Below are 288,358 nucleotides of genomic sequence, written 5' to 3' on the forward strand. Positions count from 1 at the left end.
AAGGAAGGAATAAAGAAAGAAATTAAGGACTTTTTAGAGTTCAATGAAAATGAAGCCACAACATACCCAAACTTATGGGACGCAATGAAAGCATTTCTAAGAGGAAAACTCATAGCTCTGAGTGCCTCCAAAAGGAAACTAGAGAGAGCACACATTAGCATCTTGACAACATACCTAAAAGCACTAGAACAAAAGGAAGCAAATTCACCCAAGAGGAGTAGATGGCAGGAAATAATCAAACCAGGGGCAAAATCAACCAAGTGGAAACAAGAAGAACTATTCAAAGAATCAACCAATCAAGGAGCTGGTTCTTTGAGAAAATCAACAAGATAGATAAACCCTTAGCCAGACTCACTAGAGGGCACAGGGAAAGCATCCTAATTAACAAAATCAGAAATGAAAAGGGAGACATAACAAGAGATCCTAAAGACATCCAAAACACCATCAGATCCTTCTACCAAAGGCTATACTCAACAAAACTGGAGAACCTGGATGAAATGGAGAAGTTCCTAGACAGATACCAGGTACCAAAGTTGAATCAAGATCAAGTTAATGATCTAAACAGCCCTATATCCCCCAAAGAAATAGAAGCAGTCATTAATAGTCTCCCAACCAAAAAAAGCCCAGGACCAGATGGGTTTAGTGCAGAGTTCTATCAGACCTTCAAAGAAGATCTAATCCCAGTTCTTCACAAACTATTCCACAAAATAGAAACAGAAGGTACTCTACCCAACTCATTCTATGAAGCCACAATTACTCTGATACCTAAACCACAAAAAGACCCAACAAAGATAGAAAACTTCAGACCAATATCCCTTATGAATATTGATGCAAAAATCCTCAATAAAGTTCTTGCTAACCGAATCCAAGAACACATCAAAACAATCATCCATCCTGACCAAGTAGGTTTCATCCCAGGGATGCAGGGATGGTTCAATATACGGAAATCCATCAACGTAATCCAGTATATAAAAAACTCAAAGACAAAAACCACATGGTCATCTCGTTAGATGCGGAAAAAGCATTTGACAAGATCCAACACCCATTCATGATAAAAGTCTTGGAAAGATCAGGAATTCAAGGCCCATACCTAAACACGATAAAAGCAATCTACAGCAAACCAGTAGCCAACATCAAAGTAAATGGTGAGAAGCTTGAAGCAATCCCTCTAAAATCAGGGACTAGACAAGGCTGTCCACTTTCTCCATACCTATTCAACATTGTACTTGAAGTCCTAGCCAGAGCAATTCGACAACAAAAGGAGATCAAAGGGATACAAATTGGAAAAGATGAAGTCAAAATATCACTTTTTGCAGATGATATGATAGTATATATAAGTGACCCTAAAAATTCCACCAGAGAACTCCTAAGCCTGATAAACAGCTTCGGTGAAGTAGCTGGATATAAAATTAACTCAAACAAATCAATGGCCTTTCTCTACACAAAGAATAAACAGGCTGAGAAAGAAATTAGGGAAACAACACCCTTCTCAATAGTCACAAATAATATAAAATATCTTGGCGTGACTCTAACTAAGGAAGTGAAAGATCTGTATAATAAAAACTTCAAGTCTCTGAAGAAAGAAATTATAGAAGATCTCAGAAGATGGAAAGATCTCCCATGCTCATGGATTGGCAGGATCAACATTGTAAAAATGCCTATCTTGCCAAAAGCAATCTACAGATTCAATGCAATCCCCATCAAAATTCCAACTCAATTCTTCAACGAATTAGAAAGTGCAATCTGCAAATTCATCTGGAATAACAAAAAACCTAGGATAGCAAAAACTCTTCTCAAGGATAAAAGAACCTCTGGTGGAATCACCATGCCGGACCTAAAGCTTTACTACAGAGCAATTGTGATAAAAACTGCATGGTACTGGTATAGTGACAGACAAATAGACCAATGGAATAGAATTGAAGACCCAGAAATGAACCCACACACCTACGGTCACTTGATCTTCGACAAGGGAGCTAAAAACATCCAGTGGAAGAAAGACAGCATTTTCAACAAATGGTGCTGGCACAACTGGTTGTTAACATGTAGAAGAATGCGAATCGATCCATTCCTATCTCCTTGTACTAAGGTCAAGTCTAAGTGGATCAAGGAAGTACACATAAAACCAGAGACACTGAAACTTATAGAGGAGAAAGTGGGGAAAAGCCTTGAAGATATGGGCACAGGGGAAAAATTCCTGAATAGAACAGTAATGGCTTGTGCTGTAAGATCGAGAATTGACAAGTGGGACCTCATGAAACTGCAAAGCTTCTGCAAGGCTAAAGACACCATCAATAAGACAAAAAACCACCAACAGATTGGGAAAGGATCTTCACCTATCCTAAATCAGATAAGGGACTAATATCCAATATATATAAAGAACTCAAGAAGGTGGACTATATAATGGGGTCAAATAACCCCATTAAAAAATGGGGCTCAGAACTGAACAAAGAATTCTCACCTGAGGAATACCGAATGGCAGAGAAGCACCTGAAAAAATGTTCAACATCCTTAATCATCAGGGAAATGCAAATCAAAACAACCCTGAGATTCCACCTCACACCAGTCAGAATGGCTAAGATCAAAAATTCAGGTGACAGCAGATGCTGGCGAGGATGTGGAGAAAGAGGAACACTCCTCCATTGTTGGTGGGATTGCAAGCTTGTACAACCACTCTGGAAATCAGTTTGGCGGTTCCTCAGAAAATTGGACATAGTACTACCGGAGGATCCAGCAATACCTCTCCTGGGCATATATCCAGAAGATGTCCCAACCGGTAAAAAGGACACATGCTCCACTATGTTCATAGCAGCCCTATTTATAATAGCCAGAAGCTGGAAAGAACCCAGATGTCCCTCAACAGAAGAATGGATACAGAAATTATGGTACATTTACACAATGGAGTACTACTCAGCTATTAAAAAGAATGAATTTATGAAATTCCTAGCCAAATGGATGGACCTGGAGGGCATCATCTTGAGTGAAGTAACACAATCACAAAAGAACTCACACAATATGTATTCACTGATAAGTGGATATTAGCCCAAAACTTAGGATACCCAAGATATGAGATACAATTTGCTAAACGCATGAAACTCAAGAAGAATGAAGACCAAAGTGTGGATACTGTGCCCCTTCTTAGAATTGGGAACAAAACACCCAGGGAAGGAGTTACAGAGACAAAGTTCGTAGCTGTGATGAAAGGATGGACCATTTAGAGACTGCCGTATCCAGGGATCCATCCCATAAGCAGCTTCTAAACGCTGACACCATTGCATACACTAGCAAGATTTTGCTGAAAGGACCCAAATATAGCTGTCTCTTGTGAGACGATGCCGGGGCCTAGCAAACACAGGAGTGGATGTTCACAGTCAGCTATTGGATGTATCACAGGGCTCCCAATGGAGAAGCTAGAGAAAGTACCCAAGGAGCTAAAGGGATCTGCAACCCTATTGTTGGAACAACATGATGTACTAACCAGAACCCCGGAGCTCTTGTCTCTAGCTGCATATGTATCGAAAGATGGTCTAGTCGGCCATCAATGGAAAGAGAGGTCCATTGGACTTGCAAACTTTATATGCCCCAATATAGGGGAATGCCAGGGCCAAAAGAATGGGAATGGGTGGGTAGGGAAGTGGGGGGCGCTATGGGGGACTTTTGGGATAACATTGGAAATGTAATTGAGGAAAATATGTAATAAAAATATTAAAAATTAAAAAATAAAATAAAATAAAATAAAAAGAATAAAAAATAAAAATAAATAAAAATAAAAAAAAGAAAAAAAAAAGAAAAAGGAGATAGCAAACAGGGTGTTCACCCAAACTTGGAGCCACAGAAAAGACCTGTGGCTTATTTATCGAAGAATCTGGACACAGTGGCCCAAGGATGGCCAACCTGTCTTGAGATCATAGCTGCTAATGCCCTGTTAGTCAAGGATGCTGACAAAATAACCATGTGGCAGGAACTTGTTATCACCACACCCCACCCCCACCCCCATACTATTGAGGGGACCCTCAAGAGTCCACCCAGCTGGTGGCTATCCAAAGCCAGACTGGTACACTTTCAGGCTATACTTCTGAATTCCCCTTGCATAAGATATAACCATCATCTTCCCTAAACTCAAGCCACCCTGCTGCCTGACCCGTCCTTAGATGTGCAGCATGATTGCTCTGTAGTTCTGGGGCACATCCAGAACATCAGGCAGAACTTGACTGACATACCCTAGCCAGGCACAGTTCATATCTACTTCATGGATGGGAGCAGCTTCATCCAGAATGGAATCAGGAATGTGGGGGTGGCAGTAATGGACATGGACTCTGTTATTTGGGCAACTGCTTTGTGGCTGAGAACTTCAGCTCAGAAAACTGAACTAAAGGCTCTAACCCAGGCTTTAAAACTGGCAAGAGGAACCATAGCTAACATTTACACTGAGAGCAGATGGGATTATTGACTGCTGAAAGAAAAAAAAAAACATTAAAAATAAGGAAGGGATACTTGCTTTATTGGAGGCATAATAGCTTCCTCTCAAAGTGCCCATAATTCATTGCCCTGGGCATCAGAAAGCAACAACAGAAATAGCCCAAGGGAACAGGCTAGCTGATAAAGCTGAAACGGAGGCTGTCCAAACTTCCACTACCAACATCCTGGTAGCTTTGCTACCCTGCCCCACTCACACTCCCACCCCCTGAGCTCCCAGCCATCCTTAAATATACGGGTGAAGACAAATGACATCAGGAGAGTTTACAGAAGAGATGTATGGTTGGCAGACTTCAAATTGGCAGTTAAGGACACTAGGTCTAAGAACTGGACAAGTCCAGGCAGGCCCAGGCAAGCCCAGAAAAGTCAATTCCTAATAGAAAAAAAAAAAAACAAAAAAAAAAAAACAAAAAAAAACAGGCTCCAGCCTCTACACCCCAGTAATGGTTCAGGAATGCCTAGAGATAGAATAAGATAAAGCTCATCTACCCCAGAACTCCAAAGTGCTTTAAATCAAACCTGGAGCTCAGTTGATTGTCTCTCTATCTTGGTAATGGGAGACTCCATCATGCCGGACTTTTGCAGAATAAAACAGTCTTTGTGTTTACATACTATTTAAATCCAGGGTGTCATTCTTCAGCAAAGCATGAACCAATCCTTACATTTCTAATAGTCATCTTTCATTTTAAATCTATGTTGTATCTGTGATCTAGAATTAGATTGGGGAATGTTTTAGTTTTGAGACAGAGTATCCCTCTGCTTCTGGCTGACCTGGAGGTTGCTCTGTAGGCTGGCCTTGAACTCAGAGATTCGCCTACCTCTACCTCTAGAGTGCTGGGATTAAAGGTATGCACCACCATGCCCTGTTAGAATTAGATTTTAAAACAGTATTTTGATCCACAGGGCAGGAACTAATGGTTAACCTAGGTGCCTACTTAACACATGAAAGTGGTTTCTGGCTGCCAGTCAATCTCCCTCTTCACTACTCACAAGTAACTGTTACATAGTCATCCTGAAAGAAAATAAAACTTGAGACTGTGATTCATGTAATTTATGTCAAATAGCCCAAAGAGTTGTTTGTGAGCTTTGAAACCTGGAGCTGAGAACATAGCAGAACAGGCCAGGACATGCCCGGGCAGGCCTGTCATTAAGACATTCCTGAGGCTGCTTTGTCATAAAGATAAAGAGAATGACATGCCGGACTGGCCCGGTGCCTCCCTATCTCCCGCCCTTCTGACCTAAGTTAAATGTTATCTGCATGTACAGTCTGCTGATGTTTAAATGGACCAATCATGTGAAACCGCGCCAATTCCTCCCCCAGCCCCAGCCCCAGCCCCTTTTCTATAAAAACCCCTAGTTTCCAAGCCTCGTGGTCGAAACCACTGTCTCCTTCATGAGATACGTTTCAGCCCAGAGCTCCACCATTAAACTACCTCGTGTTTTTACATCAAGGCGTTCTGTTCTGTTTGTGATTCTTGGGTGCACTCAAGTGGGGAATTGAGTGGGGGTTTCCCCACTAGGTTCTTTCAATCCCAGGTGGCATACGCTGCTCCCTAACTCTCCAGGACCTGAGTTTCCCTGTAAGACCCAAAGAGCCTTATGTCCGGGATGTCCCAGTCACAGAAACACAGAGACAGAGATTGATGCAATAAACAAGAGGTTTATTGATCCAGGGCCATCCTACAGTTGGGGCAGAGGCAATCCCCAAATCTCCTAAGCACACAGTTTTTATACAGTTTAAGAGTAGGCCTTGATAACAACATGAGTTGGTTTAAGTCCATTGTTGTCCCGAGCTGAACTTTTCGTTCCCCCTCCCCTTTAGAAATTGTAATTAGCCTCTCACTAAGCAGCATTGATGGCCCCTGGTGAAGAGAGGTCTTAGTCAACAGACGAGGGAACTAAAACATCCCATCATTATCTGCACCTGCCTTGTGGTTGGGACATTCTTGTAAAGCTTTGTTTTGCTGGGTCATTCCGGGAAGGGAGTGTTTGTCACTACCTTCTAGTGGAAGGTCCCCAGCATGCTATTCTAGCAAGGTCTTTCAGGTCATCTTATGTTCTCTAAGGTCACACATTCCCACATCCCTTCCCTTCCCCCAGCTTCTCTGCTGCCTATGTATAACCCAGTCACTCTTGGTTCCCAGGTCCTCTCTTTGCTCCCTTTTTTCTGTTCCTCTCTCAGTCCCTCACCAACCCCCATCTCCAAACACCCCTACACAAACCACCCCCACCCAACACACACACACACACACACACACACACACCAAAACCACTCACCTCATGGTCTAATTCAGTCTGGATTCTTCCAGGTGCCACCAACTGTGCACTCCTTCATATTTATAATACCCCTTTCCGCAACCATACCTTGGAGGGGTCATGTCCTCAGTTTTTCCAGTCATCTGGTGCAGAAACCACAGGATTGGCATACATGAGCTCTCTTTCAAGGAACTTGCCCCCTCCAAACCAGGCTGCCGATCTGATTCTCCTGAGGTATACATGAATCATTTGTTTCTGCTGGCTTCTGCCACTGAAAGACCCACAACGTGAGGACTCCCCCACGTTCTGACTCAGGAGAGGCAACACCCCAAATCACTCACAAGAAACGGCCTTGATGCAAACTGCAAGAGGACTTTTTATTCCAAGAGCGCTCTGGGACCCACAGTCATACACCATGTAGGGGTAGAGGACTGCGGCACCCTGAGTAGCTGGGTAAAGAGGTATTTAAAGGAAGAAACCACAACTCAAGGGCGTGGGGAGGGCGTTGTTGGAAAATACCAAAAATACCAGTTAAGAGTCACAAGGAAGTAGAAAGTCAAGACAGTTTTCTATGAGCCTCTAATAATAGCACATTTGCATATCAGGTTCCAGCAATGGTCAGGGTGAGTCAGGGTGACTTTCTTTGAATGAACAGTCCCTGAACCCAGGAAGCGGGTGAGTGGAGGAATGTCGCTATCTGCTTTATGATTAGCATGCCTTGAAGCATTGGGTCACAAAGGTTACATTCTTAAGCCTGGGCCTAAAGGCCTAGAATTTTTTTGTTTTTTAAGTTATATTTTTGCATTACCCACTTCTACTTATTAGTAGTTCTAATCTTAGAACTAGACACTATCTTCCCCCTGATGCACTTGATACTTTAGGGCATGGTACTGTTGTCTCAAAACTAAAAGCTGCACTGTACTAAGTCTTGCTCTAATAAAGGTGACTAGCCTATTTAACACACATGGACCTATAATTAAAAGCAGAAGCAAAACCAAAAGGGGTCCCAGAAGGGTCGAAAGTAGGGTGGTCAAGAATACAAGATAAGGGCCTTTTCACCCAGTCTCAAGGTTTTCTGCGTGGTGGCATCTAATGTAGACCAAATTTCTAACTTGGAAGCAATGTGGAGCTTGCAGGTCTCCTCTTGAGTAGGCCTTCTGGAGCTGCTTCTATGCTCGCTGTCTCACCCACTCGAGTGCCTTGAGCCTAGAGAACAAAGGCTGGGAAAGCAGCATGTCAGCACTATGTACAGAGGCTATTTTTACCAGTGAAGGGGGCCCCCATAGAGTAATTCATAGGGGGTCAGTCTAAATTGTCCAGGAGTGTTTCTAACCCTGAAGAGCACAAAGGGTAGGAGAGCTATCTAATCATTAGTGCTAGTCCATGCTGCCAATTTGGTAAAGTTCTATTTATTGGTTCTATTCATCCTCTCTACCTATCCTGAACTTTGGGGCCTCTCTGCACAATGTAACTTCTAATCAATCCCCAATATTTTGGCCAGTCCCTGACTTACCTGGGCAACAAAGGGAGGTCCATTATCAGACCCAATTACCTTGAATATCCCAAACCTTAGGAAGATTTCCTCTAGGATCTTCTTGGCCATCACATTGGCCATCTCAATCCTGGTAGGAAAAGCTTCTACCCAGCCTGAAAAAGTGTATATAAAAACTAATAAGTACTTGTTGCCATATCTAGCTGGCTTAGATTCTGTAAAATCTACCCCCCAGTAGGGTCCAGGCCAGTTGCCCCTGAGCCTCTTCCCAGGAGTATACATGGAGTGTCCTGCATTAGTCATAGCACAGGCCTTGCAGCTTTTGACTATTTCTTCTGCCAAGTCAGAGAGCCTTATAACATAGTAGTCGGATGACCTAACCACACCTTTTAATTTCTTGGCCCCCAAGTGGGTCAAGTAATGTAAGTTGGTAACATACTTGTGTCCTTCTTCCCGTGGGAGAACTAGTTTTCCTTCTTCTGTTTCTACTACCCCATACGGGGTTTCCTTTACCAGTCCTAATTTGTCCATAGCTTTGTAGTCTTCAGGGGTGTATCTAAAGCTAGTCTCTCTGACATCATAATAATCTTTAGGCTCCTTGACTGCCAGGATCATTGTTCCTTGGGCTGCCTGTTTGGCTCTTAGGTCTGCCATCTGATTCCCTTTAGCCACAGCACCTTAGGTCTTTCTCTGCAGATGTCAACAGCCCTCTTAGTCTGTATATGCTCTGTGCAGTGGCAAAAGCATACCGGCTGTCAGTGTAAATGTTGATAGACTTCCCCTTTACCATTCGTAGAGCTTGTATCAAAGCCACAAGTTCAGCTTTCTGGGCCCACGTCCCTTCAGGGAGGCTGCTGGCCTAGATCACTTGCTTTCTGTCCACCACTGCACTGATGCCCCTGCCTTCCACTTACCTTCAATCATGAAGCTACTGCCATCCGTGTACCATCCCAGGCCAAGGATGATCCTTCAGATCATTTCACTTACCAGTTTCTTCTGCCAGAATGTCAGTGCAGTTATGAGTAAGTGAAGAGTCACCAGTCTCGGGCAGTAGGGTAGTGGGATTGAAGACAGCAGGGGGAGAGAAGGTCACTTGTTCAGTTCAAAAGTCTCTGATAATGTGTCATACAAGCATTGGTCATCCATCAGTCAGGGGGCTGTCAGATAATGCTTTCAATAGTGTGGGGTGCCACTACAGTTATTTGCTGTCCCAGAGTGAGCTTATCAGCATCCTTGACAAGCAGAGCTATGGAATCAATAGCTTTCAGGCAAAAAAAACCACCTGCTGGCAACAGGGTCTAACTTCTTGGATAGATAAGCCATTGGCCTTTTTCAAGGTCCCAAAGTCTGTGTAAGGACTCCTCTGGTGACCCCTGCTCTCTCATTCACATAGAGTGAAAGTCTTGGTTAGGTTAGGCAAGGCCAAGGCTGGCCGTCAGTAGGGCCTTTTTAATTTCCTCAAAGGTTTTCTGGTGATCTGGGGTCCACACAAACACCTCCCCTTCCTTGATTAGGAATGGGGCAGCTAATGTCGCAAACCCAGGTATCCAGAGTCTGCAGAAGGCAGTGGTGCCCAAGAGTTCTCTTACTTGCCTTGGTGTAATGGGGGTGGGGATCTGAGTTACTGTCTTTTTTCTGGCTTCCTTTAGCCACCACTTTCTGTCTCGAAGGGTGTATCCCAAATAGGTAACTTCATTCTGACACAGCTGAGGCTTTTTAGCTGAGGCTCGGTACCCCAACTCACCTAATTCTGTTAAACATATTGGTCTTCTGTTGCCCAGGTTCCCTATCTGTCTAAGTCCTGTCTTTTCTTTTTTTCTCTCCTACCACTGTGGCCAAAACTCTAGTAAAATTTCCTTCTTGTCTACTATCCCTCCTGTTTTCTCTTTCTTCTCTTCCTCAGTCTCCCGCTTATGAAACACTTTCTCTGCCTCTTTCACTAGATCACGTAACTCAGCCTCCTGTAACCCTTCCAATCTCTGAAGTTCCTTTCTGATATCTGGGGCCAACTGCCTTATGAAGGCCAGGGTCACTGTGGCCTTCTGGGCTTCCGAGGTAAGATCAAAGGAAGTGAACCACCTGAAGGCTTCCATAAGCCTTTCAAGGAACACTGAGGGGAGTTTGGTCCGCCCCTGCAACACCTCTCTTACTTTAGGCAAACTAGTGGGCCGTCTTGAGGCTCCTCAGAGACCAGAGCCTGGCGATAGATTTTCAAACTCTCCCTACCTTTAGCCATGTTGTAGTCCCAACCCGGGCCAGTCAAAGGGAATCCCATGTCGATCCTATTTTGTAACTGTGTAAACCGCCTGTCAGTTTGTGGGATAATTTTTCTAGCCTCTAACAGAATTTTCTCTCGCTCCAGTTGTGAAGAGCGTCTGCAACAGCTGCTGACAATCATCCCAAGTAGACTGATGAGAGAACATAAGGGACTCTACCAACCCTGTGAGGCGCTGGGGATCCTCTGAGAAAAGGGGGTGGTTAATTTTCCAGTAATAAAGATCATCAGAGGGAAATGGCCAGTAGTGAAGGGGTTGAAGGTTGGGCAGGTCCACCCAAGTCCATCGGGACTCTACACTCTCCGGCTCTGTTCTGCCTTCCGCTGCCCCGAGGGGTTCGGGGGTTCTCTGGCAGCGAGGGTTGAGGCTGTGGATAAGGGGGAGGTAGTGGACTAGGCCACTCAGGACGCTTCTCAATCTCAGGATAGATATGGGAGGAGCTGATGGATTAGCTGGTGGCTCTGATCAGGGAGAAGCCTTCACTTTCAATTCCTCTTGTAATACGAGAGTACAACCACAATTTTGGGAAGCAAAACCCAATTTTAACAGTGTAAACAATCTATTCTCTTTAAATATCAACACCAAAAACATTACTTGCTACAAAGTTTGGCTGCCCGTTGCTGCACACAAACGCAAGAAGGTGCAAGCCTCCAATATCTGAAAGAGACACTGCCCTAAATCCTATATTTTATAAGTCTGGTTTCTAGGATAAGAATTACATAGAATATTACCCAATTCAGGAGTATCTTTAAAGACCTATTTCCTTGGGTTGTCTCATGCTGCATGTTGTAGTTCTAAATTACTCCAACCCAGAGTTACCAGTTTTAAGCCAACTTTCTGTTACCAATGTTACAAATTTTTAATCATAATCAATAACTTATGAGCCAATAATCTATAACCAAGACATATAAAACATATTTATACCTTTAAAACCATTCAGAAACAAAAATGAAATGGCTGCAGACATTTGCTTACTTAAATCAAACAAAATTCTTAATTTTTCTAGCTGTAATTTCAAGAGAGGAGCTCCTTGTTACCTGATGAATCCAATAATCACAAACACAGAGAGTTTGTAGGAAAAACAGCCATCAGTTCCCTTACCATAGAACTTGAGAAGCTGCTGGTCCCTTTAAGAGCAGCATTTACAATCATCTCCTAGCAGGGCTTCTCCAGCCACACTAGACTCCTAACTACAGGTGCAGGACTCCAAAGATCAACTGATATTGTCTATTTATTTTTTCTTTTTCTCTTTCATGAGTTTTCAGAAGGCCAGGACTCAGTAGCCTGGCTTCTGCTGGCACACCCAAGGTGGAGGATTCTGGACCAGGTCTTGCCATTACTGTAATGTAAGGTTGTTGGTCGGGGTGTGATCCTGGTCCTTCCTGAAAGATAATGGCTTTGATCTCAAAAATTATAGTCAAGTCAAAAAGTTCCCTCCAGTGGCCAGTCAACGCCAAAAGTTAGCCACTCAGAGGCACAAAAAGTCCGCCAAGGTCCTTTCTTGATCTCCACAGAGAGGTTATGGGCTCTAGTCCTAACTTCAGTCCAATGGTTAAAAGTCAAACTGGGGGGGGGGGGGCGGTCATCACAGTCAGTCTCATTGTCTTAGTCACAAAGAATACAAACAGTACACAAACTATCAACAAACACAAAGACACCGTCGTCCACTTCCACTGAGACGACCAAAACCAGAGAAATGACCCAGAGGGTTGCTGAATCAGATGGCCAGTTCTCAACAAGAGGGTTACAGTATCGCTACCGACCTACAGATGGGACAGAGGTCCCCACAGATGGCATGGAGGTCCCCACAGATGGGACAGAGGTCCCTACAGATGGGGCGTCCCCCAGGGCAATTTTTAAACCAGACTCAGGCCGATCAGTATAAACTCAAGCTGATCAGAATCCAAACTCAGGCTGATCAATATAAACTCAGGTGGCACCATGCTTCAGAAACAAAGGATGAGACACAGACAAACAAACCAACACAACAAGCACACGTTTGTTTCAGAAAACAGAAAACAGACACTCAGAACAGAGACACCGGCTGGCACACACACAGATCCAGAGGGGATCCCCATACCTCCAAGTCGGTTCTCGGGTGTGAGGGTGGTCACGTTTCCCAGCCAACACACCAAATGAAAAACCCACAACCTGAGGACTCCCCCACGTTCTGACTCAGGAGAGGTGACACCCTAAATCACTCATGAGAAACGGCCTTGATGCAAACTGCAACAGGACTTTTTATTCCAAGAGCGCTCTGGGACCCACAGTCATACACCATGCAGGGGTAGAGGACTGCGGCACCCTGAGTAGCTGGGTAAAGAGGTATTTAAAGGAAGAAACCACAACTCAAGGGCGTGGGGAGGGCATTGTTGGAAAATACCAAAAATACCAGTTAAGAGTCACAAGGAAGTGGAAAGTCAAGACAGTTTTCTATGAGCCTCTAATAATAGCACATTTGCATATCAGGTTCCAGCAATGGTCAGGGTGAGTCAGGGTGACTTTCTTTGAATGAACAGTCCCTGAACCCAGGAAGCGGGTGGGTGGAGGAATGTCGCTATCTGTTTTATGATTAGCATGCCTTGAAGCATTGAGTCACATAGGTTACATTCTTAAGCCTGGGCCTAAAGGCCTAGAATTTTTTGTTTGTTTGTTTGTTTGTTTTTTATGTTATACTTTTTCACCAACAACCAAATTTGACTCTAAATTCTAGAATCTGACTCTTAGCTCCTTCTTCTCTCCATGTGCCCTAACCATTTGCCTCTCCTTCCTTGTCTACTCCATAAATACCTCTCTGGCTCCTGGAGCCTACGACACCCTCCAGGGCCCCATGTGACCACATAAGACATATCTCTATATTAAAGACACTGCTCCTCTTTTTCCCCTAAAATCTGTCCTAGTCCACCTCTCCAACTGCTTTCTCCTGTTCTGCTCTACCTCCACCTGCTTCCCTGAGGAGCTGCAGTGCTCTGACCCTGTCCCTTCTGTCCCCCCCTCCTAGACAGAAATCAAACAGCTTTCCTCTGCCCCACCCCCACCCCCGAGCCCTTTTCTTTGTCTCCTCCTTTACCTGGCCCCTCCTTCCTCAGGAGAAGCTCCTATCCCTCTCAACTCCCTCCTGGAGTACTGCAGCTTCTCCACTCCCTCCTGGGCTTCTCTGTCTCTCTGCTCCCACTCAGAGCTTATAGGAACTGGTCCAGCAGAGGATGTTTTGCAACCCTTTCTCCTTTCTTCCTCAGACTGTGACTTCATTAAAGCCTCACTGTCTTGCTGTAAATGGCTTGGCCTCACTACAGTTCAATCAATGGCCAAAGATGGAACACTTAATTCAAATTCCTTCAAATAATAACAGCTTCTACCACTGAACAAACTGTTGGGTTTCTGATCTGGAGTGCATAGTTTACACACCAAAGCGGACCTGACAGAGGAATAACATAATACAAATGATCACAAAATTTCTTCTATCACAACTTTTTCTGCTCTAAACTTCCAAAAGTCCCTTACCTCTACATTACCACTATTTTTCACTCTGAAAATAAATAAATAAATACATAAATAAATAAATAAATAAATAAATAAATAAATATTAAAAACCTTTTATCTCTGATTTCTCTGGTCTCAAACCAAAAAAAAAAAAAAAAAAAAGATACTTAAAACTATGCTGTAAATAGCTCGTGATTTGTAAGTTCATTGGGTATGGTTAAAAAGTCTATAACAAAATTTAGCTTAAAACTTATTTAGATTAGCTCAAAACTTAATGTATACACACACACACACACACAGGTAGTCTTAATTTACTACAACACACTATATAAGTGATTCAACTCTTATTTAGAATATACTGAACTTATTTAGATTAGCTTAAAACTTAATGTATACACACACACAGGTAGTCTTAATTTACTACAACACACTATATAAGTGATTCAACTCTTATTTAGAATATACTGTATATATAACTTGGATACAATTCTTGTTTAAAAAATAGGTTTACTAAGAAAAGGATAGTTTTAAATAATAATAGATTGGCTAGCCTCTGTGTTAGCTGATGACCTCATTATGTTGGAAGCAAATATATGACTGGCAGTCGTCATCTTTACTAAGATTAAGAAGGAGTACATACAACAGAAGCTTTGTGTCAAACAGTAAAGACTTAAGTAGTTAGACAAACATCTCTAAGTCAGTTTCTGTTAACCTGAGCATACATTTATAACCTTAGGAATTTATAAACCTTATTTATGTAATGTGTCTTAAATAAATATATTTTGTTTATTATCTGAATATTCCTAGAATTCTGGTGTTGAACAGATAGTAAGATAAAAAGTAGTTAGACAAACGTCTCTAAGTCAGTTTTGTTGTTGTTGCTGTTGTTCACCTGAATATACATTTACAATCTTTAGGATTTTCTAATCCAAAGTATTTTGGAGACCTGGTGTTGTTTCCTGAGTATAAAAGGAGATATAATGATAAACCAATGGCTCAGTGGGATTAAGATGTTGCTTTTGTTGGTTTATACTGCATGGTCATCTTAACTAAAGGTGGTGATAACATTACCACAACATACTCCGATGACTGATCCAAGGTGTTGACGAGGGGATTGTAGATATGTGGAAGAGCATGACCAGAGGCATCAGAAAAGGTTCAGACTGAACCAGGCCATGGGAAGACAGGGCAGTGAGAGAGGAAGAAAAGAGAGGGGTGACATTTGGGAACCAAGAGCACCAAGAGGCTACATCAACAAAATTGGAAGAGAAGCTGGGGGAAGGGAAGCTCAGGGACTAGTGAAGTCTAGGTTAGTGGGTAGGGATTGCCAAAAAGATGAGGGGTGCTGAAAGAACCTGGCAACCAGCAGCTGCTTTGATATATAAAATAAGCCTCAGTTAGCTATTTGTCCAGGATATCTTTGAGATCTAGCAAGCAGTATATACCTTCATTTTATTTAAGACTAGAAAAGATTGTTCTTGACCAGAGAACTTTGCCTAATATAGTTCTGGAAAGAGATAGGAAATAAAATGGCCCCTGATACTCTTAGTTTCTCTAGTACTAGTAGTCAGAGCCAGGAATGAGTTAAGGCCCTGTGTGTTCCTGGAGATAAGTATCCCTAAAGAGAAGAAAATACACTCAATTCATCTGGCTTGAGTTTGAATAAAAAGGTTACAAAGGCTCTCCTAACATTGGAGTAAGACTCATCTCAACTGAACTCAATCTGAGAAGAGGTAGAAGACAGATCGCTTGTCCAGCAATAACTGCCATTCAGTTGTCCAATAGCCAATACAACTAGGTTAAAATCATGGGGAGGTTATTCTAGAACATTGATTGTTTACTGGCTTAACCGTGAGTCAGTCCTTTTGATGGCTTTAAGTGAGTTTGAGGCTGGAGAGATGGCTCAGTGATACCTGCTGCTCAGGACTTGAGCTTTATCACTCACAGAGTTCACCATTACCTGTAACTCCCAGTCTCAGAGGATCCATGGATCCAGCACCCTCTCTGGCTTCTGTGGGAGCTATCACACACAGGGTACACACACACACACACACACACACACACACACACACACTTAAAAAATAGTATGGTTAGGACATCTTTTAAAAAGTAAGAATAACTCCCTTTGAGCAGCTAGTTTTGTCACATATTCTAGCTGTTTGACAGGTATCTCATGGGGTTTTTTTTGCAAATTCTCCTTTACTGGTTTCTCTAATGCCTTACTTTTTCCTATTCGCAACTACTGTGGCTCTGTCCAGTCTCCAAAGGTTAGTTTCTCAGTGTTCCCTCTCAGACCTTTTCCTCTCTAACTGCATGTGCTCTCCTAGGAGAATTTCATTCTCATCTGCAATGGTGTACTTGCAAATAATTAACAAACTGTTTGATGGTGGCAAGGAAGGCTGATTTGCAGTGGGTACTGATTTCTGTGGTATGCATACTTTCATGGCAGCCAATATCAGGCTACCAAGCATTGACCATGGAGCACACCACTTTATCTATCACTTTCAATGGCCATCTAGATGTTGATGTCTATCTGTTGATATTCCCATGCCAGCAGCATCAGTAGCAGTAGGTGAGAAGACAGAAGCCAAACACAATGAATTTGTAGTTCAATTGAGAGATGCTATAAGATGCTCTTGAAAAATGACTAATAGGACACTGACAAGAGCAGCTTCTGGTAAGTAGTTATTATCCTACAGTAATTATCCTACACTACAGAAGATTAACCTTATGGCTCATGGGGCCTGGGCATACACCTGAATTGAAATTCAATATTTTGATTATCTAACCAGAACCTTATAATCCCAAAATGATTCATTCTGTATTCTCAGAAGTCAATGACAAAGCCCTGCCAATTCTGTCTCCCAACTTTTTCGTGAATTCATCTTTTCATGTTCATAGCTATTCATTCCCTCATTTCAGACCCTCATCCTGCCTCAGCTGCTTTTCTTAGAGAATCTCCCAATGTCCTTGACCCTGACATATTCCTAATTAGCTTATACCAGCAGAGACACAAACTGAGATACACAAAGAAGCTGAGCAACCTCAGAGCTTTGTTATAGAGTGATTGTCAAACAGAAAAATCTCTCCAGTTGCTCTCTTGCAACTTTGTATCTTTAGAATAAAGTCCAGACTCCTTGGGACAGAACAAAAGATCTTTCAGTCTGCCTGTTAACTCTTTTCTTCACAGACTCCATTCTCCCCATGTACACCCAATACATGAGATGATCTAGATATGAAAGGATGACATAGATGGATATTTCTGCCGTCTTCTCCACCCTAATGTTCCTTTAATTTTCCATGCCTTTCTTCCATTACGATGCTCACTTCTGTTTTTCTTCTTTGATTTGTGGATTTTTGAAAGGGGGAGGAGTTGGCACTAATTGATGACCAACTAGGCCATCCTCAGCTACATATACAGCAAGAGCCATGAGTCCCACCATGTGTTTTCTTTGATTGGTAGTTTAGACCCATGGAGCTCTGGGGGTACTGGTTAGTTCATATTGATGTTACTCCTATGGGATTGTAAACCCCTTCAGCTCCTTGGGTACTTTCTCTAGCTCCTTCATTGGGGGCTCTGTGCTCAGTCCAATGCATAGTTTGTGAGCATCCACTTCTGTATTCGCCAGGCACTGGCAGATCCCCTTAGGAGACAGCTATATCAGGCTCCTGTCAGCAGGCTCTTGTTGGCATCTGCCATAGTGTCTGGGTTTGGTGGGTGTTTGTGGGGCAGTCTCTGGATGGTCATTCCTTGAGTCTCTGCTCTGAACTTTGTCTCTGTAACTCCTTCTAAGGGTATTTTGTTTCCCCTTCTAAGAAGGATTCTGAGGTTCTGGGCTAATATCCACCTATCAGTAAGTGCATATCATGTGTGTTCTTTTGTGGTTGGGTTGCCTCACTTAGGATGATATCCTCCAGATCCATCCATTTGTCAAAGAATTTCATAAATTCATTGTTTTTAATAGCTTGTGTAAATGTACCACACAGAACTCTCTTTTATTCTTTGTAGAATATATATATATATATATATATATATATATATATATATATTTCGTAACCACGTGTATGGGGAGTATGGATTTCAGAGACAACTGACCCCCCAGGAACTCAGCTACCTGACATGAGTGCTGGGTATTAAACTCAGGTCCTCTGGAAGAACAATACATGTTTTTTTAACCACTGAGCTATCACTCCAGCCCCAAACTCCCTGTTTTAAGGTCACATATTTCTGGTTTTTCCTACTACCTAGTGCTGAATTATGTTTTAGCTTCCAGATCAGACTAATCTTCACACAACAAATACCTCTTCTCTGTCTTAAGTTCTGAGGTTGGTCAGCTTCTCATCTCTGCATACATCCTGTATCTCAGTTTGTGTTTCTACTTATCTTATAGAAGTTACCTAAGCCTACCTGAAGTGATAGCTTAACATAATAGTCATACACTCTTGCTCTCAAATATGCAGGGTGGTGAGAATCTCTATTGACCTAATATAGATTCAGAAGATCTTAGCTGGGCTCACCCAAATAGATATAAGGTAGGACAATTGAGATGTTGGGGAAACGGGCTAGTTTTATGTCAACTTGACACAAACTAGAGTAATCTGAAAAGAGGGAGCCTCAATTGAGAAAAATGCCTCAATAAGATCTTGCTATAGAAAAGCCTGTAGGCATTTTCTCAGTTAGTGATTGATACAAGAAGGCACTAATCAAACCAAGGGCCTCAAGTACCTCTCTGAGTGTGGCCACCCCTGGGATGGTGGCCCTGGATTCTAAAAGAAAAGAAGCTGAGAAAGCCATGAGGAACAAGCCAATTAGGAGCACTCCTCATGGCCTCTGTATCAGTTCCTGCTTCCAGGTTCCTGTCCTGCTTGATTTCCTACCCTCACTGCTTTTGATGATAAACTGTTATGAAACTGTGAGTGGAATAAACCCTTTCCTCCCCCAAGCTGCTTTTGGTCATGGTGTTTCATCTGCTCAGTAATAACCCTAAGACAATGGGTAGAAATGATCTCTCTCTCTCTCTCTCTCTCTCTCTCTCTCTCTCTCTCTCTCTCTCTCTCTCTCTCTCTCTCTCTCTCTCATAAACTAGCCTTGATGTATTCACATGGCAGGTAGGAAGAGATATGAGTGAAAAGGCAGGACTCAATCATTCAAAGCCTCTTAAGTCCTATGATTAAAAATAATATACCTGTGATGGTTTGTATATTCTTGGGCCAGGGAGTGGCACCATTTGGAGGTGTGGCCATGTTCGAATAGGTGTGACCTGGGTGGAGTAGTGTGTCACTGTTGGTGTACACTTAAGATCCTCACCCTAAGTTGCCTGGAAGTCAGTCTTCCACTAGCGGTCTTGGGATGAAGAGGTAGAACTCTCAGCTATGCCTGTGCCACGCCTGCCTGGATACTGCCATGCTCCCACCTTGATGATAATGGACTGAACCTCTGAACCTGTAAACCAGCCTCAATTAAATGTTGTTTTTATAAGCCTTGCCTTGGTTGTTGTGTCTGTTCACAGCAGTAAAACCCTAAGACAGACGTTGGTACCAGGAGTTGGGTATTGCTGTGAATGGAAGTCCAAGGATCTAGCAGTTACTCAGCCCCACACGGCAAGCAGGCGAAGGAGGGAGAGCAAGACTCCCTTCTTCCAAAGTCCTTATATGGTCTCCAGCAGAAGGTATAGCCCAGATTAAAGGTGTGTTCCACCACACCTTTAATCCCAGATGACCTTAAACTCGGAGATCTCCCTGTCTTAATCTTCTGGAATCCATAGCCATTATGCCTCAAGATCTCCATACCAAGATCCAGATCAGAAACTTCTATCTCCCAGACTCCAGATAAAGGTCACTGGTGAGCCTTCCAATTCTGGATTGTAGTTCATTCCAAATATAGTCAAGTTGACAACCAGGAATAGCCACTACAATACCATACCACTTTTTCTACATTCTATTGGCCAGAAGTCATGAAGACACTTCTGGATACAAAGGTCTATACCAGTGACAAAGCATTGTCAGAGGTGTGAGAGGGCTAGAGGAGTATAGACTACTGCTATCTACCATGTAAGCCAAGCTAGAAACCTCCATAATAGCAGTAGATAGTGGTGATGATGACATTAGTGATAATGATGGAAGGTTCTGTTTGATGAGTATTTAACACGTGATCTCCCCTAGCTAATGTCAGAGAAAAGACAGATCTTGCTCTGTATTAAGAGCTTTGTTGTGATCACCTTATTTATTTTGTTTACATCAGTTTCCATTAAGACTCTCTTCCTGTTTATAGACAGCTCTCTCATCTTCTGAACTGCATAAAGAGAGAACTCTGGTATATCTTCTTCTTTTCATAAGAATATCAGCTTTACTATATTACCACTCTGTTCTAATGAAGCCATCTTGCCTTACTGATCTCTTTAAAGGCCCTGTCTTCAAATAGAGTCAACTGGAGGTTGGAGTTCCACATAATGATTGTGAATAAGAGATGGCTATTATAGTGGTTTAAATGATAATCCTGCCCTATAGACTCATATATTTGAATGCTTAGTCCCTAGTTGGTGGATACAGAGGTATAGTTTCTTTTGTTTCAATTAGATATTTTCTTTATTTACATTTTAAATGTGATCCCCATTCCTGGTTTCCCCTCCAAAAACCCCCTACCCACTCTGCCCCTCACCCTGCTCACCAACCCACCCACTCCCCCTTCCTGGCCCTAGCATTCCTCTATACTGGAGCATAGAGTCTTCACAGGACCAAGGGCCTCTCCTCCCATTGATGACTGACTAGGCCATCCTCTTCTACACATGCAGCTAGAGCCAAGAGTCCTTCCATGTGTACTCTTTGGTTGGTGGTTTAGTCTCTGGGAGCTCTGGCGGTACTGGGTGGTTCATATTGTTGTTCCTCCTATGGAGCTGCAAGCCTCCTTCAATTCCTTGAGTCTTTCTCTAGCTCCTCGACTGGGGACCTTGTGCTCAGTCCAATGCTTGGCTGAGAGCATCGACCTCTGTATTTGTCAGACAATGGCAGAGACTTTCAGGACACAGCTATATCAGGCATACATTTGTTGGCATCTACAATAGTGTCTGGGTTTGGTGACTGTATATGGGATGGATCCCCAGATGGAGTAGTCTCTGGATAGCCTTTCCTTCAGTCTCTGTTCAACACTTTGTCTCTAACTCCTTCCATGGCTATTTTGTTCCCCCTTCTAAAAAGGATCGAAGTATCCACACTTTGGTCTACCTTCTTCTTGTGTTTCATGTGGTTTGTGAATTGTACCTTGAGTATTCTGAGATTCTGAGCTGATATCCACTTATCAGTGAGTGCATACCATGTGTGTTCTTTTGTGATTGGGTTACCCCACTCAGGATGATATTTTCTAATTCCATCTGTTTGCCCAAGAATTTTATGAATTCATTGTTTTTAATAACTGAGTAGTATGCCATTGTGCAAATGTAGCACATTTTTTGTATCCATTCCTCAGTTGAGGGACATCTGGGTTCTTTCCACCTTCTTCCTATTATAAATAAGGCTGCTATGAAATTAGTGGAGCATGATCCTTATTACATGTTGGAGCATCATCTGGATGCACAGGAGTGGTATTGCTGAGTCCTCAGGTAGTACTATGTCCAATTTTCTAAGGAACTGCCAGACTGATTTCCAGAGTGGATGTAGCAGCTTGCAAACCCGCCAGCAATGGAGGAATGTTTCTCTTTCTCCACATCCTTGCCAGCATCTGCTGTCACCTGAATTTTTGATCTTAGCCATTCTGATTGGTGTGAATGTTAGCTTTCTATTATTTATGTTGTTGTTGATGATCAGCATTAGTTCGTGGTGATCTGATAGGTTGCATGGGATAATTTTAATATTTTTGTATTTGTTGAGGCCTGTTTTGTGCCCAATTATATGGTCAATTTTGGAGAAGATACCATGAAGTGCTGAGAAGAAGGTATATCCTTTTGTTTTAGGATAAAATTTTCTGTAGATATCTGTTAAATCCATTTGTTTCATAACTTCTGTTAGTTTCAATGTGTCTCTGTTGAGTTTCTGTTTTCAAGATCTGTTCATTGATGAGAGCTGGTAGTTGAAGTCTCCCACTATTCTTGTGTGAGTTGCAATGTGTGCTTTGAGCTTTACTAAAGTTTCCTTAATGAATGTGGATGTCCTTGCATTTGAAGCATAGGTATTCAAAATTGGGAGTTCTTCTTGGAAGATTTTACCTTTGATAAGTATGAAGTGCCCTTCCAGTCTTTTTTGATAACTTTGGGTTGGAAGTCAATTTTATTTGATATTAGAATGGCTACTCCAGCTTGTTTCTTCGGATTATTTGCTTGGAAAATTGTTTTCCAACCTTTTACTCTGAGGTAGTGTCTGTCTTTGTCCCTGAGGTGGGTTTCCTGTATACACCAAAATGTTGGGTCCTGTTTATATAGCCAGTCTCTTAGTGTATGTCTTTTTATTGGGGAATTGAGTCTATTGATGTTAAGAGATATTAGGAAAAGTAATTGTTACTTCCTGTTATATTTGTTGTTAGAGTTGGGATTCTGTTCCTGTGGCTATCTTCTTTTAGGTTTCTTAAAGGATTACTTTCTTGCTTTTTCTAGGGCATAATTTTTGTCATGGAATACTTTGGTTTCTCTATCTATGATAACTGAGAGTTTTGCTGGGTATAGAAGCCTGGGCTGGCATTTGTGTTCTCTTAGTGTCTGTATAACATCTGTCCAGGATTTTCTAGCTTTCATAGTCTCTGGTGAGAAGTTTGGTGTAATTCTAATAAGTCTGCCTTTATATGTTACTTGACCTTTTTCCCTTACTGCTTTTAATATTCTATGTTTATTTAGTGCATTTGTTCTTCTGATTATTATGTGTTAGGAGGAATTTCTTTTCTGGTCCAATCTATTTGGAGTTCTCTAGGCTTCTTGTATGTTCATGAGCATCTCTTTCTTTAGGTTAAGGAAGTTTTCTTCTATAATTTTGTTGAAGATATTTACTGGCCCTTTAAGTTGAAAATCTTCATTCTCATCTATACCTACTATCCTTATGTTTGGTCTTCTCATTGTGTCCTGCATTTCCTGGATGTTTTGAGTTAGGCTCTTTTTTACATTTTGCATTTTCTTTGATTGTTGTGTCCAGATTTTCTATGGAAATCTTCTGCACCTAAGATTCTCTCTTCCATCTCATGTATTCTGTTACTGATGCTCGCATCTATGGTTCCTGATTTCCTTCCTAGGATTTCTATCTCCAGAGTTGTCTCCCTTTGGGTTTTCTTTATCGTTTTTAGTTCCATTTTTAGATTTTGGATGGTTTTGGTCAATTCCATCACCTGTTTCCTTGTGTTTTCCTGTAATTCTTTAAGGGATTTTTGTGTTTCCTCTTTAAGGACTTCTACCTGTTTAGCAGTGTTTTCCTGTAATTCTTTGAGGGATTTTTGTGCTTCCTCTTTAAGTACTTCTACCTGTTTAGCAGTGTTCTTCTGTATTTCTTTAATTGCGTTATTAATGCCCTTCTTAAAATCCTCTACCAGTATCATGAGACATGATTTTAAATCGGAATCTTGCTTTTCGGGTGTTTTGGGGTATCCAGGACTCGCTGTGGTGGGCAGACTGGTTTCTGATGATGCCAAGTGGTCTTGGTTTCTGTTAGTAATATTCTTATGTTTGCCTTTTGCCATCTGGTAATCTCTGGTGTTAGATGTTTTAGCTGTCTCTGGCTGGAGTTTGTTCCTCCTGTAATTCTGTTAGCCTCTGTCAGCACTCCTGGGAGTTCAACTCTCTCCTGAGTCCCAGTGGCAGTTGTCTCTGCAGGCAAGCTCTCCTTTTGTAGGGAAGGTACACAGAGGTCTGGAGCTCTGATCCACCTCCTGGCTGAAGATGAAGGCTCGAAGGGACCCTGTCCAAGAAGCTCTGTTGCTTTTGCAGCCCATGTGCTGTCCTGTATGGACTGGTCTCTGAGAGACCCAGGATACAAGATGGCACTATCACCTGAGTCCCAGGGTCAGAGCCCTCTCTGGAGGCCAACTCTCTTCAGTGATCCTAAGATTCTGGGTGTGCTAGGGCGCCTGTGGTGTGGAGAGTCCTCTGGGGACTGTGCGATCAACCACTAAGTTCTCGCCCAAGGTGCTGCTGGGCTGGAGCTGACAGGAAGGAACCCCAGCAGCTGGTCTGGTGGGTTTCCTTTGTCCCTATTCCTGCTGGCACAAGCCCCTCTGGGTTGTTTTGGAACAGATGTTGTGTTCCACTCACCAGTGATCCCAAGATCCCGAATGTGCTAGGGTACCTGCAGCATGGAGAGTCCTCTGAGAACCTGGGACCCTCCGCTGAGTTCGCGCCTATGATGACGCCTATTTCAATCTTCTTGTATCTGTTGAGACCTGTTTTGAGACCAATTATACCATCAGTTTTGGAGGAGGTACCATGAAGTGCTGAGAAGAAGGTGTATTCCTTTGTTTTAGTATAAAATGTTCCATAGATATCTGTTAAATCCATTTGGTTCATAACTTCCATTAGTTTCACTGTGTCTCTGTTTAGTTTCTGTTTCCATGATCTGTCTATTGCTGAGAGTGGGGTGTTGAAGTCTCCCACTATTATTGTGTGGGGTGCAATGTGTTCTTTGAGCTTTAGTAAAGTTTCTTTTATGAATGTGGGTGCCCTTGCATTAGGAGCATAGATGTTTAGAATTGAGAGTTCATCTTGGTAGATTTTCCTTTGATGAGTATGAAGTGTCCTTCCTTATCTTTTTTGATAACTTTAGGTTGAAAGTTGATTTTATTCAATATTAGAATAGATACTCCAGATTGTTTCTCAGGACCATTTGCTTGGAGAATTGTTTTCCAGCTTTTTACTCTGAGGTAGTGTCTGTCTTTGTCAATGAGGTATGTTTTCTGTATGCGGCAAAATATTTGGTCCTGTTTATGTATCCAGGCTGTTAGTCTATGTCTTTTTATTGGGGATTTGGGTCCATTGATATTAAAAGATATTAAAGAAAAAATGATTTCTGCTTCCTGTTATTTTTGTTGTCAGAGATAGAATTATGTTTTTGTGTCTCTTTTCTTTTTGGTTTGTTAAAAGATTATTTTCTTGCTTTTTCTAGGGTGTAATTTCCCTCCTTGTGTTGGAGTTTTCCATTTATCATCCTCTGAAGGGCTGGATTTGTGGAGAGACATTTGTAAATTTGTTTTTGTCATGGAATATCTTGGTTTCTCAATCTATGGTAATTGAGAGTTTTGCTGGGTACAGTAGACTGGGCTGGCATTTGTGTTCTCTTATGGTCTATATGACATCTTCCCAGGATCTTCTGGCTTTCGTAGTCTCTAGCAAGAATTCTGGTGTAATTCTGAAAAGTCTGCCTTTATATGTTACTTGACCCTTTCCCTTACTGCTTTCAATATTCCTTCTTTGTTTTGTGCATTTGGTGTTTTGATTATTATGAGATGGGAGGAATTTCTTTTCTGGTCCAATCTATTTGGTGTTCTGTAGGCATCTTGTATGTTCATGGGTATATCTTTCTTTAGGTTAGGAAAGCTTTATTCTATAATTTTGTTGAAGATTTTTACTGGCCTTTCAAGTTGGGAATCTCTAGCTCTCTCCCATACCTATTGTCCTTAGGTTTGGTCTTTTCATTGTGTCCTCGATTTCCTGGACATTTTGGGTTAGGACCTTTTTGAATTTTGCATTTTTTGACTGTTGTGTTAATGTTTTCTATGGTATATTCTATTTCTTGTATTCTGTTCATGATGCTTGTATCTATGTTTCCTGATCTCTTTCCTAGGTTTTCTATCTCCAGTGTTGTCTCCCTTTGTGATTTCTTTATCATTTCTAGTTCCATTTTTAGATCCTGGATGGTTTTGTTCAATTCCTTCACCTGTTTGGTTGTGTTTTCCTATAATTCCTTAATGGATTTTTGTGTTTCCTCTTTAAGGGATTCTACATTATGACCATTCCTGTGGTCTCCTGTATTTCTTTAAGGGAGTTATTTATTTATGCCCTTCTTTAAAATCCTCTATCAGCATTATGAGATGTGATTTTAAGTCCACATCTTGCTTTTCCAGTGTGTTGGGGTATCCAAGACTTGCTGTGTTGGGAGATCTGGGTTCTGATGATGCCTTGGTTTCTGCTGCTAAGTTTCTTGCATTTGCCTTTCACCATCTGGTTATCTCTTGCTCTCTCTGGCTGGAGCTTGTCCCTCCTGTGGGTCTCTAAGCCCGTGTCAGCACTCCTGGGAGACTAGCTCTCTCCTGGAAGAACTTATGTACAGAGGGCTCTGGAATAGCCCAAGCTCTAGGTGCAGATGGCGACTGAAAGGATACTGTCCCAGCCACTCCACTGTTCCTGCAGTCCTGCTCCAGACAGTTATTGGAGAGAAAGTGGCTATCTCACCTCCAAGCCTGGGAGTGAAAGCACTCCTGGGAGAATAGCTTTCTCCTGGCGGAACCTATGTACAACGGGCTGTGGAACAGCCTCAGCTGCCGGGTGTAGATGGAGGACCCAGGTGTAGTTTCAAAAGCCCAGACTATTCATAGTTAGCTTACTAACTCTCTCTGCTCTCAGCAGTTAACTGTTCCAGCACCATGCCCTCCTGCCTGCCAGGTGACATGATCTCTGCCATGATCGACATGGACTTGTCCTCAGATCTGTAAACAAGCACCTAATCAAATGCTTTATTTTATAAGTTTCCTTGGTCATGGTATCTCTTCGCACCAATAGAAAAATAACTAATGGACACAATTTAATTTCTAACAACTGCACAGACAGACACACACACACACACACACACACCCCAAAATACCTTTTTTAAAAAGCCAAAATTAACCATTGACAACTGGAAGACAAGAATTATACTGAAACTGAGGCTTTAAATTAGTACAGTCTCTTTGTAAAACCATCACACAGTAGAGTTTCATAAAGCTGAATACATGCTTATCCTATGACCAGTTGATTCAGCTTCTAGGTATTTTATCTAATAGAAATTTATATACATCTTTTCTAAAAGACATACATAAACACATTCACAGCACAACCATTCATAATTGGAAAGAACTCAAATGTTTATTCATAATAAAATTAAGTAGTGTGACATACTTGTGCAATAGGGCGTATATAACTATGAAGTTGAAGGAAGTCCATCTCCTTCCATGTGACAGCAGGAGTAAAGTTCATAAGCATAATGCTGACTGAATGAAGCCAGACACAATTCCAGTTAAAGTTCAAAGACAGCAAAACAAATCTATAAAGTTAGAAGTGCCACAGTGACCACAGGAGAGGGGAGTACGGCCTGCAAGAAAATAGGGAGGGAGCTTTAAGGGCACAGGTTATGAATGCTATGTTCTGCATGCTGGCCACACGGCTGTGCTTAGATCATGAAAATTCATTGAGCTGAATACTTATGTGCATCTTTCAATACATTTTTTCAATAAAAAGTTTTCTTTAAAAATATTCTATAGGTTCCACATTGTTCTAGAGCATTCCAGTCCTTCAGCCTGGCCTAAGTACCTTTATGACCTGGTCCCAGTTCTCCCTTTCTAGAACCATTCCTGACTACCTCTGGCTTAAGTCACAACCAAAGCAAGTCATCACTAATACCAACAATACATCATGTTCTCTCATGGCCCTCTGACTCCATGTTTCACAGCCTAAATACTCTCCCCACGTTTTAGCTTACACCCAGACATGGCCAATCCTTTGACATTGCACTGTGATGTTGTCATATACTAAGTTCACTCACAACTGAACTTCACAATCAAACTGCAAAAAACCAAGTCATAATGTTTTGAGAAATATATAATTTTGTGGGGGGGTTTGCATTTGCAGGTATCCTTGCCTACACAAAGCCCAGGGTGACAAGTTCAACATACTGTAAGGGTGTTTTAGCTTTGTTACAAAATTTGTCTTTAATTAGTCTTATAAGAAGTGTGTGTGTGTGTGTGTGTGTGTGTGTGTGTGTGTGTGTTAATGAAAATTAGTTGGGTGCAGTGTCCCACACTTATAATCCCAGCACTTGGGAGGTGAAGGCAGCTAGGAGGACCAAAAGTGTTCAAGGTCATTCTGGGCAACATAGTGAATTGAAGTTTAAAACCAGACCGGGATACAAGAGGCCTTCCCTGCCCTACCTGCAAAGAAAAGAAGTGGAAAGAAAGAAAGAAAGGAAAAGGGAAGGGAAGGGAAGGGAAGGGAAGGGAAGGGAAGGGAAGGGAAGGGAAGGGAAGGGAAGGGAAGGTGAAGGGAAGAGAAGGGAAGGGAGAAAGAAAGAAAGAAAGAAAGAAAGAAAGAAAGAAAGAAAGAAAGAAAGAAAGGAAGGAAGGAAGGAAGGAAGGAAGGAAGGAAGGAAGGAAGGAAAGAGAAAGAAAGAAAGAAAGAAAGAAAGAAAGAAAGAAAGAAAGAAAGAAAGAGCAAATCTGGCAGTACAGATTACAAATTTAGTTTACAATGAGCATTTTGTTCCCTATAAACCCATATATCAAGGAAATCAAATACACATTTCCACATTTCTTAAGGCATGTAATGGTGATATTGACCATTCCCCAAAGACTCATTTGCAGAATGACTGTATTCCTCTGGAATATGGGTGAAGTGTTAATGTTCTTACTTGGCGATAAACTCATGACATTCCTCTAACATCTAGATTGGCTGTGTTTCTTGGTGGATCTGCCAGAAATTCCTCACATAACCCAGTCTAGAATTTATGAACTGAGAGGTTTATGATATTTCAGATGGTAGAACTGGCTATTGTTTTGCATTGGGAACAAATGGAGTAAACACAGTACTAGTTGTGACCCAGCTCAGATAGGGGAAAGTGAGCTGGGTTGACAATAATAATATTCTATGCCTGTGCCAAACAGCCCAGCCAAGCACAGGGCTAAGCTATGGTCATGATGGCTTCTACACATATTTCTTCTTTGTAGGAAATTAGAAGAGACTTTGATAAGGATTTTGTCTTGATTTTCTCTCAGTGTGGCTTCATTGAACAGCAGAAGCACAGGTGAGAAGCCTGACCCAGTTTGCTTATTATCCAGAGCTAGGGCAATAGGGAAGTAGTTGTGATAAAAACATTATAGTAAGTGCATGCTACGTGATGGGACAGACTACATCCTGCTCCAGAGCAGGCCTACTCCTGCTTATCTGAGGACTTCTCTCTTGCCACAAGATAGGAACAGTGCTTGTCACCATTCCTCAAGTCACAGCTGATTAAACAGAACATGGACATCTGACTCAAACCAAGCTGCTTGGGAAGCCACTGGGGATTTAAAGGAGTAGGGTAGGTGGTGTTGAGACAGTGAGGGAGGGCGAAGAAAGGGAGGGTGGGCAAGAGGGAATGGGTGGAAGGAAGAGAAAAGAGAAGTATAAAGAGAAGAGGGGAAGGGAGGGAAGACCCGATGTGGATAGAGAGATAAGAAGGAAGAAAGATTAATTCTTTACTGCTCTCCCTTTTCTGGTTCCTGTTCTTTGGCTGATCTGATCACTGTCTGCCCCAGTCTAGCCCTGCCTTCCTGACAGAGCACTGTGTTTTCTTTTCTGCTGGTTTGGATGGTTTCTAGGGTTCAGAAGCAGGATTCCAAAGTTCTTGTATTCAAACAGACAGGATCTCTCTCTTTACTTCTCCTGTGCTACAGCATTAGCAGCTGAGGAGGAGAGAATAATTCAGGAATTAGTGGAACTCTATACAGAGGCCTCAGCACTGCCACAATCTGGATCCACAGCCAGTGCCTCCTGTTCCTCAGCAATGAATGCTGGGGGCTTGAAGGTGTTTGTTAGTGGGTGTGTAGATTTGGTTCTTTAAATCGGTAGCTTGTCCCTCATTTGAACACCAACAAATACAAAACTAAGCCCATGGAACATTTTAATTATGATAGACACCACAGGAAATTGTATTTATGTATGGAACCTAAATTTAGAATCCTTGACAGACTGACAGGATTAAGTCCATGTAAATAGTCCATGCCAGGTGCTAGGAAGTAGCTTCAGAGACAAGAGGCTGGCCATGCATGTAGGACCTCTTGTTACCCTAAAATTTTGTGGAAGAAAGAGCTTTGCTCTGGGGCCAGTTAATTTTTAAGAAGTCTTCATTCCTGGCTAAGAATAACGGTTTTTGAGAGAATCATTTCAGGGCGTCTCCCATTCTCTGCCTCCTTTTCGTCTGTAAACAAGGAAAGGGTGTGGCCTGACTTGGATCTGTTCTGACAGTGTTTGTGTAGCCCTGACCGGAGGCAGGAGCCAGTGGGAAAGAGGAAGTGTGTGGGTGGGAGAAAGGAAATCTCTCAAGCTCGCTTGCTCCCCTCACAACCCTGCCCCACCCCAACTTTCAGACTGTCCATAGTTGCCTCTACTCACTTCGGATCCCCTGAAAACCGTGGGCAATGGCTCAGACAGGAATGATAGTGCAGGAGTTGTCTAGAGCAAGGATACTGAACTTGGGACACAAGAAAAGCCTTTACTCTCACCCCATACCCTCTGAAGAGGCTTTTCATTATGAGGCCCTAGGGCACCACTCTGACCATCTTGGAAGCTTGAAGTAAAGTCACATCAAGGAACATCCCCCTGGAACCTGTATCTCAAGACTCATGGTCCAGGTCAGAGACCAGAATTCCCTGTTGATGACAACCAGCCCCTTTTCTTCCTAACTTACTATTCCCAAAGATGTATAGGTTCACTGGATTTGGGGATAACCTGGGGTCAGCTGTTTGCAGAGACCATGTCCAAGGTGGACGGTACTGCTGTAATACCTAAAAGCAAGATACAGGAAAGAGGTCGACTAGACCAGGGGCTGGGGCCAGACTTCCAATGTCTAGTGCCTCTTTATGGTTTGCATCTGAAAATTCTTTTGGAGTGGACTTCCAGATGTTATCTGACAATGTAAGAAGTCAGAAGACATTTAAATATTAGCTTCATATGTATATTTATATTTATGTTTATGTACTATGACCTTGGCTGAAGTCCCTAAGTGTTAAAGGTAGACCATCCCACCCACCCCTTCACATTGTGCAAACTTGGATAAATACTTGGACAACTAAAACTCCATTTTCTTGTCTGCAAACTGAGAACAATCACAATAACACTTATCATGAGCATTTAAATTATAATTACTGCCTTGTGCCCTTGGGCAAGTTGTGGGGTTTTTTGTTTTGTTTTGTTTTGTGCCTTAGCTTTCTCATCTGTTAGATGGAAGGATTCAAATGGTACCTGTCTCCAAGTGTTGTCATCAATAATGTAATAGCCTTATGGCAACATCTGGCAGACAATAAACTGTAAATGTTAGTTGTTATAACCTTCTTCCTGGTATTCAAGACCCTCTGGCTGGCTAAAGCACACACAGTGCTTAAGTCCCAGCATTCTGCTTCCAACTGCAACTGTTCTTTCAGCCAAGTGTAATCTGATGAATATAAACTAGGAGTTCTGTCCTGGGATAACCTCCATTCTTGTCTGTTAAAAGGCTTTAAGAGCCGCTTAGAAAGGTGAAAGAAAAACAAACAAACAAAACCAACCTTGCATCTGCATCTCTGGGCAGGGTGTCAGTAGCAGCAGAGAGTAGGGGATCAGGGAGGGCTCCTGGCTCCTCTCCTGAGGTCCAGGGATTGCTGCTCTTCACTGAAGAGTTTCTGCAGCCCTGTACATTGGCAGCCTCTTAGGACTGGGCTGGGTTTGGGAATTAACTTGGAATGTTAATTCTGTAAATGTCTGGAGAGGTTTGAGCCTCCATAAGGAGTTGCTTGCTCATACAGAAAGACACACTAGCCACTGGGAGCTACCAAGTAGCTCAGTTCTTTCACAGTGCTGTCTCTGAGAATTAACAGCTCCGTCCTCAGCTCAACACCCACTGCCACTGGAGCCACTGCCTGCAGCTTAGACCCTAGAGGACTCCTTTAGAGTGAGGCATAAGGAGAACCCTGAGGGTGCCACTGGCCAACTGGCAGGTATCTGATTCCAGATCCTCACCTCCAGTAATAGCACTGTCTCCTGAAGAACACCCAGTAGGCAAGTTCTTCCTCTCTCTCGCTCTTGCAGATACATTTCTTCTCCTAAACCTTCTGTCCCTTAGTCATATGGACACATAAGAAGAGTGTGTCATGCTACATCATTCTGAGATGTTTTTGTTTTACATTTTGTTAAGGAAGCCCTAAGCGAAGGAAAAAGAGAGTCTCCCTGTGTAGTTTCTAACAGCAGTCAGAATTTGGAGAGGCTTTTTGTTGGGATGTGGTTCTAAGGAATGAGGGGGTCTTCTAATCCCTCTCTCTTAGAACACATCCATTCAAATGCTGCCCAGCCTGGGCCTCCATGTAGGATATTAGGTATTTCCTCCACAAGTTCACTGCGCCACTATTTTGGGCTGCTTGCATAGCCACTTCCCAGAGCTCATGAGCAGCAGCAATCAAATCCCAGTGGCAACTGTTTCTATTGAAGCCTTTACATTCCAGTCCCCTTTTCTCATGGACAACAGCCTTGTGTTCTGGAGTCAGTCATGAAATGATGCCTAGTCTCTTTTAAATGTGCAGCTTCTTAATGTCTACATAGGTTTATACATGGCAGAAATGGCACCATTCCAACCCCCGTGCTGCTTTTACTGTTGTGAACTGCATCTATTCTTCCTAAGGTCCTCTTTGGTATAGAACATAAGTATGTAGGTTGGTTTTCATGCTGTGCTATACAAGCCCAGCAATAAACCATAAAGATATTTATGATATTTCTTAAAGGAAGTAGTTGCTATGTATGACTGGTAAGTTTTTTTTTCAAGAGTTAAACATCTCAGCTTTTAAGTTCCTCTGCAAAGTATGAAAAGCAAATCAAGTAATCCTATCAAAAGCACTCAACTCAAAAGAATGTGAAGTGCAGTAGTATTTGTAGGGTGTGGTGTGGTGAGGGGGGGATCAAGTCTGATTGTCAGAATTCAGTCAAAATCACCAGCAAATGCACATATTTATAAAATCCTGAGATGCCTTCATATAGCTTTTGAGTTGAACATGCTTGTGGTGCACAAACTGGCATGCTGCTTGCTGGGTAGTACAGGGTGAGTACGTGAGTCAAGGGTGTGGGACAGACGTGGTAAGCATGTATCTGGGCATGCCTGTGTTGAACTATTTTCTAAACTTTCTGTTTATGAAGACAGATTTGTTGGACAGCTATGATCGTCACTGTTTTTCATCCTTGAGATTCAATTTAACCAATATATCAGTGGCACAATAAAACACATTCTCTGATGGGTCTTCTCTGTTCGGAAGAAATCAGAAGTATTGTTAGCTGTTAGCTTATGTCCCATGAAGGGAAAGTTTTGATTCCACCCTGAATGTACCTTCCGTTGTTTGCATAACTACTTCCTGTTGTCCCTGATTGAAATATTTCAGCTGTATCTTAACAAATTGAGTGGAGATAGAAGTCTCTGTCCCAACCGAGTTAGCTTGCTCTTTGACAGCCTTGAAGCACATCTACTATGAACAGTTAAAAATTAGAGGGAGTTTGGCTTGGAGGTACCCTATAATTACAGCACTCAGGAGGCTGTAGTGGGGACTCTTCACTCTAAGTTCAGCCTGGGAGTGGCAATGGTGTTGTTATTTGATTGAGTGGGAGATACGTGGGTGGAAAGAACAGCAATGGCAGAACAAGATTAATTGTTGTATTATGTCACAGCTATAACAGTTGTAAGCTGACATTTCTGTTTCCTTTTATAAATACTGTATATGATCAGTACATGGTGTTTCACACCTATAATTCTAGCACTTGGGAGGTGGAGGCAAAAGGATCGGTAGTTCAAAGGCTTTGTAGTAAGTTTGGGGCCCGGTCTAAAAACAACACAAAACAAACCATAAAAAACAAACATCACATTTTCCCCTTTGAATATACAGTTATGCTTAAATAGTCAAACTTTAAAGACCTGAGATAGCTCATTGGCTTAAAAGGACTTAACCAATCTCTGCCTAGTGCCATTGTGATTTTAGTTTTATACTTTATACTATATCCAGAGAGTCTTACTGTAATTCTTCTTGATAGTGTTTGTTTCTCCACTTTGTATCTTTTGGCTATGTTTGCTATAGGTGCATGGATATCTTATGTGCATTTTTATGGAACACAAAAATAAATGAAATCAGATCTGAGGAAATGTAATTTTCTCAGAGCCACATATAAAAATGTTGTTGCAAACAATGTATTGTAGGTTTCTTACAAATGTCACTCTAGGGCACCAAAATTGTCAAAGGCCTTTTCCTCTTGTTTGTGTCTATAGAGTAGTCAATATACTTAACAAGAAAGAACTACATTGCATTTGGACCTGAGGAGGGAGGGCAGCACCCAGAGGAGGCAAGAAAGCTAAATAATGTGACACCCAGAGGAGTTGAAACAGCTCAATCATGTGACATCTATTAAGCTGGTGATGATGTGCCATGTGCATCCAGCTAACTAATCTTTTAATTTTTATACTAGGTACAGAGCCAGCACATCCAGTCACCCAGGATAAACGATTAAGGAGCATCTTGAGAAAACTGCTGAACATTATTCACTATAACCAAATACACAGCTCTCTGGAGCCAACTATGCTTTTAAAAAAGATTTATTCCATTTTCTTTTATGTTTATGAATGTTTTACCTACATGTATGTCTGTACAACATGCTTGTCTGGTGTCCATAGAGGCCAGAAGAGGGTATAGAATCCCCTGCAACTGGAGCCACAGAAGGCTATGAGGCATCCTGTGGGAGCTAGGAACTGAACCTGAGTCCTCTCTGCAAGAGCAGCCAGTGCTCTTAACCGCTGAGCTGTATCCAGTTCTGAAGCCAATGGTCTTGGTCAGATGAGCTGAAATGTCAAAATGTAAACTGTGAGAAGGAGCACAACACAAAAACAATAGAATCTTTGGGAATATTTTTTACAGAGTGAAATTGGCCTCACTGTGACTCTTATAGCACAACTTTCTGGCTGCCATTGAGAAGCCAGCAATGAACAAGGTGTGACTATGCACATAACATGCTTTACTGTTACAAGGAGGTTGAAATCCAGCAGGTGCTCTGATCCTGTTTCCTATGTGGGAGATTCAAAGACCAAGTCCGAACACGGTTTTTCCCAAATTCAAGATACTATTTCACAAGATGTTTGGGCTTCAATGAAATAATAATTGCCCATACAGAAAATAAATGGATAATTTCTGCAATACAAAAGTAAGTCTTAAGGGAAATAAGGGAAAGATCACACTCCAGAAAAATAGAAAACTTCTGGACACTCTGTACCCAAAAGATACAGGTAGTTCTGAAAAGGAGACAAAAAAAACCAAAACAAAACAAAACAAAACAAAACAACAGGAAATAGATGTGTGAAAAATACTCCACCTCATTCAGAGTTCAAAAAAAAAGTCAAATTCAAATGATGATACAATAGCAACTTTCGATTCCAATTGGCACAGAGTCTTTGGACTCTTTGGAGTAGAAAGAAGACTGAGAAATGGCCTAGCAGGTAAAGCACTCACCATCACACCTGATGGCCAGAGTTCAATTCCCAGAACACACATGGAGGAAGGAAAGGACCTCCACATAATCACCATGGACCAAGCACTCATCCACACAACCACACACACACAAACTAAGCAAAAGTAGAAATAAATATTAAAAACAGTAGAGGACAAAGAAGTCAGGCATGGTGGCCTCTGCCTGGGATCCCAGCACTTGAGACACTTGGGAGGTACAGGCAGAAGGGTCTGGTGTTCAAAATCATCCTCAGCTACATAGTAGGTGTGTTAAAGAAAACAAAAAATTAAAACAAGAAAGCAAGGAGAGAGAGCCCAAGGCAAAATGTTAGTTAGGAAACAGCTATTCTCATATAGTAATGAGGGTTCTAACCGATAACATTTTGTTATCAGTATTTATTAAAATTGACTGCTATATCATAATTACTCAACAAGTACACAAAGACAAGTGGATACGGATCATGGTTGCCTTGTGAATCCTAACAGTAAACTGAAAACAAACTATTAAAAGGCTGTGATAGAGTTTGCTTGCTTACAGAAAGTATTCCAAGATACAGCAACAACTCAAAGGAGAAAATAGCCAAGATAATAGAGAAATAACTCAATTTCTGTTACATACATGGGGAAAATATAAGGGTGTACATACTGAAGTGTGAGCACTGGCTATTTTGGAGCACCTTCCATTTATATCCTCTGTGTTTCTTTAATATTGAATCATATATTAAAATTAAAATTAAGACAATGTTAAAAATAACAGCATAAACCGTTTAAGAAAATTGCCATGTGGTTTTCTTGTCAAAGATGATTTCCTTAACACTCAGGTAAACAATATTAACTTTCAAAATTTATCACTAGGACTAAAGAGATGGCTCAACAGCTAAGAGCAGTTGATGCTCTTCAAGAAGCCTGGAGTTCAGTTTCCAGCACCCACATCAATAGCGTACAGCTGTCTATAATTCCAGTTCTAAGGGATTCTACACTTTTGGTTTCCATAGGTACCTGTGTTCACAAGCACATACCCACATGCACATATGCACACGTCAAATAATAATAAATCTTTTTAAAACGACTTAAATTTGTCTGCCATGGTGGTGCATGCTTTCAAACCCAGCACTTGAGAGGCAGGCAGATTTCTGTGAGTTGGAGGCCAACTTGGTCTATACAGAGTTCCAGGACAGCCAAGGCTATGTATAGAGACATTCTTTCAAACAAACAAACAAACAAACAACCTCCTGTAGCCAGGCAGGACCCCCAATGGAGTGATAAGGACACTAACCACCCACAAAACTTTCAACCCAATATTTGTCCAGTCTAAAAGAAATGCACGGACAAAGATTGGAACAGAGACTGAAGGAAGGGCTAACCAATGACTGGCCCAACTTGAGACATATCCCATGGACAAGCACAAATCCCTGACACTATTAATAGTACTCTGGTATGCTTGTAGACAGGAGCGTAGCATAACTGTCTTCTGAGATGCTCTACCCAGCAGCCTACTGAAACAGATGTAGATACCCACAGTTGGGTATCTACCCATTGTTGGGACTGGGGTAAGTGGGGGAGGCATTTGGGATGGAAATAAAGAACAAACAAATAAATATTTCATAAAGGACTTTAGTGGGACACAGCTGCATTATGAATTCAGTAGGATAGTATCCTAGGATGTAAACTTTGGGAAATACTGATATAGGAAATTTTCCTTTAACTGGGCTGTTTGCACCTCTCCTAGCATATATTAATACCATTTAACCTGAATTATCTACAGGAAAGACTGTTACCTACCAAGTCTAGTATTCTAATTATAACTGTGACTGTTGAATGATACCAATTTTATTTCTAGAATAACTTGTCTGGTTTATAGGTTTCAAGCTAGTCTAAAAGCCAACCAGAATTTCTTAAAAATCTGGGAAGGTTATGAACTGGAAGGAGTGTTAAAATCCTATGGGATCAATCCCCATCATTTTACAGATGTGCAGAGAGACATGGATATGCTAGGTGAGTTATCTATAGTTAATCAGAAGAATTGGTCTGAGGATTCTTGCCACCATATTTAGAATTCTTACCATTAAGCCATTAATATTTATTTAACCCCAGCATAACATCAAAAATGGACCAAAATTCACACTGACTTACCCAGAGAAAGTCACTTTCTGCACACTTTCTGGGTTAAGGAGGAATTACATGATAATCTTCAAGGAACAAATTGCCTCCAACTACCCAGCACTTGTAATCATGCAGGCAGCCTGCCCAGTGCACACAGAACCAAGCCATGTCCTTTGCTTGACTTTTTTGTTACATAAGAAAGCACTGGGAGTTAAAGCCAACTTTTTTTTTAAGACAACACAACAAAAAAACGTTAAATTCTTTATTCATTTAATAAACATTTCTATTTTTTCTGGTAGAATGATGGGGAATAGATTAAATCAATCAATTCATTCTGTTCCTGATGCTGAGTGGATGTGCATCCTGGTTAGCTTGCTTGCTTGCTTGCTTGCTTGCTTGCTTGTTTGTTTTGTCAATTTGAACAAGCTAGAATCATTTGAGAAATGATTCAACTTCAATTGAGAAATGCTCCAACCAGACTAATTTGTGGGTAAGCTGAGGGTATTTTCTTGACTAATGAGGCAAAGGAGTGACCAGTGTACTGTGGGCAGTGCTAATCCTGCGCAGGTAGTCTTGGATGTTATAAGAAAACAGGCTGGGCAAACCATGGGGAGCAAGCTAGTATGCAGCATTTCCCCCATGGCCTCTGTTTAAGTTCCTGTCCTGATTTCCCTCAGTGATAGACTGTTACCTGAGGTGTAAGATGAAATAAACCTTTTCCTGTCCACATTGCTTTTGGTCATGTTTATAACAGCAATAGAAACTCTGTTTCCTTGCAATTAACTTCCTTGTCAGGAAGAATTTGTTAATTGGAAATAGTATCAGAGACTTTTAGGACTTCCATCATCTATGCATCCTTCTATGCTGCAGTAGTAAAGGAAGAGAGATTCGATCAAAACAATGGTTCCAAAATGAAACAAACAGAATTCTAATTGGTTGAGGATCCCTGGGTGAAGTCAGGCTGCTTAGATTTGGAAGATGGTTCATAATATTAGCTCAGCTCAGATACATTAATGCTCAAGTCTCAAGGGAATGAAGTGCAGAAACTTAGTGCTAGTTTGACTCTGGAATGTCCTCCAAAGACCATTTGAAAAAGGCTTGGTCACCAACCTGGGGAGCTATAGAGCCTCTAAGGGATGGGACCTAATGGAAAGAAGTTAGGTCATGTGACCTTGAAGGAGATACTGGGATCCCAGACCCTCCTCTGTGTTCCAGCTACTATGAGGTAAGCAGCTTTGTTCCATCATGTGCCCCCACACCATGATCTCTTACCATTGGCCTCAGAATAAGGGAGCCCACTCATCATGGGTTGAAACCGCTGGAACTGTGAGATGAAATAAAAATGCCCACCTTTTAAGAAGTTTATCTCAGTTACTTTTTAGCAACAGAAACCTAATAAACTTAGGTATTGTTTATGTTCCAGGTAAAAAGCCTAAGAACATTGGCTGGCAAGAGGGTAGGAGAGAAAGGATGATGAACTCCAAGAGTGCTTCAGAGCCTCCTCAGAGAGAAGAGTAGGGTCCAGCTTACAATGCCACTGTGTCTAACCCAAAACTCAACCACAATGACGCAAGCTATAGTCTATGTTACATACTGGTTCTCTGTGATCTTATTTACCTATAGACCATTTGAAAACTACCATCCTTTGTCAGCAAATGACCAGTGTTGTTTATGTGCTTCACTTTGCTTATCATGCAGGGCACCTCCTCAAGGAGTTTATAGTTTTGGAGACTTCAGAAACTCCAGAAGAAACCCAGCTTTATGAAGAACCAAAAGGGTACAACAGTGTAAGGCAGGGCTCAATCAAGTGTTCAGTGATGTGTTACAGATTGAAAGTGAGTAATTGGTTAGACAGAGGAGTAGAGAAAAGAGAGGGAAAGGGGAGGAGAGAAAGGAGAGGTGAGGGAGAAGAAGAGGGGTAGAGAGAGAAGAGAGTGAATGACAGAAGGAGAGTAGAGACAGAGGGGAGAGGGAATACAGGAGAGAAGAGGAAAGAGCCAAAGGAGACAGGAGAGAGAAAGAGAGAAGAGAACACAGAGGAGAAAGAAGGAGAGAGAGTTGGAGAAGAGACAGGAGAAGAGAAGAGAAAGACAGAGATAAGAGAAAGGAGAAAGGACACGGGAGAGAAGAGGAAAGAGAGGAGAGAGGAAAGAAGACACACAGGAGAGAGATAGAGGGAGAGGAGTTAAAGGAAGAAGGAGGAGCAGGAAGAGACAAGAGAGATCCCTGAGTTGGGGGAGGGAAGTGGCTGCCAAAAGGTGCAGAAGTGTTAACTTTCACTCTCAAAACAGGGACTCCAAGTCATAAAGAGAGGAGGATTTGAAGAAACAGGAAAGACATCTCAGGAACCATATGAGTAAAGGTGTAGAAACTCAGGGATGCCCCAGGCCAGCTTGGGAAACAGTAGATAGAGAAAACATGGATGATTGACAGTGTTTTCCATATTTCAAATTATTTACTCAGACTGCATCCTGAGCAAAGACAGTTTCCTGTGGTTTATAAATAGGCCCCAGTTATTTTGGTAAACTGCAGTGCTGATGACCCTTTGTGCAATGTTCCATGGAGACTTCAGGTTTCCAGGAGGCCGAAGAAAATGTTTAAACAGAAAAGAAATGATCCAGAACATAAAACCCCACCAATAAAAGCCAGTGCAAAGTTTGTGCACAAGCCCTGTCCTAACCAGGTACTCACCTCCCCCCACTCCCATGTCCTTCAGGTTTTCTTCTTGATTACTCTGCAGAATACCCAAGGCCTTGGGACAGTCTAGACTAGAAGTTGGTGGATAAAGAAGCACAGGAGCTGAATTCAAATGCCTGAGCTCATAGGGAGGGTGTTGCTAGGGTTACAATTCAGTTTTAAATGTCCTTCAACCTACATTCAAACACAGAATTTCTATCTACTTCTATGACTTAAGAAACCACAGAACTGCACAGAACTGCAATTCTCATGTTTTCTGAGATGGGAGTCCTTTTGCTTGAGGAACATTCCCAAGTTTTATATAGATTAGAGAGTGTGTTACAAAAAGGAGATATTTATATCAGTGGTTAAGCGAGGTCTTTCTTAACACTTCTGAGTTTCAATCAGCTCATCAATATTTGAGTTGCTATATATTGTTCATTATGTCCTGAAAAAGATTTTAAATGAAAAGATACTTTTTATTTGTATGTTCCTTTTGGGTTCCTGTATATGTGCGGCATAAAAGTACTGACGATATCATACATTCCAATCTTAAACAGTTGCTAAGGAGAAGGTTCATCATTCATTCACAGACTTGTGTGAAGTAAAGTTAATTACAATAAAATCAGCAGCAAAGTAGTGCAAAAACTCTGCTAGGAAAACACCCATGAGCCAATGCAATTACCTGAAGAAATCACCATCAAATATCTCCTAAATTGTGAAGTAATTCTTCTATGAGTAGTCTTACGTGGTTTTCAAAGTTTGGAGCTGTGTCTAAGATGTCTCTAAATGAAAGGGGGTGTTAGTAGCATTATTCCTTTACAATCAGATCAATCTGTTAAAATTAAACCACCACCAGTAGCATTTCTGGCCATTCCTGAGGTCCTTCCAAATATCCAAAATTTCAGAACATACCCCTGCAGTTGAAATAGAGAATCCACTCAATTTACCAAATGTAACAGCACCTGCTTTAAAACGGCTTTCCGTGGGCAGACGTTATAGCTAAAGAGTATCATTTTCATGTGCTTAAAGTTTTTTTGATAAAACTTTTTGATAAAAGTTTTACTTGGTTCAGCTGAAGCACATATGTAAGTTTTCATTCCCGGGGACTTCCAGCCAGAGACGAAGAAGGCACTCTTTGCAGACACTCTTTCATAGGGGTAAGACTGCAGCTTTGGATTGTATGTTAACTAGCAGCTAATCAGAAGCTAAGTTCATGTAAAAATAAGTTATTGAACATTGAGGAGGCTGATGTGCCCTATATCTGCTTTTTGTGTCTCCAACATGATTCACCTCAGGATATGAAAAAGACAAAAACTAGAGCAGAAATTGGGTGTTTCCTACTCTGGAAACCAATTAAGTCTTTCCATTTTGGTATTAAAACAACAACAAAACCAAAGAAAGAAAAAAATCACATGAACATATAAAAAGACCCAGACCAAAACCAAACCAAGACCACTTTCCTGAGATATGGAAGGTGGAGTGCAGCCGCAGAGAAAAAGAAAGATTCTGGCATCTTCTGTATTAGACATTTCCTGATTGCAATGAGTGAACCGGCCTGAGGTTGGACAGGACACGCCCTTCCGGCCTTTCTCCAGCTTTGCCTGGTGGGGCTTTCCCAGAGGAGCACTCTTCCTGAATCATCTAGAACAAAGAGGAAGAAGAGATTGGGGTAAGCTAATTTTAAAATAAGAGATGAAACATTTACCTCTTAGTTGATTCTTTTAATAACTTTTTAAAACGTACATACAAAGTTATGAGTTTGATAATGCCATTGTCCTTCGCTGATGTTCAGTCCCTGCCACTTCTTCATCGGCCTTTCTCCCTCTTCCTCTCCCCCATAGTCTACTTATGCTTTCATGCCATATATACATATGAGTATGCTCACACATGCTTATTTACATATAGATTTGAACCATAACTCAGGGAGAAAAGAAAACATGCCATATTTTGGGTTTTGTTCATTTGTTTCTTGTCCATTACCCTCTCTTGTTACCCCCTCCCCCTTCCTTTAGACCCCCTTCCCTGTCTCCTTTCCTGTGGTCCCCCTTCTACTTTTATATTATACATACTGCTTTGCTCCTCTGCTCATAAGCTTTTAAAGATGGATTCACTGAGGCTGGCCTCAGCCTCATTGTGCATTTCAGATTAACCTTGAATTTTCAATTCTGTCTCAGTGGCCTAAGTTCTTAAATTACTGATGTGTGCCACCATACCCTACTGGTTTCCTATTTTCCTTTCTTTTCTTTTCTTTTCTTTTCTTTTCTTTTCTTTTCTTTTCTTTTCTTTTCTCTTCTCTTCTTTTCTTTTTTATTTTATTTTATTTTTTGAGACTATAATTTAATTGCAACACTTCTCCCATCCCTTTCCTCCCTCTAAAAACCTGTCATTTGCTCCTCCCAATTTTCCGGAATGTATGTCTTCAGGGATGACCATTTGGCACTGGATAGCAAGGTGGTGTGCTCTTCTCTGGGGAAGACCACCTCTCTTATTCCCAACTCTCCTCGGTTGGCCACAATTCTTTGTGTAGGGTTGAGGTCCCATGGGCTTTGCTCTGTAGAATTTGACATGTTCATTAGTGTAATCCTTATTTAACAGTCAAATGGGTGAGACTGTATGGGTGTAGCTTCTGATTACTAGGAGACAGTCTTATGGAAAATTTCCTGATCCTCTGTATCTTACAATCTTTCTGCTCTCTCTCCTGCAATGTTCACTGAGCTTTAGCTGCAGGAGTGGTTTACAGTGGGCTCCACATTTTGATTAGCTGTCCTTTTCTGTAGTGAACTCCATCTGTTACAAAGATACATTTCCATGGTGAGGAGTGATGACTACACTTATTTGTGTGTGTGAGGGCAAATGTTTATGGATTGTTGCCAGAGATTATGTTGATTTAATAAGTTAGTAGTTACTGATTCTCCTCCAGTAACCATGACTTCACTACCAAGCGTGGTCTCTTTTGGAGTGGATCTTTAACCCAATGAAGAGAGCTGTTGGTTGCCACCAGGACATGTGTGCCTCTACTACACCTTTAAAGTTATCACTCCATGCTGGTAATTGGGCTTTCTCTTTCTCAAAGCAGTTACATGGACATCTCTGTAGGCACACCCATCTCTACTATTATGCACGTCTATTGCAGACTCTTTAGCCATCTTTAGACACCCAAGTGACTAAAAGGAACATTTTGAACACAAAAGTCTCTGTTTAGAAACTGTTAACTGAGCTGCTCATAAAAGCAAAAGACTGAAAACATCAAAGAAATAAATAAGTGGTATATCATGGGACACTACACAGCTACAATGATAAAGAAAAGATAAAGGATCTGACAAAAATCTCCTTAGGATGCCATAAGTAAAAGCAGCAAGGATCAACAAACTTCGCAGCCTGCTACCGCTGGAGTAAGAAGTAAAGGGAAGTAGTAAGAACTGCATTTGGTTCTGTTTATATATGCCTAAGGAAACATTGGATTGGTACCCTAAAAGAGTAGTGCTTCAACTATTTACAATGTGGTTTTAAACATTTTTAATGTGGCTTTAAATATGGTTTCTTATATGGAGTAGGAGGGTTATGAAGTGAATGGAAATGGAGTTGGATGAAGTAAATAAAGGTACATATATTTTTATTTTAATTTTTTATTATGTGTATGCTTATATGATGTGTGGTGATGGTGGCAGAGTGGACATGCATCCTATGGTGTGTATGTTGAGACTAAAGGATAACTTGTGGACCTGGTTCTCTCCTTGCACCTTGTACATATGTACATTCTCATGATTGAACTCAACCTGTCAGACTTGCACAGTTGCACAGCACTGAGCCTTCTTACCAGTTCAGACTACATATCTACATATCTTTATTATCATTTTGATGTGTGTGTTGTACTCATATGTGTGCACAAATGACTGTAGGTATGCTCACTTATGCATGTGCGTGTGGAGTCCACAACAGGACGATGTCTGCCTCTATGGCTTATCACTGTATTTTGGGGTGACAGATTCTCTCCTTGAACCTGGAACTTCTTGTTTCAGACATATTAACTAGCTAGTGAGCTCCTGGGATCTGTCTATATCCCCCATCCTCCATCCCTACCCTTATCTCACAGTGCTGAGGTTACCAGCACTCTCTGCCATGCCTGGCTTGTACATGGGTGTTGGGAATCCAAACTCATGTCTTTGTACTTGTGTGGCACATTCTTTACCCATGGAGCCATCTCCCTAGTGCCCTGATTTGTGTCTCTCTGTTCTTGTGTGTTCATGCATGTGCACATATGCTATAGCATGTATATGGAGGTTAGAGGAGAACCTTGGGTATCAGTCTTCACCTTCGTTCTACCTTGTATGAAATTGTTTGCCTCTGGGTAAGCCAGGAAAGTTGGCCCAGAAGCTTCCAGGACTCTCCTGTCTCCACCTCCCATCTCTCTGTAGAACACTGGAATTACAGATATCTGTTCCCATGCTTGACTTTACAAGAGTTCTGGGGATTCAAACTCAAGTCCTTTTGTTGCACAAGGAAGCACTTGAGTACTGCCCATCTCCCTAGCCATGCTTGATAAAGTGAAAGGATTGCCTATCCAAAGAAAAATCTTCAATTGAAAGAGAAATCTGTGACTGTGGCAATGAACATGTTCAATAAAATAGATGCTTATTTTTCTGGATTGTAGTTTGGGGTGGGACTGGAGAACTAGGGAGGATGGATTCATTTATCACTGTAGCTTCATTCTAGGGTACAAATCCCAAAGGCCGAGTTGTCATTAGGAATTTTGGCCTGTAAGACATTCTTGGAGACTGGATTCTTCAGTTCATACCACCCGATTTGGGTGGTTTGGAGGCCTTGGGCCATTGTCACCAGGGACGGGAGGCTGGGAGCAATGTCAGCAACCATATTCCTTGTGAAGATCAGGGAGGATTAAGTTCATGAGGACAGACCAAGTAGCTGAGATAAATCTCAAATCTCACAGAGGGCAAATAAATTGAGTAGAGAAAACTTTGATTCCTCTCCTAGTGATGGGTAAAGCTGATATAACCTACATCAATACCTAAGACCAATCAGGAAAAGGCTTATGAACAACTCTCTGCCCACAGAGTCTACACCTCAGACACAGTCTTCCCACCCAATGAGGGAAATCCCAGACTTCTTTCAAACTTGAAATGTGAGGGTGGCGGTTGGGGGGTGGTGTGCATTTCCTATTTTACATTCCACAGCAATTTGAGATCCTGTGTATGGACTATTTCTCAGCTTCATGTTTTCAGAGAGATTGGGAAAGTGTAAATGTCTCTGCAGCTGAGACATGCTTGTGTTTACCCAGAACTCCTGCTTGGCCACTGCTGGGAAGGCTTTAGAAGAGCTCTTCAAAGCAGTCCTCATAAAAACAAACACTTCCCCCACCCCACCTCCACCTCCTGTCCCCTTTAGAAAACAAACTGTTCTGGTCACCGAACACAGGGGATTTTCTACTTAAAAGTTGTCTTCCTTTTATTTTCTTATTCCACATTGGCAGCACTTACCAACAAGTGGATGACTTTCAAGTTGGGTTGTTTGAAACAAGCATTTAAGAATTCAGGTACTTAAAACTTTTCCATTCCTACAGTCTTCATCTAAAAAACATCTTTTTACAATTTTATTGTAACTATGTTAATTGAGCGTAAAGGGTGTCTTTGACCACCTCTTAAAATTAAATATGTTTATATCAATGGCTAATGAGTAAAATGTCTCAGATCTTTTCAAACTTCTGGATACCACCTGTGGAGTGGAGTGACATGAATGCTTGCAATCCCAACAATCAGAAGGCTGCCATAGGAGATCTCAAACTCAAGTTGGTCTGGAATACACAAAACCTCACTGTGCCTAAGACAGAGTAAGAGGGGGAATCAAGCTTGTGCTTGCTCTAAGCTATGGGTAAAAGGAGGAACTCAGGAGAAATAGCCAGAAGAAACAAGTAGGGTGGTCAGGGTAGAGGTCCATTTATCTTCCAACAGGAAGACATCATTTATGCTGTGACCATGTATTGAAATTCATATCTGAAGGTGTAGGATGAAAATTAGGTTATCCCAATTCAAGGGTGTTATTTAGGGAGCAAAGCAGACAATATTTAAGATCTCAATCTAAATTAGACGTTTTCAACCTGTGGGTTGTGACCTCTTTGGGGGTCGAATATCAGATATCCTGCATATCACATATTTACATTGTGATTCATATCCATAGCAGAATTAAAGTTATGAAGTAGCAATGAAAATAATTTTATGATTGGAGTCACCACAACATGAGGAGCTGTATTAGAGGGTGGCAGCACTGGGAAGGCTGAGAACCACTGTCAGAGATAGAGTAGTACTCCAGCAAGCTGCCATGGCCATTGTCTGCTGTCTGTGGAGAAATGTCCATGCCACACACACACCCATTCACTTTGAATCTCTGCAATTTCCTTAATGAATTTGAGGCATGAATCCTTTACATAGGCCAACAAATTGTATGAAATTTGGGGAAGGCTGAACAGAGGTTTATCATGAAGCAATGGGGCTCTGTCATTGCCAAAGTTTTATGTAGACTTCCAGAGACTGACACTGTGCCTCTGCTCAAAGAAAAGCATCATGAGTTGCCCTAGGCTGGTGGAGATGTAGAAGAACTGGATTTAGACATCTGATCTCTATTTGGAGTTATTACTTTATATCATATTCCAAATTTTAGTTGCTTTTGTTCAGTTTTTCTGAGCCTGAAGCTTTAATTACTGAAGATCTCATCTGACAATGTCTACAACAGTACTGTCCAAGAGAAAGGAAGATGCAAGCTGCATATGTGACTTAAAATATACAATGGCTTGCATTTTCAAACTTAAAAAGATAATATTAATTTAAAAAATAGATATTATACTTATCAGTAGTGTCATATCAACATTATATACATTTTATGACCTGAGGACTACAGAGATGGCTTAGCTGGTAAGTTTGTTCTCTGCCAAGAATTATAACCCAAGTTTGGTCTCTAGAATTCACAGAATAGACCCTTACACATACACAAAATATAATTTAAAACAATTGGGGAGCATGGTGTGGTGGCACATGCCTTTGATCCCAGCACTCAGGAGGCAGAGGCAAATGGCTCTCTGTAAGTTCTAAGCCAGTTTGGTCTACAAAGTGAAGTTCCAAAACAGTCAACAGCTCTTACAGAGAGAAACCCTGTCTCAATAAACAAACAAAGCATGAGAGAGATTTTAGTTCTTTTTTTTTTTTTTAACTAAGAAGACTTTGGACTCTAATATAGAATTAATAAAGTTTACTGAGTAGATTGTTTTTGAAAAGTTTACTAATAACAAATCAAAATTCAAAATTTAAATATAAAAGAGTTACTTTTTTCTTTCTAAGCTTTGTTATTCTGAGATCAAATCCAGGACTTGTAAGTGTTAGGGAAGTACTTTGTAAGTTCTAAATTTAAAATTTAGTTCATTAAAACTAAGTGAGATTAAAGTCAGGTTCCTGTTGCTCTAGCCACATTTGAAGTGCTCCACAGCCTCGTGTCACCAGGGCTGTGTCCTGGAGCCTGAAGCTTTTCTTCTTTTCATCATCAAGGATCACCTGCATCATCAGTCCTCTGTTTATTACAGCGTTTATCACTGTACATACAGCACATTTTCTTTACTCATTCCCTGATGGGCTTTTGGGATGTCTCTCTAACTTTTGGCTATCATGATTAATACCATTTGCTCATAAGATCATAAGATCAGGTATAGTGTTTCCTTAAATACCTGCTTTTAATTCTTTGGGGTTGCAGTCATGCAGTAAGTGACTTTTTGGGAGCCTGCTAGATTTTTTTTTCCCTACAGGGGCTGCATTATTGTTTTTGTTTCTATCATCGATTTCTCAGTTCTCACCAATGTTTGTTATTTTCTTTTTGTTTGTTTTAATTATAGGTACCTTAATGCATATGAGGTAGTTTCTCTTGTTTTTAATTGTCATTTAAGTTGAGCATATTCTCAGGAGCTTGTTGGACACTTCGGTATCATTGGTGAATGATATATTCAGGTCCTTTGTCCATTTTTAGTTCGGATTTTGTTACTTTAAAGAGTTCTAAGGTTCTTGCCCGGTGGTAGTGGCACATGCCCATAATCCCAGCACTCTGAAGGCAGAGGCAGGAGGATCTCTATGAGTTCAAGGAAATTCTGGTCTATAGAACAAGTTCCAGGACATCCAAGGCTACACAGAGAAACCTGTCTCTAAAAACAAAAAACAAACAAAAAAGGGAGGAGGGAAGGCGGAGAAAGAAAGAAAAGAAAAAAGAATAAGAAAAAGGAGTTCTAAATATTATTTCTTTATGTTTATATTACCATATCACATAATAATATTTTTACCCTCTAAAATCGAAAATTCAGGAAAGGATGATTTAAACAAACAAACAAACAAACAAACTGCCCACTGCTCTCTTTTAGAACATATATCTTATTCTTCTAGGAATATACTTACCAAATTAATCAAAGAATAAATTACTTTATGTCAGAAGTTGTGCGTTTAGTGCCAAAAAGTATTCATACCTGCTTCTCCAGTTGAGAGGGATTCCAGGAAACCATCCTTGTTAGCTTCATCCCAACAACTAGAAACTCAGAACCACTATTATTATATTTCTTTATTTCAACTATATGCATGTGAAATTGGTCAGCATGTATCTGGGAGATAAACTGATAAATCCTTTCTCAAGAGGAATATGCAGGCAGATCTGAAAAAGCTAAAAAAGCCTTTCTAGCAGCTAGGGAATTACTGGGTAATGATACAAAATAAGGAATTTTAAATGACTTTGCTTTTAAATGGCTTTTAATTTTTATTTTTAATTCTAACTGATTTAATTTTAAATGGTTTACTTTTGAAATAAATTTAAAACTTTAAATAACATGCATAAAACAAAAATCATCATCTTCCTTCATTTTTTTTTTTTTTTTTTTTGGTTTTTTGAGACAGGGTTTCTCTGTGTAGCCCTGGCTTCTTCCTTCATTTTTAATGTCTGTCTATTTACTTAAAGGCTTGGGATATCATTGTGTAGATCATGCTGTCCTTGAACACACTCTTGACACTCTGCTCTGCCTCTCAGTCCTGGGTTTATAAGTGGATACCACCACTCCTGGTGAAAGAGAGCATTCAGCAGTGTTTCATAAGTAGGCTATGAAACCACCATCTTTATTTAGCTCAAAATTATTTTCATAACTCCAAAGTGACATTAAGCCCATATCCATTCTGCAGTTTTTCCCATATCTTTCCTACCTCTTCTACTTCCTACACCCACCACCCACCAATATGCTTTCCATCTTCAGAGATTTACCTATTTGGGATATTTCATGTAAATCAAATAACATAATGTGAACATTTTATTTAGGTTCTCTCCCTTAACCTTCCCAAGGATCACCTGCATCATCAGTCCTCTGTTTATTACAGCGTTTATCACTGTACATACAGCACATTTTCTTTACTCATTCCCTGATGGGCTTTTGGGATGTCTCTCTAACTTTTGGCTATCATGAATAATACCATTTGCTCATAAGATCATAAGATCAGGTATAGTGTTTCCTTAAATACCTGCTTTTAATTCTTTGGGGTTGCAGTCATGCAGTAAGTGACTTTTTGGGAGCCTGCTAGATTTTTTTTTCCCTACAGGGGCTGCATTATTGTTTTTGTTTCTATCATCGATTTCTCAGTTCTCACCAATGTTTGTTATTTTCTTTTTGTTTGTTTTAATTATAGGTACCTTAATGCATATGAGGTAGTTTCTCTTGTTTTTAATTGTCATTTAAGTTGAGCATATTCTCAGGAGCTTGTTGGACACTTCGGTATCATTGGTGAATGATATATTCAGGTCCTTTGTCCATTTTTAGTTCGGATTTTGTTACTTTAAAGAGTTCTAAGGTTCTTGCCCGGTGGTAGTGGCACATGCCCATAATCCCAGCACTCTGAAGGCAGAGGCAGGAGGATCTCTATGAGTTCAAGGAAATTCTGGTCTATAGAACAAGTTCCAGGACATCCAAGGCTACACAGAGAAACCTGTCTCTAAAAACAAAAAACAAACAAAAAAGGCAGGAGGGAAGGCGGAGAAAGAAAGAAAAGAAAAAAGAATAAGAAAAAGGAGTTCTAAATATTATTTCTTTATGTTTATATTACCATATCACATAATAATATTTTTACCCTCTAAAATCGAAAATTCAGGAAAGGATGATTTAAACAAACAAACAAACAAACAAACTGCCCACTGCTCTCTTTTAGAACATATATCTTATTCTTCTAGGAATATACTTACCAAATTAATCAAAGAATAAATTACTTTATGTCAGAAGTTGTGCGTTTAGTGCCAAAAAGTATTCATTCATGATAGTTGGTTGAATATATGTCTTTACGGTTTTTTTTTCTGTTCAATATAAAACTAAAAAATTTTTGAGACATGGTTTCATGTAGCTCAGGCTGGCCTCAAACTTGGTAAGTAGCAGAGAATACCCTGCCTCTGAGTCCCATGTGCTGGAATACATGCTTACACTACCACACTTGACTGAAACATTCTGATGATAAGAAAACTTCCCACTCTTGATAGGGGTCAAAAAGAGGGCATGATTAAGAATAAAAATTATGAAAAAAAAAAGATAAAAACTACAGAAATTCATTCAGGTTTAAAAACATGTTTTGATTTTTAAAGTTTAAGGCTATGGCCAGTATAATAAACAATAGGTTCTACTTGGGCTAATATATAACAAAGAGAAGACTAGGGTATCATTCGTTCTTTTCCAAACCAAATAGGTGGTAGTAGACAGACTTCTTGTTCACACAGACCTGGCTTCAGGTGTAGTCATATGACTGACTTTGGCATAAAATGGGGAGAAAGAGACCAAGTGTCATTTGCTAGTTGCTGATACCTAACCCTCTATCACAGGCTTCCCTCACCAGGGAGTGGAACCACTCATTGAAGGGGAGGTACCCTAACATTAACATAGCCTGGAATGCTGAGCTGGTATGGGAAGCTAGCTTCCCCAGAAAGCCTCTTCAATCCAGAGCTGACTTTACAAAGCAAAAACATTAACCTTTGTTGAATTAGGGACCTGTTATGCGATGCTAAGATTTGGGGATTTTGTATTATAGCATCATAACACAGGTGACAGTTACACGTGTTAAGGACATTTTCCCTCCATATTTTAAATGGAAAGTTAAAATGACAATTTATATCTGCAAAACTTTTGTGATTTTGAGTGTCTCCCACCCCTGCTAAATATCGAACTTCGATACTGACCTAAATTACCAACCCCTCACAACATTTTCATAACAAAATATTTCTAGTGGGCATCATGGTGCATGCCTTGGAAGCCCATCACTCAAGAGGCTGACATGGGTACATTGGCGTGAGCTTAAGATGAGCCTTGTAATAAAGTGAAATCCTGTCTCAAAAAAGCAAAAAGAACCCCTACATTGTTTCTCTGGAAGACAAAGTCTAATATAATTATAGGTTTCTGGTTTTTCTTAATGGAAGATAGTATGTTACAGACATGATAATGATAAATTCTAGGTTCCTTTAAATCAACCTTGATTCTAAAGTAAAGATAAACTTCTACAGAACTGCTTCTGAGATATTTGAAGATAATTCTGAGTTGTCACTGTCACTAAGTTTAAAGTTTTGTTCTAAATATTTGCCTTTTAAAGAGATATCTTTCGGGGCTGGAGAGATGGCTCAGTGGTTAAGACCACTGACTGCTCTTCCAGAGGTCCTGAGTTCAATTCCCAGCAACCACATGGTGGCTCACAACCATCTGTAAAGGGATCTGATGCCCTCTTCTGATATGTCTAAAGACAGCTACAGTGTACTCGTCATATATATATATATATATATATATATATATATATATATATATATATATAAAATAAAATTTAAAAAAACATCTGCAATAATTATATTTTAAAAAGAGATATCTTTCAAATAATATCTCTAGGTTTAGAACTGGTACTTTCTGGGTGATTTTTATTTTCTATCAAAAGATAGGAGTTTGAAGTGGTGAGGTAAGTATTTATGGTAAACCTCTGAATCTTTGACTTTCACATCTTTTTTGGACTAATTACCAGTTGGGGGGCTCCTTTTTGAAGAAAAAAAATAAAACTTAAGTGGGAGTGGAATGGGGGAGATGAGTCAGCCATCAAAGGAAGATTTAAGTACCTGCTATCTGTGATGAAGGAAGCATTGGGGTGTTACCATTTCACAATAGCTTTGGAAGAATTTAAAGTGAGGCATTCCCCAGCATTGATGTGGTTTAGATTGGTGATCTATTAACAGTGTGGGTAGGTTCATACCAGAGACAAACCCCCCCCCCCACTGACCCTCAAAAGGGAAGCAGCAACTTTCATTTCTAGTGGGTTTCCTTCATTACCAATAAGGGTAGCAGTTCCGATGTAGATTTTGTTTGATTTAGGTCAACAAATACTTTTAGTACCTCTTAACTGAACAACAAATTCAAAAGAACAAAGAATCCAACCCTTGAATGAATTGACCTTCTGGCTCTGTTATGAACCTTCTGAGGAAAATGTTAAATTACTTGCCTTCCTCAACTTTTTCCATATAATCAAAAGCAAACTGATAGTAAAGCTCTAAAACAATCATCGTCAATGCACTACGACAATTGGATTTTGTTTTATTTTAGTACTAAAATATGCTTCCATCAGCCCAGGTTGCTTTTTAAGCAGGTGAGCAGATCTCCAGGGAACACTGCCTTTTATAAGTCAAGGACCATCTTCCCTTGAAAAGCCCACAGTTGGGGATCTTACAGAAATGGGAGGAAATCAGTTTCTCCAGATCCTGTTCTCCAAAGAGCATTTCTATTCCTAGAATGATGATTCACCATCCTTTCCCTCCCATTAGAGCAGTTACAGGACTTCTACACAGCCTGGGAGCTGACAAGATAGCCAGTGGGCTGCTTTGTGGAGGGGGGGGGGTAATTAACATAAATTCAAAAAATGTCCAGTGTCAGAAAATGGAGGTGGTAGAACTCCAGTGTTCACGTCATCTCAAGGATCCTCAATAATAGCCGGGAGTCCAGGGCAAAGCACCTGGCCTCTGGTTAAAGTTGAGTCTGTGCTTAGCCATGAGGCAAGAATTGGATAAACCACTTGTGGGCTGTTCCCAGCTACCCTCGAGGGGAAAGGTGAAATAGCATTCACAGGGAGGAATCCATTAACCGTTTGAAGAAACACACATGACTGGCTCCAACGCCCAAAGCTTCTTTCGTAGAGGTCACCGTCATCGGTCTTCAAGCTGGACATCATCACTGAGCTCCAACCAAGCAAACAAACGACTCACCCTAACCTCCCGGTGCAACTCCTTTTCTAAAGGCGAACGTCGCAGGGAAGAAGAGGCTGCACAAGTAACCGAGAAAATTAGCCTGTCTTTTTCAATAGCGATAATCGAATTAGCCTCAAATTAAACGAGTAATTGGCCCTCACTGCATGCAAGGACAAAAGCCCCCATTGTCCTTTTGCTCTCGCAGCAGCGGTTGCAGCGGTACCCACCCCGCCCAGGCCAGACCCTGGCGCAGGGTGCGCGGCCCGGGGCTGAGGAAGCGCCAGAGCTCCGGAGAGCGTGCACGCGCTCGCTGTTCTCCGCCGCATCCGAACCGTCTCTGGGTGGGCGGCTGCCGGGCTGTAGGGCTGCGCGCAGGGCGGAGGGCGCGCGACAGGGAGAAGCCGCGGAGGCTTGAGTGCTGCGGGAGGCGTGTGCGCGCTCCCGCGGCCGAGCCTCCCCGCGCCCGCGCCCCTCTCCCCGCCCCGCCCCTCCCCGCGCCCCCGCCCCCGCCCGCGCGTTTTCTCCTCCCTCCTCCCCGCCCCGCGCCCGCCCAGCCCCCGGAATCTGTGCAGCTGTCGCCGTCCAGGCTGCAGATTCCTCCAGTCCCTCCCCCGGCCGCCTCTCCGCCCGGAGCGAGCGCGCAGCCCAGCGCAGCAGCGCCCACTGGTCCCGTCCTGTGAGCCCCGGCCCCAGCCGCCGACAGCCCTGCGAAGTCGCCTCCCCGGCCTACCGGCCCGGCCGCCGAGGAGCGGGAGGAGGACGGGACCCCGGCCCCCACCCCCCACCCCACCTCCGAAGGTAGGTCAAGGGCCGAGGCAGGAGGATGCCAACTCACCCGGGGCTGCCTGCGGGAGAGCGGAGGAGGGGCGCGGGCCGGGGCGCATGACGCTGCTGCTGCCCTGCACCCCGGAGGCCGTGGGGGCGGGGAGCCGGCCCTCCGGACGCGGCGGGCTTCGCAGTGAGGTCGCTTGCCCCCCCGGACGCACTCGGTCCTGTCAAGGGGGTGCGTGCCGAGTCGGGGGTCTCCCGGGGCCTCGTCCAGGCTCTGCGAGTAACGGTGTGGGGCTGCGGGCAGGCGTGGTCCGTGCTGCTCTGCAGCAGCCCCGCCGCCCCCGCCTCGCCCAGTTCCGCGCCCGCGCAGGGCTGGGGGAGCCGCCCTGGGGTGCGGCGCCCGCCCTAACGTCCTGCCACCGGGTCTTCAACAGGTTCGTGCGGGCGCAAGGACCCTCGGGCCCTGCCTAGGGAAGGTGGGCTAGGTGCCCTCTGGTCACCGGATCACCGTAGCCTCTCCGAGGGAGCCTTCCCTTTGTTTTGGTGACAGGAGAGGTGCCAGGTGGTACCATCTAATGAGGGGAGGCTGTACGGAAAGCATTGCCCTTTATTTTTGCAGTCAAGCCGGGGCACTTAGTGAGGAAAGGGATGTGTGGGAGTGCTTCAGCAGAAGATGGATTCGATGCGGGCTTTTGGGGCGGGGATGTGTGTTGTTGGCAAGATGGATGGCTTACGGTGCCCTCGCCGTGATGCAGCACAATGCAGCAGTATCGCAGTCTCCGGGCTTCTCGCCGACGGGGCTTGGCACAGCTACTCGGCGCCTGCGGCCCCCGCCCGGCCCCACCCAGGCCCAGGACAGCGCTTTGTTGGCGCCCAGAGCTGCTAATACCTTGCGGTGCTGCTATGGAGAGACGTAGTGTCAGAGTGTTGTAGAGTCGGGAGGAGCAGGTCACCTAGGTATGCGAGGGGCAGCCTTTGGGGCAGCCTTCGCTTTGGGGGTGACCTCTCCGGCCCCTCCTGGTGGGTGTGGGCACCTAGGCGCACCCTGCAGCAGTGATGCAGGCAAAAGCTGCTGGCCTGCTGATGCAGAAGGGAGTCTGATGCTAAGGAGGGACAGCATGGGAGGGAGGGGCTGCAGAAGAACACCCCAGGCTGTGTGGTGCATTTGGTGTGGAGTTGCCGATTTTCTGTGCATCGCCCATAAACCATAGGCACAAACCAGGTGGACATTGATTCCATTATTTGTGGAAAGTTAGTGCTTATTAATTAGATTGTCATAGTCATGATGTTGTAGTTAGTTCTCTTCCTTTCATTATTTCTGAGAAAATGGATTTTTCCTTTAGGAAACCATCTTTGAAGTGAAATGATTCTTCATTTTAGATCATATGCTCCTGAAAACATTTACTAAATGTTGGATTCAGCTGGTTGTTTTAAAAGAAATTTGTATGAGACTCTTTTAACCTGGTTTTTGATATGATTTTTCTGCAAGCAAGCACAGTTATTTATTTGGATTCTCTATTAAGCATTTTTTTGATAAGTGTCATGATTGATAGTGAATTGGTTTTCTCCAGAATCAGACTTATAGGTTCAGGTGGTCAGGTGAAGCCTCCAGACATGACTAATGGGGTTACTGGCTTCGTTTATGGCTGTTTATATGTATTTTTGTGTATATATTTGTATAGATGTGGCTGGGGAGGAGGGTTGAGGCCTCTACTGTTGAGATGGTTCTTAAGATCATTTAAGTGTCTACACAGGAAAATGCCCCGTTAAGCTGCCAGTTCTGTACTTTATTTATGAGGTATGAAGTGGCATTTGGGATAGATTTTAAATGTCAATTCAAGCTTTCTTAAAATGTACATGTGAGAGACTTCAGTATACTAACTGGAAGGAAAGGTCAGCTCTCCAAAGCCAGGGGTGAGCCTGCTTTTGTTTTTTTGTTTGTAATATCTGATGAATCTGTTAGTACAGAGTAGAACAGCCTGTAACTGTGGGGTGTGTAGTGTCTGTATATGTGTGGAATGTCTGTGATGTGTGTGGAGTGTTATGTAGTGAGTATGTGTGGTCTATGTACAGTGTATCTGTGGTGTATGGAGTGTGAGGGGAATGGTTATTAAGTGGAATATGTCTGGTATGTGTATGTGGTATATGTGTGTGTGGGGTGTTTGTGTGTGCCTGTGGTATGTCTATAGTGTTTGGTATCTGGTATGTTTATGTGGTATGTGTGGTATAGTGTATGTGTGTAGTATGTTTGTATGTGTGATGCATGTCTGGTGTGTCTGTAGTATGTGGTGTCTGGTATGTGTGTGTGGTATGTATGTGTGTGGTATATGATGTGTATGTGGTATGTGGTGTATGTATGTGGTTTATGTCTGTAGTGTGTGGTATCTGCTATGTGTGTGTGGTGTGTGTGTGGTGTAGTGTATGTGTATAGTATGTGTGTGTGTGTGTGTGTGTGTGTGGTGTATGTGTGTCTGATGTATCTATAATGGATGTGCCTGTGGTGTGTCTGTAGTGTGTGGTGTGTGTGTGTGATATGTCTGTAGTATGTGTTATGTGTGTGTGCCTGTAGTGTATCTGTAGTGTGTGGTATGTGTGTATGTTGTGTGTGGTTTTGTGTGTTGTATATATGTGAGGTGTGTGTGGTATGTGGTGTGTGTGTACATTATTTGGGCTGTTCAAAGATGGGACTTTGTGGATTTGAACTTCACAGCTGTGTTGGCCATCTTCATAAAGATTTTTTTTTTTAGTGTTTCATGCATGGATTATGCAGACATTTTAGATTTACTATGTTGTAAAAAAATACCCTGTGCTGATGTCACAGGAGGTTTAGCTGTTCTAACTTACATACCAGCTGAAGAACTCTGTTGGGTTAAGCACCTGGTATCTCCACAGTGCCCAAAACTTTAATCTGCTATAATGGAAAGTTCTGGGCAGCAAAAGTAGTGTCCCCGGGTCATCTTACGTTGGTGAAGAGCCCGGGGAGAGGTCTGTCAATGATGTAGGAACTGGAGCATCCTTAGCAGAGACCTGCAATTTATATAGAAAATTTGATTTTTTTTTTTGTCTTCATGTATGAAAGTGTAATGGTCCACGTGGAGGTACTATTTTGAGACAGAAGGATTTTACTACAAGGTTAAACATGAGGGGCAATTGCTGTTGAGTGTTCTGTTGTTAAAATAATTGAAAGCTTTTCATCCTAAGATCCTCATTTTCACTTAGTTGTTTTTGAGACAGGAACCACTGATCGCAGACTCGGGCTTAAGTGACCTTCCTGTCACCCTAACTAAAGAGCATATTTTTCGTGACAGTCTTATAGTCCACGTTCTTGTGGACTTTTAACTTATTAACCTTAGTGCTCAGTAGTAATATTGCTTTAATTATGGCCGGACAACAGCTTCCTTTTAATGAGCCTTTTCTTATGTTCTGTGGATTTCCTTATGTAGCCCTGGGTTCTCCTGCAGGTTATTGGGAATGCAAACCACTTTTCCATGAGGAAAGAGCCAGCGTCTCCGTTAAAAATGCTACTACTGTGGCTCTGAGGATTCTCCTTGGAAGCTTCAGTCTGTATGTTTTATCTAAGCACCTTTTCTTCAAAAAGACCAAGTTTAATACTCTGATTGTCCTGGTAGTAGTTATGCCATCCATGTTCAAGCTTATATAGTGTAGCAATAACATTTTTTTGAAATTAATGACTAAAACTTATTCCAAGCGGACAGACACATATTTTCTATTTTAACATATCATTTCAGGGGCTGGAGTCATGGCTCAGTGGTTAAGAGTGTACACAGCTCTAACAAAAGACAGCCTCAGTTTGTTTCCAGCACCCATTCTAGGAAGCTCACAACTGCCTGTTAACTCCAGTTTCAGGGAATATGACTTTATGAGCACACACACAATACATAGAATTAAAATAAATATTTTAAAAGTCAGATATGGTCTTTGGAAAGTAGCAGAGTCCCTCGGTAGATTGTTAGGAATGTATCCTCTTGAGCCCACTCCAGAACTTCCTGCTCAGTCTCTTATTTAATAAAATACATGATGTGTTTGAGCGTTCGGTTAAGGAACCCTGCCCTGCTTTTCCAAACTATCAAAAGCTTCCGGATATCCTGAATTCTATTTCCCAAGCTGTGTAATGGTGGAAGGAAATGAGAAGAGACCAGCAAAATTGTCCTCTGGCCTCCACATGTCCACTTGGCCTGCCCCTCCTATCTTGCACACATACAGACTTGAGGGGTAATGAATTTAAAATTTCATGGTTTCCTTTATTCTTCCTTCACCATAAAGCTGAAGTATCTCTGGCTATGTGTATGTACATGTGTGTGTTTCCTGCCACTAGATGAAGAAACCTGGAGAGTCCTATTTGTTTTTGGTTATCTAGATCAATAGTGTTTTACATTTCTTCCTAGAAGACTTCAGAAGTTTAAAAATTATCACCAGAGGGCTTCGAGAGTGAAGCTGGAGCCTGAAGCACACAGACCCTTTACAGCTTCTGCATCTAGTCCTACCCTGGCTCCATTTCTCCCTTAGAGCTGTTTCTCCCAAATTAGTATTGATTATTGAGTTGTGACTATAAGCAGTATTTCTCAAGTACATGTTAAAAGAATCAGAAGCCAATGAACCTAGTTCAGAATGAACCTTATGCTACCTTGTGCTCTGCCTCTGGTCCCATCCTCAGTTGTATAGTTATCATTCATTGCCTTGTTTGTAGGTTAGCTTTCTTAAATCTTGATTTTTGTATATTTTTAACTTTATATAAGCAAAATTATATTTTATATATTATCTGACTTATATTTTAAAGTAGCATCTAAATTAAATAAATTTGCTCATTTCTAGTGCTGGGTAGTATTCTGTACAATCCCTGCTCATTCATTCAGTCTTCTGTAGTCGGATATGTAGATGGGTTCTAGTTTTCTTACTGCTACTCAAAGAGCAGCTGTGAATGGTATGGGGACTTGTTTCTTCGTATCCATGTGGCAACATACACACATTGTTCAAAAAATAAGTCCTGTTGGATCACAGAATATAATGTCATCATCAGCAGAGGGTGCCAAGTTGTTTCCAGAGTGATTTGACGGGTGGAAGGGAAACGTGTTTGTTCTCAAACCTAAGTTCACGTCCTAACTTTAAAAAATCTTAATCCTAGGGGGCTGGAGAGGTGGCTCAGTGGTAAGAGCACTGACTGCTCTTCCAGAGCTCCTGAGTTCAATTCCCAGCAACCACATGGTAGCTCATAACCATGATCTGATGCCCTCTTCTGGTGTGTCTGAAGACAGCCACAGTACACACATATATAAATTTTAAAAAAATTTAAAATATGAATCCATTTAGTATTTGTTTAAAATTTTTTATTTGTAATTTTCTGATTACTAAGATGGAGTGTTTCTATTATTGACCATTTGAACTCTGTCTTCTAAAATGCTGCTTCAGACTTTGACTCACTTTTCTTTAAAATGTTTTTTGTGGATTTGTAGGACTCCTATAGGTAGCTTGCCCACTATTACCTTGTAGATGATGTGTTACAAATATTGCCTGCTTATTCCTGTTTTTGAAGGGAAATCAAATATTTATTTATTTATTTATTGGTTTTTCGAGACAGGGTTTCTCTGTATAGTCCTGGCTGTCCTGGAACTCACTCTGTAGACCAGAATTATTTTTTTTAATGAATTAGTAATATTAATGAAGTCAGAATCCAGTTTTTTTTAGGATGATTTTGTTGCTGCAGAAACAAAATCCTTACCCTGGAAGGAACAGGCAGATCGGATCCTAGATCCTGATGTTCTTATTTGTTAGCTGTGTGTACCTAGCCATACTTAACTTTCTTCATCAGAGAACCCAAATAATACTTCCTCATCCATCAGGGAACGCCAACCCAGCGTGCTGAGCACAGAGTAGATGTTCAGCTCACGAGCTTTTCCTTTTAGGATTGCTTAATCTATATGAGTTACAAATTTCTTTGATATTTCATGGCAAAAAAAAGAGAATGTTTTTACCTCGAGAGCTATTAAATTGCTCATTCTAACATCTGTTTTTATAGAAGACTCTGTGACTGATGGGATTTGTGTGTTAATGCAGGCTGTAGTGAGCACTTGCTAGAAACAAACCTTCAATCAGTTTAGGTTATGGTATGGGAAAACGTATCTATTTATATCGCTTCCTGAACTGTTCTTTGCACCCGGGAAGCATTTATGGGACCAGTGTTCTCCATTCACAGCTACTCTGAGATTGCTTTGCGTTATTACTTGGATTTGGTAAATTGTTCTTGAATATATTCTGCTGGAATTTGAAGATATGCTGGTAGCATTGCATGACTTAAGTTTAAAATTAAAGAAAAGTTGTGTGTGGTGTGTCCATGTCTGAGAGCACATGTATGTGCACATGGAGATCAGAGAATACTTTGTAAGAGCCCATTCTCTCCTCTGTCATGTGGGCTCTGGAACTGAAGTCAGATTATCATGCTGTGAGTGTGTGTGAGTGTGTGTATGAGTGAGTGTGTGTGAGTGAGTGTGTGTATGTGTGTGAGTGTGTCTGTGTGTGTGTGTGTGAGTGAGTGTGTGTGTGTGTGTGAGTGTGTGTGTGTGTGTGAGTGAGTGTGTGTGTGTGTGTGAGTGTGTCTGTGTGTGTGTGTGAGTGAGTGTGTGTGTGTTTTGAAGACTAGGTCTGAAGATTAAGATGCTGTATGTTTTTCTGAAATGTTCTTTGCCAGGTAGACAGTCCTGAGGTAAGACATGTTTCTTCTTATTTCTGTTTGACTAAAGGGAAAGGAAAACCTACATTCTTTATGAAAGCAAGTTTATTTCGGCCTGGGATTGTATTTTTAGTCTGGAGTGTATGAAAGCTTTTCTGTAGATTATTGATAGTATTAAAATATTCCTTTTTCCTCGCCACTTTTTAAGTACTCTCAATTTTTTATAATGTCTGCTAAGGTAGATGGTATATTAGACATCTCTCCAATTGTTTGTAAAGAACATATGCTTTCAGAAAAGCATGAATTAGCATAAATCATTGTAACAGAAATACATAATATAGAGCTGGTAGATACCTTAGTTAGAAAAGTGCTTGCTACCAGCCTGAAGTCCTAAGTTTAGCCGTCCCTCCAAACTCATATAAAAAAGCTTGTAAACAACAATATGAACTAACCAGTATCCTCAGAGCTTGTGACTCTAGCTGCATATGTAGCAGAAGATGGCCTAGTTGGACATCATTGGGAAGAGAGGCCACTTGGTCTTGCAAACTTTATATACCTCAGTACAGGGGAATGCCAGGGCCAAAGAAGTGGGAGTGGGTGGGTAGGGGAGCAGGCGGGGAGTGGGGGGGAGGGGGTACGGGGAACTTTCGGGATAGCATTTGAAATGTAAATAAAGAAAATATCTAATTAAAAAAAAAGCTTGTAATTTCAGTGTTGAGATATGCAGCGACAGGTGGATTCTTTGTGCATCCTGGCTATGTAACCTGTCCTAATTGGTGAGCTCCAGGCCAATTAAATCTTGTTTAAAAAAGTACAGTGTGGGCTAGAGAGATACCTCAGCAGTGAAATATAGAGAACCCAGGTTCAGTTCCCAGCACCCAAATGGCAGCTCACAACTTTCTATAACTCTAATTCTAGGGGACCCAGCTCTCTCTTCTGGCCTCTGAGGGTACCAGGCTGACATACATACATGCAGGAAAAGCTATTTTAAAGTACAATTTTAGAAAAGGTGGATGGCTCCTGAGGACGACACCTAGGTTGACCCCTAGGGTGTGTGTGTGTGTGTGTGTGTATTTATATTTATGTATGTATGTATGGGTTTTATTTGTTTCTGTTTGTTTTTGTTTGTTTTGGAGACAGAGCCTTGTTGGGTAGCTTGCTGTCCTAGAACTTACTGTAGGGCTGGGATTTGAGGCCTGAATCACTATGCCTGGCTCAAAGGTATTTTAAAAATAATTTTATTATCAAAATAGTAGATGAATGTTCTACGTAGTTTGGAAAATGAAGATGAACACAAGAGAATGCAGATGATCAGGTATCTCACAACCCAGAAGTAGGCACTGAGCATTAACATTTTGGTGTTTAATACTCCACCCCCCCAAGTATCTCACCAATCATCGTAAGGACCAGTCATCAGATCTTAAACTAAGTCACAGGGGCTTGACAGTCTGTGTAATCACATGATGCTGTCTTCCATCTCTACAAAAGCCTGGCAGCACAGCAGTTCTGATTGCATCCCGTACATGAACACTGGTGCTCTGCTTTTTTAAAGTTAAAGAAAGGTGGTAACGAAACAGAATCCAAAATGTATTCATGATAGATATATTTCTCTCCAGTGGAAAATTACCAGACATGAAGTTCCCATTAAGTAATGTGTGCTTTCTGTTTTGTTTTGAAAGGAATTCCCATCAGAGTTGATTGGTTCCCTTGAGAGGTATCTCCAGATGGGTTGGACAACATCTGATTTTACTTTCTGTCCTCAGATTTGAGAGTCATTGAATCAACTATCCCATAATGTGTTGCTAACAGAATGGATGTGGCTATACAGTCTGGATTTTATTGTAATACATTTTACTGCATTGAACTTAGTTGTAACTGTTAAAGTGTCAGTTAGATCTTGGTTTTCTTAGGGTCTTTGAATTACTTGACTTGGGAAGATAACTGTAGATCTCGTTTTAGTAAGAAAAGAACAACAGATATACTTGATAGGTAGGCCAGCTTGGTGATCTCTAGGACATCAAGGAAGAAGGCAGGGGACTTTGTTGCCTTGGTCTTGTGGCTGGCCCCTTTCTGACAAACTGGAATTAATTTCCAGGGAAAGAAAGCAGAAAAACCTTTTAGCAGAAAACCAAAGAGAGTCATTTCTAGCCATTTCTCTTGGCACTTTGGGTTTGTTGTTAGTCTTCTTTGGGGTGGTGGGCCTCCAGAAAAAATGGCAAATGCTATTCTTCTTGACTTAAACAGGAAGTGTTTTAAATGGCAGTGATAATTCCTCTCCAGTTTTATGGGGACTGGGCAGGCGGTGGCATTGGACAGCACTGGGTAGATTTCTTTCACACAGATGCAGGATTCAGAAGCTTCCAACCTGACTGGAGCCTTCTTAGCAAATGGCAGAAACCCATTAAGACAAACCCTTGATGGCTTTTGTGTCTGTCCTGCTGGACTGGGTAGAGACCTCAGCCTGACCTTTAGGCAGCTACAAATGTTAAGTCTTGACATTGAGGTGGCAGCCAGCCCAAGCATTGCCAAAGGGTCCCAGTGGCCCAGGCTGGATGAGAGCAGGGAGCTGGAATGTGACCTTGGCTGGAGTTCTGAATGCATGAGAGCACCTGCCACTATTTTGAGAAGCATGTGGTGTCCAGAGAGAGGTATCAGTCAGGTGGCATCTCAGAAAGGGGCCTGGTCTGTCTCACAGCACTTGACAGCTCTATGCTGTCAGCTGTCCACAGATTCCCAGTTTATCTTTGGGGTGGAGCTGACAAAAAAGACCTTAATCCAGAGCAAAGACATTTATGTGTCATTTGGGAAGGAAAGATCCCAGAACATGAAATCTACCAGTATGAGGTTAACCATTCAGGTTTGTTTCTGAAGAGAAGTTTTTAAAGGTTTTGTGGTCAGTTTGTTTGCTTGTTTTAAGATCAAAACCCATTGCTAAAGGAATTCTTGACTTTCCTTGACAATCAGCTAATTTCTCACTTATATTTTGTTCCTGACAGTTTGAACATCAGCATTCAGAGGAGTTCTAAAAAACTTGCTTGGACCTTGAAAGGGAGAAGCATAACAAGAGATCAGGCCGATTTACATCTTATTTTGAAGAAAGTCCTTTATGTATATTAGTCATTATTTTGTATGTATTTTTCTTATGAATTACTAGTGTTTGTGTGTGTGCTCATATTAATGGTAGCATATATTATTGCTGGGCTGCCTCTTGCAAAAGTAAATGTGATTACATGAAATTGTGACTTGAATGGAGCATGCTTCAGAATTGTTCCTCAATATTTTCTACTTTCACTAGACGTTTAATGTAACACATGAGTAGTTGGCCTCATGCTGGAATGTTTGGCAGCTGAGCAAAAGTCTCAAATGTGCTCAGAAGATATATTTTTTTTTCCACAGAATGGAATGTTGCAACATGTAGTTCGCCATTTGGCGTTGTTTTTGAGGAGGATTTTATTTTTCCCCCAAATATTAACAATTAGGGAACAGTGCTCAACTTTTACAAGATGTATTATTATGTTCAACTTTTCTTTCTTGGTAGTAGTAATGGAGCACGTTAAAGACTAGAATTATCTTCTAGACTACACCCAGTAAATAGTGTTTGTTACAAGGACAGGCAGAGTCCACCTGCCTAGGACTAAGCAGCAGAGGTCCAGTGTCCTTCTTTTGATATGGTCTTTCTTTTCCGTGTTTGCTCCTTCCTTAGAGTTGGAGAGTCTTCAGTTTCTGTGGGCAAACACAGAGTATTTCTTCTAACGTCAAGCAATATTCTAGTATTTGTCGGGCGGGCAGTATGAGTTGTATATTTGGACTAAGCTGCATCCACACAGAGGGTAGCCTGAGTTTTTTTCCTAGCAAGGCTCTGTTCAGAGTGAGTTGATAGGGATAAATGGCAGTGTGGTGAAATGTAGCAGTGCGTTACCCAGTGTGTCTTTAGCGATGGATGGGATGTGACTCCCGCAGGGCCGGAGAGAAGACATTGGAATGTGTTGGAGCACTGACAAAAAGATTGGGCGCAAGCTGTGTGGCAGGCACTAATGCAACTTAGGCCTGCCTTAAAATAGCTGTAGGTCTTGAAAGTTGTCGTCTGACTTGAGCAAACTTGTTCGTGTAAATGAACTACCAGGAAGTGGAGGTGATTGCCTTCCTCTATATTTTAGTGGTTTGCTTTTTGTTGAGGTGGTCTTTAAGAGTATAAGTAGGCAAGTGAGGATTCTAATTTTTTCTCTTTTAAACATTGGTGAGCACTAAGATTTTTTTAAGCAGTAAGGCATCACATTTCCCACTCAGAACATCATTCTGATATTCTTTTGGGGTTCAGTGTAAGTTCAGTCTCTTGGACTAAGCTGCTTCCATGCAAATGGTGGGATGCATGGTTTTCCTGGGCTCATTGGTAGTACCTTCCCATACATTTCACTTGTGGTTCTGCTCCCACACTTACCCACTTACTACAAATATGCTGATTTATTTATGATTTAAATAAAAATTGGGGTTCTAGCACTTTAGATATTTAATAAAGGGCATTGGGTACCATCCTGTAGAGTCTTACTTTTTTTTTTTTTAGTTTTAACGACATATTCATTGATAATTTGTTTGCAGTACGTAGTACTGGCTAGTATTCTATTATCCTGGTTAGTTTCTTGTTAACTTGACCCAAGATAGTATAGTTTGAGTAGTGAGAACTTCAACTAATGTAGGCCAGCCCATGAAGCATTTTTGGGGGGTTAGTGATTGATGTGAAAGGGTCCAGTCCACTGTGTCTAGTGATCCTGGGATATAAGAAAGCAAACACGTTCTATGTTATATTAATTTTGCAACTGTGTTTTTTCAGTTCTTTCCAGTAGAAAGTCATGTTTTTAAAGCCAAACTAGTAAAAACAAGGTACCTTAGGGAGCTTTCTTTACGATGGGTCCTGTAGAGGTGTGGGCCTTTTGATGCCATAGTGAGAGCTGGAAGGATCTATAAAGAGAGATGGAAGCTGCCCTCAGGAAAAATCCAAATAGCAGGTTGTTTGGGGAGTCTGCAGATAAAATGCTTTTTTAAATGCAGTATTTACAACATTTGTCCCAACACTGGAAGTAACTGGGACCAGCAGGACCCAGGCACCCAGGAATTCTGCCCTAACAAGTGGCATGTGTTCCTTCTGGTGTGGGTTGGTGTCCTGAGCAGACCTTGGGCTCAAACTCCGCAGCCAGTCCCACAAAACCCAGAGGAAGTTCCACTCCCTGGCTCTCTGACATGCCCAAGATCATAGGATCTCAGGAGCTTGGCCACACCAGAATCTCAGGGTCCCAGAGGCAGCTTGACTTCCAGGAGCTCTGACACACCCAGGATCTCAGGATCACAGGATCACAGAATTATAGAATCACAGAGACAGCTGAACTCTTGAGGAGTTCTGAGACAACCAGGATCACAGGAAGGACAGGCTCCAGTCAAATATAGCGAGGGCAGGTAGCACTAGAGATAATCAGATAGCAGGAAGCAAGCATAAGAACGTAAGCAACAGAAACTAAGGTTACTTGGCATCATCAGAACCCAATTCTCCCACCATAGCAAGTCCTGGATACACCATCACACCAGAAAAGCAAGATTCAGATCTAAAATCACTTCTCATGATGATGATAGAGAACGTTAAAAAGGACATAAATAATTCCCTTAAAGAAATATGCAAGAATACAGGTAAATAGCTAGAAGCCCTTAAAGAGGAAACACAAAAATCCCTTAAGGAATTACAGGAAAACATAATCAAAAAGGCAAAGGAAATGAACAAAACCATCCAAGATCTAAAAAATGGAAATAGAAACAATAAAAAAAATCACAAAGGGAGAGAACTCTGGAGTTAGAAAACCTAGGAAAGAGATCAGGAGTCACGGATGCAAGCATCACCAACAGAATACAAGAGATAGAAGAGAGAATCTCAGGTGCAGAAAAAGCCATAGAAAACATTGACACAACAGTCAAAGAAAATGCAAAAAGCTCCTAACCCAAAACATCCAGGAAATCTAGGACACAATGAGAAGACCAAACCTCAGGATAATAGGTAATAGAAGAGAGCAAAGATTCCCAATTTAAAGGACCAGTAAATACCTTCAACAAAATTGTAGAAGAAAACTTCCCTAACCTGAAGAAAGAGATGCTCATGAACATACAAGAAACCTACAGAACTCCAAATAGACTGGACCAGAAAAGAAATTTTTCCCATCACATAATAATCAAAACACCAAAGCACAAAACAAAGAAAGAATATTAAAAGCAGTAAGGGAAAAAGGTCAAGTAACATATAAAGGCAGACTTATCAGAATTACACCAGACTTCTCACCAGAGACTATGAAAGTTAGAAGATCCTGGGCAGATGTCATATAGACCCTAAGAGAACACAAATGCCAGCCCAGGCTATTATACCCAGCAAAACTCTCAATTGCCATAGACAAAGAAAACAAGATATTCCATGACAGAACCAGATTTACACAATATCTTTCCACAAATCCAGCCCTACAGGGGATAATAGATGGAAAACTCCAACTCAAGGAAACTACAACCTAGAAAAAGCAAGAAAGTAATCTTTGAACAAACCTAAAAGAAGATAGTCACACAAACATAATTCTACCTCTAGCAACAAAAATAATGGGAAGTAACAATCACTTTCCCTTAATATCTCTTAACATCAATGGACTTTATTCCTCAATAAAAAGACATAGACTAACAGACTGGATATGTAAACAGGACCCAACATTTTGCTGCATACAGAAAACCCACCTTAGTGATAAAGACAGACACTACCTCAGAGTAAAAGGTTGGAAAACAATTTTCCAAGCAAATGGTCCCAAGAAACAAGCTGGAGTAGCCACTCTAATAACGAATTAAATCAACTTTTAACCAAAAGTTATCAAAAAAAGATAAGGAAGGACACTTTATACTCAGCAAGAAAAAAATCTACCAAGAAGAACTCCCAATTCTGAACATCTATGCTCCAAATGCAAGGGCACCCACATCATAAAAGAAACTTTACTAAAGCTCAAAGCACAAATTGCACCCCACACAATAATAGTGGGAGACTTCAAAACCCCACTCTCAGCATAGACAGATCATGGAAACAGAAACTAAACAGAGACACAATGAAACTAGCAGGAGTTATGAACCAAATGGATCTAACAGATATTTATAGAACATTTCATCCTAAAGCAAAGGGAGTATGCCTACTTCTCATATCCAGTCTGTTAGTCTATGTCTTTTTATTGAGGAATAGAGCACCTCACAGTACCTTCTCCAAAATTGACCGTATAATTGCTTACAAAACAGGCCTCAACAAATACAAGAAGATTGAAATAATCCCATGCACCCTATCAGATCACCAAGGAATAAGGCTGGTCTTAAATTCCAACAAAAACAAGGGAAAGAAGACATACACATGGAAGCTGAGCAACTCTCTACTCAAGGATAACTTGGTCAATGAAAAATTAAAGAAATTAAAGACTTTAGAATTCAATGAAAATCAAGACACATCATACCAAAACTTATGGGACACAATGAAAGCAGTAAGAGGAAAACTCATAGCTCTGAGTGCTTCCAAAATGAAACTGGAGAGAGCTCACACTAGCAGATTGACAGCACACCTGAAAGCTCTAGAAAAGAAAGAAGCAAATACACTCTAGAAGAGTAGACAAGCAGAAAATAATCAAACTCAGGGCTGCAATCAACCGAGTAGAAACAACAACAACAAAAAACTATCCAAAGAATCAACCAAACCAGGAGCTGGTTCTTTGAGAAAATCAACAAGATGGATAAACCCTTAGCCAGACTAACCAGAGGACACAGAGACATTATCCAAATTAATAAAATCAGAAATGAAAAGGGAAACACAACAAAGAAATATATCTTATTCTGTTTGTTCAATATTAACAGTTGAAAATATTAAAATCATATTCTACAAACAAAAAAAAGTAATGTGACATATAATACCTATTAACTTCTGGTTATTTTAGGATGTATGTTATAATCTTTATTCAACTTCAATGTGAAGTTGAGCCTTGGACTTCACTGAAGAAATCATGTATTAATAAATTCAAGATGGAAATGATGTCAGTAGAAAAAAATGATCACAGTCCATTATGTACATGCATGAAATGTCATAGTGAAACCTATTGACACATGCTTATAAAAATGAAACCTATTAATAAATGCTAATAAAGATGGAAAATATTTTTTTTAAAAATGCAATATTTAGTGAATGTAGGGAGAATCAGAACAGGGACTTCTTGTGGAAGCAATAAATGAGCTCTGTGGGATTTCAGATAAAGCAAACTCCTAAAGTTCCTTGAAATATATAAGATGGTGTGTGTGTGTGTGTGTATGTGTGTGTGTAGAGTTGAACATGTAATAGAAACTTGATTCTAGGTAAATTACAATTTTTAATTATAATTTTATAGGGAGTTGGAATCTCTTACATATAGCTGCTTTCTCTGTGCCTTTAAAGTACTCTAAATCTTGTTGCTTTTGTTATTTTCAGTATCTTATGTATATTCCAAATATTCCTTATTAAAAAGCATTCCCACCTATGTAACTGACTTGTACAGAAATTTATTGTTCCTAATTATTACTCCTTTTGGTCAATAAGTTGAATTTAGGTATACTTTTAGAATAGATAAGCATATTTTTTTTACAACATGGGAATATGGAAGCAGCTTCTATATTTGGGGCTGAGTGTGTGTGGTGGTGCTGGTCTTTGTGTGTTTGAGACAAGTAGCTCAAATAGCTTCATATGCCTTGCATATGTTTTGCTCCTTTGTTTTTAGTTGGAACATGTATTTTCTCTGGTACTGTTGCAGTTAGAAAGTGAATGGAGCTTACTGATGACCTCGCTTCTGCTGCTGTGTTTTGTCTTATTCTTGCCTTCCAGTTTGGATGGTGTCCAAAGTGTCCTTGGGTGATGGCGAATGAGTTGTGATGGGAACTGTAATCTCTTACTTCCATTCACTGAATATACTGTTATCTGATCACCTCAGGCCCGCGGCTCCCTGAGATTGATCATGCATTCCCTTCAACCCTACAAGATACCTCTCGTCTACTTGCTCTGTAGTAGCATAAGATATTCTAGAGGTAAAAAATTGTGGAATTTGCTTGTCTATGTTGGGGTCACAGGGAACAGACTTGGAATGTTCCTTGCCCTTTGTGCAATGTGAAAGCAAATGGAGCTACTGAATCTGCAGTTGGCAGTGGTGTGGACAGGTGAGGGCCACATGGAAGTCATGCCACGGGGAGGCAGAGCATTAAGTTGGTTATGCAAACCAGTCAGATGTTTCTTATGTTTCTTCAGCTGTTATCAGCCAGCTAGAAATAAGTGGAACTCGTTGGGACGGTAATCGACTTAGAGTAGTGCCTCAGATGTCTATGAGAGGTGTATATTACAACATTTTTTAACACTAGCTAATAGCTCAGTTGTGCATGTTGGTAAATTAGGGGACAAACTATCACAGATGCTATATAGTGTAGTACTGTAGAGTGCTAATCCTGGGCCATGCTGCCTGATGTTGGATTCCCAGCTGTACTCAATCTTCATTAAGCCTTTCTGCCTCAGTTACTATCCTGCCTAGGTTTTATCTTAACTTGACACAATCTAGATTTCATCTGAGAGTAGGGAACATCAATTAAGAAATTGGCTCCATAAGATCACGTCATAGGCAAGCATGTAAGGCATTTTTTTTAAATCAGTGATTCATGATGAGGGTCCAGCCCATTGTGGATTGTGCTGTCACTGGGCAGGTGATCCTGTGTTTTATAAGAAAGCAGGTGAGTAAACCGTGAGAAGCAAGGCAGTAAGCAGCACCCCTCCATGACCTCTGCATCAGCTTCTTTCTTTTGGTTCCTTCCTGGACTTGCTTAAATAATAAACAAGGATATGGAAGAGTAGGCAAAATATGCCATAACATCCCAAGTCACTTTTGGTCATGGTGTTTCATTGCAGCAATAGTATCTTAACTAAATTAATTACCTTCTTATAGGATGGTGTAAGACTTATACAGACCAGATAGGATTGTTGTTTGGACAAATAAGTTAGTAGAAGTATTTAGACTAAGACCTTGTTTAGAAATGAGAACCTTTTTAAAACAAAGGGGAAACAAAGGGGAAAGCAGAACATACAATGGTTTAAGTACTATGTTCTCAACTATGTAGAAAATACAAAGGAACCAAGGGATGAGAGAAATGCTTGGGATTTTTGTTTGTCTCTATTTTTCTCTGTGTTCTAGTATTTTAGAACAAATATGTAATTTTACAGGTTGAAAAATAAGCTTTTAAAGTGCCCATATCTCTTGCAAACAGAATGTTGACTGTAAGAGGCTCATACTCCTTCAAAGCTCAAGGCTTTCCACTTGGTGACAGCTAATTTCCTTTTCATTCTGTGGGCTTTTACAGTCGTACAGAGAGTCTCAGAGTAATGAAACTCAAAAAGGTTTTAAAACTTTATGTTTTTCTGCTAATTTAGACTGTTAGTGTAGCAGAAAGAATTCGGGCACAGTCATGCGACTTCCATTTGTTTTGGTATTAGGCAAATTATGAAATTCAGTATGATCTTGGACCTGTAGAAGAGCTTTGAAAGGGAGAGATGCCAGATCTTCATCTACTGGCCATCACAGTATCAAGACAGCCTGAATGCATCATTTCCCAGGGTCTGGCACATTATGAGTGCTTATTAATGATATCACTACCCTCACCGCCCTAATGTTTTTCTCTGCCGCTAAAGCTATGCAAAGAAACTTGAACACTCTAAATTCGCTCTTAAGCATGCCAATGTCTTCTCTAAACCACAGTGGGTTCTCTTCTGCTATCTTCTTGTCCTCCATATATCTCTCTAAACATGTGGTTTTGTTGTCACATCCTGCTAGTATGCCTTTTTATGGATGCCCAGTCCATTGAGACTCATGTCCATGAAGGTGGTGACATGGAACAGCAAACAGTACCAGAGTCGGAAACAGACAGGCCACATTAGTGCAGTTCTTACCCATGCCACATGTCTGTCAGAGGATGGCAGGGTTTCTGCTATCTGTATTCTCAGTCAGCAACTCTTGCTAACAGATGTACAAAGTTAGACTACTTGGTCTAAACAAGTCATGATCCCAGCCCTACTTCAAGGAGAGCAGGCAGCAATAAACCTAAAGAAACTGGGTATGTGTGTGCTTTAGAAACTGCTAACAAGATGTGTCAATAATATGATGTGCATTTTCCATTATGTTCCTTGAAACACTAGCTTTTCAGTATGTTAACATTCTCATATATAAAAAGGCTATTTCATTAGAAAATAATAATTGTGAGTGTGGACTGAATAAAATGTAATGTTTCTTGAATGAAGGACTTTGCAGAGACTGTTGCATTGTAACAGGAAGAGTCACATACAATGTTTCCTAAACTTACCTGACATTGGAATTATTAGTTATTTTACCATAGTCTATCCTAGGCATTAAGTTTATAAAATATATACAATAGTCTCTTCTCACATAAAGCACAAGTATTGGAAATATATTTTAATATTACTTGCCTTGTGAAGAAACTTTTTTTTTTTTTTTTTGCTGTTGGAACAGTTGACTGTTTGAAGAGACTAATTTGTTCTATTACAAAATAGACTCTAAGCAGGGTTATTAAATTATGGGAAGGCAAATATGCATCAGTACTTATTCATGTGTTGCAGGTACATATGCACATGTGTGTGCAGGTACATATGCACATGTGTGTGCAGGTACATATGCACATGTGTGTGCAGGTACATATGCACATGTGTGTATGTGCTTGTAGAGGCCAGAGGCTGATGTTAGGTTTCTTCCTAAACTGTTCCTTATTTTTTTCAGAGCTCACTGATATAGCTAGGCCAGCTGGTCAGCAAGCCCAAGGATCCCTAGCACTGAAATTATAAATGCAAATGTCCATGCCTAGCTCTTATGTGGGTGTCAGGGACCTAAATTCAAGGTCCCCATGCATGCATGGCATGTACTTTACCAACTGAGCCATTCCCCAGTCCCCATGTTAATTAAAACTTAATCATAATTGGTTATGTCTGTATAGCTCCCCCCCATTTGATGGTATTTCTGTTCTAAACTTACCATTGTCAGGAAAAAGGTAGACAAAATCATGACGACCATGATTATACTAGGAGAATTGGATTTAACACATAGCCCAACACATTTTTTTTTAAAATGCTTCAATTTTTTTTTTTTTTTTTGGTTCTCTCTGACTTTGTAAAAACTTTTCTAGAAATTTTAAAATGAGGGTGCTGATTAGCTGGGAATATAACTTAAAATTGTCAAGAAGTTATTTCTCCACCAAGAAGTTTTGGATTTTATGTTTGTGTAAATAAGAAATCTCAGTGGGAGTTTTCACTATGTGGCTATAAACCTCACATAATAAAATTATGTTTATAAGTAGTTCTGCCTGGTTTGTAAATTTGCCTGACCAAAACCAAGTAATCACCAACTCTGTAGACCTTTGACCTTGTGCCACCCCTCCCCCCTTTCCTTCTAACCATAAATTCAATATCCGCTAGAAGTTATATACAATCTAGACTGAGAATTCAGGTGTTTTTGCTTTGTTGTTTTTCCCTTGAGAGTAGATACGGAGGGTGGGCAATTGCTGTTTCTTGACCACAAGTACATCTTTAGCTCTCCCAGTTAACTCACCTTTCTTCCAAATTTTTTTCTTCCGTTTTCCATGGAAGTGTGAATAATTCATCTTCAAAGGCAGCAGAGGAAACCTTGAGAGCCACAGTTCCTAGTCTTGTCCTTTTTGTGGATTTTAGTATTGCAGGAAAAATGTGACACTCCACAAAATCCAGCATTAAAGAACATGTTTTACCTGACCTAGGCTAAAGTTTACATGTGAAGGAAACACGTGAGAACACTCTTTTTTTTTGCTACAGAACTGGTCAGAATCATGTTTTCCACGGGGGGGGGGGGGTGTGCAGAATTTTGTTCAGTGAAAAAATTGTGTCTGCTGCTGTGTGCATGTGCGTGTGTGTGTGTGTGTCTGTCTCTGTGTGTCTGTGTATGTACACATTTGGAGACCAGAAGTCGACCTTAGGTGTCTTTCTTAATAGACTGTCCACTTTAACTTTTTAGGTAGGGTCTCATATTGAACCTGTAGCTCACTGATTGGCTAGGCTAACTGGCAAGGAACAGCTTCTGGGATCCTCATGCTGTTCTTCTAGCACAGTAATAATGGCACACAGGCTGCTGCACTGCACTCTTTATAGAGGTGTTGGGGATTGAACTCAGGTCTTCATGCCTGTGCTTCAAGCACTTTGCTGATGGAGCCACTTTTCCAGCCCAGCTTGTTTGATTTTTTGTTTCAGGGACGTATGTGTAATACAGGCTATCCTCAGACTCATAGGTCTCCTGCCTTGGCACCTTCAACACCTGTGGCGTTGGCATCATCAGCATGACTAATGTAGGCATGTTGAGGGAGAGTTATTTCCTCACTTTAAAGACCTTGGAATGAGGTTTCTTCATGACTGTCCTATGGATCAGCTGGAATATTAACTGTTAGGACGTTCTGTGGAAGACTAGCATTTTCTCAGTGCAAGCTGCAGGTCAAGGTCAAAAGAGAATTGTAGGGAATACATAGAAATGGAAATTCAAGGGGTGGGCATCATTCTGTAGATGTTAATCTGCCCATGCCATTGTATCAAGGAGAAAAGCTCAAGGCAGCTGAAGTCTCATAGCCTAACACAGTGTAAGGGCTACAAGTTAGTGACCTTCATCAATGGGAGGGGAGGCCCTTGGTCCTGTGAAGGCTCTATGCCCCAGTGTAGGAGAAGGCCAGGGCCAGGAAGCGGGAGTGGGTGGGTTGGTGAGCAGGGGAAGTGGGGAGGGGATAGGGGACAAGATTTTCAGAGGGGAAACCAGGAATGGGGTTAACATTTGAAATGTAAATAAAGAAAATATCCAATAAAAAAAAGTCAGTGTCCTATGACTGCTACAGTGCTGGCTCTGATAGGCATGTCCCTGGACTTGTTAGGGCCGCTTGTGTTACATTTTAAAATTAAATAGATGGGGTGAGCCTCCTAAGTGTGCTCATGTCTTCTGCTTCCATGCCATTAAGTCAGTGTCAATGGTTAAGCATTACTAACTGTGCCAAAACAATACCAAAGGCAAGAGAAGCAAAAGAGAATGGCATGGACAAATGGCTCAGCAATCGAAAGCACTGGTTGCTCTTCCAGAGGAAGCTGAGTTCATTCCCAGCACTCACATGGCAGCCCACGTGTATCTGTATAATACACGCACACACACACACACACATGTAACGTACATGCCCGTGCGCGTACACACACACACACATTGGGGCGGGGGAGAAGAGCCCGTTATATCTGGAAGTTAAAGCACAAGCAGCATATGATGCTTTTATCTTACAGACAGTAACAGATAACTCTGGACTGGCTTTCCAGGCCAGGCTGAAGGGAGATGAAGGTCATTCCATATTAGGAAAGTGGCTAGTTAAGTTTTATGTTGACATAATGGGTGTGTTTATTACCTTTCAGCTCTGTGTTTGAGTGGAGACTGATGGGGGAATCACCTCTGCCCAAAGGAGATAAGAAGGCAGCCCTGAGAAGTAGGACTCTTGAGAGCTGCCACCACTTGGGATCAGATTAACATATAGGATGTGCTAGTGAAGAAAGAGTGGACCCTGTACCCCTTGGGTCTAACCCACCCTTCTCAGTGGACAGCAAATATTAGAGAATTACAGTATTAGAGGACTGTATCACAGCAGCTGCATTCTTACCGAAGCCACACTGGGCACTCTGCTTTGTGGTAAGGCCTTTAGTAGTAACCGCATAACCAGCTGAATAACTAACATGGGGAACAGTGGACCAGAACAGGTAAACTAAGACTGTCTTAGACAAACTATGTTGTGTGGACATCCTAGTTTCAACAAGTTGCCTGATCTTGGTGTCTTGGTGTTTCCACATCTTAAAATGAGCCTAATAACAGAAAAAGTACAAAAATACATGTAAAGTCCTCAGGATGTTCTTTGGCCTATTATAATATTTATGATAATTATTATTATTATAATTTAGCCCCCCTCACCCTACACCACCTGCAGCAGTCAGAAGAGCTGGCCCTGGCCCAGCCACAGGGTGGCATGGGTATGGGGGTGATACCCTATCACTTACCCCTTGTCACCTACTGTAGTTGGGAGAGTTGGCCCTGAGGGCATGAGAGTAGAGAAGCAATCTTGGCTCCTCTGTTGACTATACAATTCAGGAGAGCTTCCCTATACACTTGCCCGGGCAATACAGCAAAGGCACAGATGAGCCAACCCCCAGGATATGAGAGCAGGAGAGCTGGACCAGCCCCTCACAGGCTACAGCAATGGACAGAGCAGCACAGTGGAGCTGACTCTGGAGGCATGGGTGTGGGTGAGCCATCCTCGAGGACATGATAGCAGGAAAGTTGCCCCTGCTTCCTGCTGATGGCAGCAGCGTTGAGAGCCCTAGTCAGAGAAATGCAGGAGAGCTTGCTCTGGAGGTATGGATGAGGGAGAGCCATGCACTAACCATCTCTGCTACTATGCAGGCTCAGATCTGGGGCTCTGAGATGACCCACTCCAAAATCTGTATCATCTACAAATGGTTTGGACATGTAAAAGGGCCAATCCTGCTGACCCAAAGCTACAGGATCTCCATGACAGGGAAACAACAGGAGTCCACATGAAGATCTAGGATTGATGGTGTCCCAGAAGCCAGAGATCTTGAACCAGACTAATAACTCACTGTGATGGTGATGAACATTTGCAAATGAAGATGTGCGGCCAGAAGGATATACTGTGGGACGCACTACAGCTTCCATGATGAGATGTCTTTTATGCTTTTGCTTTGTTGTGCTTATTTGTTAGTGTGTTATTTTATTTGGGGAGGAGGTGAGGAACAGATAAGAGGGGGCATGGAGATAAGTGGGACTGGGGTGCATGATGTGAAACTCACAAAGAATCAATAAGGGATTAAAGATTAAGTCTGAAAAACAGATTTTAGCTACTTTAGAACTTACTACTTAAGACATGCCACATAACAGAGTTCTGTATTGTTTGTTCCTGCTGTCTTTGCTATTTTTCCAAAACAAATTTTGTTTTTAATTTTGTTGAATAATAACATCTACCAATCAGTTACTTCTTTCATTCATGACACTTACTCCAACTTAATGGTTTTGATGAGTCCTTATTCAGGAAAGTAAAAAAATGCAGTTTGTCAGTTGCCTTGTGTATTTGGCACTTAGGTATATAATTAGCATAAGTGGTATACAGAAGCCTAGGCACTCATTTATCAGGTAGCAGTAGTTAATTAGTTTCTGCAGACCCTAAGATAATGGAATGGATGGGTGGGTGAGTAGGTGGGGACAGAAGAGTTTGTCCTCCTCCCCTCAGTCTTTCACCTCCCAGCATATGGATGTGTGGAGCTGCAAACTGAGGGAAATCAAAACTGAAACAGAACAGAAAACCCAGAATGCTTGGTTACATTTGAATGTCAGATAAATAACATCTTTTAAAGTATTTCTCATACAGATTTTAGAGCTTATATTGAAGTTTATTTCTTAAATCTAAGACCAGTTTTAATTGATGTCCAGTCTTTATCTGAGGATCTGGGTTATGTAAGCCAAAGCTTTTGCCCTATCCCTCGTAACGCAAATCGAGTGTAGGCTGGTTCCCATTTTGTCATTTTAACCTGTTAAACGTCTGGATTCTGCCTTCTTTAGAGGTGAGCAGTTGAGAGGTTAATGGTGCTGCCGAGTGCCCACTCAGGCCAAGATGGACAGGAACTCAGTCTGATTGCCATGGCAACAGGAATTCTATTTGTTCTGTAAGGAGTTCTTTCTTGGCAGTGAGTGTAAATGGCCAAGCCAGCTTTCTCTTAGAGGGGGGAGTTGGTTGGTTGGTGCGCCTCACTGAAGCTCCTGCCAACTCCAGAGTTGGGTTTTGTGATTGGATGACTGTGCATAGTAATTGGGGGAAGAGAGTATAACTTTGGGTCACATTTACTTCACTTGTCTACAGAGAGTCTTCCTGCTCAGCAGTGCTCCTTTGAAAAGCTTTTTGTATCAGCCTTGGAATACTGTCAACAGCCCCCCTGAAGAGCATTACATGCCTTTGGGAAATGCTTATTGGAAGATTAGAGGCTATAGAAACCTGAGTGTCTGTGGGTGTTCTTTACATCATGTATGATGCCTTTATTAAGTCAGGGTTTCCAGCAGAAGCTTCGCAAGATTAATGATCCATTTGGTGACGTCAGGGACGGCAAGTGGAGCTTGAAGCAGTGCCTGCTGGAGAAGAGCGCACCAGAGCAGCACTTTACACCAGTACCTGCTTTTTAATTGCTGCCATTCAAGAAATTGAATGTGTCCATTGAAAAGGCACAGATTTATCCTTTGAAGAAAAATACAGAATGATAATAATTTACAATTAGGCACAGAGATTGTGGAAGATAAAGAGAGAAATCCAATTAGAGATGTTTGTTCAAAATATTAGATTTTCGGTGTACCTGGTTGTTGAAAGGTGATGCTCCTGCTGGTAGGCTTTGGCTGGTGGTAATTATATGAAAAAAAAAATCCTTTCTTTTTGTCTTTTCTGAGGGTTTTTTTGTTTTTGTTTTTTGGTTTTTTGGTTTTCTTTTGTCATTAATTACCTTAGAGGCCAAGCACTTACTTTACTTTTGACAGGTGAGCATCTGCCATGCATCAAAAATTGATTTACATGTTAGGTGCAGTTGTTTGGCTTAATTGTTCATACGTTAGTTACCCTGTTGGCATTTGTATGGCTGCTACTCAAGATATGTTTGAGGTTTAGAGTAGTAATCCTCAACTTAGTTCCTACCGGTGTCACTGAAGAACCTTAAAAAACTGTCTGGGGGCTGGAGAAATGGCTCAGAAATGGTTAAGAGCACGACTGCTCTTCCTAGAGTTCCCTGAGTTCAACTCCCAGCAACCACATGGTGGCTCACAACCATCTGTAATTGGATCTGACGCCCTCTTCTGGTGTGTCTGAAGAAACTGACAGTGTACTGACATACAAAAAGGAATAAAATATGTTAACAATTAAATAACAACAACTGTCTGGGTCACATTTCCCGGAGTACTGATTTCATTGTCCTACAACATAGGCACAGGGACTTAGGAGAGCTCTCTGGGTGTTTCCTTCCATGCAGTGCCAGCCTATAGTCTATCCTCTGGTCTGTTCTCAGAATTAGGGTCTAACCTAACCAGTATTGTCCAGTAGACTGGCCACAAGCCTCAGGTTTCTAATTATATTTAAATTAAATCAAATATAAAAAAATTAGATACTCTGTTCTTGGCATACTGGCTGCCTTTCAAATGCTCAGTAGCCCATTTGAGTGATGGCTCCATATTAGATAGCACAGATAGACAGTTTTACATCATAGCAAAAGTTTGTGTTAGACAGCCTAGATCCAGGATGACCATAGAATGTTGGCAGAACATGGGAGGAGCTGTGAACATTTGAGAAGTCTGACACAGGAAGGGCAAACTTAAAATAAAGCTAATCGAGTAGGTTTTGCCCCACATCTGAATTACCATATATTTTTTAAGCGGTCTTTTGCTCAGTGATCTTTTGGGCAGCAGAAGCCCTGGAACAGTGGGTACAATAGATTGTCTATCTATCTCACAGAAATTTCCCATTGAAAGCCAGCTGGCCTGAGAAGTGTGGCCAGAACCTAATGGCAGACAAATGTAAACTTCCGTGGGCCATGGCAATAAGTGACAGAGTGCATTTCACCTGATTCTGCTGTAGAAAGACCCCTTTTGCCTCCTTTTACTCCTAAACCCACTTCTCATTAGTTAGTGGGAGTCAAGGACAGAGCTAACACATGTTTCCAGAAAAGTGAACTTCCATTGTAGACTCCATCTTTTGAGGGTCCAGGGAGGTGAGAGAAAATGAGTCACATTTGTTTTTAGACATATGACATAAGATTCCAGCACACTTAAGGCTATGAAAAGGTGGAGGGGTAGAGGAAAGGGGATGTAGTAAAGCAGGCTTATCTAGGCTGCGCCTTCCTCGGGCAGGTCCTCTGGTAAGAATGAGAAACCTTCCATGGAGAGGCTGTCTTGAGGTCAGCGGTTTGGCCTCAAGGCTCTTTGCTGGGCCTGGCTCACACTTGTATTTTGGAGGTTAGCACCTCCTCAGAAACTGTTTCTGTGGCTTTTCCTGAGCCTACCAAAAAAGAAGCCAACAAGTGTTGATGGAACAGGGAGCAAGTAGGCAGAGCTCTGAGAGTAGACAGGTCACAAGCATGCATCCAACGGTGCCTACAAGAATGGTGGTGTTAGGTTTTGTAAGTAACGTGTGCTTTTTTTTTTCTGGTTTGATTTTGTCTGCTGTCATACTTTTCTATTGCTGTGATAAGGCACAATGACTAAGACAACTTTAAAAAGAAATTGTTTAATTTGGCCTTATGGTTTCAAAGGGTTAATTATCCACAATGGCAGAACAAAGGCTTAGCAGCAGGAACAGCTGAGGTCTCACTTGTAATCTGCAAGTAGGAGGCAGAGAGAAAACAAACACTAGGACTAGAGAGAGCCTTTTGAAACTTGGGAGCCTGCCTCCAGTGACATGCTCCTCCATCCAGGCGGCACTTCCTAATCCTAGCCCTGGCTTGAATTCACTATACCACTCAGGATGACGTTTGTCTCTTGATCTGCTTGATTCCAGCTCCCCAAGTGCCTTTAGACGAGGTTCTATGTGCTGCTGGGGATCAGATCCAGGGTATCGTGTGCTGAGGAACAACTTATCCAACTATGCTGCTGTGCTACTTTTGTCAGTCCCAACTGTTCCTCCTTCCCATTGCCAGGGATTTCTGCTAACAAGAACATTTACTTGGGTCATTTACTATTTTGAATTTTGCCCATCCCTTGCTTTTACTCTGCCAGGCTTTAAGCTCTCCCATCCATCTCTGAAAGCTAGGTAAGAACAGGAGCTTCTGCAAGCAGGAACATGGAAGGTGGTTAGGACAGAAGTTTAAGTTCAGGTGATTCTGGTAAGCAGCCGAGTTGAGAACCACTGGCCTTATTACCACACCGCATCTTTCACATGAAGAAACCAAAAACCAGGGAGGTGAGCTGATTTCTTTATGGCTAGAGGAGGCCAGAGGTAAGAGTAGATCAGCGACTTTCCAAAGTCCCTTGTACCTCTGAGCATCAGCCATTCTCTGGTTTCACCTAAACTGCTGTGGCATCTGACTCGTATTGCAGTCTCCTTCCTAAAATCCCTTTCTTTTATGTTTATTTTTTATTTTGGGCAGCAAGTTGTGGTCTTCTGTTTCACCCCAGAAACTATTTCTTGGCTCATTTGAAAAGGCAACATATCACAGGTCCTGTGTGGCCACACAGCCTGGATATGGGAGTTGAGGGTGACTTGAACCCTTTTTCTCAGGTTGGAGTTGCTGCCTTGATCTCCTCCTGCTGGTTTCTTTGTGATTTAGTTTATTGTCCCTATAATTAAACTAATAATAATAATAATAATAAACTATCTCTTGACATATTTTGGCTGCGGGATAAATCCAGATGGTACATTTCTATAGAAAAAAAGTTGGGCAGTGGTGTCACACTCCAAGCACTCGGGAGGCAGAGGCGAGCAGATCTCTGAGTTCAAGACCAGTCTGGTCTACAGAGGGAGTTTCAAGACAGTAAGGGCTACAGGCAGAGAAACTCTTACTGGAAAGAAAAAGAAAAAACAATCACACTTTTCCTACTTTTCTTCTTTTAAAAAAAAAATTATTTATGTATATAAGTATACTGTAGCTTTAGACACTCCAGAAGAAGGCATTAGATCCCATTACAGATGGTTGCTGGGAATTGAACTCAAAAGAGCAGTCAGCCGTCTTAACAGCTGAACCGTCTCTCCAGCCCCCTTTTTTCTTTTCTATTTTTGATTTTCAAAGACAAGGCTTCTCTACATAGCTCTGATTGCCCTGTAACTCGCTCTGTAGACCAGGCTGACCTCAAACTCAGAGATTTACCTACCCCTGCCTCCTGAGAGCTGGGATTAAAGGTATAAGCCACCATACCAGGCTCTTTTATCTATTTTCATTGAGATTTAAAAGTTATTTTTATTTTATGTATATGAGTGTTTGCGGCAAGAACTCAACTTTCAGTTTTAATGAGGCTATTAATCTTACAGAGAGAGGATATAACTCTGTACATGGAGTAATCATAACAAGCACATTGCTATGCAACTTCTCAATTCAGTGTGATAAAAAATTAAGAGTATTGTTACCATGAGAAAGCTAGCACAACAATTTAAATTTTCTATAAAAAGCTAAGAAAGAAATTTTAATGCTTGCTTTTGGCAAGAGACTAAAATGATTGTACTATGAAAAGTATGGCAATATGGAGATATAAGCTGTTGATTATTAGAATCTTAATTTTGATTTGTGAGCTGTTTTAGTTTTTGAGTACCTTTATGAAGATTGAACATCCAAAAATCTCTGGTTGATATTCTTCTGTGAAATCCAGCTGAGTGTGAGGTTATATTTTGGTTTTGCAGGGCTAAGGATTAAACTGAGGGCCTCACGAATGTGAGACAAGTACCTTACCACTGAGTCTCCCTTCACTCTGTAGCCTCTCAGCAGGGTTTTTATTAGTTGCATCTTTCAGGATAAAGGAGAGGATCTATGAAAACGAATACAGACCCAAAATATATTCAAATTCTAGCTGTATTCCTAGAGCATACAAGAATCCTTGAAGATTTGTAGAGCCACTCTTAAGAGTCTGATCACTTTTCTTGGGTTAATAATCGGAGGAAGGAAAACAAATGTTATAGAGGTTTTATAGGAAGTTTTTCATTGGGGGATTAACAAGGGAGACTAAATTTAGGGTCTCATGCATGCTATGTGTGAGTGTCCTACCACTGAGATACATCTAAGCCCTCTTTTCACTTTTTATTTTGAAGTAGGATCTCTTAAAATTGCCCAAGCAGGGCTTGAATTCCCTTGAATGTGTTTTATTGCACTAAGTTGATCACCTTGGCTGTTTTGTAAAAGATAGGTGGGAGACCTCAGTTAGAATGTTAAGTACGTCCTGGGAATTTGTTAGTTCTGGGGCACAATCCTTGGCGTGTTGACACAGTAAGCTTATCTTATCTAGGTAGAAAATGGAAAGATGGGTAGCTTTTGAAGGGAGTGGAGGCTTGCCCTTACTCTCCAGAATGACTGTTAGCTGGGTAGATGAAAAAAAAAAAAAAAAAGGTCATGAAGTGAGGAAATGAGAACACTGTTTCTCTGAGGGCTGTTCTGTTATGGAAGAGCAGAGAAAGCTGAAGAAAGAGTAGGCTGAGGTAAGGCAAAAATCTTCCTACTCAAAAGATGGAGGAGGTCATTGGAAGCTTTTAGTTTAGTTTTCTGTCTTTCAAGACCTGTTCAAGGGCTGGAAAGGGGGCTCGGTCGTTAAGAAAACTGGCCCTCTTCCAGAGGGTTTGTGTTTGAACCAAGTTTAGCAGCTCATAACCATCTGTAACTCCAGTACCAGGGGATCTGATGCCCTCTTCTGGCCTCTGTGGGTATCAGGCATCAAGCAGTGCATAGGCAGTGCATGCACAAAATAGCCACACACATAAAAACAATAATAAAAATAAAATATACATATTTAAAAGCTCCACTTAAGCTATGTGATGAAGAGGATGAGTGTTTCAATAGCTTAAAATTCTAAGTAGAGAAACTAGTCAGGTATATGTGGCAACAATTCAGTCAAGAAATGGTGCTGAGGGAGGTGGATCACACCTTTAATCCCAACAAGGCCAGTCTGGTTGACATAGTCATATTCTGTCTCAGAAAAAAAAAAAAGAACCAGGCATGGTGGCAAACACATTTAAACCCAGAAGTTGGGAAGTGGAAGCAGGAAAATCTCTCTGAATTCCAGGACAGCCAGGGCTATATAGAAAGACATTGTCTCTCTACAAAACAAAACAAAAGTATACAAAACAAAACCCTTTAAGAGGCTATTTCTGATTCATTTAAGTACTTGTCTTCTTCATATAGATATATATGAAATGTGAGTGTGTAGGTGTGTGTGTGTATATATATATATATTTTCATTCCATGTGTATAGAGAATGCAGATCACAGCAACAGAAAGCAGATCGTAGTTGTGTGTAGACAGAAGGAATAGACTGATTACTTGTTTTTCGTTTGTTGTTTTTTTTTTTTGGCTTTTTAATTGTGGTGGCTATTTCTGAGGTATGTGTATATGTGAAAGGTTAAGCTGTATAATATACAATATAGTCTATGTTAGTTATACCATAATAAAACTTTGTTTCCTAGCGAATGCTCAGACAAGCCCCCTCTCCACTTGTCTACCTCTCCTGACTCTATTGTATCCCACACAACCTGCTTAAAGTCAAGAACAAGGGCAGGAGTAGGTCAGCAGCTGCCATCCTGTGAGGCATGCCAGGGTAGGTGCGGGGACTGAAGTGTGCAGTCAGAAATGCTCAGAGAAGTTAGCTTGTATGAGCATAAAGGGGAGGCTTGTGTGAGCATTTATGTGAGCATGCAGGGAGGCTTGTGTGAGTATGAGGGGAGACTTGTGTGAGCCTGAGGGGAGGCTTGTGAGAGCCTGAGGGGAGGCTTGTGGGAGCCTGAGGGGAGGCTTGTGTGAGCATGAGGGGAGGCTTGTGGGAGCCTGAGGGGAGGCTTGTGGGAGCCTGAGGGGAGGCTTGTGTGAGTATGAGGGGAGACTTGTGTGAGCCTGAGGGGAGGCTTGTGAGAGCCTGAGGGGAGGCTTGTGTGAGCATGAGGGGAGGCTTGTGTGAGCCTGAGGGGAGGCTTGTGGGAGCCTGAGGGGAGGCTTGTGGGAGCATGAAGGGAGGCTTGTGGGAGCCTGAGGAGAGGCTTGTGTGAGCATGAGGCGGAGGACACAGCTGTTGACATGCTGAACCTAGAGACACTGGGGATTTGTCACAGGGGATGGGATTCGTATGATCAGCCTACACTTCAGGGTTCTGTTTTGAAAGCTTCAGGTCAGCATGGATGGGTGATAAGCACGCAAGGCTCTTATCTCTAGGAGAATGGGCTATCAGTCAGGAATTTGGGGTTCAGAGCTCAAGGACTCCCCAGGGATGCTAGTCCTCCATCTGTCAAGAATATTCCTGTTTTGGAAAACCTTATCTAAGACAGGTCTGTTGTGCCAGAGTGTTGGTGTGTCCAAGAAGCTGGATACCCTGTTGGAATCTTAACTGCATAAATGCTTAAAATTTTTCATTTCATATAAAAATTCTTTATAGAAGAAACTAAAAAATATATATATAGTTTAAAAATAAGGGGTTTAAATGGTCTTCAATTCCACCACCCAGTATTAGCTACTTTTAATGTTCTTACATGTAATATTTCACATTAAGTGCATATTTTAAAAGAAAAGTAGAATCATAAGGTTCATACTTTACTTCTTATTTCTTAACTTTTTATTGATTCTTTGTGAATTTCATATCATGCACCGCAATCTTACTCATCTCCTGTCCCCCCGTATTGGACTTGTGCTGTTGCAATCTTCCTCAAAAAATAAAATAACAATAAACACACACACACACAAACCATCTCACAGAAGAAGCTGTGGTGTGTCAACGTCACACAGGATACCTATTGCCCAAACAGTTTGACTTGCAGATGTTCGTTTCATTGAGTCATTGGTGTGGTACAAGGCCTCTGGGTTCTGCTACTCATATCAATACTGGATCCTCACGGGGATTCCTTTCTGATGTCCTGTTGTTGCCCCGTGACATGAAGGTCTTGTAGTTTTAGATCTGTAGCTCCAGCAGTTCACAGATGGCATAGATGTTGGGGTGGGCCAACTCAAAGCCCTGGATGATGGTGGGTTGTTCGGCTCACCAGCTCTCTCCTACATCTGCTCCATCAGGGTGAGCTCCCCCGCTCTGCCCAGGCAGGAGTGAGGTCAGCTATCCTGCTTAGGGCAGCTAGCAAGGGGTGGGTCTGGCTCTCCCACCAGGACACCAGGGCCAACTAGTAAGGTGCAGGGCCTGCTCTCCCAAGTGTTGTAGCCAGTGAGGGGTGGGGCCCTCTCTCAGACCCTCACACCCTCAAGGCCAGCTCTCCCAAGCTGCCCAAGTAAGCAGTGAGGCTAGCTCTCCTGAGTGCCACAGCCAGTGGAGCCAACTCTGCAGGGCCAACTCAGCCCTCAAACGTTAAGATGGCACCAGGAGACAGCCCAGACCAGGAACATCTGCATGACCTTTGGTGGTAACATGGGCCATGGACATTAAAAAGACCTCTGCTGCTTCAGAGCCACAGACCCAGACATAGCCCTCAGCAGCAGCACAGACTACTCACATCAGGCTGTTCGTCTCCACCCTTGATTTCCTCATTCCTCCTCTCATCATAGTGTACCATTGTGCCTCTTGTTCTCTTCCCAACTCTCCACCTCATACTTGCTCATCATAGCGGCGACCACCTGGACACTGCCACACAGCAGTGGACATGCCTTTGGGTTCCAAGCATGTGTGCCTGCTGTCTTGTGGTGGATAGTATGTCTCTGGTGTCTTTAGCATGTCCCTTGCCACCTGGAAGCAAGCTGTCTCTCTTGTAACTTCCTTTCTTTTTCTTTTTCTTTCTTTTTTTTTTTTTGGCTATTTTTTCTATTGATTTATTTATACATTTTACATCCCGATTGCTGCCCACCCCCATCCCCCTCACAAAGCCCCATCACTCTTCCCTTTCTCTTCCTATTTTATCTGAGCCTTTTGTGCCATGTCTTATGGGGACATAGAGTATTGTTTTTAGTTTACATATTGGATATCTTGTGATTCATTTAATTAAAACCCCTTTTGGGATTTGGTGGGTGGGTTGGTTGGTTTTTGTTTTGTTTGTTTGGTTTTTGGTTTGGTTTGTTGTAATTGTTGTTGTTTTCTAAAGTGCCTGGGAAAATAAATTACTTTTATTAATAATCAATCAAAATAATTTGTAGCTAATTAAGAATTATGGTATTGAGGTATATAATTCCTCAATTTATATTACATAAACATGGCCTTGATCTAGTAGACCTTTCAACCGAAGGAAAAGTCAACATACAGTGGTGTTACTGAGTGATCATTATATGATTTCATTTGTGGTAGGCACAAAAATACACTATCATTGTGAATTGGATTGTATAAATTACAGTAATAGCAAACATTTTTAAAGCTTTTGTGTTCCATATATTGTTAGATGTATGTGCATGTGTACAGATTGCTAGTGGGACATTCTGTTTCTGTAGGGCAATAAATTTCTGACAGAGTGGTGCTGATGCAGGCCTTTAAACCCACTGGTTAGAAGGCAGAGGCAGAGGCAGGTGGATCTCTATGAGTTCAAGGTCAGCCTGGTCTACAAAGTGAGTTCTAGGACAGCCAGGACTACACAATTAAACCCTGTCTTGAACCACCCCTCCTCCAAAAAAAGATAACTGGAGAATGTTTTAGTAATACCATAGTCACAAAAATACTGTTGTACAAAGTAAGCAGATATGTGTCCTGTAGCAGAGATTTGGTTAAATAAATGATAACATATTTGTAGATATCCTCAGAATGTTACACAACTATAAATGATGGTTTGGGCTGTGTTTCTGAAAATAATTGTTCAGAAGATAAGATGGGGACAAACATGCAGTGTGGAATGAAGGTCTGACACCTGTGTGTGCTCCGTGCTCCTTGCTGCTAGTCTTGAGCCCTTCAGGATGAACCCAGCATGTCTGCTTCCCTCCACTGTCCTGTGGCCAAAGTGAAAACTCATCCCCTGCTGGCAAATCAGGTAGATAGCCCATCCATTGTGGTTCTGTGAATTTCAGTGAGGTACCTTGGCAGTCATTGTCACAGAATGCCTCAACAGGAGGGGAGGGAATTTTTTTCATTTTGTTACAGATATGTGCTGATTTCATTTAACAGGTGCAACAAGAAAATACAGCCCTAGCCTGAAAATGAAGCATCCAGGAAGCTTCTTAGCTCAGTTTATCAGAGGGGTTCTTCTTCCTGCTCATTAGCCTGCTTCTTCATGCTAAGGGCTGGCTTCTCTTCCTGGGTGTCCTTTCTCTCTGATTTGGATTTTATAGTGAGCCTGGTATGTCGCTCTTGGAGTAACTGAACTTTGACAGCTGCCTTTTCCTCAAGGGAACAACTAACTTGTTTGTGGATCATAGGAGTCACACCCTTTACTACCAGCCTGCAATGGCACCTTACTCTGAGTCCCTTCTTCAGGCCATACAATGAAAGACCACCTAATACCACCTGAAAAACGTTCCTTGTGTTATAGGAAGAACTTTGTGTGGAACATTTCTTACATTTTGAAATACTGCTATCAACATCTTGAGGGTGGGGGCTTTTCGTTAGAGTCCCATCTGAAATGCCTACTTACGCTTAAGCTTAAGTACACCAAGAAGATGGGGATTTCAGTGTATGGGACCAAATCCAAATGAAGATGCAGCAAGAAGGTGGGCAAAGTTTGGCCTCAAGGGTGGCTTTCTGCACCTCTGGGCTCTTGAGCCATCCTGTTCTGTAGAGTGCCCGTGGATTAGAAGTGGCTTCTGAATACATATGGCTGGTGGAGTTGAAAAGCTGAATTTTAAAATCTATTTTAATTTTACTTAATTAGCTACACAGGGCATGTCATGACCATTTTGTACAGTATAAGATAGACTTAGAACCTAGACCAACTGGGCTTAAATCTGGAGTCCATGGTCTTTTGTCTGTTGTCCCCTTGGGCCAGTTCTTCCTTCAGGTTGGCTTGCTCCTTCCCCTTGGTGCTTTGGAGTCGGGTTCCTCAGGAGATCACTGCTCTGTGCACTGTCGTCTTCAGTTTGATCTACTGTTGGAAATATTCATTTCATGGTGTTTCACTTAATTTTTATTCTTTAAATAAAAGCTGAGAAGCCAAGTTGGTCCCTCCATTTATGTTTAATTTTTACTGATTCATGAGATTGAAAAGTCTGTGCTTAGATCATCTATCTCCATCTGGCTTATATAAACCTTGAAAGGACTGATAATCATGAGATTCTATGAGAACAAGAAGCTTCGGATCCATAAATGGCTTGACGGGAAGTAAACACAGAAGAGAGGTAGCTGCTTATTTGCGTCTCGATTTACTTCAGCAATTGCTAAATTGCAAGGAGAGAGAGAGAGAGAGAGAGAGAGAGAGAATAGATCAATCTGCTTCCTACACCTGAAAAATTTTAAAACAATATTTTGGTCCAGCATCTGATATAAGAAAAATTGTTCCACAGATAAGTCTCAAAATGGTGTTCTAAAAGCACAACATTTGCAATTATCTAATTAAATTAATAAAGGCTGATGGTAATAGAATAGATATGGAAGGTATTTTTCTGGCAGATGGAGAAACCTTCCCATCTGTACATGATTATGAGCCCCCCTCTTGCTGCTTGGCTCTCCCTCTTCCTTGAGCCCACATTTCTCACTAGGAGCTAAGAGTGCATAATAATAATAAAGCCTTGGCTGGCAGCCAGTAGAGAGTTTTGGCTAACCTTTCCAGTGTTTGTGAAAGTAGAAAAAGCAACGCAGCTGTTAGACTGGGTCCTTTCCAGTGGAGGGCATGCTTCCTAGATGAAGGCACAAATGGTAATTGAAATGTAATCGGTATTTCTGCCATCTTGCTATTATAATGCTTTCTACTTTCGTTATGATAATTGTTCATTTCTTAGGATTTGTTTTTGTTTTTCTCTAGTCTATAATCTACTAAAGTGAGGGAATGAAATGAAAGTTTTAGGCTTTTTTCATTTTTTTTTTAATGACTAAGTAGTTACATTTGTTGGCTGAAGGCTTATCTTAAATAGCTACACAATTATGATTAAGATACCTTACTGTAAGACTCAGGTTTCAAGCAGCAGAAAAAGAGATCTAAGTCAGAGTGCCTGAATTCTAAAACTGGTTGGAGGATTCTAGAATAGGCTCCATATTCGTTGTACTCCCACCGTTCAGGTTGAGGCTGCTAGAGATGAACTTGTTCTGCTCAGTGCAGAGGTGGATGTGTGCAGGTAATTTCTAAACCACTGACCCCACTGGTGCTTGAGATGTGCTGTCAGAATGCAGTGACCGTCCTAGGCCTTTCTCTATACAGAGCAAGAGTGAGGTGATGGGCAGCTAAGTGTCTTGATCTATATCCCCTGCTAGAGCTGACTTGAAGATGGTCTGCTTCCAGAAGGGGTCTTTGGTGACTTCTCAGGAGGCCTGTAGAGTACGCGCTGCAAAGAATCATGTTGAGCAGCCACAGAGAGTGGGACTTTGGTTCCCTGGTAAGGAGACAGACTCTCATCCTGTCAGGAAGTTCTGTTTCCCCACATGAGCTTACTACAAGAGGTGGAGAAACTGAGGTGGAGAAACTCCCTTGGTGTTCTTCCCCACTCCTCCCTTCTAGAAACTAGTATGTCAAAGTAGTTAAGATAGTACCTTTGGTCCTGGGTACTATTTATTCTGAGATAAGCATCTCAAAATAGCTGGACTCCTCTACCCATTGTAGAACCCTTTTTGCTCTCCCTTTAGACAACAGTACAGATAATTTTGGCAGTGTTTGGCTTAACTGACCATTCCCAGCACTGTATGCATTAAGAGGTGTTATCGAGAGCAGACTTACCTGTTCAACTTTCTTCTCATGTTCCTTGGTTTATTGATGCTCCTTGGTTTTTTGATCACATTGATGGAAATTGGTAGCTGAGTGTCCCTTGCTGGTATAGAGTACCAGGGTTACGGCCCCAACTTGACTCTGGGGACTCTGGGCAAAGAAAAGCATTGAGGAAGGCTCTGAGGGATGGTGGGAAGTGAGAACTCTTTAATGCCCTCTTTAGTGAAACCCTGTTCCTACTACTCCACTTCTGTCTTCTGACCCCAGGTCTCATCTCCTCCAGCTTCTGGAAGCTGATGGTGAAGGTTGGTTATGGTTATCAGGGAACAGTACAGAACCTAAGGAGTGTATCCCACAGTGCTCAGGTGCATCCCTGTGTGCTCTGGAGATGCTCAGAAGGGTCTAGATTTGCCTGCTCACCCCTCCTCTGGAGGATTGCCATATACAGAGAAGGCTGCTCCTGACATGGCACCTGTTTCTGGCAACAGAAGCAGAAAGAAGATGAAACAGACTTCCTGCTATTTAGAGGAAGAGAAGTATTCATCTTGGAGAATGTACTGTGGGACTGTGTATACATGGGTGACAGATCTGCAGGGTTTTCACCTAGAAAATGATTAACACAGTTACCCCATCAGACTGAATGTTAATGAGAAAACCGAATTGCCAGACCAAGGGCAAACTGCCTCTCAAGGTCGTTGTTTCCCCATTGCGCAGTGTGCACTGAGACCATGGGGAAGGGCTTGGCTACATCGCTGTTACGCTGTCCTAGAATTACTCAGAACTCAGGCTTGTTGGCTCTGCCATTATAGCAAGAGAAGCCTCTGTGACATTGCTGCCATGTTCTCTGTGTTTCAAGGGCATAGGGGAGCTAATATGCTCTGCCTCTGTAGCCATTCCCCTTCCTACCACAGGAATTACCCTGGTTTGCTTCGTGAATGCTAAGATCCCACCACACCCAGACTGATCTGTTTTAAGTTTTTTATAACTTACATTTGGCCAAATTTACAATTTCATAAAATGAAGATGCTTTTCTCTGTGATAGTAGAAGATTTCGTGCAGAAAGCACGCTAACGCTTAGTGAAGCTGAGAAACTCAAGCATTCAATTTACTCTTTAAAGGTTTACCAAGGGGGCTGGAGAGATGGCTCAGCAGTTTAGAGTACTGGCTGCAACTGGGTTCTATTTCCAGTACCTGCAAGTTGGCAGCCATCTGTAACTCCAGTTCTAGGGGCTCTGATGCCCTTCTCTGGCCTCTGCAGGCAACGGGGATTCTTTTTTTTATTATTATTACTAGATATTTTGTTCATTTACATTTCAAATGCTATCCCGAAAGTCTCCTATACCTCCCCCCACCCTGCTCCCCAACCCACACACTCCTGCCTCCTGGCCCTGGCATTCCCCTGTACTGGGGCATATAATCTTTGCAAGACCAAGGGCCTCTCCTCCCAGTGATGGCCAACTAGGCCATCTTCTGCTACATATGCAACTAGAGATACAAGCTCTGGGGGTACTGGTTAGTTCATATTGTTGTTCTTCCTATAGGGTTGCAGACCCCTTCAGCTCCTTGGGTACTTTCTCTAGCTCTTCCATTGGGGGCCCTGTATTCCATCCAGTAGATGACTGTGAGCATCCATTTCTGTATTTGCCAGGCACTGGCATAGCCTCACAAGAGACAGCCATATCAGGGCCCTGTCAGCAAAATCTTGCTGACATATGCAATAGTGTCTGGGTTTAGTGGCTGTTTATGGGATGGATCCCCGGGTAGGGCAGTCTCTGGATAGTCCTTCCTTTTGTCTCAGCTCCAAACTTTGTCTCTGTAACTCCTTCCATGGGTATATTGTTCCCCCATTCTAAGGAGGAACGAAGTACCCACACTTTGGTTTTCTTTCTTCTTGAGTTTCATGTGTTTTACAGATTGTATCTTTAGTATTCTAAGTTTCTGGGCTAATATCCACTTATAAGTGAGTACATATCATGTGAGTTCTTTTGTGATTGAGTTACCTCACTCAGGAAGATATCCTCCAGATCCATCCATTTGCCTAAGAATTTCATAAATTAATTGTTTCTGTAAGGCAAAAGACACTATCAATAAGACAAAAAGGCCACCAACAGATTGGGAAAGGATCTTTACCAATCCTAAATCTGATAGGGCACTAATATCCAACATATACAAAGAACTCAAGAAGCTGGACTCCAGAAAATCAAATAACCTCATTAAAAAACAGAGTACAGAGCTAAACAAAGAATTCTCAACTGAGGAATACCGAATGGCTGAGAAGCACCTGAAAAAATGTTCAACATCCTTAATCATCAGGGAAATGTAAATCAAAACAACCCTGAGATTCCATCTCACACCAGTCAGAATGGCTAATATCAAAAATTCAGGTGACAGCAGATGCTGGCGAGGATGTGGAGAAAGAGGAACACTCCTCCATTGCTGGTGGGATTGTAAGCTTGTACAACCATTCTGGAAGTCAGTCTGGCGGTTCCTCAGAAAATTGGATGTAGTACTACCAGAAGATCCAGCAATACCTCTCCTGGACATATACCCAGAAGATGTTCCAACTGATAATAAGGACCCATTCTCCACTATGTTCATAGCAGCCTTATTTCTAATAGCCAGAAGCTGGAAAGAACCCAGATGCCCCTCAACAGAGGAATGGATACAGAAAATGTGGTCCATTTACACAGTGTGTACACAATGTACATTTACCCATTTACTCAGCTATTAAAAGCAAGGAGCATCTCTATTGCACATATATATGTATATATATAAACACTCGTACATATAAAATAAACCTAAAAAAAAAAGTTTACCTCTGTCCTTGGTGTGTTCTAGTGATTCACTGATGGATAAAAGAATTATCCAGGATTCATAAAGTGTGGTATACAAGGCAAGATAATTACTGAATAATTTCACTATGGGTGAGAGAGGATGGACAAGCATATGTAGCAGGCTGGGGTTTCAGAAGAGTTCTCCAGAGAAAGTTCAGGCTGACTTGGTTCTCACTGTGTGTTTTCTTTATCTGTAATAGTCTAAGATACTAAGAGTTAATGGTGCTGTTGCTACTGAGATTCCTTAAGTTGTAGGAGAGTTAGAAGGACTTGGATTGGGCTCACTCTGCATTGGTTTACTGAAGTCACTATACAGAATACCACTCGGTATATCACTCAAAGGACAGAGATGTACTTTTGCTTAGTTCTACAAGCCTACAAGTGCAGAACTCACAATGCTGTGAGAGTGAGTTCTGATGACTTACTGTCTTGAAGATAGTCACTTTCTTAGTGTGTCTCCACCTGTCCTTTGTGTATGTCTTTGTGTATGGGATGAGATGCAGATAGAGGAGACCACAGTGTCCTGCTAAGGCCCTCCAGTATAATCAGCCCCATTTAACGTGAATGCTTGCCCTCCATGTTCCTGACATGCAGTTTCACCATGACTGTGAGATACCATAAGCAACCCATCTAGTATTGGCTGGCCAGCCCTTAGATTTTCTCTGCATAAATCACAGCATGCTTCTCTGCAGACGTTCAGGACCCTCCTTCATCCTGTTCACGCTTTTCTCTGCTGCTGGAAAACCAGCTGCTTTGAAGGCATCGGAGGGGAAGGAAAAACAAAGAGGGGGTGATGTAGATATTCAGAAACAATCTTTTCTATTAATAATATTTCAAAGACATGAAGTTATGGGCTCAGTTTTGGTCAGGCAGATAGCAGCGACTTGCAGCTGCCAAAATCCCATTACTGAAGAGGTTTTGAAGACGTTCAGAATGATGTCGATGTCTGGTCACTCTCTCCTGAGCCTTTGACCTTGTTGCTGAGGCAGGGCAAGTTTTCTGTTTCTTTTACTCCTAAACCTGATTGAGGTCTTCACTTGCTAAGAACGTCCTTTCCCTATTAAGGCCATTGAGCAATAGAGTGGGAGGTAAGCAAGTTTAAATCACATGTCCCTGCCTGTGTGGCCATGGACAGGCCTGTGTACCCTGTGACATTCTGAGAAATTAAGTGACACATCTTTTGGTTGGATTATGGTCTGGTCTTGGGGAAAACAAACTTAAACCATGTCTAGTCACCTACCAAAGAATCCAGTTAGAAGCCTTCCATAGTCCTAAAAGTATGACAATATTTTGGAACCTTTGTAAGCAGACTGTTAAACAGTTATGTACAGAATTTGATTGTATCCCATACTGCATATATTGGTTTTTGTTGAATAATTCTTTTAGATTGTGATCAGGTTTAAGCAATTGTACAAACAGAAGTTTGTTTGTGTTTAAATGTTTTTTTCTAGGATTGTCATGTTCTCTCTTTTGAGTGTCATAGGCCAGCTTCCATGTAATTGTTTTGTTAATTTAAAAGACTACAGATTTCTACCTCAACTTGGAAAACACTCAGCTAGCACACAGAGGGGAGGCTGAGGAAGTGCTCCACCAAGCAGTAGGTTGTATGAGTGGCCCTTGAACAAACTGAATACAGTTTAAACCTGAACATTTGGGCAGCCAATTGTACCTAGAACTTAAGTCATTTGTAAAGGGGAAATAATCTTATTTACAATAAAGTATATATTTGTAATAAATGTTACAGGCAAATCAAGTAAAATTAGTATTTCTTTAATTCTACATAAGAATAGCCCACCCTACTTTGAGCCAGGTGAAAATAAATTTCTCATAAAAATTCATTCTTTGCTAAGTGAATCTGCATAAAGGACAGGCTGTCCCCTTACACAATAGCAGTTCATACTGGGGTCCAGGATATAGGCCTTGGGCAGAAATAGTATTTTTGTGTTTTTTACTTAGAAGCTGGGTGGCGACAGTCTTCCGCCTGTCATTTCATCTTGAGATTGTTAGTGAGCACTTGCTATGGTGTGGGTAGAGGTTCTGTGACAATGTCCAGAACAGGTAGGATCCTGGACCTCACAAGTCTGTGTGTGTCAGTGACATTTGATACACGGTTGTTGTTCGTGGCAGTTTCACATGCTTTCATTTGATATTTATTCCAGAAAATTGAGGTGTGCATTTCACTTGATGAATTTACTGCTCCAGAAGAAAAGGCTCCCAAACAGAGTCCACTCTGTTACTCTGCTGTTCAGGAAAGCACAGCTCTGGCTCACCAAGCTTCAGAACAAATAAAGCACTTAAATGCCTAACTTGCTGAAGTGCAGGGCTGGCATTTTTGGCATTGGCACTATATTCTGATGTTATTTAAAACTGTTTGGAAGTATATGTAAGGTGGAAAAGACTATTTATAATGGTCAGAAACACTACATTGTCTGTGAACCGTGAAGCTAGGCCTGTTCTGAGTTAATGATTTCAGTTTTAATCAGAAACAAAGATAACCTTTTAACTGTTGTGTATGTTATCATAGCTGTGCACTTAAAAAAGTTAGTCTGCTTCAAACTCAGTGACTTTCAAGGCTGATGAATGACAAATCAGAGAAGCTAACTCTGCCTTGTCTTATTGTTTACTTTTCTTTTTTTGTTTTGTTTTGTTTTATTTTGTTTTTTATTTATTTTTTTTTTCGAGACAGGGTTTCTTTGTGTAGCCCTGGCTGTCCTGGAACTCACTCTGTAGACCAGGCTGACCTCGAACTCAGAAATTGGCCTGCCTCTGCCTCCCAAGTGCAGGGATTAAAGGCATGCGCCACCACACCCGGCTTGTTTACTTTCAAAACAGCTGATTTTTTTAAAAAAAGATTATGACTTAGCAAGATTATATTTAAAATTTATATACTTGTCACATATGTAGGCAGAGAAAATAACATACAAATAGCAAATGAATTTAACTCATACTTAATATCAAGATTTTTATTGAAGAAACTCCGATACTAAATGTGCTTATCATTTCATTGTTCCTTCTTTTGTTCTCTGTGAAATAGAGGAAGGACAGAGGGAAGGGATCCCATTCTCTCCTCCTGTACTTTTATAGAGCTGTGCTTGTGGCTATACTTGTGGTTTTTAAGTGCTTTTAAATTTTTAATTTTAGCCAGGCGGTGGTGGCACATGCCTTTAATCCCAGCACTTGGGAGGCAGAGGCAGGCGGATTTCTGAGTTCGAGGCCAGCCTGGTCTACAAAGTGAGTTCCAGGACAGCCAGGGCTATACAGAGAAACCCTGTCTCGAAAACCAAAAACAAACAAACAAAAAATTTAATTTTAGTGATGTGGGTGTGCCTATTGTGTAGTATTTGTGGAAACCAGAAGAGGAAGTTGAATTCCCTAGAACTGTGTTTCAGACAGTTGTGAATTGCTGGTGTTAGTGCTAGGAACTGAACCTAGGTTCAGTACCAGAAACTTCCTGTAATTGCTGGACGATTTTCCCAACCTCAATAAGTCCTTAAGCTATGATGGCAAGACTGGCTGAATGTTTTAATATAGAAGTGACTAAGCCGCTGGGCTTCTTGCTGGCATCTTTTTAAGGGTAATTTCACTCCTTATTGATTAGAACCTGGCTGAATTTGCTTACCTTAAAAAAAAAAAAAAAAAAAAAAACAAGATTTGTTTCAAGTAATATGCCAATTCCCAGTGGCCCTTTGTATCTGGTAGAAAAGTGATCTCTGAACATTGGGAATGAAGGTTTTTACAGTTGCTTTCATTAGGATGTTGTAGGCAGAGGATGGTCAACCCTTCAGTTGTCCTCTGTAGCAGACAGTGTAGGGAGGAGCAGCCCTCTGTTGGTTTCTACATCACAGACTGATGTATCAAATTCTAATTTTTTGACAGGAAGCAGTATGTTCCTCACCTTCCGGTCTTCTCAGGCTTTCTTTCAAGAGCACATGGAAGTTTTCTCCTTAGCTATTTGTCATTCCTATCCCCCATTCTGGAGTCTTATAGACATCGCTTCCATTATTGCATTACCTGCCATATTTCAATATCGTACATGTACTGTCTGTGTTTTTGTGCTTACACTAGATGCTTACATAGATTACATTAGCATATATCCACGATGAATTTCAGTCCTTCAGGACAGATAAGACCTCCCATTTCAAATATATGTGCTGGGAGAAATGGCCAGACAAGATGCTGTGCTAGGCTGTAATTAGACCTTAATAAGGGCCAGTCCACATCCTCATTTATTTAAGATCCTTGAGTTTTAGGTATACCTCTGATGTGGATAGCTAATGAGGGTTGTACCTCGAAGGAAAAGCGACGGTCATTTATTAAAATTTGTGGTTTTGCATTGAAATGATCACAGGATCCCCAATGGAGGAGTTAGAGAAAGGACTGAAGGAGCTGAAGGGGTTTGCAACCCCAAAGGAAGAATAACAATATCAACCAACCAGAGCTCCCAGAGTGTAAACCATCAACCAAGGAGTATACTTGGAGGGACCCATGGCTCCAGCCATATGTGTAGCAGAGGATGGCCCTGTTGGGCATCAATGGGAGAAGAGGCTCTTGGTTCCCTGAAGGCTCCGTGCCCCAGAGTAGGGGAATGCTAGGATGGAGAGGTGGGAGTGGGTAGGTGGGTAGGGGTACACCTTCATAGATGCAGGAGGAGGGGGGATGAGATAGCAGGTTTCTGTGGGAGGGAAATCTGCAAAGGGGATAACACTTATAAATAAAATATTCAATTAAATAAATAAAATATTCAATTAAAAAATGGGAATTTGCATTCACCGATTGACATCTGATTCTCATCCCCATGGCTTCCTATTGTCTCTTCAGTGTAATCAATAGCAAAGTCCTATTCAGTAATTTCTCCTTTATTTTTTGTCTTGCTTTGTTTTCTGAGACAGGGTTTCTCTATGTAGCCCTGGCTATCCTGAAATTCACTTTGTAGACCAGGCTGGCCTCAAACTCAGAAATGGTTTTTTGAGACAGGGTTTCTCTGTGTAGCCCTGGCTGTCCTGGAACTCACTTTGTAGACCAGGCTGGCCTCAGACTCAGAAATCCACCTGCCTCTGCCTCCCAAGTGCTGGGATTAAAGGTGTGCGCCACTATGCCCGACCTGAAATTCACTTTCTTAATGGTTATGACATGTAGCAGTCCATGCTGAAACCCTTCATGGATCTAGGAATAATTCATTGGGAAACTGGAAGGCAGCTGGTACCTGGTGATGGGTCAGATTTGTGAAGAGGTTCAGTCACTTGTGAGAGCAGGGAAGGGGGTACAGTAGGAGACTCCAGAGCCAGAACAAAGGAGCTAAGGCAGGTGCTAAGGGCTCTGGGGCCACAGTGTAGCTTATCCAGCTTGGTCAGTAGATGGCACCAAATAGCTAGAACTTCCTTGGTGAAGGGTTTGCCCTGTTTGGGTTTCTCCATGAGTTGGATTAAATCAACTTTTCTACACTTTGAATGATTATACTCCAAGGAGTTAATAGTATTGTAAAGGTTTTCTTTACAAGAGATAAAATATTCCAAGACATATTTTATAAAAGGCTGCGATGTTGCAGTAGTCGTGAAAATTGACCATCTCCAAGGTTACTAGTGTGATTGTATGGCTGGTCCTTCCCACTTCTTGTGCCCATCCCTGCTCCTGCGTTAGAGTTGCTTAACTATAAGGTCATTCAGTCAGTAGGTTTTAGCTGTTAATTTGTGGTTTTGTGAAATCCTGTAAATATGTTGTTAGCATAACTGTTAAATGAGTATAGCAACACACTTGTGTTGTTAGGCTTGATTGCATCTGGGGGGAATCTCACTCCCAGGAAGGAATGTGATGTTTTTGCTGTGGTGGATGAATGCAAGGGCAGATGCTGTGGATCTCTTGTCAGTGGTCGTGGTGCTATTTCCTCAAGAGCACACAGGATATGTTGATGGCTTGTGAGAGAACTATAATGGTAAAAGAGGAGGCAGGGGACGTCTTGGGCCACTGATGGCACCATTCAAGACACAGGTGGTTCATTTCAGCGTGGAGACCCTATTGTAGTCCTGTGTTGCTGGGTGGTGATCTTATTCTATTAGCATACAGATGCTAGTGATGAGCTGTGCAGACTGGCCCCTGTGCACATTCTTGGTGCACACTGAGTGACAGTTGGGCCAAGTGAGCATCCATATAATTAGTTTTTTAATCTTAATGTGAGAAGAGAGAAGGAGAGGAAATAACCACCAGCACCATTTCCCTTGTGATCTTTCTACCAATGAGACAGAAGGTATCTCCATCATAGTCCCTTCTTAGATTTGCAGTTAACTTACTTGGATAGCTTTGTGTAACTGTTTGAGCCTGAGTCCCTGTAGTGAAATTGAACACATACAGGAATTTAACCATAGCAATAGAATTAAGCACAGAACCTTAGAAATGCCGTAGGACTAGCCATATTGTACCAAGATGCATTCAAGAGCCCAAAAAGACCAACCAGGAGCAGACTGCCTGGGCTTACTCACCACTGACCCACAGGACAGTTTGCTGAAGCTGCCCTGAACTTTCATCTGGACAAGGTTTTATAGGAAATGGCTATCAAGGGGTGGAGGTTTCTGTCCTGGCAAGCATCTAATTGGGGGGCTGTTGCTGTCCATTAATATAATTGGCTAGTGCTAGGTGTCAAACCATAAACAACATTCTTTTCTCCTGATTTATGGTTGTTAGAAGTGAAGTATCAAGGTCAGGCTTGTAACCTGGAGTGAAGATTTGTTGGGGAATAACCAACTGGTGCTAGACATAGGTTTTGTTGAGGAGTAACTTGGAAACTGGTGCTAGACACCAGCCTGTTAGTTAACCACGGTTCAGCCTTAGGTCTGGTTCTCTAAGTTTGAGTCTGAATCCAAGATCTGGTCTTTCATCCAGGCCTTTCTCCAAGTCCTGTCAGCATGGCTGACACATACCCACAGACACTACTATCACATTCACGTCTACTACTGTCAGTGCCAAACCACTTCCATCTCTGGAGTAGCCTCCTAGAATCTGTTTCCACATAGCACCAAGAACTATCCTTTAGAATCACATCCATCAGTGGCAGATGCCTACTCAAAGGTCATCATCAGCCAAGTCTGGCCTGGCCCTGTCTAGCTCCCCTAGCCTTGTCTCTCCTTACCTTTCCCTGTGCACACCTGACTCCCAACTATACTGAGCATACCTTGGTGTTCCCTTTGTCTGGTGTGCTGTTCTTCTTGATCTGGCCATGGTCTGTACCTTTTAGACACTGGGACCTATTTCAGTACTAAGCAGAGTATTTATTTCTGACCAGTCTAAAATAGCCACTTTGAAATTCGTCTGTTTGTATTTTATTTTTCTTAAACTCTTTGGCTTTTTTTGTGTGTTTTTTGTCTCCCTTCTATGAGGATGTAAGCTTCACTTGTATCGTTTATTGTTCTCCCCAGGAATCTAGAGCAATGCTGATCATGTAGTAATTCCTTAATATATTTGGGTTCTGCATGTGAGTAATAGCTGTATTGAATGGAGAAACTGTATTTAAAACTAAACATATTTCTCTTGATCCTCCAAGAATACATTGATAAAGTGAAGACTTTAGTGGGCCAGAGCTTATTTCATAATTATTCCTAAAAAAAAAAAAAAAAAAAACCACCATTATCCTCAGGGGCTTTAAAGGAGTGGGTATTAGTACTGGTATTGGTCCTAGAATTTATAGTAACAATGGTATAAATAATTATAATACTTATTGAGTATTGGATACTTATTGGATACTGTCTTTGATGCCATATGCTTCCATCTTAACCTTAGGCATCAATTTTAATATGTAAATGAGACATAGAGACAGAATGATTTGTTAGTTTTTCTTATATAGTAGTTTATGAATGAAAAACTAAAAGGTAATAGACAATAAAACTAAGTGAATTCATTTAAAAAGACCCATGTAGATGCTGATACAGCCCCGATAAAACATTAAACCTTCACCTTAAACTTTTTTGGTTTTTTGTTTCGTTTTGCTCTGTTTTGGTGTTTTTTTAAGACATGGTTTCTCTATGTAGCCATAGCTGTCTTGTACTCCAGGCTGGCCTCAAACACATAGAGATCAGCCTGCCTCTGCCTCCTGAGTACTGGGATTAAAGGTGTGCACCATCACTGTCCTGACACTTTAAACTCCTTTAAGAAAGAACATTAATTTGGTATCCAGTGTTTCATTCAGTCTTCTCCCTCCTCCGTGTTTGGGGAAAGCATTAAAGTAGCATGACCGAGGTCACACATGTGGTATGAAGCACAGCCAAAGTTCAAAATTGGCCTTGGCTCTAGAAGGCACATCTGGATAAGCAGTGACTGTCCTAGTTCCTTATTATCACCCCAGCAGGTCTATAGAGGATGTACACTTTGTATAAACACCTGTGCTTTTCCTTTTTTACTCACAGAACTCTGGAAAGTAACTGATGTGGACAAGCAGCTGAGACAGTCAAGATGACGACCACGGTAGCCACAGACTATGACAACATTGAGATCCAGCAGCAGTACAGCGATGTGAACAACCGTTGGGATGTGGATGACTGGGACAATGAGAACAGCTCTGCAAGGCTCTTTGAGCGCTCCCGCATCAAGGCCCTGGCAGGTGAGTGTCCTGACGGTGTATGTCCCACCTGTCACCAGATGTTCTGTAGTCCCTTGAACATCAACCATTTCTCTTTTAAGCTGTCTTGCTTGAAGTTGACCTTTCCCTGCTTTAACATATCCTATGAGAGCTTGCTTACCCTTTTATAAGACATTTACTTTTGGAGAGCTGCCAAACTTAATGGCCAACATAGTTTAGAACACAGTCAGTAATGTTTACAGCAATTTAGAAAGAGCTGCTAAGAGTTTGTAAGGATTTTTTTAATTCTAACACATCTTTCATTTCAAATGTTTTAACATACTATATTTATATAAAATATCCAACTTGGCTGTATACGTAATGCCAGTGGCAGATTAGCTGATCTTTTCGGTGCAAGGTTGGTAAGTACCTTGAACAAGGGCTTTAGATCTGAAAAGTAGCAGTGTCCTGTAGGGAGGCCATATTGAATGCTGTTAATGAGTAGGCTTGCCACTGATCATTCAGTTTCATTTTCTAGAGAAAAACGATGCCAGGTAGATGTTAAGTAGTTATTCCAATTATATTCTAGTTTACGATACAAAGTCTATTATAATAGGTGCCTTGATTCTTAAACTATAAGTTTGTCAGTACTTTTGACATGATTCACGTGAACTAGAAACCCACAAGAAAGTATTCAGGAAACAAGGGAGCTAAACATTTATTCTTGTGTCTGCTGATTGGATTCTTTGAAAAGAATTCTGAATTCATGATTATTTTTAGTCAAGTCATTTCTGGTTGCCAAGAATAGAGATGCATGTACTCTGAATTAAAGAGATGTGTTTGCTAGTAGAAAGCACAGTTGTTCAACATGGACAGAGCCCTTGTTTCATCCCTGCCATAAAAAAAAGAGGCAACAGCAGCAGCATGTGATAGAATTAAAGGAGAATAAAGAGATTACCTTAAAATATCAGACAGGGGCCAGGTGTGGTGGCCATGCTTTTAATCCCAGCACTCGGGAAACAGAGGCAGGCAGATGTCTGTGAGTTTGAGGCCAGCCTGGTTTACCTAGCAAGTTTTAGGCCAGCTAAGATAGATGTGGTAAGACACTGTCTCAAATGAGAGAAAGAGAGATGGATGGAGGGAGACAGGGAGAGTGGAGGTTAGTCTCATGCAAAGCAGGCTCAACAAAGCCATGTGCTAACTGCTATAGGACAGTATCTCAGTTATTCTTCATTTGTTGGAGCCCTCCACTTAGTAACTGCGCCTTCATAATTTGTCTTATACCAGACTTGGGTGCAGTGTAGATTCAACAAAACCTCAGTGCAAAATTATATTTACAACTTAATTGACTTAATAACCCAGTTTCCTTTTAGTACAAATTTCTGTAAGATTGGGTGTGGTATTGAAATTCTGTTTGGCCCAGATATTTGTATAGCAGATCATGGCTAGCTGGAGACTTTAATGACTGCCTTTAAAAGAGGCAGCTTAAGACTGGTGCAATATTGCCCACCAGCCCTCCCAACCCAAGTTTGATCCCTGGGACCCACATAGTGTCAAGAGAGAATTGAGTCACAACAGTTTTACTTTGACCTCCACACCATGCCGTGTCATGTGTGCAGATCTTTCCTTCAAATTAAAAATTAATAAATAAAGACAGACAGACAGACAGGAAGGAAGCCAGCCAGCCAGGTAGTGATGGTGCATTCCTTCACTCAGGTGACAGAGGCAGGTCTGAGTTTCAGACCAGCCAGGTCTACAGAGTGAGTTCTAGAATGGCCAGGGCTACACAGAAAAATCCTGACTGACAAAAAAAAAGATAATAAACCAGAAAAAATATATTTGAAGAAAATGTAGCAGTGCTACCCAGCGGTTGGTCTGTCTAGAGGTGTGGTTGATGTGTCCAGGGCAGATAATTTGTAGAGTGGAGAAAGAAGGCTTTTATGTTAACTTTTTAAGGGAGATTAGCATATTCTGCATGAAGATAAACCATCTGTGAAAGGAAACAAGGTGCAAATTGGCCCCAGAACAAGAGAGACTTAGGTAAATAAACTAAGTCTCTTTTTAGCCTCCTTCTGTGAGTGCCTTACCCCCTGTAGTGGTCTTCCAGATTGCAGGAATCCTGGCTGCTGTCTGCTGAGCTTCATTGCTCATCCCTTCCCTTTTGCCTCTTGTCAAATTCTAGTTGGAAGCACTGGTGTGTTGGGATGGAGGGAGGCTTTGGACACTGAGCTGTGACTGGACTATAGCTATGTTAGAACACAGAGCCCTTTGGAGATGTTCTCTGCAAAAGCTGATGGCTCTCAGGGAGATGGCACTAAATGGCACTAGGCAGCAGAACAGTCAAGTAGATGCTTGTTTTCAACTCAGAGATAATAACATTTTATGAAATAGTAAGATTGCAATAAGCATTAACTGTTTTCCTTTAAGAGAAAAGAAATAGAAGTGGATACCTCTCTTTAAAATCCTTGAAATTATTGAAGAGACATGAACCTCATACTTTTAGCCCTTTAAAATAAGCCTCTACTGAAGTGCCCAATACTAGAACTGCTCCAGGTCTGGTTTGGTTTGTTCTTTACAGTGCTGACATAAAAATCTGTGTGTTACTTAATAAAGCAACAAAAACACTTATCACATATCAAATGAACAGTGGAGCTACGTGTGGTGGTACAGTGGGGCCATACTTGGTGACACGCATCTTTAATCCCAATGCTTAAGAGTCCGAGGCAGGCAGAAGTCTGTGAGTTTGAGGCTAGCCTGGTCTACATGGTAAGTTCTAGGATAGCCTATCTCAAGAAAACTAAAATAAGAAATGAACAGCAGGCACCATGCATGATGGTACATGCTTGTAATCCCAGCACTTGTAAGGCTGAGGTCTGAGGATTACTACTGAAGGCCTACATGGGCTTCATAGTAAATGCCAGGTTACCAAGGCTGCAAAGAAAACCCCTGGCTAAAAAAGAAAGCAGGGAGAAAAAAGGGGCCGAACCACAAACCATAGAGCAGAACACTGAGTATGGCAACATTGTATAAAGGCACTGTACCTTCTGAGACCCTGAGCTCAATCCTGCATACCCTCTGGTCAAAAAAGGCGTCCATTTCTTTCTCATTAGTACTGTCCAAGGGGACCGTCTATGTTCTTACATTTGACTTGTTTGCTGAAAGCCTGTAAATTCTCAGAAATCTAAAACCATGACATATCAAGTGCTGATACATGCTATTGGGTGAATCTGGTAAGAACTTTGCCACCCAGGTTTAACTTCTCATAGACTCCTTAGATTTTTCGAGTATACATGTGAAACTGCTCTGTCACCACACCATCTTAAGAAAATGGATGGACTGGAGTCTGGGAGATGTTGGAAACTTTGTCAGGTCTTAGCTCCTCCCTGGACTGCATGTTGCATGTTGGATCAGCCTGTAAATCTTTAGGAAATCCCACTGCTCTCTCCTGTCTCCAGCCTTAACCTATTACCATGAAGCAGAGCCATTTTTCTGTGTAGTTCACACTGAATTTTTCTTTGATTCAATCTCCTTGGTCTTTGTTAATCTGTATTATGTATCCTGTGGATTACTAGACTCAAGTATGTGTTCAAAGTAGTTCTATCCATGTTTTTTTCTCTAGCTGATGAATCAGTTCTTAGAGATAATGGCAGTAGATAGTATTTCGTTTACCCTTCCTTTAGCACCTCATGTAAGTCTGAATGCAGTTAGTTTTTGTTGAGCATTTGGCAAACTAATCCGTACCTAGTCAGAGCTGCTAACTATTGCGTCATTCGAGAAAACTGCTCTCTAACTTTTGTGATAACTATAGAACAGTTAATTCAATGTGTCTGAGAATTTGACTTTAAAATGCACTATACAATAATTCAGTCACCTTTACCCACTGGTCAGGTTTTACTTTTGTTCTCTAGACAGGAATTTGTGCGTAACAGTTCCATGGGTCCTGAACATGTTTGTGGTACTGAATTTGGGGAAGCAAGTTTGCACACAAAATCACTTAGCTCTATAGTTATCTGCTGTCAACACACAAAAGTTTATGCCCAGAACTGGTTGCTCGACTGGGGATGGGCATATGAGTTCCTAAGCACACCTCTCTTGGAACCATACTCTGGATCCAGACATCTAAAGTACGGCCAGTGTTGGCATGGATACTTGTAAATAATGCAGAAGTATTCAAGACTGCCTTGAGAAATACAGGATGGGAGGGGTGGTGGAGCTTAAGGATGACCTGATACTAAAGTGAAACCTAAAACCCAACTCCAGTGCTAGCAGGTGTGCAGTTCTCTTTGTGCATTTAATCAGCTGTAATCTTCAGGCATTCCCAAGTGGAGGTGTTTTTTAACTTTTCCCACTCAGGAAGCCATCTTAATTGGCACACTCAAACTAAATTTTACAATGGAGGATGATGGGTTTGTTTTTTTTTTTTTTCTAAGCTAAATGAAGGATTTCAGAGTAATCAACAATGATTTGGTTGGTAACTTTCACTATTTTGAAAGAAACAATTTTTGACTATATTACCAGGAAGAAGTATGTTTGAATTGGTAATCTCATTGCGAGATAAATGTATTTTTTATGGATATATTTGTATGTGTGTGTGTGTGTGTGTGCCTAGTTCAAATTTATGAAGTAGTATTTACCTGTACTTCATGAACTGCTGTGATATTCTTCTGTTCTGCTTTTTAAAATGCTAGTATTGCTTGGATAATTAGATTTTATTAATGCCATTAAACTATCCTGTTCTAACAGGTACATTTTAAAGGACAGCAAAGTGGTCTTTTTATTTGTAAGCTTTGTGAATCAGAATGTTAGTGGTTTAGTCATTTATTAGAGAATGGAATGAATAGCCTAATACTCAGTGTCTGCTTTCTGACAGGTACTATGGTTAGCATTAGAGAGGCTGGCCATGAGGGAGAGGGAGTCTGTGGAGAGAGGAGCTCTGTGCTCACTCAGGAAATACAATGTCAATACATGGGAGAAAATTCCAGGCAGAGACATGAACAGGTGTCACAAGCAGAAGGAGTTGACAGAAAAGCCAAAGAGCTTAGTGCTTATCCTAGAAGGCTGCTTCAGCTCAGCAGAGTTTTTGTTTTCAAATAGAAAGGATGCCCTAGTTGTAACAAAGGGCCTCCCTGAGATTCCCACCTTCAGAGAGCCAGAGACCCTGAGAGTTAACTGGAGAGCTGCTGCTGAGGTCCTGGGAACACTGGGATCGCTCCCAGCGGTGACAGAGAGAAGAGAGAGGCCGAGGGAGAGAAGGCATTTAGGAATCTGTTGTGCTTCTCTAGAGGGAGATAGTTCCTTTTAGATTTTACTACCACAGTGCTTGATCCAACTCCTGGAGTGCAGCAGTGTCTGGTAATGAGCCCTCTCACCCTGGCATGAAACGATCTTAGGAAAGCCCACCTTCAAATCTAAAATAGTATTTGGAGGCACTTCACTCCTCAGTCAGTAACAGGTCTTAAACTGTTGAGTTTGGACCCTCAAACTGGCTCTTCAAGGGCTGTGGAGGGAACGAGGGAGAGAGAAGGGGACCAGGACCTTGGCTCTGCTTACAGGCACCTAACACACAAGGTGTTAGCACAAGAGCGTTTTGTGGAGTATTCAGGCAAATATATCAGCAAGGACCACTGTAGGGCTTTGCTCACAATTATTCCAGTTTTAGGATTATATCTCATCTTTAAATTTGTACACTATATAGCCTTCAGAAACTATACAGACTTGGAGATTCTTCATCTAACTGTGCCTTTGGGAAATTCTCTTATGGCCAAAGCTTCCAGGCCCTTCTGGGTTTGGCAGGCATCCAGAATTGTTCATTTCTAGGCAGATGCTAAGAGAGAATGGCCTCAGAGTTCTGCTTCCCTGCCAATTACTGTAAGGTAGTGGATAAACTTCTACAGGACAGAAACACTGTCTTGTGGGATCATTTTGAGAACTCAAGCACCGCCTTCCTCTACCTCTGAGTGCTGGGATTAAAGGTGTGCACTAGCATGCCGCACTGAAAGTCAATCTTTTAAAGAGAGAGCTCTGTTTCCCTCCTCGGGGAGGAGTGTTCCATACTGAGAATATTACCTTAATACAGGTGGCAGAGTAAGAAGTCCCTGTGGGAAATCAGAAGCGTTCAAAGGGCACGTGTTCTGCTAGCCTAAAGCCTCTGGTGACCTTTGCCCTTGTTTGCAGTGGTGCTCAGAGGGCATTTGTGACTCAGTCCTCGTTCCAGGAACTGGGATGAAGCACAGGAGAAGAATTTTAGGTTGGAATTTTTAAACATTTTGTTTTCTAGCAGTTCTGGGCAACTGAGCCCAGGACTTGTATAGCCTTCTTACCAATGAGGCACAGACATCAAGCTGTATATCAGCACCATGACTTTGTTTTTTAAATGAAAACAAATGTGTGGTCGCCATATTTGGTCTTCTCTGATTGGACTTCTGTTTTAGGTCTATATGCTATACTTATAGTGATCCTGCATGTTCCTAAATTTGAGGGAAAATGATTTGAGGAAGTATAACAAAAATACTTTAAAGTTTTGTTTGGTACATTGACTTTTCTCATTCTAACCCCCAACCAAATAAGTGAGGTTGAGGGAGAGGGACATATCCATGTATAAAAACCCTAGTGAAGCGGGCTAGTTCTTGCTGGAACATGCTGGCCTCTGGTGGGGTAATTTAGCTCTCATGTGCATTCCTCTTTATGACCACAGCTGTCGCTTGGTATCAAAGGATGATAAAAAAGGAATATGAGCAGGCTTCCAGGATTATTTATCATACTTAAAACTTGTGAGTCGGGGGCTGGTGAGATGGCTCAGTGGGTAAGAGCACCCGACTGCTCTTCCGAACGTCCGGAGTTCAAATCCCAGCAACCACATGATGGCTCACAACCATCTGTAACGAGATCTGACTCCCTCTTCTGGAGTGTCTGAAGACAGCTACAGTGTACTTACATATAATCAATAAATAAATCTTTAAAAAAAAAAAAAAAAACTTGTGAGTCACTATCACCTTGGAGAATATTTTAGAATAATGCAGAAGTGTTAATAGCAGTCTTTGATAGGGGTATTAATTCTTATTTTACATACTCCGTGGCTGCTTTTGTGCACCCCAGCATGTGTTAGCAGTTGTAAGACTCAGAGGCAACCAAAACCCTATGATCTTTGCTTGCCTTTTCCAGCCCTCTTGTAAATTGCCTTTCTTGGTATTAATATTTTATACATCTCCAGATAGCCTTAATTTCTGAGGTAGTTAGAGCTTGTACCTCTCCCAACAATTGTTAATTCCAAAAAATTAAGAGGAAGGTTCTGAGATAGCTTTTGTAGCTCATTTGGGGAATCTGTAATGGTTGAGCTTATAAAACCTTTCTCAAGAGAGCTAAGCATTGCCAGTGCTTTAGGGAAAGGTTGCGCATTGAGAATTGGCGCTTTCCATGTATTTTCTTTTTGTGTCTGACTGTCAAACACAGAAGCAAAGCCAGTTTATGGGGGGGTAAAGGGGCCCTACCTGACCTGTTATTTAAAAAAACAAACAAAAACATTTATTATACCATACATTTGAAAGATATAACAGAATGAATTGTAAGCTATGGAGGGCTGATATGCTTTACCGGGTATGTTCAAGGCCTTGGGGTCTAAGTGCTAGCACTGGGGAGAAAAACAAAAACAAACAAACAGAAATACCAATGATTTTTGGCATGAAATAACCTCAGGAGTTAGCAAGCTGACATTGTTCTGTTACCAAGGTGACTCCCAGCGTCTTCTACTGTTCTGTGTAACAGTGAGGAGTGGATTGCGAGTATATGTTGGTAGGTGACAGTAGCAACCTTTGTTCTTCATGAGAGAATGAAATAAGAAATGATTTATGATGCTTACTCAAGCTCATGGAAATTTTTTTTTTACTGTTTTATGTATGGTGAGTCAGAAATGCAGGCCCTTTTAGAGTGTTATTAACAAGAACGAGTGTAACTGATTATAAGCACGTGAAATTACAGACTTCTTTCCTGTGCATTGATTTTTGCCATTCACTCTTCCATAATCTTATGATTTTTTTTGATCAGTAAGAATATTGGACCATTGCTTTCTGAGCCTTTAATACCCCAAAATTATCCCTTAGTATTTCAGAGAAGTTGATGATGGGGTGTCACAAAATGCTCAAAGTGGAGAAAACTAGTCGAACACATGCCAAGGTGTTTCCATATTCCTGCGTGTGTGTGTGTGTGCACGCACACACACATACATTAAATGAATATACAGTTGCCTCAATGTGATAGGTTACAGTGTCTGAAGTCACTGGTCAACTTTGGAATATCAGTCTTAGAGATACTGACTGGAAAGTACAGATCTGGAGCAGTTTGGTGAAGGTTGGCTTTGTAGAGTTCACCAGGCCCTGCAGTAACTGGGACTGCTGAGAGGTCGTCACCCCACAGTGCTGCATGCAAGTATGAGTCAGTAACTCATTTATGAGACCTTTGTTATAAAAATGAGATTTGGCCGGATTCCCAGTCCAGTTCTTATTTCTTAAGGTTGGAAAACAGGACTTGGAGGGATCGGCTGACAGCTTTGAGAGCACATGTGAGGAGCATGTGATTCGAGGTATACTGTCAGTGTGTTCCCTCTGCTTTTATTGAAAGTTTATTTTTAATTATTTTTAAAAACTAATAACCAAATGTGCACCTTTCGTTGATATTAACTGCGTGCACACTGCTGGGTAACAGATGTGTAGAACGTTTTAATCTTGCAAAACTGAGGAACAACTAACTAGACAGTTATTTCATCGTCCTTCCTCCATCCTCCCAACTGTTCCCAGGACTTAGAACATGTTTGTTTTTTATTTAAATTAAAATTCCAGGATGTTTTATTACAAAGGTGAATGGACCTTGATCCTTGAGATGGGCTTATTGGTAGGATCTCTGGTATCAAACAGGGGCAGCTACAAGCACGGTTGGATCACACTGGACGAGGGTGTCTTTGATCTCTTTCTTAGAGGCTCATCTACATATTTTTGATAAGTCACCAGGGCTTTAGAAATGGATTAAGGGATGGCATAAATTTGGGTCACAGACCACTACTCTTCACATAGACCTGAATATCCACACCAGCAAACTGCTCCTTGCCCAGAAGCAGAAGGGGCTCCAGGAACATATACCACGCTGAGTGGCTTGATCATCTCCAGGGGACATCAGTTTGCCTTAATAGGCCATTTCCCTTTCGAAGTGCACCACCACTATGGCTGTCTTCTTGGCTCAGACCTGCTCAGACTGCAGTGGACACTTGGATGGCATAGGTGCCATTATGAGCCTGTTTTTCTCATTTTGACTGGCTTTTTGCACTTAACATAATACCTTTAAGGTTCATCCATGTGCTGGTGTGACAGGCTTGTGACATGATTTCATTTTTTAAAGCAGAATAATATTCTAGTGCATGTGTGTATCTCATTCTTCTATTTGTTGTGTATGAGTGTTAATGTTTGTGGGTGCACATATGGGTATGGGTGTGCATGCACATGACTGTGCACACGTGTGTGGAGGACAGAGATCAACCCTAGATGTTTGTCTTAGTTGGGGAGTCATATCCATAACCAAAAGCAGATTGGGGAGGAAAGGGCTTATTCTGCTTATACTTCTAGATCACAATCCATCATTGGAGAAGAAAGCACAGTATCTCCAGCAGGGCTAGGACCTGTAGGCAGGAGTTGATGCAGAGGCCATGGAGGGGTGCTGCCTACTGGCTTGCTTACTCTGGCTTGCTCAGTGTGCTTTCTTACAGAACCCAGGACCACAGCCCAGGGACAAAACACCCATAGTGGGCTAGGCCCTCTCCCATTGATCACTAATTGAGAAAATACCTTACAGCTGGACCTCATGGAAGCATTTCCTCAACTGAGGCTCCTTTATCTCTGATGACTCCAGCTGCGTCAAATTGACAAAACTAGACAGTCCAGTGTTATTCTTCAGGTGCACATACCTTATTTTTTGAGACAAAGTCTTTCACTGGTCTAGAACTTGACAACTAATCTGGTAGAGGTCTGTTGGCCTAAACTCTCCAGTGCTAGGGACGACATGTCCGCACCACTGCTTTGCTTGCTTTTTAATGTAGGCTTTGAGGAATGAACTGAGGCCTCCTGCTTGCAGATTTCGTTTATCTGTCTTTCATTGATTTATTGGGTTTGTTCCCATTTCTTGACTGCTTTGTTGAATGTTGCAAGAAGCAGGGTGTGAAATGTCACATTCGAGCCTCTGTGTTATTTCCCAGACATGGAATTTCCATACCATGTGGTGGTTCTGGGTTAGAGTTTTGAAGAACTTCATATTGTTTTTATGTGCTGAGATTATTTACCTGTCTTCACTAGTTTAAACAAGTTCTAGGTCCCTGCATATCCTTTACGGGAGCTTTTATAAGATGGTTTTAAAAAGGGTATAAAGGGAGGCTGCAGTGTAGACCAGTGCTTTCCTGGCATGCCCAAAGCCATAAGCTGGACCCTGAGTATCACAAACTGGAAGTGACTGCTTATGCCAGTAATCTTAGCACTTGAAGTTGAGAACGGAAGAATCAGAACTTCTGGGTCATCCTTAGCTACACAATGAGCTTTAGGCTAGCCTTTGCTACTTGAAAGCCTGTCAGTAATAGAAAGGCATTGTTATGGTTCCAAATCATGTTTTTCTGAGTAAATGGTAATTTAAAAGACAAGTTCCCTCGGGACTTCCTAAGAACAATGCAGGCAAGGTCAGGTCAGTATAGAAAATTGATCAAAGGGGCCTTTGAACAGTAGGGTCTCTTAGGGGTTGTGTTCACAGCTCTGCTCAGCATGCTGAGATGGAAACTGACAGTGTGGTAGTCTAGGCCTCAATTCTTTCAGCTGGTTAAAGTTCAGCAGAAAGGAACACAAGGACTATCTCTGTTACTTTAGTTGGTTGGTTCTCTGCTGGTGGTGGATGCTGGAAGGTAGATGGGAGAGAGGATTATAAAGCGCTTCCTAGAATTTCAGTTCCTGGGCCTACCTCACTGATGGATTTCTGTGAGAAGTGTCTACCCCTTCCTTTGTCCTCAGCTTCCTGTACTTTCCAGACTGTGCTGGCCATGTGCAAGTGACAACAGGAACTGGAAGGCCTGCTTCCCAACCTTCAGTATGCCAGTAACTTAGTTTGTATCTTTGTGTAAAAGCTTATATCTCACCTCATTTTTATAATCTGTAGATAACATGATTAGCTTAGATTGTGGGCTTTGAAAAGGAACCTCTGACACCTTAAGAGTTCTGTCATCTAAATGTGAAGGGCTGAGGTGTGTACCAGTGTGTTACCTAAGGTAGAACAGACTGCATTTACCTTGTGGGGCTAGCTCTACCAGAGAACCGTTGATTGCCTTATCCCTATTGAGACTTCTCAAGAAGCTAGATGGTTCTGGATAACTGCTTAGCTACTGGAGTAGGAAATAACATGGACACTGTTATTTAATATTTAATGTGTCTTAATAATAATAATGTGACTTGGGGCTGGAGAGATGGCTCAGCGGTTAAGAGCACTGACTGCTCTTCCAGATGTCCTGAGTTCAATTCCCAGCAACCACATGGTGGCTCACAACCATCTGCAATGAGATCTGACATCTTCTTCTGGTGCGTGTGAAGACAGCAACAGTGTATTCATATATATATAATAAATAAATCCTAAAAAATTAATAATGTGACTTAAGTGTACTAAAACAGCTAAGAACATTGTATCCCAGAGATCAGAGATTTTTCTTTTTTCATATCTTTTGGTTTTAGGAGATGTATTGGGCAGGCTAAGAGTTCAGCTCAGGATTACACAGCCAGTGTCTAAAGCTGAGAATAGAGTTCACACTTTACTTTTCTTGGACCTTATAACTGGTGCAATTCTATTATTTCAACTGAGTAGACAAGACTTGTACACAAGACGAGATAAGTAATAATGTAAGACTGTGATAAGTGCCAGAGGGAGGCTGGTGCTTCTAGTGTAGGCTTTCTGAGAAGGAAGAAACCATTATCATAGCTGCTGTAATCTGGGAAGCCTTCCTGGAGGAGGGGGAAGCTGTAGATTATACATCTACAGATTATAGTTTTGAGCTGTTCTTGAAGGAAGGATCATTACATTATAGACTGAGAGGAGAAGGAATACCAGGCGCAGACTTGGAAAGCTCGAGGCAGGTAGTAGTTGCTGAGTAGGCTGGAGGAGGGCAGGCTGTGTCTGCTGCTCTGCTGTGTCATCCCAGAAGCCTGAGGAGGGAAGGACACCCTGACCATGTACTTGTTTAAGGAAGCCACTTTCTTGCTACTTATTTACTTGACAACCTATCCTCTTTCAAACTGGAAATTACGTTGCTTAAAATAGGAGAAAATAAAGAGGATTGTAGTATTTTCTAGATGTGGTCTCAGAGGTACCTAATAGTATTTGAACCTAGAGCCTGGCTCCCATGGCAATGGCAGCTGGTGGGCTCTGATGCTTCTGAGTGACAGGGCCATCCATGAATTATTTAGAGCCTGGACTCAGTGAGTGTCTGCATATCAAGGTCCTGTGGGAGGAGGCTATGCTATCTCACTGAGAAATCATCAGAAGCTCAGGTGCAGGAAGAAATGACTGCATTCTAAAGACATTGCACATGCTAGCATGCCAGGGTTATACATGTTCCCTGTCGCTGCAATTGGATCTGTTTTTAAAGAGCAAGAGATAGTCCCTCCTACTTCTAGTTAATAAACAAAAACCCGCATTCTCATGTTAGTATGTCACATTGACAGAGATTTGTTTAGAAACGACATTAAAAGCACATAGAAACACAGAGTAGTTGTGTAAGGAAAGCACACACACACACACACACTCTGCTTAGCCCTTTCCCAGAAGAAAGCACCAATCTGGGTATAGACCCATTTGAAGTGGTGCTTCCTGTAGCTGTCACTGTCTCTGCTGCTGACCCATCACTGCTTGCTGGTATTTGCATCTTCCACACTTCTACCCTTGGAAGAGTGTACCTGCTAGCAGAGGAGAAAGTGCTGGTGTTAATGGTGTGGTGGGCAGGGCTGGTGGAATGGATGGGTTAGCTCTGGCTGTTAGGAGACAAGGCAGTATGAGACCTGCTGGCTTGATGATAAGGCCCCTGTCACACTCCCTTCCATTCTAGGTGCCTGTTTAAAGTGGTTTCTTCATCTCTTCTCTTCATGGTCCCTGGAAAAGATAAAAGTGGGTGTGAATGCCTAAGGGCAAGATCAGAACACTTAACTTTTACGAAGAACAGATTTATATCCTGCCTTTCCCCTTTGCTTTCCTTGAGCTATGCTACCCAGGAACAGTGTGTTCTCCTGTCCCATGAATCCCTCCTAAAACTGGAGCCCCATAACTCTGCTCACCAGTGTGCATCAGCCTTTTCCCCCTCTGTGTGGGAGGTCAAATGCACAACCAAAAATCAGGGCAACAGCAGGCCTGGTCCCTCTTACATTCCTCAGACACTCTCCCATTACAGAGTACCTGGAGGGGAGGGGCCCAGGTCCCAGGCCAACTGGTAATATATTCACTAGCTTAGCAACACCTGTTTGCCAAAGTCAGGGCCTCTGGACTGGGCTGTTCTTTTGCCTATATAAGGAAGACTTGCCTGTGCAGATGACAGATGACATTGATCAGTTTGGCTGTGGTAAAAGGCTCAATAACCTGCAGTCTTTACCCAGGACTTTGGCTGCTTCTTACTAGTGTAACTTAACTGGTTTGCTTAGTGGCATTAATGTCAGATGCTATGTATTCAGTTCTGCAAGGACCATATGAACCAGACAGACAGACAGAGAAAATGGGATGAATTAGGTTTGTTCTGCTCTGGTATTTTAGGGTCTGCTATATGAGTAGATGATTTTGCTTCTATATGTTTTTGAAGCAGGTGGTAGGAATATGAGAGAATGAAAATGCTTATTCTTCTAAGCAGTAGAGCTAGCAATCACTACGGGCCATGAAGTATAGATATGGCATCCTGGCCCCCAAGAAACAATGGGCCTTTTGTATCTTGCTTCATAGTCTGTATGATGGAGTTCATGCTTTGTGAGTTACTGTTTTGTAACTCAAAGATTTTAATTAGTGTGTGTTTGAGCACACATATTGAGGTCAGAGGACAACTTCAAGAACTTGGTTGTCTCTTTCCCAAATGTGGGTCCCTAATACTGAATGCAGCTCTTCATGCTTGGAGGCAGACTCTCACTGTTACCTGCTGAGCCATCTTGCCTGTCCCTGAAGGAAGATTTTTGAGTGTGGGCTTCCTAATGGTGGATTTAAGCAGAAGTGGGTACTGAACTGTGTGACTACTTCATGGAGTAAGTCGGCCAGGAGGGGTAACGCATTAAGAACCTGGACAAGGCAGAAAGCTAATGTACAGCAGTCCTAGTGTATAGATGCAGTGTGTGGGGGGCGGGGGGATTTCAATACTAATGTTCCTGTTTATTGAAAATAAATGCTCCAGGTAATTGTCTGTGATTATCTGTCACAGGGATTTGACAGTGATGAGGAATGAAAAGCAGCTAGGAGTAGTGACTCCCACCTGGAATCCTAGCATTCAGGAGGCTGAAGCATTAGGGTCACTCAATTCCAGCTCAGCCTGGGCTACAGAGTACAGCCCGGCCTTTAGAAAGAAGAAAGAAAGGGGAGAGTTGTAAGGCAGATCTGGAAAGATCAGTGCAAAGAATCTACTCAGCGACTGTTTGTGTGAAACCTCCTCCCATTCCTTCCCAGCTCTGGGCTTGCTTTTCCAAATCCTGGTGTTAGATGTGTCCAAACGCCTATCCCATCTTAGCATTTTCAACATCCTCTCCTGGACATCTTCAGTCTTGTTAATGTTTGGGTTTTCAGGAAATGAACAGTCAAAGCTTAGCCTTTTCATGCTTGCTCTAATGCAGGGAAACCATTCATCTCCTCAACCCCAAGCAGCATAGTGGCCCTGAGAACAGAGGCTTCAGCTCCCTCGCTTGTCTTCTCCTTCACAGTCCACATGCTAAATCCTACAGAATCCTAGAGAGTGCAGAGCCATCGAGTGTGAAAAGAGGGACAAAACCAAATAAAACTAAACAAACCCATTCACACCAGAGCTCTCAAAGTAGCAAGTCTTGTGTGAACTGGGAACTAGTAAAGAACGTGTCCAGTCCAGACCTAAAGGATGATACGGAGGGTGGTTGTGGAACTGCATGAGTTTTAGGCTTACCTCGATAGAGTTTAAAAAAAAAAAAAAAAAAAAAAAAAGCTTTTTCTAAAAAGCTTTAAAAATCATTGCTTAGTAGACTAAATAGACTCTAAGTATGCTGGAGAAGCTGGAGGCTATACTGGACTTGGTCAGTTAGTTGGTTCTGCTACTCACCAGCAATATAGCCATGGGTAAGAAAAGCACATGCCTTGTGAGCAAACTTGAGACAACATCATAGGGTTGGTCACCTGAGAAAATGTATGTGAAACTTTTTTTTTTTTCAGTTTTTGAGACAGGGTCTCACTATGTCACCTTGGCTGATCTCGAACTCTGTGCAGACCAGGACAGCCTCAGCCTCTCAGAAATCTACTTGCCTCTGTTTCCTTAGTGCAGTATTAAATGTGAGCATCGCACCCTAGCTAATGAGAACTTACTGTAATCTACATGTATGATGGTGGCTTTATGACCTTCTTAGCTACTTTTTTATTGTTATAAAGAGACACCATGACCAAGGAAGCAGAGAAGAAAGAGTGTGTTGGAGCATACAGTTCTAGAGGGTGAATGCATAACCATCATGGGAAGGAGGGAACATGGCAGCAGGCAGGCAGGCAGGCAGGGCACTAGAACAGTAGCTGGGAGCTCACATCTGATACACAAGCACAAAGCATAGAGACAGATGTAACTATAATGGCTTGGGTTTTGAAAGCCCACCTCCAGTGTCATACCACTTCCAACAAGCCACACCTCATAATTCTTCCCCAACAGTTCTACCAACTGGGGACCAAGCATTCAAATCTATGAGCCTATAGAGGCTGTTCTCATTTAAACCACCACAATGACCATTCACATACAATGGTATGTGAAGACTGGTAATTGAGAGTAAAGTTATAAAAAATGAAACCCAAGCTTGGGACACTCATGTCACAGATGAATACTTTTAGGATATATGGAAACTTTTATGACTATACATTCCAACCTGTTTGGTTTATGGACAAGGACTACAAGGCCCTGAGAAAGTTAGAAGCCAATACATAAAATTATGAAGTTTCTTGATGGTACTTGGATGTTAGGATGAGCCTATGCACCAAATATTCTGTTCTTCTACCATCCCCTGTTGCTTCTAATTGCTTCTATCTACAGATCACTACAGGAGCCTGGTTGTTTCTTGTATCACAGATGCAGCCTGTATGGGCTTCAGTTGTTTTGTTCCTGTAGCTTCCTTGCCAACCATGTCTGTTTGTATTTCACCTTGGAATCTGGCTGCAGTTAGAAAACAGGTACAACCGTTTATCAGAGTTGGCCCCCTACTTGGGTGAGCAATGGCAGTTTTTAGATGAGAAAAAAAATGGGATAAATTAAAATTGCACAGTATGTTACTACAGAAAGCTGGTTAAACACGCTGAAAACTCTCCTTTAACACTCCCATGGACATTCACATTTTCCTGCAATTGGTTAGGGTCTTGGAGATTCTAATTCTGAGGTAACTATAAATAAGACTGAGGGCAAGACTCTGGAACCTTTTGTTTTATTCAGGTACAGCTAAGCTCCCTTAAATGTGGTGGTTCTTCAGAACTCCTTCATCATTACCTGACCAAGGGTGTGCCTCCTCTTGGCTAAGGCTGATGGCTCAACCTTGAACTATTCACTCACCTTTCCCTTCCTACCTATGCCAACTTAGGACTAGCTGAAATGTGAGCACAGACATCAGGCTTGACTGGGCCCTACTCAGAATCTCTTCTCCTGGCTCCATTCACATGTTTCCATCACCCCTTTCTCTGTTCATTCCGGTAACTTGGCTTTTGCTGGTTTGGACCCATTGCTTTAATCCACCCCTGGCATACTGTCTCCCTTAAATCCCTTTTGCAGCATTTGATGCTGTCTGTCTCTATTCCTCCTTGGGTGTCCTCCCTTCTTGATTGTATTTTCATTCCCTGGTGTTTTTTCTCTTCGGTTTTGGCTGTCTAGGGGGTAAGTTCTAGTACCATTGAGCTATACCTACAGTCCTCCACTGTCTTCTTTCCTAAGGCCGTATCTTCCCCAGACCCCTGCTTAGCTTCTTGCCTTATTCCTCCCTTCCTAGATGTAACTCCACTAAATCTACTCTTGCCCTTGTGCTCCAGAGTCAGTCTTCAGCTTTGACTTCTACTTCTCCATTCCTGACCACTATGGATGGATCACCTGGTGACAACGAGTTGGCCCGTCAGAAGGGGATGCTCATCATTCCTTCTTCATACCCCCTAGCCGGCTCTAATGCCAGTCTTTCTTGACTGTCCTCTGATTGTCTTGTATCTGATTAGTAACCAACATTCTGCAGGTGAACTCTTACATCAGTCCATTCCTTTCTAATCCTATTGCCACACCCTAGTGGGCCCTTTGACCTGGACAGTTGCAATGATCTCTCAGGTGACTTGCTGCCTTCAGTCTCTCCTATCTGCCAGGTTAATCACTGCTAGAGCCCAGAGCAGACTCTGTTCTCCTCTGGCTCAAAATTTTCCAAGCTCGTGCTTGATTCTAGCTTGCTTTCATGCTTCTCTCCCAAAGTGTCAGTTTCTCTGTTGTGCAGCTAGCCTGTCACATTGTCTGTTCTGTTCCTTCGGTGGTGACATGAAGAAGCTTCACCTTCTCTCCAACGTACTGGGTCTGTGTTTCCGGACCCAGTCTAGGTGTCAGCGTTTCCCTAGGGTTCTGACCCTTCTTAGCTAGGTGTGGCCTCCCTGTTCTCTGAAATCTTCGTGTTTTCTGAGTATTTGACTGTTTGCCTATACTTTGTCCCATACCCTTTGTCTAGGAACTCTCTAGTTTTCTTCCAATCCTCTAAAACAGCAGTGTGTGCAGTAAGTATAGTCGAAACTGGCCATACTCTGCTTTTCCCCAGCTACTGAGTTAGGTCAGGAGGGCCTTCAGAGTCGCCTCTCATTTTTGCTTGGCCCCATGCCTCCAAGTGGATGTTTCTGTGAGTTCTTCAGCCTCAATGCATTCATTGCTCTATGGTTTTTCAGTCTATGCTTTTAAGGTTTGAGTGTGGCTACACTAGTTCTCATCTTTCCATTACATTGTATAGAACCTGGCTAATTAGAAAGCTTGTTTAATGTATATATTCCCATACTAATGAGAGCTGATAAAGGATAACTGAGTGGCGTAAAAATTAAAAAAGAAAACATTGTTGGATGGTAGATAACTTTGCAGTCTTGTTTTCTGTGCTATAACTGGACACTCAGAGAGGGACTCACCACATCATTAGCATATTTAACAGTGAAGTGATCTGTTAAAAAGATCCCCCTTTGAAATAATTCCCCTTGATACTATGTAGTCTTGTTGTAATGGGTGACAGAATGTAAGGAGAGATGAGCTTGGAACAGTATGAGCACTTTCACATCCAACTTTAGTGGTTTTGTAGAGATGGGTATTATTTCTCAGTATTTAACAGCCAAGGTTGAGAGTCCAGGGTTTTTCTTAAGACCATGTAATGAGGAAGCTTGCTTGGCTATCTCCAAAATTAGGTTTTGAGAATCCTAGACCAAGTGTGTCTTCTAAGACCTAGCATTTCATGATCTTGCTAGCTTGGCAGAGACAGGAGGGCTTTAGAATATGTTCTACACCATGAAATGTCTTTTGGTTGGGCCTGACTTGGGAGCCAAAAATTGACAATGTAGACATTAGAACGGGAGCTGAGGTTGTTGAGGGATGAACGGCTAACAGTCTTTGCTGTTATCTCTGGCCCTGGCCTGCCCCCACCTCCCCCTTCAGTGCACACTGGAATCCTTTAGGAAGGATTTTGAATTAGAACCTTGCAGTATAGAGCTGGTGATCTGGAACTTGTTACGCACAGACCAGGTTAGCCTCACTGATTAGTCTTCCTGTCTCCACAGACCTAAGCATTACCACACTGAAATTACCTTCTGTAGTGATGGCTGCAGGGTTCCAAGCTGGAAGTGCCAAGTTTATTACAGACCTGCCAGTTGTAGTGAGGGGAAAAGTAGGAAGAGGATAGGACCAGGGTCAATTATTTCCCACGGATATATTTTGGTCACGTCATTTTCTACATAGGATTTCTTTTTGGTAGAAGGAGGTGAGAGTAGCAATTAGAACCAAAACTTGAGAGGCATCAGTAAACAAATCAAAGTTAAGTTTTGAAGGTGATTGCTGTTCTTTTCCACAGGAATGTAAAGTTCTAAAGATCAGTAATCCTTCCTCCCACAATGCCTTGCACCACAGTACTCTGATAAATCTTCCTTTCATGGAGTTACTAACGGGGTTCATCACCTCAGAAATGCAGTAATGGCAGACTGTCTGCTAGAAGGTTCTTCAGAGGGCCTCGGTCTCATTTCTGTGGGCTGTACCCTGCAGGGTGCCTAGACTGACTTTGACTTAAGGTGGCGCCGGGTTGGGCTGTGCTTGCAGTTGGCGCCCGCGCAGTGGCTGCCTGCGCCCAGGTACAAGGCGGCTTGATCAGCGGGCTCTGACCCGCCTCTGGGCCCTACACCCCTTTTCGAGTGATAGTAATCGTAATCGGATACTTTTCTGTTAGGCGGGGCCGCTCAACTGAACATTGTAATTCCAGCAGCTTTGTAGGACCTGACTGCGCGCGGGTTAGGGTCTGCAAGGTTGGCCTGCGAGCGCGAGCGCCCTTCCGCATGGTTCGGCCAGCATTTCCGTCACAATGCTGTTATGCTAATCAGGTGACATCACAGCGCAGCTCACCGCAGCTCCCGATTAAATTACAAACCGGCAAGGGGGGTGGGGGCTTGCAGGCAGTAGGTGTGCGCTGCTCTGTGAGCTGGAGCACAGCGTGCTTAGAGTTGGCCATATTTAAAATATTTTCCAATAGGATCCTGCGTCCTTCCTCCTTTTCCTCCTTCCCTCCTCCCTCCCGGGTAATTTATTTCTAGCTTCCAGGCAAGGGCCACACAAGGAAGGAAATCCACAGGGGATTAGATGCCGGGGTGGTAACTCCACCAGGCTAGGTTGGACTCTGCAGCGAACTTCCTATCAGATCACCCTGCACCTATTTCCGACCCGACCGGAATGCGACTGGCTTGAGGTCCAGCCCTTTCGCCTGGGCGGGAGCAGAGCCGCGGAAGCTGCTTGGAGTTGGATGGGGGTAGGAAGGGGCTGGAGCGGGAATCCTACGGTGCAACTGGCCTGGGCCTTAGGTCGGGCATAATGGAGTTGCAGAGGACATCCAGCATTTCAGGGCCGGTGTCGCCGGCCTACACCGGGCAGGTGCCTTACAACTACAACCAACTGGAAGGAAGATTCAAACAGCTCCAAGGTAAGTCCGCTGCCAAGGGCCAGGCCTGCTTGCGGGTGTTCCGACAGGATCCTGGTGCTTTTTGAAGCTTTATTTCTGCCATACCGCACACGACCCTAGTGAAGATAGCAGCCACACGGCCCCAGGTTGACTGTGAGCACCTAATTAAGGCATTAAAGGAGGCAGTTGCTCACACTACTCCAGGCTCTAGATTAGCCACCATTTGTAGTCTCTCCAGTACCTACCTTTTGGTTCTAGGCTCTAGTTGTCAGGTATCCTACTTTCTGTTGTATGGTGTACACACACACACACACACACACAGAGAGAGAGGGAGAGAGAGAGAGAGAGAGAGAGAGAGAGAGAGAGAAGAGAAAGAGAAACACACACACACACCATTCGGGATGTTAGGAGATTAATGTTAATAGATCCATTAGTATGCGTATATTTCAGCCTGCCTCCTTAACTCCCAGCCCCCAGCCCCTTACCTCTGGGAGCACTTAGAGGTGTAAGGTATACTGCTCCAGACCCAGTCCAATAGAACAATAGCAAAGGGGAGGAGGACATGGTCTTTTTCTTCCTAAGTCCTTGATAAATTAGTTTTAGTTCCTAAGCCTAATTTTAACTCTTGATGTATTGTGTTGGAGGACAGCTTTCCCATTAATTTGGAGGGCTATGTAATTTATAATAGAAGCCACTTATTGTCATTCCAGGGCTGTGGTAGGATTGGTTGGATCACTTACAGACATTTTCTAGAGTCTATGCCAGGCTCAAAGATTTAAGGCATGCAGTATTTTGCTGCACATGTTTTTCTGGAGAGCAGGTTCCTGGAACAGTAGTGTGCTTTCTGCTTGTAGCCCTGGTCTGTTTCTGACCAGTCAGCATGCCTTGGTCAGCGACTCAGCCTATAAGTGACTAAAAAATAAAGGTCTGTAGGTGAAAATAGAGCTTGCACTTAGAAGCTTGCAGAATCTGGTAATAGGTAGGAGTAGCTCTAGTACTGTAAAGAATATCCAGAGACTGTGTGTCTCTTATTTTAACTCCAACCTAAATGAGGAGGTATGGAAGGAAACATCTTGGTCCTCGTATGTTTTCATTGGAAAGTGGTGATATCTTTCATTCATTGATTTACTTTCCTTGTAAAGTATTTTGACAACATTGACTTGTTTTGGAAAATGAGGCAGAACAGGATGTGATTTTTAAACATTTGCTAGATGTTGCTGCATTCTTTCAGCGTCTGGCTAAGAGGTGGGTCATTAGCACTGGGAGATCAACTAAGTCTTTAGTTGCATCTCTGAGTCATTGAAAGTGGAATTTGTTTTCTTGAAAATTTAGGTGAGTGAGCTTGCAAGTAGTGAAATAGAAAACATATATTCTAGGTCTTTGAGGAGCCCTATACTTCTAGAATCAAAAGAACTCAGAATGCCCCCTTTCCCCTTGGCCTGGGCTCTCTAAGGAGAAGAAGCACTTACAGGATTCAGTCAGAAAACTCATAATTTTCTGTTTCGAGCCTGTCCATGCTGTGTAGTGTCAGTAAAAACAATCAAACAGTAGAAAGTATAAAAAAAGCTGGGCGTGGTGGTGCACGCCTTTAATCCCAGCGCTTGGGAGGCAGAGGTAGGCGGACTTCTGAGTTTGAGGCCAGCCTGGTCTACAAAGTGAGTTCCAGAACAGCCAGGGCTACACAGAGAAACCCTGTCTCAAAAACAAAAAACAACAAAAAGAAAGTATAAAGAGGATGTCTGTGGAAAGCACTGTTTGACCCACCCATAACAAAAGGGTTATTCTAAAAGGTTTATGTGTAGTTGTAAGTTGCTCACTGCTTGGGGTGGAGCTTATACACAGGAAATGTCTTAACTGTCCTCTTTGGACAAGGAAATGTTTTTTAAAAATCACATGAATGTCCTCTATTTTAGTTCCTGTGCTTTTTCCTCGAGGAAATATCTTTTAAAAATGGTGGGGATTAAGTTGTGTAGTAAAATATACCAAAATTTTAGAAGTAAACTAGGTCACTTGCTTTAGCTCCAGATAACTTTTTAAATATTGTGGTTTTGAGTTGCATAAGTTTACTGTTGGTATTTCTATAACAGAAAACCACCTGTGTTGAAGAACTGAGAAGGGGTGAACTAACTTTCAAATAGGATGGATCACATTAGGGTCACTAACTTCCAACAGTGTCCTAGTGAGAAGGAAAACAGATTGGGGTTTAAACAGTATGAGAGTTTGGGGGGGTTGTTTGTTTATTTTTTCGAGACAGGTTTTCCCTGGGTAGTCCTGGCTATCCTGGAACTCACTCTGTAGACCAGGCTGGCCTCAAACTCAGAAATCTGCCTGCCTCTGCCTCCCAAGTGCTGGGATTAAAAGCATGTGCCACCACGCCCGGCTGAGAGTTTTTATAAAAACCTTTCTCAGTTCCTGACCCCTGGTGTGCTGTTCTGATCCTTGTAGTTCTTGTAAATGTTATTTTTGATAACATAAATTCTATGTACGGGTATAACTTTATGCATGCTGGAAGGCCTGGGCATAATCTTTCTTAGTTCTTTTCATCTAGTGTATGGGATGTTTTGATTTTTTTTAATGCCCCCCCGTATGAATTTATATATTTGGTATATATGTCTGGGATGTCTGGGAAGGGCTTTCACTTCATGGAAGTATGTTACTATATTTGTTGCTGGATGCAGTTGGTTGGAGTTTGCTTTTCTAGCAGCTGAGCAAAGCCTGATATTAAGAGAAACCTGGTCTGTTTAGATAACATAGTGTGTAGAGATTTATGGGCCAGTGAGTAAGTGGCTGGGTGGGGGTGGGGGAATCTCATTGGCTTAAGGAACTGAGAGATACTGGTTTTGGTTAACTTGTTTTAATCACTCCTAAGTTCATAGCATAAGAGAAGTCAGGGTCTTCAATCTCTGAACTCTAACCTTAGCCACCAGTGTACATAGCTTTCTTTCATTTTTCCACCTGTCAAATTAAATTATTCAGGTCAACCCCTGTCTTATAAAGTTGGATTCATTTTCTGTTGTTGCTTTTTTTACTTTAAGATAAGCGAAGAAAGTTGAAACAACTGGTTTCAGCTTCCTGCTTAGAAAACTGTAATTACAGAAGTTCACAATCCCTTCCCTGTAGTTTTACATCTGCCTGCTTAGTCCTTGTGGGAGAATCCTCTGCCTTGTTAGTCTCCCACTGTGTTCTCTTATGCATGCTTATTATATATGAAAAATTATACACTCTTGAGCTTGACATTCAGGACTTGTGCAAATGGCCCTACACTGTGTGGTCTTCCTCTTCCAACTCCTTCACTGCAGTCAAACCTGTAGACAGGTAGTCCCTCATCTCTAGCCTGGCTTCTTCTTCCACTTCTCTTCCTCTCAGCGCAGAGCACTGATTGTAGCAGTGAGATAACAAAGGCAGAATCCAGAGGGAAAGCATCAAAATAGGGTTTGTTTGTTTGTTTTGTTTTGTTTTGTTTTGTTTTGTTTTGTTAAATCTTCTTTGCATCTTACTCTATGGTTAGCACCATTCTGGAGAAGCGCTTTCTGCAGCTTCTGGCTGGATGAGTTTGCCCTAGAATAGTGAATTTCGGGCCACAGGAGTTCATTTCCCTGCTCATTACATGCTGAGGTGCTTTCTAATTACGTGTGTGTGTGTGTGTGTGTGTGTGTGTGTATGTTTTGTGTTTTTCCTTGGAAGTGGGAAGAAAGCATCATATGTCCTAGAGGTTACAGATTTTTATCACCCACCCAGTGTGATTGCTGGGAACGGTCTCCAGTCCTCTGAAAGAGTAGCAAGCACTGTAACCATTAGGCTATCTTTCCAGCCTCTTAACTATAAAAATTAATAATTTACTTACTTATACTGTATATGTGTGTGACGTGTATGGAGGTTAGAGGACAGCTCTGTGGAGTTGGATACCACCTTCAAACTTTCTATGGGTCCTGAGCATTGAACTAAAAGTTCACTAGTCTTGCTCAGCAAGTTCCTTTACATATTGAGCTATCTTACCAGCCCTTAGTTCCCTGTCACCCTTTTCTACTACTGAACCACCATTTTTGAGACAGGGACTCATATAATCCAAACACACTATGTAATTGAGTCTGGCCTCAATTGAGTGTTCCTCGTTCTTTTCAAAATGTTGGGATTATAGGTGCCCACCACCATGCTTGGCTGTTTTAATTTCTTAGGTCTTGGAGAAAGATTAGTGCTGATTTTATACCCATGATTCATAAAGAACCCTTATATCTTTATCTTTTCAAGACAAGGTTTCTCTGCATATCCCTGGCTATTCTGGAACTTTCTCTAGCCTAACCTGGCCTAGAACTCAAAGAGTTCCACCTGCCTCTATCTCCTGAGTGCTGGGATTAAAGGCGAGGGCCACTACCACTCTGTCACAGAAAAACATTTATTCTTAAGTTTTTAGTAAACTTTTGGTTTGTGGTGTGACTTAAAATGTATGCTTTACCTCATTTCATTAGCCTTAGAGAAATAAAATGTCTAAGTCTACACTTAAGGTCTTAAAGACAAATGTTCAGTATTTCCCATTACAATGTGAGCAGACTTGATGACATAATTTTTAAATGTATTTTGTGTATGGATGTTTTACCTGCATGTATGTATGCACATCATGTTGTGCCTTGTGTCCTCAGACTTCAGAAGAGGGTGTCAGATCCCCTCGGACTGTGTACTTGGAGATGGTTGTGAGCCATGTGGGTTCAGGTAGGAACTAAACCTGGGTCCTTTACAAGAGCAGCAAGTGCTCTTGACCTCTGACCCAACTTTCTAGACCAACATTATTTTTATCTTCAGTATATGAGTGTTTTTCCTGCATGTGTGTAAGGGCATGTGGTCCATGTGTATGGAATGCCTATGGAAGCTAGAGAGATGATGTTAGAGTCCCGGAAATAAAACTTACAGTTAATAAGAGCCTTGGGAGTGCTGGGACCCAAACCCTAATCCTTTACTAAAGCTGCACGCTCTCTCCAGCAGCAAATGGCCTCTTCTTCCTCCTCCTCTTCCTCCATTTTTGGTAGGAAGGTTAGGGGTAGGATTATATATGAGGACATTTGAGGGATTTTATGAAATGTGCTGTATTGTTTTGTTTTTGTTATGTTCCTCAGACAACTTTGTGGGGCAAATCATCAAATCAAATAAAACCTTTCCCCAGTTTCATCTCAGGATTCAAATCCTGATAACTTTGTGACTCAACCCTGTTTTTTTAATGATGTGCTAATTATAATTATTTTCATAGCACTTAACCTTAATGTATGTCATCTGGCTTAATAGATTTTTTTCTTAAAGTACTCAGCATGAAAGATAGTATTTAGTAAATTCCAAATAAATGTGCATTTCCTTAGTACCAGTAATTCTGTGGGGCAGATAGTCACTTGCTTTTTATAAAGACACATGTGTCCTTATAAAGTCAATATGACTGATCTAAATCCAGGCTTTTCTAAGTCCAAATTTGACAACCCTCCTGTAGTACCTACTTCAATGTATGGGCAGAGTGTGGGCAATTAGTATGTGCTGAGAGCTGCTCAGATTTCAGTTTAGGCAGCCAAAGGAATACCAGACCTCTGCAGTCCTTAAACAAAATATTTAAGAAGACTACTAACAGGACTCCTACATGTCAATTATGTAGACAAGCAAGGCAGTAGGTATCTTCAGAGGAAAAGTTCAGCAAAGAGAGGCGGCTTCTGCTTTCTGACACATCTTATGCCTAGGAAGGTCGGAGTGTTGCAGTGGCTTTCTAAAAAGCCCTGCCTCCTTCTGACAGTCAGACCCTAGGGAGGAAACTGTTCTGCAGAATCTTAGGAGTTTTTCATCATTCTCAGCCTCTACTTGGTTTTCTCGATTGGGAATTGCTTCACGAGCCAGGAATTATTCAGAAGTTCAGCTCAGATGTGTCTTTCCCAGGGAGATGAAAGTCAAGACCCCCATTTGGTTTCCCTCCCTAAAATGTAAACTGATAGCAAGCACTTGACCATCCAGCTGTGGTTTTCACACATCGCTCTTTGTTGTAGCTTTAATATTTACTCATTTGATTTCCTTCTATTTCCTTCATCTAGGAGCCTAAAGATCAGACCAGGTTCTATCATACCTGCCCATCTCATGCAGAGAAGCCACTGAATATTTGTTAAGAGTATGGGTTATGTTTCATTAAGAGATTTTCAACTTGAAACTATTAAGATGAGGACTCTAAATCAATCTTGAGAACATGCTAGAAACAGAAACTACCTTCTTAAGTTATGTGAATCTGGAACGCTGGTATATCCCAACAATAAGTAATTTTAACTAGCTTTCCAGGTCGTCTCTGTACATTCCTCAAGTTGCTTCCATATAGGGACAGGCATAAAAATCTGATTTCTTATTGAGAAGCGAAAACTTGGAGGAATATGTATTTAGAATAAAGTTGTATAATAAAGAAAAAGGTATTTGGCCAGCCAGGAGTGGGCTCTATCCTGCTATAATTAAGGAAGCCACGTGACAATTGTGAGCCTGTGCCTTGTGAGGTCAGTTACCCCGTTCTTCCATTGAGTTAAAGGGGGAAATAGGATATATAAGCCCTGAGAATGGTTCAGCTCAGCACTTTACCTCTATATGCCTAATAAATAACCTATTAGGTTTAACCTAAAGAACAAAAATTTCTGCTGCTTGGAAATGTGGTGGGTGGAGCTTGACTACACCCTGCACTGATCTACCTGAAAATCTGGCCTTTGCTCCCTCTCAAAGGAACTTCCAGGGTTGACTTTACCAGGGTGGTGTTGGAAACTCTTTCAAGTCTCCTATTTATTTATTTATTTATTTATTTATTGTTATTTATTTATTTATTTTTTGAGACAGGGTTTCTCTGTGTAGTTCTGGCTGTCCTGGTCAAGTTTCCTTTAAAGAAAGCTTAAATGTGCACACAGACTGTAAGGATCCCGTGTTGTTCTGACTTCAGGGGGTTAGATGTTTAACTGTCTGTGGTGGAAACTGGTATGGTTAACAACAGCTCTACATACAGTTAAGGGTATCTTCCCAGCCTTAAGTCTGCTGTGCTAGAATTCTACTTGCATAGATTAGCAGCCCAGACAGTTAAAAAGCCAGTAGTTTTCAGATTCTGATTCTCTCTCACCTCCCCAACAACTTTATAATTAAGATCCAGCTATGAAAAAGTAAAAATTAAAAAACGGTGAAAAACCTCAGGTAAGGGCATGTTTCTAATGCTGCATGATTAGTTTAATTAAAGATTTGACAGTATTAAGCCATTTAATGAGTACTCAGAACTTGCCACTTGAAAGCTCTGTAGTTTGCTCAGTATGGCATACTTTAAATAAAAGCAAGAAGGATCCTAATTTTTAAATAAAGATCAAGTAAAATTGACTTTAAAATGAAACACATATTTCTTGTTATTAGCACAAATTCATTGCCCTTTTCTCTGAGCTTTGGTCTTGTGGTTGGAAAATGGGTTGGTCATCATAGCCTGAGCCGAACAACAAATGAAAGCAAATGAGAAATAAACTCACTGCCAGGAGGCAACTTCCTGCATGGCTAAATTCTAGAGTGCAGAGTGAGAAAGGGGACAGACAGACAGAGACAGGTGGGGGGAGGGGTGCTGAGCCAGGTTTAAATTTAAAGGTAGTTATTGGCTCCTGAACAAGATCCTTGTTCTGAAAGGTGTGGACCATAAGAGGATGCAGGAAGCTAGTCCTCAGCGCATTCGCTGGGGTGGCAGACTTACTACAGTGCACCAGGAACTTTGGAGAACCTTTTTGTTGGACGTGGTCTGTAGGTGATTTAAGATTTGCTAGAAATGCCGCCATTCAGGTCTGCTCCATACTTGCTGGGTTAGAACCCCATTTTAACAAGATCTTCTGGAGGGTTTTAAGCAATTTCAAGTTTAAGAAGCAGTCTTGGAAATGCTCCTTCCCCTTGTTCCTCCAAAGAACACAGGAAGAGACAGTCCTGGAAAGGTTATGACCTCTGAGGTTTGAAGTTTGTGCTTTTACATATTATTCATGTTATGCATACATTTTTTGATTTGTTTAGCAATATTGTTTAATTATAAAAGTAACCTGACCAAATGTATAATTGTTACAGTTTAATTTTTTTTTTATTAAAGAACTTTTAAAACTTGTATATGTATGGATTGATTGATTGATTGATTGATTGACTGTATCTCACTATGTAGTTGGTGGCTGGCTTGGTAGAACTCACTTTGTAGGCCAGGCTGGCCTCAAACTCACAGAAATCTGCTCACCTCTGCCTGCTAAGTGTTGGGATTAAAGACAAGCTTGACCACATCTGGTCAAATTAAAGGATTAAAAAAAATGACTGGCTAGTTCTTAGCTTTGTAAGTCTTAGCATCATTTTGGCTGGGATTTTTTTTTTTTTAACTTTTAAATTCTGCAGTTAAAGAAATTGGTGAGATTTTTAAAAATTCCATTTTACTTACCCACTTGGTATGAGAGGAGAATTACAGAATTATTCTTGGGACTGGAGACATGGTTCAGCAGTCAAGAGCACTAGTCACTCTCTCTCTCTCTTTTTTTGTTTTTGTTTTTTTCGAGACAGGGTTTCTTTGTATAGTCCTGGCTGTCCTGGAACTCACTTTGTAGACCAGGCTGGCCTCGAACTCAGAAATCTGCCTGCCTCTGCCTCCCAAGTGCTGGGATTAAAGGCATGTGCCACCACCACCTGGCTTGTATTTGTCACTCTTGTGATGACCTAAGTTCAGTTCCCAGCATCCACATGGTGGCCAAGGGTATATAATAACATCTTCTGAATTCCTCAGGCACCAGGCATGCATCTGATATTTGTGTGTGTGTGTGTGTGTGTGTACATATATATGTATGTGTGTAAAACATTCATATACATAAAAGATAAATCTTTAAAAAATTCTAAATTCTTCCAATGATCAATGAAAAGAATTTATGCCTTTTAAATACTATTAAACTACTTTAAAAATGATTTATTTATTGTATATAAGTACACTGTAGCTGTCTTCAGACACACCAGAAAAGGGCACCAGATCTCATTACAAATGATTGTGAGCCACTATGTGGATGCTGGGAATCAAACTCAGGACCTGGAAGAACAGTCAGTGCTCTTAACTGCTAAGCCATCTCTATCTTTATGTGTTTGAATGTTTTGCCAGCATGCATATGTGTGCGCCTATTGGATCCTCTGGAACTGGGGTTACAGATGTGAGCCACCAGGTGGGTGCTGGGAACTGGACCTGGGTCCTCTGCAAGACCAGCAAGTGCTCTAACCACTGAGCTGTCTCTTCAGATCTAAGCCATTTTTTGATTAAATTAGAAGAATCTCTTGCATTGAATGGTGATCCTTGTTTAAATTCTATTTTTATTGAATGATCTTTACATTTTTATCTTTCTATTTTCTAAGATCTTTCTATTTTTATTGAATGCTGTTCCTACATTCAGTTAAACTGTTTTCGTGCACACCAGACTAGTGGAACCTTCAGGTTTTGTTGTTAAGTGCATTTGAAATATGCTAAGTATATATTTTATTTGATAGGTACTTATTTTTTCTGAGTTTGTAATTGAAGTTCTAAAGTGGCTGCTAATAAGGTAGGAGAGAGAGCATTTTTATTTATTTATTTGACCAGAGATTTTATCTTCTAGGAGAAAGAAGGCTGGAGGAGATAAGTGATCCTTAGTTTTGACTGAGGGCTCTGCAGACTCTGCCTAATGGGAGGGAAGCCACAGCCCTTAAGAAGTCACTGAGTGACTCTGGTGAAAGGTTTTCTTGCCTTTTTTTTTTTTAATGTGTGTGTGTATGCATGTATGTGTATATAATAGCATGTACTTGTAGGTCATAGACAGCTTGTAGGAATAGGCTCTTTTCCTCTACTGTGTAAGGGATACTGAGCTCCAGTGCCTAGGCTTTTGGCAGGTGCCCTTACCTGCAGAGTGATCTGGCCAGCCCTGTTGATGGCTTTTCAAAAGCAGGAGTGAGGGTGAATAAGAGACAGAATTAAATTTCTAGCTGCTCCTTTGTGTTACCCTAGCATGTTTAATATGTAACACTATCAGTATTACTATATTCTCAAAAGAAATGAAAATGAAAGCAGTTACATGAAATTTGACAGTGCAGCAAATTTAAGTTTCCAGTACCATTCACACCACATACACATTATAATCAAATAAATTCAGTGTGTCTTTTTATGTTTTACTTCACATTATATCTTAAGCTTTTCCTGCGGTTATTTCTGTGAATCCTGGCATACATTTCCAGCTTGGCTTTGTAAACATGAGAACTGTGCTTCCGGTCTCCAAGTGTTTCCTTAAGTAGGCTAGAGATAATACACATACTGTATTCGTGTAAGAATCAAATGAGCTTCAGTGTGGAAACCCATGGTTATATGGTCCTTGAGGTTTGAGGTAAGTGCTCGATAACCCACAGCGGCTGGGATGACTTCAGCTGTTAGTTAGGTGATTAAGGAGGCCTGGCAGACAAGGCCTCAACTTCTAGCCCTACCCAGCTCCTCCCCCAACTGTCACCCCCACAGCACTCCCCACTTCTGGGTGTGGTTTCCTTCAATGTGTTGGGGGAGTCTTCAGCTTGCCTGGAAATACACACTCAATTGAAACATGCACTTTTTTTGTTTAGAAAGAAGCTAATGAGCCTCATGGGCCAGGTGAGGTTTCATGTGTATTCCGGTTACCATGGTGATTGCTCCCAAATTCATGCAAAGCACCTAGAGCAGCTATTGCTAGAGCTAGAGAGCATCCAGCATCGTCTCTGAGAACCCCCTTTGTTAGAGATGTCCAGAGGAATGCTGCCTGCCTTCCACAGACCTGTTAGCCTGTGTCCCCTAACCAGTTGGCCGTAGGTACAAGATTTCTATGCAGCAATACAGTAATCACAGTATTGTGGAGACAGGGACTGGTCTTTATCTGGCCTGTATTCACAAAATCCCTGTGAAGTGTCTGGCTTTATTGTCTCTTTCTGATGTGAAATGATGCAAGCAGAGAGTTAATTTGAGGAGCACTAAGGCACACTATTCATGAAGAATGTGAGGAAACCTTAAATAGTCTCAAGGCTCTGTTCTTGTCTGATGGAATGTGCACAGACTCTGCCTTTATTTGAGGTCATTTATGGCGGAGTTTTGTAGCCAGATAACCATTTGAACAAAAACCAGTTTCAGGGGTGTTATGTGTATTTAACCTGAAGTCCTGTACAAACTGTAGACATTATTTTGGAAGCATTGCTATGATATACCTAAGGTCATAGAAGATCAAACAATCTCTTAAGAGATATGTGGCATTGTCATTTTTAAAATTTTCTTTTTTAAGGAAGAGACACATTAAGGCAGTGGTTCTCAACGTTCCTAATGCCGTGGCCCTTTAATATGGTGACTCCTCCAACCATAAAGTTATTTTGTTGCTACATCATAACTAATTTTGCTATTGTAATGAACCATGATGTAAATATCTGATATGCAAGATATCTGATAGGACCCCACCCCACCCCTGGGAAGAGGTTACAACCCACAAGATGAGAACCACAGCTTTAAGGAGTCACTTCATTTTTATTTGCATCTATTTTAATTCTTAGTTTATTGAACTGATGAGTTCCACTGAGTCACTGTAAGTCATCAGCTTCTCTGTGTGATACTGAGATGTGAATTTACTATGATCCTAGTGCTTGAACATAGTACTTTCATTTGTATTGAGGGAGACATTTATCATGATAGTAGAGAAGAGAATTGCTGTGCAAGTGAATTCCCACCTGTGTGCTCTGTGTGGTAGCCGGGGGAGCCTTGGAAGGAGTGTCAAACCTGGTCTTAGTGGTGGGCACAACTGCCCAGGACTTTGTCTCTTCAGAAGCAGAAGGAGGCTAGAACGCACATGCATTATGGATTCACCAAAGTTTACGTTCAATCCTGGCTCCATTGGTAACTTCTTTTATCCTAATTCCCTCATCTGGAAAGAATAGCCCTTGGGATGCTTATGGAGATTAACTTGAATATATTGTAACCTCACCTTGGTCTACCAGAGCACTGAACATTCCATATACAGGGACTCTCCCTTAGTTCTGGGGATATTGGATATTGTTTAGGAAACAGTGGGAGTGGGGGTGGCTATTCCTGTTAAAAGGCACTAGAAACCTATTTATTTTCTTATCCTTGACACATGTTTCATGAATAATGAGGCTGTCTTAGAGTTTCTGTTGCTGTGATACAACACCATGACCGAAAGCATCTTGATGGAGGGACAGTGTTTATTTTGGCTTCTGGTACATCCAGGAACTAAGGCCAGGAACTCAGAAGCAGGAACTGAAAGAGAAGCCATGGAGGGAGTGCAGCTTAAGTGGCTTGCCTCCCCATGGCTTGCCCATTCTCCTTTCTTACAGTGCCCAGGACCATCAGTCAGAAAAAGCATCATGGGCTTGCCCACAAGGCCAGTCTGATGCAGACATTTTCTCAGTTGAGGTTCTCTCTTCCTGAATTTCTCTAACTTGCATCAGGTCCACATAAAGCTAGCCAGCACAGCGGGATGGTGGAGCAAGGAAAACAGTAACACACAGAGTTCTTTTCGTCCTGGTTGTCTTCCTTCCTCTGAGAAGACAGGTGGTACCAACAAACTCAGAACTGTTGAAAGAAAGAATGACTCTGCAGTCAAAGTACAGCTTTAGGCAGGTCTGGGCTAAGCTTAGTTGCTTTTTGATTTGATATGATCCCAGTGATTCCTGCCCTTAACTCTCTGTTTAGGCACCGCTTGTGAACTGCAAGGTGCTGTGGAATTTTAATTTTAAGAGGAGAGAAGAAACTAAACATAACTATAAAAGTTTGGGTAGGTAGAAATGGTTTGCTAGAGTTAGGTATTAGATGTCTCCCGTTGACTCTTTTCTTTTGAGTGGAACGCTTGAAAAGTTTATAATCTGGCTTCATGGCAACAAGTGTTCAATAGTGTAGCCTGTGAAACTGGATCCACTACCCTGGGTATGGCTGCCATTCACATTTGTGTGTTGTGTTACTGTAAAGCAAACCCAGCGTTTTACACTGCACATGGTGCCTTTGCCCCAGGGCCTGCAGCATGAGTAATACAAACAAAGGCAAGGCCTCAGAAATGTAAATAACACATTCATGTGCACACTTACCTGGCTTCTAATAATTTTGAACCCAAACTACTTTTCAAGTCCTTGGTGTTTCTCAGTCCCTACTCCATTTTCTAAGTATTCTTATTTTTCCTATGTAAATACATGATTTCAAAGTTAAATTGTTTTTCACTTGAAGTACAGGAAACTGCTTTTTAAAGTCATTTATCAATGGACCAGACTGTGGCCTATTTTACCGGGGCTTTTTAGTTACAACTGTGCATAATTGTAGTCTTTATTGAGGTAGGAAATTCATTCATCTTCCCTTGGGGAGAAGGGATAGCATTGAGGGAGGGAGTCTATAGAGTGGTGGGAGCAGTTTGGAGTGGTGGGGGTAGTGTGTGGTGATGGTCTTCGGTGCTTACCTCTCAGGTGGAATAGAGTATATGGGAACGGATGTGAATCCGTGGTCAGCCCTTAACACACACACACACACACCCCAACCCCATGGGGACCCTTTCACCTTCTGCTGTTACTAGACTTTTCTTACCTCCTTTTCCTGTGAACTCCTGAATTAAGTCATTGATCCAGTCTGGCTGTCTGCTCAGGGTTTAAGGAAAAGGGAAGTGAGACACAGATCTCTTGGTAATTCAGAAGTTGATGTATGATCTTATGTTTTCTTCTCTTCTAGTAGGAATTTACAGTGTAACTTGACTAGATTTCTTGCATTAAAAAGAAAACAAAACTACTTTTGTATGAGGAGCCCTGGTAATTAGAATAATGACCAGGCATGATTCATTCTCTGATTAATATTCTGCTTATGGAAGCGTTTCTATCTCCAGCTCCACTAAGCAGCTGGACTCACAGGGATACAGTTTCTCTCTCCACCTTCAGGAAGCTTACCAACCAATCAAGAGACAAGAAGGAAGTTTTGCTGAGGATTTGAGTAGATACTCTGAAAGAGGAAAGGTGGACTACACACACTTGTAGAGCAGAGGACATCTCTCCTAGGTTGCTGTGAGAATCAGCTCCATCCCTGTGTGTCGACCCTCTGTGAAAAGGGGAACACAAAAGCCAACTCAGTGGCTCAGGTTCCTGCTGGTGGAATAGGCTTCGTTCTTGGCAGTGGTAACATTTACTGAGTACTGTTTACTTAGTCAGTTCTGTTATTTGTGTTGGTCTCTTGAGACAGGTGTTACTATAGAACTGGAAATCATGGTCCTGCTGCCTCAGTCCCCCAGTGCCATCACACCTGTATGCATTCTGAAGAAGTCTCCAGATAAGAACAGAAACGATCCCTGTTTACATATGAGGGATGAAGTAACTTGCCCACTGTCGTGTAACTGCTAGTGGTAGAGCTGGCATCCGCACCGGGTTGAGCACAAAGCCATTGTAGCTTTAAACCGTTGTTTCACACACACTTCATCCCAGAGAACCAAGGTGTGCTTGGGTGTGGCCAGCATGAGGAAGTTGTCTAGCAACGGTCCCTGCAGTTTATTCTCCCTCCCCACCCGCCTCTTTGTCTCTCCCTCTCTCTCTGACAGAGTATAACTACAATGCTCTGTCCTAGGACAGTGTTTCCTTCCTTCTTCTGGAGGGGAACTCTTCTAGCCCAGGTCAGAAAGCCGCCAGTTACTAGCAGGCTGCTGCTTGAACTATCCACCCTTTGTATTAGGATGGGTCCTGCTCGTGGAGGCCGCGGTAAACCAGTGCTACTATGAAAAGTATGACTGGTGTCATCCGGTTTGGAATTGGAAGCCACACCCTTGCCACCACATTGTACTTATACTGATAACCTGTGGCTTCAAAGTCAAACCACAAACTTCTGCTTCTGCATTGAATGTGAGTTTAAGAAAAAAATATGAGGTGCCTTCACACACATTATTTACCCTTTCAGACACCCAGTGAGGTAGGTGTTTTTTCTGTCCTGTGGGTTAAGAAATCTGAGGCTTGTGAGGTGATATATGTCTAGAGAAGAGAGAGAGCCAGCAAGTGACAAATTGAGCAGGTAGCTACCAGTAGCCGAAATTGTATCAAGACAAAGCTCTTTTCAACATTTCTTGAAAATGCCTATGTTTCCTTTCCTTTGTGTCTGTGTGTGTATGTGTATGCATGTTAATTATGTGCAGGCACACACTTACGTATACATAGATGTGTGCTTGTAGAGGCCACAAGTCATTTCCCAGTAGTCTGTCAAGTGGTATTTTTTAAAAATTTTGTTGTTAGCTTTTTTTTTTTTTAAATCTTGACACAGGATCTTGTTATATAGACTGGTCATCCTCCTGCCTCAGTGTCTCAAGTTCTAGGGTAACAGGCATGAGTCACAGTGACCATCTCAAGTCAGGTTGTTTTTTGTTTTTTGGTTTTTTTCTTGTTGTTTGTTTTTTGAGACAGGGTCTTTCTATGCAGTCCTGGCTGTCTGAAACTCTATTATGTAGACGAGGCTGGCTTACAGAGACTCATCTGCCTCTCCTTCTGCCTGTGCCTCAAAAATGCTGGGAGTTAAACTGTGTATCACCATGCCTAGCCCAATTTGTTTGTTTTTTAAGATGGGTCTTACTGGCCTGGTGCTTATTAATTAGGCTGGACTGGCTGGTCAGAAACTACTAAAGATCTCTCTGTCTCAACCTCCCCAGTGGTGAGCACTGAGTGGTTTGTGTATGTGGTTTGTGTATGTACTTTGTTGTTGTTTCGACATGGTTTCTAGGGATAGAACTTCGGTCCGTGCTTCAGAGCAAGTAATTGTTAGCTGAGCTATCTTCCCAGGCCCTAAAACCCTATTTTCTAATAGGTGGCAACACAAAAAAGTCATAGTACACACAGCTGTCAGCCTGTGTGGATAGGATTTTAGTTTTTGCTGTAAGCCATTGTATACTTGATCAGACTTGTGGGGAATTCTAAAGGGCACATTTAACCTATCAACAGGCTGAATAATACACAGCTGGAAAAAAAGTAGTTTTTTTCAGATATCAAAACATAAAGCTGTTGTTGCTGATGACTAAATTCTTCCATATAAGCTATGCAGCCATTTAATCTGCTTATCATTGACATTGTAAGAATACAGCATAGGACGGAGACGTGATGCTTCGACCTGCACGGGCATCGCTGACATCTACTCACATACAAATAGTCTCCATGGAGCCAAGTGAGCCAAGAGCCTTCTGAACACTCACTGGGTAGGATGGTGAGGGCTCTGGATTTGAACTGTCAGGTGAAATACCTGTAGTGACTCAGTGGCCTCCAGACTGCTCTACCTCAGGGTGTATTTTGTTAAGAGCTCATTTGAATCAGTCTGTAATCCTTTGAACCAAAGGAGAGGGAAAAGGAGGCTTTGCTCCAACAGAGAACCTTGGTTTTCTTGCTTTTTCCTAAGATAGGAATTAGCATGTAGTATAAGACAAACATGTGGTGTATGCTGGGGGATAGGACCCTCATTTAGTATGGTTTAGTTATGACAGCAGAATTAGGGAGAAGGCCTCTGTTTTAATTGCTGTGTCGCCCAGATCTTCCATTTTCTGATACTGCCTTGGCTTGGCACAAAGCTAGAATGCTGATGTTGGACTGTATTTAGGCCCAAAAAAGAGGCTCTTGGGCCTATCAAGTGCTTCAGAGTTTCTGCTGTTTTGATGAATTAGTTGTGATTTCTAAAACATTGTTTGGAACCCCACAGACAAAGCTTCAAAGCCAGTTGCTTATAATGTGCTCTAGTTGTTGCACTGTTGCAGGCTGGCTGCTGGGACAACATGTACAAGAAGGAAGTAGATGTTAGGATGAACAAGCATGTACAGTAGAAGGACTTTGGAAACATGGGCATATAAAGGCCAGCTACTATCTGAAATGACATTTTTAAAGAGAAGACTAGGTAGAAATGGCAAATGTTTCAAGATGTGCAAGGTATATTTCTGTCTGGATCATGGAATGTAAAAAAATAATAATTTTGGGAGAATTGTCAAAAACATGATGAAGCTCATATGATGATGGTCACATGGAGGTAGTTATGAACAGAGAGAGTCACAAAACTGGAGCCTTGGTGGAAGTATTTACCTAGGTTATGCTATTTCCCCCCCATTTCAATTATTTACAGTTATTTGGGATTTTTGCCTCCATTTTGTTAGCCAACTGTAAGTTAATGTTAGCACAGGTCCAAGCCAGGGTTGGCAAAGTAACGTTAGACAAGTAGCTGGTGTTTCAGTTTTCTTACAGGTTAGCAAGGATTGTTGGTCATCTAATACAAATTTTAAAGACTTCTGTAATACTGTTTTACCTTGTGCACTTTGATTTTGTTTGATGCTATCTATGTCTAATAGATGTTCACTGTTTTAAAGGGGACAAAAAGCTAAAAAAAAAGAAAAAGCCCTCTTACCCCTGAGAACAAACAAAGAACAAAAACCCAAATTTAAACAATTTAGATGTCCAGTTCTCTGAGATCAAAGAATCAAGTCCTGTGGAGGGAATGATGGGCCATAAAGGAGTGGGAAGTTCCAGTGTTGGACAGCAGCACAGTGAGAGACCCTTGCCTAAAGTCTGGTGCCAGACTGGTGCCAGAAAGTTGTAGTATGCTCAAAGAGCAGCCACACAAGACTTGTGCAGGTAGAGTTCTGTGTATTTGAGCCTTGATTTCTATGTTCCTTACTGAATCCCATTGAAGTATTATCTCCATCATGAAGATAGGCAGAGTGAGGCACAAAGGGCATATTGGCCAGAAATGCTCAGCTAGTGAAGTGTAGTCAGAATTACAACGCAGACAGTTTGCTTTGAAACTGTATGTTGTTTTTTTTTTTGTTTGTTTGTTTGTTTGTTTTTAAATGCTGTGCTGGCTTTCTAGTGTGTTTTGAGTAATAATTTTTGAGAAGACCCAATTCCTTAGTCTACGATTTTCTAGATCACAGACTAGAATTCTGCAAGGACTTGAGAGACCTTGATTTGGGAAGGGTGAATTCTGAGAGATTAAAATTCTTGATTTTGTCCAGACTGGTTCATAATTGGTGGTGGCAGGGAGGGAAGTATGGTAAGTCAGTGCCGTATACAAGAGCTGTCTTACCTCAGAAGACTGATTCTGTTTGGTGATTCTGATATAAAAGAGGCTCAATAAACAATACAGAATTTTCTGATCTGTTTTGCCATTACTAAAAATGATTTGTAAGGTCCTAGAGTGATGGATGCTGATATGTAGGTAAAGGTTTTGGAGTTAAGAGTGTGGTCTTCCCTTCTCGGGAAATGATGGTGCTGGAACATTTTTCAAAAGTTGACAGTATTATCCAGGCAGTGGTGACGCACACCTTTAGTCCCAGCACTTGGGAGGCAGAGGCAGGCAGATTTCTGAGTTCGAGGCCAGCATGGTCTACAGAGTGAGTTCCAGGACAGCCAGGGAGGGCTACACAGAGAAACCCTGTCTAGGAAAAAAAAAGTTGACCATATTACCCAGGAATGTGGAGTTTTGCCCAAGTTTCCCTAGCATGGGACAAATGATAACTCTCGAACTTTAGGTCCTCAGCTTGATGAATTTTTTTAAAGATATATTTATTTATTTATTTATTTATTTATTTATTTATTTTTTTTCTATGAATACACTATAGCCCTCTTCAGACAAATCTAGAAGAGGGCATCATATTCCATAACAGATGGTTGTGAGCTACCATGTGGTTGCTGGGATTTGAATTCAGGACCTCTGGAAGAGCAGTCAGTGCTCTTAACCACTGAGCCAGATATCTCTCCAGCCCCCAGCTTGATGATTCTTGTTTGTTTGTTTTGTTTCATTTTTCCAGACAGGGTTTCACTGTGTAGTCTTGTTGTCCTGGAACTCCACAGAGCAGGCAGGCAGGCCCAGACATTTACCTGCCTCTGCCTCCCTAGTGGAGTGCTAGGATCAAAGATGTGTCTCCCACCCCCATCCCAGCTACTGAATTTTCTTGAATTTAAAATTTTTTCAGCTTCTCTCCTATTCATTGTTAAGTTTAGGCCCAGCTGGCCCTTTGATATCTGATGTCCACATTGGAATAAAGTAGGTACTCCATATTTGGGGTGTGGCTGTCTCCTGGCATAAATGAATACTTCTAGCTTCCGCTGTCATTTCTCAGGCCACTTTTTTAATTTCCCCATATCATGTAAAAATAACTTTTAGAGCAGTTTATCCACGCTTGTTAGTATCTTAAGACCACAAAACTTGGTTTTCTTTACTAGCTGATAATGCTTTAATTCTGGCACCAGGAAGTGTAAGGGTTTTTTTATATTTATGATTTAATTTGATCTGAGCCAGTGTCTTTTGGTAGTGACTTTTTCTGTGTGTATGTGAGAATTGTACTCAGTCCAGAATCACAAGATTCATCATAGGATTGATGGGCTCTGTTCTTTGGCTTCTCTGTCTAGAGAACTTCTTAGGAAGTTCTGAAAGATGTCATGTCCCTGATAATGGGCCTTTCCCCCAAGGTGTGTCTTCTGAGCAACTTGCTTGTGTGAATGTGTGTATTCTGTCGTCTTCTCTCATAAACATAAAGCTGACTGCTGACTTATATAGGTCATGGGATATTCCCATTTACTTTAAGCTGTAGTGCATTTGAAATGTAGAAGGAGCTATAACAGGTACATGGTCAAAGACAGCTGAAACAATTTACTTTTGTCTTGTGGCCTCTGTAGGTGTGGGAGGGAAGACATGCAGTATTAGGCTACATCTTGGCATTTTCTTCCAGATTGAGCCTGTGGGTGTGACACCTAGTCAGCCCTCACATAAGTAAACTCAAACTTTGTGACACCAGATGTAGCACTCAAGGAGCAAGGCTTCCCTCTATAGAAGGATTAGCATGATTAGCCCCTTAACATGCTCACTTGGCTCCTACAGTCGCAGAGCAGCGACTGGACAAAGCTGCTTCTCTATAGTACTTCCTTGGAGGCTCTGAAACTCCTCACCTTCGGTTCACATAAGGTGAGTCTGAGAGAATATGACAATTTAGGGACTTACTGGTTTTAGCTAGTGCATCTAGACCACAATGACTGCTGTTTGGGTTTTTTTTTTTCCCCACTGAATCCAGTATGACTGTGCAAGTAAATAGCCCAGAGCAGTTAACTGTATTGTCCTTGGAAAAGGGTTTTAAAACTAAACCTCTTTTCCTGTGCAATTACTTTCTCCTTTAGTAGCACCTGAGAACTGCTCTTTCTGTTTCTAGGACCAACCAGAATTCCTTTGTTGTGTAAATAAGTAACCCTGGTTTCATTTACATTACAGCCTTAGGTGAAAGGTGAGTGGGCTGGTTCTGTCAGCCTTGGGGCCCCTGGGGAAGGAAGCCAATGCCAAGAAAATTGAAGCATCCACAGTTACAGAGTACCCTGGATTGTCAGAACAGTGATGGCTGGGAAGATGTTCTTTGAAGAAAATCTCCTGAAGATGACTTGGGGTGCCATTGTTTTATAAGATTTCTTCTGTTTTGGCATGTCAAGTGGTAGGGACTAAAGGTAGAACTAACTACATGTAGAACTAAACAGTATTTGAAACTTGAAACAAACTAGCATCAAGAGCCTACTTTGTCAGTCACCTCTTGTTTGTATGCTCTAGCTAGCTCTTTATAAACCATTGATCCTCATGAAAACCATGTTAAGCTCAGGCCTTAGGATCTGAGAAGAACACAGTGTTGCATTGCTGTTTATTTGTGTATGTGGGGGAGTGTATGTGTATGTGTATAATGACATTATAATCCTAGTATTCTTATGTTTCCCTTCCTTTCTCCCAGGCATGTGTGTGTGTGTGTGTGTGTGTGTGTGTGTGTGCCTGCGTGTGTGTGTGTGACTGATGATTGAACATGCCAAGTAAGAGTTGTAGCCAGGATTACAGACATATACCTCCATTCCTGGTTTATCTGCTGTCATTTTTCAGCTGAACAAGAAATTTACTAGCAAAAACTGCTGCTCTCCATCCGCAGCCCTTCAGTATTGTTAGTGCTATGGAAGGAGACTGGCTTCATAGAAACTTTGGTTGACCGACACTGTTGGCTGTCCTGCTTGTCCAGCCGTGGGTATCCTTTGTTGCTGCTTTTGAGGATGTCTTGGCTGGGACTGGACGACCTTGGTGCTCATTGGCTCCTTCTAGACTGGCAAGGCCACCTTGTAGCCGGCTTTCATGTTTCCTCCCTCTGGGGAGTTATGGTTGATCACTGAATTTCGTGGGTATTTGTCTGGTTTCTAGCCTTTAATTTGCCCTGCGACCACTTGTGGCTCAGGGTTAGCCAGGCCCAGAACAACATAGTTGCTAGCCCTGAGTAAAGTCCTTTTTTCCCCTTTTATTACTGCTTCCTCTTCACAGACTAATTACCAGCTGCTGCTGTTCTTGTTAAACTTCATTAATCCCGAGCCTCTGTCCATGGAAATGGCCTTAAGATGAAGAGACCCTCAACTAAACATTTTGTTGCTGCTGCTAATTGCCCCAAATTACATGTTTTTATTAATTAAGCACGGCTTGCCTCCAAATCCTATTGAAGAAAGTTTCCATGACTTCCCTGAATACACACATGCTGCTTTGTGGTTTCATATTGTGGTGGGGGTGGAGGTCCCTGAAATGATCATGCCCCAAAACAGGGTAGTTTTAGAAACATGGTAAAGGGGAAACCCTATGTAATCTTATTCAGAGCCTTAATTCTACACTGATAATGCCTTTAAGCAGATACAGTGCTGAAGTATTTCATGTTTGTTTAAAGTACATGATGGCAGAAGGTTGCAAAACTAGCTTTCTTAAGTCATTGGCTCTGGGGCCCAGCACATGTTTGTGCAATTACATATTTCTTTCTTCTTGTTTTTTTTCTTTTTTTTAATAAGTGTTGCTGTGTGTAGCTTAGGCTGGACTGGGCACTAGTGTCGGTCTCCTTTCCCTTCAGTCTCATGAGTGCTGGGATCACAGGCATAAGATACATTAGACTATTTTGGATGGGAGAGAGAGTGAAATATTTTGCAATGTGACACTTGAAGATGGATTTGGATTAGTAATGATTGAACAAAGGCCTCCCGATAGTGCAAGGTTGATATATATGAGCCTCACAGATGTCAGGGGAGAGGGACACCTCTCTTAATGAATAACTAGAAAATGGGGGATTTTCTGGGCTAATACCATTTAAAAGTGAGTGCATATCATGTGAGTTCTTTTGTGATTAGGTTACCTCATTCAGGATGATATCTTCCAGACCCATCTATTTGCCTAAGAATTTCACGAATTCATTGTTTTTAATAGCTGAGTAGTACTCCATTTTATAATTGTGCCACATTTTCTGTAACCATTCCTCTGTTGAGGGACATCTGGGTTCTTTCCAGCTTCTGGCTATTATAAATAGGGTTTCTATGAACATAGTGGAGCATGTGTCCTTTTTACCGGTTGGGACATCTTCTGGATATATGCCCAGGAGAGGTATTGCTGGATCCTCCAGTAGTACTATGCCCAATTTTCTGAGGAACCGCCAGACTGATTTCCAGAGTGGTTGTACAAGCTTGCAATCCCACCAGCAATGGAGAAGTGTTCCTCTTTCTCCACATCCTTGCCAGCATCTGCTGTCACCTGAATTTTTCATCTTAGCCATTCTGACTGGTGTGAGGTGGAATCTCAGGGTTGTTTTGATTTGCATTTCCCTGATGATTAAGGATGCTGAACATTTTTTCAGGTGCTTCTCAGCCATTTGGTATTCCTCAGGTGAGAATTCTCTGTTTAGCTCTGTACCCATTTTTTAATGGGGTTATTTGATTTTCTGGAGTCCAGCTTCTTGAGTTCTTTGTATATGTTGGATATTAGTCCCCTATCAGATTTAGGATTGGTAAAGATCCTTTACCAATGTGTTGGTGGTCTTTTTGTCTTATTGACAGTGTCTTTTGCCTTATAGAAACAACTAATTTATAAAATTCTTAGGCAAATGGATGGATCTCGAGGATATCTTCCTGAGTGAGGTAACCCAATCACAAAAGAACTCATATGATATGTGCTCACTTATAAGTGGATATTAACCCAGAAACTTAGAATACCCAAGATACAATCTGCAAAACACAAGAAACTCAAGAAGAAGGAAGGCCAAAGTGTGGATACTTTGTCCCTCCTTAGAATAGTGAACAAAATACCCATGGAAAGAGTTATAGAGACAAAGTTTGGAGCTGAGACAGAAGGAAGGAACATCCAGAGACTGCCCCATCCCGGGATCCATCCCATAAACAGCCACTAAACCCAGACACTATTGCATATGCCAGCAAAATTTTGCTGGCAGGACCCTGATATAGCTGTCTCTTGTGAGGCTAATACAGTGCCTGGCAAATACAGAAGTAGATGCTCACAGTCATCTATTGGATGGAACACAGGGCCCCCAAGAAAGTACCCAAGGAGCGGAAGAGGTCTGCAACCCCATAGGAGGAACAACAGTGTGAACTGACCAGTACCCCCCAGAGCTCCTGTCTCTAGCTGCATATGTAGCAGAAGATGGCCTAGTTGGCCATCACTGGAGGACCCTTGGTCTCACAAAGATTATATGGCCCAGTAAAGGGGAATGCCAGGGCCAGGAAGTGGGAGTGGGTGGATTGGGGAAGGGGGGGGGGGAGGTATAGGGGACTTTTGGGATAGCATTTGAAATGTAAATGAAGAAAATATCTAATAAAAATAAGAAAATGGAGGATTTTTGGATAAGGGTGTATAAAAACTTTCAGTTTAGGAATTTTCATGGCATTAAGTTGCAGGGTATCTTAAACATGCATGCAATCCTGAATTCCATTTCCAGTATCACATAAAACTAGTGTAACAGTAACCCCAACCCTCAGAAGCCAGAAGCAGGAAAATGATCAAAGTCACCCTCAAACTGGCTACATAAGACCCAATTTCAAAAACAAACAAAAAGCAAAAATAAAGAGACTGAATTCAGTTTGTCCCTATCAGGAGAGGGGCAACCTTGTTTGGCATCCAAGGTGTAACACTATTTATTCTAGTTGCAGCCCACGAACATGGCTCGTGCAGAATATGTAGAATAGTAGGAGCTTTGGAATCAGACGCCTAGGATTGTGTTCCCCGTGAGACTACACAAATCACTGAACGTCTCTAACCCTTTCAGTTCTTCACACAGTGTTTATGAGAATCCATTCCATTTTAGCAAAGTGTTTTCAAGAGTGCTGGTTCCCAGTGGTCACTCAATAAATCGTAATTTTAGAGTGAATGTAGGAGATGGTTTAACTCCTCCATTCCTTAGAATCATGTCCAGAGCACCTCCCATGTTTTTATTATCAGCCCCTATTGGGCTCTATCCCATAGACACCGCTAGTGGTGTTGCCTCATGACCAAAGGACAGCTAATGCTGTAGTGATTTGCTTAGCCTTCGCTTTGCCACACATCCCAGCACAGTGTGATCTTGAGGCTGGCATTTCTCCTTCAGCTCTGAAATCCTTACATAGTTCTTAGCTCCCACTGCATACAAGAACGATTAAAAACACCAAGAATAGGACTTGTTTTCCTATATATGAAATATGAGATTGAACTCCTGTAAATAAGAGACAAAATGGGAACCTCCTGCCGAAAGTACAGGTGAGTGGATACTTGGCCCAAGCCTTCCTGCTCCTCACCTTTTGAATTGTTTACTGGCTGTTGTTGGAAACTCTTGCCCTGCATCCTGTAGAACTCAGAATTTCTTCAGAAAAAGTGACTGACTGTAAAATTAATGCCCCTCCCCATTGTTAAAAGGAAACATTAAGATTTGCCTTGTTATTTATGCTTATAAATGATGTGACAGGGTAAATATTGACTTGACATTTCTCAGAAGGATTACAAGAATTCAGGGTGGTATATTTGTTTTAGACTACTTACCCAATTGGCATGTCCTTACATGGGCATGTACATTTTCTGGAGTTTTCCTGTAGCCTATGTATACCTGTCCATGGGTCTCAGTCCTTTGCTGTTGTCAAGTAATGATACAGAATTTCCCTCTCAATTTAAATTTTCTTTAAATTTTCAAAGTTGGTATATACTCAGGGTTAGGCTTATGGTTTTTAAAGAAAATGTTAGCAGTCAGTTCAGAAATCCACAGATGGAGATATCTTCATCTTTTGCTTCTGTTCCCTTGAGATAATTATGACTTATAGTTTCAAAAACTTCTGTAGGTATGTGTATAACGTACAGTATACGCTATATGTTTTCATATATGTTGTATAGATTCCCTATATTCGTAATCTGAGGCTGCCTCTGAGATTCCCTTATTACTTCTTGTGGATTAGCCATATTTTAATTTTCCTTACTTACCCTTTGTTGTTTCTAGTTTTTCCTTTTGCTTTTACTGTTTTCCTAGGTTTAAGTCTGTTTCTTAGGTTTAAGAATACTGTTTTTAATAGCAGTATTTAATGAATACTGTTTTTACACATAAATATTTTTAAACCTGTAGTATCATCCTACATATCTTTGTTTATACATAATTTTTTACAGAGTGAATTTCTATAGGTGAGGAAGTGTATATTGAGCCAGACATACAAAGGTGGCAGTTGTTCCGTGTGTTTGCTAAAGTGACAGGATTCACTTTTCAAGCCTAAGCAGCAGAGTTACGGCTTGATCCCAGCTGCTTCTGACAGTGGACTCTCTACTGTCTGTAATGCCTACAGAGCATGTATGAGCCTCCTGCCCTTCCCACACTGATCATAGATTGCTATCTTTATAGTTGGCTATTGAGAAACGGCTTAGGTAGTCATTAAGCAATGAAACACCACTAAAGGACAAATTGGTAAGGCAAAAGGTAACTAGCAGCCGCACTTTGTCTGTCTGTGAGGAGGCTGGTTTACCCTGCCCCACCCATCTCCACACTGGTACCAACAGCCGGGTCCCCAGACCCCACTTACACCGTGCTAAGCCTTAGGTGAGGTGAAATGAATGCAGTGGGTGGACCTGCGTGTTGGTGTAAACAGTTTGCCTATGTGTTTTATGATGGGCATATATTTCCAGAACAAAGAAAAGAGAAAAACTAATTTCTGTCTTTGTATCTATTTCCATTCAAAGCCTTGCTTTTATCATTTAAAAAAATTAAATTTAGGTAAATGAACAGCATGGGCCTGCTTGTGCTTTCTGCATCGTCTGACATGGAAGTAGCATGAAAGCTTTGGTTAATTTTTTAATAATGAAAATTTGGTTTGAGTTAAAATGTAAAACCCACTTATAGAAGCTACTAATTGTGCTATCATTCCATAGACATAACAGGTGGTTGGGTCAGGCCATTTCCACATCCAGCCTCTACCCCTCTACAACAAGTCTGTATGCATCACACACTTGCAGGTCCGCTGGTCAAACTGTAGTGTTTGACTTGGAAAGAACTCTTGTGCCCCCTTTACTGTAGAGGTACGGTTGGGGAAAGCCAGCAAGGAAATTAGGATTCAGGGTTTCCTGCTTGATGCTGATGGTTGTCATGATAACTTTTACCCTCGCTTCGTTCCCTGAAAGGAACTAAATAGTAGTTGAAGGTGTGAACTATCTAGCACTGTGGATTCTTAAGAAATTTGAGATTGCTCTGTAGTTTTTAGGGAAAGAACTCTAAATATTTTAAAATTATATTTTATTCATTTATGTATGTGTGTGGGCATGGACATGCCATGGCAAACTTGTGGAAGTTCTTGGCATCAAACTTAGGTTATTGGCCTTGGCAGCAGTGACCTTACCTGCTGAGCCACCTCACCAGCCTGGGAAAGAACTCCGAGAACTCTGAAGCTCAGGACTCGGTTACTCGGTGTGATGTTTGGGCAGGAGAAATGTCCCCCATAGGCTCACATAGTTGAACACATGATCCCTGGGTGGCGTTGATATTGGAACCTTTGGGTGGTCGAAGCTTGTTGGAGGAAGTCTTCGGTGAGGATGGCTTGGGACAGGATCTCTCAGCTTCTTGCCCTGGCTCTCTGCTGCTGTTCCTTCCATCCCACTGTAGGCTCCCCCTTGGAACCATAAGTCATTTTTGATCAGGCAACAGAAAAATAATCAGTACACTCATTGTCTTGATGTGTAATGCTTGCTGTTCTGCATGGACTACGTTTTAGGCATTGGGAGAGTTGCCTGGCTAACCATGGAGCTACGAATTGGGTTAGAGCTTATGATTTAATAATTTACTTCCTAAATGAAAAGTAATCTGGGAAGTAAAATTTTGACTTGATACATTGGTATATTCTTTTAAATTAGGTCAAGCCAATTACTTGTCTCATCACTACAGTGTTTTACATTTTGTTTCTTAATCTTTTCACAGTCATTAGTTATTGGTAAAATCCCAGTGTAGCAGACAATCTTTGTCCTCCTTGGCCCAAACACACATGAAGTCTGTAGATACTGCATTTTAGAGTTTGACACTAAAGTTGAGATAGTCTTATTTATTAATGTCATTTTAACCCTGATAGTTTCTACAGTGGGCAGTGGTCACTGGCCAAGTGGGATTTAGGTGACTAATTTGTAATGTTGATTGAGACAGAGGCCACCTTTTAAATTTGTTATGTTCGTTTGTTTGTGGTTTCTTTAGACAGTCTCTGATAACCCAGGCTTCATACTCACTGAGTAGCCAAGGTTAACCTTGAACCTCCGGTCTTAGGTATGCACCCTCACACTTGTTATGTGGTACCTATGGCTTCAAGCGTGCTGGGGGAGCACTGTGCCCACTGAGTTCACCGCCAGCCCTAGCTGTAGGGAATTCTAATCTTGCCTGTATATGTGTGTGCCACATGATAGGTTGGTTTAGAGTTTAGTTTTTTTGCATTTTATGTGGGTGAATGTATGCCAGAGGTCAAAACACAACCCGGAGGAGTTGGTTCCAGGGATCAAACTCAGAGCATCAGGCTTGGCAGCAAGTGTCCTTACCTGCTGAGCCATCTCACGGACCCCTTAATTGCTCCTTAGAAAGCATCATTACTTAGGAAAACTATAACACACAGCCCACTCACTCCCACCCAGCCTCACATGTGCTGATACTAATCTACCTTTGGGTTTCATCTTTGCTGTGTCAGTTCTAGTATTCTGGCCTATAACTTAATAACTAAGGATCTGCTGTTTGTTTTGTGTATGTTGAAACTTTGCCCTAATATTTATGACTGTTACAAATTACTTTCTATTCACCTTGAAATCCATTTCACCCTCCTTCTTGGGAGGGTTTGGTGATGGAACATAATACCCTTCAGAGAAAGAATGCAGCCAGTTAGGAAAGCCAGCTTTGAGCATCTAGCTCTTGCTAATTCTCTTTAGGGTGCAGATGCTACGCTGAGCTCTGACTGGTCAGGTAGCCATATGGGCAAGGAAGAGACCCCAAGCCCGTCTTTTGCCTGTGGGTACTGTTACAGTAACAAAATTAAGAATGTATGTCACTATGGAGCATCAACTGGCTTAACAGAGAAGGTTGAAGTGGCATCTGATACGATGCCTTGTTTCTGACTAGCACAGAGTGCACGTTTGCTAAGTTGAGGTTGACTTGAAAGGGAAAGCTGATGATCGTGAAGCTAAATATGTCTGGTGGGGCATAACAACTACTTAGGAGGCTGAAGCGGGAGGACTGATAAATTCAAGGCTTGCCTGGGCTACATACTGACTCTAAGGCAATAAGTGATGCCCTTTCTCAGAAAGCAGAGGGGAAAGCTTAGTGGTAGCTTATACTGAGGCTCTGCATTCAATCTCTTCCACTGTGGCTATGGAGTTAGGGGTGCAGGATGTTCTAGCTTCTCCTAGGTTATACAAAAAATAGGCTATAGGCTGAAGTTTACTGACACCTATGTTAACTTGATACTTTAAGGTTTTCATGCGTAATTTGTTCTTTTGTGTATGTAGATAGATACAACATGTGTGCACATTGATTGTGGGCTCCACAGGACGACCTCAGCTGTCATTCTTTGTGTGCCATCCACCTCATTTTTGAGACCTTTTATTTGACCCCAGCACTTACTACTTAAGGCTAGACTGGCTGGCCAGCAAGACCCACAGCTGACCTGTTTGTGTCTCCCCAGTGCTACAAGGACATGCCACCACACACAGTCCTTCACATGGGTGCTGGAGATGGAAGTCAGGACAGACTGTCAAGATCTTCTTAGTCCTGTATGTTGTCTTTGTCCCTCCCCTCCACGGATTTGATCCTTAACATCATAAACTGGCTGGAGACGGATAGCTGTGTTCCTGTTTTCCTCTTGCTTTGGCAAGCTAATTAGTAGTATCTGTTTTCTCTGGGCAGTGTGGTGTGTGAGCAGGCTTTTGAGATTCTTTGGGGTTCTGGGTGAATTACCCAAAACACTGTGTGTCTCAGTTTCCTCCTGAAATTAACCCTGAGACAGAGTTAGTAGCGCCTAACACAGCTTCCACTGGTGCACAGGAACAGTGGCTGCTCCTCTCTCCTCCTGCCTTTTTTCTCTGGCTACTTCAGCCTGCTATGCTTTGTGGAGACAGAAAACAGTGGATTGCCAGCTTTACAATATAGTTTTCTTCAAGTGAAGCAGTTTTGAAGGGAACCATCTTCATGAATGCTTCTAAACATTTCACATGGAGTCTTGTGTCTGTAACTACACACCGTTTACATAGTTCTGACTTGGGCACTATACACTGTTGTTAATTCACATTGTCTCCTGGGTCTTGTTTTCAGTGGTAGTTCCATTTCTCCACCACTTATTTTCAGAGGAAGCTGTGGCCATAATCCCAACTTGCTCCACAGTCTTGGCTTCTTATAAATTATGATTTTAAGGGGTTCACTTTGAAGTAGAACTGGCAGGGACATAGAGGGGTTCAGTGTGCTTTCTGGGTTTATAGCTGCAAAGTGTCTGTCCTTGCTGTGCTGCTCAGAAGACAGGCTCTGCCCTCTGTCCATGGGCTTGTACCTCTGATGCAGGGTGCAGGTGCTATATAGAGCTCATAGCTGGTTTTATAGTCTGCAGATCTGCTGCATGTGCCATTTTGGATTTGTGGTGATACTGTGTTAATTGTAGGGCCCTAGGAATGCTTAAACAAGTGTTCTACATTCCTAGTCCTGCTTGGGCTTTCAGAATAGATGTTTACGTGTGTGTTTTGTTCATCATGGGGGACTGTTAGGAAAAAAATTTAACTCAGGTTCTATTTATACACCAACCAGCAAACATGAATTGCAGGCTCCAGACCAGTCCCGGGAGTACTGTAGTCAGAAGATGAGTTCCCTTCCTCCTGCTGCCTTAGAGCAGCTGGTGCTGTTATCAGTAGGACCAGTTGCTTGTTTGTGGTTTCCTGCTATGTCGTTGTGCATGCTGCTCCAGGAACAGCAAGATCTCCATCCCTTCTTGTCTTTCATTGGGATCTCTCAACCCTCTTAAAAAAGGGAGGAGGTGGGAAAGATTTTGCTTTTATGGATAAGTCATTAAAATTTTTAGTCTTATGACAATTGGTCTTGTTTGGATCTTGTTAATGTTTTCTGTTTTGTTTTATTTTATATTTTTATTTGTATGAGTGTTTTCCCTGTATTTTATCTATGTGTATCACATGCATTCCTGTTATCCAAGGAGGTCAAAAGAAGGTGTTGAATCCCCTAGAACTGGAGTTACGGATGGTTGTGAGCCCCCATGTGGGTACTGGAGACAAAACTCTGGTTCCTCATGTGCTCTTAACTGCTGGGTCATCTCTCCAGCACCAGTTGTTTTATTGATTACATTTAAAATTTTTATTTGATGTGTGTGTGTGTGTGTGTGTGTGTGTGTGTGTGTGTGTGTGTGTGTACTTAGAGGTGACTTTGTGGATGCCATAGTCTATATGTGGAGGTCATAAGAACTTGAGGACACCAATCCTCTCCTATCATATGGGGCTGTTAGATTTAGATATCAGGCCAAGTAGCGGTACTTTTATTTGCTGAACCATTTGACTAGCGCTATATTAATTTTTAAGTTTTATTATCTTATATAAGTGGGTGTTTTGCCTGAATGTATGTCTGGGCATCATGTAATGCTAGTAGAGGGTGTCAGGGAATAGCCTGAAACAGAGTTACAGTTGTGAGTTTCCATGTGGGTGCTCAGACTTGAATCTGGGTCTGTTGGAAGAACAGCTAATGTTCTTAATCATGCAGCCATCTTTTCAGCTCCTATGTAAATGTTCTCCTGTGTTCAAATAGCATTATGTGTGTGTGTGTGTGTGTGTGTGTGTGTATTGTGGCTTTACAGGTATAAGTAACAGTTCAAAACAAGAATTGTCAAACTCTGTAGGTTTGTTTTTTAGACATCTTTATCTAATTGTATTTACATTTTAGACATCAAAGAACAGTTAGAAAACATTTCAATTGTGAGAGGTTTATTGCACCACAATAATATTTAATTACTTAGAATATGTTTCTGTGCTTAGAGATTCCTTCCCTCTGTGATTTCAAGGGAACCACTAACTAGCTGCAGAAGATGTATTAAGAATATTCCTTTTTCCTGGGCCGGATGGCTCATGGTTTTAATAGCAGCACAGGAGAGGCAGAGGAAGGTGAGTTTGAGGCCAGCCTGGTGTACAAAGTTCAGGGCAGCCAGGGCTCTGTTACTCAGGGAAACAATGTCTCAACACCCTCCTCCCTAAAAGAACATCCTTCCTGGACACTAAAAGTGCTTGTGAAGTTTGTTGTGTGGCTGCCCTACCCAGTGGGTGGGTAAGGCTCTAAACAGGTGACAAATGGAGCTTTTACCCTGAAGAGGTTATAGGCTGGTAGAGAGAAGAGGACACTGGATACATACTGAAAAAGTAACAGATAATGGAATTGTGATTACTGAAACCCGGTAGGACTTCCCTCAGCAGGTCATCTTGGCTTACATCTTAAAGAAAAAAAAATTAGAGCAAGGAAGATGCCTTTGTAGTGAGAGCAGCAGTTCAAAGGTCGGGGAAGGAAGGTGTTTGTGTGTGAGTTCAGGTGATGAACAAGATTTGCACAGGACTGAAGCACTAGAGAAGTCTCTCAACAACATGAAACCTTCAGGAAGGTTCCTTGGTCCCCCAGGAAGCCACAATCTGTCAGTGCAGTAGGTAATCTCTGAAAAAGCACTGTGGGCCAGTGCTCAATAGTGATGCAAAAACTGGATCAGAGGGAAGAGAAGGGATCAGAGTAAAGACTTGGTTATTATTCTGAATTCTTTAATACAAACCACACTGTAGTCTGCTCTTTCCTTCTTTATAATCTTTGTTTTTCCTGTCACTTTTTAGCTTTTTGTTTTCCTAGATAAACTTAGTTTACTAAGTATATGGGAACTTACATGAGACACAGAACTTGACTGACTGTGAATTTCAGATTCGCTAGCCATGGGACAGGTCTTCATGGTGATTACCTCATCACCCCGCTTCCAGTCTTATAACTCCTCTTATTACTTTGAACCCAAGTCTGCATTTAACTTGGTTGGAAATTGTACCATTACCCTCTCTGGTGGCAAGCTATTGTGTTAGCACAATTGACTAAGAATCAGGTAAGAATAAGGATGTAATCTTAGCTGGGAATGGTAGTAGAACCTTTCTCTAGTCCCAGTAATCTGAAGACAGACCACAAGATTGCTATCAGTTCAGGGCTAGCCTCAGCCAGAAAGAAAAAAAAAATTCTTGATACTTAATCCACATACAATTACTATTTCTCTCGTTACTTTCTCCTAGCGTGTGTGATGCCTTTTACCTTCTTTCCTGACTCCTATTTCTTTCCATACCCAGAACTGGCACCTGGTGAATATGGTTACAGTATCTTATGCAGAGAAGTATTGCAGAGAGATGCTATGCAAGACCCTTGTGTTCATCAAAGCTGTGTTGTTTCCTATAACTTGTCTAGTTATGAAAATGTGCTGTTGTAGACTGAGTAGGTACTTCTAAGTACGTTAGGTACTTCTAATAGGGCGTGGTGACTGAGGGAATGTTCCTCACTGCTCTTTGGTTTGGCCACCAGGTAAAATCGTTGTTCTGTTCTAAATACCAAGTCACCCTCTTAAACATTTGCTATGAAATGAAATTTCAAGTTCTCAGATAATGTAAAGCAGAGAATCAGGGAGAGGCACTTAGAGGATGGGCTGAGTTTACTGTTCCCTCCTGTGTGGATGCAAAATAGGAGAAGTGTGTGAACCACCCTCCCCTCCTGACACCAGACCTACCATTCAGCCTGCTGCCATTGAGCCACTGGGCTCTGCTACAGAAGTCTTTTGGACTCTGTCTCCTTAGTAGTTGCTGTAAGGCTTTAGGAAACGTTGATGGAATGGCTTACAGTGCAGATGCATTGTGATGTGTTGTTGCTGCTGCAGTGCAATGAGAGTCCTCATGAGTCCAGTCACAGGATTGCAATTCACTCCTTCAGAGTGAATTGTCAGAACCGACGATTGTGTTACCATCTCTTGACAGGAGTTCCCTGTCTGCTTGGCACTTCTGGCTAGTTCATCTTTTGAGTTTGTAGAGCTAACAGCCTACCTGGCTGGATCTTCACACTCAGCTATAAGACAGTTTTCTTGGAGTGTATGTGCTTCTGAGAGGCTTATGAACTTGGTTTTGGCCTTTTCCCTCCCCCCACACTATCTAACCATGCGTGTTCTTTTTGCATTTTCTTTACTTTTAATTTCCCACCACTGTCTCTCTGGATGTGCTGGCTGTTGAAAAAACAGTCGTTGTGGAGGATGATATCGAGGAAAGCTGGGGGTCTTGATATGAACGAGGAAGAAACCTGCTCTCTTAGGCCATGGGCTACAGAGGCTGATCTAGTCTTCAGTTTCAAAGATGAAGCATACTCAGAAGAATTGGGCTAGGACAGTAAAGTGACGGTGACTCTGCCTCATGTAATGGGAATATGTTGTCTTCCCTCCTCACCCAGTTTATACAATGGATAATGTTGCTCAGGCACTGAGAGGCCTGGCTCTGGCACCAGCCTGCTTGAGTCAGTTCCTACTTCATGGGACGGTTGTGAGAATTATAGATGCTTAGATCTGGGCCTGGGCTATATTCACTGCTAAATAAGTGCCATTGGTTGTATTAAAAGCTAGAAACAAGACATGACCTTGGACAATCTGTTGTATAACCTCCTGGCACATATGTTTACATGTGGTTTTACAAACCCCGTCTGGGACTTTACTCATCTTTTTCATTTAGAGGATATTTTTGATTGGACCATGGACCTTGCACATGCTAGGCAGGCACTGTACCATTGAGCTACCCCAGTGCCCTCTTTCTACATCTGATTTTCAGTCAGGCTTTTACTACAGTGGTCCAGGATGGCTTAGAACCAACCCACTGTGTGGTCCTGTGCTTGTACCAACAGGCTCAGCTTAAAATTTTTAAGTGACTACTCAAGTGTTGAAGAAGAGATTATTTCACTCAAGAAAGTGCATTTAGATGGCTTCTAAAGGATTGTTCAGCCTTAGATTGTATGATTCTACCATCCCTGATAAATTTCTTAAGTGATTTGAGTTCAGAGTGCTTCTTTGGTGGGGAGTACAGCAGGAACAAATTTAATGAACAGTTAAAATAGTCTGGATACCTCATTGACTACTTTACAATCCTGTTTGATACTAGGTAGCCTTTAGACAAGCTCTTTAAGTTTATCTGTATGATTAGAATTGGTAACAGCCATACAAGGCCCTTCAAGGGTACCGGGAGAGTGGAAGTGGCAGGGGAAGCCAAATGCCCACCAACATACTGAGTCACATAGGATTGTACCTGCTTTTCCACTCTATCTCCAGCTTCTTGTGGAACTAGCATGCCTGCAGGCAACCCTTTCTACTGTCAAACTGTCAGACTCTGATGTAACCCACAGAGAAAGATGCATGAACAACACCCTAAATTCAAGTATTCTTCTCCAGCTCATTCAGTCTGATACACTCAAGTTCCTGCTGTAATTAATAAAAGCTCAGAACCTTTAAACTGAATTTCTCAGTCCTGGCCTGGATGATTCTTTGTTATAGAGGTTACCCTGTGCAGAGTATTTAGCCGTGTCCCTGGCCTCTGCACCCTAGCTACTAGTAGCGCCTGTCCTTCAGTCACCACTATCAAAAATGTTTATAAGCACTGCTTAATGTTCTCCAGGGACCATAGTCAACCACTGGTCAGTGTGGCATGTGAAGGGCCTCCGTATTCACCTTACTCATCTTGCTGTGATGACCTCATATTCGTAGGACTGGATAATGCTCCCTGTCCTCCCACTGCCTTCCCCTGTAGCTTGGCCAGCTGCAACAGCTTGAGCTTGGAAACCCTCTGGATTGTCTTCCATTGTCTCTGCCAACAGCCTTCTGTTCCTCTGCAGGCGTCTGGCTTATCTCCTCTAGCCTCTCTGGGATGGGGGTAGGAAGAGTACAGGCATGATGTCATTTGCCTTCCCAGGAAGGGTGGAACAAAGGACTGGGTCTCTAGGGACAGTTCCCTCCCTCTACTGGGCCAAGAGGTAGAATCTCACCCCACCCCCTTTCCTGCTTCAGAAGTGTGTTGTTCTGCACATACTTCGTTGTAGGATGACACATCTGCTGGCCTGGCTTTGTCCCTGCCCTTCCTCTGTATAGGATGTTGTTCATGTCCGGTCCTTGGACAGAATCTTTCTGCCTTTCTCAGTGTGGTGGGAACCTTTTTTTTTTTTTTTTTGTACCCTTCTTCAACTTGAAACTGGAGAAAGGCACAGATAGGAAGAATTAAACCTCTCATTCTTTTTACTTTTTAATTCCTTTCCCTCCCCCTTTCTAGAGCTTCTGAGGTACACTGCAGTTCTGGGGAGCCTCTTACACAGATCTGGGTGTGGTTATTCGAGCTCAGTTTTCTCTGCTTCCACCCCTGGCCTCTGTCTCTTCATGGAGGATAGGGGCTGGGATTGAGCTGTAACTCCGGGGCAGGGCTTCTGCTAATTCTGAACCTGAATGAATTCAACAGGATTTCTTTAATGTGTGAGTTACCCCAAAGGGATCCTGGTAACTGTGGAACAACATACTTTATACTTTAGTTTATTGAGAAATATTTTAACCTAAGCAGATTTCTATTTTGATCATCTTCTCTTCATAGATTGGGTGTGGTAGTGACTTTGAACCCCAAACCTTCATTAATAGCCTAGGATATCCATCAGAATAAAGACATTTCCAGCTCCTTGCAGCATATTCAAGAAACCATAATTTTAAAGAAATCAGACCTAAATATATTTGAATTAGGAATTACTAGTTTTCTAGGTACAGTCTAGGAAGTATCCCTAGCTTAATATTCTCTTGACATGGTCCGGACTACTCTTTCAGAACAGCCAAACTTTAAGCAAACAACAACAAGAACTACACTTGCCATTGTAGTGGTAAAGTTACCATTCACAATGATGATTGTAAGAATAATACATATGATCTCAACCTCTCATAGTATTACTGGCATAACTCCTTTTGCTATGCCCTTAACTGCCTTTTCTTCCTTCCCACAGCCCCAGCCTTTCTATTTCTTTGTTTCTGATTAGTCCTTATCCATGAAGAAAGGCCCTCTTTTGGATGGATAGGCTTTAGGGAAAGACTGGACCTCAAAGAACTGCTGACTGAAGCAGGAGGCGCAGGTGTCTTGGCAGGTGCTTGGCTTGGAGTACATCAGTAAAAGCTTGCCCAGTATGGTCTCTGCCTCACTGCCTTACTATGCTAGGTTGAATGGAGGCTTCAGCACAGCCTTCCAGATACTAGACTGTTTACTGCTCCCCAGGCCAGTCTAGGAGCCCAGTACCCGCTGACCATAGAGCCATCAATTTTACACACTATCTGGTGGGGTTTTTTCAGTACAGCAGTTGTTGGGTTTTCTGCTTTTTCCATCAAGTTGTATGTTGTAAACATCCATAAGGAAAGTTTGTACTAGGAGTAGGGCTTCTGCTCAAAGGGGCCCAGCTAGCACAGTCCGTGAAGCATGACACTCTTAAGCTTCAGGGTCATGGTTTCGAGCTCCACAGTGAGTGCCATCTGTAGCAGTGACTTAGTTAAACTGCTAGATTCTGCTGGCTGCAAACCTGGGAGTTGACTTGTGCAAGGGTTGTCCAAATCCCAGTATTCCCAGACAGTAGAGAGCTAAGTGGGGGTTTTGTTGGAATTTAGTTTTGCTGATGCACTCTTGCCGTGTGGGCCGTGGGGCTTTGCTGGCTTGCACCTGCTGTTGCCAGTGCTTGGTTGTTGGTAAAGTGAGTTCTCCTCTGCTTACAGATGAGCGTGAAGCTGTACAGAAGAAGACCTTCACCAAGTGGGTCAATTCCCACCTTGCGAGAGTGTCCTGCCGAATCACAGACCTGTACACGGACCTTCGAGATGGACGGATGCTCATCAAGCTACTGGAGGTCCTCTCTGGAGAGAGGCTGGTAAGCACAATCAATTGGGAAACATTTTTTGAACAAACAAGTATGGGCTTGTCTCTTGGTGAATTCTGCAATAAGAATGTTTTCTGGAGGAGGGCAGAGTGAAGTAGATATGCTGATTCTGGGTGGTGTAATTGAAACACGGCGCTCTGAGAGTGTAATAATGTTCTATAATGATGAAGCTTCCTTTCTGAGATGCCTGTGTATTTTGTAGGGAAGACCCTAGTTGATGGTTCTATTAAAGCACAGTGCTAGCAATGGAAGGGCCAGGCCTGGATGCTGGCTCTGAGATGATTCTGCCGCTTACATGAGACCATGGAAGGAGCTCTAAATTTATGTCTTATTGATGATTCTTTGGAAAATCTGAGCTGCCGTCTCAAGGTGGCACGACTCAAATCCAGTGGCCTCTGCCAGTTTTATTTTTTATTTTCCTCTTTCCTTTTGTTTGGGGGGTGGGGAGGGGTGATGGTACATGCTGATGTTTTTGTTATCTCCTTGGGAATGGAGCATCTGATACATTTACCCTGCTCCTCTGGGCAGAGAAATTGTTAGCTCGCAGTGAAAACTGCATGTCTGTGATTTTTGTTTGTATACCTTAAGCCAGAGAAGCTTGCTACTCACTGTGACTGACCCAGCAGGTTTTGGCTCGCCTTGGCTTGAAAACATATGCCCTATTTTCCATCCAGAGCGCATGTAGTTCCTTAGGTGGTGGTGCATCTGAGCCAACCTGATGCCTAGGGATAGAGCCCCAAAGCTGTACTGACATCGACAGGAAAATATGCCAGTGGTTGGTGTGGCTGCCAGAAGCGCCTCTTATTTAACTTGACAGCCACAGCAGATCCTTTTGCAGATCAGTGCACACACCTCCCCACTGCTGGTAAGAGACTAGGGCTTTGTTTCCCTCTCTTGAGGGTCTGTGAACAAAGCTACTTCTTTAAACATTCTTTAAACATCAGTAAAAATGAAGACAGTATTTTCTTTCCCCGTCCCTCTGGTCAGGAACAGGGTTTTGCCTTCAAAAGATAGTCAAGCCTCCTCTTATCTTTACGGAGTTCTGTCATGCCCTGCATTCCCAGAGTGCAGACGTCACCGCCTCAGTCTTCTAGATCAGGAAGCCCCTGTGCAGATGGCTTCAGGATGGTGGTGTTTTTGTGGAGCCGTGGTCCCATGCTGGGACAGTTTTGTTTATTGACTTCTTCAGGGAGACTTGTTTTAGAACCTAGGCTAGAGTGGTTGAGATATGCATCTTACAGAGAGTAGTCTTTACAACCTGAGTTTCCTTTTCCCATCTGTCAAGCCTTTTCCTCCCTCTTTATTTAACCTTGTAGATATGTTTACTTTTTTAACCTTGTAGATTTGTTTACTCTTTGATGCTTTGAAATGGTAGCTTTGACGAAATGGTAAAAGATCACACAGATAGGGATTGGTTTGAACACTTCCTTTTTTCTAGTACTGTCCAGTCTTTTAGGCTGTGTGAAGTAAAATGTTTACCTTTGCGTACCCAGAGCTCACGAAGACTGATGGTGATGACAATATCATCATATAATACATGACTGCGGCCTCACCTGCCTTTATCTACGTAGAGAAAGAAAAGAGAGTGGGTGGTTAGCTTGGTAGATTGGTTGGTACTGGTTGGTTGATTTCAGGACAGGGTTTCTCTGTATAGCCTTGACTGTCCGGGAACTCACTCTATAGACCAGATTGTACTCAAACTCAGAGCTCTACCTGCCTCTGCCTCCAGAGTGCTGGTACTAAACCACCACCACCCGTTTTTGTGTTGTGAGATAGGGTCTTTTATTATAGCCCAGGCTGGCTTAGAGGTGATAACAATCTTCCTACCTCAAGTTTCCAAGAGCAGAGATTACAGTGTGTACCTAAATCTCTGTTTGTACCACACACACATTCATTCTCAATCTCTCTCTCTCTCTCTCTCTCTCTCTCATGAGCGTTCTGTCTGTCTGTCTCTCTCTCAAGTTTTCTAGTGATTTAGAAATCTAGGAGACTAGGGATAGAGAATGGAAGACACCTGTCACCTCCACCCTCTCAGGCAGTCATTGTCAGAGAATTTTGTTTTCTTCTTTGATTTACTCCTAACGGCCATCTTTGGTTATAGAATGGGCAGTCTAATTGTTCGTGTTCTAGTGAGGGAAGCTCCTGCTGACTTGGGCATATTCTCTCTCTCTCTCTCTCTCTCTCTCTCTCTCTCTCTCTCTCTCTCTCTCTCTCTCTGGTGTCTGGGATTCTGGAAGAGACACAAGCCACACTCTTATCCTTGGCTCCTGAGGCTGTTAGGATTCAGTGAGCCCCAAAAGGACTCCTGCAAATTCAGATACCAAAGCTTCCTGTGTTAGTTAATGGCTCAGTTTACTCTGCACCTTCACTCTAAACCCTGGAGAAACAGACATCTGCAATCTGTCTGCAGCCCTGTCTCAGTTACTAGCATGTTAGTCCTTAGTCCTTCTCACTAGCTCAGCAGGGAATAGTAGACAAATGTTTGAAGGACTAGAATTTACAAGTTTACTTTATTAATGAAGTTTCAGGGGAAGTTCTATATGTATGTGTTTTTACTGAGTGAACCTGAAAAAGGGGGAGTTAGTTAATGATCTTGAACACAATCTGGATTTAGCCTAACAGAGTGAATTAGATACGTTTCAGGGGCTTCAGGTAGCCATCTGCCTTGCCATGGAACTTGATTCTGTTCTTGAGAAGAGAAATCCCCCCTCCCCACCATAGGGTTGGCCCAATATCCAAAATGTTCTTCCCATACCCTCATGTCAGGTATGTGGTCATAGAGCAATCAGACTATTGTTGATTGGGAATCAGTTAATGAGAAACAAAACCATTCCATTCCAGTGCCTTGTTCTGAAATCACTGCAGACGATAACTCTTCATGATGGTTGTATTTCAAAGTTCTATTAAAAATATAGACTACCCCTTACTCTAGCATCATATTGCCAGGAAAAAATGTGACCACAGAACCTGTGCCTGACACTCTGTTAACTGACTTGATCTCAAGGCCACATGAGATTTGGGACCAAAGTATGGAGTTTGACCTACCATATAATCTGCATTTGGAGAGAGGGACCTAGCTTAATGTCACTGGGCTTGCACTTAAATGGTGAAGTTATGCCAAAGGTCACAACCAAGGTCAGAACTTGCCTATGGTTGCAACCCTTCCATGCTTCTGTGACAAAGAAAAATTTTAGGGACGATAGCCAGTTTTCTGCCTTGCTGTTGCTAGGAGTGATCCTCTCTGGGTGAGGTAAATCTTTCCAGAGACTTGGGTCTTCTCCAGTGCCTGCTGTTTTCAATCACAGATATCATTAGGCTTGATTGCCTGCTGGTTACTGATATTGCCTTTATTTTTGTTGTCTTACTCCATTAATCAGTTTGTTTCTTAGAAGAAAAGTATACACACACAATGTAAGTATTTTGTTTTGTTTTGTTCTGTTGGTTTTGCAAATATTAAATCCAGAACAGCTTGAGCTAAGTGGAGAAGGTAAGATTTCATGTGAGATTTAAGCCTTATATCCCACGTTGAATTGTTTAGAATGAACTTTGTTTTTGTTTTTGTTTTTCTTTTCTTTCTTTTCCTTTCCTTTTCTTTTCTTCCATGGCCTTCGTTAAGTGATAATAACAAAAAAAAATTTTTTTTTCTTTCTGTTTCTATTAGAGACAGTGTTTTTTTATGTAGTCTTTCTCTGTAGACCAGGCTAGCCTCAAACTCAGAGATCTGCCTGCCTCTGCCTCCTGAGTGCTAGGATTAAAGGCATTGCACCTCCACGCCTGTCTTATGGTTTTTTTTTTGGGGGGGGGGGGTTCTGGTTTGTTTCTTTTTTTTTTTTTTTTTTTTGAGACAAGAGTTTTGTAGACTGATCTCAAAGCCAGCTTGTTTTCTAAGTATTATTTGTAAATGGGAAACTTTACTTTGTTTCAAACAAGCAGCCATGGAAAAACTTGTACCCCTCCTAATTTGGGGCGTACTTAAATAAATGTAGAAAGTGAAATAATGAGGAACCATATACTAAGGTGCCAGACAACTAGAGGCAAAGCCCTGGGGCTAGACAGAAAAGGAAAGGGCTCTTTAGATGAGGGCTCAAGAAACCTTAGGTAGTTGAGGCTCAGCTGGACCCAGGAGGAGTAGTGGTTCAGATAAGTAGCCAGAAGATAGGAAGTCAGGTTTATCTAGGAAGAAAGTATTCTCTGAAGCTCAAGCTGTGATAGACACATCAGTATCGTGTGATGAAGGTTTTTATTATAAAAAGGGGTTTTATTAGAGGACTGACTGTACAGTTCAAGTGTCCTGTTTAGTTGGAGTTTCTTTTAAAAGAATCGTATATGTGTTGTAGTGTGGCAGTGGTGGTGGGGTATGGGTGTTTTTGCCTGAATATATGTGAACCATGTCTGTGTTGCCTGTGGAGGCTAGAAGAAGGCATCATAACTGAAGATAAAGATGGTTGTGAGCTGGCATGTCGGTGTTGGGACTCTGACAGGCAGTGCTCATAACCTCTAAACTATCTTTCTAGCCCTGGAGAGTATATAGCTTTGAGGTTTACAAACTGTTGGTATGGGTGATACCTTATTTCTTACTGGCTAATGAGCTAGGTCCCTTGTTGTTTACTCTGACTTTAAGAACTTCAGGATGAGCTCAGCATTTAATAGGGAAGAATCTGGAGATAAGAATTTGGCTTTATATATGTATACTTAGTAGAGAGGTGCTTTTCTCTTGTAAGATAGGGTCTCACCATGTAGCTCAGTTTAACCTCAAATACTTTGTCCTCCAGCCACTGGTGTGTACTGTCTGTCATACTTTGCTCAGTAGATGGTGTGTGTGTGTGTGTGTGTGTGTGTGTGTGTGTGAGAGAGAGAGAGAGAGAGAGAGAGAGAGAGAACGAGAACGAGAACGAGAATGAATGAATAGAATATCTGTGATTAAAGCAAGAGTTGGTTGGTCATTTTTCTTGAGGCCAGTTAGTGTCTTTTCTGGCTTCCTCTTCACTTAACCAGATCATCAGGCACTTAAAATTCACCTTGCATGATGAGAAGTCCTCTACTCTGCCATACCTAGTTTGTGTTCTGTAGCTGTAAGTGACCACTGAGTTAAATGTCTTTGCTTTGAAGACCTTATAACTCAGGAACTGAGACCATCAAGACCCAGCAGGTAAAAGTGTGTGTGTGTGTGTGTGTGTGTGTGTGTGTGTGTGTGTGTGTGGTTATATAGGCTGAGGTATTTCCTAGGGGCTGTTGCTCTGTCTTAAATCCCGATGTAGTTCTAAGAGCATGAGTTTACCTTGTTAAGGACCTGGGAGGGACTGCCCACCCTACTCTTTGCTCTCAAAGACCTTAAGTCCATGCAGGGAAGGAGAATTCGCCCATGATTGCACTGATTCTGAGTTATGGCATGACCTAGCTAGCGGCTCTAAGGACAATTAGATTTATATTTTCAGACCTTAAAGTTAATTTACTCCATAATTCTCTCTCCTATGAAATGTAATGGAAGATGAAACTGGAGTAGAGGTTGGTAAGATTTGGCACAAGGAGTGTCATGCAAGGAGAAAAAGGAAAAACCCTTCCAAAAATATAAAGAAATGAATAAGCAGTGTGAGCTTTGAGAGAGAAAGTTGTGAAATTGATTCAAGGAGGGTGAGTGAAAACTGGCATTTCCTTAGAGGGCTTTACCCACTGAGACCCCTGGATCCGAGTCCCATTAACCCGATGGCCATCCTTGCTTCTATTGAATGGCAGTTGAAACTATCCTGTCAGTGATGATACAGCGCAGAAACGTGTGTGTGTGTGTGTGTGTGCGTGTGTTGCCAGGGAATAGGCCCATGCCACCCTAGAAATCTGATAATAATTAATGGGAGCTCCTCTCCTTGGCAGAGCTAGCAGCTCTTGAGGAGCAGCTTCAGGGGTTCATTATAGACCTGGTTCCTTCATGTTCAGTTTTTATCGTTACTATTTCTTACAACTTTCGAGGATGTGAAATGTTTTATAAATAGCTCTTAAAACTATTTGTTAAATGAGAACTGTGTTCTTTCCTTCCATTCGCATGGAAATGCATACTACTCTTTCTTATAGTCTGTATTCTTGTGTACATAAAGATAATGAGCTACTAGCTAGCTGAATTGATTAATTGAGCTCAGGAATAAAAGGATAAGAATACTTGTTTGTTGCTCTTAGTCATGGCTCTGCTGAGGCTTGAATATGATTAGCCATAAACCACCAAGGAGAAAGATGCACATGTCGTAGTGCTCTGCAGACAGCAGCTAGTTTCTCTTTGGAATCCATGTAATTAGGAGAAACCATTGTTATCCCTTGAGAATTGTTTATTGCTTTGAGAGTGTGTCTGAGTACCATACTAGACCTTAAACATTTAAGAAGACCTCTCTGAAGCAAATAGAGCGCAAGCTAGAAGAATTGGCATACTGTAATTTAGGAGAATTGGTGGGTTGGTGGTGGATACTGGACCTGAGACCTTGTGTGTTAATCAAGTGCTACTCAGCAGCATACTGAGCCTGCTTTGTTAAGGTTACTTTGAAACAGAGCCTCAATTAGTTGTTTGTTCTAGCCTCGAACTTAGGATCCTTTTGCCTCAATTTCTAAGTAGCTGGGATTTCAATCTTGTGCCACCAGGCCTTATAAACTTTAGTACTGACTCTCAATCTTAGGTCGTGCAAACAGTATTATTTACCTTTGCACTGATTCTCAGTCCTAGGTCATACGACCAGTGTTATTTACCTTTGCAGTGGCAGCAGTAGCACTGAGATTCCATGACCAAATGAATGCACACAAATTTTAGTTTGGGTTTGGGCACAAACCATGACAGGCATGTATGATTCAGGATAGTTCCTCTGCCCTTCTGAGTAAAGTGTCTCCACTCTGTTCTCTGGCTTTTAGCCTAAACCCACTAAGGGACGGATGCGGATCCACTGTCTGGAGAATGTTGACAAGGCTCTTCAATTCCTGAAAGAGCAGAGAGTCCATCTTGAGAACATGGGCTCCCATGACATTGTGGATGGAAACCACCGGCTAACCCTCGGCCTCATCTGGACTATTATTCTGCGCTTCCAGGTAAGGAGCTTGGCCTAAAGAATGTAGACCAGATTTCCACATAAGAGCTTTCTGTTCCACAGGGACCAGGCTAATGCCACCCTGAAGGAATGCCAGAGCTACCATGTTCTTGTACATTTCACTGCCCCTGGCATACGTGCCTTTCCTGTCTTAATGGGACTTGGTAATGTGGGTTCCTAAGGTGTACCTCTGAATAGCTGATCTCTGCTGTTTGGCTTTCAGTAGCCAAGGTCAAGCATTATGGCTAGTGCTGGGTACTTCTAGGCTGGCTAGACTTTGCTAAATTGTGGCCCGTATAGAATAGGGGCTCTGTTTTCACTTTCTCATTCCTCCTTAGGGTGCAAAGGAGCAGTTTTCAGGAGGAAAGGGCCAAAAGGCCTTTGATGAACTTGAATTGGTGACTATGTGATGGTGTTATCTCTGTATAGAAGCATGTATGAGATGGCTCCTTAATCCATGCAACTCCCTCAAGTCTTGGGTACAGTTTAGGCTGCCTTGGGGCCAGGGGCCCCAGGAGAAGCACCTCTGTTTAGTCCTGGCTCACGATCCTGGCTGTATGCTTTGTGCTCTTGCTCTTCAGTTACAGTTTGAAGTGCTGGAAGCTTGCTGCCCTGGTGTCAAATTACTCTACACACGTCTCCCAGAAGTCCCGTCTCTTGCATGAGTCCTTGTGTCCAAAATAATCTCACACAAGGGGGGATAAATAAAAATCAAAAACTGTCTTAGTTTTCCTGTTCAAACTCTGAAACCAGCCTGTAAATAATGCTTTTCCATCTCTGTTGCCTTCCTAAGATTGGTAACTTCCAATGAGCAGTGTTCTAGACGTCTCTGTGTAAAGAGGGAGAGTTACAAAGGGAGACAACTCAGACTTGTCATCTGTCTTCACTGCTGCGGTTGAGAAAGCATCTTAATTATTCAGATTCCAAGGCCCAGTTCCAAAGAGTATCAGTAGGCTAAGTGGGGAATTACTGTTGAAGATGACATCCATTGCCTTGGCCTACATTAACAGGAACATGGAAGGCCATTCTCATCATGGCCCCTTGACAGAGGATGAATGCCCGTGTCAGGGAGCTGGAGTACACGGTCTTTTTCAGACTTCTTACAGTGAACTAAGTTGAATAAACATGACTGTCGATTTGCCTTTTCTTCACCTCAACCTGCTAGTACATACTTTCTCCTCTTAAATCAAGAAGCAAAGGCTGCTGGTATTATAGCTGGCATTGTGCAGTTTCTTTTACTACATTTCTTTTACTGAGTCATTGCTTGTATTCTCACCTCTTGTCCCAAATTTAGTTAAAGGGGGCAAAAACACAGACTACAGTTAGGAACATTTATCTAAAATCATATAACTGATGGTGTCTCCTAACCCCAAGAACTAACATTTTTAGTGGGCATGGTAGAACAGTCCTGTAATCCTGGCATTTGGGCGATAGAGGCAGGAGGATTGGAGTTACTCATTCAAGGTAGTTTTCCAGTGCATAATTTGAAGCCAGCTTGAGATCCCATCTCAAAACAACAGCAGCAAGGAAAGAACAGACAACCAACTAACCACAGTAGTGCTGTGAGGTAGCCACTGTTGCCTTCGCTGAGATGGAAAAGCTGAGGTGCTCAGGTAGGAAAGAGGACCCCCTTCAGGGCCCAGTGGTCCTTCCCATGTGGTGGAAGGAAGAAACTAACTTCCTATGTTGTCCTTTGACTTCTTTCATATGTGTTCTGTGATATGCACGTGCTGTTATGCACAATGCAGGGGGTGTGGGGGGGGGGGAGCAGAGAGAACACATTTAGTCTGACCAAAAAAAAAAGAACTCATTTAGCTTAACTCTGGTACCATTAGATCAGACTTTTTGTTTAGGATTTTACTGCTGTGAACAGACACCATGACCGAGGCTGCTCTTATATAAGGCCAACATTTAATTGGGGCTGGCTTACAGGTTCAGAGGTTCAGTCTGTTATCGTCAAGGCAGGAACATGGCAGCATCTAAGCAGGCATGGTGTAGGAGGAGCTGAGAGTTCTACATCTTCATCTGAAGGCTGCTAGCAGAAGACTGGCTTCCAGGCAGCTAGGATGTGGGTCTTAAAACCCACACCCACAGTGACACACCAAGCATATACAACCATCACAATGTCTAATGTTGAACTTGTGGACTTACAAAATAGAGAGCGTGGAAGCATAGCATTTAACAGGTTCTGTCTATCTTATAGGAAATGATACATACTGTGCCTTCAGCAAAATACTTTCCTGGTTTCTATGAGAAACCACCCACTAGCTTGTAGTTTCAAAGATATGGGCCCCAGGGGGCCTCTTCATAGGTGCTACGGAGGCACTCATGGAACAGGCCATCCCCCTGGCTTTGTGTGTAGAATAGGAAACCTAGTTCTGGAAGGTCCGAGGTGAACCTGACAGTTCTTACTAACATGGAGAGCAGATAGCGTGCAGGGCGAGACTTCGATCTATTTCATATAAATGCAGACCTGTTTTTCAGTGGCTCTCAGGCTTATACAGCAGTTGGGTGATTGCCTAATATTTCTTCTTAAACTTTAGATCCAGGATATTAGTGTGGAGACTGAAGATAACAAAGAGAAAAAGTCTGCTAAGGATGCATTGCTCCTGTGGTGCCAGATGAAGACAGCTGGGTGAGTGTGTACTGGAATGACACAAGGCATCTCCAGGATTAAACACAGGGTTCCAGCACTAGGAATCCTCCAGGATTAAGTTCCCTGTCGCATCACTGCGAAGGTGCTGACAAGTGTCTTTTCATAGCTTCCGCTGAGATGTCTTGTTACCACATAAACAGTTGGTATGTGACATTTCAGAACTGGCTGTCAGAGTGGAAAGAGGTGTGATTTGTACTTGGAATGGATCTGATTTCCTTAGCGGCTGCATTCTCTTTATTGGAAAGCTCCACGGACAATTAGATCTTAAATTATAAAATTCTTGGAGCATTTCTTTTTTTTTATTTTATTATTATACCTTATAAGCCTTTTTTTTTCTTTTTTTAAAGATTTATTTATTTATTTTATGTATGTGAGTACACTGTAGCTGTACAGATGGTTGTGAGTGTTCATGTGGTTGTTGGGTATTGAATTTTTAGGACCTCTGCTCCCTCTGGTCAACCCTACTTGCTCCAGTCAGCCCTGTTCTCTCAGTCCCTACTAGCTCCGGCCCAAAGATTAATTTATTATTATATATAAATACACTGTCGCTAACTTCAAACGCACCAGAAGAGGACATCGGATCTCATTGCAGGTGGTTGTGAGCCACCATGTGGTTGCTGGGATTTGAACTCAGGACCTTGGGAAGAGCAGTCAGTGCTCTTACCTGCTGAGCCATCTCACCAGCCCTTTTAGAGCATTTCTAAGAAGCAAAAACCCATGTGTTTTTTAAATGGATTTGGGAGTTTTCTCCTTTTAACTTCTGCCATTTGGTAAACTTTACACAGCAAACTTAGAAGCAGTTATTATGTAAGCCTGTCCTTACAGGTTTTCCTTGTATGCTTTCACTAAAACCCAATTTGGAGATACTTTTACACAACTGCAACTTATTGTTGCTTATTGACATCGTGTGAATTCAGCTATACTAAACATGTAACATGGCTCAGTTTTCAGCCCTCACTGCTTTCCTGGAGAACCCAGGTTCTGTTGTCCAACACCCACCACTGGTGGCTCATCCTGTTCCCTCAGGAGTCTGTGGGCCCCTTCATGTACATGGTGCTCATAAACTCACACGAAACACACACATACATAAATAAAATTGAAGAAAATACATATTTCTAAATCCTGTAAAGTGCTGATGAAATTATTTCAGAGTCCTTGGTTCTTAATGAGAATCAGTTCTTTGCCAGGTTAATTAGTGTGTTACTCTTAAAACTACCTTACCTGGGGGCTGTGAGGTGGCACAGCAGGTTAAGGGAATTCAGTTCACATCTTATGGAATTGAATTACCAAGCAGTTGTAAAGAAATACAGCTGTCTGTTTTATTTTTATTTCAAGCAACCTGATCTTAAGGGGACATATGCTCAGACAAAATTGTCATTATTGAGATATGACCTTGAGTTTACAGTGAACATGAACACAGGCTTTTTTTTTTTTTTTTTTTTTTTGCATTTACCAAGGCATAAACCTTTATTTGGTAATTGTTGTTTTTGCTTTTGTGGTCTGTCTTTGACAGGTACCCCAATGTCAACATTCACAATTTCACCACTAGCTGGAGGGATGGCATGGCCTTCAATGCACTGATACATAAACACCGGTAAGTCTGAAGAAATCATGGAAAAGGTAGAAAGCTATAGTACCATTTTCTGTGGCAGATCTCGATGAGTTGTGGTATCTCCTGTCTGTGGGTTAGATACTGTACCATAGTAAAAATTCCTGCATTCATATTAGGGAGAATGTGTGAGTTCATTATTCAAAAACCATGTATCATTGTTTGATGATTATATAATACTGTAATTTTACTCCACTACGCTATTATTTTAGCATTCTCTGGAGCAGTTCTCATGCCTCATTAGACACTTGATTTGTTTCCAAGGCATAATGTTTATGTTCCACTGTCATTCTGTATAGGCCTGACCTGATAGATTTTGATAAACTGAAGAAGTCTAATGCACACTACAATCTGCAGAACGCATTTAACCTGGCAGAGCAGCACCTTGGCCTCACTAAACTGTTAGACCCCGAAGGTAAGGATCCGAGCAATGAAAGGTGGGACTCGGAACATCTCTAGCATGTAAAGTTAACGTAAAGTCTTCTTTGTGTTGTACAAAGCTGCTCTGTGTGTACAGCATGCCTTGAGAATTATCAAAAGAAAAGGTAGAAGGATCATTTAAAATTCCAGTTACGGCAACAGTTGAGGATTTATAGAATGAGTTACGTTTGGCCAGACTTTGAGGATGGGTGTGTGAGAGAGGACGCAAAGGTAAAAAGCCAGAAAAGCATTGAGGGACTCTGTGGGAGTGATGTAAAGAATAACTCTAGGAGGAGGGTGGCCTTCCCTCTGCAGGCTGGAAGCGACGCTTTGAGGCTGTTCAGCAGGCAGTGGGTGTCACTGAGGTTCTCGGCACCTGTGCTTACTGGGAAGCCTAGCCTAGCACCCTGTGACTGATGTTCATGCGGGTGCGTATGCTGAGGGTGAGTTGAGGTCAGGGCAGTCTTAGGATGCTGCAGCTTAAAGAAGAGAATGTGAATGGATGAAACAGAAGCACAGTTTTCTTATGATAGATTGTATCTCATCTATGTGGAGCTGATTGCTAGGATCTGGGTCCCTGCAGAAGCCAAAGCTTGTCTGCAGATGGCTAAGCTGTCCTTTCTGGAACAGCCTATATTTAAAAAAAAAAAAAAATCCTCATTTCTAGGTCCCGTTACAATGTGGGATTTCAGAAGAACTTTTTCTAATTTTGAGAAATATTTAAATCATAAAGGGGTTATTTAGTTTGTAATGCTAGAGGCTTAGAGATCCTCTCAGCTGTAAGCAAATATTAGAGATAGAAGTGTGTGTGTGAAAGTTTAAAGTTCTTATAAATCTAGAAGAGGAAGTTGATCTCCCCAAGGGCACCTTGAGGTCATGTGACTGCCAAGCTAGTTTTTGCTGTTCTCCAGTGCATACGATTACAGGAAGCCAAGATAAAATTATCTTAGGCTAAACCATTAAGTGGTTTCTTGATATAAAAAAAAAAGCTAGAATTCCTTGAGCTGTGATCAGTCTTCATGTTTAATTAACTGCTTCCTCACCGTGAGCGGTGTTCCTTAGGTCTAGCCCTTTGCTAGACAAAGCCTATTTCTCCTCCTCCTAATACACAGACATTTTATTAATACCATTCATTAATTTTTCTGATCTTCAGTGAGTATAAAAGGGAGACTGATATTTCTCAGATCACAAGACTGGAGCTAAAAATAGCATTTAATGTCTTGTTTCCTATGGTTTTAACCTTGATCACTAGTTGTCCAGTATTCCAAAGGATATCAGTTGAAATATATTCATAGATTCACTTGGAAATTTTTGCCTTCTATTACTCCAGGAATATCAATATTCTGTGCTTGCTAAATGAGATGCAGCACTCTCTGTCTGTCTCTCTCTCTCTCTTCAAACCCCCTCTTGTGGACATTGATGGGGATGAGGACGGAGGACTGTGCACTAGCAAAAGCAACTGCAGTTGGACTCTTGGTCCCATTGCTACCTTGATAACAAGTGGGGCTGGGAGTATTCTATCCTGTGCCCTAGAGTTTTCATGTTTAAAATTAAAGAAACTGTTTTCCTCTACACTGTACTATTTACAGAATAGAAATAAGGTTGTGTGTGAAATGTATTGAAAAACGAACCTAACAGATAGGAAACTTGTGTGTGTGTTAATTTTAATCTGTTCCTGGCTGAGTGTTTCTCTGAACATTTCCACTCCCAAGACGTGTCATTTTCATTTATTTGCTTCACTGAATACACGCTGTCCCTCTACCTTCAGGAATTTGGAAGGTGGAGTGGTGTAGGAATCCTACAATAGAGTCTTGACCCTTTAGGATTAAGGCTTATAAGCAAAAACGTATGAGTAAATAATATCTTGCAGAAAGCAGACTGTGTATCCATTTATACAGAGTCCCAAGGCAGGAAGAAGAAAGTACTTTAACTACAGGAATAAGAAGTGCACGTATTGGGGTTGTAGCTCTTGAGCTGCTCCTTTTGAGCCAGTAGTAAATGTGAGTGAGAGAAGGTCCTCTCCGGCAAAGGCTGGTTGTAAGGAATGCGGGAGTATTGGACATACAGGGCATATATGTAACATAGTGAAGAAGCATATCCTCCAATGGGATTAGAAACATCTGGAGTAATGCATGGCACTTAGAAAAAGCCTGATCAAAGAACTGAAGGGACTGTGCTCACGCTAAAGGGCATTTTGTGTTCATGCTTCTGAGGGCCAGCCTGGGTTGAGTGGGGCAACAGAGAAGCCCATTGAGGAAGCCATTGTTTTAAGTTTGTTTATGTGAACAGGAGGGTGTGACATTAAAATCTGTCACTACCTGGATTCAGGTAAAAGGAGACAAAAGTTGTCCCAAGATGAGTGTGCCATGGGCTGAGCTGTGGTGTCTGACCACAGCCCAGTTTGGTGTTAGGGGTTGAGAATAAGGTGAGGAAACAAGCTGGCCTCCTGCAGAGGCATTTGTGGATATCCATGTGCTAAATGAACCTGGTGTGCTGTCTTCCCTGTTGGGCAATTAGCTGTGTGATGGCAGAATTTTCAAACACTGAGAAGTTGCTGGATGGTTAAGTGATGCTGGATGTCGTAGCTGCTTTTGCTGCCCCGGCGGCGGCATGATGTGTAGCACTCTGACTGAAGCCCTCTGGTTACAGACATCAGTGTGGACCACCCTGATGAGAAGTCTATCATCACATACGTGGTGACTTACTACCACTACTTCTCCAAGATGAAGGCCTTGGCTGTGGAAGGAAAGCGCATTGGAAAGGTGAGCTTACACACATCAGAGCACAGCTCCTGCACTGCTTCTGAGCCCTTGTTCTTCTATGGGCTCCACTTTCGCCAGTAGCAAGCAGTACTTTTAATAGTAGTAGAACCATTGTCTTCCCAAAGGTAGTGAGAAGCAGAATGATGGTGGGAATCTCTGGAAAGGAACTGAGGAGAGATCTCAGACACAAACCTCCTGTCATCCTTCACTGGAAATCCACTGTTTAAAATCTAACTAAATTGGCTTCACCCTGGTCAGGAAATCCTACAGACCATGATTTTTAAAAAGCCTTAGACTTAGGACTTCTTCATCTCATGTAGGCAGAGTTCACTGGCTTGTTTTCTGCTTGTTTTGTTTTGTTCCCTGTCCCCCAATCCAGAAATCTTTTTGCTTTTGTAGCAATTACAGAAATCATCATAGTCTTATCCTGGGGGGGGGGGGGGCGGTTTGGGTGGCTTCAGAACCAGTTCCAGTTGAGTTAGGCTGCCACTGCTCACAGGTAATAGGCCTAGATTGTATGCCTTTTTTGCACTTAAGTTAAAATGCTCTGTCAAGGAACAGAACCACAGAAAAGCTGGCCATTACTTGTGTGTGTGTGTGTGTGTGTGTGTGTGTGTGTGAGAGAGAGAGAGAGAGAGAGAGAGAGAGAGAAAATGAATATGTTAGTAGCATGTGTTCCTTGACTGGTGACGCCTGGGTATTGGTTTTCTAACCCTTCATTTCAGGTGCTCGATAATGCTATAGAAACAGAGAAAATGATTGAGAAGTACGAGTCACTTGCCTCTGACCTTCTGGAGTGGATTGAACAAACCATCATCATCCTAAACAACCGCAAATTTGCTAATTCACTGGTTGGGGTCCAGCAGCAGCTTCAAGCATTCAACACGTACCGCACAGTGGAGAAACCACCTAAGTAAGAGGCAGAGTGTAATGTATTGTCATTAGTATGGGAGCAGACGTGCAGCAGCCCAAAGACACCTGTTTGTAACGTTGGTGATTTCCTCTGTTAACTCAGTGTCCCTCCTAGTAGCCTGTTTTCCTTCTTGCCTGATTTGTAGTTGCTGAGACTTGTTACACACCATGATTCCCCTGAGCCCTGTCTAGTAGACTAGACCATTGACATTCAGGATATGTGTGAACCGAAGAATAATACAAGTCCTCAGTTCCTTCTCAAAGCCCTTGCATGCAATGCTCTGTAGATTTTAGAAAAGCAACACAGTGAAGCCAGCCAGGTGTGGTAGCACACACCTGAAATTGCAATACTTGAGACACTTCAGGAAGATCCTGAGTTCAAGATTACTTGGGACTACATTGCAGGATCATTCCTCAAAAGAAAAATAGAAGAAAAGTTAGGGTATATATTGATACATAGTATATGTTATAAGACCCTGGACAGATCTGATAAAATATCCTGTAATCAAGCATGTGCTGACATTAATACTGTGTTAGGTAAAGACAGTTAACCATTGCCTATCAGTTGAGATAGAGTTCTGCTACCTAAAAAAGGTAATTTTTTTTTTTCTTTTCTTCAAATGTATGTGATGTATGCACCTGTATATGTTTGGAAATGCACAAATGTGTTCAAGCTCACAGACCAGAGAAGTGTGTCTGGTATCCTTACTAACTTGAGACAGGCTCTCTCGACACACCTGAAAATGCTAGCAGTGATCCTCCCGCTATCACCAGCATAGTTGCGGCAGCTTTTAATGCTGGTTCTAGAGATCTATCTGTACTCCTTACACTTGTACAGCCCGGACATGTTAAACCGTCTCTCCAACCCCCTGCGTATAATTTTTGAGTTTAGTATTTTAATATAATTATTAAGTAAGAATTATGGACTTTTTTTCTTGTTTACTATACTTCCAAAGTAAGTCGTTTCATTTCTTGTGAAAATTCAGTTGTAAATTCTTTGGTGAGGGAGGTCTTTGAAACCTACTGAAAATTTAGATTAGACATTTGCTGGCTTGTTCATCCACCTTTCTGAATTAAGTCCATTGTCCAGGACAGTAGTTCTCATCCTTCCTAATGCTGAGAAACTTGAGTACAAGTCCTCCTGTTGTGGGGGACCCCCAGCCATAAAGCTGTCTTCATTGCTACTTCATAACTGTAATTTTGCCACCCTTGTGAATCATAATACAGAATCTAATGTGCAGGATATCTGATATGTGACCCCTATGAAAAGGTTTTTCAGTCCCCAAAGGGGTCATGACCCACAGGTTGAGAACCACTGGTCTAGAGCACAAAGTTTAAACCATGGTTGAAGTTACTACTAAGTATACTTTGTTCCCTTGATGTTCTCAAACATCAATCCTAGCAAGAACAAGCAGCCACAAAGCAATGCTGCAGTTCCCAGGTCCATAAAGACCCATTGACTAGCCTGCTGCTGCCCCAGTGTACAGATTTTACAGAACAGGATTTTAGAATTCCGTGACTATATGAAGTACGTTTTTCTCTAACAAGTGAACCTTTGGTCTTGAAAGAAGAAGGCTCAGTGGTGCTTACGGCTGGTTGTCTCTCCTCAGGTTTACTGAGAAGGGGAATTTGGAGGTGCTGCTTTTCACAATTCAGAGCAAGATGCGAGCGAATAATCAGAAGGTCTACATGCCCCGAGAAGGGAAGCTCATCTCTGATATCAACAAGGTGAAGCAGACCTACATGCTCATGCGTTGCTCCCCCTATCCAACAGGCTTGGGTTTTTCTTTGCTTGATTACTTAGGAGGGCAAGAAAATGCCAGGGTCACTCCCAGCATCCCCCTGTAGATGGCAGGGAATAGTAGAAGGTCCAGCAAAGAGTTGTAATAGGTCAGTCCACTGGAGCTCTGCAGGCAATGTCAGACTTTGTCAACAGCCTTGGCCCACAGTTTACCTTGTTACGCAGATGCTCTGGTTTAGTCCTCATCTTTGTGAAGCACTCAACTCAGATGTCCTCCTGTTGCATAGAGAGGAACTGGAAGTCTGATTCCACGGGCTTGGAATGTCTGTGGGTTGTAAACAGAGATGTTGTTTCTCTCTGTCAGAGGAGTTGTTATACATACCGGCTGTTTTCATTGTTGTGTCTCGCAAGCCTGCAAGTAGAAATTTGTACTGTGGGTATTATTTTCAAATAAAAACTAGAAAAAAATACAGAACTGCTCATTTGCACCCAGAATCCTTTGAGCATTCATTGATTGGATTTAAAAAAAAAAATTAAGTAAGACATTTTCGGGAATGAATTTAATATCAGGATTTTGAAAGAGAAGTTCAGGCATGTTCACTTTTTAAAAGGTGGCTCTGGGTGGAGTGAAAGTCAGTTCATTTCTTGTCTGTGATGAGAGCTGCTGAGAAGATGTCGTCGTGTTGCTCATACCCTACAAGTGTTTGCTTCCAAGCTTATGGCAGGACCTTTGAACACAAGAGTGTTCCCATGAGACTGTGCTGAGGGAGGGAGAATAAAAATATCTTTTTCTCAAGGGTGGAAATGTTGTTTCCCTTTCAAGTCCTGTGATCCTTTGGACAAATACTAGCTGTTGTTGTAGTCAAAGACAGCTCCTTGAATGTTACAGGAAACTATGCTTTTTTTTTTTTTTTTTTTTTTTAACTACTGCAGGCCTGGGAAAGACTGGAAAAAGCAGAACATGAGAGAGAACTGGCTCTGCGGAATGAGCTCATACGGCAGGAAAAACTGGAACAACTCGCCCGCAGATTTGATCGCAAGGCAGCTATGAGGGAGACATGGCTGAGCGAAAACCAGCGTCTTGTGTCTCAGGTTCTGTCTAAATTACTAATGGAAGTGTTTCTGAGGTAGCCAAGCAACACTAGCTCTTTCCAAGAGGCCTTGGAGCTCAGGACAGCACTTAACAGCATCCAGTATTGTGAAGTTGCTGACCAACCATCACTTCCATTTGCACAAAGGATGTTTAAATTTTCTGATATACTTTCTTGTCTGTTTGTCTATCTTGTCATAGACTTAGGAGCTCGAGCAGTTTGTTCAGAACCTGTGACTGAATTGTTCACATTCATGTAAGCTTTAAAAGTTCCCCTGGTTTTTTTCCCCTCAGTATTTGACCAACCGTCCTCTCGAGGCGTGACACTGGTCATGAAATACAAGAGCAACTTTCTTTCCCTTGGCTTGACAAAGTCCAACGTACTTAAGTATCTTAAGTCAAATGGTAGGAAGAAGTAAGAAGTAAGGAGTTTCTTAAGTCCTGTTAGGAACACCTCTGAACTCAACCAGAAGTTTGCAAGGGCCCAAGGGCAGTGAGAAACCAGTGGCAAAGTCAGCTTACGCACTGTATTGTGCTACCCCCACCCGGTTCAGGTGGCTTACGTTTCTTTACATTTCTTTTTGTTCTGTCTCTCTGTAGGACAACTTTGGATTTGACCTTCCCGCTGTTGAGGCTGCTACCAAAAAACACGAGGCCATTGAGACAGACATCGCTGCATATGAAGAACGAGTTCAGGCTGTGGTGGCCGTGGCCAGGGAGCTTGAAGCTGAGAACTACCATGACATCAAGCGCATCACTGCAAGGAAGGACAATGTCATCCGGCTCTGGGAATACTTGCTGGAACTGCTCAGGGCCAGGAGGCAGCGTCTTGAGATGAACCTGGGATTGCAAAAGATATTCCAGGAAATGCTTTATATTATGGACTGGATGGATGAAATGAAGGTAACTTTTGACCAAAAGAAGGCAGGGGAGGCCAGAGCTGATGCAGTCAGACCTTTTCTTTGTTGGGAGGGAGTCGTGCACTAGTGCCCTTTGTCCAGTGCACTCTTCTGCAAAGCCAGACTGAAGCCGCGGTGCTCATAAGCTGGCTAGCTCACTACTAAATGAGATGAGCACCATGGAAAAGTTGTAAAAGAAACCATTTTATATCCCAGATCTGATGCAGTGATTTAGATTGATCTGAAGTATGTACTAATGTAGAGAATCATGAATTTCTTTTTCATTGTTAATATGTTCAGTGATCTGTGTATTAGTGATAGTGTTCTAGGATCATATATGCAAATGGAGGGTGGTGGTAAGCATAGGCCAGGGACTAGGAAGCCAGAATTCAGATCTTAGTGCTGTATCATATCCTCTCCTTCAAACTAGCCAATACTTGTCTGCCTCGTGGCCTCTCAGAAGTTGGGGTGTAGTAAGATGTGTACAGGTTACTGTGGGACTGGATGATAATGGCTGCAGTGCTCTTTTGTGCTTTCTCCTCTGTCCCTGGCACTGCTGAGCCTAGAGTCATGCCATTGTGCCACAGCCCTGTGCCTGTTGGTTTCTTCTGATGCAGCATCTTTATTGAGCAGTTTTTGAGCTGGAAGGCTTTTATCCCTAATGGCAATGGGATGGGATTTATAACAGATGAGAGTAGTGTTTAGACCATCCTGTTTTCTCTCAGAACACAGTGTTTCTTACATAAGAGAACTCTGCCCCTAGATGTCAGTCTTTGCCTGCTCCTTGCCTCTTAAATTGTGGTGACAGAGGGACAAGGGCAGCTGATAACTCCAGTTTCCCTCTGCTATTACCTCACACTTAGAATGTTACTAGGTTTGATCTTTGACCTCTTAAAATAGAAATGTTCATAAAGTATAGCAAAGATGTGATTTTCACTTTATAAATCACAATATGCACACTATAATTCAGGTTAACATGGTTTCCTGAGAACTGTTAAGAGTGAAATAGAAATTTTCTATTTCTATCCATCATCATCTGAGGGTGATGTTGGATGATAGATGGGAGAAAAATTTGCAAATTGAATGAAGAACAAGAAAATTCCAGTGAGTTCATAATAGTGGTACCTGACTGTGGTCGTGGCATTTGACCAAGGTCTTCTTGTTGGGTTAAAGATGTGGCATACAAGCTGTTAAGTAGATTCTCCTATTGATGGTATAGCCAGCAGAAAGGCTCTTGGGGGAGGGTCCCTTAAAGGGACTTTCCCTTTTATTCTGTGTGTTTAATGTGAATTTTATTTGCTTTTGCCAAGGCACATGGTCCTTAGTTCATTGTGTCTCTCCCGATCTAGGTCTCATGTTTGTTTTGTTGTGACTTATTTGGCACCGTCTCACCCAGAGGTGGCCAGGGACAAACCAGAGGGGTGGTACGGCAAGGCTGCTAAGTGTGCTGATACACTGAACTCAGTTGTATTCACAGTGCCATTTCTGTTGCGCTTTGTCCACAGGTGCTATTGCTGTCTCAAGACTATGGCAAACACTTACTTGGTGTTGAAGACCTGTTACAGAAGCATGCCCTGGTGGAAGCAGACATTGCAATCCAAGCAGAGCGTGTAAGAGGCGTGAATGCCTCTGCCCAGAAGTTTGCAACAGATGGGGAAGGTAAGAATGGACTGCTCTAGGCATTATCACCTCAACAACGGAGATATATCTCCATGAACTGCAAACATCGTGTGTGGCGACGGGACTTGTAAGTTACTGCACCACTTTAGGGTTCTGGAAGGACTGTTTACTTCCAGGTCATAATGTATCACTGCAGTGTTTTGTTTTGGTTTTGATATTTCAGCACTGTCTTTTTCTGAAATAGACACATATTTTTCTTAAATATTCAAATGCTATCTGGTTTTGAGAGCTTTAGCATCTGGTAGTGTTAATGTTTCCAGTCCATACTCATTAACGATGTGCACTGACAGCCTACTGTGATTGCTCTAGCAGCTCACAGCTTTGACACCTAGTCACGTGCTATTGAGGATGTTGGGAAGGACTGGGCCTTGCTTCTTTAAATAAGATGGGCAGAGGTGGTGCACACCTTCTTTATTCCCCAAAGGATTATTTATTTATTATATGTAAGTACACTGTAGTTGTCTTCAGACATGCCAGAAGAGGGCATCAGATCTCATTACGGATGGTTGTGAGCCACCATGTAAGTGTATGTGGTTGCTGGGATTTGAACTCAGGACCTTGGGAAAAACAGTCACTGCTCTTAACCGCTGAGCCATCTCTCCAGCCCAGAGCCTTGCTTTTTTGTTGTTTGTTTGTTTGTTTCGAGACAGGATTTCTCTGTGTAGTCCTGGCTGTCCTGCCTCTGCCTCCCAAGTGCTGGGATTAAAGGCCTGTGCCACCACTGCTTCTTAAGAACTAAGTAAACACAGCTGCTTGCTTCCATATGACACATGTGCTTTCTTGATTTATAAGTGATCTCTTTGTCTACAGTTGGGCCAAAAGTGCAGTGCTTGTCATAGCCCTTTCTTCCTGTTCTAGTCAGTATCGCAGGAAGTGACCTGTTGCTTTTTACATGACACTGCTTAGACTGGAGCCAAACTAGAACATGGAGCATAGTTTACTGTCTGCAAATGAACAGGGAGCTATTGGAGTCTTAGCATTCTTTCCTTGGTGTTAAAACAGGCTACAAGCCATGTGACCCCCAGGTAATTCGAGACCGTGTTGCCCACATGGAGTTCTGCTATCAAGAGCTTTGTCAGCTGGCTGCCGAGCGTAGGGCTCGCCTGGAAGAGTCCCGTCGCCTCTGGAAGTTCTTCTGGGAGATGGCAGAAGAGGAAGGCTGGATACGAGAGAAGGAGAAGATCCTGTCCTCTGATGATTACGGGAAAGACTTGACCAGTGTCATGCGCCTGCTGAGCAAGCACCGGGCATTTGAGGATGAGATGAGTGGCCGTAGTGGCCATTTTGAGCAGGCCATTAAAGAAGGTGAAGACATGATTGCAGAGGAACACTTTGGATCGGAAAAGATCCGTGAGAGAATCATTTATATCCGGGAGCAGTGGGCCAACCTGGAGCAGCTCTCAGCCATTAGGAAGCAGCGCCTAGAGGAAGCCTCATTACTGCACCAGTTCCAGGCTGATGCTGATGATATTGATGCTTGGATGTTAGATATACTCAAGATTGTCTCCAGCAATGATGTGGGCCATGATGAGTACTCCACGCAGTCTCTGGTCAAGAAGCATAAAGATGTAGCAGAAGAGATCACCAACTACAGGCCCACTATTGACACACTGCATGAGCAAGCCAGTGCCCTTCCACAAGCACATGCAGAGTCTCCAGAAGTGAAGGGCCGGCTGGCAGGAATTGAGGAGCGCTGCAAGGAGATGGCAGAGTTAACACGGCTAAGGAAGCAGGCTCTGCAGGACACCCTGGCCCTATACAAGATGTTCAGTGAGGCTGATGCCTGTGAGCTCTGGATTGACGAGAAGGAGCAGTGGCTCAACAACATGCAGATCCCAGAGAAGCTGGAGGACCTGGAAGTCATCCAGCACAGGTAAGTGAAGTTACTACTACCTGGGTGCTAAGGCGATGGACTGAAACATAAGCCATTAAAGTCACTACTCTTTTGAATTGCTTTCCTCAGATTTGAGAGCCTGGAACCAGAAATGAACAACCAGGCTTCCCGGGTTGCTGTGGTGAACCAGATTGCACGGCAGCTGATGCACAATGGCCACCCCAGTGAAAAGGAAATCAGAGCTCAGCAAGACAAACTCAACACGAGGTATGCATGGCATCAGCAGTGCACCTGCTGTCCCCGTGTGGCTCTGGTGAGGGTGACAGTGCTTGCCCAGCTTTGCTGTCAGGAGTTTCCTGCACAGGTTCACATCCTTGTAGCATGGATGTCATGACAGTGGCATCTGCTTTACCTAGTATTCTCATCCATGTTTTGCAGGAAACAGCTTTTAAAGTGAGGTTACATTATTCAGGACATGAGTCAAAGTCGCCCAGTACCTAACTTCTCCTCCGATTAAAATTAGAGCCTTGGTAGAAGACAAACAGCAAGATAGAACCTGTCTGTGTTGTCCCTTTAAGTTGACGTTAGGGTTAGAACCCTAGAGCAGGATTCTATAATGAAGCTTGATTTGCCAATGATAGCATCATTTATCAGGGAAGACCCCTGCCCTGTTCCTGTCTTTCTGTGGAGCAGACATATTTGAGTAGATTGTTCAAAAGTTTACCATCAGTCTGGTTTGGGGAAATATTCCTCCAGAGCAGTTTTGAAATGTATGATGCATACAGCAGGTACAAATTACTAGACTCTGTGGGACTACATTGCACCAAGCTATCCGATTGACATTTACTGGGTGACATGATTTTAAAGCACACAAGTAAAAACAGAGAAAGTCAGAGAAAGATGGGAAGGAGGAAAGTGAGGCAGCTTCAACTCTGGCTACCCGTCTCAGGATCTACCAGACATTCTGAGTCCCTTCTTGTGCTGTCTACATTCACAGGTGGAGTCAGTTCAGAGAACTGGTGGACAGGAAAAAGGATGCTCTTCTGTCTGCCCTGAGCATCCAGAACTACCACCTCGAGTGCAATGAAACCAAATCCTGGATCCGGGAAAAGACCAAGGTCATCGAGTCTACCCAAGACCTTGGCAATGACCTGGCAGGTGTCATGGCCCTGCAGCGCAAGCTGACTGGCATGGAGCGAGACTTGGTAGCCATTGAGGCGAAGCTGAGTGACCTGCAGAAAGAAGCTGAGAAGCTGGAGTCCGAGCACCCTGACCAGGCTCAAGCTATCCTGTCTCGGCTGGCCGAGATCAGTGATGTGTGGGAGGAAATGAAGACAACCCTGAAGAACCGAGAGGCCTCCCTGGGAGAGGCCAGCAAGCTGCAGCAGTTTCTGCGGGACTTGGACGACTTCCAGTCTTGGCTCTCCAGGACCCAGACTGCTATCGCCTCAGAGGACATGCCCAACACCCTGACTGAGGCAGAGAAGCTTCTCACACAGCACGAGAATATCAAAAATGAGATTGACAATTACGAGGAAGACTACCAGAAGATGCGGGACATGGGCGAGATGGTCACCCAGGGACAGACTGATGCCCAGTACATGTTTCTGCGGCAGCGGCTGCAGGCCTTGGACACTGGCTGGAATGAGCTCCACAAAATGTGGGAGAACAGGCAAAACCTCCTCTCCCAGTCCCATGCCTACCAGCAGTTCCTTAGGGACACCAAACAAGCTGAAGCTTTTCTTAATAACCAGGTAACGTTCCACATGGCCTGGCTTCCGTCCTGTTGAAACAGGCCCTGGCTGATGTTGGAAACTTTTGGTTAAGTAGCAGGCTTAAGCCATGCCTATATGAAATTAGATGTGTTATTTTGAAACAGATGCCCCTCCACCCCCAACTCTTCACGGCATTGAAACCCCTCACGGTGTAAAGACCTAGAATTGAACATTTCTAAGGAAGCTCTTATGCCTTTCAAAGTATGATTCTGTGGTAATTACTGTTGAGGTCTATATAACTCCTCATTTAGTTAGGCAATGTTCTGTGGGGTGCGGGCTCAATTTAAAGAATACAGTGAGCAAGTTTTAGGGGATTATTTTTTGTTCTAGTAAGATTAAGAATTTCACCCAAGTATACAAAGCAACTGCAGATGGCTGCCAGTGTCAGGGTTATAATCTCTTAAGAGAGTACAGAGGGTCTACTGCTGCTTCTGTGGACCTAAGAGGACTCTTCTAGCTGACAGACCAAGCTTTGCTTATTGTAGGAAAACCTATTTATATAACATTTACCACTTAGGGAAACGGAGTAACTAATGGATTATCCTTGGGCGAGGGTCTGTGTATGTGTTTGTGCTATGTTTGTCTGTCATAAATTATTTTGTGGAATAGAAATACAGTGAAACAGTCCTTGTAATTTCTTTGTTGATATGTAATGTCATTTTGGATTTTTTTTCCTCTTTTAAAACAAGGAGTATGTTTTGGCTCATACTGAAATGCCCACCACCCTGGAAGGAGCTGAAGCAGCCATTAAAAAGCAGGAGGACTTCATGACCACCATGGATGCCAACGAAGAGAAGATCAATGCTGTTGTGGAGACTGGCCGAAGACTGGTGAGCGATGGGAACATCAACTCCGACCGCATCCAGGAGAAGGTGGACTCTATTGACGACAGGTACAGCATTTTTGAATGTTGGAAATGAACTATACTCTGGATGGTTAAACTTCCAGCCACTAACTCAGAGTCCTTGGGACTGTGGGTTTGAGCTTCCCAGAGAGCAATATATAGGTACTTTTCAGAATTGCATCAACTCATCCAGCAAATGAGTGACTGGTACGTGGCTCCCTTAGTGTGATTCTTGTGAAGTGTTTATAGATGTCCTCAAAAGAAGGCCTGGAAGCCCACCCTCCATAAGCTGTACTCTTGCAGAATTCTCATGGTGGCTCACTTGAGGGGACCTTGAAAGCCAGAGTTTTCCTGGCCCAGGCCATATTCTCCTTCATCCATGTGACATTCTTCAGGCACCTGTAAAGAGAAAGGAAAGAAGGAAGGTGAGACTTGCTTGTCCTGAGCACTGAAGAAAGCTATGGAGAGACAGCATCTACCCTTTATTAGAAAATGGACATAGCTGGTGCTGTCATATGCTCTACCTGCACACCCCATGATGATAGAAAAAGACATTTTCTCCTAGTCTAGGGCATTCTCCAGGATTAGACAGTTGAGCATCATTTCTTCTTCTTCCTCTTCTCTCCTAAAAGCTTGTCTCCCTAGTTTTTAAAGGTCTATGTTTTCTGTATCTGAGTCCTGCCCTGTACTGGTTAAAGTACAGAGGAGGCCTGAGCAGTCCAGTGTTGAGCTGCACTGATGAGAGTCATTGTGGGCTGGTCATGTAGACAGTCATTAGCCTCTGTTATAACAGTTCCCTTTTGCCTGCAGTTTAGACTGAATTTAAGGTCTTCTTGAGAGTGATATCAGGGCTTTTCATCTGTATTTATGCAGTTCAAAAGCTGCTTACTGCCACAGTGTCTTGCTTTCCACATCCCAAAGGTTCTCCTGGGAATTCAACTCAAAAATAAGACAAGTTACAGAGGGGAGTTGCCTTCATTCCCAGTTCCAATTTCCTTGCACTTTAGTTGGAGCTTGTATATGTTCTAAGGGTACATCTATAAGATACAATATAACTTTTACTATAATTGTGTATGTGTGATGCTTTTAAGAATAAACAAAAATTCTATCAAAATCTTAAGTGAATGTGAGAACCAAAGATCCTCCAGTTCCTAATATTTAAGAAAAAAAAAAAAAAGAAAAGAATTCCTTCTTTTCTAATGTCAGGTCTCCTTTTGTGAGTGTAATATGCCATGCTCCTCCGCATGAGGTGCAGATGCTGGTTTCCCTGAGGCAGAAGTAGCTCTTAGACATGTGCATTTGCACAGACATGCTGCAAGCTTTCTACCTCCATAGCTTATTTATATGTTCCACTGTGCTGCAGCTGTACAGGGCTGTTGGAAGCCAGTGACTCTGGAGACAGCTAGCTGCTGGACTTCAGGACTTTCTTAGGATAGCTCAGGGTTGTTTTTGTTTTTCAGGAAAGCATTTCTGTTTGTCCTTGGTTATCCTGGAACTCGCTCTGTAGATTGGCCTCAAACTCAGAGATCTCTGCCTCTGCCTCTGTCTCTACCTCTGTACTGAGATTATCTCTGAATCTACAAAACAAGTTCCAGGATAGCCAGGGCTCCACAGAGAAACCCTGTGTGGGGAAGGAGGTATGTACCACCACACCCAGCGAGGATTTCTCAATTTAAAAATGAAGTAGAAAAAAAAAATGAAGTAGAAAGAACATTCTTTACTATTGCTAAACAAAAAATGGGAGGAGAGGGCTCCCATGTTGACTCCACATCCATCTGTTTTGTTAACAGCTGACATAAACTTGAGTCTAGTATCACTTCATTATCCCTAAAGGCCTCTGAATTTAAAACTAAAGCAAAAGGATTTTTGTGGACAGATTTGGGAGTTCCAGGGGCTGTAGAGACGCAAGATAATTAAATATCTAAACCTTCAGGTCTATTTTCTTGCTCAAAGGCAATTCCACAAAGCCTTCTTGTGGAATGTAAAGTATGCTGAGAAAATATGGGTGCAGGTGACATCAGAGCCCCAAACCTTCCCTGAGCATCTGAAAATGGGAGGGAGGCTCCTGCCCAAAGGGAAGGTTGCAGCATTGTCCAGACACAGGGTAGTACAGCATGAACCTCTATCCAGCTTGATACAAAAATCCCTCTGTTGTAGTCAGGGTCTCAATCACTGTGATAAAATACCATAACCAAAAGCAACTTGGAGAGGAAATGGTTTATTCTCAGCTTACAGCTTGTTGCCCATCTCCAGAGAAGTTGGGGCAAGGAGTCAAAGCAGGAACTGGAGCCAAGCCATAGCAGATGAAGTGCTGCTCACTAATTTGCTTCTCATGGCTTGTCAGTCTGCTTTCCTATAGCACCCAGGAGCACCAGCCCAGGGGTGTCACTGCCTGGACTGAGCTGGGCCCTCCCATATCAATCATCAGTCAAGAATTTATACCACAAGCTTGCCCACAAGTAAATCTGATGGAGCATTTTTCTCAATTGATGTTATCTCTTTCCAAACGACTTAACTAGCCTGTGTCAAGTTAACATAAAAACTAGCCAGCACACTTGACACCCTTTGGACTTGACACACAAACACACCATTTATTAAGCAATAGTCTCTCTTTCTTGTGGTCTTCAAAATGCCATGCTAATATTAATATGACAATATAAAGCAATCAAAAAATCCCACAGTCTTTAAAATTCAAACACTTAAAGTTTCAATTTCTTTAAAACATCTACAGTCTCTTTCAAAGGTTGAGCCTCTCTTATTTATATTCTCTTTGAAATACCCATTTTTATTTAATTTCAAAGTCTCTGTGAAAGTCCACGGACGTTCAACTATGGCCTCTTCCATATAAAAAGTTCTTAATTAAAGAAGGAAGAACCAGAGGTAGTTCCAGTGACCTCAAAGTCGTAGGAAGCTGAGTGTCAGACTTCTGAGACCCACTCAGGATTTGCTGGGTTTCAACAGGTCTTGCAGCCATCCACTACACAACAGCTTGTCTCCTATGCTCAAGTCAGTGCCACGCCACACTGTTGCTGACCATGCTGGTGGTTCCCTGGTTATTGACATCTCCAGAATGATTGGGTCTCCACTGAAACTGGGCTGAACCTTCACCAATAGCCTCTCCTGGGCTCTCTTCAGATACTCTCCCATGTGGTGCCAGACCTCAGTCCTCTCCGTGACCCTTTCAATCAGGGGGTTTCCATCGTCACCAGTAGCTTCTCATGGTGCCAGCAACTGAGGCTGTCCATGACTGCTTCATGCCTTCAAAACCAGTACCACCTGGGACGACCCTTACAGAACCAAGTCCTGCAGCAGTTTACGTGGCAGCCACAGCCAGCTCTTAACCACAGCTTCTATGTGCTGACCCTAGGAAAACACTTCCCAGATTTTGTTTGTCCCAGCAAAACAGAGGGTTTATTTCCAGAGACTTTTTTAATGAAATATTTTAAAAATATTTTTTCCATTTTGAGGGTGCACACTATGGATGTAGACAGAACTTGCAGGAGGCGGTTCTCGCCTACCATGTAGGTCCCATGGATTGAATTTAAGTGATCACACTTAGCAACTAATGTTTTACCCACTGAGTCATTCCACTGATTTCTACAGGTTATTAATCTAAAATATCACATAAAATGGACCAAATAGAATCTTTGTTTCCTTCTGAAACTTCACTAGGCAGGCCTCCATTGTCTGCAATGCTCTCAGCTTTACCCTCGTTCCAAATCACTGTTGCTCATGTCAAGTTGACACAGAAACTAGCCATTTTACCCTCTCACACGAGTTAGTGTCAGCGGGTTAGCCAGGAGACAGATGGTGAGAGATGAAAATGAGGCAGAGGACACCACTGCACAGAGCACCTTGATGACTACAGAAACAATCAGACTTGAGTAGCTTCTTCTTGAAGCTTCAAGTAGACTTGAGGGTCCCTTCCCTCTTAACTTCACCCAGAACCCCAGTTTGAAAGCATTTCTAAGTTTTCCTTTTCATGAGTGCCACATGTTGTCACCAGGAAACCTTTCCGATGTGGGAACTGTCTCTGTTTTGCTTTGTTTTGTGATACAATCTTACTCTTAGGCCCCAGTTGACCCCAGACTCACAGCAATTCCTTCCTAGTCGTGGGAACACAGGCAGGAACGTCTATACAAGACTTCACGCTCAGTGTTATCTATGGCTGTTTAATCTGAGAGCATACTATGCAACGCCAGACGTATTCCCCATCCCCACCCCACACTCAGCAGTGTCTTTGGACTTGATATCACTGCCAGTGGGAGTCTCTTTGCCTCTGTGGCATTTGCATGGGATGCTGTGAGGAAGGGAATCAAATCTTTTTCTTTTTACAAAGCCCCTGATTAAAGACAAGGCTACTGCATTTTGCCACTCGGTGCAACTCAAATGATCTTCCCCTTGAAAATTTGTTCATTAACTTCCATTGTAAATAGCTGGGATTTGAGGGTAAGGGCTGTTTAGAGGTGTTCTTGTCCTTCCTTCCTGACAAACATTTTCAGATGCTTTACTCCGTCAGCCCAAGTTCATTGAAGTCTTGCTATAGTTTGTGGTTTCTAATAGAGAATAGCAATGGCAAGGTAGCTGCTCACATTTTAAGTGTTTAAGATCCCTTCATCCATGAGAACCTGCAGGAACCCTTTCAACTAAGAAAGAAAAAAAGTCCCTTTATCCAACATTTTAATGGCCATATTGTTTCCATTTGTGATATTCTTTCTTTTCTTTCTTTCTCCCTCTCCCTCTCCCAAGTGCTGGGATTAAAGGTGCCCACCACTGCCCAACTATTTGTGATATTCTTATAGCCCTGGAATGGGAAGCGTTTTCTTCAGGCCCCTCTGTAGATGAGAGCTGCAATGCCAGGGACTGCTGTGAATTGCGTTGTCAGCATGCAATGAGGGTGTCTTTCTTCTGATAAAAGTTTCTCCAAGCGTCACCCAGCACTTTTGTGTCTCATGAGCTTTTCTTGCTCACTTGTACTGCTTACAGGAATAGAGAACATTCCTGTCCCCCAGGCTCATACAACAAAGAATTTCTTTGAGAATCACAGTGGAGGCCCAGCTCTTCTGTGAGCCTCAAACTCAGTTAGCTGAGGGTAGCCTTGAATTTCTGCCTCCCTGCCTCCAGCTCAGAAGTAGTGATGCACCACCTTGCCATTGTGTGTGTTGCTAAGGAGTAAATGGAGTGTCTTGCGTGCTAGGTAGACAAGTAGTCCACCGGCTGACCTATACCTCCTGCCTGTATACTTTAACCCTATCGTCTGCTTTAGCCCTCCACTTCACACCCTCCGTGTAGCCAGACTTTTCTTGCAGGGGTTACCAGGAGCGTTCGGACTTGTATTTGTGCACACTTGTTGATCTTTACCACTGAGCAACAGCTGTCATTGCATCCGTGGCCCTTTGCTGGGATTTACTCTGCTGGTCCAGTTTCTGGAGACTTGAAGGCACAAGAAAGATACTTGCCAGCAAGTTAGGGTTCAAACTAACCATCTGCCTTCTCATGCTGTTTACTTCCAAATCTTACAGGCTTTGGAGTTATGGCTTTGGTTTGCGTTTTGTTTGTTTGTTCTTTGTTTTAAGGCTTGGGGATTTTACTTAAAACCTTAGCTGCCCTATCAAGAGTAGAACTGAATAAGCATGTGACCCCATAGGTCTGCACTTTTGCATTTGTGGTATTTGGTGTGATGACTTCCCAAGATTGGAACTTAATCAGAAAATATTTTTTAAGGATTGTCAAGCTGGGTGAGGTAATGCATACTTTTAATTCTAGCACTCAGAAGACAGACACAGGCCTTGGTGAGTTCAAGGCCAGCCTGGTCTTAAAAAAAAAAAAAAAAGATAACTGCATGATTTATTTTTATTATTTATTTATTTTAGTACTATTAACCAGTAGGCCACTTCTCTGGCCCAAGAGTTATGTATTATGTGTATTTTTTTTAACCTTGTATGAGTTTCTAGAGAAGTAAGTTTCAAATTCTTTCACATTGTCAGTAACAGGGCCTTGTGCACACTCAGATCTTCTCTTCTAGAATGAGATGCATTTAAATGTATGCAATGACTGTCATTGCATGGGTCTCCTGTGCACCTCCTGTGGCTTACCCATTTGCAGGATGCTAAAAGTTCTCCATCTTGCCTATATCAAATACTTATGAGCTGTAAGCAAACACTTCCCAGTACACACAGAAACCCAGGGAAGAAATCAGCTTGTAAATTCTATACCTAATTATTTTTAAATTGTTTCATTCTCTTGACAGACACAGGAAGAATCGAGAAGCAGCCAGTGAACTTTTGATGAGGTTAAAGGACAACCGTGACCTACAGAAGTTCCTGCAAGATTGTCAAGAGGTAAGTTCCCCTTCAGTCGTCCTCTGCGGCTTCCCACAGTAGCCAGCCAGCTGGCAGTGGAAAAAAGCAACTGAATCGTGAGATCAGGGAAGCTAGAAATCCATTAGGTATCTGTGGTTGTGGTTAGGGCACCATGTTCCTGTCAGTCTACTGGAGGAACCGTACATATCACCAGCAGTTTAGATTATCCATTCATCTACATTTTAGGATACATTGTAGAGTAGGGCTATATTTAAATTAGCTGCATGTGGCCACTTCATTTTAAGTTAAAATTCAGAGCATACTTCTCGCACACAGCTGCTGGCTACCATGTTTTAACTCTTTGGAAAAACGGGACATTTAAACACCGTGGACGGAAACAACTTACTAAATACTGAAACCCTGTATGTTAAAAACCAGAGATAAAGGGGCTAGAGAGATGCTTGGTAGTTAAGAACACTGGCTTGCTCTTCCAAAGGATTCGGGTTCAGTTAGACTCACAATTTCCTGAAATTCCAGTTCCAGGAAATCTGACCCCTTCCTTGACTTCTGCATGCACTGCGAACACATGTTACACAGCTGTATATGTAGAGAAAACACCTATAAACATATAATAAAAGTAGATAAATCTTAGGCTAGTGAGATGGCTCAGCGGTTAAGAGCACTGACTGCTCTTCCAGAGGTCCTGAATTCAACCACATGGTGGCTCACAACCATCTAGAATGAGACCTGATGCTCTCTTCTGGTGTGTCTGAAGAGAGTGACATTGTGCTCACATACATAAAAATTTAAATAAATAAATCTTGAGCACTCTGCTCTGGAAAGGAGCAGGCCAGAGCAAGTAGGGCTGAAGTGAGAAGGAAAAAAAAAAAAAGTAGATGAATCTTTTTAGAAAAACAGAGAATTTTAAACTATATTCCAGATTTCTTCTTCATTAAGACCTTAAAAAGAAAGTTTAGGCCAAGCAGTACTCACTCTGCATCTCAAAGACCAACTTTTAACATGCACCATTAATCTCATGATTCCCTCAACCCCCAGTAAATCCAGAAACAAACTTTGAAAAATAAAGTTGACCAACAAAATGTAGTCTCTTCTGCAAGCTAGCTAGGGAAAGACATGTAGCAAACTCCATATATGTGAAGCCATAAACACATCATATTTCTCCGTCTGCCAGAGAACTACAGTGGAATTAATTCCTCTCTAGTTTATAGAATAAATTCCCTTAGACCCCAAAATGGGATAAGGAACATCCACAAGAAAGTGTAGGGACCTGAGGGCCAGGGACCAGGACAGAATATAGTCTTAACCCATTACAAACACCTTGTATATGGACATACAGCTATATGTTCAAAGAAGTACAACAGACATGTTAGATCTTTTGCAACAAAAGGCATTCGTGTCCAGTAAAGAGACCAGGAACCTTATAATATGCTCTGGCAGATTAACCTTAAAAAAGGAAGTCTTTAAACTATGTTGCTTAGATTCTGTCAGGCCTAAGCACCATGTTAGACAAAATGCTTCTTCTGAGTGTCAGGTGAACACAGCTAACCAATTAGAGAGGATACTCACTCAAGACACTCACAGCAAGTGTGCTTTGCAGGGAGCCAGTGTGTGCAGGAGAGAAGCACCCGCCACACACTGGCTTTCCTTGTATCACCCTGATGTTTGCCATGAAACAGACATCACCTGAGACTGTGTTCCTTCAGCCAGAGAATGAATGGATTATGTTATACCTGCTTTTTGGGGGTATGTATGTATGTATGTGAGACAGTGTCATACGTAGTTTAAACCAACCTGGAACCTACTTCTGTTGTGAAAATTAAGTTACAGATATGAGCCACTGCCCTAGTCCTGCTTCCACTTTTAAAGGGCAAGTTAATATAATGAAATTGATTGGCAGAACCATGTTAAAGCCCAGGCTAAATCTGAGGAAAGATATGTAGCTTTCTACATGAATACTGTGCCACGTCCCCCTGGTCCTATGTCTCTTGTTTTGCTGTTGCTCTGTGAGATTCCTTAAAGTTTGCACACCCACAGTGACTGCTGAGAACGTTGGATGTCCCACACAGCATATAGTCAGCATGTGACAAAAGTTAGGTTTGCTGGTTTCCAGACACTTTGTAGAAATACAAGTATATTGACCAAAAGAAGTGTCCCATTCCTGTACTACAAACACCCATCATTCTGCCTCATTTAAATATACTAGGCCAGAGTCTTTTGGGAGTGGAGGTCACATAGAGCAGCCTTACATTTGACTATGTTTTATGATGGTAGCTATTTACCTAGTAGGCAGTGGTTACTGTTACTAGCTGTTTGTGTTCAAGGTCTAGAGAATCCACAGGTTTGTTGCCTCCCACATACCCCACCCCCACCCCCACACACATTCATACTCCTTTTCTCCTGGGTGCCTTGGCTAATGGAGGCAAGAATTTTAAGATCAGCCTTTATTGCCCCCATAAGGACTGAGGGCAGCCATTGTACTGGATACAGTTAAAACAGGGACCCACTTGTTCACCTCAAATACCTGTGTAGGGAACATCTTAATTTTCACAGCGTGGTTTTCGTGGAGTATCCAAAAAACTTAGGTGATCTGAAAGTTGTGGCTGGCTGGTTTATTCTCTTAGAGTGTACTTCTGACTTTCTGAAGGTGAATTGGTTTGGTTGGTTGGTGGTTTTTGTTCTCTTTCCCCAGGAAGTCAGGACAGACATGTCTGGCACAGGACTAAGTTTTGTACTGAGCCTTGCTCAGTGATTAAAGCATTTTTCTTTTTTCTTTTTCTCCATCTGCACAGTGATCCTTTTTTTTTGCAGAGAATGAGTATATTCTGACATGACCTTTGTGAATGCCCGAAATAATCACTTAGCTCTAGTTCCAGAATGGTGACAGACAACCAGTTCCATAGCTCTACAGCATTGTGCTGGTCTGCATGATATCTGTAGGATGATATGTTCAACAAAGAGCACGTTGGTTTATAAGTGTAATTTTTATGTAATGCTTTCTCCTTTTTTAAAAAAAAATCCTACTTGTATGTTATGAATAGTGAAAATATGTGTATGTCCCTGGAACTTTCGGTCAACAAATATCCTCTATTGTAGGAGACCTCTCTCTGTGCTACACAGAGGGATTTTTATCATTTGGTTTTCTTCATCTCTTTTTTCTTAGATTGGACAAACAGCCTTAGTATGTCACATTGTAGCCATTTAGATTGCTGGGAAATAGTTAAATTCTTTTAAAGTTGAAAATGTGCTATCTTTATTGTTATTTGACCAGTCAGTGGTCTTCCATTACAAAAAATTGGCTTTGAACTTTGCTCCCGCCAGTTCTCCTTCATGAAAGATGGAGCAGGTACTTAGAGTTTTTCTCCATTCTCAAAGTCAGCAGTTCTCTGTGACCTGCTTTGCCCTCCTTGACATTTTATAAAGAATAGACCCACTGCTGTTGAAGCAAATATATGGGGAAGCCTTTCCCAGCAGTACCAGGTTATTAACGGAAGGCTTCAGAAACACGGATACCGTAAAGGCTTCTTTGGTCTCCTGTGCCATTGTAGACTTTGAGGCGTGAAACCATGAAGATATTCAGGTGCAGACTCACAGGGACTCACAGGGACTCACAGGGACTCCTCACAGGGACTCCTCACAGGGACTCCTCACAGGGACTCCTCACAGGGACTCACAGGGACTGCTTTAAAAGTAAGCTCACTTTCACCGACCCACGTGGCGTTTTCACCCACCCACGTGGCGTTAGATGGTCCCTGAAGGACTCCATTGTATATCTCTGGCCTGGGTACTTACAGGCAAGCAGGACCAAGCAGGGTCTGACTTGGGATAAAAGCCTGAAAGAGGTCAGAGCTTGGTTTGGCCAACTCCCATTCCAAGCCTCTTATAATTTATTTTAGTCTGTCAGCAGCTGGCAAGCTTTGTGTGGCTTTCTAGTATCTATGGTTGGTCTCAGAGTCAAGTTCTGTGAAGTGTTCTTAGTCTGAGTGGAGGGTTCCGTAGAGAGTTAGAGGCTACAGAAAAACAGGTAAAGGTGATTTAGAGTTGACAGAAATAAGGAATGGCTGTGGTCGTTGCATTAGTTCCACGGTGAGCAAGTTGTTTATGTTCTTTAACATTCCCACACATCACCCAGTAGATAAATGAGCAGGTTTGTGTGTTGTTTGGTTCTCGATTTTTCGAGATAGGGTTTCTCTGTATAGCCCTGGCTGTTCTGGAACTCACTCTGTAGCCCACAGTGGCCTCAAACTCACAGAGATCCACTTGCCTTTGCATTCCAAGCACTAAGACTAGAAGCATGCGTCACCACCACTGCTGTGCAGATTGTTTTAAAATACATACTTGCCAGATGAATTAAATGATAGTCAGTGGTTAGCTTGCTATAGCTGTCACAGGTATCTGGGGGAGGAAACAGCTTGTGTTTTGAACTAGTAAGAGTTCAAGTTTTTTAGGGAAAGCTGGCCAACATTGCGGTTGAGTTTAAACTGCAAAGCTGCTTTGGAGTTTCTATACTTCTGGGTTTAATGTGAGGTCCACCATTTATATCACACTTAGCTACAAGATGGGTCAGAGGTGCAAAGTAAAATATTTGCCAGTCTGTTGACATGGAAAACGTCGACACAGGTATGATGGTTTCTGGGCCGGAGTAAAAGGTTTAAATCTATAATGTCGGCTTCTAAAAACTTCTTGCTGTTCTCCCCTAGCTGTCCCTCTGGATCAATGAAAAGATGCTTACAGCTCAAGACATGTCTTATGATGAAGCCAGAAATCTGCACAGTAAATGGTTAAAGCATCAAGCATTTATGGCAGAACTTGCATCCAACAAAGAATGGCTTGACAAAATTGAGAAGGTGGGTCAAATTATTTGGTGAGACCTTTCCCTCACCCTCCTTTCCAAATTGTGGCCTTGGTAAGGAGGAAGACATAAAAACTTAGGGAAGAGGGAGGAGAGAAAATGAATTCCTTTTATTTGAGGGTAGAGCCCTATGCCATCATTTACAAAAGTTACGCAGCCAGTAACAATCCCCTGCTTCCACTTACAGTTTCTGACCTGATGTCTGTCCCACAGCGGGCAGAGAAGCAGAGACCCAAACAAGTGGCTTAGTTTATCTTTCAGTGGCTACCAGGTGATCAGTTGCTGCTGGTGAACCATGTCCCTTCCTTCCTCATTGCCACTGGCCATAAACCTGTGTTGCTTTATGGGCAGCGGCTTTATCAGATACAATTACATAAATTTTAGAATGCAATATGCTTTAAGTCTATTAGGGGTGGTGTGACTACTATACACCAGGCACTAACTATGTTAATCCTTGCAGTGTGTATGCCCATAGGGAGATTCTGTGCAGTGTGTGTTTCTCACGTTCCTGTCCCTTCACTCTCATTCTCCTAAGAATTAAAATTATGTGTTATTCTTTAGAGCGTGAAGTTGTGGGTTATTAACAATAAATTGCCCAGTTGAAACTGTTAGAGCATGCCACACTTAATTGCTTACAAAGACCACTGTTTATTTTACGAGCACTAACTTCCTGGATGAGTGTAGGGAGTGTGGATGCAAGTGGGGCACTCACAGATTAAATGTCTCAGAGTTTGAGTTTTGTTTTTTTCACAGTGACATTTATTCTCTTGCAAACTATTTTTAACCTCATTGGTTTGTGTTCTCCAGGAAGGAATGCAGCTTATTTCAGAAAAGCCAGAAACAGAAGCTGTGGTAAAGGAAAAACTCACTGGGTTACATAAAATGTGGGAAGTCCTTGAATCCACAACCCAGACCAAGGCCCAGCGGCTCTTTGATGCAAACAAGGCTGAGCTTTTCACACAAAGCTGCGCAGATCTTGACAAATGGCTACATGGCCTGGAGAGCCAGATTCAATCTGACGACTATGGCAAAGACCTTACCAGTGTCAATATTCTGCTGAAAAAGCAGCAGGCAAGTGGGCAAGGCGGTATTCTATTCGGGCTATGCTCACTTCATGGCTTTCCCCTTCCTCTCTACAGATCGAGTCTTCCTTTGCTCTTCCATGGGAAGGGATTTTACCACCAGATAAGTGCCCTGCCAGCGGTAGACTCTTTCAGAGTCAACTAGAAAGACTATAATTAGTAAAACTGTTGAATGTCTGTGCATAGGAATATTTCATTTAACATCTAGTTGATGCGTATTATTACCATTCAGTGGTTGAGTGAAATATTCACCTGTATGAGTGAATAATCATATTTATCTTCTTTCTGTGTAATATCTTAAATAGGTGATGGTTGGGCTGAGTTATCTGCTCTCTATCTACTCTGAATTACTCTCTGCTTGGTAGATAGTAGAGGAAATAACCATTTTTTTTTTTTATATTGTGATAGGTGATTCTGAGGGCAGGTGAATTAACCCTGAGTTAATGAGATGACAGTTGTATTAAAAGTATATCATCAGATATGGGCTGGAGAGATGGCTCAATGGTTAAGAACACTCACTTCCAGAGGTCCTGAGTTCAATGCCCAGTAACCATATAATGACTCACAACCATCTGTAATGGGATCTAATGCCCTCTCCTGGGGTGTTTAAAGACAGCTACAATGTACTCATATAAGTAAAATTAAATAAATCTCTTTTTCAAAAGTATATCATGGGGAAGTGAGAGATGGCTCAGCTGTGAAGATCAACAGCTACTTTTCTAGAATACCTACGTTCAAATCCCACTACCCTCCCATAGCTGTTGGTATCTCCAGTTTCAGGGGACCCAGTACCTTCTTCTGGCTTCCACATGCACTTGGCACACAAACATACATGTATCAGTGGTATGGTTTGAGAAGATGACTCAGTCAATAAAGTTGTTTTCCTTGTAAACTAAGGATGTGCTTCTAATCTCAGTGCTAGGGAGGCAGAAACAGACCATGTGCTCCAGAGAAGGTGGGTGGCATTCCTAAGACTATCACCTGTGCTTACCTACTGCTCTCCATATGCAATATACACAGACAGCCACACTGTCACAAACACTCCTAGATTTTGGTTTTTTGGTTTGGTTTGGTTTTTGAAACAGGATCTATAGTCCTAGCTTTTCCTGAAACAGTGGTGTGGTGGGTGTAGGCCAAACTGGCCTCAAACTCAGAGATTTACCTGCCTCTGGCCACCAAGTGCTAGCATTAAAGGTGACAGCACACCCAGCTACACTATTTTTCTTTAAAGGTAGTAGTGGTCCACTTTTCCAGTGGCTCCTCTCCTAACTTGGCAGTATTTTATGATTCCTAAGCCTGGCAGTTTTACTTAGAACTAGTCACTGCCGAAACAGTCTTGGCTGAATGTTGAGCCTGCTTTTTTCATCCAAAAGGACATTCATGCTTTTGCTACAAGGTTGGCTACTTTGCTCTTGGAGTTTCTGTGCATTAATAAATTTAGACAGGTGGTGTTTAGTTGTAGCTGCTGCCTCTTCCTAGGGCGGTTACAGTTAGCCTCAGGTGCTGGTTGGTTCCAGGATTTGTGACGGGCTGTGCTATGTGGGTGTGGTAGCTCCTCAGTGAACACTTCTGTTTCCACCTTAGCTTGTTTCCTGCAGCGAGTGACTGTTGTGTTCCCTTATATCTACCATGATTCTAGTCAGATCTCTGGTTGAAGAAATAAAGATACTGTTTCTCACCAGAAAGAACTGGACCCTCAAAAGTGTTCTCCCTTCTGATAGCGAAACTGACTTCTATGTAGGCATAAGTAACGTTGTCTCCCTGTCTTTCTTTTCCCTGAGTTCCTGACTAAAGTTTAATGTTACTTCAAGCTTTAAAGTCCCCAGAGACGGAATGTTTTTAAACATCAGCTGGTAAGCTAGAGTACTCGCTGCTACTCCATTCCTTGGCCTCTTGGCTGTATAAGTTTGTATTTCTCAGTTTAGCCTTCCGCCTTAGCCAGTGCCAGAAACAGAGTTCCAAGCAGAGTCTCCGTGTGTCCTCTGGGTCTGATGCGCTCTCACTCCCTTAGATGCTGGAGAATCAGATGGAAGTTCGGAAGAAGGAGATCGAGGAACTGCAGAGCCAAGCCCAGGCGCTGAGTCAGGAGGGGAAGAGCACAGATGAGGTGGACAGCAAACGCCTTACTGTGCAGACCAAGTTCATGGAGCTTCTCGAGCCCTTGAGCGAGAGGAAGCATAACCTGCTAGCTTCCAAGGAGATCCATCAGTTCAACAGGGATGTGGAGGACGAAATCGTGAGTAGCCCGCGAGCAGCCTGAAGCGGGTGGTTGCATTTCTGTTGTGTCACCTCGGACTGTGTCATTGACCTAAGCCCTTATAGCCTACCTTCCATGTTGTGGTGCTCTGTCCCCTCACATGCACACATGCAAATGCACTCTCTTCTTTCTGGAAATCTAAAGACACACCAGGATTTTAATGCCACTAGAGTCGGATTTAAACTAACCACAGGGCTCACAGTGCGTCCAACACCAAGATGGAGTAAGTCTAGAAGCCCTGCCTCATGTCCAAGAGTATATATCCCGGCACCTTCTAAGGGAAGGCTAGACCTTCCTCCCCAGAGCTTCCCTCGCCCCTTACGCTCTTACTTGGGCCATTTCTTTGTTTTTCACATGGTTCTAACCTCTTCTTATTCTCAATTTTTTTCTAGCTGTGGGTTGGCGAGAGGATGCCTTTGGCAACTTCCACAGATCATGGCCATAACCTTCAAACTGTGCAGCTGTTAATAAAGAAAAACCAGGTAAGTGTTTCTACCAAGGCTAGCAGTGCCTGACAAATGACTGAATCCCAATGCAGATGAAGTGAGAGACTTTCAAAGGTTTGTGAGTTCTGCTTAGCACCAACATTTAAAAATAAGGACCAGGCCATGGCCATTTAGCAAATTGTTTTTGCCTCTTCTACACAGACCCTCCAGAAAGAAATCCAGGGACACCAGCCTCGTATTGATGACATCTTTGAGAGGAGTCAAAACATCATCACAGATAGCAGCAGCCTCAATGCCGAGGCTATCAGGCAGAGGCTCGCTGACCTGAAGCAGCTGTGGGGGCTCCTCATTGAGGAAACTGAGAAACGCCATAGACGGCTCGAGGAGGCGCACAAGGCGCAGCAGTACTACTTTGATGCAGCTGAAGCAGAGGCGTGGATGAGTGAACAGGAGTTGTACATGATGTCTGAGGAAAAGGCCAAGGTGAGAGATGCTTCCCAACTTCCCTGAGAGGAAGCCAGAGGAAGCCTCAGAAGAGTGCCCTACTCTGATCCTTTCATGCTAGCTACAGAGTGTCTTTATTCTACCTGCTGCCTGTAGATACTGAAAAGTAAAGAAAGACATCAAAAATCTGGCTGCTGTCTCCCTTGAAATAAAGGCTAAGTATGTAACACACATACAGGCCTAGAACTTAATATATAGCCCAGACTGGCTTCCAACTCATGATTTTCTTGCCTTAGGCTACCTACTAGGATTACAAGTAGATAGTACTATATCTAGCTAACTTAGATAGATAGATAGATAGATAGATAGATAGATAGATAGATGTTATATGTTTGTATATAAGTTTTATATAAATATTTATCTTCAAATATTTATATATATATATATACACACACACACATATACATACATACATACACACACATACACACACACTTTTTGCTTGTTTGAGATAGGGCTTCGCTAATGTAGCCCTGGCAGGGCTGGCCTTGAACTCACAGAGATCTACCTTCCTTGGCCTCCCAATTATTGAGATTACAGGCATGTTCTACCATCATTCATAAAATTGCCCAGGCTCTCCAACATACAAAATGGTTTTAAGACCATTAAAAGTACTTTAAGGCTATAGAATGCTGCTGTGCAGACACATAACTGACTGAGGTTTTTAACCAGCTGAAATATATTAAACTTACCAGGCTCCCCTCTACCTTACAGTGACCTTGGTCACACTACATATTCCCCTTTGCAGAGGCCTCTTGTTAGTCCCTGCTAATGCACTCAGCTGTGTCTTGTGTTCATGGCTATTTCATACTTTTTTTTCTTTCTGATGATCCTTCCTCTTGTCCCATCCCACAGTGCAGTTAATTTATCACCCCAAGCATAGAGTTTGGCTATGGTTTCATTGGTCTTTTTCTTTGCAGGATGAGCAGAGTGCTGTCTCTATGTTGAAAAAGCACCAGATTTTAGAACAAGCTGTTGAGGACTACGCAGAGACAGTACACCAGCTCTCCAAGACTAGCCGGGCGCTGGTGGCTGACAGCCATCCCGAAAGGTGAGTGGCACTTTGAGAATGAGGCCACCCAGGCTGTTGATTCCTCAGTGAAGGTGTATTACTTACCTGCCCCAAAATAAAATGGCACTGTTCATCATACAGCATGTCATTGACCTAAGAGCTTGTGTGTTCTGGGAAGGTAAAATTGTTACGCAGAAGTTGTTCCTGTGCGGTGATTATCCAGAAAACAGGGAAGACATGTGAGAGTGTGAGCTCTCTGGTCACCAGGCTGCTGTGGTAACGGAGAGAGAAGAGCTCCTATCAAGCTTTGTTGGGAGCCACCTTTTAGGACTCAGGAAGGAAAGGAATTGGTTTGAGTGTTTGTTTATCCAATGCAAGACAGGCTGGGAAACGTAAGGTCAGTGGCTCTGTTCTACATGAGGAGGCCCTTAAGGAGTTCATAACTAGATTCCCAAGAAAGAATAAGCTGCAACAAAGCCTTCTCCCTCTCCTATCATGAGATATAATTCTGGTGACAAATTCAAAGAAGTGGGATTCGATCTCATAGCCACACTGAAGAAACAAGAGCAGACAGAGCCAGCTCTGTAGCAAGGAAGGGCCTCAGCGCAGCAGGAAAGAGCAGCATAGGCCAGAGAAGAGCACTAGTGGACAGCCTGTGCCTTCTGGCAATAGAAGATGGTTCCAATATTTTGCATTAACTTTTAGCAGTGTGTGGGGGTAGGAGGGTCAGGGTGGCCTTTGCCTTAATTATTTTGTTTGGTTTCTCCATTCACTCTTCATCATTTGAAATGGAGGCTATTCAGGGTTCTGGGTTTTGTTTTTTTTTTTTTTTGACAAAATAGGTTAAATGGAAGCTTCTTTGGGGAAATTTTGTATTTAACCCTTATGTTATCTTCACTCTGTTGTGTGTGTTCAGAAGAAGACACACGAGATCCCTTCCTCACTGCTGGTTCTTTTCCAGTGAGCGTATTAGCATGCGGCAGTCAAAGGTCGACAAGCTGTATGCTGGCCTGAAGGACCTTGCTGAGGAGAGGAGAGGAAAACTTGATGAGAGGCACAGGCTGTTCCAGCTCAACAGAGAGGTAGATGACCTGGAACAGTGGATCGCTGAGAGGGAAGTGGTCGCAGGCTCCCATGAGTTGGGACAGGACTATGAGCATGTCACGGCAAGTACTGGGGGAAAGTGGGTGGTGGTGTGGAGAGCATTCCTAGGTTGTGAGGTCATGGGTGTGGTTTCAGCTTGGTGCTTTCATTGGGTATCTTTGTCATGGGTCGGCATTCCTCACCACAGACAGAATACTTAAGTACTGCAGATCTGTGGTTCTCAGGGCTTGAGTATCAGCTTGTACCTCCCACTTAGCAGTTTCTTTCCAGCAACATTCATGTGATGGAGTGTAAAAGCTCCACAGTGGTCTCAGTGATTTCTTTGTGTGCATCCCATTTCAGATGTTACAAGAACGGTTCCGGGAATTTGCTCGGGACACAGGAAACATTGGGCAAGAGCGTGTGGATACAGTTAATAGCATGGCAGATGACCTCATCAACTCTGGACATTCAGATGCTGCCACCATTGCTGAGTGGAAAGATGGTCTCAATGAAGCCTGGGCCGACCTCCTGGAGCTCATTGACACAAGAACACAGATTCTTGCTGCCTCGTATGAACTTCATAAGTTTTACCATGATGCCAAGGAGATCTTTGGCCGAATCCAGGACAAACACAAGAAACTCCCTGAGGAGCTTGGAAGAGATCAAAACACTGTGGAAACTTTACAGAGAATGCACACCACCTTTGAGCATGACATCCAAGCTCTGGGCACTCAGGTAGGTAGAGCTGCCCAGGGCAAGGGAGTCTCTTTATAGGGAATCTTTGTACATCTTGAACCTCTCTGTCTCTCTTGGCTCCTCAGAATGTACCTGAAATGATACTCAAACTAAACACAGGTGTGTGCACACATGCACATGCACACCCCACCCAGGAAAGCTTTGTAGTCTATACAGTTCTGAATTTGTCACACCTGCAAATAATGTTAGATGAACATGTTTAAATTAGGCAGATGTACATATAAGGCCTCAATACAAGTTAATGTTATGTTAATGTGACCATCCGGATCACTTTGAAAACAGTACCTCACTGTCTTCCACCAGCCATCTCAAAAGAGAAATCTACACTTTTTCATTTGAGCATTGTAGGTTTATTTTTCTGCATTGATTCCTCTTATTAATTCTTTCTGTTAGCATTCCAAGTGAGAAATCACATGTCATTTTGATAAATGTATTTATATTTTTTTCCATCATTCCCCTGTCCACCACTGCTTACCCCGTGTTCCCTGACCCCACTTTCCTTCCTTTTCTCGGGTGGTCCCAACTTCTGCCTAGTAGAGACTAAATCCTCCCATTTTGACATGGCAGATCTTCTAGCTCCAGCACTCTGTGAAGTGGCCTAGCACTAAAACAGCTTCGAGGATTTTGAGAACCAGGGAAACAGCGAGACTTCATAGTGTGTCCCATCTCTCCTTTGCCTTCTAATTCCTAGTTTCCTGAGTAGTCTTAGTTCTTGCAGTTGAAAAATGGTCATCTCTTCCCTCCAAATTGATGTTCCCAAAGAAGAAGCTGATTTTGCCTAATTTTCTTAATCCTGAGAAGGTCAGGAGTTCTACTGTTGCTTATGGAGAGCAAATGATCAGTACAGAGTCAGCAGAAGGCCAGATGGGGCATATTCTTGACTCTGTGGCTGTGTGGTTTCGACTGGATATGAATGCAGTCGTAGGATAAAGAATCCAGTGGCAAAGTGAATGGGCAGAGGCTGTATTCTAGTAAATACCCAACCCCCTCCCCACGACAAAAGGTCTAGACGTGGCCCAGACGGGTGCAGGTGAGTATCAACCTCACCATGCTCCGGTACTTAGGACTTACTCATCCTCTTGACTACCATTGTCTTTTGACTGCCATCTGGAGTCTTCACTCAGTTCTTGCCTTCTCTCTGGCTGTGAGTTAATTTACCTCTCTGTGCCTGGGTCTCCTGCTGCGTTGAGAAGTGAGATGATCCTTGTAAAACAGTTACATCTGTGAATGTGTCCCCGTTATCGGTTTTAACAAATGCTAAGGGAGGTTTTGAGAAGCCTAGAGACAGGTAAGAACTAGGTCCTTCCCCATTTACTTTTAAAACTATAGGATGCTTAGGACATAGAGTCATTCCCTGTTTTTTTCATTAAATACTTTTGCCTCATGAGACTGTTGAGGCTTAATTCCCACAGCCAAGAACCCAACCCAAGTCTGTTGGATTCCACCTACCTCACCATGTCACTGTAAAGTGATTAAGAGCCATAAAAAGAAGTGTGGCCCTCCTGCAGGCACTGACCCACCAATATCTTACAGAGGCAGTAATAATCTATGTGTGGCCAAGGTGGTTCTTAACTCTTGTGGGAGCTTTCATTGTGCTAGCTTCTCCCATCTTCTCACTGAGAGACCCTATTAAAAAAAATAATAATAAATAAACAGAAGCCCAAGAATTGACGACTTAGAAGACAAGGAGATTGATTTTCAAGTAATTTCCTACAGCTTGCTCCTGATGATCTGATTTACATACCTTAGCTGTAATTCAGAATTAGAGACAACGAAAATGGACACCCAAGGATAAGGTAGCCAGATGCAATGGTGGACACATTTAGTCCTTATACTTGGGAGGCAGAGGCAGATAAATCTCTGAGTTTGAGGCCAGCCTGGTTACATAGTGAGTTCCAGGACAGCCAGGGCTAGATAATGAGACCCTGTCTCAAAAAAAAAAAAAAAAAAAAAAAGAGAAGGAGGAGGAGAGAGAGAGGAGAGTATAAAATAGTCACTAGTTTTTTCTATGATGACAAACCTCCATCATTACCTAAAGTGATCGCCTGTTTTTCACCCTTTGACACAGAAGGTAGTGTTCAGCATACTGTCTGTACTTTTAATACAATACTTGGTGTGTTGTGGGGCATGCATGCCTCAGCAGTACATTTGTAGGTCAAATGACAGCTCTGTAGTAGTCCCCTCCTATCATTGTGTGTTCCAGTGTTCACCTGAAGTCATCAGGCTTATATGTTAAGTGCCTTTACCTATTTGTCAGCCCACCCACTCCCACTTATTTTTAAAAGTTAGGCTGGCCTGGAATACACTGTATAGCTGAGGATGATGATGATGGGGATTATAGGTGTGTGCCAGCACACCCAGCCAATCAAGGTATTTCTTACCTTGGAATGTCTCTAGCTGTGTCCCCACTCAGCTCTGTCTTCACACCCCAGGCTACAGGACTTCCCTATGTTCCTGTAGCATTTTATTTCTTTCATTGTTCGAACAGTACTTAATAACGGCATTCAGTAGGTTTGGGGTTTTGTGACTTGGCTCTACCAAGTGAAAAAAGAACGTATTAAGAGGCACAGATCCCGCAACCTATGGCTCCTTCCCATTGCCATTTATGGTGACACAGTAAGGAAGGGAAGGGGTGACAGTGGCAAGGCCACAGTAGTGAAACCTGGCTTTTCTCCCCTGTGGCTTTACAGGTGAGGCAGCTGCAGGAGGATGCAGCTCGCCTCCAGGCAGCCTATGCAGGGGACAAGGCTGATGACATCCAGAAGCGTGAGAATGAGGTCCTGGAAGCCTGGAAGTCCCTGCTGGATGCTTGTGAGGGTCGCAGGGTGCGGCTGGTAGACACAGGAGACAAGTTCCGCTTCTTCAGCATGGTGCGTGACCTCATGCTCTGGATGGAAGATGTCATCCGGCAGATCGAGGCCCAGGAGAAACCACGGTAAGGCTCCCTCCCGGCCACAGAGGTGTGGGTGTTCAGGGAAGAGCTCCACTGCTTCTGTTCTCTACCTCACACCGCTGCCATGGTGGTGCTCATTTCCTCTAGATTCTCACTCCCACACCCCCATGTTGCACACTCACCCCCACCTTCCCACTCAGGCATTTTGGAGTTATTTTTCTGTATCTTTGTTATATTAAAAGTCTCTGTGTCCATGCATATCACAAAGGTGATGTTCACCCTTGACATTTGTTTCAAGTGTCTGGAACCGAAATGATTAGTGTCTTCCCTTTAGTTTGGTTTCTTTCAAAGCAGTGATGATTTTAATAAATGAGTAGAGGCATCAACTTCCTGAGTGCTTTCCTTCACATCTGGCTTGGTGTTTCTTTGTGTCTCAACTGTTCCATCAGGCTGTTCTTTGTTGAACTGCCTTTGTGCCTTCTGGAAGGAGTGTCTGCCTGCATTGCATCTTGTATGCACTTAAAGATGCCTTTCTTTGAAAGTTACTGAGTTAGCCAGTCCTGAGTTAAGTGTTACTGAGCTTTAGTGATTTGGCCTGAGTTTGGGCTGCAAATAAGCCCTAAAAAAGACAATTAGGCTGTCAGTTTCCTTCAAATTACGAGTTTTAAAACCTACATGTTTATTTGAAAAGCTTCATCTCTCAAAGGTGATGTTACTTTCTTATAGGGATGTGTCATCTGTTGAACTGTTAATGAATAATCATCAAGGTATCAAAGCTGAAATTGATGCTCGTAATGACAGCTTTACAGCCTGCATTGAACTTGGGAAATCCCTGCTGGCACGGAAACACTATGCTTCTGAGGAGGTAGGATGCTTCTGAGGAGGTAGGATGCTGCTTTGCTTTGGGACCTGATGTGAACTCAGCCAGTGTTGGCATGTAAAAGGATTTTATTTTGCAACTGTGTCTTTGAAGCCTCCCACAATCTACAAGGATTGATTCCAGAAACTCTGTGAACACTAGAATCCATAGATGGTTAGATACCATATGTGAAATGACATAGGACTTATTCATAACTTTAGAACATCTCTGGACCCTGTGAAATACCTAACACAGGGTAAATTGCTGTTGTACTATAGTAAAGAATGACAAAAGCCAAGTCTACGTGTTCAGTGTAGTTGCAGTTTTTCTAATATTTTCATTCTATGTATTTGTGTGCTTGAGCACAGGACCTGCTTTAACAGGGCCTACAATACACGTGCAAGTGAGTACGCTTCTTTACATCATTTTGAAGCGTATTCTGTCTGCCTAGAAAAACTGTTACATACAACTGTAGACACAAAACTGGTAACTGTTTGTCCAGAGATAATTTTTGAGGGGTCCAGGTATAAAAACAGCCTGTGAACTCATCGGTGGATGGCTCTGGCTATCACTCAACTCTGCGTTGCATTTGGCTGATGGCTGCAGCTTTGGTCAGAACGGTGGCACTGATGTCCCTTTTGTAGCATCCTTCACAGGAATGGATGTCTCTCAGAAAAGCCAAGGCTTTGTCAGTATTACTGTTCTCTTCATAAACGTTACTGTTTCAGGAAGCCCCAGAGTCTATGGAAGTAGCACACAGTTTGCTACCTCAGCACAGGCAGCTTTGAATAGAACTCCCACCCCTTCTGGAAAACTAGCTGTGGTTTCTCTCCAGGCTCAAGACATGAAATAATACATTTAAGCTGATACTTAGCAGCTTAGGGGGAAATAAATTTTCTTGTACAAAGTGCTCATCCGGGACAGACACAAGGTTGCAATGTTTTATTAAGGCCCTTGTTTTTGTGCAGATCAAGGAAAAGTTACTGCAGCTGACGGAGAAAAGAAAAGAAATGATTGACAAGTGGGAAGACCGGTGGGAGTGGTTAAGACTGAGTAAGGACATGCGTTCTTCATTTGCTTTTCTGTTTTCTGTGTATCCATGGAAATATATGCGTATACAAGTCTGCTTTAATTAATGTTATACTATCACTTAATGATTCTGGAGTTTTAAATGTTTCTTTCTCAGTGTATTCATGCTGAATATTGTTTTTAAGAAGGCGGAAAGTGAGTTCCAGGACAGCCAGGGCTATACAGAGAAACCCTGTCTCGAAAAACCAAAAAAAAAAGAAGAAGAAGAAGAAGAAAAAGTTCTTGGGGCTGGCTAAAGAGATGGCTCAGCAGTTAGGAGCACTTACTGCTCTTCCAAAGGCCCTGAGTTTGGTTCCCAGCACCCAAGTCAGAGGCTCACCTCCTGCCCAGCTCCAGCTCCAGAGCATCTCAAAATCTCTAGCTTCTCTGTGCACCTGTACTCAGATGAGTGTATGTGCACATGCATGCACACAAAATAAAAGTATGCAGGGTGTAAGGGTGTACACCTTTAATCACTCGAGTCAGAGAAATACGGTTCTCTGTGACATCAAGGAATATGAAGAGAGTGTCTCTAAAAAACAAAAATAAAATAAATAATAAAAGTAATCACTTTCCCCCTTCCTCTGCCTCTCTCTTCCCCTCCCTCTCTCCCCTTTCTCCCCTCTCTCCTCCCTTTTCCCCCTCTCCCCCCTCTCCCCATCTTCTTCTCTTTCCCTCTTCCTCTCCCTTCCCTCTCTGTGTAATCCCAGTTTACCTGGAACTATGAGCCCTCACTGGATTTAAAATGTATTTAAGAATAGTACCTCATGGTTGACTTGAACATTAAAAGTAGTTCAATTCAAGCTTTTTTATTTTAATCTATATTATAACAAGCTGTGTTGATACTTTAGTCTCTGTTTTATATTCTAGCCTCATTCCTATATATTGTTAGACTCTTAGTAAAAACTAAAGTTGTGTAAAAAACCCAATTGGGCCCAGAGCCCTCTAATGTTCAATTTGGGGGCATTCTGTTACTGAGGATTTCATTTGCAGACTTTGAAAACTTTGGGGCAGTTTCATTCTGTGAGGCAAAATCTGTGTCATACCTGCTGTGAACTGGATACCAGGCTACAGTCTGGGTTACAGTGATGACTTGCCTGCTACCTACCTTGAAGAATTGACAGTTGCCTAGTTTCTTGTCAATTGATAAGTTGTGGGGTCCATTGTAATGTCAAAGTGAGATGGCTGGCCTGTTCCTGGCTCAGTGATAGTCCACACAGTAGGTTCTTATCCAACTGGCCCCAGACACTGCTGAGTGAGATGCTGAATGTGCGCTGGCAGTCTAGCTAAGCCAGGTTCTAATCCACTTCCTCATAACTGCATCAGGAGAAGAGCTTTTCCTCACATGGAGGACAAGGACCCTGTCTTCCCCCTTTGTTAGTATTCCTACCCTCTCAATCCCCCAAGAGAAAACTGGATTTCAACCTAATACAAGCTTCTAGGTGGCTTCCTGCCTCACCTACATAGTCTGGCATGAATAGGTTGTATGTCCTGTGAGTGCTCTGAGATCTGCTCTCTTAGAATTAGGGCAATATGACCAGAGTAAATTAGTAAATTATAGACCTGTATAGTCCACCTGAGAGCCACTGTCCACATACAAGTCTTGGAAAATAGAAATCATCTTAAATTTTTGTAGTATGTACTTACTTTTAAATTTAACTTGTATTCATATTTGGTAAACAGAAAAAAGTGTTGTGTTAAAATAGTATTTTTTTAATAAGTTAAATCAAAATCCAGTTAAAGTAATTACCCCTATTCTTGCGATGTTCTTGCCTGTGTGGCTCACTGTGTTTACATTTGATGGCATTTGGTGTCATAAATGATAAGATGGCTATGCTTAGGGCAGTGCCATCATGTGACCCTGTGACAGACACTCACTCTTGATACCCTCTGTAGTTTTGGAGGTCCATCAGTTCTCAAGGGATGCCAGTGTGGCAGAGGCTTGGCTGCTTGGACAGGAACCATACCTATCCAGCCGTGAAATTGGCCAGAGTGTAGACGAAGTGGAGAAGCTTATTAAGCGCCATGAGGCGTTTGAAAAGTCTGCAGCGACCTGGGATGAGAGATTCTCTGCTCTGGAAAGGCTGACAACGGTAAGTGTCTAAGCATGTCCGGCACAGGACTCCGCCTATTTTTGTGAATTTTAGGAATCACATGGACATCAGATCATATCTTGATCTTAGATTACTGTTAAATCATCTCCATTCCAGATCATGTCTCTCTCTGCCAGCCAAAGCTTTACTGCAGAGCTTGAGCACTGGTCTTTCTTCTTCCGAAACTTTTATTCTCATAGAAAATGGACTCTTGCTGTCAGTACTTCCGGGGTGGGGGAGGGGAGTATGACTGTGTATTAAAACAATTCTTTTACAATATATGATCTGCTCACGGACTGGATTTGTTTCAGGAAGACTACTCTGTGGCTTTAATTCTTTTTTCCCTGTTTCTCTACTACAATACAGATGGCTTCCTTGAACATTTTGTTCCATTTTGGTCCATGGTAGGTTTTTATTGAGACTTCATGGAAAGTCTGACTTAAATCTCCCAACAGCTTTTCCCTCTCAACAAAGTTAAGAAGATACAGAGTTAATTTTGAAATCTCTATTCCCAGAGGGAAATGAACCAGCCAAAGGGTTTTCCAGCAAGGGGTAGACAGCCGTCCATTCCCTACAGTTTTAGCTTGTAGCTATGGTGCTCATGGACATAATGCCATTGTATTTGGAGTAGTGTTGACCTTTGAGGTTGTCCAGTATGAACCATTGTAGAAAAAGTCTCCTGTGTTTCTAGAACGTTTTTCTAAAGCAGCAAAAGTCTTAGCCATGATAAACAGCAGGCTGTTCTCCTGTAGTTGGAGCTACTGGAAGTGCGCAGACAGCAAGAGGAAGAAGAAAGAAAGAGGCGGCCACCTTCTCCGGACCCAAACACGAAGGTTTCAGAGGAGGCTGAGTCCCAGCAATGGTGAGGCACTGGAAGCATAAGAGGCTAAAACTTAGGTGCTGTGGTGGCACACGCCTTTAACCCCAGCACTTGGGAGGCAGAGGCAGGCAGATTTCTGAGTTCGAGGCCAGCCTGGTCTACAAAGTGAGTTCCAGGACAGCCAGGGCTATACAGAGAAACCCTGTCTCGAACCACCTCCCCTCCAAAAAAAGAGGCTAAAACTTTGGTTATGGTGGCAAGTGAGATTATGGGGTATCTGTCTAAGTCTTGTAGAGCCAGGAACATATCCTTCCTGTTCAGTATCTCATCTATACTATTGAGAATCATGTAGCCATTGCCGAGTGACAGTTGAGAACAGTCACATGACAGAGTGAAATGCAGAGGAGGAGGACCACCAGAGCACAGAGACACATTTCTCTGGGTGACTGTCTGGATAGAAGCACCACTGAGATTTCAGGCCAGTGATTCTGTGTTAGGGAAGAACTGATTTCCTATTTGCAGAAGGCTATTGGTGGGTTGTAAGCTCCATGAAAATGTCTAAGGTGGATTTATAAGATAGGGGTGGTGACAGAGTGTTTCTGAAGGCTTAGGGACTGTCTAAAACACTTAGAAGTGCCAGATGTAACAGCATAACATTGTGTGGAAGAAGGTGTTCATGCTTGGTTTTTCCTTTTCTCTTCCCTTCTTTCTCTTCCCCTTCTATCTTTCCCTTCGCTTTTCCAATCTCACCCTTACAGGGATACTTCAAAAGGAGACCAAGTTTCCCAGAATGGTTTGCCGGCTGAGCAGGGATCTCCACGGGTTAGTTACCGCTCTCAAACGTACCAAAACTACAAAAACTTTAATAGCAGACGGACAGCCAGTGACCATTCATGGTCTGGAATGTGAAGTTCACTACCATTTGTCAAGAACCACTCTGTCCACATCCTTTGACCTTTTGGCTTCCACGTCACCCAGAGTGTTAAAATTTTTACTTAATTCATAGCTTTCCTTGATTTCATATTTGTTTGCATTTAATTTATGTTTGCCGCAAAGCAGCATACTTAATTTTTGTTTATTTATTGTGAGCTTTTTACTTTAAGATTTTACATGAGTAATCAAAATTAAATTATAGCATAATGAAATTAGACTCTTAACAGGTACGGCACACACAAGTTACACAGTACTCTGCTATAGGTACTGTGTTACTTACAAGTATTATTAACCTATTGGCTTCCATTGTATAGTAGTTTAGTAACTATGAAGACCGGTTTTGTAAGGAAGGAAACGTTTACTACTAAGGTTAGGCCTGCAGTTGTTCTGTAACATTCCATGGAGAATGCATTCATCAAACGGCCCGAAAGAAGCTAAATTGTGTTGGGAAGCTGGTTAAGTTTTAGGTGCAGGACCCCAAATGTTCTGAGACCTTTGGGGCCATTTATTACTTTGTACAAGCCCAATAATCCTCTCTTTTCTGCCAAGTCCTCAACCCAGAAATGTAGGCTTCTGTGTACCACACGGCACAGCCCACTGATTGCTGCCACCAGCTCTGTCTTGGTCAGTGTTACCACTGCCAGCACTGAGGAGGTGGCAGATGCCAGCAGCTCTTACCATCAGTCAGAGTCTTCAGGGTGTCAAGCTGTGTTCATTTTTTAGGCAAATAGAACAAAAGCCATTTTGGTTCATCCTGATCACTTGAATGATAGACTCAATGCCCTGTGCCTTGTAGGGAGCACCTGCAGAGGTGTCCTAGCCTTAGAGGGCTACTTCAGTGTCTCTACAGACAGAAACTCCTGTATCTCAAATGAATCTCTAAGTTCTCTAGTAAGGAGTCCTAAGGATGACATGTATTGGGCCACTAGCAGGGATTGAAAACATTTTAACAGAAATCCTTTTTCTTAGGAGTAAAAGCTGGTAAAAGGGGTGATTTCCTGGTTCTGATCAAAACCAGACCAAACCCTCATTGCAGCAAAGCCTTGCAAGACACTCCTTTGCTCATTTGCCATATTTAGATGTCTTAGTGGAGTCAGAGCCCTGTTTGGTATGTGTTTTTCATGAGCTAAGTCTAAATTGTCTTTTCATTTCATGATGCATTTTTTCTCTTTTGTCAGGATAACATCATATAGCATCTTGTTTGTTTTTCCTAATTTCTATGTACATACCTATCTACCTGTAACTGTAGATAGGTATCTAGATAGATACCAAGCTTCTTAAGCTCTGGGCTAGTGTGCATCATTATTGGGTCTCTGCCTTAAAACACATCCAAATTTATATTAGAAAAAAAAAAACTATATCTTTTTCTTTGGTCACTAGGATCCCCTGACCATGTCTTTATGGCCACAAATCATACTGTGTCACTGATCATATATATGTGTGTATGTGTGTGTATGTGTGTGTGTATATATATATACATATATATATATATAAAATGCCACACATGATCATACTTATATATGATGTTCCCATATATGTGCTGTGTGTTTAAGTTTTGTATCATCCAGACTGATAACCAAATTTTAAGGTTTTTTTTTTTTTTAACAGAGACAATACGCACATAAGCACATAAAACAGGAATGCTATGATACTGTTTAGCATTTGCTCTGCTGCCTATCTTTCTCTGTTTTTAATTGACAATTGGATTTTATTGGAAGAAGAAAAAGCAGTTTCATTATTTTGGATGATGATGCAGAGACTCATGCTAATGAACTCGAAAATGGTGTTGCTTCATGTACTTTGAAAACCAATCAGGTGTTTCCTGCGCTACTACTTGTCATGTTGCATTCATGTTCACATCCTGATTTCACTGCCTCAGATGTGCCTGGCCACAAAAGCACTCTGAACTAATTGCTAAAGAGAAGCAACAATATGTGTGTGTGGGGGGGTGTTGATCACATACATGTACCATCGTGTGATCATAGTACTGTGATTTGCTTTTGACGTCCGTCCTAGTGATGTGTGTTGTCTGCTGGCATGCTTGCAGCACATGTCCATTAAAGGTCATTTTGTTTATTTGTTGGCATGCTTACAACACATGTCCATTAAAGTTCATTTTGTCCTTTTATTTTCATTGTTTTCTTGGTTAGTGATTTCATTTGCATAAACATTAATTATCTCTGCATACTGGTGTGGGGTTTTCTCTTTCCTTCTAACTCCAAAGAAAAAAATTTTTGCTGCAGAGTTCCCATCAGAAGAGACTTCTTGTCTTCAACTACCTTGAAGTGTGACCAGCTCTGATAAATTATAGCCATTTCTAGATAAACTTCTGCCCACCCAGCCACTAGTAGTTTCCTCGTCAAAGCTGCAGCACTAAATTTTTTTTTACCTGGTGTCTGTATGTACTAACCCATGTTTCTCTCCACTCACACCGGCTCAGCCTTCCACACCAACTCACATGTGCTCCTTAGATGAGTTTCCTGAGATTCCACTAGAAGAGATTTGTCAACTGTAAGACCCCTCAACATTCTTTTGACTTGGGCTTTGATTACTTTCCCTCCTCCAAAATAGTGAAAAGGGAATCCAGGTATAGTGGGGATACTTGGCAATCCTCGCCACTGGCAGAAGCATTGGGAGTTTGAGCCCATCCTGGGCAACAAAGCAAGATAAAGCCAAGAGAGGAGGGGAAAGAGTGGTAGCCTGTTGCTCAGACCATGCCCGCAGGCTGCTGCTTTCACAGCCAGGCCAACTAAGCACTCTATCCCCTACCCCGTGTCTTTCTTCCCTGATAATCCATTTACCATATTGGCATGAGAATAGAGAATTTTAATCAGAAAAACAACCTTAAGATTGCATAGTCTCCAGTCAAACCCTAAACCTTGATGCTAATTATGCTAGTTTACCTAAGTTTATAATATCAAATGCTTCTACAAAGTTCTCATTACTATTTTTCCAGAAAATTAGCTTTATTTAAAATAAGCAGGCTCCATCAATCGAGATAAGACCTAAGCAAGAGAGTTGACAGATCTGAGTTTTGAAGTGGGAGTGGCCAGTCTACCGCTTATACTGCGAAGGTTGCTGCTAACTGGGTGTCACTCTGACTCTGGACAGCAGTGGTGGGGGACTATAGCTAATGACTGTGCCATTGATACTTCCATGTCTGTCTGTGTATGAGGGGTGCAGGTTGTCTGTAATCTACTAAAGCATCAGCCACACCCAGCTTTAGTAACTTGCTAATCCATGCCCTGGGTATATCAGCCAGGGGCTGCTACAGTTAATGGTACACAGTTGATGGTACACAGGCCGAAAACGATAATGAATCAAGACCCTACTACATTTCCAAAGCCGAAAAACCGTGTGGGTTACAATTTAAGTGAGCTTGGGAAGGAACGCTCCTGAAGACGTCTCCAGACTGAAGGGTCAAAGCCGCTGGAAGCCTGGCTGTCTCTGGGCTCCCGTCTCAGTGCAGCAAGGCACCGTGATCAACCACCCGTGATGGGGAAGGCCCTGGTTCAGTCTTTGTTTGGGGGTAAATAGCTGTGTGGTGTTGAGTGACTGTGATTGGCTTTTTCTTCAGCTCCTTTAACACAAACTACAACCCACTCACAATCAACTTGGGCAGATGTGGTTCAGTTGATGTTTGTGGACTTGCCTCATTCCTTCCAGCTCTTAAGTTCCAAAGTCTAACGGGGATGGTAGATGTGAAATGCATGACTGTTGTCCTAATTTCTGCATGTTGTTTATGGTGATCTGGAGAGGAGGAGGGGTGTGGGAGAAGAACTAGGGAGCCTCTTTCAGAAACCAACGGTGTTTACTTGTTGCATCTGGGGGAATGCTGTATAGTTCTGATAGGATTGTCTCTCCATCTGTTTGTGAATGCCCTTTTGCTTCAACTTCAGCCCTTCTGATGATGCCCTTGGATGTAAGGTGGCTGCTGTATAACGTCCACTCTCATACTTAATATGTCTGATTGTTTCCATTGTCTTTGTGTTTTAAAGTAACCGTAAGAGGAGATGATCTGAGTATGTTAGTGAGAATGGAGTAATCAGAGGAGTAGAGTGCAGTAAAACTCATACTGGCATTTCGCTTTTCTCATTTCCCCGCAAGTGGGTGGGCATTAATCCATTCCCACCTTCTAATGTCCTTGGTGTCCAGCTGGCTTTGCAGGGTGTGCACTGGTTTTACTGCACTGCCTCCATCTGTGCCAGGCATTTATACACAGCCACGTGTGCGAGTCAGAGCGTATGTGGTCCTCTCTTACTCTCGGGTTCTCTGAATGGCCCCTCTGCTGTCCCTAGATGGCAGGAACCATGGAAACGAGTGAAATGGTCAACGGTGCTGCTGAGCAGAGGACAAGCTCCAAAGAGTCCAGTCCTGTTCCCTCTCCCACCTCGGACCGAAAGGCCAAATCTGCACTTCCAGCCCAGAGTGCTGCCACCCTGCCAGCCAGGACCCTGGAGACGCCCGCTGCCCAGATGGAAGGCTTCCTCAATCGGAAGCATGAGTGGGAGGCCCACAATAAGAAAGCCTCGAGCAGGTAAAGGCAGCACGTGAGGAAAGTGGGGAGGGAAATCACCCGTGGGAAGGTGGCCCAGGGTCTCGCAGGATTGGCATTCAGAAGGTCAGAGCTTGTCATTCTTGTGTGAACAGTGTGTTGAGAATCGGAGTGAGAGTGACACTAAGCTCAGGAGATGTAGCGGGCAGGAATCACAGGAGTGGCCTGAGGCTTGTCCTGAGGAGGAGCTCATTAGAGCAAAGTTGAACAGTCTGCTGAAGTGAAGTGACCTCATTGTAGGGTTCCTAGTAGGATCCGACTTTCCCAGGTACTCACTTCTCCATATGAGTCTTGAGATGACCGTCTCCCACCAGTCTCTAAGTTTATTATTTAGCTGATGAGATAGTAGTGGCTCTGAGAGGTTGTAAAAAAGCATACTTTTTTAGACATCTAGTAAATAGTAAAACTGAGATGAAAACCACATCTAATTCCAAAGCTCGTACACTTAGCTGGTCTACCATATGTCTAGATTACTGTACATGTGGAGTGTCTACTGTACAAAGGACGTGTGTCTGTGTTGGATAAGGTTACAGTCTGATGTTCTCATTAAGTTATCATATACTGACAGTTTGCCCCTTGGGTATTGTTGGCACACACCTGAGTGTAGCTCCCCAAAGGGATACCATAAATACCAATGGCCCTGGATCTACCCTCTTGTCAGTAGCTGAACCACAGAAAGAATGTCACTAAGTCTGGGGGAGATTGTGCTTGAGAATAAGGAGCCTTGTCTGTGTTCCTGAACATGAGTGAAAAGCTTCAAAGGCAGCGTGTGATAGAAGGGACAGCAGCTCACATGTTCTCTGATGCAGAGCTGTATCCCTCCCCAGCTGCGCCTCAGGCATATGCGCTGTTCCAAAGAGGTTGGGGTCAGGGCTAATATTTGGTATAGGTTCAGTTTAGAGAGGCTTTGAATAAGGGGTAGCCTGTTTGTGACGATCTTTCAGCAAAGGTGATTGCAGAGCCTTAATACTTCTTTCTCTGCTCTACCCGCTCAGGTCCTGGCACAATGTATATTGTGTCATAAATAACCAAGAAATGGGCTTCTATAAAGATGCCAAGAGTGCTGCTTCTGGCATCCCCTACCACAGTGAGGTCCCTGTGAGTTTGAAAGAGGCCATCTGCGAAGTGGCCCTTGATTACAAGAAGAAGAAGCACGTGTTCAAGCTAAGGTAAGAGATTTCAAGCTCATGGCTGTCTGGGTGTGTTCATCTCACACACCCAGGTTGGCTTTCCCACTAAGGTACTGTGATGGCCATGCCTCCTCCTACCATTCTCAGTCCCTAAGAAAGTGAATATCCAGTCTGCATACAGCCTACTGAGACTTGCTGGATTAATTCTGAGGAACCAAGGTCACTCTTCCCTGGGCCTGGTTGTGCACCTGGACCCAGAGGAAAAGGAGCCTTCATTTCATGACTTGGAACACACTGTTCCCTGACACTGCTGTGGGCCATAATTGTCACAGTATATAATGGGAGCTTTAAAGTCCCATTTTGAGTCCTTCTGGCTTATGCAGACTAAGGAATCACCGTGTTTGCTTCAGATAGGTACTGTGAGCCATCCTAGAGCCTGAGGAGACAAACAGGAAGTACTTGGGTGGGACAGGCCATCCTCCTGAACGACACCCCCTCACACCACATCCACACGCATGCTCCTTGTGTTTGGATATAGGCAAACCATCTCATTTCTCAAAGTGTAAAAAGATAAGGCAAGGGGGTGAGAATGTGCTCAGTGGTAACGGTTCCTGCTGCCAAGCCTGATTATACAGCTTTCCTTCTCAGAACCCACATGGTGGAAAGGGAGGGCAAAGGAGGAAAGGAAAGGCCCTCTTGCAGGTTGTCTTTTTGACATTCACGAGTGTGCATACATACGTATATTTTCAGAATACATTTTGTCATGAGAGTCCCAGATAACTTGACCTCTTAACTGTTCCATCTTAGCACCCCCTCCATGGACCTCAGAGTCAGTTCCTACTGCTGCACCCATAGTACCAGACATCACAGTGACACACTGATGGCATCCTGGGTGTGGCTGCTCTCATTTCCATAAGAAAAATCTAGAGGCCTTTTTTTTCTTGTCAGTTGGGTAACTCTAGAATTTGCAGATGTGGATGACACAAACTCAGAAGCAAGAATTTCAAGAGTACTCACCTTTTTTGAAGTTTTCTCTTGAATTCATTTCTGGTCAGAAATTAAGAATCCAAGTGGTATTATCCATAACAAAGCCAAACCTTCCAGAGGTTGAATTTTTTTTGATCCTTCTGTTGGATTAAAGCACCAGATTGCCTGTGTATATTGGATTTATCTGGTGAATATGTGACTTCATAATGACCAGGGGCCATTGTCGGGCCAGTGCACATCTCCAGGCCTGGTCATCAACCCATGGAGAGCTCTATTGACATCTCTGAGGTAAACCCACGGCCTGCTTGTGACCCACCCTAGATAAGTGGATTATGGGGTTTTGTTTGGTTGGTTGGTTTGGTTTGGGTTTGTTTTGTTTTGTTTTGTTTTGTTTTGTTTGTTCTGTTTTGTTTTTTGAGACAAAGTTCCTCTGTGCCTGGCTATTTTGGAAATCAAGCTATAGACCAGACTTGCCTCAAACTCACAGAGATCCACCTACCTCTGCCTCCTGAGTACTGAAATTAAAGATGTACACCACCACACCTGGCCTGTATTTTTAATTTATATTTTTTAACTTTCTAATATGAAATTGTTACCTACATAATTATAAAATGTAATTTTCTTGAAATTACAGACTAAGTGATGGAAACGAGTACCTCTTCCAAGCCAAAGATGATGTAAGTTACTACTGGGTTTTGTTTTCTCAGATACCAAAGTTCATGGAAGTATTTGTAAGGTGTTCAACTGCCTGGTCTTCATAGCCACCAACACTAGGCTAAAAGAAGCAAATATCATCTTGTCCCTCATTGAAGGAAGGAAACTAGAGCAACATCCACTAGATTCACTGGAAACTAGGAGCAAGGAAGGCCCTTGCCTGCTGCTTCTTAGAGCAAGGCACATGGAGGTGGCCCAAGTCTGAGTATATGTCCTGATGCCCAGTCTAAAGCCTCTACACTGTACTCCATCACCATTAGCCTCACCTCCTTGGAGAAGAGAGGGTCACCTCAGTGATCATAACATGTGCAACAATTTACATTTTAAAAGGCCCCTTCCATCATGAGAGGTAACTCTGGAAAAGGGCATGGGGATATGTAAGATGGCTTAGTTGGTAAAGGGCCTGCCATCAAGTCTGATGACTTGAGTTTGATCCCCAGGACATACTTTATATAAAGAGAAAAATCAACTCTGAAAAATTGTCTTCTGATGGGCATGAACTTATATGTACACACACACACACACACACACATGAAAACTTTTTTTTTACTTAGGGAGGAAGAGCACTTTCTAGAATGAGAGTGATATCTCACAGCCTTAGTCTAGTCTTCTAGCTCTTGTAGGTATGTAGGACTACATCCCAGAGTAATGGCCTGCAGGTGCAGAGCAGTGGGCCCATCTGAGGGGCTAAGCCATATCCTCTCTGGTATTGAGAATGTAGATAAGCATTTAAGGACAATGACCCTAGAGGCACTGCTGCTGAGCCTTCTAGCTGTCAGGCTTGGATCGTCATAGAGGTAAGACCAAACTCCTCATGCCCACCCCTCTTGACCAAGTCTTAACCTGTGTCTCTTCCTCTATCTAGGAGGAAATGAACACATGGATTCAGGCTATCTCCTCTGCCATCTCCTCTGACAAACACGACACATCTGCCAGCACCCAGAGTACGCCAGCATCCAGTCGGGCGCAGACCTTACCCACCAGCGTCGTCACCATCACCAGCGAGTCCAGTCCTGGCAAGAGGGAGAAGGATAAAGAGAAAGACAAAGAGAAGAGGTTCAGCCTTTTTGGCAAGAAGAAGTGAACTTCCCTGTTGTCCCGCCCTTCTCTTACCTTTAGTAAGAGTCCAGCATGCAAGTTCCGACCAACACATTACTCTGTGCCTAATGTTCCTCCATGTAGTTGATTTTTTTCTTTTCTTTTTTTTTTTTTTTATTTTTGAAATAAATTTTTTAATTTATAGAGTATTTCTGAGGGGTGGGGGAAACATACCTAAACACTTTATCTCCAAGTTAAAAAAGTTTGAGGTACAGAGGGAAGGCCAGATTTTTTTAATGAAATTATATAGATTAGATCTCAGTATTTAAACTGTTCCTCAATTTTGTGAGGCTGTGTTGGAAATAACCCGCCTCTGATGCTGTTGGTATGCAAGGCAGTGGTGCTTACACAATATTTCCTGTGCTCTCCAGAGACGATGGACCGATTTCCTGACACTACTCTCCCTTCACTTCCGTGGTTACCCTGAGTCTTGACTTACAAATGCCCACGATGGGTGTAGCCTTTATTAAACAGATCATGTATTCTGATCTCTTGCTGCAGCCACAGTGCAGCTCCATGTAAACCTACAGGCCAAACCATTTGTATCCGGCATCACTTACTAACACACAACATGTGGCTTTTCTGCATCAATTGCTGTGACAGTTCAGAATGTTGGTATACAAGAAAGAATAGAAAATTGATAAGGTTTTAAATAATCTGTAATTTCAGTCTCTTTTTTTTCTGAAATACATTATATTGTATGTTTGAGATAATTCTAGTACAAAGTATAATAAACTAGATGTATAATAAACCCTTTAAATCATTGCTAAGTGTATAAGTGGAACTGAAGCATTTACTGGACAAAGTAATGTTACTCTAATGGTTACTTGCTTGTGCGTGGCCACACTGTTATAATTTGCTTCATTACCTTGCTATTTGATACATAGTGTGCATTTCTCTGTCACTGTAACTATTGTAATGACAAATTTTCATCTTACTGCACAATCAAAATGGCATCTATAGTAATGACCTCCAGAGTCTGAGCTTGGACAGAGAGTGGGCGCTCAGGCCTGGTGCTCCATCATACGACCTGTACCTCTCAACTTTTGCCCTGTTAAATATATGCTATGTCATTAAATGCTTTTAAATCTAGCCTGTGACTAGCCGGTGTTTTTCCTTTTCCTGACCAAGCATGCCTAATAGGGAATTTGCAAAGTGTGTTAGTGTGTGTGTGTGTGTGTGTGTGTATCTTGACTTTGGAAGCTGTAACAAATGAAGAATGAATAGGCGTGGTGAATGGTGATACTTTTCATGTTTTATAGCCTTAAGACCTGCACAAGGAGAGGCAAATGTTTCATGAAAAAGAACAAGGGATAATAATAAATACTATAGACAAAGGAAGGCTGTCTTCCCTTACAGAACAAAAGCCATTCTTAGTACTATGCAAAAACTGGACATGGCTATGGTAGTGTTCATTGAGTCTTCCTCAATGTCAAGTTTGCCACAGGGCTTCCCAGTGCTTAGGACTTCTGAGGTGGACAGCCAGAGGCTATCTTGGTTGTGGTGTCTTTCAAATCTAGCAGTCAAGGTTTACTGGTCAAGGCCTCAGGAAGAAGCACTAGGCAAAGGTGGTTCTGCACTCAGGACCTTGCTGAGCCCTGGTTTATTGTGTCCCTGTCCCCACACACCCTGGAGGGTGGATGGATATGATGGGGCCATAGAGGCAAAAGGCTTGTGAAAGTTTCCATTTGGCCTTCACTTCTCCCTTTGAGAATTGGTTACACTTTGGAGACCCACTGTATCTCAAGTGGGAATGGAGGCAGAGGAATGCTAGCAGGTTCCTGAAACCAATTCTTTTAAAAGGCCATTTCATCTTACCCAGACACAAAAACTTTCTCTTTGGGGTGTCTGGGTAGGAGGGAGATTTCCACAAGGCACTGAAGCCAAATCCTAGCACATACAGTTCATTTCCCAGGAGCATTTGCTCAAGAGTGGAGTTGCCATTTTAGATTGTTTTAGTGAATTACTTCTTTTATTCCCCAAGCATAATTTTCTGAGGGAAATCTGTTGCTCACTGTTTTAAATCTCCCACCCAGAGTCTTCATCTAAGGTAGTGGTTCTCGACCTCTGGGTCAAGAAGTGAGATACGCATATCAGATACTTTTGATTAATAACAGCAAAATTGGCCGGGCGGTGGTGGCGCACGCCTTTAATCCCAGCACTTGGGAGGCAGAGGCAGGCGGATTTCTGAGTTCGAGGCCAGCCTGGTCTACAAAGTGAGTTCCAGGACAGCCAGGGCTATACAGAGAAACCCTGTCTCGAAAAACCAAAAAAAAAAAAAAAATAACAGCAAAATTACAGTAATGAAGTAGCAACAAAATAATGTTAGGGTTGGGGTCCCTACAACATGAGAAACTATGTTAAAGGGCCACAGCATTAGGAGTGCTGAGAATTTAATATAAGAATGGCTTAGATTCTAAGGGCACTGTCCTATCCACTTAATGAAGATGGCATAAAGAGTGGATGTGGATTGAAGCCAGTACTTTGTGCACAAATCGGGTGCTTTCTGGCTGCCAGCTGTTAAACGTCCCTGCCACGTCTTTCCTTTTTGGTTATGGCCTTGCTCCTGTGCACATGTGATCATTTTATCTTAGTTTACATCTTACCTTCTGCTCTTTAAGACCAGGATGGTTAAACTAGGATTCCTACCAGCGCCATGTCAAATATCCCCCATTACTTCTGCCAAGCACCCTCTATGTGCCAGCCACTCCAGGAAACAGTGCTCAGGGGTATAAGTGCCACACTCCTTGCTATGTGCTCCAGCTTCTCTTGACCTCAGGAGGGATAACTCAAGTTCTGTCTACCTGGTAGTACTTTGCTTTTGAACACATTTGCTAGCATACTTAAGCCGTCCTCTGGCTGTCCTGGAACTCACTCTGTAGTCCAGGCTGCCCTCAAACTTAGAGATCTGCCTGCCTCTGCTTCCCAAGTAGCATTGTAGATCCTAATATTCCCCCTGTATTTTCCAACCACAACTGACTTGGGAGAGAAGACATTGGTTACTAAATAGGAAGGGCTTCAAGGGGCCCTGTTCTTATTGCTCTTAAGGTGCAATCTGCAAAGCTCCCTGCTCCAGAAGTTGATAGAAGAATACTTCAGATATACCTATAGATCAACAGCTAAAAGCTGATGTGGGGTGGTACACATTTCCATGTCAAGCTGCAGAGACAGCTGAACAGTTAAGAGCACTTGGCTGTACTTGCAGAGGACCCAGGTTGGGTTCCCAGCACCCACACCTCTGGCTTCTCAGATCCAGCTGTAGCTATAATTCCAGGAGATGGAACACTGTTTTCTGGTTTCCAAAGGCACCAGGCATACATGTGGTGCACATACATAAATGCTGGCATACACACATACACATAAATCTTTTAAGTTTACACCTTAGCAAAATCCCCGTCTTAGTTAATGTTTTCTTGCTGTGAAGAGCCACCATGACCACAACAACTCTTATAAAGGAAAACATTTAATTGGAGGTGGCTTACAGTTTCAGAGGTTTAGTCTGTTATTGTTCGTCATTGCAGGAAACATGATGGCATGCAGGTAGACATGGTGCTAGAGGATGAGTTGAGAGGGTGTTTTTGTTTTGTTTTAAAATTATGTATGTAATGTTCTGCCTACCTGTATGCCCACATGCCAGAAGAGGTTACCAGATCTCATTATGAGCCACCATGTGGTTGCTGGGAATTGAACTCAGGATCTGCAGAAGAACACCCAATGTTCCTAACCTCTGAGCCCGGGAGTTGAGAGTTCTACATCTTGATCCACAGGACTGCCACACTGGGCATAGCTTAAGTGTAGGAGACTTCAAAGCTTGCCCTCACAGTGACACATATCCTCCAAGTCCACACCTCCTAAGAGTGCCACTTCTTTTCAGACAAGCATTCAAACACAGTGGGGGCCGTTCCTATTCAAATCGCCACACCTGCCAAAGGATCAGCAAGAAAAACACTAGGCAGGAAGAGCCTAGAGTTAAGAATAGAGAAGAATCTTGCTTGCTTGTTTGACCTGTGCCTGCTCCTTGGTGTGCTCTGTTCATTGTGTTTCAGCAGAGATGGGCTGGACAGTGGCAATGTTGGGCCACTAGAAGCAAGTTTGGAAATAAGGTCTTCCAAAAAAAGGCTGGAAGGAGGCAGAATGTCCTACATTCCTCGGGAGGGGAAGGATTTAAATTTGGGAATAGGACCTGTTCACTTAAGACATTTAACATGGTTGGAAGGGAGAAGGAAGAAGAGCCCTGATACTGTTCTTGGGTTCAAGAGCGGGAGGGCCCCTAGCACTCAAAGCCCAACCAAGAGAAGTGCCATTGCCACTTTGGCTGTAACCAGCATTTACAAGTCTTAGCTGATAGTGCATGTATGAGGTGCTCCCCTTAGCCTTGTTACCTCATTCATGTGACCTCAGAGTGATGCTACAGTCACTGAGGTATTGCTACTAAGAGCAGAAGTGTCACCACAAAGGGAAGACACCAATGCCAGAGCCGGTGGGCCAAGACCCATAGATGGTGTCTGAAGCTTCAACAAGGCCTTCCTGACCTTACGACTGTATGTCTTACAGCCTCATCTTCACTCATCTGTGTTATGTCTAGATCTTGGAAGGAGGATGTTTGTCCGGTTTCTCTTTGGTGTAGGCCTAGCCTTTGTGGATATAGAGTTGAACATGAGCTTACTATCCAGAAGAAAGAAGTGCTTTGCTAAGAAATGAGGAGCTGGAGCAGAATCAAGCATGCAAGAACAACCCTTAGGCCAGTCAGCCGGTGATATGATCTGGAGCTGAGCAACTGGTTCTACTTGTTTCCTCTCTTTGTTCTTAGATAGTGACTTTATCTTGCTAATAATAACAGGTAACATTGGCTATGATGTCATGCCAAGCAAAGAGCTGAGTTTGTGAGTTATGTTATCTGCAACTGTGATAACATCTCGACTGCATAGGGAAGTGCATACTGTTTACCATTTGTGCTTAGACAAATAATTCTAGGGACTGGAATTCTGACACCCTCTCCAGCACTCACTCTCACTCTGTACCCTCTGCATTCCTTCCTGCTCCTCTGAGCTGGGAAACAATGGCCTTGAAAATGCCAGCAAAGGAGAAGCTAAGGGTGACCTACCACCATCCTGAGGGCAGACGATCTTGGAAAGGGATATGAGATGGTTGACATCTGGAATTGGTTCTCATTGGTTTACGTTTTAAGCTGTTTGTGGCACTGTTTTTGAGGGTTTTCAAGCCTGGCTGGGGGAATTAGATCTCTGGGGTCTTTGGAAGTCAGAACTGCTGCTCTGGTTTCTACCCATTCTTGTTTCCTAGTCTCAGTGAATATTCAATAGCCTAACACTCCTGCCACAATGGACTAAAACTACTGAAACCATGAGGCAAATTAAATTTTCCTACCTTGTTTCTGTTAGACATTGATGTCACAGCTGCAGGGGAAATGTCTAATACAGACCACAGAAGCGCTGCTATGTTCACTCAACAGCTGTACAAACCCAGACTGATTGATTGATCGATCGATCGATCTTTTTGTAGGTAGAAACTCCTAGACAATCTTCCTGCCTCTGCCTAGGCCAAACCTAGGTTCCTGTGTGTGGTGTGGTATGTGGTTCTATGCAGATGCATAGGTATGCAAGTATGTGGTGGCCCAAAGACAACCTCAGATACTGTCATTTAGAACTCTTCACCAGCCAGCAAGGGCCCTTTGTCATACCATTACTTTATTTTTTCCTTCCCTGAATTATCAGAACTACAGGTGAATTTTAAATATTAAGACATCTGATATTCCCAGAAAATCTAAATGAGAAATCGCATCAGGAACTGTGGTAGAAACCATGGAGAAATGCTACTTCCTGGTTTGCTCTTCCTGGCTTCCTCAGTTTGGTTTCCTATATACCTCAGGACCAGGCACAGCACGGCCCATGTGAGATGGACCCTTTCAAAGCAATCAGGAAACACCACCACAGGCTTGCCCACAAGACAATCTGAGGATTCCTATTCTCAGATCCCTCTAGCTTGTATCAAGTTGACAAAATCTAATCAGGACACAGCACTTCCTTTCGTTAACCAGTTGACTGTCAATGCTTTTTCCAAATGGATAAATTTCCTCCAAAAGTTTCCCAAATTTTCAAAATTATCTTTAACAATTCGTATTCTAATGAAAAGGATTTACATTTCATTAATAGATTTGACAATTCAGATGATTTATTGGAATGTTAGAAGTCTAAATCTTGAGTGTTGGTGCTTTGGGTTTTTGAGGATTTTTTTTTTTTATTGTATTTATTTTTATGTTCATTGGTGTTTTGCTTGTATTTATTTATGTGTGAGGATGCCTGGTCTCCTAGAAATACAGACAACTGTGAGTTACCATGTGGGTGCTGGGAATCGAACCCCAGCCCTCTGGAAGAGCAACCAGTGCTCTTAACCAGTGAGGCCCCTCCCACTTTGAGACAGTCTTAACACTGTAGTTCAGGCTATTCTTGAAGTCATGGTGACACTCCTACCTCAGCCTCTTGGATGCTGCTGAGATTATGATCAGAAACCACTATACCCAGCTTACAGGTATTAATTTTAATTTAGAAAGATTACATTTCTAATTTTAGAGATTTAAAAGAATTATAGTGGCTCTGTAGACTACCTGTCAGCAAGTGCAGAAATAGGACGCATTGCCCAAGGTGTACTGGGTTGGCCTGATGCTGCTGGTAGTCTAATATTAGACCCCAATGCTGGTTGCCCCAGAAACAAGAGAGCCCCCACATAAGACACTTAGTGACCCTGCCCCCAAGTTATTTCTGATTGGTAAATAAAGATGCCAACAGACAATACCTGGACAGAAGAGACAAAAGTGGGGTTTAGGTTTCACAATCTTGGGATCAGAGAGGGACCTTGAGGGGGAAGAGGAAGACAGGAGAAGGAAGGAGAAGCCACCACAGGTTAGGAGTTAAGAGCACGTGGCCCAGAGGGCTGGTTGATTGGAGTTAAGAGCAGCCCAGATGAAGCCTACCAAGTAGTAAGTAATAACTTGGAGTTATCAATAGGAAAGTAGATTCTAACAGCATAGAGGGTAGGCAGCTGCCCAGCTTTTGTACTGTTTAAGGCTTATTGTAAATATAAAGGCTATGTGTGTCTTACATCCAGAAACTTAAATAGCACAGGACATATAGAAACCGTGGCCTGGGATTACATACTACTAACAACAGGTAAGCTCCTGGTAGAGACACTGGCAAGGGCAGGGCTGTGCTGGAGTGACATCTTTTCCTGAATGGCTCAGAAACACAGCATACCCTGTGCCACATCCTCCTGACACTTTTCACGTGGATATAATGTTAGGGCTCAATCTTGAGGAAAATGAAATGTGTGTGCACAGCCAGACTTCCCAAAGAAAAATCTATTCAGCACTGCATGCCGTCATTGGGGCAACTTAATACCATGTGTCTCAGCTACCTGTTTCTGGATAATAAGCAAATGTAATGCACAATACCTAAAGCATTTATTCTTTCTCATGACATCTCCCAGACCCTAGGGGAGATCTTTGTGTGTGGCCCTGGATTTCTCTACCATTCTTCCTTGAGGCTGAAGAGCAGATACAAATGTGATCTGACATATGGTACAGGCCTGGCCTTCATTTCTCCCAAAAGGCTTCAGTCTATGGACAGCAGGTAGACTAGGAATGCAACATTGTATAGAGCTGGATTAGCGGAGGGGTAGTGGTGAGGTAACTGAGATTTTTGCAGTTAAATTAAATCCTTTTTGTGAAATCTAAAATCAACTGATCAAATGAAAATCCAGAGACCAAATGAATCCTGACCATCTAGGAACAGATATATTCCCCTACTGCTATTATTACAAAGAAAACAACTGTGAAGATCAGTGTTTCTCAAAATGTGGGTTGTGACCCCTTTCACAGGGGTCCCCTAAGACCATCAAAAAACATAGATATTAATACTACCATTCATAACAGTAGCAAAATTACAGTTATGAGGTGGCAACAAAAATAATTGTACGGTTTTGGTGTCACCACAACATGAGGAGCTGTGTTAAAAGGTTGCATCAAGGTTGCGAACCACTGTCTAGATAGTTTATCTTTTAAATGAACTGATCCAGAACTATTGTGCTTATTTATACTTTAAAAGAATGTGTGTAAGTAAAGGAAAGACTTGTATTTTCAGCATCAACAATCTTGGCTGACCCTTTGTTAAAGACATGGGCCTGTATCGCCCTCTTCAGGAAGAGACATAGGTATCTGCTCTGTCATGAAAGGTCTGTTAACAGATAAACTAGAGAACAAATGTCTTAGTGCACTTTGTAGCAGCTCAGTCTTGAAAGAGGATCTGAAAACTACAACTGAAGAAGAGAAGAGCATCACGAACTGATTCTAACATTTTAAGGGAGAATTTGGATGTCTGCCTGTCCATGGCCTGTGTTCTATTTGTTGGCAGGCAGGAACCAACCCTGCTGTGTCCCCAGCACTCATAAACACGTCTGTCCTTGTGCTCCAGAACAAACCAATGTTTACTGCACAACTTTGCAGATGACCTAGACTGAGTCAAACTCCAGCTCAGGCCCAGTTTAACTTTTCAGGGAGGTAAGTTAGTTTTATCTGAGGCCATCAGTCTTTAGAATTAAAGACCTTTGCTTTTCACAGGGCCTAAGAAAAGCTTTCTGGAAAAAAATTACTTTTTAGTGTTACTCCTTAATAACTTCTTACTGGTTGTGATTTGTAGGGAAATTAAGGTCTTTAAGTGCTACTGAAAGGCAGACTTGGTAAGGGCTAACTGAGAAGGAATTTTCAGTGTATGGAAAACCCTCTAGTTTGTATTCAGAATGTTCCTTCAAGGGCAGTGCAGGGTCTGGGATAAACTGGAGGGGGTGAATATGGTGAAATGATGAAAACATGTATGTATGTATGTATGTATGTATGTATGTATGTATGAACTTCTTGAAGAATAAAAAAATTTTTGAAAAGAAGATATTAGGATGTCCATACATTATATCTTTAAAACAAATGTCCTTGTTTTTGTATGAATTACAAGGTTATTTAGCATATTAGAAGTCCCTATATATAATGGATTTTAATCTATACTAGTGGATCGCTTAATGATAGTAATTCATTCTGAAAAACTAACATTGTGAAACTTTAAATGGTATAAGTCATGTCTCAGTATGGCTCCTTTATGCAATCAAGAGATGTAGGAAGGACTTGATCAGGAAGCTGCCGCCAACAAACCATAGCACATAGATTCACATCAAATTATTTTATAGGTAGAGAGAAACCATTCCAAGATAATAATTTATACACAAGCCATTAACGGGATCATTATCAACTATGTATTATACACTGCACATAAAGATAAATCCAATGCAAGTGTGTTTGCTTGCTCCAGCCTTACCACAGACATGGTTGTGCTATGACAGTACTATGGATATGATGTCACTAAGCACAGGAGTTTTTCATCTTCCTTATAGACTTATGGGGCAACCATATTTGTCTTCCCTCATTGATAGAAACATCACATATGTGGCATGTGGCATTTACACACGTTGGGGTTTTTGCTCAGAAACATTTTCTAATGAGTTTGAACACTAATGGTTAAAATATGTATTATATCTTTTGAGCCAAGCAACTGCCATTTTAAGAATTTTAACTGAGCCCCTTGCAAAAGAATCATCTCAGCTTTGCTGACCGTTTCCATCCCTTCATGGAGGGCTGGGAGGACCATATAGTTTCTTACCAACCTATGTGTAACTCTGACTTAATTGTATGTGGTCCAGGGAACACTGGGATGGGGGTGTCTCCATCTATGCAACTATGAGAAATCCATCATCACTGCTGGGTAAAAACTTTCCACTGCAACCTTTATGGGGGAGGAACATCCACACCTTTAGGTGACCTCTCACCTATGCTCTGAAAGTCCAATAAACTCATTGGTTCTCCACAGTGCACTTTGGTGGAATTACACCTTGGCTTGCCATTGGGAGGGGCAAATATTCTTTATGTATCCCCGCAGGAAGAAAGGTTAACAACAATATGACTTTGGAATCAGGACTAAGCTTACAATTTAGCTCTCTCCGTTACAGATGATAGAAATGGGAACAGATTTTTAAAGTTACTTCTGCTTTTGGTTGTTTTGCTGTTGTTTGTTATTGGTTTTGGCAGAGTATGTTTATATAGTTCTGGCTGTTCTGGAACTTGCTGTGTAGATTGAGTTGGCCTCAGCTTCACAGAGATGGTCCTGCTTCTGCCTCCTGAGTGCAGAGATTAGAGGTGTGCACTACCACTCTTGGCTTTTAACAGGTTCTTTAGTCTTTATTCCCCCGTTCATGATAAGGAGGTAAGTAATAGTATGTTGGCAAAGCTGAAGTGAAAACCAGATGAGTAGTCCGTGAAGTAGTTAGGCCTAAGCTCAGATGCTTAAATTGATTAGTCACTGCTTGATTTATTGATGATAATGCTGGAATCCCCAGGGCACTTGTGCTAAATAAGCACATCCCCAGTCCCTTGACTTAAAAAATATTAATATCTCAGTAAATAAATACAACTGACTGCATGGGCATGGAACCTATGCAGAAGTAGTTCTAATGTGGTTAATCTGTCTTGACATTGTTAATAATCTTTTAACCAAGCTCTGCATCTTCATTTTTGTACTATATTGTGCCCACTTATGTACTCTGGCCTAGTAAAGGCTGGTACTCACTTATAATTAAGTTGGCATCCTTGTTATCATCTCAATCCACATACTTCATTTTAATTCAAATTGTTATTGAGAAGTAATTCATATACCATAAACTTCACCACATAAGGTCTCAACTCATACATTTTTCAGGGTTCACAAGATATGATGGCTTGAATATGTTTGGCCCCCATAGACTCATGTGTTTGAATGCTTGACCCATAGGGAGTGAATTAGGAGATGAGACTTACTGGAGGAAGTATGTCACTGTGGGGGCAGGGTATTGAGGTTTTAAATGCTCAAGTTTCACCCAGTGTAAAACAAATCCAGTCTCCTTCTGCTGCTTGTGGATCAAAATGTAGAACTCGCAGCTCCTTCTCCAGCACCATGTCTGCCTGCATGCTGCTATGCTTCCTGCCATGATGATAATGGACTAAACCTCTGAAACTGTAAGGCATCTGCAATTAAATGTTTTCCTTTATAAGGGTTGTCTTGGTCAGGATGTATCGTCACAGCAATAAAACACTAAGACACAAGTTTAGTTCAATCTGTTTTTTAAAAGTGTTTTATTTTCATGTGTATATGTATATGTGAGTATATATGTACACACATGTTCAGAGAGGACAGACCAGGATGTTGTGTGTCCTTCTCTATCACTGTCTGTCTAGTCCTTTGAGGCAAGGTCTCTTCCTGTACCTGTGGCTCAAGTTTTCTCAGCAACGTTGGAAGTCCCCAGAAGTCCCAACAATCCTCCTGTCTCTCCACACTCCTAGGTTACACGTGTACATAGAATGCCGGTGAACTCAGTGCTCATGATTGTTCAGCATGAAAGGAAAGCCAGCCCCTTTGAATGGGTGCAGGACATATCCAGACACCAAATTCTCAACACAGCTGAGATTTACTACCCTAGATGGGCAAGCAGGGGTTGGGGTGGGGGCTGCAAAGGCAATGAACTAGAAAGGCAAGGGAAAATGTTTCTATAGGAGTCGGTTTTTAATGGAAAAGGGGGAGTCTGTGCTAAGGTGAGTTGGTAAGACCTGACTGGACATTACCTAAGTAATGAATTTTGATTGTTGGACCTTGGTGTTGTTTCTCAGGAACAAGTCAGTGACCAAATATTAGAATGGATCTTGTAGGAACAGTTCTTCAGGAATAAACTATTTTTTTTAGCAAGGAAGAGGAAAGAAGATAAAAGGACAAAAACTGTTTGCAGTGTTTGTCATACTCAGCCTGTTAGAGCCATCATTCCCATCTGTTTGTTTTTTTTTTTTTTTAATTGGGTTACTGGGTGTTACTAAGGGGGCATTGTTCTCCCTGGCAGCTTCCTGCTGACACTGGGGCATCATTGCTAGAAAACCCAAGAAAGCTGGAAGGCTAGTCAAGGTTGGTTCTGCGGGACCATCTGGAGCTAGGAAAATACAGGCAGCACTGGGACAGTTTGTATTTTGGGTTTACATCGGAAACTTTCAGGTTCGTGGTCCTGGTAGTTGGGGAGGGGAATCCCAGGACCATGGAAAGTTGGAGAGATTCCACCCTTAGGAGTAGACAGGTGGGGAAATTTAGGGTGTTGGTTGACACGCGTATTTTTCTCTGGAGTCTGTTTGACCTGTGAGAGGTGGATTCAAGTTGAGTGCCTGCAGCTTATAAGAATTTTTAAGTTTATAAAAAAGAGATAAAGTTTTAGATGTGTTAGGAATTGTTTGCAATCTGTATTGGACTTTATACTGCAGAAAGGGCAGTAGATTCGTGTTTTGAGTCATAGTAAAACTTTAGGAGACCCAAATGATAGCATAGAGAAGAGAGGAGAAAACAAGTCAATAAACCGTAAAGCACTTTTTCAGACCCTCACAACTTATTTAAGCTTTCATATCCTAAGACCTTAAAATGGTTTTTTTGTTTTTGTTTTTCAAAACAAGGTTTCTCTGTATACACCTGGGTGTCCTGGAACTCATTCTGTAGATGAGGCTGGTCTGGAACTCATAGCTCCACCTGCATCTGCCTCCCAAATGCTAGGATTAAAGGTATGCACCACCACCCCCAGATTTTTTCTTTTTTCTTTTTTAAACATTTTTTAAAAAATAACTTGTAGCCGGGCGTGGTGGCGCACGCCTTTAATCCCAGCACTCGGGAGGCAGAGGCAGGCGGATTTCTGAGTTCGAGGCCAGCCTGGTCTACAAAGTGAGTTCCAGGACAGCCAGAGCTATAAAGAGAAACCCTGTCTCGAAAAACCAAAAAAAAAAAAAAAATAACTTGCATTTATAGACTTTTACAAGTAAGTTTTACATCCTTAGACTTTCATAATTTGATTTTTTGTTTGTTTGTTTTTGTTTTTGTTTTTTTTTTTTTTTTTTTGAGGCAGGGTTTCTCTATGTAGCTCTGGCTATCCTGGAACTCACTTTGTAGACCAGGCTGGCCTCGAACTCAGAAATCCGCCTGCCTCTGCCTCCTGGGTGCTGGGATTAAAGGCGTGCACCACCACGCCCGGCCCATAATTTGATTTTACATAACTTAAAACGTTTTTTAGACTGTTGTAAGGTCAGAGCTATATAACTCAGCAAGTAGGAAAGATAAAGAAAGGGTTGTACAGTGGAGGTGGAGTTGATTTGCTGTCATATATTGTAGGTTTGGGTTGCAAAAATGTCTTCTCGACTGTGGTGAGAGTCGGGTGCAGTTAGAGAGAATATAGAATGGTGTTGGGGGTTGGTTCTTATGCTTTGTCTTAATTTGGCTCCCAAAAGTCACACAGGAACCTACATGGTCAATAAAGTTACTAACAGCCAGTGGCTGGGCAGAGAGATGGGACAAAGGGAAGAAGGAGCACAAACACCATGACAGGGACACAGAGAGATCAGACTTAAGAGCTGCAGGAAAGAAATCACCCAGCCATGTAGGAGTCAAGGAAGCAGCCCCAGAGGCCACTCTCTCCATTGGGTCTAGGGTAGCAGAGATGAAATACAGATTTTAAAAAGTGATAACTCAGGAATAGCAGAGGGAAAAACCGTTTAGCCACGTGGAGTTAGGGAGATGCCCAGCCATTGCACTGTTAGGGCATATTAAAGTTAACACCAGTGTCTATGGCTTTCATTTTGGGGATCCAGAGAACTCTGGCATGTGTCAAGAAGCATGATCACCCTCCAGGAGCTCTGAGCAGTTAACAGAATACTGCTTCTGAAGGGATTTAGTATTCCAGTGAAATGTTTTATGTAACTAATGAATAATGTCCTGTGTTGAAGGAGGGCTCAGTATGTTGTTATTTGGGTTGTGTATGTATGCCTGGAAGGAAATGGGGTGAGCAGCTTGATGGACTGTCATGTTGGCACAATCATTGTCTTTACTGGCAAGAAATGTGAGTGATCATTGTCTGGTGAGGGAAATTGGGCAGATAGAATCCAAGGTGGTGGGAGGGATTGGAGTCCTCTGTAAGTCAGGACTTGAGAGATGAACCGGGAGCAGATGTGAGGAGAGATTTTGTTGAGGATGGAGATAAGGAGCAGAGATGGGCAACCAGTTCAAAGGGAGGTGTTTATGGGTTGGAGTGAGAGAGAATCTAAGATGGGTGACTAGAGAAGAGGACAGTTGAGCTTTAGAAGGTGAGATTTGGTAACTCCTGGAGCTGAAGAAAGTGACAAATGAGGCTAAGAGCAAGAAAAGGACTCCAAACGAGGCGGTCAGTGAATGACTGGTTTGATGTGGGGGCTGGGTAAAGGTAGGCACATTGAGGTTTGTAAATGCAGGCAGAGGAGTCTTTGAGTCTAATAGAAATAAGGTTTATGATGTCAACAAGGGAAGCAGAGGTGGTACCCCACACAGTACTGCTGACTAAAGGTGGAGACCGAGAATGAAACAGTTTTGGAATTTTGGAGAGTGAGAGAGTGTACAAAGAGAAGCTGAGAAAAAGAAAAGGAGAGATATATAAAGATGTCTTGGGAGTTGTCAGGGTAGAAAGCAAAATGTATGTTTTTGTTGGGGAGTCCATTCTTTCCCACTGAGGAAATAGGGCCGTGAGGGAATGAGGAGAGAAGAGTGGGGAAGAAAAACCTCCACAGGTACATTCAGGGTGGAGTTGTCTGCAGGATGGACTGTGTTCTCTGACTGTGGGTGAAGGAGAGGGCTGAGTAGAATGAGCAGTTGGTGTGGGTTTAGGCTGGCCAGTCAACATTGTCAGAGATCTGAGAAGGATCAGAGATCCGAGAAGGATCATAGTAAGAGGTGTGGCCTGTGTATCAATTAACATGACAGATGTTTTCATTACTCAGATAGTTGTCCTCCCCGTGGTCTCAATGGCTGAGCAGTGGTGATAGATCTTCAGCGTCATACAGGACAGTGGGCATTGGGCTGTTAGACCCAGGTCTGGGAGAGATTTTTTTGTAGAGGAACTTGGGAAAATTGACCTTACTTTGACTAGGCAGAGTAGGGCAATCAATCCAAAGGTATTTACAGTTTGAGCAGAGTCCTGGCAGCAGGTGGAGGCATATCAAGTGCTTAGTGTTACCACAATCGTGGTGGAGAGCAAGTGTTTGGAGGTGTAGAACAGAGTAAGATAGAAGACACTTTGGGATCCTGTGTTTGTGTAAGCTGGAGGAGTTTGGTGAGGGAGAGAGACAGAGACAGAGACAGAGACTTTTGGAGGTAGTTAAAAGAAGCAAGCTGGACAGACACTATGTATGGACAAGAGCTGAGAGCTGAGAAACAATTATGTAGGCCAGACAGGAAAAGAAATGGAGTCTGTTTCCAGACAGGAAAGGGTTAAACTGGGGTCATGGCTATAGCCTCAGTAACAGAGGATGGTGGGTGGCAGTGCAGCTGTAAAAGCATTGAGGTTGGGGCCTTGGGAGAGCCAGAGCAGGCTCCTGGAGAAGTGTGGTGGTGGGGAGGCTGTGCTTTAGCTAGTTGAGTGGCTGCTGAAAGGAAAAGGGGGGCAGGACTGGAGGCTGTGGGAGGCAGGGAATATAGCAGTGGGCTACAGCTTTCTCAGAGGAGTTAGGTGAAGGGGGCAGGAGGAAGGAGGAGGGAATCTGATGAGGCCCATAGTCTGGTTTTCAGAGCTGGAAGAAAAGCATGGCAACTGGCAAGAAGTAGCAGTCAGTGGAGTAGGGTGGGTACCTGCAGTCTGTTACAGTGCTCTTGACAGGTTTAGATGGCCAATAGGACAGAAAACACAAAGGAAAAGTTTGGAGCAGCAGAAGAGCAAGTGGGGACAGGCAGAGAGAGGCACAGCACATCTTGGAGAGGGGAGGCAGGGACTGGTGGAGATGTGGGATGTATAGGAGAGGTGAGGGCTATAGCTATCTCCTTTTTCATTCGTGCTCACAAAATTGTAAAGATTTTCATTTTGATTGTTTTCATCGAGAGTATAAGGTCTATTCTTGAGTGTCAGGATGCCCTCATGATGTGGGTGTGAGTGTTGGAGTCGGGATGGGGGGAGAGGATTACCTTTGCTAGTGGCCAGGAGCCAGGGTTGAAAGCCTCCTTGGGTTTCAAGTGGCTGATAAGGAGGCCTCTGTGAGGGAGTGATTGTCAATCCAAGCTCCACTACATAGAGGGGGACAGAGTAGGTCTGAGGGGAAGTCCAGAACCTGTGGACATAATTTTTGACAGGAAGGATTCAGACAAAACAGCCACCAAGTGAAAGGAAAGCTGCCAAACAAGTTAAGCTGAACTTAATGTCCCTTACAGACAACCAAGAGAGTCCACCATGGCTGCTGGGGCCATAGTGGAGTGCATTCTCCTCACTTGTGCAAGACACAGCAAGGATGCCAGACATTAGATATCACTTGATGCCTTGGGGATGCGGTGGGGTGCGGTGTTTAGGACGGGTAGTAAGGGAAAACTCACCAACTATCTGATGTTGGATGAAGTGAAAGGGCATTGCCCAGTCTAGAAAGTGAGAGAACTGGAGCCTAAATATTACATAAATTATGAATTTTGATTGTTGGACTTTGGTGTTTTGTCTCAGGAATGAGACATTGTCCAAATAACAGAATAGACCTTGGAAGCTAGCTTTAGGAATGTGTCTTAGTTAGGGTTTTACTGCTGTGAACACATGCTATAACCAAGGCAACTCTTATAAAGACAACATTTAATTGGGGCTGGCTTACAGGGTCAAAGGTTCAGTGCATTATCATCAAGGCCGAAGCATACAGTGTCCAGGCAGGCATGGTGCAGGAGGAGCTGAGAATTCTGCCTCTTCATCTTAAGGCAGCTAGGAGAATATTAGCTTCCAGGCACCTAGGATGAGGGTCTTAAAGCCCATCCCACAGTGACACACTTGCTTCAACAAGGCCATACATACATACAACATTCCATACAACAAGGCCACACCTCCAAATAATGCTACCCCAGGGCCAAGCATATTCAAACCTCCACAGAATGTAACAGTTTTTAGCAAGAGAAAAGGGGACAAAACCAATGTTTGTCATACTAGGGCTGCTAGAGCCCTTTACAACAAATACTCCCAACCACTGTACCATCTAGCTTCTGTTGCGCCCACCTCGTCCGGCAAGGAAAACACGGTCAGATTCTTCTCAACAGCTTTATTGCAGGAACGCCTCGATGCTACGGGAACCCCAGGCACCCAGGGAGGACTCCTTATATACACCCCAGCACAGGGAAAAGCTTTGTGTCCTCCTGGGATTGGTCAGTCTGCCGGCATCTTAATTTGCATGCACCGCTCGGGAGGGGTTGGCACCAGATTAGGGTTAGAGCCTGCGCAGTGGTGTTGTTTACAGCCACGGTGTACCAGAAACCGACGCCATCTTTTAGGCATCCGCTGCCTACAAGCTTCTAGCTAACTACTCTTTAAAAGAACCCTAGATTGTAAGTAAATTGTCCTGATCCTACCTATTCTACTTAGGAGCAGGTCCTTGTAATTGGTGATCTGGTTAGTTTTGTCAACTTGACACAAACTAGAGTTACCTGGGAAGAGGAAATCCTAATTGAGGAATTGCCTCCATCAAAATAGTCTGTGTCATATTTTTCTTGGTTAACGGTCTATGTGGGAGGGTCCAGTCTGCTGTGGGCGATGCTCTTTATGCAGATGGTTCTGGGATATTCAAAAAGCAAGCAGAGCAAGAGAGTAAAAAGTATTTTTACTGCTTCAGTTCCTGCTTCCAGGTTTGTGATGAGCATAATTAAAAAAATGCCCTTTAGACATGCAAATATAGCTTAGTCAGGTACCACACTACAACCAAGTGTTACAGGATATTTGATTATTGTACACAGAAAACCTAACTGATAACAACATATAAAAGCTTAAATAGATCTCAGACACAGTTAGGTGTCCTATAGAGATGCAGTTTGGGTATGCCTCTAAACGTCTCCATAGATAAAAATGTTAAAGACTGGAAAATTCCTGACTATTTTAAGAAAAGTTGCTTGGGAGAGGTCTTAAGTTTTCTGCTTCTATAACCCAAGGCAAAGTCAGCTGCGTGGCCTCAAACTACCCCACCATAAAGGTGAAAAGGTTTTGCCCCTAATGACTTGACTTGAAACCCCTCCTACCACCACCACCATAACAAAGGCATGGTTCAGCCTAGAGGAACTAGAGACTTCTTTGATAAGCAATTGTACCTTTCATAGGTCTCACATTTGACTTGGAAGGGCCTTAATGGAAGGAGCTTCAGGTAAGAGAGGGATTTCCTCTTTGGACTTGTAGGAATCATGAGAAGCTTCTGGCAGGACACAGCTAAAACAGTATTCTAGGAAAGAGAACCAAGAAGGCCTCTTGGATTTGGAGGAACTCAAGAGAAAGGTAGACTAGCTTGGTAGAATGACATAGATAGACATTTCTAGAGAGCTAATAGTTTAGTTATAGGGTCAGGCTTATAAATAGATAGTTTGACTATAGTTAAGAAAATAAATTCACCTGGCTGACATAGCAGGGTTTTACCCCACTTTATGCCTCTCATATCTTTATTGGTATAAATATTAGGTAATTTAAATGGTTACATATTACAACCAAGGCTGCAACTGATAACCAGAACCTTTATATCACTCACTCAAGATAATCAGGCATAGGTCTAGAACTCCACAATGCCCACTGGACCAAAAGACCAAAAGCAATGCAGTGCACCTCACATCTTCAGGACTATTGAATAGAAGCCACCTTGACCTACCCTGCAGCTGTAGAATCTTCACCAGGATCCTCATCCTCAAACTGGAGACTACCATGAGAGACCATGGATTAAAACTGGACTTGAACAGAAAAATCTACAAATTCACAGAAACTGAACAACTCTCTGCTCTTTGATTGCTGGGGTGGAGAAGAAATAAAGAATTTAAAGATTTCTAGGATTCAATGAAAATGAAGTCACAACATACCCAAATTTATGGGACACAATGAAAGCAGTGCTGAGCAGAAAGTTCATAGCACTAAGTGCCTCCATAAAGAAATTGGAAGTCCTTATACCAGCAACTTAAAAGTACATTTGAAAGCTCTAAAAGAAAAGAGGGGGAGGAGGAGGAGAAGGTGGAGGAGGAGGAGGAGGAGGAGGAGGAGGAGGAGGAGGAGGAGGAGGAGGAGGAGGAGAAGGAGAAGGAGAAGGAGAAGGAGAAGGAGAAGGAGAAGGAGAAGGAGAAGGAGAAGGAGAAGGAGAAGGAGAAGGAGAAGGAGAAGGAGAAGGAGAAGGAGAAGGAGAAGGAGAAGGAGAAGAAGAAGAAGAAGAAGAAGAAGAAGAAGAAGAAGAAGAAGAAGAAGAAGAAGAAGAAGAAGAAGAAGATCTAGCAGAAACACACCCAAGAGGAGTAGATGGCAGGAAATAAACAAACTCAGGGTTAAGCTCAATCAATTAGAAATAAGGAAAACATTACAAAAAAAAAAAAATCAACAAAACCAAGAGCTGGTTCTTTCAGAAAAGCAACAAGATAGACAAACCTTTAGGCACAGTCACCTTGATACCTAATCAACATCAAGACTTAGAAAAGAGAATTTCAGACCAATTTCTTCTGAAACTTGATGCAAAAACACTCAATAAAATGCTTGCAAACCAAATCCAAGAATACATTGAAAGCATCATCCACCATGATCAAGTTGGCTTCATCCCAAGGGATGTAGGCATGGCTCAATGTATGAAAAATCCATCAATGTAATTTACCATATAAAGAAACTGAAAGAAAGAAAAATTACATGCTCATCTCAGATGTTGAAAAAGTCTTTGACAAAATCCAACACCCTTTCGTGTTAAAAGTCTTGCAGAGATCAGGGATACAAAGCACCTAAACACAATAAAGGCAACATAGCCAACATCAAATTAAATGGAGAGAAACTTAAAGCAATTCCACTAATCAGGGATAAGACAAGGCTATCCACTTTCTCCGTATCTATTCAATACAGTACTTGAAGTTCTAGATAGAGCAGTAAGACAACAAAAGGGGATCAAGGGAATACAAATTGGAAAGGAAGAAGTCAAGGTATCATTATTTGAAGATTATATAATATATATATGTGACCCCCAAAATTCTACTAGAGCATTCCTACAGCTAATAAACACCTTCAACAAAGTGCTGGACACAAAACTAGCTAAAACAAAACAAAACAAAATCAGTAGCTCTTCTTTATATAAACAATAAACAGAGTAAGAAGAGAAACAACACCATTTACAATAGCCACAAATGATATAAAATATCTTGGTGCAACTCCACCCAAGCAAGCAAAAGACTTGTATGACAAGAACTTCAAGTGTCTGAAGAAAGAAATGAGGAAGATATCAGAAGATAGAAAGATCTCCCATGTTCATGAATTGGTAGGATAAACATAGTGAAAATGATTACCTTACCAAAGGGAGTCTACAGATTCAATGCAATTCCCATCAAAATCCCAACACTATTCTTTATAGACCTTGAAAGAGCAATTCTAGGCTGGTGAGACGGCTCAGTGGGTAAGAGCACCCGACTGCTCTTCCGAAGGTCCGGAGTTCAAATCCCAGCAACCACATGGTGGCTCACAACCAACGAGATCTGACTCCCTCTTCTGGAGTGTCTAAAGACAGCTACAGTGTACTTACATATAATCAATAAATAAATCTTAAAAAAAAAAGAAAAGAAAAGAAAGAGAAATTCTCAACTTAATATGGAAAAACAAAAAATCAGGATAGCTAAAATAATCCTGTAAAATATAAGAACTTCTGAGGGAATCACCATCCCTGACATCTGTACTACAGAGCAATAGTGATTTAAAAAACAAACAAACTGCATAGTATTGGTACAGAAACAAACAGGTTGAACAATGGAATCCAACTGAAGTCCCCAAAGTAAATAAACACTATAGACACTTGATTTTTGACAAAAAACCAAAAAGACAAAACTATACAATGGAAAAAAAAAAAAAGCATCTTCAACAAATGGTGCTGGCCTAATTGAATGTCTGTATGTAGAAGAAAGAAAATAGATGAATATTTATCACCCTGCACAAAACTCATGTCCAAGTGCATCAAAGACCTCAACATAAAACCAGACACACTAAAATCTAATAGAGGAAATGGGGAATAGCATTGAATTAATTGGTACAGAGACAACTTTCTGAACAGAACACCAATGAATGGCTCAGGCCCTAAGATCAATAATTGACATATGGGGCCTCATGAAACTGAAAAGCTTCTGTAAGGCAAAGGGTACCACCAATAGGACAGATCAGCAACCTACAGATTGGGAAAAGATCTTTGCCACTCCTACATCCAACAGGGGGCTAATATCCAAAATATACAAAGAACTCAAGAAGTTAGACACCAATAAACCAAACCCCATTAAAAAATGGGGTACAGAGTTAAACAGAGAATTCTCAACAAAGGAATCTCTAATGGCTGAGAAACACTTAAAGAAATGTTCAATATCCTTAGTCATCAAGGAAATGCAAATAAAAATGAATCTGAGATTCCACTTACACCTATTGGAATGACAAAGATCAAAACCTAAAGTAATAGCACATGCTGATGAGGCTGTGGAGAAAGGGGAATATTCTTCCATTGCTGGTAGGGTGTGGGGCATTGGGCTATGCACAGACAGGCTGGTCTCCAGTTGAGCTGAGGTCTGAACCCTGAGGTCATAATTCACCATCATGACATGGTAGGTGTTCCGTCATGCTCCTGGAACTCTGGCTTTTGCCTAAGTTACTGCCCCCCACAGCCGCCAAAAGAGAAGCATGGCTAGAAGTCATGTAGGCAATGGCCCAAGCTTATGACCTTCAGGCTAAACTACTCCCAAGTTACCTAGCAACTGTAAAGACCATAAAAAGGGCTGTTCAGCCCCTGCTTGCTCTCTTACTTGTCTCTCTTACTCTCTCACTCCTTTGTTCTCTTACCTCTCACTTCTCTCACTCCTTTCTCCTCTTTCTTTTCTCTTTGTCTTCTCCTCTCCTCTCCTCTCCTCTCCTCTCCTCTCCTCTCCTCTCCTCTCCTCTCCTCTCCTCTCCTCTCCTCTCCTCTCCTCTCCTCTCCTCTCCTCTCCTCTCCTCTCCTCTCCTCTCCTCTCCTCTCCTCTCCTCTCCTCTCCTCTCCTCTCCTCTCCTCTCCTCTCCTCTCCTCTCCTCTCCTCTCCTCTCCTCTCCTCTCCTCCTCCCCTCCCCTCCCCTCCCCTCCCCTCCCCTCCCCTCCCCTCCCCTCCCCTCCCCTCCCCTCCCCTCTCCTCTCGTCTCCTCTCCTCTCCTTCTCTCCTCTCTCCCTCTTTCTCTCTAGCCTCCCCCCTCTCTCTCTTCCTCTCCCCCTTCTCTCTTTCCCCCTGCATTTCTATAATAAAGCTCTTAATCCATAGAATATCTCTGCTCATCAAGGCCAAATGCGCTTGGAGGATGGGACAGGCTTTCTCCTAATGAGCCGTTTCTAATTTCCCCTTAGAAGGCCTTCCTGTGCTCCAGTCAAAATCTGCTCACTCACTCTGGTCGGTATTGGGAACCTCTTCCCTCATCCCTCTCTCCCATAACCCTGGTGGCTTTAGCAAGGTAGCTCCGGGGTCCCCAGGTAGGGCTGCCCCTTGGCCACCCCCTGAAGAGTGGGATAGAGGAATGCCCACCCAGGGCTGAGTGGAAAGTATATGGCAGCTCTCCCACTCCTGACAGACTAGAGAAAAGGTAAAACTCTGGCGGGGTGTGGACTCCCCCCCCCCTTCCCCTGGGCCCCCTTTTTTAGTTCCCGACAGTAGGGGTGCAAACTTATACAACTACTTTGGAAATCAATTTGGTGGTTTCTCAGAAAAGTGGGAATAGTTCTACCTCAAAACTCAGCTATACTATTCCAGGGCATATACCACAAAGATTCCCCACTATACCACAGGGACACTTGCTCAACTATGTTCATAGCAGCTTTTTTTCATAATAGCCAGAAACTGGAAACACTCCAGATATCCCTCAACTGAATAATGGATACAGAAAATGTGGTACATCTACACAATGGATATTAATAGCTATTAAGCCATTAAAAACAAAGATATCATGAATTTTGCAAACAAATGGATGGAACTTGAAAATATCATCCTGAGTGAGGTAATCCAGAGTGAGAATGACACATATGGTATGCATTCACTTATACATGGACATTAGCCGTAAAGTTCAATATAATCCACAGACCCTCCGAAACTGGGTAATAAGGAGGTCCCAAGGGAGGATTCGTGAATTTCTCTCAGAAGGGAAAACTGAATAGTCATCAGAGATGGATGGAGAGAGGGAGGGAACTGGATAGTGAGGAGAGGAATGGTAATGGTAATCAAGTGTTGGGGTAGTGGGAGTGAGAGGCCTGGAAGTGAGAATGGAAATTGGTGTGGGGTCTCTCTAGGATGAACTGGAGGTCTGGAACAGGGGAAGATATGAGGACTCTATGGGGGTGACCCTAGCTGAGACTCCAACAAAAGAGGGATGTAGAGAGTGAACTGGCCACCTCCCATAGCCAAATAGGACTCCCAGAGGAGGGTGGGGGACATCAATCCACCCATAATACCTTCAAACCAAAATTTGTCTTGCTCACAAGACAGGGATTAAAAACAGAGCAGAGACTGAGGGAACAGTCAACCAATTACTGCCCCAACATGAGACCCATCCCATGTTAGAAAGCCAACCTGATATTATGAATGATACTTTGCTATGCTTAACTGTCTCCTGAGAGGCTTCATCCAGGAGTGGATGGAGGCAGATGCAGAGACCCACAGCCAAACATCAGGTGGAGTTCAGGGAGTCTTGTAGAAGAGTGGGAAATAGAAGTGAGCAAGCTGGAGGGGTCAAGGACACCACAAGAAGACCCAAAGTCAATTAGGCTGGGACCATGGGGGGCTTATAGAACCTGGGCCACCAACCAGGGAGCATGCAAGGGTGGACCTAGACTCCCTATACATTTGTAGCAAATGTGCAGCTTTGTCTTTATGTGAGTCCCCTCACAAGTGGAGTGGAGCTTTCTCAGTCTCTGTTCCCTGCCATTGAATCCCCTTCCCCCTACCTGGACTGCCTGATTGGGCCTCAGTGGGAGTGGATGTGCCTACTCCTGCTGGAACTAGATGTCCCAGAATCGGGTGGTACCCAAGGGGGGCCCTCTTCTCTGAGGAGAAGGCAAAGAGGGAGGGCTTTGTGAGGGTGAGACTAGGAGGAGAGGAGGTAGGGGGGCCTTGATCAGGATTTAAAGTGAATAAAAACAAATAAATATTGAAAAATGAAAAAAACATATAACTTTTGTTATACCAACTCTGAGTACCTACCCTCTTGCTTTATAACAAGATTGTTTTTTTGTTTTGTTTTGTTTTGTTTGTTTGTTTTTTTACAACTCAGATGAATTTTTTTTAATTAGATTTTTTAAATTTACATTTCAAATGCTATCCCGAAAGTTCCCCATACCCTCCCCCCTGCCCTGCTCCCCTACCCACCCACTCCCACTTCTTGGCCCTGGCATTCCCCTGTACTGGGGCATATAAAGTTTGCAAGACCAAGGGGCCTCTCTTCCCACTGATGGCCGACTAGGTCATCTTCTGCTACATATGCAGCTAGAGACACAAGCTCTGGGGGTACTGGTTAGTTCATATTGTTGTTATAACAAGGTTTTTGCCTTCAACTCCTGCCTTGACTTCCTTTAATGATGGACTGTGAGCTGTGAACTAAACTAAGTCTCACCTCCCTAAGGTATTTTTTTTAAGATTTATTTATTTTATATTTGTAAGAACACTGTCCACCAGAAAAGGGCATCAGATCCCATTATAGATGGATGAGTTGGAACTGAACTCAGGACCTCTGGAAGAACAGTAAGTGCTCTTAACCACTGAGCCATCACTCCAGTCCCCTCTAAGGTGTTTTTGTTTTTGTTGTTTTTTTTTTTTGTTTTTTGGTCACTATTATCACAACAACAGAGATTAAGCTAGAACAATTGGCTATATATTTACTTCCCCAGATTACAGTTAAACAAATTGAAATCAAAAGACATTGTCTTATTCAATCCCATGGTGGAAGTGCTTAGGTCAAGTCCTATTTTAGTATCACACACTCCTGACTTAACTTTTGTTTCACTCTATGTTCACTTTTTATCAGCAGAAGCAAATATTTCACTTTTATGGAAATTTTTTTTCTAGTAGAAAAATTTCTAAAATGAGAATTTTTAATGACAAAATATTAGGGGATTAAAATATTTAGATAACTACTTTCTAATTTTTCTTAGGCTAAACACAATCACTTGCCTTTGATATCTTTGTTACCATCAATTTAATGACAGCAGTCAGGTGAGGTGGTTCACACCTTTATTCCAAGTACTGGGAGGTAGAGGCAAGTGAATTTTTGTGAGTATGAAGTTGAATCTCTGTGAGTTCACAGGCCAACGTGGTGTACACAGTGAGTTCTAGGACAGCCAGAGTTTTTGTAGGGAGACCTTATTTTAAAACACAGAAAAGAAGAGCTGACAGTACTGTGCCTCCTGTATATAATTGTGTAGATGTGTGTGTATGAGTACATCTGTGTCCATGTCCGTATGTATGGGGTACATGTATAAGGAAGTCTGCGTAAAGGTCCAACATCACCCTCCTATGTTACTTCTCAAGACTTGTCCATCTTGTATTTTGAGACAAGGTCTCAACTGGGGCATGGAACTCAGTGCTAGAATTATTAGTCTGCTACCACAATATTAAAAACATTTTTTATTATGTATAAAGTTATTTGAATTGTATTTATTTGTGTGTGTGTGTGTGTGGTGTATATGTCATGGTATGCATATGGAAATCAGAGGATAACTTTTGTGAGTCAGTTTTCTCCTTCTACTTTAACAGACCCCAGACCTCAGCACAACTGACTCCGTGATGAAAATACCATTTAGGCTGTAAAACTCAGCAGGTAGGCAGAAGCATCTATCAAAACAAAGACCTAATCCATCAAAGTCCATAGTTCTAGGAAAAGCTCTAAATGTGCTAACTTTGCCTTTTGGCTTTTGTATTTCTGCTTCTGGCTAACAGTTCTTGCTAACTGAAGTATGTTAACTCAGAACATGGTTTTTGTGCTTAAAATCTCACCCTAAGAGAGGCTTGGGGCTACACTAGTATCCTGAACATCCACTTTAGTCTCTGGTCAGTTAATAAAGATTTTGCATTGGCTTAAACTTGTGTTGGAGTAGTCTTCTCTGATGGATACTCCATGATATCTCTGGAAGTCCCACCAAGATCCCCTGAGACCAGATCTTGAAACACCAGGGTCTTGGAGCCCCTTGGAGCAAGGTCACACAGTGATCAAGAGGCTTCTAGGGCGTGCACTACCTGAAGATGTTCCAAGGCCCAAGGACTCCCTTTGATCAGTTGCTGCCTAATGCTTTAGAGGAGTCTGACAACTGCACCCCAAAGAAAACAAATTCAAAAGTTGCCTCTTCTGTCACCTTCAGAGGCAGTTCTAGTTAAGGAATGCCACACCCACTCCAGTAGTAACTGTGTGACAGGCCCTAAAGCTTGCACAAAGTCGCGAGGTGAAAAGTTCACGGAAACTTAGTCTCCTGGAACCATGGTATCCTGTAAAACAAATGCTCCAAATCTATCCTTGCTTTAGTTGGTGGACGGATCTGTGTGCTTTCCTTCAATATTGTCTTATTATAAGTGCCTCTAAGGATTGATTTTGACATATAGCTAAGTTAGATTAGCCTTCACCAGTGTTCCAATATCCTAGGAAATTGTTGAGCCAACCCTGGGCTTTGATCTTTGTAAGAATGTTACTCATTCAGATGAAAATGCCTCCAGTGTTGATAGATACTAATAGAAATCAGAAATTACATTTTACTAGAATAGAGCTAGTAATCTCAGGGCTAGTCTACATAGCATACTTAGAACAACAGCAGAGTCAGTCCCACACACAGGAATTTACAATGACTTAGGAAGAAGGAAGGTTGTGGTCTAAGAAGGAACTAGAGTAAATACTTAATAGATAGCTGAGTCACTCCCATACACAAGAATTTACAATGGCCTAGGGGGAAGGTGGACTATACAATAGACTAGAATTGGAACTATGGCAAGGGCATGAAGCCCTTGTCCCTGGCTTCTAAGATTAAGTTGACCTTAGGTGGGGCTACTTTTGATCCCATTTGTTAACACTGATTTTTATCCCAGCTGGTTCCTGTTAGCTTTTATGTATGCATTCCTCTGTTTTGTTGTAAAAGTCATTTTGCATCAGATAACTTCAAAGTACCTTGGATGACTTTAATGTATCACTTAAACTTCCTAGTCTCTTTCGGTAATATAAGTCTGATGCTCTCTTTGAGAAATTGCATTCAGATACAACACTTCCTTGTGTTTGCATCTGTTTGTCACTTTTTGCTGACTCCCTGCCCACCTGTACTGGAACCCTGATTCTCCTGTGGGTTGCAGGGCTGACTGAGGCCAGTCCTTGCAGCAAAGGAATATTCTGGTTAGGACACAAATAAACGACTGGATGTGACCACTCGTCCAGTGTCCAGGATCCATGTGAAATGTCACTGAACAACCCTAGTCTGTTCAGGTTTATAAATGGAATATATGGTGGCCACTCCTGGTTGACTTTACTATGTGTTTCTCTTAGTTTCTGCCAGTTCTGTTTATTGGAGAAACATAAAATGAAAGAGAGAATGGTGTCTCCTGGGACTGTACCAGCTGCTGCTCATGGTATGGTGCAGGACTTTCAGCAGACTCACTGACCATGTTGTATCCCTGAGGCTGTGGTGGTGACTTGGTCCCAGATAATGGTGTATGCAGACTCCTGAAGTCCAAAGGGATGTTTTGCTGATGAGGACAGATGTGATTCTGTTTCTCCCAGGAAAAACTCCAGACTTTCTGTGAAATCAGTTTGGGACTTTTTGGGGGCCTCCAGATCCTGAATAATGACATGGAGACTTATATTTATTTATGAGGCTCAGGCCTCATAGCTAGATTTGGTTCCAATTGGCTCATATAACTTAATAAACCCATTTATTCTAATCTAGGTTCTGCCACATGGCCTGTTAGTTACCTCTCTTGCAGTCCTAGTCTGCTTCTTCCTCAGTGTTCTCTGGTGAATCCTTCCACATCTGACTTTAGAACTGTTAGCAATTCCTGGAAGTCCCACCTTCTACTTCTGGCCTTTGCTGTAGAGCATCAGCTTTTTAATAAACCAATCAGAAGGTAAGAGAGGGAATGTTTACCAAATATGATTGTCTCACTTAGGGTTTTACTGCTGTGAACAGACACCATGACCAAGGCAACTCTTGTAAGGACAACATTTAATTGGATCTGGCTTACAGGTTCAGAGGTTCAGTCCTTGATGATAAGTCATCAAGGCAAGAACATGGCAGCATCCAGGAAGGCATGGTGCAGGAGGAACTGAGAGTCTACATCTTCATCTGAAGGCTGCTAGCAGAATACTGGCTTCCAGGCAGTTAGGACTAGGGTATTAAAGCCCACACCATAGTGACATACCTACTCCAACAAGGCCACACCTCCAAATAATGTCACTCCTTGGGCCAAGCATATACAAACCATCACATCCCTGGTCCCCATAGGCTTGTTCAAACACACGAGTTTATGGGAGCCATACCTACCCATAGCATAATTTTAAAAAGTACATTTAGTTCAGCTTCCAAAGTCCCATAGTCTGTAGCAGTCTCAACAATGTTAAAAGTTAAAAGTCTCTTCTACGATTCATCCAATCACTTAACTGTAAATCCCCGAGGCAAGACAGGAAACCAGCTGGACAAACTCTAAACATCTTCATGTCGGATGTCAAATTGGTCTTTAAATCTCCACTCCTTTTTCATCTTCCTTGACTGCAACAAACTTCTTTCTTCTGGGCTGGTTCCACTCTGTTAGCAGCTTTCCTTGGCAGGTATCCCATGACTCTGGCATCTTTAACATCTTTGGGTCTCCAAGGTAATTCCAACTTCACAGCTTCTTTGTTCCAGTGTCTGAGATCTACACATGATCTTCTGGGCTTCTCTAAAGGGTTTTGATCATATCTTCAATTCTGCCTCTGTAGCATTCTAGGCTCTGGTTGACTCTACTCCATTGCTGCTACTGTTCTTGATGGTCATCCCACCGTACTGGCATGTCTAATACATGAGGGTCTACAAGGGCAACTAGCTTTCACCAATAGCCTCTCATAGGCTCTCTTCATGGTACTAAACCTCAACTCCTTTGCATGATCCCTTCAGTGCTAGGTCATCAACTACAACCGAGGCTGTACCTTCACCAATGGTCTTCCATGGCCTTTCAGAGTGTCAAGCTTCAGCTGCTCTTCATGATTCCTTCATGCTTCAAAACCAATAACTCTTATACATCATCAAGTACAGCTGCAGCATATGGTACAATCTTGGCTATCTCTGGAACACAGCTTCTTTGTGCTCTCAGAAAACAGTTCCCAGAAGATTTCACCTCAGTGATGCTGATCTCTTCTTAATCACCATTAATTTTTTAGCTCCAGCTAACCAGCATCAATTGTCCCAGTAGTCTCTTCTATTCTTGACTCTAAAGCAAGAGCCACATGGCCAATGTTGCCAAGTTCTGCTGCTGGCAGGAGCTGTAACATGGCCCCTTTGTTCTACTACACTATCACTAGCTTTCTGTTTTCCAACTCCTTCACTGCCCAAGCTTGGCTGTCCTGGACCTTGCTCCACAAACTGAAGATGAATTCAGAGATATGTTTGGCTTTATCTCCTGGGATTAAAGGTGTACCACCATACCTGGATCTAAATTTAGCTGGGTGAATCTTGCCTCAATGTCCTTATTCAGCTATCTCCTAGAACACAGGGTTCAGTTCCATTTTACTTCCTGGTGCCCCTTTAATACTTGAACCATATATTTTATATTTTTCCTTTCTAAGCTTGCCACACTTGTTCAAAATGCCCTTTATGAGACTTAACCAGAGAACAAAGTCTCCACTGTTTTTTTTTAAAGACTTCCTTTGTCAATGCAATTAATATAAATCTCTTTACGTTAGCCACAGGTAGCCTCTTCAGACAAGGACAAGATGCAGTCACATTCTTCACCAAAATTCCACAAAAAACAGTCTCTACACCACATACTGAAATTCTCCTCCTCTGAAACCTCTTCAGGTTTCAGGTCTGCACAGTTCAAATCACTCACAGCAACAAAGTCTTCCATATTCCTACTAGCATGACTCACTAAGCCCCACTTAAGGCATTCCATAGCTTTCCAAATCCAAAGTCCCCAAATGTACATTCTTCCAAACAAAAGCTTGGTCAAGCCTATCACTGCAATACCCAAGTCCCTGGTACCAACTTCTGTATTAGTCAGGGTTCTCTAGAGTCACAGAACTTATGGAATGTCTCTCTATATTGAGGGAATTTATTGTGATGACTTACAGTCTGTAGTCCAACTACCGCAACAATGGTCAACTGTGAATGAGAAGTCCAAGAATGTAGTAATTTCCCAGTCCTACAAGACTAGTTCTTTCAGCTGGTCTTCTACAGAAGTAGGTTCTGTTGAAATCTGTCAAAAAACCCCCACTCACAAAGACTGACATTGCTGTAAACCACAAGAGGATTTTTATTGATCCAATATGTTGGGGAACCCCCTCTCAGCACGCAGGCCAGAGGAGAGACCCAGAACAAGGAAAGAACACATTTTTTATACCTTGCAAGGGGAAGATTTAGGCAACAGGGCTAGCTGGCTTATTCTCATTGGTGTAGCAAGTAACCTTTTCAGGCATTGGTTGGTTTGTATAAGTTGACTACCTTTGGCCTAGTGACTCATTTTGCCTGCCCTTATAGGGGGTTATTATGATTGGTCAGAAAAGCAGCAGTACATTTTGAACTTATGGGTCAGCTATTAACATCACAGCTATGAAGGTCACAGGGATTTCTAGCAAGGTCAGGGTGGTTTGTGGTTTTTCTCAGAATTCAGTGTGGGGCGGGGTAGGGGGAATTTCTCTGGGAACTGCTAATCTTGTTGTGGCTATTTTTCTGAGAACAGCTCATTTTGTTTAGGCAGCTGCAGACTTAGTCATTTTAACTGCCATGTTTCTGAAAGTCCCTTCAGAGGAGGAAGGGACTAGGTGGTCTTGAATTTATTTTGTATTCTACAGTTCCAACAGATGTGCTGGCAAATAAATACAAGCAGGTGAAGGAGACACAATGTCCTTATGTAGGTCTCCAGCAGAAGGTATGCCACAGATAAAGGTGCGTACCACCATGCTTGGATCTGGGACTTGCTTTGCCCCAGGTTGACTTTGAACTCAGAGATCTCCTTGTCTTATTCTCCTGGGATTAATGGCATGTACTACCTTGCCTGTGCCTAAGCTTTTCATGGCCACTATGCATCAAGATCTCCATGCCAAGATCCAGGTCAAAAACTTGTATCTTCCAGCCTTAAGATCTGGATCATAGGTGAGCCCTCCAATTCTGGATTTTAGTTCATTCCAGATATAGTCAAGTTGACAACTAGAAATTGCTATTACAATCATGTAGTCATATGAGTAACAATATTAAAGTCCATTCCTCCCTCAGCTCTCTGCCAGCACAGAAATCAGCATGTGAATAAGACAAAGACAATTTTTATACAGTGCACAAAAATATTATCCCAACATAATTGGTCCTCTTTTGGAATAGGGTAGCTAAATGATGGTTTGGGCCATCTAAAAGGTAACCTCCCTCCCCCAGGCACTTTGACCAGTTTTCCTGTATTTGAAAGATCTTGACAGAATATAAAAGGTCACAGAAGCCCTGAAATTGGCAAAATAGATTTCACTGTTAGCAGAACTAGCTTCACTGATTTAGAAAAATAGAGGTGCACAATGCTCTGGCAGCTCCTTGAACCCATGTGTCTGCCAATGTTCTGACCGTTCCTTGAACCCATGCGTGTGCCCACTGATGAAGTCCACTGCCGCTGGAGAAGAGTCGGAAAATCTCCCCAGCAACCACAGCCAGGGCCAATCCGGAGTTGCTGCACCTGCACCAGACTCTTTCTTTGTACCCCTCCCATACCCATTTCTTTTTTTTTTTTTTTTTTTTTTTTGGTTTTTCGAGACAGGGTTTCTCTGTGTAGCCCTGGCTGTCCTGGCACTCACTTTGTAGACCAGGCTGGCCTCGAACTCAGAAATCCGCCTGTCTCTGCCTCCCAAGTGCTGGGATCCCATACCCATTTCTTGAGAAATCATTTTAGAATAGATATTGTTTAGATCTGGAAATCCCCTACTCCCTCCTTCTCCTTCGCCCCCTGAGGGCCTATAAAAACTGGGACCCCTTTCCCCTCGGGGTTGACTCCTCTACCCCTGTGTGGGATATGAGTCATCTCCAGAGCTCTGGCATTCCCCAAATAAAGCCTCATGTGGTTTACATCAAGCTAGGTCTCTCGTGAGTTCTTGGGGGTCTGCTATTATCCCAAGACTTAAGTGAGGGTCTCCCTTTGGTGGTCTTTCATTGGGGGCTTGTCTGGGATTGGTGCAACCACCCATGTCTCCAAAGACCCACTTGGAGGTGAGATTTCTTGTCTAAAAATATTTCTGTGAGCCAGTGAGGTTCGGTGCTGAAATTTGCAGCCGCGATGTTTCATGAGAAACAGAGACCCATGCCTCAGGGTGAGGCATGGAGTGTGAACAGCAGACGTGCTGGAATCACTCACTGGCTGCTGCTCTGGGGTGGGGAATGAAGAGTCAGTAGTCTTCCTAGATTGGAGGACTTACGCACTTCTCCGACCTTTTACATTTCTAAGTTGGTTTTGTCTGTCCGTTAGAAGACAGGCATTTGTCAGTGTGTGTGTGTGTGTGTGTGTTTTGTGTCTGCCTCATGTTTTCCGTGGTTTGGACGATGGGATAGACTGTAACAACCCCCATAAGTTTGACTTTAGACCACTGGACTGAAGTGAGGTCAAGGGCCCGTAATCTTTCAGTAGACATTAAGAAAGGACCTTGGCAGACTTTTTGCGCATCCAAGTGGCCGACATTTGATGTAGGATGACTACCGGAGGGGACTTTTGATTTGACTCTTATCTTTAAAGTTAAGTCCATTGTTTTTCAGAGCGGACCTGGGTCCCACCCGGATCAACAGCCTTACATTACTGTCTGTCAGGACCTCATCCAGAATCCACCGTCATGGATCAAACCATGGATTCCCCAGTGTAGGTCAGGCTCCTGAGCCCCGGCTCTTCTCTTCTCGAAACAAAAGTGAAACCAAAGGTTCCTCCCGAAACGGAGGCTCCTCTTCAACCCACAGCTCCCCCAAAGATCTATCCTGATATTGAGGGACCTAATGAGTAGCCAGAATCTCCCTCCCCCCATCTTCTACCCCCGTTGGGTCCTGCTCTTCTGCCTGGCCCTGGGACGGGCGGCCAGGACCGGAGCCAACAAGCCCAGAGTCCCCCAGCAGATGGAGCTCCTGGCACCACTTCTGCTTTTCCTTTGCGAGCTGTGGGCGACTCGCCGGCGGACCCACAATCTTTGCAGATCCTACAATATTGGCCTTTTTCATCAGCTGATCTGTACAATTGGAAAGCTAACCATGCCTCCTTTTCCGAGAATCCGGCCAACCTGACAGGGCTGGTGGAGTCTCTTATGTTTTCTCATCAACCCACTTGGGATGATTGTCAGCAGCTCCTCCAGGTTCTCTTTACCACTGAAGAAAAACAGCACATTCTCCTGGAGATTCGGAAAAATGTTCCCGGAGTGAATGGAGTCCCAACCAACCTACCTAATGAGATTAACACTGGGATCCCTCTGGACTGGCCAGATTGGAACTACAACACAGCTCAAGGTAGGGAGAGGTTGGCAGTTTATCACCGGGCTCTGGTCACAGGTCTAAAGGGAGCAGTGAGATGCCCCACCAATTTGGCTAAGGTAAGAGAGGTGATGCAGGGCCCTACCGAGCCCCTGTCTGTTTTTCTGGAAAGATTGATGGAAGCTTATAGACGCTATACTCCTTTTGAACTGACTTCTGAGGGTCAACAAGCCGCAGTTTCTATGGCTTTTATAGGGCAACCAGCATCAGATATTAAGAGAAAGTTACAGAGGGTCTCAGATTAAAAGTGGAGCTTCCCATCTCAAAGATCTGGAAGTGTGTTTTCCTATTTCAAATGATTTAATTAAAAGACAAAAAAGTATCTTTCACAGGTATGCCCAGCCATTTACATTTTAGTTAATTTTAGTTAGTTGGCAACCAAGAATAACCATCACACACACCAATATGATGCTTTGTTTAAATGATAAGTCTTTAGTGAACTAAATAGTCACAAGCTTATTAAATTACTACCATGAAGAAACTAAAGTGGGGTCCAGGGAGATCTCTTAGTGGGTCAAGTTCTTGCTGTGAAAGCATGAGAATTATGGAGGAAAGTTTAATCCAGAAAAGACATACCAGTTTCATGTACAGGCAGCTCATTGACACAGCAGTGGGATTTTTTTCTTTTTTCTTTTCCTTCTTTTCCTTCTTTTCCTTCCTTCTTTTCCTTCCTTCCTTCCTTCCTTTCTTTCTTTCTTTCTTTCTTTCTTTCTTTCTTTCTTTCTTTCTTTCTTTCTTTCTTTCTTTCTTTCTTTCTTTCTTTCTTTCTTTCTTTCTGGATTTTCAAGACAGGGCTTCTCTGTGTAGCCCTGGCTGTCCTGGAAACTCAGAAATCTGCCTGCCTCTGCCTCCCAAGTGCAGAGATTAAAGGTGTGCACCACCACTGCCTGGCCAGCAGTGGCAATTTAAGCTGTGCATGCAACACATATATGGGCATAATTCAGTTACTGGTGTTTTATATATTATGGGAATATCCAGTGGGGAAGGATTCTAAAATGGTACATATCTCCATTAACAATAAGATGTATGTCACATATTTACCTCGTGCTAGGCATTCTAAGAACTTTATATATTTCACTCATTGAATTCTTATAATGTATTTATGAAATGTACCTTGTTGTCTTGATTTTGTTGTTGCCTCTATTTGTAAGGGCAAACTGAGGAGTGAGAAGTGAACAATAAATATGTCAAGGATTGCAGCCACATGGTAGTCATGTGTTATCTTTCCATTACTATAACAAAATACCAGAGACAAAGAAAAGGTTTATTGTGGTTCACAATTTTTTAAGTTTCTGTCCATGGCCAATATACCCTGTTGCTTCTGGGTCTATAGTATTTCATTTATGAGTTAAAAAATTAAACAGATGGTATAGAAACAGAGATATGGGGAGAGATGGAGCAGAGGTTAAGAGCATGTATCCAGGGGAATCCAGTGCCTCTGGCCTCTGTAAGAACCGGCATTCACATGCAGCATGCAGCACATACAGACACACTGGTGGTTTGCATATAAATGGCCCCTGTAGGCTCATTTGTGGGAGCTAAAGGGTGTCAGGGAAGGAGGGGGAAGGGAGGATAGCCCACATCCCTCCAGAGTTCCTCCTATGCTCTGGGCAGAAGGGCTGCCAGACGCTTTCCACTTGGACTCAGGTGGCCATCTAAGCCACTGACCCCACTCGATGGGGGGGTGGGGGTGGACAAGGGACAGCCCCTGTAACCCTGTGCCCCTGGGTTACAGGAGCGAGGGCTGAGGGAGAGAGGTTCCCACGCAGATGAGAGTAAGCACAGCGGGCCTTGATGAACAGAGGCAGTCTATGGTTTTAGAGCTTTATTTTAGAAAGGCAGGGGGAAAGGAGAAAAGGTAGAAAGAAAGAGAGACCAGCCATAACCAAGAGGAGACAAAGGGCAAAGGGAGAGAGAGAGAGGAAAGGCTAGAGAGTAAGAAAGAGAGTGAGAGGGGGAGAGAGTAGGAGAGGGGGAGAGAGTAAGAGAGGGAAAGGAGAGGGGAGGGGAGGGGAGAGAGGAGGGGAGGGGAGAGCAAGAGGAGAGTAAGGGGAGTAAGAGCAAGAGAGTGAGGAGGGGCCAAAGAGCCCTTCTCATAGTATGCTGTTATCTTTACTGTTGCTAGGTAACTGGGAGGAGTTTAGCCTGAAGGTCAGAAGCTTCGGACATTGCCTATTCGACTACTAGCCATGCTTCTCCTGTGGGGCTGTGAGGGTCGGTAACTTTGACAGGAGCCAGAGTTCCAGGAGACATGAGAGAACTCCTTCCGTCCTATATAGGTGAATTATCACCACTGGGTCCCGGGGTTCAGACCTCAGCTCTACTGAAGACCAGTCTGTTTTTGCATAGCTCAATGCCCCACACTCATTTATTTTTGAAGACTTGGTCATTAGGGCATGATACTATTTGACAGGGATTAAGAGTGGCCTTGTTGTTGGAGTAGGTATGGCCTTATTGGAGGAACTATGTCACCGGTGTTGGGCTTTGAAGTTTTGAAAGCTCAAGCCAGGCCCAACAGCTGTCTTTCTGCTGCTTTTGGATCTAGATGTAGAACTCTCAGCTACCATGTCCTGCCATGCTCCCTAAGATGAGAATGATGAACTAAACCTCTGAATTGTAAGCAATCCTCAAGTAAATGCTGAATTTTTTTCAAAGCCTACTTTTAATATGGGTTCTTAAACTCCTTAACCTCCCTTCTAGCCCACTACCCACCAGAGGTAGTGGAAATGAAAGGTTATTAGAATACGGGGTTGGGGGCAAAGTGGGCCTAATTAGAAATTGTTCTTTGGAGCAAATCCCATCAGTGTTGTCAGGAAATCAGCAGTTCAGTTCATAGAAATCAGCAGCAGCAGCTCAATCCACTTGCCAACACTTCACAAATATACCAGTAGTCCAGTTCAGTAGTGTCGGGATAGCAAACATGAATCAGCAGCAGTGGCATGACCCAGCAGACACAGCCAGGCCTCAGCCTAATAAGCATGAGTTGGCAGTAGTGAGCAGCAGGACCACCATTGACATCAGAAGTTCTTTGCTCTGTCTCTCTCAGCTAAGTGAAGATCAGTAAAGACTTGAGACCAAGAAGCATTGCAAAGCTAGCTATGCAAGCACACCTCTGTCACTGTCTGTTGAGTCTTATTTATACTCCCTCCAAACATCACAGGTTCTCCACGGCTCTTGCCTCACCACATCTTGTCTCAACATGTGAGTCTGTTTTAGCAAAACTCCCTGTGAATCTGTATCACTCTGCCAGTCGGCCCAAGTCTGAAGAAGCAGAAAGAAGCTGCCAGAGCACCACCAGAAGGTTTTTTGGTGTGTGTTTTAGTCAGGGTCTCTATTCCTGCACAAACATCATGACCAAGAAGCAAGTTGGGGAGGAAAGGGTTTATTCGGCTTACACTTCCATGCTGCTGTTCATCACCAAAGGAAGTCAGGACTGGAACTCAAACAGGTCAGAAAGCAGGAGCTGATGCAGAAGCCATGGAAGGATATTCTTTACTGGCTTACCTCCTCTGGCTTGCTCAGCCTACTCCCTTATAGAACCCAAGACTACCAGCCCAGGGATGGTCCCACCCACAAGGGGCCTTTCCCCCTTGATCACTAATTGAGAAAACGCCTTACAGTTGGATCTCATGGAGGCATTTCCTCAACTGAAGCTCCTTTCTCTGTGATAACTCCAGCTGTGTCAAGTTGACACAAAAATAGCCAGTACAGTGTGTTTCTCTCTATGGAGTCACAACAAACAAGGTTCAGCTATACAATGTAAGGTGAACCAATACATGTGTGTCGTTGGCAAAGAACCCTTCATCACCCATTCTTTCACATACCTGCTTTAGCAAAACATCTTTTCACCTGTGTTCTTTGACATAACTGACTTTCCAAAGAAACCAGATGTCTCCACTTCAAAATGTTTTTCCTTTATAAGAGTTACAGTGGCCATGGCCTCTTTTCACAGCAATACACACACATATATGTAATCTTTTAAAATCTAAAAGTAATATAGTAACTTTACACATCATGATAAGAGTATATGGTGGTCCATTTACCTCATTGAATCAATAATTGAAAATAAGGTCAGGTGTTCACTAGAGAAGAGTGCTCAGACATAGGTTTAAGATAATAGGATATATATATATATATACATATAGCCAGCCAGTGACTACACTATGTGTTCAGGGTCCCAGTGTAGCACTGAGCCTTTTTCAGGGTAAGATTTTAAGCACAAAACCATGTTCTGGATTAGCATACTTCAGTTAACAAGAAAAGTTAACCAGAAGCAGAACTACAGAAGACAAAAATCAAGGATGATATATTTAGAGACTTTCCTGTAACTATGAACTTTGCTGGATTAGGCCTTTGTTTTAGTTCTGGCAGGTGGTGCTGTCTACATGCTGAGTTTTACAACCTGAATGGTATTTCCTTCACTGAGTCAGTTGTGCTAAGGTCTCAGGGCCCTGTGACAATATATTGGCACTTGCAGTTAATTCTTGCATTTTGGAGGCAAGACCAGAAAGATTTCTATAAGCTCAAAGTGAGATAGGTCTATATATCAAGTTCTGAGTTGACTAGATCTAACAGTGAGACCCTGACTTCAAACAAAGAAATGAAAGCTGTCTGTAAGCTCCATCTCTCTCTCCCTCTTCCTTTCCCCTGCTTTCAGTGCTGGTAATGCTGGGGATCAAACGCAGAGCATTATGCATGCTAGACAATTACTCTACCACTAAGATACAGTCCCAGCCCTAGGCTCTGCCACTAAAGACTCTGTCACCTCCCAGTTGTGTTAAGCTAGGTAGCAAGCCCTCAACATATGGGCCTTTGGTGTACATTCAAGAGGCAAACCATAGCAGCAGAATTTTACCTGATGGTAAGTGTCTGATTCCAGAGCCTTAATCTCAGATCAGCATCATCCTTCCTAATTTTCTTTGGAGGAGATAATAAACCATTATTTTACTTAACCCATGATAATTAAAAGCAACTTTGCTAGGGTAGTAAATATTTTTAGATGAAAATAATCCTGAGAGCCAGTCTATTGAGGATATTACTTTTCAGACTTTGTGAGTGAGCATACTAACTGTTTACAAGAAGGGCAAACCCTACCCAGCATCCTGAGCCTGGATCTAAAACTATTTGGAACCATTTGAAATTTTTTTATAAAACAAATTTTAAAAAAGATTCATTTGTGCATGCATGTGTGCATGCGTGCATGTGAATGCCAGGTACTTTTGGAGTTCAGAAGAGGGCATCCCTTGGTTGAATGTCTATCTGGAAGAAAGCCCTAGGTTTGAATTTTATCATGATATAAGTCAGGTATCATGGTGCATGCCTATAATCTTAGCACTCAGAAGTTCAAGGTCATTTTTGGTTACATAGTAAGTTTGAAGCTTGCCTTGACTAAATAAGATTCTGTCTAAAAAAAAAAATCAATATGACTTTAATAGTTCCCTTCATGTAGTTAGAGGTCGTTATTTTGTATCATTTTATATAAACTATTGTTTTTAAATACTGGTTTTACTTTCACCAAAGGATACTCTTATATTTTAGATATACTTAGCATTTTCTATACTATTGGCTAGTAATATTTGCTTAGTTATTCTTCTTCATTTTACTTTCCTTCATATTATATTCTCTGCCATGCTAACAATATTTACAGTTTTGACACTTAAATGTTTCAGTTGTTGCCCACATTGCTTTCATATTTTTATTTATGGCTAGGCATGTTTTCTCAGATTCATTCTGTGGCTGAATTTAGTCAAAAATTTAAAGTTAGTTAATGGCTTTATTTTTATATTATTTCCTCTTCATTTAAAATTTATCTAGATGTTCACATATAAGGAATAAATCAAATATCCTCACGCAGGCATCAAAAGTCAGATTTTAAAAAGACAACATTGGATTGGGGCTGCAGAGATGGCTCACTGGAAAGAGTATTGGCTGCTCATCCAGAACACAGAGCTCAATTCCCAGAACCTATATGGCTGCACACAAATGTCTGTAGCTCTAGTTCCAGAGACTTCAACATCCTCTTCTGGCCTCTGCAAGTACCAGGTATACACATGGTGAACAGGCATAGACACAGGCAAAACACCCAGGAATCTAGTCAGAGTAACTAACATTTCCTGAGTCATTTAAAGATAAACTCCAGATAATATTACATTCCTTGTTCCCAACCAGTATTTTCCTAAAAAGAATGTCCTCTGTGCTCAAATTTCTCCAGTTGTTGCTTCTTTCTTTGTTTCCTTTTGTGGCCTTTAACAGTCTTCCTCCTTTCCTACTTTCCTTCTTTCCTTCTTTCCTTCTTTCTTTCTTTCCTCCTTTTCTCTTTTCCTTCCTTCCTTCCTTCCTTCCTTCCTTCCTTCCTTCCTTCCTTCCTTCCTTCCTTCCTTCCTTCCTTTCTTCCTTCTTTCCTTCCTTCCTTCCTTCCTTCCTTCCTTCCTTCCTTCCTTCCTTCCTTCCTTCCTTCCTTCCTCCCTCCCTCCCTCCCTCCCTCCCTTCCTCCCTTTCAAATTGTTCTTATTTTTAGTTTTTGTTTTTCATAAAGTTTCATTTGTTTTAAAAAATCCATGGGCTGAAGAGATGGCTCAGAGGTTAAGAGATCTGGCTGCTTTTTAGGAGGACCTGAGTTCAATTCCCAGCACCCACATGGAAGCTCATAAAATTGTCTGTAAGTCCAGTTCCAGGGGGTCCCCAATCCCTACACAGACACAAAAGCAGGCAAAATACCAATACATATAAAATAAAATAAATAAAAATTTAAAATTCACTCATTAAAAGACATTATTTTGGTATACACTCCTCTGAGTTTTAACAAACATATACACCATGTCACTACAAACAACATACAGAAAGTTCCCATTATAAACAAATATCTGTGCCACACTTGGTTGCTTCTTCTCCTTCTCTTCTCCTTCTCTTCTCCTTCTCCTTCTCCTTCTCCTTCTCCTTCTCCTTCTCCTTCTCCTTCTCCTTCTCCTTCTCCTTCTCCTTCTCCTTCTCCTTCTCCTCCTTCTCCTCCTCCTCCTCCTCCTCCTCCTTCTTCTTCCTCCTCCTCCTCCTCCTCCTCCTCCTTCTCTTCTTCCTCTTCCTTTCTTCTTCTTCTTCCTTTATTGCTTCACCTTTTCCAAAAAACACACAAATAAAAATTAACAGTAAGCAAACATTTGAGTCTGGCTTCTTCAACTTAGCAAAATACATTTATGATTTGTTCCACATAGGGCTCCATGGTTTCTATTGCTGAGTAGAATTTTGTCATCTGGCTATGCCAGTTTCCGTATCTCTGTGCCAGTTGGAAGGTGTCCTCTATTTTATTTTTTCCATTTTTAAGTGGCCTGTATGCCTAGTAAGGAGGAAGAAAGGTTCCCACTGGAAGGAAGCAGTCCCTTTTGAAAAATCTAGCTGAGAAGTATGTCCCAGGATGATGTGTGTAACCAGGATCCTTCATTTCCCATCTCTTAAACACTATCAAAAGTCAGAGCATGAATCATAAGTGATTATGATCAATATAGCAAATGAATAGACGTTTGTCTTGAGTAAAATCAGAAATCCTCAGAATGTGTCTGATAAATATTCTGTAAGCAGTTATTTGTAAGAATACTTAAAAATTAGTTTAATTTAAAAATATTGAAAAATGTAAAAACAACTCCAAATCACACCTCCTAAAAATGTTCACAAGGTGAAGGCATCTTTTCAGCTTGTATAGTTCCACATCCAGAAGGCTTACAGCCTACTATATACATTCACTACTTTCTTCCTATGTTTGTTTTGAAGTTATCTCTAAAATGCATACATATAAACTATTTTGCTTAAAAATGTATTCTTGCTATACATACATCATACACACACATGCATATATATATATGTATATGTATACATATCTTAGGTTATAGCTTAACAAAAAAACCTTGGATATGAGTATGGGTTATAATATTTTCATAGATATACTCTACTATTTTAATGGCTTCATAAATGTATGTGCTATAAATTGACAAATGGACATTTGAGCAATGTCCAAGTTCCTATTTTAGTGAGTTTCACTGAGACTTAAATCACAGACTACAAAAGTCCACCCACTTGCTATAGTCATCATTATACAACTATTAGTACAATTGCCTGTCTCTCTTTAGCTTTTTTTATCCAAGAACATTCTTTGATTTTTTTTTATTATTTACATTTTGATGTAATCTTGTTGCTTTCTTGTTATTTCAACTAACCCTTGGCTAGCTAGTAAGCTCTCAGGATCTGTTTGTCTCAGCCTCCATGCTTTATAGGCACATGGCCCCATGCCTGGGTTTTTACAATGATGCTGGGGATTCAAATTCAGTTCTTCATGATTGTAGAGTAAGCACTATTACCCATTGATCCATATACCCAGTCTTCAAGTGAGTGCCGAGGCTCTATGTGCTTCTTCATCTCCAGCTCAGGTATTAAGAGCCTGTGCCACCACATGTTTTCTTTTAAATATATACATAGATTCTTGGGATGGAAATCAAATTCACATACTCGCACAGCAACCATTTTATGTAACCCTATGAAATACTTTCTTTAAAAAGTGTGTATGTGGTGTGTATGCATTCAGGTAGAGGCCAGATGAGGAAAAGTGGTCCCTCTTTAATATTCTCTGACTTATTCTGACTGCATGGCCCCCAAACCCACACAACACAGTGCTTGGTATTACAGAAACATGTGCAGGCAAGCCTAAACTTAATTTTAAAATTATTTTTATTTTGTGTATGTAGATATTTTGCCTGCATGCATGTCATGTATGCAGAACCTACAGAGGCCAGAAGACAACATTCAACCCCTTGGATTGGAGTTACAGATAATTGTTAGTGGCCATGTAGGAATCAAACCCAAGCCATCTAAAAGTAGCAGAGCTCTTAAGCATTGGGCCATCTCTCCAGCCCCTAAGCCTGGATTTTTATGTAGATTTTGGGGGTTGTAACTCCAGTCCTCATGCTTGCCAGCAAGCACTCTTTCCCACTGGGCAACCTGCACAATTCCCATATGCAATATTTTCTACTACCCCAAACACGAGTGCTGAGGCTTTAAAACATTCCAAATAGACAGCGGAATTGAATTACAGCCCATTTGGAATGTATCACCACCTTACCAGAGTCAGGGGAAGTCACAGGCACTGGCTCAGCCCAACTAAGTAAGGTGGCACAAAGACCCAAGACACAGGTGACCCAAAACCAGTTTTTTTCAGATGAAAGGCCATTCCATCCCTTCCTGTGAGTAAAAGGATCAGGAAAAGACCAACTGCTGCAGTGTCCAGAGCTGAAAAGCAGAGGAACTCAGAATACACACAATAGAAATCCAAACACAATGGAACTTCAAGAAAGGTAAAAATTATGGTTTTATGTTAAAAATGAAATAATTTGATATAAAATTTCATAGATTAATATAGTTTGAAACTAATAAATTTGAGGGAATAGGGTATATAAAGATGAGAGACACAAATAACCCAATATTTTTGGAGATTATTTCTTTCTCTTTTGAATGGATCAAATATAGAAACAAAAGAGAAGGAGATAAATGACCTAATAGAAACGAACACATTATTAATTATGATTATTGCATTAATAATCCACATTCTTATATTCATATTGGCTAATATTCATAATGGCTTTAAATCTCTTCTCAAAGAAGCCTTTAGAATAACAAGAAAAGGAAAGGTATGAAAGATGAATGTAAGCTTCAGTGGATAAATTTTTAAAATTTATAAATTAGACTGAGGAGAATGCTAAGATATCTAAGATGAAACAAAAGGAGAAAGACGAAATACGGAAACAAGCATTTGAAGAGAGATTGCAGACATTTAAAAATCTGAAGAAGGAAAATACTAAGATATCAGAAATATGGGAAAAGGAAAAATGAAATATGAAGGTAAATATTGGAGGAGAGATTGAAGAAAATTTATAAATAAGATTAAGGAAAATGCTAAAATATTAGAGATACAAGAGAAAGTGGGGTGTGAAAAAAATGGACACAGGCCTTGGAAGAAAAATTCTAAAACTTAATAAATAAAATTGAAAAGAACATTAAGAGATAGAAGAAATAAGGCCAAAGTCTAATGCAACACCACAGTAGAAAACTCAAGAGAGTCAGACAAAGATTGCTAGAAAACATGTTTAGCTTATCCAGTTAGTGTACAACAATACCAGGAGATATAGAAAAACCAACAAGGTTGTGAACAATAGAACAACACCTCATAGATATGCTGGGTTTGCGAAAGTTTAAATAAAGTGTAACAAAGTACAGATTGCATTTACTATTCATGAAACAAATATTACATTCTTGGGCAATTCAAAATAAAATAATCCCCTTAAGCCTGAAAAGATATGACAAGAACAATATTAGAATGGTATTCATGTTTGAGAGAAGAGGTTAGGGAAATAGAACAACAACAACAAAAAAAAAAAACAACAAAAAAAAACAGGGCCAGAGGCATAAATATCTCTCGAGATCAACTACTAGATGAAAGTCCAAATGATGAAATATAGATTCAAGTCATATATGATGAAGCAACCTTGGCATTATGTTAGCTGTCAGCCTTGAGCACTTGTGAGATTAAAGAAACAAGAAAAAGACATAAACTATTGATTCAGATCATGCAAGTTTCTAAAGAATCATTCACTGACTTTTTACAGAGATTGACTTCAGCTATAGATATAAATGTATCAGATCCAATAGCTAGGAAAACACTAGTTATCTTTAGTTTTTGAAAATGCTAATGCTGAATGCAAAATAGTGATCATGCCCTTAAGGGCAATATTAACACCTATAAATGAATAAATTAGAATTATGGTTGATGTTGGATATCATTCATATGATATGGATTTAATAGGAGAAGTGATCTCTAAAGATTTTGAGAAAATCTAAACTCTCAAATGTCTTAATTGTGGTGAGAAAGATCATTTTAAAAAGAACTGTAAGGAACAACAAACTAATTTTGAAAGGGGGCCTATGCCTTCTGGAACATACAGAAGGCATGGCAAAGGCTGATACTGGAATAATGAATTTAGATCAGTGAAAGACAGTTGGAATGAACCCTTGTCAAAAAATGCCAGGGTGGAGGCATTCAAGGCAGCCATTTCAGGGCAACAGAAGAGATACTCATCTGCAAAATAATTAGACAACACTGCTCTAGAGATAGACATAAAAAACCTGAATATCAAAGTGAAAGCAACTTCTATAGATAAAACAAAAACAAACAAACAAACAAACAAACAAAAAACCAAAAAAAAAAAAAACCCCAAAAAACAGAAGGAGGCAAGAAATAAATATTTTGGCAAACTTCTATAGATGATCAGAGACTGAAAGTAAAGATACTTATAAATAATATTGAAATTAAAAGAATGGTTTATACTGGAGCAGATGTAACTACAATCTTACCAAAATCCTAATCTCCAAATTTGCCTTTTCAAGAGGTAGATATCAAACTTCAAAAAGTTAGAACTTTATCCCAGATAAAACAAGGTAAAAAATGGCTTATGTAGGACCAGAAGGTCAAATAGGGAGACTAAGTCCATATGTAATTTATTTAGCCATGAAATGATGGGAGAAGAGATTTGTGGGAGGCACAGATAAGTATCCCTCAAATTTCAGAGACAAGCCACAATATAGGAGATACTCCTGATAAAGAAATTTAAACATGTTATCAAAGACAGTTAGACATTGTCCATGCTTTCAATTAGCAGGGTACAGCAGAAGCTGATCATTCAGCTTTACCACAGGGAGCCACTGTTAACAAAACACTTACCACTAAGAAGGTTTACTGACCAACCTGTTCAGACTGAGCAATGACAAAGGAAAAATTATAGGTATAAGAACAGCAGCTCCAAGAGCAAAGAGGTTCAAAAAAAGGAGGACTCAACCAACCTTTGGATCTTTCTGTATTTGTCATTAAAAGGAAATCTGGCAAATGGAGGATGTTGACAGATCTGAGAACAATTAATAAAAGTTCAAACAGTGGGTTCTCTACAGCCTGGAATCCCATTGCCTTCCTTGCTACCCAAGGAATGGTATAGCATAGTGATTTATCTAAAAGATTGCTTGTCATAATTCCTTTACAAGAACAAGATAGAGATTCGTTTTGATGCTGCTCACATTTAACCACTTAATATCAAACAAAAGCTACCATAGGAGAGTCCTGCCATAGGAATGTTGAATACCTTGTGCCAATATTTTATATGACAGCCATTAAATAATTCATAAGGAATTTCCTCTATCCATAATTTACCATTATATGGATGATATTTTGCTGACTGATTCAAATGGCAATACCTTAGAAAAGGCTGATGAAGCAAAAAGAAATTTGTCTTGTTGGGGGATTACAAATTGCTCCTGAAAAATACAAAGGAGAGATTCTTTAATTACTTAAGATTTAAGATAAATCTGCAAGAAATTGAACCACAAAAGGAACAAATCAGTTAAAACCAATTAAGAACTCTTCATGATTTTCAAAAATTGCTGGGAGATATTAACTGGCATAGTCCAAGAAAAGTATTAACCAAGGCTGAAAAGAAATTCAGTCTAATAGAAAAGAAACTGCAAGATGCACATATAGATTGTCTTGACCCAAAAATGGCCTGTGTTTTATTTATCTTGTTTTCTCTTCATTCTTCACACAGGAATTCTTATGCAGAGGGAAGATTATATCTTAGAATGGAATTTTTCTTCACACAAACAGAGTAAAACTAAAAACCTATATCGAAAAGTTTTCTAAATTGATATTAAAGGGAAAAATAAAACTTTGTCAATTTGCTAGAATAGATCCAGCTGAGATTGTGACAACTTTTACTAATACAAAGATTGCCTCATTATGGGCACAAGATGAATTGCGATACCATTTACTAATATAGAAATTGTCTTGTTATTGGCACAAGATAAACACTGGCAAAGAGCTTGCAGCAATTTGGCGGGGGGGTAAAATTAACAACAAATATCCCCAAATGGAGTAACTTCAGTTTATAAAAATAATTAATTGGATTCCCCCTTATATACTAAAGAGGACTCCAATTTCGGGAGCACTTATATGTTATACTCATGCAAATAAATCAGGAAAGACAGTGTATATGTCAGGAAAAATAAGTAAGGTTGTTGAGAGTCCTTATGATTTAGTTTAAAAAATTAGAATTATATGTCAGTCTTATGATATCATTAGATTTTCCTGAATCTCTTAATATAGTTTCTGATTCTTAATATGCAGAGTCATTTTTTCCTATAGAAACTGGTAAATTTATTCGGGATGATTCAGAATTAACTTCACTGTTTATTCAACTAAAACAAATGATTGAAATAGAAATCATCCTTTATATATAATACATATCAGCTCCCATACAGGTCTAACAGGCCTTCTAACAACAAGGTAACCTTGAAATTGGCTATTAATAGGAAATATGCTGGAAGTTTCAGAATTTCATAAAAAAACACCATGTTAAGAGCAAAGGTTTAAGGAAAGGTGTTTTTGTGGTTGTTTTGTTTTGTTTGTTTGCTTTTGTCTTTTTTTTTTTTAACCACTTGTCAATAAGCCAAGGAAAGTGTAAAGAAATGCCCTACTTGTTCTTTATACAACCAAACTCCATTACTTATGGGAGCAACCCTAAAGCTACCCAAAGAAATGAAGTCTAGCAAATAGATGTGTTTCATTTTGCAGAGTTTGGTAAACTGAAATATGTGCACTTTACTATAGACGTATATCAGGATTTCAATGAGCAACTGTGTAAAGTTCTGAAAAGGCTGATTCTGTATTTATGCATTTATCAGAGGTTATGGCTATTATGGAACACCTGTATAAATTAATACTGACAATGCTCCAGCATATGTCTCTAGTGAAATGAAACAAGTTTTAACATATGATAACATAAAGCATATTTCAGGTATACCACGCAATCTATAGGATAAGCAGTTATAGCAAGATCTAATCATACTTTAAAGGAAATGCTTAGAAAAACAGGAAGGGATTAAAAAGCTCAAAGATAGATTACATAATGCTTTATTAACTTAAAAATTTTAAATGTCATTGAACAAAGAACAACAGCTGTGGAGAGACATTGAGTTGTGGTGTGAAAGAAAGTGTTGAACTGAATCAGCCTGCTTATTTTAAAGATGCCCTAAGCTCACAATGGACAGCAGGAAATGTATTGCGCTGAGGAAGGAAGTCTGTATATGTTTACACAGAAGAGAAATTGAGGATTCCATCCAAACTGATAAAAATCAGAGAGGAGATCCTCTGAAGATTTCAGCTGTAGACAGAAAGAAAGAAATCAGCAAGATAGATAACACAGGCAATATATGCTGATCCCTTTACATTGGGAGCAGTTCTGTGTCTGGCTGACACATGAAAATGTCTCCAGCCATGCATAGGTAATAAATCTTGTTGGCTATGAAGTCCTCATGATTTATTTTTCTATGCTATCCTTTCATAAGGCGTGAATGGAGATTTGTATTGCAATTTGGTTGTAAGCTGGTTCCAAACCAGCTTAAGGAAGACAGATGTCTTTCACATGTTCAAACAAAGAGCAAAAAATCATCTTTAACTTATATGTGCATCTTTCACACTCTGTACATATGTTATTGCAGAAATGTATATTACTTGTAAGAGTTTATATGTTTACAGAAAAACAGGGTTAGACAGCAATGGAATGGAGGCAGCCTTGACAAGTTTCACACTCCAAAATGCTGCTGGAATTCTGAGACATACTTATTCTAACATCTTGATTGATCTAGCCCCAGACTGTCTCAGTTGCTGACTCATCAAAACTTGCTTCCAGGACCACTTCAAAGCAACTAGATTATTTGGTCCAGTTTTTCAGACTGTTCTTATTAGGACTTTATTTAAGCCTACATTTTCATAGCACATAGAGGCTGACCAACAAATGTTACAACTAGCTTTCTTAAGACTTGGACTTTTCCCAATTTCCTTTGGGTCCCCCAAAAGGAAAACTACATTTAAAATCAACAAGAAGCAATTTTAAGAAACAATGTCCCATTCCCAAAAGGAGGTATGGATATTTATTTATTTATTTATTTACTTATTTATTTATTTATGTCATTAATGGGTTATGGATGTTGGTTGTTTCTTGTTATCAATGCTTGTTGATTTTTGATACCAAAGAGTTATGGGTGTTGGTTATTGTTTGGGGGATTAGTTGGAAGTTGTTTAGCTCTTCCCTAATTCAACCACAGGGATCACCAGCTTCTGTCCATTGGTTGGGTGTAAATATCTGCATCTGAATATTTCAGCTGCTTGATGGGCCTTTCAGAAGGCAGTCATGTTAGGCCCCTGTTTGTAAGCACACCATAGCATCAGTAATAGTGTCAGGCCTTGGAGCCTCTCCCTGAACTGGATCCCAATTTGGGCCTATCACTGGACCTCCTTTTGCCCAGGCTCTTCTCCATTATTGTTCCTGCAGTTCTTTCAGACAGGAACAATTCTGGGTCAGAGTTTTTGACTGTGGGATGGCAACTCCATCCTTCCACTTGATGCCCTGTCTTTTTAATGGAGGTGGACTCTACAAGTTCCTTCTCCTCAATGTAGGGCATTTCATCTACGGTCACTCCCTTTGAGTCCTGAGAGCGTCTTACATACCAGGTCTCTGGAGCATTCTAGAGGGTTCCCCTACCTCCTAGCTCCCAAGGTTTCCTGTTTTGATTCTTTCTGCTGGCCTTCAGGGCTTCAGTCCTGTTCCCCCTAATACCTGATAATGTTTCCCTCTTCCCCTCCCAGTTGCCTTTCCCACCCAGGTCCCTTCCTCTCTGCCCCCCACCTATGATTGATTTCTTCTCCCTCCAAAGTGGGGTTAAGGCATCCCCACTTGGGCCCTTTGGCTTGTTAGCCTTCTTGAGTTCTGTGGATTATATCCTGGGAATTCTGTGCTTTTTTTTTTTTTAACTAATATCCACTTATTAGTGAATATATACCATTCATGTCTTTTGAGTTACCTTACTCAGGATGATATTTTCTAGTTCCATTCATTTGCCTGCAAAACTCAGGATTTCCTCATTCTTAATAGCTGAGTGGTATTCCATTTTGTAAATGAATCACATTTTCTGTATTCATTCTTCTGTTGTGGGACATCTGGGGGAATCACCATCCCTGACCTAAAGCTATACTACAGAGAAATAGTGATAAAAACTACATGGTATTGGTACAGTGACCAACATGTTGTTCAATGGAATAGAGTTGAAGACCCAGAAATGAAACCACACACTTATGGACACTTGATCTTTACAAAGAAGCCAAAAATATACAATGGAAAAAAGAAAGTATTTTCAATAAATGGTGCTGGTCTAACTGGCTGTCTGTGTGTAGAAAAATGAAAATAGACAAATAGAAATTTGTCACCTTGCACAAAGTTCAAGTCCAAGTGGATCAAGGTCCTCAGCATAAAACAAAATACACTGAATCTAATAGAAGAGAAAGCAGGAAAGAGCCTTGAACTCATTGGCACGGGGGTGGGGGGGGATTTCTTAAACAGAACTCCAATGGCTCAGACTCTAAGATCAACAATTGATAAATGAGACCTTGTGAAACTGGAAAGCTTCTGTAAGGCAAAGGACATAGTCAATAAGACCTACAGATTGCAAAAAGTCTTCACTAACCCCACATCTGATAGAGGGCTAATATCCAAAATATATAAAGAACTCAAGAAGCTAACCACCAAGAAATCAAACAACCCATTCAAAAAATGGGGTATAGAACTAAACAGAGAATTCACAACAGAGGAATCTCAAACAGCTGTGAACCATTTAAATGTTCAAAGTCCTTAGTCATCAGGGAAATGCAAGTTAAAACAACTCTGAGATTCCACCTTACACCAAACAGAATGGCTAAGATAAAAATCTCAGGTGACATGTTATCCCATGTAGAGTCATATAACACCATTGGAAATCATTCTATTCTGACTATAATTTCCTCTATTTGTAAAAGCTTGACCCTTCTGTAAAATCAATTATATAATATGTGCTTTTTATATGTACATTTTCAGTTCCACATAATGCTTTTTAAAATTCATAAATTTGGGTTATAATTGTGTGTTCTGGAATATAAGATAATTGATTAAAAGAAACTGACCAATTCCTGAAAAAAAAAATCTCAGGTGACAGCAGATGTTGGTGAGGATGTAGAGTTCCTCAGAAAATTGGAAATATATCTACCTGAAGACCCAGATGTTCCACTCTTGGACATATACCCAAAAGATGCCCCACCAAACTACAGGGGCACGTGTTCCACTGTGTTTATAGCAGCCTTATTTGTGATAGCCAGAAACTGGAACAACCCAGTTCCAGTTCTTTTAAACTTGCCACTAAAATCTATTTAGAAAAATCGAGTAATGCAAGCTAATAGTCACTCAAACTCATGGTCATGTTAGATACTAGTCTAGTTTATTACATAAATATATTTCCTAGGTTGAACAGATAGTTAATATCTAGTAACAAGCAATGTTTGTCAATTCAGATATACTAGGTAGATAGATGGATGGTCTTCAAAAAAAAAAAAACCTGAGATCTACAGAATATGACATTTAAAGATATTATTAATTTAAGTCATTTGAAAAGATTATTTGTCTATTGATATACAGTGTTCTGCCTGCATATATGCCTGCAGGCTAGAAGAGGGCATCAGATTTCATTATAGATGGTTATCAAGCAACATGTGGTTGCTGGGAATTGAACTCAGGTCTTCTGGAAGAGCACACAGTGCTCTTAACCTCTGAGCCTTCTCTTCAGTGCCAGTTGAAGTCTTTTTTTTAACAATAAGACATGTCAGCTCTTGGCAGTACCCATATTTCTACTCCAAAGAAGATGATGAGTATTGAAGAATCTCCTTATAGAATTTGCTTCAAAATTCAACAGCAAAATAGAACAAAACAAAACAACAACAAAACTTCCCTTGCTTCAACTGCAGACAGAATACTGTCCAAATGGACAAACCTAATCACAGGGAAGTTGACTGCTGAGCAATGCAAGGACAAGGTAAGACAAGCCCTTTATATTTACTACTTCACAGAAAAATTTGTCAAGATATTCTGGGGGCTGGAGATTAATGTTCCTACATCTCAGATAAATTTTTGAGTAACTGTCCAGACAGCCAATGGTGTCTGTCATTTCTATAATTTTGGAAGCTGTTTGCCTCAACTTCCTACATACTCAGGTAAAATTTATCCCTTCTTAAGTCTCTGATGGGGTTAAAGACTAAATAGTATTAGTCTCACAGTAAAAGCTTAAGTTGTCTAGGACGTAAGAAGATGTTTTTAGTATGGTAACACAAATTATGATAGAAAACGAATTAGGTATAGAACTCTAAACTCACCAAGATAAAATAGATAGTAGAATACTCTCTCCTATGTTGCCAAATAGAAATGACTGGACATTGTGAATGTAACTCTTACATTATAATTTTCATAATTGTTTTATAATTTTTCTTATTGTATATAGTTTATTATTGTAAGAAAAGGGCTTTTTAAGATGGGGGGGGTGGAGATGCTGGGGCTTGTCTTGTGTGCTGTATATTCAGATGCTGAGTTCAGTGCCCTTGACCAGACTGTAACCTGATATTGGGGCACTGTATTAATCAATGAATTGTAAAGAATGCTCCTCAATAGTCCCTGATTGGTTAATAAAACGCTAGACCCTATGACTCGGCAGGAAGGATGGGAAGTCAGGACTAAGAATCCAGTGAAGGGTTTCAGGAGAGACCACAGGGGAGAGAGTTGCTATTAGGTAGGATGGACCAAGAGCACATGGCTAAGAAAGGTTCACCCTGAGGACAGGCTGATGGACCAGACACATCCCAGGATCCATCAGATTGGCAAGTAATTGGCATTCATGTGTGTTTTAACAGATGAAGAGCTTAGATAGCTCAGAACCTGCCCAGTGTAGTGCCTACAGTATATTATTAAATTGCAGTGTAATTTCTGCCTTGTTTACTTGAAAATTATGTGGGCAAAAGTGGGATAGAAACCCCCAATAGATATTTAGGAGTAAAAAGGGGAGTAGCCACCTGCAGAAAACTCATTTACTACAGTAGGAGTCTATTGAACCTGTGCTTAACCTTCACCAATAGCCTTTCCTGTGCTCTCTGACCCTGCCACATATATGACCCTTTAAGTCTTAGGCTTTCTACTTTAACTGAGGCTGCTTCTACTTTAACATTCACCAATAGCCTCTTCATTCATCATAGCCTCTTACAGCACCAAACCTCAATTGCTCTCCATGACCACTTCATGCCTCCAAAACTAGTGTTACAAATTACTGTTTGACTGCCAGCACAAGGTATAGCCTAGGCCCCTCTGGCTAGCCTCACAACTTCTGTATGCTGAACCTGAGGAAACAGATCCCTGTGTTTTCAGCTCCTGATGACAAGCACTGATTGCCCTAGAAAAGCAAAGTTTCTTTAATGGTTTTTAATTCAAAATATTACACTGATGAAATGGACAGAGTCTTGGAGGGAGGAACTACATAAGCCAAACCTCTATCATCTGCACTGCTCTCAGCATTATTGTCTAAGTTCACGTATCTGCTCATTAAGCTGTGAACATTCATTCAGTGGTGTTTCTAGCTCAAAGTTTCAAAGTCCCTTCATGATCCTACCATAAATACATGCTCAGGTCTGTCAGAGCATATTCTGATACCAATTTTTGTCTTAGGGTCTCTATTGTAGTGACAAATGACTGTGACCAGCGGGGGCTGGTGGTACATTCCTTTAGTTTCAGTACTTGGAAGGCAGAGAGTGTAGGACTCTGTGAGTTCCAAGCCAGTCTGGCTTTTACCACTGCTAGTTTTTCAACAGAGTATGTCTATTCTTTTCTGGGCCATTGCCACTGTCTCTTAAGAAGTACTCAAGGCTCTGCCTCAGACTATTAGATACTGCATGTTTTGATCACTGCTTTTTTTTTTTGAGGGGGTGGTGGTGGTGTCAGGATCTCTCTATGTAGCCCCTGGCTGTCCTGGAGTTCTCTATGTAAAGCAGGCTGGCTTTGAACTCATGGAGATCTGTTCAGTCTACAGAGTGTTGGGATTAAAAGTATGCATCAACATACCCAGCCAATTACTATTACGTTTATTGTTATTTTTCTCTTCAAGTGAATTAAAGATTCTTCATTATTTTAAGTAGTACAAACATCTCTGTTCAGTTCCATTTAAAATTTACTCTTTAAATAGATCTGTCTGTATTTTTGTACCCCCTTTTATTTAATAAAAAAGGCAGAGTGCTCTTTATCTTTTTCAATTTATCTCAATTGTGTCTATATTTCATATTTCTTCCATGAAGCTTTTCCTTATTATTTCTGGAAGATGTTTTTGTCTTCTTATATATAATTTATTTCTCTACGAAATTCGCCATCTCGATTTTTGCTCTCAACTTTGTTTCTGCTATGGTTTGACTGTATTCCACAAAGTCCATATATTTAAAATCCAATTTTCTGATTTATATGTTAATGGTATTTGGAGATAAGGCTTCTGTGAGTTAGTCAGCATTAGATAAATCAATGAGGTTGGGTGTACCATGACACTAATGGCTTTAAAAAGACACAGGAGTTAGCATTCTCGTTCTATCATGCTATGTGATGCCCTCTACCAGCATAGGATGTAGTTAAGCCCATCATCAGATGATGAGCGCCATGTTCTTGGTTTTCCTTGCCTCTAGAATCATCAACCAACCAACCAACCAACCAAACAAACAAACAAAATTCTGCATAAATGATTAAAGGAATAGAAATCAGACCAAGACATTTCAAACCCCTCTAAGTCATGTTTTAATGTTTAGTTGTGTCCTTACTGTCTTAAAAAAACAAAACAAACAAAAACAAACAAACAAACAAAAACAACTCCTCGAATTTGTTGATTCTGTTTTCTCAGAAAATACGAAGTGTTTTCAAATTCTCTTCAACATTGTAGGCAACTGCTCACCACACTTAGGTGCTTCTTATCTAAAGCATTGCCTTTCCTACCAGGACAGCATCCTATTAAAACTCCACGTAGATAAAGAAACATCTTGAACACAGAAGAGTCAAAAGTATCAATCTTTCGTAGCTTCTTAGTCAAGTGGATTTTAAAATCTGTTCTCAAAAGTTGGCTGCGGCCATAATCTGAAAATCAGAACGAATAAATTAATTTATTCCAGGTAGTTTTAGAATAGCCACTGGCTTCTGTTTTTTTACGGCCAAATTGGCCAAATTCATTGCATGGGCACAAGGCAGGTCACAGGAAGGCACTTATTTCCCTACACACGACAGAGTGACCACACACCACTGTATATTTCTTAATCTTTGTAACACTGCACTTGGATAAATCAGAATCCTTTGGAATAATAGGGGAAACTGAAGTAGGAAACAGCGTGAGTCAAGTGCTGCAACAAGGAAAGAGATGGGCTACAGCAATCCTCTGGGACTGGCGCAAGTGAAAGTCCTGAGGAAAGCCCCTGAATTTTTTCCACGTCATCTTTTCTGCTTTCAGCACAGACGCGCAGGCCGCTGGCCTGGGTCACCACGGAACACCAACGCCATTCTGGGTGAGCTGCTGGGTCTGATAGGAGAAACGCAGACTTCCCTGGCACCGGTACTAAGGCCCTGCGGATGCATGGAATCCTGGGACTTGTGGTACACCCGAGGCGCTCGCCTCAGCAGCTGGTTTACAAAGGACTACGATTTCCAAGATGCATAGGGAACAGGCGGACAGAGGGAGGTGAGGTTTCGGCCCTAGGAGGCGTCTGCGTTTCCTAGCGCCGCAATTTCGCCGCGTAACTCTTCCCCGCGCTGGCCCCGCCCCTGGAGCCAGGGAAAGAGGAAGAGCTGGTCCCCAGAGCCCTGGTGACGAAACCTAACCCGGGAGCGCGGGGAGGAGAGGGAGGGCAGGCAGAGGATTTCGCTGGCTGGTGCGAGATCCTGGACGCAAGGCGGGCAGCAGAGGTTAGAGGCGGAGAGAGCAGGGATACTACGTGCGAGGCTGGTCCGGGTGGGAGTGCAGGAACCCGCTAGGACCGTAGAGCCTGAGCCAGGTGTACCTGGGGCTACCAACCCTCAGGTCCGCAAAAGTGGGCGCCCGGTTGAGCATGGGGTGTCGCTGACACCCGGGCTCCACGGGAGACCCCGCCCCGCCTCCTGCCAACCTAAAGGCAAGATCCCAGAGCCCTTGGGTCTCATAGCTAGCTCAAATCTCCGTGGGGAGAGGAGCATGATTTTTTTTTTTTGACACTTTATTATTGTTGCTGTTATTTTATTATTTTTATTATTTTTTTCCGATCGGGAGCATTTGTAGGTAGCCGGATTTCCTCCGATTCAGAGAAAAAAAAATTATGACACTTGCAGTTGGAGTCTTTAATTAGGGGAGAGCTGTTAAGTATTTATTTATTTTTATGATTTTCTCTGTGAAGAGAAGGCTCATAGAGGGTTTGGATTTTAAACACATATATGACAGCTAATTGGAGCATCTAAAAGAATGACCATTGCATATTCACCCTGGCTTTATAGAGGAAACAGCAAGTGTTACTGCAAATTGGAGCAGCAACTACCGGCCAGAAGTGTTTAGGGCGTATTTCCTATAATTAAGGTGGATATGGAAGGAGAAATGTGGAGAATCAAAAAACCCAAAAACAAAAACAAAAACAAAACAAAAACAAACAAACAAAAATCCCACAACTTGGTTTTAGTTTGGTAATTATTTTCTTGTGCTGGGTGACATGCAAAAATTCTTTATCTTCCTCGTTCTCGCATCCTAGATATAGACTGTCAGTTTCGGATCCAAGGACGGTGATGGCAAAGCAGTAAACCGGAGTAACCTTCTGCCTGTCAGATCAGACCTGTCACAGAATAAATCCCACCGCCTGCTGCGAAGCCCCCCGCGCTCCTCAAACTTGGCGAACTGGTAATCCGTGTCTGGATATGCAGATCTCTGATTTTAAAGGCCGGGTGACCCCGGGGAGAACCTCTCCTGCCGCCCAAAGCCCGCAGGTGCAGTGAGGCGTGTGCGCGGGTACTGGTACCCTCGAGGCCCGCTTGACCCCGGGAGAAGGAGTCCGGGAGCCCAGCGGGGTCTTGCTGCTGTGCACCGGCGTCGGCGGCTCCTCTCCCGCAGCACCAGATGATGGTGGCGGCCAGCGTGCTGGGCTGTGTCTGTGCGTCGCCGCGGAAATTGGCGCCCGGTGCTGTACCCTGAGCCCTTGCAGGTCCGTCGCAGCTCGAGCCTTGAAGAGGACAGAGTCGGCGCTCGGGGCACCCGGGGGTCGCGCGGTGTCGGCTTATCATGGCGGATCGGACAGCTCCCAGATGCCAGCTCCGGCTGGAGTGGGTGTACGGGTACCGGGGTCACCAGTGCCGCAACAACCTGTACTACACCGCCGGCAAGGAGGTGGTCTACTTTGTAGCTGGGGTAGGGGTGGTGTACAACACCCGAGAGCACAGCCAAAAATTCTTTCTGGGACACAACGACGACATTATCAGGTAAGGACCACTGGGGTGGTGGGAAGGGGTTGGATATGGAAGGGTGGGAATAACCGGGGTCATGTCCAAGAACCTTAGGGAATAAAGGCTTTTCCTGGGAGCCGCTTAGAGAAGGGCTGCAGCTACTAGGGCCAGAGCAGGAATAGGGAGAGAGGTGTAGGTGGGAGGGAGAGGTCTGTCCTTTCAAAGGCTTTTAAATCTCTTCTGAGTTAAGTGTTGTGCTGCATTTTTGTTCTTTCCTGCTACAAGTGGAAGGACTGGGTAACTACCAAACACTCCCCACTCTTCTCTAGCAAGGTAAATAGTAGGAGCAATAGATGAACTGTGGGTAGCATTTTTTGAAGGCTCCTCAGTAGGTTCTTCCACAAGCAAGTGGATTTGAAAGAAAGAAAGAAAGAAAGAAAGAAAGAAAGAAAGAAAGAAAGAAAGAAAGAAAGAGAGAGAGAGAGAAAGAGAGGAAAAAAAAAGAAATTTTGATACAGGCAGTTTTGAATCTTCATCCCATATGCGTTGGACCTAAGGCATTTTTTTGTAGTGGGTGGGGAGTATTTTTTGATATTTCAGCAGTGTTTTAGCCCCCAAAGCATATTTACATACTACAAGGTTGCTTTCTACAACATTTTAAGGGTTTTAAAAGGCTGGTAGCAGCAGCTGGACCACAAAATCTTACCATCTAGCCCATAGAATGAGCAGTATGTTATAGTGGATGGTCTAGGAGACCTCCATTGCACACAATAGTCATTTTAGGGTCCTTCTTGTTTAATTAAAGGGGGGGGGGATATTTGATTCTTTGTGCTATCCTCTTCTCTAGACTAGACATATGTCTTCCCAGCCTTTGTCAGCATCTCCTATGGCCAATTAAGGTGTGGTCCAGATGCAGTTCATAGGGAATCCCTTTCTGCCTATGGCAATTGAGGATAGTTTCCAGGGTATGGACACCTTCACTCACAGAGACAATGATTGCTAAGGATAGATTGCAAGGAACAGAGATCTTATTTCTTGTACCTTCCAAATGTGTGTGTTCCATTGATGCAGAGCAGCACACACACACACACATACACACACACACACACACACACATACACACACACACACATACACACACACATACACATACACATACACACACACATACACACACATACACACACACATACACACACACACATACACACACACACATACACACACACATATACACACACATACACACACACATACACACACACACATACACATACACACACACGCACACACACGCACACACACACATACACACACACACACACATCCCCAGGGTATTCTTCCTGTTGCTCTAAATTTGCTTTTTACATGGGATAAGTGGTGAAGTATTGTAATGTCAATGGTCCTGCCTTCTCACTGTCCCCAGTGAGATTAGCTTCCTCAATTAAGGTGATTTTTCTTACTGGGTTGAAAATGGTTACAGAAGGTAAATTTTAATACTTGGAAATACAAGAGTGCACACACATACACACACACACACACACACTCACATGCACACTCACACACTCTCGAGACCTTGACTCCCCCCACCCTTTTTTTTTTTTTTTTTTTTGAGATAGGATGTTACATTTGTAGCCTAGGTTGACCTGCAATGCAATATGGAGCCCAGGCTGGCCACAAAGTCATGGAAATCCTTCTCCCTCAGAGTGCTGAGATTATAGTTGTGAACCACCACACCCAGCTTTGGTGCTTTGACAGAAGATGAAGATTTTGAGTACCGGCAGCTCTAATGCTCTCTAGATTTGGTGAAACTGACATGTAAAAGTTTCTTTTTGTCACAGACAAAGCCCCCTTTCCTCTCTGAGTTGGGAATGGTTGTGATTGGGGCGTCCTTATTCAGTTTCTTCCTACTGATCCTGCAGATTTTGCCTTGCTAATTGTGTGGCTGATTATTAAAGGCACAGGTGCAAATGATTAACAGTGACTCATGAAAAGGTTGGATGTTTAAAAATTTAAACCCATTGTGTGTTTGTTCTGTCTGTCTTCATGCAGTGCTTTCCATTGCAACATCCAAACGAGACATAATCCTTTGGGGGAAGGGGAACAGTAGCAATTAAACAGAAGATTCCCTGGGGTTACAGGATAGTGACATGACAGTTCACTGAACCTTTTGGTGGTGATGGGATGTGGATTCTTAGTACACAGATTTTCTCTAAAGGGGAAAAAAAAACCAAACTAAATGCACTGTTGAAACTGAAGGTGGGAAAAGGGTGGGCTTTCAGTAAGACATTGCTATGATAAGCAACTGGGCTAGAAGGACTGTGAAGACATCTGGCTTTGGTGGTTAAAGAGCCATTAAGGTCTGAAGAAAAGGTGAATGAAGAAGTTACAGTTGCTGTCCAGGTAGATGAAAGGGATAGTTTCTTTTCTGCTCCATTTCTTGAGGTGGTGTTTATCTCTTGAGGCTGAACACTGGTATAGTAGCAAGTGTGACTTCAGAGAAAAGGACTTTTTAAAGTCTCCAGGCTTTGCCTGGGTTTGAGTATGTGCAAAAGTGAACAGAGAGTTCTAACACTGGCATATATGTTTGCATTTGGAAAGAAATGAAGTCTGGTGGACTAAAAACCACAAAACACAGATCTTTATGCAATTAGGGGCTGTAAATTGGAATGTGTATGCTGTCATTTTGCATTATCTTATACAATGTAAGCATCTCCCACCTGCCCTGGGAGGCAGTGCATAAACCACAACGCTCAATCTTTTATCTTTATGTATTCAGTTCATCTCTGTATACTTTTAACATACCACTGTTTTCCCCACTTGTAACACTGAAGTTTGTCATTGAATAGGGTTGACTGTAGAATCCAAGGTTTTAATGTAATAATATTTTGTCTTTTTTAATCATTACATGAATATTAAAACTCTTGATTTCAGCAAATCACATACTGTCATAACTGTCTACTTGGACCATGGATTTTTGAAGGAAATATCTGCATATAAATTAATACTGTATTGTTTTATGCAGCTTCACCTAGAATATTAGCTACAAAGCAGCCTAACACATATTGATAACATAATCCATTTTATAAAACTGTGTATGCTCTCTTAGTCACAATGAACCTTAATAATGATGTAGGATTTGGCAGAGCTTATTAGGGCTCAGCATGCATCCTTTGCTTTGACAGGACATGTATTTAAGGCAGATTTTTAAAGAAATATTGGTATGTGAGGGATAATATGATTTATTGGATAAAGAGGCTTAGTTTTATTCTCTTGAGTGATTGGCTTTTGATGTAGATAATAGATGGGAGAATGATGCCATCTTTTTGTCTTGATAGCATTGTGATGAGACAGGTAAATACCTAAACTAGTGTTTGCTATTAGAGTGACAAGACTCAGATTGGGTTTGAAGGTGAGGCGTCAAGGGATGCTGACCAGGATAATTACTGCTTTGCTCTCCTGGTCATCAGAAGGATGTGAGATTGGAGGGTCACTTGTACATTTATCCTCTGTCACTGTCCTTTTCATGTCCACAGTGAAGATTGTCTCCATATTCCAGGTCCCTATATTACTTCTAGATAATCCCATCTCTCCATTTTATTCGTTATTTATTCTTCTTTATTTGGCTTTCCTTCCTGTTACAGGGGAGGGTTAGCTGCAGTGCTCTTGTAGGGGAAAGGGCCCTGTCTCTGACATAGGAAGTGGGAAGAGCCCCAATAGAGGCATCCCCTGAGGATGTGACTGCTTCGGCCCTTATTTGTGAAATGGAGCTGCCAATGCCTAAGTTGCAGCATTGTTGGGAATATTAGAGAAACAATGTTTGTAAAATGTTTTGTTGGGGGTGGGGAGTCATCCTTAGTAGGTAACCAATCAATATTATTGTGATCAATTAAACACATACACACCAAAACAGTTCCTCATTGTACACACACAAATGTCTAGTCTCCATATCTTTCCATTCTCTTTTACCCTAGCTTACCATTCTGCCCATATTTTCTAATAAAAACCAAAACTTGTTTGCTTCTTGCTTGCTATCTAATGCAAGTACCCTGTCCTCTGCTTCATACTGGAATGGTTTATCTTCCCCTTCTGTGAAGCCTACATCAGCTACAACTTGGGCATCAGTGTCATCAGTAAAACAGTTATGACTTATAAGATGGGGTTTATAGTATTTGTAGTGTTGTTGAGGTTACATAGAAGTCAATCATAGTACATTGCAAAGGGTATGTGCTCATCATAGGGACTGTGTTTTATTCATACTCAGGGCAGCCTCATCTGCTTCAGTGTCACCTCTGCCATGACACCTTCCACTACACTCAGACAATGGATATCATGTACTCCTCAGATTTTTTTAGGGATATCTGATGCCATTTTTCTCATTCCAGATATCTCCACCTATAGAGGAAATAGATCATTGATATTGAAAATGAACCTTAACATAGGCAGAGTTAACATTTCCTGATAGTTAATGACCCAAAGTTAAATATGTACCCAGATTTATCTCATCCATTCTTTCAGTCTACCTTTTGGGGAGGCAGGTTTGCCTGACCCCCACTTACGGGCAAGGCAGATTGAGGCACTAAGGATTTTGCATGTGCTTAGCAACAGACTGGCTCTAGAATAGAAATTGGAGTCCAGATTGGTCAGATTCCAAAGCCCACAGCTATTGCTTCAGTGTTCTTCAGGCTCCTGTTCTTAGTCACTGTGGTTCCTCCCATTGTGCTGGTTGTTAACAGGAGTTCAGCAAACTTGTTCTCTTTGCAGCCCCACTTATCATCAGTTGGCCTATAAATCCTGGGCTTATTTTTAAGAACCCTTGAAACAGATTGTTGGATCTCAGTCTAGATAGAGAATAACATTCAAGTTCACTTTAGCATCACCACCAGCCCTGAACCAATGATTGGAAATGATCATCTGCTGAAGATCTTAATATAAAAAGTTTAGAAGTTGAAACTGTGACAGGCTAAAGTAATCTAATGCTGAACTATAACTGAAGTTGTTGAGTTTGAAGTGATCAGCTTAATGGTCATGGCTAAGCTTAGATTGTCTGGTTCTCATGGGTTCCCATGAAGTCCTGGACATGTAACTTTATATTTTGAGTAAGGGAAACAGAGTTGTCTATAAAAAATTAAATCCTGGGTAAGGGATGAAGCTGTAGACACTGCTGTCAAATGGACTGTCTCCCAAACTATGAACCCATTGAAATGAAGGTTTCATTGGTCCATGGGCTCTTCAACAGGTTTATGATCCAACCCCACCACCCTCAGGCATGCACTGAAAACTGAGGAAGACAGACACAGAGAAGGAATTAACCAGTGTGACTAGAGACCAGCAACCCATATTCCATCTTCACTTTTACTTAAAAAAACTAGCAAGTATTTTTATCCTCTCCCAGCAGGCTAGATCTTGGTGAAGCCACTTTTCCCAGTTTGCTGGCATGTTGGTCTTTCATTTGGATCCCTTCCTGGGTAAGGGCCCTGTTTTGAGTTCACTTGAACACAAACCTGGCATTTAGCTGAGACATTCCTTCATTCCTTGCTAGGCTGTCCAGTCTAGGTATAATATACCTTGGTCTAAGCAACTTTTTTTTTTTTTTTAAATGGACCATAGATGAGTTGCCTGGTGAAGGTTAGTGACAGAGTCCTGCCAGTTGTTTCTGAGAGAATGGTCTTTTCTTCTGGTGTCCTCCACCAACCTATGGGTTTGAGCTGTCCATTTTGTCTTTACCATGGAGTCTCAGGCAGCACCAGATCATGATATGTCATCAGAACATCAATAGGCTCTACTGGTCTTAGGGTTGTTTGTCAGGCAGCCAAGTCAGCAGCCAGGCAGTAGAGGACAGCAAGTTGTAGGGGAAACTGAACAGCCTCTAGGAGGGCCAAGGTTTTTTAATGTACCTTTCTCTGTGGTGATCATACCGTAGACACGCTCAGCTGTAAAACTATACCTATTGATGGTCCGTGTATATGTTGTTGGACTTTCCTTTCCTCCATCTGAGAGCTTGAATCAGATCAATGAAGTCTGCTCTCTAGGCTGAGGTTCTTCGCTTGAGCCCAAATTGTTTTGGTTAAAGTAACTACTGCAGCTCCCATGTACCTGGTTCATCAGATAAGACGTTAAATTGCGTGATTGATAGTGGTAGGCTTCTCACACTGGACTTGAGAGTAGACCAAGAGTAGGGCCTGGTATTATATCACACAGTCATTAGATAGCCATTGTTCTAGTGCTTCTCAGTGGAGGGCCTGAGCTATGTTGAGGGGTGCTGTGAGTATAAGATCTTGACCCAAGGCTAACTTGTTTTTTTTTTTTTTTTTTTTTTCTGTTAAACTAGCAATAGCCACCACAGCTCTTACTCAGGTGAGTCTGCTGGGGTGTGTGAATGCTGTTAGGACAGACAAAACAGGAGGGTGCTAGGTTACATTCCATCCTCTCCACCATTTGGGGTGCAGGAGTGACAGAACACAGCCTAAGACGGGAGCCCAAGCACGGGTGAGAAACATCACAGGCTGAGGCTGAGGAAGCAGTGCTGCAGACAGACGAACCTCAATTGGGTCCTCAATCTGCAGAAAAATCGGGTTCCCAGTGGTTACAGGTGAGCAAGGAGTTGGCACAAATGACAAATACGAACACAAGGGGGTGCTGTATCTGGATGCAATTTTGTCAAAATTAGCATCAGTTTTATATAATACAGAAAACAAAGGAGTAGGATGTCACAGCAGGCAAGGTACATTGAAGTATCTGACACAAAACAGAGGAATGCCTTCAAAGGGCTGACAGGAACCAGTCAATGTTTACAGTTAAGATAAAAGCAGCCCTGCCTAGAGTCAACTAATGGCAGGGGTCTGGAGAGGATTTCACACCCTAGGCACATTTTATGCTATTCCTTTGAGCCTTGTGAAAGCTAGCACCAGGGGGTTCTGCTCTAGCAGACCTTTTCATGAATAATGCAATACCACAACCCACCTATTTCCTAGGCCTTGGTAAATTCTTGCATATGAGAGTAACTTGGATGTTCTTTTAAGTATCTGTAGGGAATCTCTTTTTGTCAGAAGAATTCACCAACTTTCTTCTAATATGTAATGTAGTTTGCAATACCTGACTGTAATGAAGATTCTAAGTATACTTTGCTAAGCTTGCCCTAGGATTTCTAACTCTTATCCAGTAAAATACTGTAAGAAAGCATGCAAGACCCTCCACAATATTGCAGGGACAAATCTGGGGCATTCGAACTATAGGAATGCCAAGGTTCCAGAGGCTAAGTGTCCGTGAAACTCTTTGCCTCATGACTGCTTCCAGGCTTTTAGGCTTGCCAAGCGAGTCACTACTGGAGTGGATGTAGTAGCAAGGCAGGGGTTACCAAACTCATGGGTATCCAGTTGCAGCCATGTGGAGTCAGGTCAAGAATGAGGGGTCTGCGCTGGCCGGAACTAGGTACTAGGGGGAGGGGGGAACTCTGGTTTAGATCAAGGGTGAGTATCCATGTCTGGAGGGCAGAGGGGCCTTCTGCAGGAGACTTATAGGTTGCCTGGCTCTGTATGATGAAGACTTCCCCTGAAGAAGGCATTCCTCTGTTTTGTGTCAGATACTTCAATGTACCTTGCCTGCTGTGACATCCTACTCCTTTGTTTTCTGTATTATATAAAACTGATGCTAATTTTGACAAAATTACATCCAGATACAGCACTCCCTTGTGTTCGTATTTGTTTGTCATTTGTGCCATCTCCTTGCTCTTGATGAAAGAGACAGTCCTTACTTGTCCAAACTGATTATCCATTGTTTATCATTGAAAATGGGTGTATACAACTTATTCATTGTGGACCAGAGATTGAAATACCTTTTACAGGAAGGAATGTCTGGGAAGGGAAGTTTATTGGCTAAACCCTCAGGGTCCATCTAGATACCTCATTACCATGGAGAACTCTGTGCTCTGCTACTTGACTAGCTATCACAGTCATCATGTGGGTGTCATGGTCACATGCTGCAGGACAGGGACTGGATTGGGAGAAGATGAAATGTCTACCATTCTCAGAAATGAGAATTTACTGGTAGGGGAAGTGGAACTGTGTCACCAGACAAACACTGGGAAGGTTGAGTGGATTTAGAAACCCCAGTGAATTATCATATGTGAGATGGTGTGCACCTGTTTCTTTGGAGGAATCAGACTCATGGGAAGCAGAGGTCTTAGGTTTGTTCATAGACAGGAGAGGTGCATTCCACGGTGACTGGCAGGGCACCAGGATGCCTATCTTTTCAAGCTAGGCAGTAGGATGGAATTTTTTTCCCTTTTGTTTCCATGGTCATTGAGTATTGTTTAATCTGGGCAGAGGTAGCTGAACTGGTTAGGTGAATAATTATAGGAGCTTGGTGTTGGGCCAGTCCTGGGGGGTTGATTTCCTCTGACAGAGGGTGAGACACCTAAATTTTTCTGCATATTTGTAAGTCTAGCTGTGTCTCATAATCAGAGAATGTGACAGTATCCTTCAGATTATGCAAAAGGTCTTGTCCTGTGGTGGTTTGAATAGGTATGGTCTCTGTAGACTCATGTGTTTGAATGTTTAACCCATAGAGAATGGCACTATTTGGAGGTGTGGCCTTGTTGGAGGAAGTGTGTCACTGTAGGCCTGGCTTGGAGGTTTCCTATGTTCAGTGTGGTACACAGTCTCCTTCTGCTGCTTTTGAATAAAGATGTAGAACTCCTTCATCAGCACCTTGTCTGCCTGCACACTGCCATGCTTCTCACCATGATGATAATGGACTGTATCTCTGAAACTATAAGCCAGCCCCAATTAAATGTTTTCCTTTATAAGAGTTGCCTTGGTCATGGTGACTCTTCACAGCAGTACAACCCTAAGTCATTTCCAAATAACTTCTCTGTTGTTAAACACCCCTTAAGCTACTGCCAAAACCTGAGACCTAATTATACTTATATTCTTTTTAACCTTTAGAATTTTTTTTTTTAATATCTGGGGCCAGCTGAGTAGCAAAGGAAATCTTTTATCAGCTGTCTTTAATCTTAACAAAAAGTACCTAGTGACTTTGTGTAAAGTCTCCTTGGTCAGTGTTGAACAGAAGGTAAATAAATAAATAAATAAGTAAATCTGTTCAGTCCAGGCTTCATTCTCTGGCATCAATACTTATCTGGGGAAACTATTTCCCCCTCCCTTTGAGCTTAGATGGCAAGGGATGCCCTAGATGAAAGCCCTGGGCCCCTCCCCACTTCCCACTTTCCCACAAGACCACTGATCTTGACTGTGAGCAGGAGTCAAGCAATATAACAAGCAAGGGCTCCTCTTCTTGGAGTGAGACAAATGGAGAGTTATTTGGAGGGGCGATATTCTGCGTGACTTGGAAGAGCCAAAAAGATTTGGTTTCTAGAAGGATGAGACACAAGTCTTAGGAGTTTCTCATACCAGAAAAAGCCACTAGTTGGTACAGGGAAACAGAACGACACACATAGAAACACACATACACACACACACGGGGGGGTGCGGGGGAGAGAAAGAGAGAGAGAGAGAGAGAGAGAGAGAGAGAGAGAGAGAGAGAGAGAGAGACAGAGGGAGAGAAGGGGAGTGGAGTGGAGGGGAGGAGAGGGGAGGAGAGGGGAGGAGAGGGGAGGAGAGGGGAGGAGATCTGGATCCTAGTGTAGCTCAGAGCCATTCTTAGGGTGAGCTTGTAAGGATAACAACCATGTTCTAAGTTGACATATCTCAGTTAGCAAAAACAGTTAGCCAGAAGCTGAACTATACAAGCCAAAAGGCAAGTTTAACCATTTAGAGACTTTCCTGTAACTATGGACTTTGCTGGATTAGGCCTTTGTTTTAGTTCTGGCAGGTGGTACTGTCTACGTGCTGAGTTTTACAGCCTGAATAGAACTTCCATCATAGAGTCAATTATGCTAAGGTCTCAGGCCCCTACTAAGATCTGGAATCCTGTTATGGTGCCTAGAATTCTGGTGTTAGATACCCAGAGAAAGACCAAAGATACCCTAGTTCTCAGCCAGGTCACTAATGACTCATGGGTTTTAGTACTATATGTCCTAAATTTCCTAGGACAGTTATTCAATTATTGTCATGAATACAGATTTTCTTAATATGATGTTATTGTCAATTTTAAATTCAGAAATATAAGGACATTTCTCTTGAAAAAAAAGTGATTATAATCTGGTAACTCCTTGCAAATGTTGTGCTGAGTCTTATGCCATCTGCAAGTGAAATCAACCCACCAACACCAATGGTTACAAAGGCAAATTTCATTATGGCAAAGCAAAACTTGTTCATGGTAGCTTCTGTAAGTGGGCTGTGCTAGGATCTGAATATCCCTGTAATGGAAGTGACTTCGCCACATAAAAGGGAAGGTTCAGGAAGACTGACTTCTCTGGGACTGGCTTGGCTTCCAAGAGAGTGGTGCTATTTGAGAAGCTATTCTTCAGTCCATGGACTACATACCTTCAGCAGCCAGGCTCCCTTTGTAAGTGTATTTGAGTTTCTCATGTGTGTATTGGTTTTAAGTATAATTAAAGTTTTGAGAGTTGACAACTTTCAAATATTGTGCATGGGTAAGATCAATATTATGTCAGGAGGTCTGTGAGGTCTGCATGCTGAGTCTCACCCTGGATGATGCTGGTGCTGTTCACCTATAGACTACACATCAAAAGTAAGCTTAGAAGGAATGCACTGTATGCCTCAGAACTCAACACAAGTGGTTTCAACCTGAAGTATTACAAGGAGCAGAGTTTTAGTCATATATATGAATATATGAAATATATACTTGCTATAATTTTATATTAAAAGTTCCCCTTTCCAGTTACATTTCTACCTAGTTCAGTTGGTTTCAAAAAGTACCAAGTAGTTATTGATTAAAACAAGTTAAAGAGAAGTCAGAAGATTCCCTCCTTGTCGATGA

General features: G+C 42.1%; 2 protein-coding genes across 7 annotated transcripts in view; both read left to right on the forward strand.

Moving 5' to 3' along the window:
- Positions 1–54,051: 54,051 nt before the first annotated feature.
- On the forward strand, positions 54,052–221,332 carry Sptbn1 (spectrin beta, non-erythrocytic 1). Of its 4 annotated transcripts, none has more exons than XM_021176094.2 (36): positions 54,052–54,238; positions 101,701–101,894; positions 159,335–159,486; positions 166,381–166,554; positions 169,097–169,188; positions 170,723–170,803; positions 171,118–171,233; positions 173,888–174,000; positions 174,726–174,913; positions 176,523–176,640; positions 177,587–177,745; positions 178,344–178,646; positions 180,148–180,301; positions 181,325–182,195; positions 182,286–182,423; positions 183,154–183,910; positions 184,621–184,823; positions 191,026–191,116; positions 195,796–195,942; positions 196,755–197,018; positions 199,041–199,265; positions 199,679–199,768; positions 199,934–200,215; positions 201,157–201,287; positions 202,210–202,414; positions 202,695–203,069; positions 205,781–206,025; positions 206,710–206,848; positions 207,811–207,895; positions 209,807–210,003; positions 210,756–210,865; positions 211,582–211,645; positions 216,055–216,293; positions 217,307–217,480; positions 219,063–219,105; positions 220,008–221,332. In XM_021176094.2, exons 2-36 carry the CDS (start codon positions 101,747–101,749, stop codon positions 220,224–220,226), a joined length of 7,092 nt encoding a protein of 2,363 aa, XP_021031753.1. In that variant the 5' UTR covers positions 54,052–54,238; positions 101,701–101,746; the 3' UTR covers positions 220,227–221,332. The 4 variants fall into 4 exon arrangements, with proteins under 4 accessions (XP_021031753.1, XP_029339022.1, XP_029339021.1 ...); XM_029483162.2 differs by lacking the exon at positions 54,052–54,238 and adding an exon at positions 54,623–54,645; XM_029483161.2 differs by lacking the exon at positions 54,052–54,238 and adding an exon at positions 63,680–63,753.
- A 54,534-nt stretch (positions 221,333–275,866) lies between these two features.
- The window catches only part of Eml6 (EMAP like 6), a 296,634-nt gene continuing 284,142 nt past the window's right edge, over positions 275,867–288,358 (forward strand). For 2 of the 3 annotated variants that reach the window (XM_029483123.2, XM_085829048.1), the window contains exons 1-2: positions 275,867–275,962; positions 276,772–277,492. In XM_029483123.2, the coding sequence (XP_029338983.1) occupies positions 277,296–277,492 (197 nt within the window). In that variant the 5' untranslated portion in view covers positions 275,867–275,962; positions 276,772–277,295. Of the gene's footprint in view, positions 275,963–276,447; positions 277,493–288,358 lie in introns of those variants that run through there. The other variant, XM_085829047.1, reaches the window with a different exon arrangement.

The sequence above is a fragment of the Mus caroli genome, unplaced genomic scaffold (genome assembly GCF_978045245.1).
Source record: "Mus caroli unplaced genomic scaffold, Mus_caroli_1 scaffold_13, whole genome shotgun sequence".
Lineage (NCBI taxonomy): Eukaryota > Metazoa > Chordata > Mammalia > Rodentia > Muridae > Mus > Mus caroli.

Bases quoted from the DNA above. Each gene is read 5' to 3' on its own strand.
- Sptbn1 (XM_021176094.2), top strand. From the start codon at position 101,747: ATGACGACCACGGTAGCCACAGACTATGACAACATTGAGATCCAGCAG. The intron at 184,824-191,025 runs GTACAGCATTTT...TTCTCTTGACAG, and splicing joins GTGGACTCTATTGACGACAG to ACACAGGAAGAATCGAGAAG. The intron at 195,943-196,754 runs GTGGGTCAAATT...TGTGTTCTCCAG, and splicing joins GGCTTGACAAAATTGAGAAG to GAAGGAATGCAGCTTATTTC.